The sequence below is a fragment of the Stegostoma tigrinum genome, chromosome 7 (genome assembly GCF_030684315.1).
Source record: "Stegostoma tigrinum isolate sSteTig4 chromosome 7, sSteTig4.hap1, whole genome shotgun sequence".
NCBI lineage: Eukaryota > Metazoa > Chordata > Chondrichthyes > Orectolobiformes > Stegostomatidae > Stegostoma > Stegostoma tigrinum.
In genome coordinates this window covers 4,952,829-5,182,941 of record NC_081360.1, presented here as the reverse complement: position 1 = coordinate 5,182,941, position 230,113 = coordinate 4,952,829, and the positions used below count along the sequence as shown (strand labels likewise).

The following is a 230,113-nucleotide window of genomic DNA, read 5'->3' as shown; positions in this document are numbered from 1 at the left end:
TATTAATGGTGACTGTTTGTGGCTAACAATGGGTTGAGTGTAATAGCAATCTCCCAGCCTGATTGTTAACCCCTCCCCTCACCCAACCTTTTGAAGGTGTGCTTGCCTTTATTGGTGGATGAATTGAGCACAGGAGTCAGGACATCGTGTTGCAGCTTTATAAGACTTAGATTAGGCCTTACTTAGAGTATTGCATTCATTTCTGATTGTTGCATTACAGGAAGGATGTGGAGGCTTTGGAGAGGCTGTAGAAGAGATTTGCAAGAATGCTACCTGGATTAGTGGGTATGAGCTATAGGGAGAGGCTAGAAAAATTTGGGTAGTTTTCTCTGGAGTAACAGAGGCAGAAGGGAGACTTGATAGAAGATTATAACATAATAAGATGCATAGATAGGCTTGGCAATCTGAATCTTTTTGTCAGAGTTGAAATGTCCAATACTAAGGTGATTTAAGGTGAGAAGAGGAAAGGTCAAAGGAGATGTAAGGGACAAGTTTTTTTTACACAGAAGGTGGTAGGCATCTGGATCATGCTGCCAGGGTGGTGGTGGAAGCAGATACAAAAAGGACTTTTAAGGGACTTTTAGATAAGTACATGAATATGCAAGGAATGGAGGGATATGGACCAAGAGCAGTCAGAAGGGATTAGCCTAATTTGGCGCCATGTTCAGCACAGCATTGTGGGCCGACGGGCCTGTTCCTGAGCTGTACTGTTCCTGTTCTGTGCTCCGTAAGAAGGTCTCTGGGGAGACATTAGTCTCACTAATATCAAATACACATTACTGCTAAAGTATTTGACTCAGAACTGGGAATAAACTCGCGAATGGTTAATTCCCACGAGGAATGGTCTTTTAAACGCAGATGGATGCACTTACCCCACAACGTCAGTTAATCTTTTAGGTACCGTTTGTTTTATACAACTGATCGTAGTCATCCCCATCCCCTCTGTACCCACCCACTATTCATATCTCTCCTTCCCTCTTACTTCTCCCCCATTGTCTCACATGCTGGAAAGCAACCCATTCATTTAGTTGCTGCCCTGACAGTCCCACTACTGTGAAGCACCTTGGCATTTTTTTATGACACCATAGGTTCTAGATATTGTTGTCATCTTTCGCAAATGCTTTCTATTGCATAAGAAATTACACTTCAGGAAATCTACATTGCTTCCCAAGCAAGTAGGTGCGATTGCAAAGACTGGGGAAGTGGTTTCTTGTCTAGTGAGCATATTGTCAAGTCAATAAATGTTAATCAAAAACCTCAAGGACAATCTTTTGACCTTTGTTCTGTTAAGTCCAATGTTGATAATAGATCAAAGATTAATCATATTACCTAAACAGTAATCTTTATTTCAAAATAGAAAACTTTTTTTTTCATTACAACACTCACTGTTGGTTCAAGTAAAATGTTAAAAATGAACTTTGCTCCTCATGTACAATCAATGCTCTAAATAGCTATTGTGACCACTTCCATGACAAAAAAGAAATAATATTCATGATACTAGCCAGCCATGACTCAACTCTTGAACATGAATGTAAAATGAATTTCAAACCATGGCTTTAAAGTATAGTGCAGAGCAGACTAGGTGAGCTGATTATTCTAATCCTGCTCCCATATCTTATGGTCCAAACAGAACCTACCACGTGAAGGACGATTGCTGAAGATTGCAGTTTGACTGTTTCTTCATGACCCAAAAGGTACAGCAAAGGAGAGGATTTAAAAAAGACTTGTGGGACAATTGTTTTACACAGAGCATAGTTTGTGTGTGTAATGAACTTCCTGAGGAAGTGGCGGATTTGGGTACAATTATAGCATTTAAAAGACTTTTGGATAAGTACATGAATAGGAGAGGTTTGAAGGATATGAGCCAGGAGCAGGCAGGTGGGGCTAGTTTAGTTTGGGATTATGTTAGACTTGGACTGGTGGACTTTCCATGCTATCTGACTCTGACTGTATGAAGTAATCACAAAATACTATCGTGCTGGATGGCAGAAATATAAACAAATAGCCATTATGTCCAGCTGCATTTGGAGGGAGAGTTGAAGTTAATGTTTCAACTTCTTCAGAACTGAAAGAAGGTCAGATTGTATCCATTAAAACCATTAGAGGTAGGGGCAGAAATAGGCCATTCAGTCCATTGAGTCTGGTCCTCTATTCAATTAGATCATGGCTGTTCTGATAATGTCACTTTCCTGTCTTATCTCTAGATCCCTTGAATCCCTCACTGACAGGAGGAACACAGAAAAAGAATCATCTGGGACAGGTTTGAAGGCAGGAGAGATTAAAAGATATTGCTGTCATGGATGGAAAGTCATTGGGACTGGTAATACTTGTAGTAAAGAAAAAAAGCATTGGTCTAAAGTGTGTTTGGCGCAAAAATGAATGGCTTAATCCAAAACATCAGAAATAAGATTAAGATCAGCAAATCGCAATTAAACAGAATTGAAATGGGCAACCGAATCAGTGACCTGAAGTTGTTGAACTCAATGTTGAGTCATCAGAGGCTGTAAAAATGCCTGAGGCAAAATGAAGAGCTGCATTGTTTTCATTGGGCCTGATTAGAGCTTGTAGCAGAATGCGGACAGAGATGCCAACATGAGAGCAAGATAGAGTATTAACATGGGCAGAGGCTGGGTGGTAGGGGTGATACTTGTGGACTGAGTGGCAAGAAGTCACCTGACATTAAAAGAAATTGAAAGAATTTACAAGAAAATTGCTGCTTCACAGTAAAAGGGTTTCTGTGGACCTGGTCAATGAGGAGGGTGAAGGAGGTGAAGGGATATGTATTACACCTCCTGTGACTGCGTAGAAAGGGGTTAAGCGTTGGGTTGATCAATGTAGAGTAGATCAGTTTCTTATGGAAGGAATGGGTCTTTGGAATAGTGACAAGGGAAGGGAGGAAGTGTTTAGTGGATACATTGATGTACTTTTCAGAGGAAGAGAAAGCTTCTTACTCTGGCTGTTCACTAAGACTGACCAGTGGAAATATGTAATGGCTAAAAACTGGGCACTGACTGACAATACTGCAGTGAAGTACTCGCATTGACTGATGGGCTAGTGGTAGGTCATACGGTGTAAGATTGATGACTTATTTTTTCCCCAAATATCTCAGATATTACATGGGTATGCAGCAGGGAATACCTAACTCCTCCCAACTCTGTTAAACCTCACATTCTCAATGAAACTTGAGTTCTCCTGTTGCACCAACACAAATGAAATTCAATGGAGATTACATCAAGCAAATAAATATATTTCAGTGTAAAGAATGAAGAGACTGTGTACCCCATGAAAACCAGACCTGAATTGAGTTGAGGGACTTGGAAGAAAATGCAGATCATTAGCAATGAAGTTAAGTCTAAATGAGATCACTGCCTGTAAGAGTGGTAGATTCAGAAACCTTCATAATATTTAAAAAAGTATTTAGATGTGCACTTACAATGCCAAGGGATACCAAGCTTTGGCCAAGTGCTGGAAAATGGGATTAGAATAGCTAGGTGGTTGGTTTTGACCTGAAAAGACTAGACGGGCCAAAGGGCTTTCTCTGTGTTGTAAATCTCTGCGAGTTTAAAAAGGCAAGCAAGGCATTGCATTTTTTCCTGATGAGATAGAATTGATAACGGAAAACTTACATTAAATTTTGGTTAGACCACACTCACAGTGAAATGACACCAAAACCAAGAAGCTGTGAAACAAAAACATTGGAACTAGCCGCAAGAGTAGCCCTTCATGCTGCTGTGCTATTCAAGGCGATCAACTCCACTTTCCTGCTTACACTCCATTACCCTTTAACCCAGTACTAATTAAAAATTTATCTCCTCTGTTAATTTTTCTTAAAGTCCAAGGGTCCACCACACTTTGGGATAGTGAATTTCACAGATTTATGACCTTTGAGAGAAGTAATTTCTCCTCAGTTGTTTTAAATTTGCACCCATTAGTCTAAAATTATGACCTGTCATTCTAGCTTGACCCACATGAGGAAACATCCTCTCCACATCTACTTTTTCAATCCCCATTAGTATCTTATATAACTCAGTTAGATCTCTTCGCATTCTTCTAAACCCCAAGGACTATCAACATAAACTGCTCAATCTCACTTCATAAGACAGACATTTCATCAAAACTTATACTGAGCCAAAAAACTGAATTAGTTAGTAAAGGGTGAATTAAGAGTAAGCTGGTTGAACTCTGCAAGATCATGAAAGGGTTTGATAGGTTCAACACAGGGAGGATGTTTCCAATACATCAGGAGCATTTTTTAAAATCAATTGTGGGTAAGGTAAGTAACAAGAATCAGAGGGAAAAAAATCAATATATTTTGGTGAGATTTGAGTTAATTAAGGAAAAGCAGCACAGATTAGTAAATGGCACATCGGGTATGATTCATTGAATTGAAATCTTTGATGAGCTGATAAAAAAGGATGATAAAGGGAATGTGGTGGATGATGTTTCTATGAATTTTAAGAAAGTGTTTGACAAAGTTCCAAAAACAATTCTGACAAAGTTCCACCAGAAATAGAGGGCATAATAAAAGACAGTCACAAACAAAATATTTTATCCAGAGTTGTCGGAATTTAGGATTTGAATGAGAAGTAATTGAGGTGAATAGGGTGATATATTGAAAAAGAAGTGAAATAAGCACAGGAGAGAAATAGGAAGCAAAGGATATTCAATACCAGGATACCAAATTGAATTGGAAGGAGGCTGTGTGGAGCATATATGCTAGTGTCAATCTATTAGGCTGAATGGCTTCTGCCCGAATTTTAAATATTTGTAATATTTGTTTTATCTGTAATTTGGATTCTCCGATGCCAACCCTTACAAAATTATTTGTTGTGGTGTTTGTCACCCTCAATGTCAGTGCCATGCTGTGTAGGATAGGCCGAACAGCTAAAAGTTAATGATGAGATTCAACAGCTATGTGAAAAAATAGATTGTAAAGGATGGGAAAATAGGATGGCAAAGTTTAGAATAATACTTGACAGGCTGCATGACCTTGAACATGTCCTGTGAGCATCCCTTTACAACCAAAAGATGACACTTGCACTTGCTTTCCCATCCTCTTTTTTCTGCCAACAGTTTTGTCTTTCTGTATCTGCTTTCTATGTGCCGCTGTTTGTCACACTGTATAAGAAAGAAAGCATTCCAAGCTTTCAGGAACGAACCTAAGCCTCTAGGCAGCCATTGATTGAGGGTCCCCCGACAGGCCGAAGAACATGAGACTTGCTGCTTTTTCTGAAAAGACATGAGACATGTTTTTTTTGGCCTCTTTTCCTTTCCATTTATTATTACCACTGTAATCATTTTTATTGCCATTATAATCATTATTCTTACTTAATAAACTTTCATATTTCAGCAAATTGCTGTGGCTAAGCCTTCTCTTAGTTATATTTATCTGAATCTGATAAGAACTGCTTGGATATACATTATGATCCAAGACACATGCCCATGAGAAGTTGGATAGAGACGGCCTTAAAATATTTCATAAATTACACAACTGCTAAGATAAGTAAATAGAAATACTGCAAAACACACTAGAGGGGTGTGGTCAGTTAGTATGTGGGTGTCACTGGTTGGACCAGCATTTGTTGTCCGTTCCTAATTGGCCTTGAACTGAATGGCTTGTTTTGCCATTGCAGAGGGCAATTATGGGTGTGGAGTCACTTTTAAGCTGGAATAGGTAAGGATGGCAGATACCTTTCTCGAAAGGGCATTAGTGAATCAGATGGGTTTTTTATCAATTAGATTAGATTCCCTACAGTGTGGGAACAGGCCCTTTGGCCCAACAAGTCCACACCACTCATTGAAGAATCCCACCCAGACCCATCCCCCACACACCCCTGAACACTACGGGCAATTTAGCATGGCCAATCCACCTAGCCTGCACATCTTTGGACTATGGGAGGAAACCGGAGCACCCGGAGGAAACTCACGCAGATACGGGGAGAATGTGCAAACTCCACACAGACAGCTGCCCGAGGCTGGAATTGAACCTAGGTCCCTGGTGCTGTGAGGCTGCAGTGTTAACCACTGAGCCACCGTGCCGCCGGGTTTTTACAATAATCACTGATAGTTGTTGTTAAGCGACTTACTAATATCCCAGATTTTATTTAATGATTTTAAATAGGTGTGTCACTATAGCAGTTCACTGATATTGCCACTTGAGCATAACTAGAGTCAATGGATTCAATATTACCAGACTAGGTTTTCCATGTGGGATGTCACAGGATTTCAGAATCTGGATTTTCCTTGCACATGTGGATTTTGTAATTCCACAGGTTATATAGATTTTAGGAGATCCAACCTGGAATCAACCAGTCTGACCAGCTTGGCTTTCAATTGAACAGGAAGCTCTGGTCAACAGATCACATCTACAGGCAAGGAGGCTGAGGGAGGGTCTGATCCAGGAGTGCAAATATTAAATTCCTGTTCCTGATGAGGAATCCTTGAGTGGACCAGGGATGTAGGAGGCTTCTAGTGAGGCTAAGGTTAATCCCAGTGAAGCAGGTAAACAAGGAAGTAGAGATTAGGCTAATAGATAACACAGTGTGGAGCGGGGAGAACTCAGCAGGCCAGGCAGCATCAGAGCAGCAGGAAAGTTGATGTTTCAGCTCAGAACCCTTCTTCTGAAGAAGTGTCCTGACCTGAAACATCAACTTTTCTGCTTCTCTGATGCTGCCTGGCCTGCTGTGTTCCTCCAGCTCCACATTGCGTTATCTCTGACTTCAGCAACAGCAGTTAATACTATCTCAGAAGTAAGGCTCATTTTTCCTTCTCCTTCTCACCTACAAGCATTGTATGAAGGCATTGCTTTTTCCTCAAATCTGCCCACTTCTCAAAATTGAACTCTTCACTGTCCTGAGGCATAGGAGACTTGTATTGTCCGGATAAAACCTTTAAGGCACATTGAGCCTCATCTTCACAACTTAATTATAATATTTAAATTGCTAATCGCCTCACACCTCCACCTCTTCTTTCCACTAGAGTTGAGTTGGTTACCTACTCCTTTTGTTCTATCTTCACGAAGCTCAGACGTGATGAGGTTTGAGTTGGGCAAGGGTTAGGCGTGAGATTTATTAGAAATGTACAGAACCTCCCAAACCCACAACCCACCAGAAAATGGGGAAGACACGCTGGCCTGCATATGAGACTGAAACTACATGGTTTCAATTCCCCTACTCCTTAGCATATTCCTGGCAAACACCCAAGCTGTTGAAAACAAAATGGACGAACTCAGGTACAGACTTACCTTCCAGAAGGAATGGAAAGACTGCTGTGCGCTTTGTTTTACAAACACATGGTTCACTCTTACTACACTTGACTTGAAAGCTGGGGATTTCTCCATATACTGCATTGACAGTACATTGTCCTTGGGTAGGAAAAATGTCTCAAGGGGTCTGCATCCTAATCAACACTTCCTGATGCCAGGCATGGCAACCCTGGTGAGCCACTGCTTCCTGGGCCTAGAGCATCTCACAAGAAAGTGCTTGTTCCTCGTACCTGCCACGTGAATTCATCTCCATCATCCTGACAGCAGTCTACATACCACCCCAGGCTGAAGTGAAGAATGTTCTGGATGAAATTTACACTGCTACAAATGCTCTGGCGATGAATTTCCCTGAGGCCTTATTCATATTAGTTGGTGACTTCAATGAGGCCAATCTCAACAGGGTGCTACCAAATACCACCATGTCACCTGTCCCACCGGAGGACCAAATATCCTTGACCACTGCTACACAACCATTAAAGATGCCTACTGCTCCATTCCCTGTCAGCACTTTGGAAAATCAGATGACAACACTGTGTTCCTCTTCCCGGCTTACAAGCAGAAATTGAAACAAGAGGACCCATCATAAAAAGAAGGAAGTGCTGATTTGAGGCAGTGGAAGAGCTCCTCCAGGACTGTTTGGAATCGGTTTCAGTCCCTCGACGTCTCTGTTTCTATTTCCAGAAATAGACTGGCCACCAATATCTATTCTAAACCCACCGGCTATATATCCTTGCACCCTGCTTCCTGTAAAGAATCCATTCCATTCTTCCAGTTCCTCCATCTCTGTTGCATTTGTTCCAATGTTGCCAAGGAGCCTCTGGGAGCATCTGAAATGTCCACTTTCTTCCTCATCTGAGGATCCCCCAGCACCATTGTTGACAGGGCCCCCAGCCAAGCCCCATCCACCTCCCGTCCTCATCCATTCTCTTCCTTCCCAATAGGGTCCCATTGTCCTTACATACTGTCCACCAGCGTTCCCATTCAGAGGATCATTAGCCGCTATTTCCACCACAGCCAGAGAAAGTCATCACCATACACGCAATTCCCTCCCCTCCCTTGTCAACCTTCCACAAACAGCGCTCCCTCCGGGACACCCTGGTCCGTCTTCTTTCACTCCCAACACCATCACACCCCCGCCACGGCCTCATGGCACCTTCTGTTGCAACCAGTTGTCCATTTCCTTCCTCCCTTCTCAGTATCCAAGCGCCCAAACACACCCTCCAGGTGAAGCAGGATTTGCCTGAACTTCACACAATCTAGTCTACAGCATTTGCAGCTCAGAGCGTGGTCCGAAGCAACTGGGTGACTGCTTCACAGAACACTTGCATTCTGTTCACAAAAACGATGTGGACAACTGGAAGTTCAGCTTCAACATACCACCATAATCCCTGGCTTATATCTCTGTCTCAAGCTTGCTGCAGTGCTCCAGTGAAACTCAGCACAAGCTGGAAGAAAATAGAATATAGAACATTTAGCGCAGTACAAGCCCTTCAGCCTTCGATGTTGCACTGACCTGTGAAACCAATCTGAAGCCCAACTAACCTAAACTATTCCATTATCATCCATATGTTTATTCAATGACCATTTAAGCGCCCTTAAAGTTGGCGAGTCTATGACTGTTGCAGGCAGGGCATTCCATGCCCTTGCTACTCATTTTCCGCCTGGACACACTGCAGCCTTCTGGGTTCAATATCAAGTTCAATAACTTTGGAGCTTCAGGTCTCCCTTATCCATATCCCAAACACCATACATCAGGCCTTGCTATAGAGTCAGAGAGTCACACAACGTGGAAACAAACCCCTCAGTCCAAACTGTCCATGTCCAACAGAGATCCAAACTAAACTAGTCCCACCTGCTTGTTCCTGGCCCATATCCTTCCAAACCTTTCCTATTCATGTATTTATCCAAATCTCTTTAAAACACTGTAATCGTACCCACATCCATCAGTTCTTTGAGAAGATAACCGAACAGGTAGATGAGAGTAAACCAGTTGATGTGGTGTATATGGATTTCAGCAAGGCGTTTGATAAGATTCTCCAGTAGGCTATTGTACAAAATGCGGACGAATGGGATTGTGGGAGATATAGCAGTTTGGATCAGAAATTGGCTTGCTGAAAGAAGACAGAGGGTGGTAGTTGATGGGAAATGTTCATTTTGAGACCAGTTACTAGTGGTGTACCGCAAGGCTCGGTGTTGGGTCCACTGCTGTTTGTCATTTTTATAAATGACCTGGATGAGGGCGTAGAAGGATGGGTTAGTAAATTTGCAGACAACACTAAGGTCGGTGGAGTTGTGGATAGTGACGAAGGATGCTGTAGGTTACAGAAAGACATAGATAAGCTGCAGAACTGGGCTGAGAGGTGGCGAATGGAGTTTAATGCGGACAAGTGTGAGGTGATGCACTTTGGAAGGAGTAACCGGAAGGCAAAGTACTTGGCTAATGGTAAGATTCTTTGTAGTGTAGATGAGTAGAGAGATCTCGGTGTCCATGTACACAGATCCTTGAAAGTTGCCACCCAGGTTGACAGGGCTGTTAAGAAGGCATAACAGTGTTTTAGAGGGATCGAGTTCCGGAACCTAGAGGTTATGCTGCAGTTGTACAAAACTCTGGTACGGCTGCACTTGGAGTATTGTGTACAGTTCTGGTCACCGCATTATAAGAAAGATGTGGAAGCTTTGTAAAGGGTGCAGAGGAGATTTACTAGGATGTTGCCTGGTATGGAGGGAAGGTCTTATGAGCAAAGGCTGAGGGACTTGAGGCTGTTTTCATTAGAGAGAAGAAGGTTGAGAGGTGACTTAATTGAGACATAAAATAATCAGAGGGTTAGATAGGGTGGATAGGGAGAGTGTTTTTTCTCGAATGGTGATGGCGAGCACGAGGGAGCATAGCTTTAAATTGAGGGGTGAAAGATATAGGACAGATGTCAGAGGTAGTTTCTTTACTCAGTGAGTAGTAAAGGAATGGAACGCTTTGCCTGCAACGGTAGTAGATTTGCCAACTTCAAGTACATTTAAGTCATGATTGGACAAGCATATGGACGTACATGGAATAGTGTAGGTTAGATGGGCTTCAGATCGGTAATGACGGGTCGGCACAACATCGAGGGCCAAAGGGCCTGTACTATGCTGTAATGTTCTATGTTCTATGTTCTATGTTCTATCATTTCCTTGGGAAGTTCATTGCACACACAAACCACCCTCTGTGTATAAAATTTGCCTCATGCCTTATCCTTTCACCTTAAAAATGTGCCTCCCAGTCTTGAAATCTCCCATCCTAGGGAACAGACAACTACGATTAACTCTATCTATACCTCATTATTTTATAGGCCTATCAAGTCACCTCTCAACCTCCTATATTCCAGTAAAAAAAAGTCCCAGCCTATCTGGCCTTTCTTTTTAGCTCAAATTTTGCATATCTGACAACATTCTGGTAAATGTCTTTTGAACTCTGTCTGGCTTGATAACTGGGCACCCAGAACTGGACACAATATTCCAGAAGAGGCCTCACCAGTATCCTGTACAACCTCAACATGACTTTCCGACTCCTTTACTCCAAGGATTTAACAATGAAGGCAAGTGAGCCAATCACCTCTTCATAAATTTCATAGAATTGCTACAGTGTGGAAACAGGCCCTTTGGCCCAACAAGTCCACACCAACCCTCAGACACGTATCTGGACCCATCCCCCTATAATGCACCGAATCTGCACATCCCTGAACACAATGGGAAAATTAGCACAGCCAATCCACCTAACATGCACATCTTTGGACTGTGGGAGGAAACTGGAGCACCCGAAGGAAATCCATGCAGACACAGGGAGAATGTGCAAACTCCATGCAGATAGTCGCCTGAGGGTGGAATTGAAGTTGGGTTCCTGGAGCTGTGAGGCAGCAGTACTAACGACTGAGCCACCATGTCACCCTTTTTAACCATCCTTTCTATAACGTGACACAAACTTTAAAGAATTATGTACCTGGACCCCTAGGTCCCTCTGTCCTACAACGCTACCCAAGGCCCTAGCATTAATTGTATAAGCCTTGTTTGATGTACCAAAATGCAATACTTTGCACTTATCCAGATTGAACTCCATCTGCCACTTTGAATCATTTGCTCAAGATTCTTCGGTAATCTTAGAAAACATTCTCCACTGTCTACAATGCCACCAATTATGGTGTCCTCTGCAAACTTACCAACTATGTCTTCTATATTCTCATCCAAATCACTTACACAAAAGACAACCAAAAAAGGACCCAGAATCGATCCCTGTGGGACCCCACTAGTCACAGGCTTTCAATCGAAAAGCAGCCCTTTATTTTACTCTCTGTCTCCCCCCATTAAGCCAATTATGTATCTAATTAGTCTGCTATTACACACCACCAATCGTTAGCTACTAACAGTCCCCATTAACAGCTATTCACCCTCCTAGCCAGATCATTATTGAATCCTTTGTCTGTCTAACTGCCCTTCTCTCTTTTTGGATTCCATTCTCACCTATTGTTTACTCCTTTCTTCCCCACCCTATCTTCTGCATTTGAACCAACATTTGACATTGCCCTGGCCGCGGCTCTGCTTGTCACTGGTTCTTTGGTCAAATGGGCATTTTTCCTCTTGGTGGGAATGTCAATAAAATTATTATACACACCTGGTGTTTTCACTGTGTCTTGCACCTACATACATAATGTGCTGGGGACAATAAACACTACTGCTAAAGCTAAAGCTAAAGCTGAAAAAAATAGCCAGGGAATTAGCATCTCTTCAGTTGAGCACTGACTCTGAACGGGCTGGCCACAGCCAGTGTACTTAAAAACATACAACATCTTCCTAGCTGCCATTAGTTCTGAGAAAAGGTCAATCGACCCAGAACATTGACTCTGATTTCTCTCCAAAGATACTACCAGACCTGCTGAGCTTTCCAAGCAACTTCTATATTCAAAACTTATTGCTGACTGGTTTAACGTACATGTGATCAATCTCTAATTGGCTCTCCAGAGTGATGGACACTGACTGATTTCCCATTATCTCCTGGTGGCTTCCTTACATTGACAATTAACCGTAGGTCTTTCGTCTTCATTATAATTTGTTACTGACTTTTTACTTAGATAGGAAATGGTTTTAATTTTCTTTTACTGCTTTGGTAAAGAAATGGGAAGGCATTTTGAGTCAGAATTCAAAGATTAATATCCTTGAGCATTTGCCTCAATCCTTGTTTAATTTGGCAAAGTTCCCATTAAATCAAACAATTCACGCTGACTGTTTGCTCATTGGTTATCTTTTGCTGTTTTTGAGCGTTTGGAAACAGTTTATTTTACCCTTCAGTTTAAAGGCAGAATTAATAGAGAAAATATTAATCTCAACGAATTGTTAAACAGAGTATATTAAAATCTAAATAAAATCAGTTAAAAACTTTTACAAAGTTAACTCGAGTACAAAATTCCATTTAGACAACTGTGAAAAACCAAGAGTGTCTTATTCAATGATAGAAGTTTGGACCTGAAATTAAATAGATCTTGCTCAGGCCTACAGCTGTGAGTCTGAGACATTAAGTCATTCTCTCCACTCCACTCACAATCCCATGGGGCATTTTTAATCCAAATATATTACATCCACTGCTTTCTTGTCATCTATCCTGCTGTTACTCCTCAAAGAATTCTAAGAAATTTGTCCGAATCGTTTCAATTTCATGAAACCAAGCTGATGCTAATTGGTCATATTATGTATTTCTAAATGTTCTGCTGTTACATCCATTATAATAGACTTTACAAACATTAAGGTAACTGGCCTTTAGTTACCTCTTCTTTGTCTCCTTCCCTTTTCAAATAAAGCTTTAACATCAGCAGTTGTCCAATCCTCTGAGACTTTTCCAGAATCTAAGGATTCCTGGAAGATCCTTACAAATTTCAGGCAGCACAGTGACTCAGTGGTTAGCACTGCTGCCTCACAGTGCCAGGGGCCTGGGTTTGATTCCACCCTCGGGTGACTGTCTGTGTGGAGTTTGCACATTCTTCCTGTGTCTGCATGGGTTTGGTCCGGTTTCCTCCTACAGTCCAAAGATGTGCAGGTTAGGGGGATTCGCCATGCTAAATTGCCCATAGTGTTCAGGGATGTGTAGATTAGGTGGGTTATGGTGGGATAGGTCTGGGTGGGATGCTCCAAGGGTTGGTGTGGACTTGGGCAAAAGGGCAAAAGTTTCCATACTGTAGGGTTTCTATGATTCTAAATGCATCCAGTATCAATGCAGCTACTTACTTTAATGTCCTAGGATGCATACCATTAAGTCCAGGATACGTATCAGTCTTTAAAAACGTTAGTTTCCCTAGCACTTTTTCTCTGATAATATTATTGTATTTATTTCCACTTCTTCTTTTGCCCCTTTACTATTTCACATTTTTGGAATGCTGGCCGTGAAGACTGATGTAAACTATTTAGTCAACTCCTCTGCCATTTCCTTGTTCCCCATTATTATTTCCCCTGCTTTATTCTCTGAGGGTTCTTTGTTAATTTTTGGTTTCTCACTTCCTTTTTATATATTTAAAGATGAGTTTGATGCCCATCTTGATACTACTTGCCTCAAAATTTATTTTCTCCTCTCTTTTTTGTTTATCTTTTCTTGGATTTTTTATAAAACACTTTTCTATCGTTTGGTTCACCACTAACACTGTCATGTTTTTCTTTCAGTTTGCTACTATCCTGGTTAATGATCTATCTCCTTCCTAGAATCCTTCTTCCACACTGGAATATATCATTGTTGCGAGCCATGCACTATTTCTTAAACATCTGTCATTGTTTCTCAATCTTCTTTGCTGTTAATCTCCTTTCCCAGTTAGTTCCGGTCAGCTCAGCTCTCATTTCTTTGTAACGATCCTTATTTCAATAACTTTCTGACCCAAGTTTCTACCGCTTTCATTCTTATTTAAGTTGACAGAGTTGTTTTCTTAATAAGTTCTTCCCTCTCAAACTAAAAGCTAAATTCTACCACGTTACGGTCACTGTTTCCTAGAAAGAGCTGAAGACAGCCATCATCTCTTGCTGTGAAAAAGCCATTGGCTATATGACCAGGAAACACCAAGACTGGTTTCGATGAGAATCATTGCACCATCCAGACTTCATTGGCACGAAGAGTTCATTGAGCATAGAACTGGATTGTCATAGTTGTGGCTGTACAGAACTTCATTAGGTCGCTTTTGGAGTATTGCATTTAATTTTGGTCTCCCTGCTGTAGGAACGATGTTGTTAAATTTGGAAGGGTTCAGAAAAGATTTGTAAAATATTGCTGGGTTTGAGCTATAGGGAGGGGTTGAATAGGCTGTGGCTATTTTCCCCAGAACATTGGAGACTAAGAGTGAACTTATAGAGGTCTATAAAATTTTGAAGAGCATGGATATAGTGAATAACTAAGGACATTTTCTCAGGGTACAGAGTCTAAAACTAGTGGGCATAGATTTAAGATGAAAGGGGGAAGATTTAAAAGGAATATAAGGGGCAATGTTTTCATGCAGAGGGTGGTACATGTGTGGAATGAACTTCTAGAGGAAATAGTGGACGCTGGTACAATTACAACATTTAAAAGGTGTCTGGATGGGTACAACTGGGAAGCGCTATGGTGGACCAGTAAAAGGTCAGCTATCCAGTAAAATTCATCAATATCCTCTATATCCACCAGACAAGATGTTGGTAGTGGTCCTCGTGGACTGCAGTATGACAAAATCCTTTTTGACAGGACAGAATCAAGCAGGGATGTGTCACCACCCCACCCTTTTCTCCATCTTCATTGCCACCATTCTTCATTTTGTCAAGAACAAGCTTTCCAGTAGAGTGGACATTGTCAACAGGATGGATGGAAAATTTTACAACCTCAACCGATTGAAATCCAAGAAGAAAGTGCCTTGTAGCAGAATTTCAGTATGTGGATGACAATGTCATTTCTGCTCTCTCAAAAGCAAATCTTCAAACCTTGCTTAACACCTTTGCAGAAACCTGCCAAAAACTTAATGTCAGCTTCAACCTTGAGAAACCTTGAATCCTTTGCCAACCAGTCCCAGGTTAAATTCTGGGCCACCTTTCCATTAAGATCAAAAGAAAATTCTATTAAACGTGAAACGTTTCCCCTACCGGGGAAGCCAACTCTCAAAGATTCATACAGTCATACAACATGGAAATAGATGCTTCAGCCCAAGTTGTCCACGTCAACATAAACTAAATTAATCTTTAAATGTTGCAAGTATACTTGCCCCTACCACCTTCTCTGGCAGCTCATTTCATTTGTGCACCATGCTCTGCGTGAAAAAATTACCCCTCAGGTTACTTTTAAATCTTTCCCATCTCACCTTAAACCATTGCTCTCTAGTTTTGGACTGCCATACCCTGGGAAAAAGACCTTGGCTCTTCACTTTATCTTTTCCACCCTCATGACTTTATAAGCCTCCATAAGGTCTATAACCTCTCAGCATCCTACTTTCCAGAGGGAAAAAAAATCTCTTTATTCATCTCTCCTTATAATTCAACCCTCCAGTCTTGATAACATCGTCGTAGATCTTTTTTGCACTTTTTCCAGTTTAATAACACCCTTCCTATAGCAGGACGATCAGAATTGTATGCAGAACTTCAAATGTGGCCTTGCCAACGTCTCTTGTACAGCTGTAACATGATGTCGCAACTTCTGTACTCAGTGCTCCATTCGATGGAAGGAAGCATGCCAAACACATCTTCACCACCCTGTCTACCTGTGCAGCCACTTTCAATAAACCATGTACCTACACCCCTGGGTCTCTGTTTGAAAACACTCCCCAGAGCCCTACCATTTACTCTGTAAGTCCTCCCCTGGTTTATCTTACAAAAAAGCTTGCATTTATCTAAATTAAACTCCACCTGCCATTCCTTGGCCAACTGGCCCCCAGTTGATCAAGTTCCATTTGTACTGTCATCTAAGGCTGACATTGCTGCAGAGATTTGATGTTGCATCCAATCTGTGAGCACCATCTTTGGAGACCTGAGGGTGAGACCCTTCAATGATGGTGACATCGTAAGACCATAAGATATAGGAGCAGAATTAGACTATTTGTCCCATCGAGTCCGCACCATCATTCAATCATGGCTGATACGTTTCTCAACCCCATTCTTCTGGCTTCCCTAATAACCCCTGAACGCCTTACCAATCAAGAACCTATTTATCTGTGTCTTAAATACACTCAGTGGCTTGGCCTTTACAGCCTTCTGCAGCAACATGTTCCACAGATTCACCAACTGAAGAAATTCTTCCTCATTTCAGTTCTAAAGGGTCATCCCTTCACTCTGAGGCTGTGCCCTTGGGTTCTAGTCTTTCCTACTAATAGAAACTCTAATTCATGTCTACTCTATCCAAGCCTCTCAAAGATCACCACCAGCCTTTTGTTTAAGACAATCATCCTTCCAAATTTTCTGTATGTCTCCAAAGCTTGGACAATGCTTCATCGCCACCTTGAGTAGGACCATCAATGCTTTTGAGATGGATTCCCAGCATCAGCTGGGAGGACAGTCATAATAGCATCAACATCCTTGAAGTGGCCAACAGCACCAGCATTGAGGCAATGATCATCTGAAACCATCACCGCGTGCTAAAGCTGCATGAGTTCCGATGCTTAAGCAAATTATCCTTGCCCAGCTCAAGGAAAGTACTCAAACAAGTGGAGATAAAGGAAACATTTCAAAGACTCTGTGAATGCTTCCTTCAAGAAATGAAACACAGATGTCAACATCTGGGAGACCCTTATTCAGAAGAAGTCAACTTGGAGGAAATGCCTATATGAAGGTACACAATTCTTTGAGAACACTATCTGTAAGAGGAAGTATGGAAAAAGAAAAGAGAAAGGAATGGCGACAATCTCAAGGCCAAGGACAACTTTCACCTCTGAGAAAAACCTGCCAAATGTATGATTGAAGGTATGGCTCTAAGATTGGTCTCATCAACCACGCAAGGACCCACAGAACCCATGAGCAGTGACATGGAATTTCCTTGGTGAATAATCCTGCTCGTTAGCGTGTGATTGCCAATGGCAGTCTGAGGGGATCCTTTACATGGGTATCATTTATTAAACTTGTTTGATTACACATCACCAGGTCCAAAACACCCTGATCCAGAACATATTGTTCTGGGAAACTGTCCCAAGTACACTAAATGAATTCTTTCTTGTGTTCTCCTCTGCTAATCGAATTATTCCAATCTACATGCAGATTAAAATCGCCCATGGTTCCTGTATACTGCCTTTGTTATAAGTCCTCATTATCTCTGGATTTACTCTTGTCTATACAGCTACTGTTAGGGAGCTATTGACTGTTCCTAGCAGTGTCTTTTCTCCCTTTCTATTTCTTACCTTCACCTAAATGGATACTATGTCTTCTGATCCACAGTCATTTCTTGCTATTGCACTTATTCCCTCCTGGATCAACAATACTATCCCACCACAATTTCCTTCCTGCCTGTCCTTTTGAAAAGTTAGATACTCCTGAATATTTAGTTCTTAGCTTCGATCTCCTTGTAAGTATGTTCCAGCATTCTCAACCACTGATCAAACCCATTAATCCTACATTTCCCCTTCCCCAAACCCTACCCTTTCTAGTTAGTTAAAAGCCCTCTCTACAGCTCAAGTTATTTGATTTGCCAAGACATTGGTCCCAGTAAGTACCGATGTGAAGCTGGTCCCATCAGAACAGCTCCTTTCTCTGCTAGTTCTAGCCCCATGAACAGAAACCTATTCCACCTACACCAAGGTGTGAGCCAAGCGTTTAACTCCGTACTTTTATTTATCCTATAATGAATTGCCTGTGGCTCTGACAGTTATCCTGAGATTATTACTTTGGAGGTTCTGTTTTTTAAATTTAGTTTCTAATTGTTCAAATTGTTTTAGCGGTATTTCTTCTAGGCTCACTAATGCCTTTGGTACAAATATGGATGATGACTACTGAATCTCTCCAAGTTCCTCTCTAGCCCCGAGGAGCTGTCTTTAACCTTGTTTCCGGGCTGGCACAGCCGTCAGGACTTTCACTTGCAGCTGCAGAGAAAAGTATCTATTCTCCCTGTCCCCTATCACAACTACAATTCCTATTTCCTTCCCCTACTTGAATGGCTCCAAATATCAAGGTACCATGGTCAGTTTGTTCACCCTCCTTTCTTGTCCACACAGCTTGCCAGAACCATATAATTGTTAGCCATTTCCAAGGCCTGACGCTCCTCTGTGGTAACCCCCGGGTCCTCACACTTGCCTCACTTGCAGTCACAACTTTCTTCCCTGATCACAGACTAATTTTGAATCATCTAATTTGAAGGATTTGACAGCCCTCTGGAGCAAAGTGTATAGTTAACTTTCCCCCGTCCTGATTTGGCGTGAGGTCTGCAACTCAGAATCTAGCTCCTCAACTTGGATCCAAAGTTTCTTAGTTGCGAGCACTTACTAAAGATGTGTTCAGTCTGGATCACATTGGTGTCCAGCAGCTCCTATATGCTGCTGCAGCAGCACATCACCTAATCTGCCATCACTACCCTGTTTAATTTAATATATAAATTATTCAAGATTCTGTGCTCTTTATGTTTATTAAAATTGAAAAACAATATCAATTTTATTGTTAAGCAGCTATAGCTTAAGAAAAATGAGAAGATAAACATTGGGGACCTGAAGACATGACATGTCTTTTAAAGACTGGAAACATTCACCAATTCTAATCATCAATAGGCTTTATTCCCTGCACCCCAGCCATACTGTGGTTTGAGATGCTTCTCCTCCACTGCTCTTGTTGAAAAAAAATAGACCTGGGGAATAAAAGCATTTTAGAATTCATTAAAGGAGGACAACAGGGTTGATTAAGAAAGGAAAAAATAAAGTACTAGAGTAAGATTGTAAGGATTATAAAAACTGTCTATAAAAGGTCCCATAGGTACGTGAAAAGAAAAAGATTGGTGAAGACAAACAATATCCCTTAGTCAGAAACAAGGGTATTTATACTGGGGAACAAAGAAATGGCTGATCAACTAAATACATAAACAAAGAAATGTGGATGCTGGAGATCTGAAACATAAACAGGAATTGCTGGAGAAACTCAGCATGTCCAGCAGTATCTATGAAGATAAAGCATTGTCTGGTGAAAAGTCACTGGACTCAAAACTGGACTCTCCTGAGCTTTTCCAGTAATTTCTGGCTTTGTTGCAACTGAATACACACTTTGAATCATAGAATCTCTACATTGTGGAAACAGACCGTTTGGCCTAACAAGTCCACGCCGACCCTCAGAGCATCCCACCCAGACCCATCCCCTATAACCCACTCAATCTACATATCCCTGAACACTCTGGGCAATTTAGCATGGCCAATTCACCTAGCCTGCACATCTTTGGACTGTGGTAGGAAACCGGAGCAAATTGAAGCAAACCCATGCAGACACGGGACGAATGTGCAAGCTCAACACAGGCAGTCACTTGAGGGTGGAATCAAACCCAGTTCACTAGCACTGTGAGACAGCAGGTCTAACCACTGAGACACCGTGACACCCAATGTTGTACGTTCACAAAGAAGAACATAAATAATATTCCAGAAATATAGGGGAATATGGACTTTAATGAGAGGGAGGAACTGAAGGAAATCAATATTAGTAGGGAAATGGTGCTGCGGAAATTAATGAGATTGAAAGCTGATAAATGCCCAGACCCTGGTTATCTACATTCCAGGCTATTTACAGAAATGATACTAAAAATTGTGAATGCATTGGCAGTCATCCTCAAATGATTCTATTGATTCTGGAACAGTTCCTACTGACTGGAGGCTGGATAATGTAACCTCTCTATCAAGAAGGGAGCCAGAGAGAAACTGGAAATTAAAGACCAGATAGCCTAATGTCAGTTGAGGGAAAATGTCCATTATAAAAGATTTAATTGCTGATCAGACACAGTCAGCATGAACATTCCAAAGGGAAATCAAGCTTGACAAACCTGCTGGAATTCTTCAAGGATGTAACTTGTAGGGGTAATGAGGGGGGATCTGCGTTTTTTTTTGGACTTCCAGAAGACTTTCAACAAAATTATATGAGATTAATGTGTAAAATTAAAGTGTGTGGGAATCTGGCTGGCAGACAGGAAACAGAGTAGGAATAAACAAACGTTTTTCTGAATGGCAGGCAATGACTAGTGGGTAAAACAGTGTTCAATGTTTGGAGTCCAGCTAGTCACAATGTATATGAATGATTTAGATGACAGAACATAGAACATAGAACATAGAACAGTACAGCACAGAACAGGCCCTTCAGCCCACAATGTTGTGCCGACCATTGATCCTCATGTATGCACCCTCAAATTTCTGCGACCATATGCATGTCCAGCAGTCTCTTAAATGTCCCCAGTGACCTTGCTTCCACAACTGCTGCTGGCAATGCATTCCACGCTCTCACAACTCTGTGTAAAGAACCTGCCTCTGACATCCCCTCTATACTTTCCTCCAACCAGCTTAAAACTATGACCCCTTGTGTTAGCCATTTCTGCCCTGGGAAATAGTCTCTGGCTATCAACTCTATCTATGCCTCTCATTATCTTGTATACCTCAATTAGGTCCCCTCTCCTCCTCCTTTTCTCCAATGAAAAAAGTCCGAGCTCAGTCAACCTCTCTTCATAAGATAAGCCCTCCAGTCCAGGCAGCATCCTGGTAAACCTCCTCTGAACCCTCTCCAAAGCATCCACATCTTTCCTATAATGGGGCGACCAGAACTGGACGCAGTATTCCAAGTGCGGTCTAAGCAAAGTTTTATAGAGCTGCAACAAGATCTCACGACTCTTAAACTCAATCCCCCTGTTAATGAAAGCCAAAACACCATATGCTTTCTTAACAACACTGTCCACTTGGGTGGCCATTTTTTGGGATCTATGTATCTGCACACCAAGATCCCACTGTTCCTCCACACTGCCAAGAATCCTATCCTTAATCCTGTACTCAGCTTTCAAATTCGACCTTCCAAAATGCATCACCTCGCATTTATCCAGGTTGAACTCCATCTGCCACCTCTCAGCCCATCTCTGCATCCTGTCAATGTCCTGCTGCAGCCTACAACAGCCCTCTATACTTTCAACGACACCTCCAACCTTTGTGTCGTCTGCAAACTTGCTGACCCATCCTTCAAGCCCCTCATCCAAATCATTAATAAAAATTACAAACAGTAGAGGCCCAAGGACAGAGCCCTGTGGAACAGCACTCACCACTGACTTCCAGGCAGAATATTTTCCTTCTACTACCACTCGCTGCCTTCTGTTGGCCAGTCAATTCTGTATCCAGACAGCTAAGATCCCCTGTATCCCATTCCTTCTGACCTTCTGAATGAGCCTACCATGGGGAACCTTATCAAATGCCTTACTGAAGTCCATATACACCACATCCACAGCTCGACCCTCATCAACTTTTCTAGTCACATCCTCAAAGAACTCGATAAGGTTTGTGAGGCATGACCTGCCCCTCACAAAGCCGTGTTGACTGCATTTAATCAAGCCATGCTCTTCCAGATGGTCATAAATCCTATCCCTCAGAATCCTTTCTAACACCTTGCAGATGACAGACGTGAGACTTACTGGTCTGTAATTGCCGGGGATTTCCCTATTTCCTTTCTTGAAGAGAGGAATTACATTTGCCTCTCTCCAGTCCTCAGGTACGACTCCAGTGGAGAGCAAGGATGCAAAGATCCTCGCAAGTGACGAAGCAATTGCATTTCTCGCTTCCCAAAGCAGCCGAGGACAAATCTGGTCCGGGCCTGGCGATTTGTCAATCTTAGTGTTTGACAAAATTTTCAGCACATCAGCTTCCTCTATCTCTATCCATTCCAGCATGCACACCTGCTCTTCAAAGGTTTCATTCACGACAAAGTTCATTTCTTTCGTAAAGACAGAAACAAAAAACTCATTTAGGGCTTCCCCTACCTCCTCAGACTCCACACACAAGTTCCCCATGCTATCCCTGATCGGCCCTACTCTTTCTTTGACCATTCTCTTATTCCCCACATAAGTGTAAAATGCCTTGGTGTTTTCCCTAATTCGTTCTGCCAAGCCTTTCTCGTGCCCCCTCCTGGCTCTCCTCAGACCATTTTTGAGGTCCTTCCTCGCCTGCATGTAATCCTCTCGAGCTGAGCTTGACCCTAGCTTCCTCCACCTTATGTAAGCTACCTTCTTCCTTTTGACGAGAAGCTCCACCGCTCTCGTCATCCAAGGTTCCTTTATCTTACCCCTGCTTGCCTGTCTCAGAGGGTCATATTTACTCATCACTCGCAACAACTGTTCCTTAAACAGTCTCCACATGTCTATAGTGTCCTTACCATGGAACAATTGCTCCCAGTCCATGCTTCCTAACTCATGTCTAATTGCGTCATAGTTTCCTCTTCCCCAATTAAATATCCTGCCATTTTGCCTCATATATAACTATATGAACTAAATATAAAAGTCCAATTTCAATTATAACACAGAGCTGGTGGGAGGGTGAGCTGTGAGGAGGGTGCAGAGATACTTCAGCCTGATTTGGACAAGTATAATGTGGATGAATGTGAAGTTATCAACTTTAGCACCAAAAACAGGAGGCAGATTATGATCTCAATAGTGATAAATTGAGAGCGCGGAATGTACTAGGAGACCAGGTGTCCTTGTATACCAGTCACTGAAGATAAGCATGTGGGTGCAGCAGGTGGTAAAGGTAGCAAATGGTACATTGGCCTTCATAGCAAGACGATTCAAGTACAGGAGAAGGGATGTCTAACTGCAATTATATCGGGCCTTAATGAGACCACATCTGGAATATTGTGTACAGTTTTGTTCTCCTTATCTGAGAAAGGATGTTCTTGCTGTACAGTGAGTGCAGCAAAAATTTACCAAATTGATTCCTGGGATTGCAGGAATGATGCATGAGGAGGGATTAAGTTGGTTAGGACTAAATTCATGGAGTTGAGAAGAATGAGGGGGATGTCATGGAAATGTAAAAAAAAAATCAAATGTGACTAGATACAGTAAACCCTGCTTTGAAAGCAGGAAAATCCAGAACAGGGGTCACAATCTAAGGAAATGGTAAACTATTTTTGGGACGGAAATGAGAAGAAAATTCTAAACTCAGAGTGTGCTAAGCCTCTGGAATTCACAACTACAGACTACAGTTAAGGTTAAAATAATGGGGATGGGCACCAAAATTGTAGTTTGACTATAGAAAAGGTTGAGAGTAGGGTGGTCCGAAATAAAGTTTCAGGGAAGCAAGATGGCACAGGCAAGCAAGAAGTTGATTTGAAGTGTGTCTATTTCAATGCCAGGAGTGTCCAGAATAAGGTGGGTGAACTTGCAGCATAGGTTAGTACCTGGGACTTGGATGTTGTGGCCATTTCGGAGACATGGATAGAGCAGGGACAGGAATGGTTGTTGCAGGTTCCGGGATTTAGATGTTTTAGTAAGAACAGAGAAAATGGTAAAAAGGGTCGGAGGTGTGGCATTGTTGGTCAAGGACAGTATTACAGTTGCAGAAAGGATGTTTGGGGACTCGTCAACTGAGGTAGTATGGGCTGAGATTAGAAACAGGAAAGGAGAGGTCACCCTGTTGGGAATTTTCTATAGGCCTCCGAATAGTTCCAGAGATGGAGAGGAAAGGATAGCAAAAATGATTCTCGATAGGAGTGAGAGAGACAGGGTAGTTGTCATGGGAGACTTCAACTTTCCAGATATTGACTGGGAACACTATAGTTCGAGTACTATAGATGGGACAGTTTTGGTCCAGAGTGTGCAGGAGGGCTTCCTGACACAATATGTAGACAGGCCAACAAGGGGCGAAGCCACATTAGATTTGGTACTGGGTAATGAGCCCAGCCAGGTGTTAGATTTGGAAGTAGGTGAGCACTTTGGTGATAGCGATCACAATTCTGTTATGTTTACTTTAGTGATGGAAAGGGATAGGTGTATACCACTGGGCAAGAGTTATAGCTAGGGGAAAGGCTAGGGGAATTACAATGAGATTAGGCAAGATTTAGGGAGCATAGAATGGGCAAGGAAACTGCAGGGGATGGGCACATTAGAAATGTCGAGCTCACTGAAGGAAAAGCTCCCGTGTGTCCTAGATAAATATGTACCTGTCAGGCAGGGAGGAAGCTGTAGAGTGCGGGAGCCGTGGTTTATGAAGGAGGTGGAATCTCTGGTCAAGAGGAAGAAGGTGGCTTATGTTAGGATGAGATGTGAAGGCTCAGTTAGGGCACTTGAGGGCTACGAGGTAGCCAGGAAAGACCTAAAGAGAGAGCTCAGAAGAGCCAGGAGGAGACATGAGAAGTTGTTGGCAGATAGGATCAGGGTAAACCCTAAAGGCTTTCTATAGGTATTTAAGGAATAAAAGAATGACGAAATAAGATTAGGCCCAATCAAGGATGGTAGTGGTAAGTTGTGTGTGGAGTCAGATGAGTTAGGGGAAGCGCTAAATGAATATTTTTCAACAGTCTTCACTCCAGAAAACGACAATGTTGTCGAGGAGAATACTGAGATACAGGCTACTAGACTAGGTGGGATTGAGTTTCACAAGGAAGAGATATTAGAAATCCTTCAGAGGGTGAAGATAGATAAGTCCCCTGGGCTGGATGGGATTTATCCTCAGGTCCTCTGGGAAGCCAGGGAGGAGGTTGCCGAGCCTTTGGCATTGATCTTTAACTCGTCATTGTCTACAGGAATAGTGTCAGATGACTGGAGGATAGCAAATGTGGTTCCCCTGTTCAAGAAGGGGAGTAGAGACAACCCTGGTAATTATAGACCAGCGAGCCTTACCTCAGTTGTTGGTAAAGTGTTGGAAAAGGTTATAAGGGATAGGATTTATAATCATCTGGAAAAGAATAAATTGATTAGGGATAGTCAGCACGGTTTGTGAAGGGAAGGTCATGCCTCACAAATCTTATTGAGTTCTTTGAGAAGGTGACCAAACAGGTAGATGAGAGTAAACCGGTTGATGTGGTGTATATGGATTTCAGCAAGGCGTTCGATAAGGTTCCCCACAGTAGGCTATTGTACAAAATGCGGAGGAATGGAATTGTGGGAGATATAGCAGTTTGGATCGGAAATTGGCTTGCTGAAAGAAGACAGAGGGTGCCAGTTGATGGGAAATGTTCATCCTGGAGACCAGTTACTAGTGGTGTACCGCAAGGGTCGGTGTTGGGGCCACTGCTGTTTGTCATTTTTATAAATGACCTGGATGAGGGCGTAGAAGGATGGGTTAGTAAATTTGCAGATGACACGAAGGTCGGTGGAGTTGTGGATAGTGACGAAGGATGCTGTAGGTTGCAGAGAGACATAGATAAGCTGCAGAGCTGGGCTGAGAGGTGGCAAATGGAGTTTAATGTAGACAAGTGTGAGGTGATGCACTTTGGTAGGAGTAGCCAGAAGGCAAAGTACAGGGCCAATGGTAAGATTCTTAGTAGTGTAGGTGTGCAGAGAGATCTCGGTGTCCATGTACACAGATCCTTGAAAGTTGCCACCCAGGTTGACAGGGCTGTTAAGAAGGCATACAGTGTTTTAGCTTTTATTAATAGAGGGATCGAGTTCCGGAACCAAGAGGTTATGGTGAAGCTGTACAAAACTCAGGTGCGGCTGCACTTGGAGTATTGTGTACAGTTCTGGTCACCGCATTATAAGAAGGATGTGGAAGCTTTGGAAAGGGTGCAGAGGAGATTTACTAGGATGTTGCCTGGTATGGACGGAAGGTCTTACGAGGAAAGGCTGAGGGACTTGAGGCTGTTTTCATTCGAGAGAAGAAGGTTGAGAGGTGACTTAATTGAAACACATAAAATAATCAGAGGGTTAGATAGGGTGGATAGGGAGAGTCTTTTTCCTAGGATGGTGACGGCAAGCATGAGGGGGCATAGCTTTAAATTGAGGGGTGAAAGATATAGGACAGATGTCAGATGTCTTTACTCAGACAGTAGTAAGGGAATGGAACGCTTTGCCTGCAACGGTAGTAGATTCGCCAACTTTAGGTACATTTAAGTAGTCATTGGACAAGCATCTGGACGTACATTGAATAGTGTAGGTTAGATGGCCTTGAGATTGGTATGTCAGGCCGGCACAGCATCGAGGGCCGAAGGGGCTGTACTGTGCTGTAATGTTCTATGTTCTAATTGTAAGTTTTCAAGAAGGAGTTAGGTATTAATTCTCGGGGTTAAAGGGACCAAAGGATATGGGGAGAAAGTGGTTAGCTAATCTGTCATGGTCATATTGGATGGCAGAGGAGGCTCCAAGGGCCTAATGGTCTATTGCTGCTCCTATTTTCATGTTTCTTGGCAGGCAAACAAGGGCTGCTTGCTCCTCTCTCCAGGTGGAACCACAGAAGTCGGGCAGGCAGTCAGGTCAAACTGATCCCCATCATGGCACATGCATTCATACGAGTGGCCATTCTGGCCAGGCCCAGGAGGGAAGGGAGCCCTCCATGTGAACCCTACTCCGTACACCCACCCCCACCTACTCCACAGGGGGCAGACCCATTGTGTGTCCAGTGGGCTCAGAGTGGGATTGAAGGGTGGGGAATGGGTGTGGAAAGCAGTTGAATTAGAAGGTTTGTCTACATTTCCAGTTACTGCTGGGTGAAGGTTTGGGAAATTAATTCTCAGGGTAGTAGACTTTTTGAGATCTTCATTTCTGCTGAAGAGTCACTGGACTCAAAATGTTGATTCTGCTTTCTTCCCACAGATGCTGCCATACCTGCTGAGTTTCTCCAGCAATTTGTGTTTCTTTCTGGATCTGAGACTGAAAATATCAATTAGATATAGAAGATAATAAAATGTGAGGCTGGATGAACACAGCAGGCCCAGCAGCATCTCAGGAGCACAAAAGCTGACGTTTCGGGCCTAGACCCTTCATCAGAGAGGAGGATGGGGTGAGGGTTCTGGAATAAATAGGGAGAGAAGTGGAGGCAGACCAAAGATGGAGAGAAAAGAAGATAGGTGGAGAGGAGAGTATAGGTGGTGAGGTAGGGAGGGGATAGGTCAGTCCAGGGAAGACCGACAGGTCAAGGAGGTGGGATGAGGTTAGTAGGTAGGAGATGGAGGTGCGGCTTGGGGTGGGAGGAAGGGATGGGTGAGAGGAAGGGATGGGTGAGAGGAAGTACAGGTTAGGGAGGCAGAGACAGGCTGGACTGGTTTTAGGATGCAGTGGGTGGAGGGGAAGAGCTGGGCTGGTTTTGGGATGCGGTGGGGGAAGGGGAGATTTTGAAGGTGGTGAAGTCCACATTGATACCATTGGGCTGCAGGGTTCCCAAGCGGAATATGAGTTGCTGTTCCTGCAACCTTTGGGTGGCATCATTGTGGCACTGCAGGAGGCCCATGATGGACATGTCATCTAGAGAATGGGAGGGGGAGTTGAAATTGTTCTCGACTGGGAGGTGCAGTTGTTTATTACGAACCATGTGGAGGTGTTCTGCAAAGCGGTACCCAAGCCTCCGCTTGGTTTCCCCAATGTAGAGGAAGCTGCACCGGGTACAATGGATACAGTATATCACATTGGCAGATGTGCAGGTGAAGCTCTGCTTGGTATGGAAAGTCATCTTGTGGCCTGGGATGGGGGTGAGGGAGGTGGTGTGGGGGCAAGTGTAGCATTTCCTGCGGTTGCAGGGGAAGGTGCCGGGTGTGGTGGGGTTGGAAGGCAGTGTGGAGCGAACAAGGGAGTCACGGAGAGAGTGGTCTCTCTGGAAAGCAGACAAGGGTAGGGATGGAAAAATGTCCTGCACATCTGCCAATGTGGTATACTGTATCCATTGTACCCGGTGTGGCTACCTCTACATTGGGGAAATCAAGCGGAGGCTTGGGGACCACTTTGCAGGACGCCTCCGCTCGGTTTGCAATAAACAACTGCACCTCCCAGTTGCGAACCATTTCTACTCCCCCTCCCATTCTTTAGATGACATGTCCATCATGGGCCTCCTGCAGTGCCACAATGATGCCACCCAAAGGTTGCAGGAACAGCAACTCATATTCTGCTTGGGAACCCTGCAGCCCAATGGTATCAATGTGGACTTTACCAGCTTCAAAATCTCCCCTTTCCCCACCGCATCCCAAAACCAGCCCAGTTCGTCCCCTCCCCCCACTGCACCACACAACCAGCCCAGCTCTTCCCCTCCACCCACTGCATCCCAAAACCAGTCCAGCCTGTCTCTGCCTCCCTAACCTGTTCTTCCTCTCACCCATCCCTTCCTCCCTCCCCAAGCCACACCTCCATCTCCTACCTACTAACCTCATCCCACCTCCTTGACCTGTCCGTCTTCCCTGGACTGACCTATCCCCTCCCTACCTCCCCACCTATACTCTCCTCCCCACCTATCTTCTTTTCTCTCCATCTTTGGTCCGCCTCCCCCTCTCTCCCTATTTATTCCAGAATCCTCACCCCATCCCCCTCTTTGATGAAGGGTCTAGGCCCGAAACGTCAGCTTTTGTGCTGAGATGCTGCTGGGCCGGCTGTGTTCATCCAGCCTCACATTTTATTATCTTGGATTCTCCAGCATCTGCAGTTTCCATTATCACTGATACAATTAGATATAGAACTTTAGCTTGCAGCCTTGGATTGTCAGGGAAAGGCAGCCTACGTAACAGTCATGCAGCACAGTATAAATCATTGAAGGAAACATATTCAGTTCTATTCTGTGTGTAAAAACACTTGTGACCCAAAGGGAGAACAAGACACCTTCTAAAATCTATTTATGGTCCCTTCTCAATGATCTTCCTGTTGTCTAGGGGTTTTGGTCATGACTGCAGAAGGTTATCTTCATTTAAGCTACATAATTTCAGGATTCAAAAAGATTTGCTGAAAGCTCTTCTTTCTTTCTAAATGATAGATAGATTTATTTATAATCGTATTTTTCAATTCTTCAAACGTTGGGTCTCCACACTATCAAAACACACAGGAACATCAGCATTAACATTGTCAGTCATCAATCTCAGAACACTTTTTTACACTTTCCTTGCAAACAAAAAAGGAAAATAAAGGGTTTATTTTAAATCTTATGAGCTCTGAATGATTTCAGAGGTAATGATGGTCACCATGGAAACAAGGGCTTCTTGTCATTGCGTGATAGCTCACAGAGACAGTTCAGCAAAACCAGTGTGTCCCGGAGAAACTTAGCAGGGACCATGTCAATGACGAGTTTACGCAGGATGATGGGGTTGTAGGTGATGTTGGTGTAGGCATTTGGGCGCTGCTTGAGAATCCCATAGGTATTAACCAGAAACTCACTGAAGCCTGTATGGATATCTGTGTTATAGTTAAGTTTCTCGAGTTTCGATAACAACGCTGTGTAACACTGTGTCATTTCCCTCCACTTCTGTTTGTCCACTGTGCCATCCATGGGATTAATGGAATTCTGTAAGAAATGCAAAAGTGAGACGTGGAAGAGAGGCTGAGATGCTATCACTTGCTTCTCACTCCTGGACAAAATCAAACACAGCGCCAGTGATTTTCCAGGAAAGTAGCCAGGAACACTATACATCTGCTACAGTGCTCATGTCAAAACATATAAAGTAACTTAGTTAAAATAGGTATCTAAAAAATGCACCTCATATTAAGAATCAACATTAAGTCCCCATTTTGCTAACAAGTTCTAATATTTTCAGGATAAAATGCATGAAAAGGGAATGGTGGAAGAGGTACCTGTTTGATTTTGGATGGGATGTTAGACACGGTGTATCCATACAGCCTGGTTAATCCTGGGAATACGTGTGCAAGAATCCTCCGGTCAAGTTGGAATGCAATCTCTCCAATCACACGGCTGTTTTTCTCCATGTTTGAGAAGGAGTCCATCTCTGGAAGATGAGGTGTTTCAAAAAAAGATCAGAGCTGGACACTTCTGTGAAGGAGATGTCAAGGACATGTGGGGGGCATGTAAGGAAATAAGAGATCAAGTAGTAATGGTCCTTTAGGGAGTAGAGATTACAACATGAAAGTATTCTATCTCAAACCAGCATCCTCACCTTAAATAAGGGCAATTACAGAGATACAAACAAAGAGTTGACTGAAGTAGCGTGGGAAAATAGAGGAAAGGGAAATTCAGTGGAACAGCAGTGGCAGATACTTGAGCAGATATTTTATAATGCCCACCAAAAATTTATTTTGGTGAAAACAAAGGATTCTATGAGAAGGATGAAGCACCCATGATTAACAAAGGAACTCAAGGAGAGTATATAACTAACTAGTAAATTATAGTAACCAGCAATAACTAGTAGTAGGCTAGAGGATTAGAAACTTCTTGAAGAAGAAATAGAAGGTCAGAAACAACATGGTTTGTGAAAGAGTAATCATGTGTGCTAAATTTTCTAAATTTCTTTGAGAATATAACAAGCAGAGTTTGCAAAGGGTCACCAGTAAACGTCGCTGATTTGAATTTCCAGAAGGAATTGATAAGATGCCATATAATAGATAATTGCACAAGATAGGAGCTCATGGTATTGGGGTGATGTATTCACATGAACTGAGGTTTGGTCAATAAACTGGAGACAGACAGTCAGGATTAGTGAATCTTTTTCAGACTGGAAAGATATAACAGCACCACAAGGATTAGTCCTCAGGCCTCAAATATTTACCATCTATAGTAATGACTTGGAGAAAGGAACAAAGTGTAACGTATTAATATTTGCTGAAAATACAAAAATTGTTGGGGAGGGCATGTTGTTACGAAGACACAAGGATGTAGATTGGTTGAGGACATGGGCAAATCTTGGTAGATGGGGCTTAATGTTGGAAAATGTGAGATCACGTATTTTTGTAGAAAGAATAAAGAAAAACTACTTTCAAATGGAGACAGGCTCAAAAGAATATGTAAGGATCCAGGTATTCTCATGCATGAAACATAAAAAGAAACACAACAAGTAATTAAGGCAGCAAATGGAATGTTGTCATTTATTGCTGGAGGGTTGGAGTTTAAACACAGGGAAGTCTTGTTACAACTATGCAGGGTACTGATGACGCTGCACCTAGGGTACTGTGTACAGTTTTGGTCCCTCTATTTAAGAAGACGTATATTAACACTGGAGGCAATTCAGAAGAGATTCACTGGGCTGATTACTAGAAGCATTCCATAGATTCACCACCCTCTAGGAGAAGAAATCCTTCCTTATCTCTGTTTTGCATAGGCAATCCATTGTTCTGAGCTTATGCCCTCTGATCCTAGATTCTGTCCCACAGGGGGAAACAACCTTTCCACATCTACCCTGTCAAGTCCTCTAAAAATCTTGTATCAATTTCCCAGTAAAAGACATTAAACTAACGGGCCTATAGTTACTTTTTTTTTGTCTATTTCCCTTTCTAAATAAAGGTGAAACACTGGCAGTTTTCCAAAACTCTGGCAGTCTTCCAGAATCTAAGGATTCCCAGAAGATTATTACCAGTGGATTCATTAACTCTGTAGCTAATTCCTGTGACACCTTAGGATGTATCCCATCAGGTCCAGTGGACTTATTGGTCTTTATCCTTATTAGTTTACCTCGTACTTTTTGTATTTAGTGATAGGTATTGTAGTTCCTTTCCCCCTTTGCCCTTTAATTATTTAGTCATTTTGGTGTGCTGCTGTATCTTCCTCTGTAAGCTAACTGGTAAAGTTATAAACCCAGGAAGCTGTGTGACTAGCTCAGAGATGTTACTGCTGGTTTCCTCACATGTTGGCTTTCTCACAAGTCATCAAATAGCTCAGTCACTGCTGCCGGCTTTTTCTCACAATGGTCAAATAGTTCAGAGACACCGCTGCTGATTTTCTCGCAAGTGGCCAAACAGGTCAGAGACACTGCTGCTAGTTTGCTCACAAGTGGTCAAATAGCTCAGAGACACTGCTGTTGGTTTTTGCACAATGGTTAAGTAGCTCAGAAACACTACTGCTGTTTTGTTTTCATAGTGGTCCAATAGTTCAAAGACATTGTTGCTTTTTTTCCTTGCAGTGGTTGAACAACTCAGAGACACTGCTATTGGCTTTCTCACATTTGGTCAAATAGCTCAGAGACACTGCTGCTGGTTTGCTCACAAGTAGTTAAGTAGCTCAGGGACATGGCTGCTGGTTTTCCTTGAAGTGGCCAGACTGTACATTGGAATTTTATAGGCTGCTCAGTTGAAAAAGAGCCCCTGAAGTGACATCATTAGGATCTTCATGACCTGAGGTAGAGGGCGAATTTAGGGGTTGTCTTCTGACAACCTGACTACCCTCCTTGACCACCCGACTCTCCTGCCCAACTACCAAACCACTCTCCCAAATCACTAACTACCCAACTAGGCCCTGAACTTATATCTAATCCTGAGCTGACCTGACTCCCTTCTCCATCTTCTCACTTTAGTCACTTTGTGCCTCCTGCAGACAAGTGAAAGTTCCTGGTGAAGAGAAGTCAAGCTGCAGAAGGAGCTGACAATGCAGTGATCATCCCAGTGAGTCCTGTGGACAGGGGCCATTGCACTGACTTTCCAGTCCTTCCTTGTGCCCATGATACCCAAAATATTTTTCGATCTGTCTGTGTTGTACGTGTGTCTTTTGTGGGGGATGCGGACTGGTTTGTACTAGAGTTTTAACTAGAAGTGGTGTATGTCATGGATTTAAGTAAGGTTTTTGATAAAGTTCCCCATGGTAGGCTCATGCAGAAAGTAAGGAAGCATGGGATAGGGGGAAGTATGACAGCGAGTTTTGAGAAGATTTGTAGCTCAGGTTGAGGTTCTGGATGTGAGTTTGCTCGCTGAGCTGGAAGGTTCGTTTTCAGATGTTTCATCACCATACTAGGTAACATCATCAGTGAGCCTCCGACGAAGTGCTGGTGTTATGTCCCGCTTTCTATTTATCTAGTTAGGTTTCCTTGGGTTGGTGATGTCATTTCCTGCGTTGATGATGTCATTTCCTGTTCTTTTCATCAGGGGATGGTAGATTGGCTCCAAATCAATGTGTTTGTTGATGGAGTTCCGGTTGGAATGCCATGCTTCCAGGAATTCTCGTGCGTGTCTCTGTTTGGCTTGTCCTAGAATGGATGTGTTGTCCCAATCAAAGTGGTGTCCTTCCTCATTTGTATGTAAGGATACGAGTGATAGTGAGTCATGTCTTTTTTTGGCTAGTTGATGTTCATATGAACATCAAACAGAGACACGCACGAGAATTCCTAGAAGCATGGCATTCCAACCGGAACTCCATCAACAAACACATTGGCTCCAAATGAGAAGTGGAATAATAGAGGTGTACAAAATGATCAAAGGTAAAGATAGAGTGGACAGCCAAAGACTTTTTCCTAGGGTGGAAGTAGCTATTATGAGGGGGCATAGTTTTAAAGTGAGTGGAGGTAGATACAGGGGATTCGTCAGAGGTAGGCTCTTTATTCAGAGAGTGATAGGGGTGTGGAATGTATTGCCAGGGAGGGTAGTGGAGTCGGCCTCATGAGTGGCATTTAAGCGGCTATTAGATAGGCATATGGATGACAGTATAAGGTAGGGATGGAGGTTAGGTAGACCTTAGGTTTAGGGAAAAGTTTGGCACAACATCGTGGGCTGAAGGGCCTGTACTGTGCTGTACTGTTCTATGTCAATGGTTTATCACTATTGATCTGTAGCTAGAATGTACTTATTTTTATAGAATGTCTACAGTGTGGAAACAGGCCTTTCACCCCAACTAATCACCACCAACCGCTAGAGCATTCCACCCAGACACCTCACCCATAACCTACCTAATCTACGCATCCCTGAACATTATAGGTAATTTAGCATGGCCAATCCACCTAGACTGCACATCTTTGGTCTGTGGAAGGAAACCAGAGCACCCTGAGGAAATCCATGTAGACATGGGGAGGATGTTCAAATTCCACACAGACAGTTGCCCAAAGGCGGTATTGAAACTGGAAATCTTGGGCCGTGAGGCAGCAATGCTAACGCCTGAGCCACTGTGCTGCCCCCAGGAAGGTGGCAACTCCTTCGAGCCGGATAATATTGTTTATTAGCAATAAATAATAATTATTTTTATGTCCAGAAACCCAGTTCATTTTTTTTTGTCAACCTCAGTCTTAAAAAACAGCTAAATGGAGGAATTTTGTATCCTGTTTTAAATTCTTTAAATTTTGTGACTGTTCCAGAGTAGCAGACCTTGAGTTCCAGTATGTTACCTGAGTGAGGAACAACAGAATTTGGAATTTGATTTGAAACAGTCAATGATGATTTGTGTGCGGTATTGGTAAATAACATAGGTGAAGTAAGACACCAGGGCCTGTACTGCATTTAAGAAATTGCACTGGAAATTTGGCAGGTTGACTGAGTTGGCAAGTAAACTGTAGGGTATCATTGCCTGGCAGAATTATGAAACAGAGATAATTGAAGTATGAAACTTGGGTTTAGAGGAAATATAAGAGGTACCTGGTACAACACTTTTTCCTCAGCTACCTTGTCCCAAGTGTAAAGTGATGAAATAAGTTAATGGTATAAGAAATCATAAGATTATACAAGGTGCTAAAAGGGAGGAGGAGGAAGAATGAATGGATTTAAGGGTCACGTACTGTTGTTTTGAGTATCATAGAATCATTAAGTACAGAAAAGGATCTTCAGGCCATTGAGTCTGTGCTGCCAATTGTACAAATTTGCATTAGTCCCATTTTCCACAAAGTTTACGATAGAACACATTTTTGAAATGGTGTTTCATCTTACAAAGCTGGAGGCATATGCTGACTGTAATTATTTTATTTTTCTGTATATTTTGATTGTGAACTGAATGGGAAAAGGACTGTTGTAAAAAACCAAGGATTGTTGAAGGATTGCTGCACTATTTAAACCCTGAAACTCATTGTAAATATTGTTTAAACAGCTGCTTGTTCAAGTAGTGGGGAAAGTTTCATTGCAAATGAACTGACAATCCAGTGGTCATCCCAGCGAATCTTATGTACAGGGGGCGGGGAGGCAATGGCTTAGTGGCATCTTTGCTGGACTGTTAACCCAGAGACCCAGGTAATGTCCTGTGGGTTTGAATCCCGCATGGCAGATGGTGGAACTTGAATTCAACTAAAATTTGGAATTAAGAGTCTAATGATGACCATGAATCCATTGCTGATTGTCTGGAAAAACCCATCTGGTTCACTAATGTCCTTTAGGGAAGAAAACTACCATCCTTACTTGGACTGGCCTACATGTGACTCCAGACCCACAGCAATGTGGTTGACTCGTAACTGCCCTCTGGCAATTAAGGCATGGGCAATAAATGCTGGCCTAGCCAGCAACACCCTCGTCCCATGAATGACTAAAGAACTGACGCCAGGGCTGTGTACAAAATAAGAGTGATTGTCTGTGATAGGGTAACCTGTTAATGATATAGGCCTTTGGCCTGCCTGCCTATAACTATGTAATTTACTCCCAGGTAGCTGAACAGCTTGCAGGTGTGAATGTTTGGTTCAAAAGCCAATGGACCTCGAGACTTATACACTGTAAAACTTTCCAAAGCACTGCATAGAAACATTTCTTAATTAAGGCTTGCCATCAGGGACAAATGAGAGGATTTGAGAACAGGTGACCAAATGTTTGGTCAAAGGAGTAGGTTTTGAGGAGCACCTTCAAGACAGAGGTTCCAAGAGGGAGTTCCAGCACTTAGAGAGCACTTAAGATATGCTTAAATAGGTGATGCAGGACAGGACAAAGTTGTAGTAAGGCAGAGGTCATGATGAATTATAGGGCCAGAATAACTTGTAAAGATCAGGAGTGAAACAAAGCATAGGGGACCTTGGTGGAAAATTGAGAATTGAATGTGAGGTGTTGTTGGAGCAGCAACCGATGCCAGTCAGTAAGAGTGGGGTGATTGGTGAACAAGATTTGGTATGGTTAGGAAAACAACAAGACACTGTTCACAGAGCCATTGGAAAGAGAGTACTCCCAGTTGCTTCAGATCATTGTCTCTCTCCTTGGTGCTGTGCTGTGCCCACAAGTGCCCTGAGGAGGACCTGTTTCTTCAGAGATTTGCACAAATGCCCACCATTACTCACCATTCACGTAAAATACTCGTGTTTTGTTCCCCTCCTCAAGAAACAGTTTTTTCGATTCATCCGATGTAGCTGTTTCTGAAAACCACATTTTCTTGGTGCTGGGTCGAGTCTCGGCGTCGACCAACTGTTTGCTCACATCCTCTTCCTGGGAGATGCCTGAAGCATCAGGGGTGCTCGTCTCAAACAACTCAGAGGTTCGGCAATAGCTGGAGGACTTTGTCGGCTGTGTTGCACCGACTGCAGCATTGAAACTCACAGAGTGCACATCATCTGATAAAGAAAGCGTGAGCAGGTTCTCCAGGGTGGGGCTCGGCTGCCGGTTGTGATGATCCTGCATTTCACAGGTGCCTGTTTGCTCTGGGGAGCTGCACAAAGTGGAACCTAAAACACAATTGCAAACAAATATTGTGAACTGACAAGAGGGAATCACTGAATTGTTACAGCACAGGAGAATCATCACACCTGCTCCAGCTTATCAAATGACAATATTTACCTCGTATCAAACTTCTGCTCTTACTCCACACCCTTGCCTTATTTCTATCCAAATAATCATGCAATGCTCCTCTTGAATGCCTTGATGGAACCGGCCTCCATCACATTTCCAGGCAGTGTATTCCATTACCTAAGCTACTCACTGTGTGAAAGAGATAATGGGAACTGCAGATGCTGGAGAATCTGAGATAGCAAAGTGTCGAGCTGGATGAACACAGCAGGCCAAGCAGCATCTTAGGAGCATAAAAGCTGACGTTTCGGACCTAGACCCCTTCATCAGAAAAAGGGAGATGGGGAGAGCACCCAATGGTATCAATGTGGATTTCACAAGCTTCAAAATCTCCCCTCCTCCCACTGCATCCCAAAACCAGCCCAGCTCGACCCTGCCTCCCTAACCTGTTCTTCCTCTCACCTATCCCCTCCTCCCACCTCAGCCGTGCCTCCATTTCCCACCTACTAACCTCATCCTGCCCCCTTGACCTGTCTGTCCGCCCTGGACTGACCTATCACCTCCCTACCTCCCCATCTACACTCACCTTTATTGGCTCCATCCCCACCTCTTTGACTGGTCTGTCTCCTCTCCACCTATCTTCTCCTCTATCCATCTTCGGTCTGCCTCCCCCCCCTCTCCCTATTTATTTCAGAACCCGCTCCCCATCCCCCTTTACTAATGAAGGGTCTAGGCCCGAAACATCAGCTTTTGTGCTCCTAAGATGCTGCTTGGCCTGCTGTGTTCATCCAGCTCCACACTTTGCTATCACTGTGTGAAAGAAACATTTTGTTAGTTCACCTTCGCTTTGCACATTACTATAAAGCTATGCCCCCTTACTCTCATTCCTTTTACAAGTAGGAGCCACTTCTTTCTATCTGGTTCACTCATGATTTTGAAAACCTTTATCAAATCTCCTCTCAGCCTCCTACTCCTCAAGGAGGACAGTCCCAATTTCTTCAATCTATCTTCATAACTGAATTTCCAATTCCTGGGACAATTCAGCTAAATAATTTCTCACTCTCCAATGCACTCACATCTTTCACATAATGTGGCACCCACAACTGTACACAATACTCCAGCTGAGGTCTAACAAGTCTTTAATACTAGTTCAATATCACTTCCTTCTGTCCTGCTTTCTTAATTGCTCTCTCCACCTGTCCTGCCAATTTCAATGATCTCTGCACATATACTCCCAGGTTCCTCTGCTCCTGCATCACCTTTAGAATTGTGCTCCCTAATTTATATTGTCTTTCAATGATTATATGAACAAAATGAACCACATTAATCACTTGCACGTCTTATCATGTTTAGACTGCATATTTATAAACCACTTGCAACAGCTACAGCTGCAGACACCTTGCTTTACTCTATAGCATTGCCCTTGATTATCTTGCCAGACCACTGCCATGAGGGAGTCCAGGCCACTACTTTCACTGTATCTCATCATTTTATTTGGAAGATATGCACTCCATCAAGTCAACCCAGTTTGTAGATAGACTGCATGAATCTAACTCTGCTCACATTGTGATTAACATTGTATGGATTCAGAATATCACAATCCAGTACAATTCAGACCCTGTATGATTTTGTTTCACTGACACCATGTGGCTAAGGGTATATGTAGTCCAGCAGGTTACTCTTAAAAAAATCCACCTTTTCCTAAATTAATAGGGTTATTAATTGGTCACTTATTCTCTCAACCTTATCCTTTAATCCTGTAAACATCCAGTGAAGCTATATTCCTAAACCAATAAATCCTCCCTGGAATACTGTGCCCTCAAACTTAGAAACCAAGAGCAGAAGTGGGTAATCCAGCCCTCCAAGCCTGCTCCACCATTCAATACGATCACTATCTGATTCTCTACCTCAATGTTATATTTCCATTTTCTTCTCACACCCCTTGATGCCTTTAACATTTAAAAACTAGGCCTTCATGGCTGTCGTGGTATAGAATTCCACAGCTTCACTTTGAAATATTTCCTCATCTCAGCGCTACCCCATATCCTGAGACTGTGTCCCCTGGTTCTAGACTTGCCAACCAAAGGGAACTTCTTCCTTGCATCTAGTTGTCTATCCCTGTTAGAATGTTATATGTTCAATCACATCCCATCTCCCTTTTGAATACTAGTAAATAGAGGCCAAGGAGAATCAATCTCTCTTCATGGAACAGTTCTGTCATCCCAGTTTCAGTTCAGTGACGCTCCTTGTGTGCCCTCTCTGTCAAGTATATCCTCTCTTCGGTAGGGAAATCAAAACTGTATGCAACACTGCAGGTGTGGTCGCAATAAGGCTCTGTATAACTGCCATAAACATCCCAATTCCTTAACCTCAAATCATTTTGCAAAAAGAGGCAAATGTAGAATTTACTTTGCTAATTACTTGGTGCACCTATCTCTCTACTTTCATTAACTGGTGAACATGGACACCCTTTGTACATTTACATCTCCCAATATAATTTACATAATAATACTCTTCTTTTTTTCACATCAAAGTATATAATTTCACATTTAGCCACATTTCACTGCAACTGTCATGTACTTATCCACTCACTTGACTTGTCCGAATCACTATGCAGTCTCCTTGGATCTCTTTACAATTTACAATTGTGCTCAGTTTTCTGTTGTCAGTAAAGTTGGAAAGTTTGGTTTCCTTATCCATGCCACTTAATACATTGTGAATAGCTGGGCTCCAAGTACTAGTCCTTGCACGACCCTACTAGTCATTGCCTGCCACTCAGAAAAAGACCCATTTATCCAACTCTGTTTCCAGTCTGTCAGCCAATTTTCAATCCATACCAAAATACTACTTATCTCATATGGTTTAACTTTGTCCACTGATGTCTTGTGAGGGACTTAATAAAAGCTATGAAATTCCAAATACATTAAATCCATCGGTTGTCCCTTATCTACTGGTTGTCCCTTATCTACTGGTTACATACTCAAAAATCATGTGAAGCATGATTTTCTTTTTCATAAGCTCACGACAGCCTAGTCCAAACCTGTTAATGTTTTCCAAGTATGTTCCGTTATCTCATCTTTTCTAATAGACTCTAGCATTTTCCCGAATACTGACGTTAGATTAACTAGTCTATAATTGTAGTTGGTTGGCTCACCGAACTGGTTTGTTGTTCTGCAGATGTTTCATTATCCTACTTAGTAACATCATCAGTGCAGCCTCTGGTGAAACACCATTGGGTTTTCCCACCTGATTTTAAACTCTGGTGTCTGTTCAGCTGGATTGCCTCACTTCTGGCTTTCCTTCGCAATGGAGTATATATGGGGTCTAGCTCTATCTGTTTATTGATGGCTTTCTTAGTGGAGAACCATGCCTGTGGGAGTTCCTGTGCTCGTATAGTATATATGGGGTCTAGCTCTATCTGTTTATTGATGGCTTTCTTAGTGGAGAACCATGCCTGTGGGAGTTCCTGTGCTCGTATATGCTTCACCTGTCCCAGGATCCTGGTGTTGTCCTAATCAAATAAGGTTTTCCTTATCTATGTGGATGGAGATGACTGAGTATTAGTCATGTCTTTTTGTTGCCAGTTATGTTCATGAACTCATGGTTTATGCCCTTTCTGTTTGTCCAAAGTAATGTTTGTTGCAGTCTTTGCAGGGAATCTTTTTTATGACATTGGTCCTGTCCATAGTGGGTAGTGGGTCTTTGGTTTGGGAGAGCATTTGGCGTAGGGTTGATATGGGTCTGTGTGCTACTCTGATTCCCAGTGGCCGGAGGAGTCTTGTGGTCAGTTTATATGTGTTCTTGGCGTAAGGTAGTGTGATGAGTGTGTTGGGGCACGTAGTATCTTCCTGGTGTCACTCGTATAATAGGCATCTTCTGACCCAGTTTCTCGGGTATCCATTTTTCCAGTCTATAATTCTCTATTTATTCCCTCTGACATGTTTTAAACAGTGGGGTTACATTTGCCAACCTCCAATCAGTAGAAACTGTTCAGAGTCTATAAAATTTTGGAAGATGACAACCAAAACATTTAACATTTACAAGACCATTTCTAGCCCTGGTGACTCGGCAACCTTCAATATCAGTAATTTCCTGAGCACTATTTTCTTACTGATACTGATTTCTTTCAATTCTGCACTTTTATTAGATCCTTGGTTTCCCCAACATTTCTGGGTGGTGATTTGTGTCCTATTTTGTGAAGACAGAACCAAAGTACAAAACAGTAATTGAACATATGACTTACGAATAGGAGCAGGCCACTTCATTCAATAGAATCATGGATGATAGCCTGATCATAGCCTTAACTTCCCTGAAACTGAATGAAGAGCTCAGCCTCTGGACAACTGACTGCTAACTTCTGCTTTGTATTCCAGCCTTGGCCTTAATATTCCTGGGATTGAACTCTGAATTAGGTTAATTCACTATCCTAATCTGTCATTACCCCTTGGTAACATATTGCTTCTGTCTAGACACCTTACTGTGCCTCCTAATTTATTGTCTTCTGCAAATTGACTTCACTAATCCTTCAGCCAAGTCATGAATCAAATATCGTGAGAAGCTGAAGGCAGTGAACGATCTTGGAGTACACATACATAAAGTACAGGCTTAATTTTCCAAAACTTCCTGTAATTCTATCTAGCCAATTCAACTGATCAAACAAAAATGCATCTGAAGAGTTCTTGACTAGCAATTGAAAGAAGTTAGTCTAATTTTAACAAAGGATGGCTAAGACATCATTTGGAATATTTAGTGCTGAGTTGAATACTCTTCTTTCAATACAACATCAATTCATTGGCTGAAGGTGAGCTAAGAACAACATTTCCACATTCAAACAGTCCACATTTTCACAAAATAATTAACTGCAAGTAGAGGCAAATGACAATGACTACATATGTGATTGGATAGGGGTTAGCACTGCTACCTCACAGCGATGTCAGCTTTCAGTGACTGTGTGGAGTTTGCATGTTTTCCCTGTGTCTGTGTGGGTGCTACAGTTTCTTCCCAAAATCCAAAGGTGGGCATGTTAGGTGCATTGGTGATGCTAAGTTGTCCTGTAGTGTCCAAGGATGTGAAGATTAGCTGGATTGGCCAAAGTAAATGTGGGATGGGGTCTGGATGGGATAATCTTCAGCTGGTGGGTGCATGCGCAATAGGGCAAATGGCCTCTTTCTGTACTGTAGAGATTTTATCCAGATGAGTGGAGGGGCAAATGGCAGACAACATTTAAGATTCTCAAGGGCCATCAATATGGTGGACTCTGAGAAGTTGTTACCCTCTGGCTGAGAACACAAAGTATCTCCTTAGGATGAGGGGATGATCATTTAGTGATGAGGAAAAAAAAATCTTCATGCAGAAGGTAGCGAAACGTTGGAATTCTCTACTCCAAAGGGTTACGGATCCATCACCATTGAATATTTTAAAGCAGAAATAGATGGCTTGTTGATTTCTCACAGAATTGAGTGATATAGGGATCAGGTAGGAAAGTGGAGCCATGAACATATTGAAAAAGGAGAAATTAGGCAGATTATGTCATCAACAAGAATTCAGAAAACACCTTAGCTTGTTAAATCATCATGGAGATAGATATACAGATTTTCAGAAGTATCGTAAGTATAGAACATAGAACATAGAACAGTACAGCACAGAACAGGCCCTTCAGCCCACAATGTTGTGCCGACCATTGATCCTCATGTATGCACCCTCAAATTTCTGTGACCATATACATGTCCAGCAGTCTCTTAAATGACCCCAATGACCTTGCTTCCACAATTGCTGCTGGCAACGCATTCCATGCTCCCACAACTCTCTGCCCAAAGAACCCGCCTCTGACATCCCCTCGATACTTTCCACCAACCAGCTTAAAACTATGACCCCTCGTGCTAGCCATTTCTGCCCTGGGAAATAGTCTCTGGCTATCAACTCTATCCACGCCTCTCACTATCCCGTATACCTCAACCAGGTCCCCTCTCCTCCTCCCTTTCTCCAATGAAAAGAGACCGAGCTCAGTCAACCTCTCTTCATAAGATAAGCCCTCCAGTCCAGGCAGCACCCCGGCAAACCCCCCCCGAACCCCCCCCAAAGCATCTACATCCTTCCTACAATAGGGCGCCCAGAACTGGACGCAGCACTCCATAGATGAGAACTGCTCTATGAAGGTGTTACATGAGCATTTATCATGTTTGAAATGGAATGCCTGCATTTAAATCAGTTGGACAGAGAAATAATTAAATGCAATAATTAAATACAAGTTATTATAGTTTAGAGGGGATGTGTGAAATAAATTCAAGATTGTCAGCTGTTATCTGTCTGATTGTGATTTCAAGCTGAAGTAGAAAAGAAAGCAAAATTCCAGGTTCCTGGGAAGAGGGAGGAATTGTCAATCAGAATTTCTAGCTGTGACATCAGATGTATGAGAAATGAAAGTTATTGACTCCAAAAGGATAGTAATAATAGATATACAGTACACAACATAAATACATAACGTTGAAACACAGTGTAGCCATACAACGGAAATCAATTAATTAAACTAATTAAAAGATTTGAATGACAGCAAGTTCAAGACTTCCAATGTTCAATTAATACTAAGAAGTAAGGAAGGAACTGTTGTCATTTATGAAGCTGAGGGGTACTGTTACACAAGTTTTCCTGATGTTATGTCAGATTCTATGAGTACTATGTTCAATTTTCACTGTCCTTCCAGCAAATGTGTTATACATTGATTGACAAGGGCACAGATGAGGGAACAATTAGAGTGAGGCCCAATATAGTTGGATGTTAGATTGGTCAAAGCGATGTATCAGTGACTTGGGTTTTGATTGGCCAATTCGGTTTGGATTGGTTTGGATTTATGAGGACACTCACGTGCATATGGTACTGCATGATACCAGGGGCAGGAGATGCTTCAATGGCTCCTTAGTGCCTCTATCCACTGCAGCCAGCAGGCTCCTGGCTGCTGCTAGTGAGCAATGAATGCCACCAAATTATTGGAATAACTGGGAGTTGATGTGGGTTTGTTAGAGAGAGGTGGTGAAGCACTATGGAGCGTGCCAATGTTTCTTCGACTTTGTAAGCTTGGTCAATACCAGGAGTGAGTGTGCAACAAAATTGTTATAAACTGTAGGCACAATTCTACAAAGTCCTGCTCTATTTGGTATAAAGACCATGTGCCCATATCCATATAAATGGGTGGTGAAGAGTTTAAAGTGAGATTCTAAGTGAAGTAGAAGGAACTTAGCTAGGTGATTTTAGAACTAAGGGACACAACCTCCAAGCCTTTTACAACTGAGATGAAGAAAAATTTCTTCATTCAGAGGGTGGTGAATTTTTGGAATTTTCTACTCCACAGTCTGTAGAGACTCAGTCATTGAGTAAGCTTGAGAGAGATATAGATAGGTTTCTAGTATTATATCAAAGGATAAGGGAATAGTAAGGGAATATGGCCTTGAGGTAGATGATCAGCCATCATCTAGAATAGAGGTGCAGGCTTAAGTTGCTCTCATGTTTTTCTGAAGGCCATACAAGTTTTCCTACTGACAATATATAGTTATCAGTAATTAACTGGATAGGCACAATGGTGTTTGTATAGTACTGGAGACAATTGATTTTGGGGAACCCTAACCAAACAAGTGTAGGTCAGGGTATGGTGTTATGGGACAAAATGTATGTATAAGCATCTTGAACTTGTACAAACATCTTTTGTGTGATAGAATCTAATTTACTAAAAACAATTAATTTAATATAATCTTTGAATCAGGATAATTTCACAGGGTAATTCTAGGCTAGCAGAAGGCTGTCACCTTATTGAAATGCAAAATGTATCAAACGATTGGGGAAAGATTATTTGGGATAATCAAAATAAAAACAAAAATTAATGTGGAAAGAACTATAATTATTTTGGAGTCAAGGTGTTGATAATTCAGCAGTTATCATTGTGTTAAGTTTTGATATTTCAAGCCACGCAAAACGATCTCAGCTACTGACATGGAATGAACGGACCAACGGAATGGTGGGTATGTGGTATATTGCAATCTACAATCTCTGCTTGTATCTATAAGAGCTCAGGAGAAGACCACCATCTCAGAGCTGATGCGTACATATCAACTCAAATGATATGGTACATCCAGGAATATGTTCTTTCAGTCATTCTTTAGTAATCTGAGCTGAGATTGGTTAGAGATTTACCACCTCCATTGATATACTGTGAGGAACTGCATGAACACAGTACTCGCTTGTAATTTGTTAAGTATTAACAAAACCATTGAGGTTGATTTATCTCTGCAGTCAGAACTTTTCTGGATTAACGCAGAAGTCCTTGGCTGATTGAATGTAAGGAAAGTAAATTCACAAAGCCATTGGCAAAGAAAAACAAAATTAAACCAGAATAAATTTATTGCTATGTACCTCTTCATATTAAAATAGTCACTATTTTGTCATTGTGTCTATCATTCAGGGGATAAATGTAGTCCAGATTTGATATATTTGATGCCTGTTTAATAACACTTCCGTGAAGCAGCTTGGGAGCAACATTAATGGCACCACATTAATACTAAATTGTTATTGGCCCACAAAGAGAGAGTGAATATCGAGTTACCTCGTGTTGCTGTAGCTGTGTTGGAATGACTAAAATTTGAATAACAGTTTGATTTCTGTCCGAGCAATGGTGCACAGTTGGAGGAGAGCATGTTACGTAGCTCCTCATTTTCTTTGAGCAAGGTAATCTGCCGTTTTAATGCTTTGTTCTCTGCTGTCAGCTTCAAATTATCTCGCCGAATCTTGTCTGAATCATCGCACATGATTGCCACTCTGAACTATGCTCAAACATGAGCAGCTCAGGCACCAAGCTGAGATTCATAGCAGAATGACTCAGGATCCTGGGCAGATACATTATGACCTGTTCCCATGCTTTGATGTCACAAAGGGGACTGTGACCCAGGAGAGTGGTGCCTGCTAACACACCTTTCAATTACAGTAACTGTGCTGGCAAAATGCTTACCAATTATCAAAGCCATCTTTGTGAAGATCTTCCAGACAAAATGCAAGATACTTTGATATCGTCTGTACTTTGTGAACCAACTCTCATGTCATGGCACTACTAGATTTGGAGTGACTGAAATTAGGTAGGGAGGTAGGGAGCTCAGGAGCGACAAAAAAAGACTTCTCCTTTCCTGGCTAAATCTGATGTTGGAGGAACTTGTCTGTCTCTAATTATCCATGCCACTGTTGGTCCTCATCAGGGGATAGATCCATTAGTAATTTTTTTCAGGGATTCCTGAGGAGGGAATGCATGCAGCTTAAAGGGTCCAACAGCATGTCTAAAGTTCTCAACTTGTACACTCTGGTTTTGTTATGCACAGGGAGTTCACCTTTCACCTCCTCCTCTGACAATTAATGCTGCTGTTATGAACTTTGGACTTTATCAGATGGTTATCTTTTAAACTGTATTCTTTGAGGTAAGACAGGATAATTTGGAGAGGGTAATGTGACTTCCTGCAGAATCTGCCTTAGGCATTACTGTGTGACCTGGTTGCCGTGTGTACAGTGGTTCACATGAAAATGTTTTGGAAGTTTGGTGAAGGCCTTAACACCCAGACACAGTAGCAGTCATTCACAGGGATTTAGGGACGAAGGAGCCCCAGCAGAAATAAAGAACTATTTTAGGATTAATTAGCAAGTAGAATGCTGGTGCAGAACATAAAACATAACAGAACAGCACTTGAACAAACCCTTTGGCCCATGATGTTGATGCCAAGTGAAAGTCATCCCTTCTGCCTGCCCATGGTTCATGTCCCTCATTCCTTGCTTACTCATGTGCTTACCTAAAAGTGTCTTAGTGTATCTACCTCCACCACCACCCCTGGCAGTGCGTTCCAGACACCTGCCACTCTGTGTAGTAAACTTGTCCCGCGCATCCCCTTTGAACTTTCCTCCTCTCATCTTAAATGCATGCCCTCCAGTATTCATTCAACTCTGGGGAAAAAGATTTTGACTGTCAACCCTGTCAATGCCTTTCATAATTTATAAACTTCTATCAGGTTTCCCTTCAACCTCGCCACTCCAGAGAGAACAACCCTAGTTTGTCCAGCCTCTCCTGAAAGCTCATACCCTCTAATCCAGACAGCAGTTTAGTAAACCTCTTCTGCATGTTCTCCATAGCCTTCACATCCTTGCTGAAGGATGGTGACCAGAACTGAATGCAATACTTTAAGTGCGGCCTAACCTAACTTTTATAAAGCTACAACATTACTTCTTAACTCTTGTACTCAATGCCTGTTCTATAAAGACAAGCATGCCATATGCCTTCTTTGCCACCCTATCTACTTTTGTGGACACACTCAGTGAGCTATGGACTAGGGCTCCAAGATCCCTCTGTTCATCAATGCTGTTAAAGTGTATAGTTAATGGCATGACTGTTAACTATACAAAGTAAACACTTTCCTTTAACATTTGATCTCCCAAGGTGCAACACCTCACAGTTGCCTGGATTAAGCTCCATCTGCCATTTCTCTGCCATTGATCTATATCCCGTTGTATCTTTTGACAATATTCTACACTAACCACAACTCCACTGATCTTTGTGTCATCTGCAAACTTACTAACCCATCATTTTACATTTTGATCTGAATCATTTAAATCACAAGAGTAGAGGTCCCAGTACAGACAGTCCTCCACCCAGAAAAATGCCCTTCCACCATTATCCTCTGACTCCTGAGGCAAGCCAATTCTGAATCCAAATTGCCATGTCACTGTGGATCCCGCACTTTTCCATCTTCTCAATGAGCCTACCATGAGGGAACTTACCAAAATCCAAGTCAGCAACATCCACTGTTCTAACCTGATCACCTCCTCAAAAAAAATCAAGTTAGTAAGACATGATCCACCCTACACAAAGCCCTGCTGATTTTCCCTAATTAGGCCAAGCTTTTCAAAATCCTATCCCTAAGATTTCACTCCAACAGCTTCCCAACCACTGAGGAGAGACTCAATGGTCTATAATTTGCTTCATCATCCCTATTTCCCTTCTTGAACAGAGGAAAAACATTAGCTACTCACCAGTTCTCAGGGACAATCCAATGTTTGAAGGAAGAGCTTTCTGTACATTTAAAACCCAGGAGCTTTTGGAGGCTGGCTTGCTACTTAAAGCCCATTCATTTACACTCAAGAGATTGGGTGTTGGGACTCGGTTTCAAAAAGGACTCGGGAAGGTTCACATTGTAAGGCAGGGAGCGAAGATCCTGTTAACATCATGAAGAGCTTGATACATTAAATACTGACTATATTTTTGCTAAGAGTGTAGTTTAACTTCTAAATGGGTTGTGGTGTCTTAGGTTGTGATAAGTAGGTATTGGGGAATGTCTATTCTGTAGCTTAGTGTACGATTTATCAACTAAGTAACGTTTAGTTGCTGTCAACTTTAGTCTAAAGGACTTTTAGAGGACATGAATGGCCATTCAGCCTATTGTGTCCATGCCAGTCATTAAAGTCTGCTTACACTAATTCCATTTTCCAGCTTTTGGCCCGTAATTTGAAGATATTGCGTTGCAAGTGATTAGCTAAGTACTACTTAAATGTTACTAGAGCTTCCATCTCTGTCACTCTTTCTGGCAGAGAGTTCCAGACTCCTACCACTCCAGTGAAAAAAAATTCTCAACTCTCCTCAATCTTCTACAACTCACCTGAACTCCTGATTATTGACCCCAATCCCCCACAAGTGGGGGAAAAAAAACTTCCTATCTGTTCTATTATACCCCTGAATCTAAGCACCCCTAACAGGTCCCCATCTCAACCCTCACTGTTCTGAGGAAAACAACCCCAGCTTATCTGTTCTTTCCTCATAGCTCAGACTCTCGGGCAGTATCCTGGTGAACCTCCTCTTCATCCTTTCAAGTGCTATCACATCCTTCCTATAATGATATAGTATGCCAACTGTATTCTCACTAACATCTGTACAATTCCTGCAAAACATCCCTGTTCTTGTATTCTGCACCTCAGCAAATAAAGGAAAGTATCCCAAATGCTTTCTTAGCTAAGTTATCCATCTGTCCTGATACCTTAAGGAATATGTAGATGCATATATCAAGGTCCCTCTGATCTTCAGTACTTTCCAGTGTCCGCCATTCATAATCTGAATCCCTTGTTAGCCACCCTCAAGTTCACAATCTCACTCAAATTCATTATCTCAGGTTTCTTCATTGAATTCCAATTGCCATCAGGCAGACAGATGGACACTTTCCATAAGGCCATAAGACATCGGAGTGGAAGTAAGGCCATTCGGCCCATCAAGTCCACTCCGCCATTTAAATCATGGCTGATGGGCATTTCAACTCCACTTCCCTGGACTCTCCCCGTAACCCTTGATTCCTTCTGAGATCAAGAATTTGTCAATCTCTGCCTTGTAGGCATCCAACGTCCCGGCCTCCACTGCACTCCGTGGCAATGAATTCCACAAGCCCACTCTCTGGCTGAAGAAATGTCGTCTCATTTCAGTTTTAAATTTACCCCCTCTAATTTTAAGGCTGTGCCCACGGGTCCTAGTCTCCCCGCCTAACGGAAACAACTTCCTAGCGTCCACCCCTTCTAAACCATACATTATCTTGTAAGTTTCTATTAGATCTCTCCTCAACCTTCTAAAGTCTAATGAGTACAATCCCACGATCCTTAGCCGTTCATCATACGTTAAACCCATGATTCCAGGGATCATCCATGTGAATCTCTGCTGGACACGCTCCAGGGCTAGTATGTCCTTCCTGAGGTGTGGGGCCCAAAATTGGACACAGTATTCTAAATGGGGCCTAACTAGAGCTTTATAAAGCTTCAGAAGCACATTGCTGCTTTTATATTCCAACCCTCTTGAGATAAACGACAACATTACATTCGCTTTCTTAATTACGGAATCTACTTGCAAGTTAACCTTTAGAGAATCCTGGACCAACATTCCCAGATCCCTTTGTACTTCTGCTTTGCGAATTTTCTCACCGTTTAGAAAATAGCCCATGCCTGTATTCTTTTCTCCAAAGTGCAAAACCTACATTTACTCACATTGAATTTCATCAGCCATTTCCTGGACCACTCTCCTAAACTGTCTAAATCTTTCTGCAGCTTCCCCACCTCTTCAGTACTACCTGCCTGTCCGCCTATCTTTGTATCATCGGCAAACTTTGCCAGAATGCCCCCAGTCCCTTCATCCAGATCATCCTAGAGTTCTGAGGGAGGTGGCTGAGGAAATAGCGGAGGCTTTGGTCGTGATCTTTCAAAAGTCACTGGAGTCAGGGAAAGTCCCAGATGATTGGAAAATTGCTGTTGTAATCCCCTTGTTTAAGAAAGGATCAAGGCAAAAGATGGAAAATTATAGGCTGATTAGCCTAACCTCAGTAGTTGGTAAAATTCTAGAATCCATTGTCAAGGATGAAATTTCTAAATTCCTGGAAGTGCAGCTGCGGCCCCAACACTGAACTCTGCGGGACACCACTCGTCACTGGTTGCCATTCCAAAAAAGAGCCTTTTATCTCAACTCTCTGCCTTCTGTCAGACAGCCAATCCTCAATCCAAGCCAGTAGCTCACCTCGAACACCATGGGCACTCACCTTGCTCAGCAGCCTCCCGTGATGCACCGTATCAAAGGCCTTTTGGAAGTCTAGATGGATAACATCTACTGGGTTTCCCTGGTCTCACATACTTGTTACCTCTTCAAAGAATTCTAACAGGTTTGTCAGGCACAACCTCCCCTTACTAAATCCATGCTGACTTGTTCTAATCTGACTCTGCACTTCCAGGAATTTAGAAATCTCATCTTTGACAATCTCATCCTTCTCTGTATCTTATTCACAGCCTGAAGATGTTCAGCTGCTTGAGAAACAATCACACAACTGTTGGCAGGCAGAAGATCTTTGCCATTAGTAACTGATCATGAATGCACAAACAAATCTGTAACTTGTTGATAGTTCATCTGCAAACACTGTTGCAACCCACAGCCATGCAAAGGTATTCTCAGTGAGATCAAATTACTTACATGTTATCCCTGGTTTCAAAACAATTTTTAAAACATTTCAATCCACAATATAAAACAAAACAGAAAAATAAAAAAAACATTCTTTACATATGCACAGCAATTTAAAAAAGACATCAGTTTGCTATGTTATTTACTCCAAAATGTAGACTAGTAAAAATTAGAAATGAATTGACCCCACTGACAAACCAGTTTCTCCTCCCGTACTCATAAGTTTCCACCTTCTCTCTGCCAGTTGAATCTACAATTTTCAAAAGAAGTGTGATTAACAATCAAGTGTTACTCATGTAAAACAGATGAAATAAATATTTTCTCCCAGACTATGAGTCTTTGAACTATCTTTCTGAAAAGGTGGGTGGAAGCAGAAACCTGGAGTATTTCTAAAGCACAGTTAAAATGATTCTTCTTCAATGGGCAGAGGCGTGGCATGAAGGAATATCAGGGATAGGCAGGAATACAGATTTGAGGTCCCAGTCAGATCAACTGTGATCTTATTCAACGATAGATCAGGTTAAATGGCCTATTCCTGTTCCATACATGTAACATAAAGTACAGGAGGTGTTGTTGAAAAGTGTATTTGGCTCAAAAATAAGGTGGAGATGGTGGCATAGTGGTAATGAGGTTAAATGACAGAGGCCTAGGCTAATTCTCTGGGACCACAAGTTCAAAACCCACCACAGCAGTTGAGGAATAATTAAATCTGGAATATGAAGCTAGTCTCAGTGTTGGTGACCATGAATCTGTTATTGATATGGTAAAGCGACATCTGGGACACTAATATTCATTAGAATGTAGGAATTAGAATTTCTATAGTGTAGATGTTGGCCATTTGACCCATTGAGTCCACACTGACCCATCTGTCTACCGTATCCCTATAACCCTGCATTTCCCATGGCTAATCCATCTAACTAGCACATCTTTGGACTGTGGGAGGAAACTGAAGCACCCAGAAGAAATCGATGCAGAATGAGGAAAATATGCAAACTCCACACCGACAGTTGCTTGAGGGTGGACTTGAACCCAGCTCCCTGACGCTGTGAGGCAGAAGTGCTGATGATTGAGCCAACGTGCCACCCAATATCTCTCGCTCTCACCAATTATCTTAGATTTATTCTGGTCACTGACCCTCCTGGCAGTGGAAACACTTTTCCTGATTGACCATCATAACCTTTCATTGTGTCAAACACTTGACTCAATTTACAATTAGATTTTAGTCCAAGTAGAACAGTCACAGCATCCCCAATATCTCAACATTTTCCTCATCTTAGTATCATTGTAATCCCTCCCTCTTCTCAAAACCTTGTCAGCATATAGAGTGGTGCACAGAACTGAGCACAGTATTCCCATCTGGTGTCTTACCAGCGACATAGGGAGGTATCGTGGTAACATCATAGTTTGTGTACTTTGCAATTCTGTTCAGCATAAATAAGCTATAAATCTCAATCTCTCCTGTCACTTTAATCATTACCAGTCATTTCACAAGACAAAATATTCACCCAGAATTGCTTCTCACACATAGGCACCATAAATACCTCACTTGGTCTTGGTGTGTGGCCAATGTCCTGACTTCCTAATGCTGCAGAAGCAAAACGACTCCCCATGTGGCCGCACATGTTAAGTGGTCATATCCAAGGTATCCTTGCATTGGTCATGGGAGTCAGGTCAGGGTATGGGAACAGACCAGTACATCCCAGTCATGTTTGTCCATTTCAGCACTTTCTACAGAAATGCTGTGTCTTAAACATCACAACTGACATGTGGGGAGTGGATAGGGAATTCAGAAAGAGTAAAGAAAAATTTGGGGAGAATGAGCAGCAGTTCCAGAACCAAGAGGTTATGGTGAAGCTGTACAAAACTCTGGTGCGGCTGCACTTGGAGTATTGTGTACAGTACTGGTCACCGCATAAGAAGGATGTGGAAGCTTTGGAAAGGGTGCAGAGGAGATTTACTAGGATGTTGCCTTGTATGGACGGAAGGTCTTACGAGGAAAGGCTGAGGGACTTGAGGCTGTTTTCATTAGAGAGAAGAAGGTTGAGAGGTGACTTAATTGAAACATATAAAATAATCAGAGGGTTAGATAGGGTGGGTAGGGAGAGCCTTTTTCCTAGGATGGTGACGGCAAGCACGAGGGGGCAGAGCTTTAAATTGAGGGGTGAAAGATATAGGACAGATGTCAGAGGTAGTTTCTTTACTCAGAGAGTAGTAAGGGAATGGAACACTTTGCCTGCAACGGTAGTAGATTCGCCAACTTTAGGTACATTTAACTCGTCATTGGATAAGCATATGGATGTACATGGAATAGTGTAGGTTAGATGGGCTTGAGGTTGGTATGACAGGTCGGCACAACGAGGGCCGAAGGGCCTGTACTGTGCTGTAATGTTCTATGTTCAAACTACTCACACGTTGTTTCACACCCGAAATGGCCACTTCCAATAGCCTAAGCATTTATACCTGCGTTTGAAACTTGTCTTGGGTGTTCGATTCCACTCTTGGCTGATGGCACAGTCAGGATTTACAAATGTGTTGAAGCAGGACTTACTGGAGATAAGATGTAAGGTGTGGTTGGAAGAGGTATTTCTAACTACGGAAGGAAATCTGTCCTTTCCTCATCTGGCCTACATGTGACTCCAGACCTGGTTCACTCTTAACTGCCCACTGATATGGTCGTGGGATTTAGGGGTAATGAATAAATATTGCCTTTGCCAGTTATGCTTACATACTTGAAAGCATAAACAAACATATACAGTAGTTGTTAACCCCACTCCAATTCTACCAAGGATAGGAGTTTAATTTAACCGCACTACTCAGCAACATAGGTGCAAGAAGTGGGCTATTCTGTCCCTTCAAACTGCATCATATTCCTATGCTATCTTCAGATTCCTTACTGTCATTATTAACTCAAAATCAATTGCTTGTCTTGAACTTGGTCATTGACGAAGGACACTGGGGTAGATAATTTCATAGATTCACCATTCTGAGTGAAGAAGTTCCTAAATGGGTGCCCCCATATTCAGAGACAGTGTCCTCTTCATTTAGACTCACCAGCCAGGAGAAAACTTCTAACACCCTAACAGGGTCTGGAAGAATTCTGCAAGAATCAATGGGGTCATCCCTCATTCTTCTAAACTCCAGACAGCACATACCTACATCTTAAATACTGTGCATAGGTTTGATTACCTTATTTAAGGGTGTAAATACATTGGGGTGGTTCAAAGGATGGTTTACTAGACTGATTTCTGGAAAAGTATGTGCTGTCGTTTGAGCAGGCTTGGACAGCTTGTTGTTTCAACTGGAATTTAGAATAGTGGAAGATGATTTGATTCAAATTTATTAGATTCTGAATGGTCTTGACAAGGTGGACATGTAAAAAATGTTTCTTTTTATGGTTTAGTCCAATTCTACAGAAACCCTACAGGAGCAGGCCATATGGTCCATTGGGTCCACACCAATCCTCTGAAGAGCATCTCACCCCAGACCCCCTGTAATCCTTCATTTTCCATGCACAATCCACCTCACCTGCACATCTCTGGACTGTGGGAAGGAACCGTAGGACCTGAAGGAGGGCAATGCGGACACAGGGAGAGCGTGCAAACTCCTCACAGACAGTCGACCGAGGATGGTATCAAACCCAGGCCCCTGGTGCTACTTTAAAATTAATGATTTCCCTTTTAGGTTAGAGTTGAGGAGAGTGTTTTTCTTGTTAAGGAGTGTTGCTACCCTTTCTTGCTCAAAACCATTCTCAATTATTTGACCTATTATTTTCACAATGATCTATTTCACAGCTTTAACTGTCAGTGGTAAAGTCTCTTCGAGATTCTCATCCTCAAGGCCGTTGAAGTGGAGTCATTGGTGGAAGTGCAGGCATTAAATATTTTTGAGGTGGTGGCAGATAGGTTCTTGTTAAGCAGTAGAATCAAGGGTTTTTGTGAGTAGAGAGGAACGTGGAATTCAGAACACAAACTGATTAGTAATGATTTTATTGAATGCTAAGCAGGCTTGAGGGGTTGAATGGCTTATTCCAGCAACAATTTCATATGTCTGTATGTATTTGGAAAATTACCTTGTTATTTCTGTTTTCTCAATTCCAGTTTTCCCATAGAATCAGAGTAGATGTAACAGGGAGTGTTTTAAGCTAATCACTAAGTTATTTGAAAGGGTACCAGATTGAAAATACATCGAGTTACAAAGCAAAATAATACAGGAGCCTTGCAGGACTCCTATTTAGGTACTGACCTCCACAGAGGAGTCAGGAAGGGTCAGAGTATTATGAACATAATAATAAGCAGCAAATTGTGTCAAAGAGGAAAATGTGGTAAAAAGGCAAATTAGCGATTCTTAGAAGTACATAGTTTTTGGAATGAAATAAATGAATTAACAGCACAAATACAGGTTAATAAGTACAACCTTATAGCCATTGCAGAGACATGGAGGTCAAAGCAGGAAACTAAATATTTTCGGGGATAAGTGGCTTTTCAAAAGGTCAGCTGGAAGGAAAGGTGGCGGGGTAGTATTTGTTGGTATACTGGATTAAGTATAGTAGCATAAAACGATCTTGGAAAGATATAGAATGCATAAGGGTAGAGATACGAAAAAAAAGGAAAGACGACAGCGGTCTATAGGGCCCCTAACAGTAGCTATATATTGAGTCAGAGAATCAATCAGGAGGTAACGAAAGCAGTAAATTAACCATCGATGATTTTAACCTTCATGTAGATTGGATAGTTAGGTTGACAGAGCAATGTGGACTTGTTGGGCCGAAGAGCCTGTTTCTACACTGTAGGGAATCTAATCTAATCAATAATTCAGGACAATTTGCTACAATAGTATGTTGTGGATCCAACCAAGGATCAGGCTACTTTGGACTTCGTAATATGTACTAAGGCAGGTTGAATTAGTGATCTGAGTAAAAGATCCCCTCAGGAAACAATGACTAAATTATGGTAGAGTTTGGAATTTAGTTTGAGTAAGGAACTTGGATTTGAAACAACTGTGCTGTTTAAATAAGGGTAGTTACACAGGAATAAGGATAGAACTGGCCAAAGTGGACTGGGAAAGGATTTTTAACAACAAAGAAGGTTGATGTACAATGGCAGATATTTAAGAAAATAGGTCATGGCTCGTAGAGAAGATATATCCCAGCGAGTACGAATGTTTCTAGGAAGGGGATTCACATGGCTAACCAGGGAAGTCAAGGATTGCATCAAATTGAAGGGGGAAAATAAAATATACAATGTGCAACACACATACAAAGATTAGAAGATTGAGAATGATAATACTCAATTATACGGCAATATTGTTACAGGCATACAATATGGGTTTATGTGCTTAATGATGCTATTGTGCATTACGTATATATAACTGACAATGCAGAACACTGACTCCATTACACAGAGAATGACTGTAGGAAAAGTTGGCATCTTTCTACTGGAATATCGCATCTCGTGATGTTGCATAATCATCTTAAAAGGTACACTGCCTGTCTGATCAGGAATTAGGCAATAATAAAACAGCTAAAATCAGTGGTGATTGAGTTGTGGCTTCTTACTTTACTTCATAGTCACCAAAGAGTCAAATAAGAGGTGGAATGCACAATAATTTTGCAGACCTTAGCTAATGGGCGAAATGGATTTGACATGAAAGTTTTGAGTGATACAAGAGTGATGGCATGGAAACTAGCACTAATGTATATACTGGGAGACCTGGAAGGGCAAACACCAAAAGGAATTTTGTTTCACCAACCTTTATACAGTGCAGAAGAGCCCCTTCAGCTCATTGAGTCTATACCGCCAAAAAAAAAACACACTATCCCACTTCCTTGCCCTATGCCTATTGCCTTGAATGTGCTCGTCCCAAGCACTTCTTTTAAAAGGTTGTGAGGTTTCCCACCTCAACTACTCTCCCAGGCAAAGTATTCCAGACCCCCCCACCCATCACTCAGAGAAAGATTTTCCTTAAATTCCGTCTAAACCTCCTCTCACTTTAAGAGGTATGCTCCCTTGCTCTTGACATCTTAATTAAGGGGAACAGCTGCTTTCCATTCTCATCCTCATAATCTTATACACCTTTATCAGGTGCCTTGTCCCCAACCTTCTCTGCTCTAATGAAAACAACCTGACTTCATCCAGTCACTCTTCATAACTGAAATGCTCCATCCCAGACAACTTCCTGGTGAAACTCCTCTGCATCCCCTCGATTACAATTAAATCCTTCCTATTGTGTGGTGACCAGAACTGCACAGTGCTCTAGCTGTCACCTAATTAAAGTCCTGTACAGCTCCAACAAAGCCTCCCTGCTCTTATAATCTTTGTTTTCCTGCCTTTATCAGTTGAGGCACGTTTCAGGCCTCTGATGAAGGGTCTAGGCCTGAAATGTCAGCTTTTGCGCCCTGAGATGCTGTTTGGCCTGCTGTGTACATCCAGCTCCACACTTTGTTATCTTGGATTCTCCAGCATCTGCAGTTCCCATTATCACTGATAAAGGCAGGAATCCTGTTTTCTTTCCTAACTGTCCCATTAACCTCTCAGAAGCCTTTGATGCTGGTATTGAGAAATTATCAATTTCTAACATAAACGGTGGCACAAGTCTGATTTATGATTTACAACTCAAGTCAACAACGTTAGTTAACTTATTCAGAAATCAAGTGTGTACAAATTATCCAGAATCATGAGAGCTTGGCTGCAGTGTATTTTGTACATTCAAGATAGTGTTTCAGTTAACATGAGCTTACTTATGTTGTCTAGCGTGAGTAAGAAGTACCCAACAAGACGACAATATAATTACAATATGGCTGACCTGTGGTTTCTCATTATTCATTCACTGCAAGGGAAGGATTTGGACATGTCTTATGTTTAACTGAAAATAAAAAAATGCTCAAAATCACACTGGGTCAGGTTGCAAAAAATGGAGAGAGAGCAGGCTACCATTTTGAATTTAAATAACTTTTCATCAGAGCTGATGGGAAGTGTGGATGGGGCAACATTTATGCAGTAGTGGGTGGAGAGGGATGGAGCCCTTGTGGTGAAACAATATTGATAGCACAGATGAAGTGATCGGAATGAGAGAATAGCAGGACAATGGTGTGTCAAACTGCAAATTGGAAAGAACAGACATTCCCACTGGCGTGGCTGGCAGGGAGAGAGGACAGGGTGACATAGAACGCAACAAATCAAGCTAAAAGGGAAGAAATGGGAGTGGGTTCACAATCTGAAGGTGCTGAACTCAATATTAAGTCCAGAATGTTGTAAAGTGCCTAGTCTAAAGATGAGATGTTGTTCCTCCAGCTAGATTTCAAAAAAGCCAGATTGCAAAAGCACAAGCTGTTAGTGCTGAAGACATCGCACAATACCAAGTCAGACAATTTGCAGAATATCACAACTCAATGTCCATTTTAAAATTATATCATTTAGGGACAGTGGCCTCAGGCCATACTCATTAAATCAATTAAATCAAGTCTAGTACACAAGAAGGCCATTTTATTGATTAGACGATGCGTGAATACTGAGGAATGGCACCACCTTTTCCCTGGAAGACTACAGAGGGTGTGGTTGGCAACTGGCCAGTTACATCTGGGCTAGAAGGTGGCTTCACCAATTCCCTCTTCTCAAGATGGATCAGAATCAGAAAAAGTCCATGATAACATGGCACATTTATCGTCATAGTCGAAGAGTTTAGTTGAATCAAAGAAAGATTTAATTATTCTGTAAATTTCCCAGCTTTATGAAAATTAACGATTTAATTCTGTGCATAATATCCTGCAATTCAATATGAGCATGGCTGACCAAACACCTCAATGTCTTTTACACACTCCATCTCCAAAATCCTATACGCTGCCGGGAATCAGAAATCAATCTCTACCTTAAACATACTCAAAGCCTCAGCCTCCACAGTCATCTGGTGTACAGAATCTTAGTGATCACAAGAAACATTCAGTTAAGATCACAAAGGAGTCCAGCTGGTATCAACCTGGTGAAGCCACCAAACAGGAATACTTGCACACCAAACAGCAAAAGCAAGTGATAGACAGAGCTAAGCAATCCCACAACCAAATGGATCAGATCTAAGCTCTGCAGTCCTGACACACCCTGTCATGAATGCTGGTGGGCAATTAAACAACTCATTGGAGGAAGCGGCTCCACAAATATCCCCAAGCTCAATGATGGAAGAGCCCAGCGCAAGAGGGCAAAGATAAGGCTGACACTTTTGCAGCAATCTTCAGCTAGGAGTGCCAAATGGACGATCCATCTCGGCCTTCTCCAGTGTTCCCAGTATTACAGATACCAGTCTTCAGCCAATTCGATTCACTCCATGTGATGTCAAGAAACGATGCAGGCACTGGATAATAAATGCTACAGGACTTGACAACATTCCGGCAATATTGCTGAAGACTTGTGCTCCAGAACTTCCCCTCCCATAGCCAAGCTGTTCCAGTACAGTACAACATTGGTATCTAACTAGCAATAAGGAGAATTGCCCAAGTATATACTGTACTCAAAAAAACAGGACAAATCTAACACAGGCAATTACCAGTTCATCTGTCTGCACTTCAACATCAGTAAAGTGATGGAAGGTGTCATCAACTGTGCTATCAAGTAGCACCTGCTCAGAGACACCCAGTTTGGGTTCTGTCAGGGCTCCTGACCACATTACAGCCTTGGTTAAAACATGTACAAAAGAGCTGAATTCCAGAGGTGACATTAGAGTGACAGCCCTTGACATCAAGGTTGCCTTCGACCGAGTGTGGGAGCAAGGAGCTCTAACAAAACTGGAAACAATGGGTCTCAGGAGCAAACTGTCTAGTGGTTGGAGTCATACCTGACACATAGGACGATGGTTGTGGTTGCTGGAGGTCAATCATCTCAATTCCAGGGCATCTCTCCAGGAGTTCCTCAAGGTAGTATCCTTGGCCCAACCACCTTCAGCTGCTTCATCAATGACCTCCCCTCCAACGTAAGGTCAGAAGTGGGGATGTTCGCTGATGATTGCACAATGTTCAGCACCATTCGTGACTCCTCAGATACTGATGCAGTCCATGTTCAAATGCAACAAGATCTGGACAACATCCAGGCTTGGGCTGATAAATGGCAAGTGATGTTCGTGCCACACTATGATCATCACCAACAAGAGACAATCTAACCACCATTCCTTGACATTCAACGGTGTTTCCATCGCTGAATCCCCCATTATCAACATCCTTCATGGGTGTTATCATTGACCAGGAACTCAACTGGTCTCACATTAACACAGTAGCTACAAGAGGAGGCCAGAAGCTAGGAATACTGTGGCAAGTGACTCACCTCATGACTCCTCAAAGCTTGTCCACCATCTGCAAGGCACAAGCCAGAAGTGTGATGAAATATTCGCCATTTGCCTGGATGAGGGCAGTCCCAACAACACTCAAGAAGCTTGACACCATTCAGGATAAAGCAGCTCGCTTGATTGGCACTACTTCTGCAAACATTCATTCCCTTCACCACTGGTGCTCAGTAGCAGCAGTGTGTACGATCTACAAGATGCACTGCAGAGATTCCCCAAAGATCCTCAGACAGCACTTTCCAAACCCACGACCACTTCTATCTAGAAGGACAAAGGCTTCAGACATATGGGAACACCACCACCTTCAAGTTCTCCTCCAAGTCACTCACCATCCTGGCTTGGAAATATATCGCCATCCCTTCACTGTCATTGGGTCAAAATCCTGGAATTCCCTCCCTAATAGCTTTGTGGGTCAACTCACAGCAGGAGGACTGCAACGGTTCTTGAAGGTAGCTCACCACCACCTTCTCAAGGGAAACTAGGGAAGGCAGGAAATACTGACAAGCTAGCGACACCCACATCTCACAAATGAATAAAACAAAAGCTGATATACCCTTCCAACATTTAGTCACATTATTTACCAAGGTGCCTGCTTCTTTCAAGTCACCCGATAATACTTTGAATCAAAACCTTGCTGGCGTGTAATTCAGCCATATGTGAATCTTTGATAGGAGCACTAAAACTAGACAATGGCCCCTCCTGCGCAGTAACATTCCGTGAAGCTTTGTTTGCTGTCCTTACACATATCGCATAAAAGCAGCTATAAAGAGAAAAGTCAGGTCCATGCAAACATTGATCAGGCTTTTTATGGAGGTTTGAGGATGTCATAACCTGCTGTCCAAAGTGCAGCATTGCCTTCCTACTTCGCAGCTGGAAAATCCTGAGCTCAGGAGGCTAACGAAGGCAGGCATGAACATTTTAATAACCAGATTCAAACCTCAAGTGGAGATCACTTTGGGAACAGCCTTTTCTCGATGTCAGCAAAATGTCAACAAACGGGACCATAGCCAAAACCAGTGAAATAAACCGTCCCTGAGAAGACTGGCCATGAGAAGCTGTGGTCCAGTGGTTGCAACTCGTTTGGCAATGGCATAAAACGTAAAGCCGATTCAATTCAAATACTCTCAAAGGGGAATTTTTGAGGAAGTGTCATCGCACATTCCATGAAAATGTCTGGATGACATTCACGGAATGTTACTGCGCAGGAGGGGCCATTGTCTAGTTTTAGTGCTCCTATCAAAGATTCACATATGGCTGAATTACACGCCAGCAAGGTTTTGATTCAAAGTATTATCGGGTGACTTGCAAGGATAGGATCAAGTGTGGAATTTGAGGCAAGAAGGTCAACACAAAAAAGACTTGTATGGCTGAGACGTGTTCAAATGCCAGCTTGTTCATGATGTGACAGCACCTGACAGTGATGTGGTCATTACTCCTGGAGATTTTGAGGTGTTGTTCATCCCTTGGAGGTGTGTGTAAATAAACCTCTCAAGGACAATCTCTGAAAAATTTGAAATGATTGAATTTTAGAAGATGAACAAGCATTCACTCAGGTGGAAATATGCCAGCATCCTCACTTGCAACATTGTATTAATGGGCTGTAGGTTGTGTAACGATCTTGATTGGAACATTGTCTAAAAGTCATTTGGAAAATGTTGAATAGTGAATATGTTTGACAATTAGCTGTGGACTTACAGTGCTGAAGTTCCTGGTGATGAGGAAGATTCTTACAATGGTATCACCAGGCAAGTGGGACAAATTGTTCGAAGCCTGCCTTATTCCCATATCTCTGCATTTACCATGGCTAATTCACCTAGCCTGCACAACCGTGGACACTATTGGACAATTTATCATGGTCACGCCACCTAACTGGAAGATCCAGAGCATCTAGCGGAAACCCAAATAGACATAGGGAGAATGTGCAAACTCCATTCAGGCAGTCACCCAGCGCTGGAATTGAGCCGAGGTCCCCAGCACTGTGAGGCATCAGTGCTAACAACTGTGCCATTATGCCGACTCTACTGTGTTTGTGATGTACTGGCTAAACTCTTGTATGAGATCTGGGTATGGCTGTCAAGATTGGCATTTATTGCCTATTCCTAACTTCCCCTGAGCTGACTAGTTCTGAATTAGTCGAGAACCAACAATGAGTCTGTGGGATTGGAGTCACCAATATGCCAGATCAAGTAGGGATAGCAGATTTCAAGGTCGGAGGGGAAGGTGGTCAGGGTGGGATGCTCTTTGGAGGGTTGGTGTGGACTCGAAGGGCTGAATGTTCTGCTTCCACACTGTAGGGATTCTCTGATTCTTTCCCACTTTTCCAATATATCTACGTCCCTTATTAATTGCCTTTTCTACCCAAACTCCAACCATACATTCTTTCCATAATTTTGTAAACTTCTATCAGTTTCTGCCCCATCACCCTTTGAAGTTCAAGTGAAAACAAACAAAGTTTGTCCAATCTCCTCATAGTTAATATCCTCCAAACCAGGTGACATTCTGGTAAACTGTTTCTAACACCATCTCCAAAGCCTCCAAATCCTTCACCTAGTGTGGTGACCAGAAATGCACACAATATTCCAAAAGTGGCCTAACTAAAGTTCTATATGGTTGCAACATGACTTGCCAATTTTTATATATTTTTTAGATTAGATTCCCTACAGTGTGGGAACAGGCCCTTCGGCCCAACAGGTCCACACCACCCCTTGAAGCATCCCACCCAGACCCATCCCCCTATAATCCACGCACCCCTGAACACTACGGACAATTTAGCATGGCCGATCCACCTAGACTGCACATTTTTGGCCTGTGGGAGGAAACCGGAGCACCCGGAGGAAACCCACACAGACACAGGGAGAATGTGCAAACTCCACACAGATAGTCACCCGAGGCTGGAATCGAACCTGGGTCCCTGGTGCTGTGAGGCTGCAGTGCTAACCACTGAGCCACCGTGCCGCTATTCTATGCCCCAACCGATGAAGGGAGACATGCAATATGCTGTCTTGACCATCCTACCTTCTTGTGTTGTCACTTTCAGGGAACTGTGGTCTGTATACCAAGATCTCTTCGGATGTTGATGCTAGTAAGGTTCTGCCATCTACTGAATACTTTCCTCCTGCATTAGATCTTCCAAAATACATCACCTTGCATTTCATGAATTATTTCAGAGTTAGGAAGCACCTTCTTGCAAAAGAGAGTGAAGCAGAAGCTCAGACAGGGACAAGAGGCGACTGCTGTGGTTCATCAATGTAAACAGTAGCTGAGGGTGAACGCAGAGGTATAGCAAAGTTCATGCCATTGTACATCTTCAGTAAGTACGAAAGTTTCTCAGGTTGAAATGCCTGAAATAGATGCACTGCCAGAGGGCTGCAATTTTAAACCCATCTGTACATAATAATGAAGTGTCACTTGAGGAAACTGGTAGACAGCAAGTATTACACAACACCCAGTCAGCCATTAACAGTCTCCATTAGTAGTTATTCACCCTCCTAGCTAAATCTTTAACCACTCCTTTGTCTGTCCAACTGTTGTTCTCTCTCTGTGGGCTCTATCCCTACCTATCGTTTACTTCTGGACCACCCCCACCCTACTTCTGCATATAAACCAATATTTTCCTAGCTACCATCAGTTCTGAGGAAGGTCACTTGATCCAAAACATTAATTCTGATTTCTCTCCACAGATATTGGCCAGAACTGTTGAGCTTTTCCGGCAATTGCTGTTGTTGTCTCTGATTTACAGCATCCACAGTTCTTTTGGTTTTTATTAAGTACAGATTTCTCTACATGAATGAGTCCATTCATGCCTGAATGGACAAGCTTAAGCAAGCACATTACTGCACTGATTAAGATTTCCTTTAAAAGAGAAAACATAATCTTAGTTCCATTTAAAAGAGCTTAGAAGTCAAGGAAGTAAATTACAAGACAGATAGCAAAGCATTATGCCATTTCAAATGTGGACACAGAGTGTGCTCAGATCCCCACTTCCACAGTTGTATTCTTGCACATTCATGATTGACTATAGATTTCAGTATAAAGTAGCATATATTGACCATTTACATGGAGAGTTCCCTTTTCCAGCCCACGTGTCACAACAGGAATAGCGCTTGAGTGTTGTAGAGAGTCAAGGATGTGGATGATTTGCTGTAGAATTAGGTGGGCATTAATTGAACTTTCCTCCTGTCAAAACAAGTAAGTTTACATGAATAATATATATCATCACAAGAGACTATTGCATATGATTCTGTAGAAACAAGGAGATAAAGTGGAAAGGCAGACAGAACTGATCAGTCAGGGATCTCTTCTTGGGGTCAGTGGCTACGTCTTGTTGCTAAAACTTGTTATAGTTTTACACAGCTGGATTTGTCACGTACACACACAATGATCCAGAACCCAACTGAGGAATATGTATGCAGCAGACCGTTTCCCACATTGTTAAAAGTTAAACTGTCACCTATCTTACTGTTTCTAGTGTTCTACTAGTAAAGGTGGGCTGTTGGAAGTTTATGAACACATTTACCACCTTCTACTGTCACAGTTTGAGCTTGATAGCTTGGGCGCTATTCGGGTAAAGGCTGATGAATCGTCCCAGTGTCCATATGGGGAAGATATTTCTGTAGGAGGTATAACTAATTGCACAGGTTTTGTTGAATACACCAGCAATGTTCTCCTGTAGGAAAATCAAAACAGGACAGTAAAATGTCAAGGTCCAGGACAGGGAAAGAAATTAAAACATGAAAATAATGTCATTGACATCTATTCAACAGCAATTAATTAATGGCGTACATAATCAGGTTCCAGAGAATCTTGCAACAATAACAACTTATAAGGAGAAATCTTAATTAATAGAGACCTGGAGAAACAGAACAGCTGAAGTTTCAAAAGTAGCAAATGGCTTGAGCGTACTTTTTACAGACAATTTTCTGGAATAACATGTTCTTAAAGTAACCAGAGGACAGGTCATTTTAGCTTTATTTATAAGCAATGAGTTTGAATTCATTTTTATTTTAACAGCATGGGAGCAGCTCAATGACAGTGAGCAATATACTGTAGAACTCAATGTTAGATTGGAGGGAGAGGAGGGCGAGTCATGAAACACGGTTTTAAATTTTAATTTTAAAAAGGCTGACTTTGAGGCAACAATTGATTGCAACAGATTGAACAGAACTATTGAATGATAAAAGTCTGGGTGAACAATGGGAGTTTGGAAAGAATGGTTCTTAATATTCTAGTAGATAAAATGGAACAGACAGTCAAGCAACTTGAAACTCATGCAACTAATAGAGAAACAATTTGTTGTAGTCATTGTTGGTAAGGCTCAATGGCATGCACATTAATAGCTCACATTAATGAGGCCTCTTTCTACACTACTGTCTCCAGTTCTGGTCGCTCATTATAGAGATGATATTATCAAGCTGGAGAGGGTTCAGAAGAGATTTACCAGGATGATGCTGGGTATGGAAGGTCTGACTTACAAAGAAAGACTGAATGAGCTAGGACTTTTTTCACTGGAGCGTAGGAGGTTGACGGGCAACCTGATAGAAGTTTATAAAATAATGAGAGGTATAGATAGAGTTAACGGCAGTTGTCTTTTCCCTAGGATGGGGGATTTCAAAACTAGGGGACATATTTTTAAGGTGAAAGGAGAGAGACCTAAAAAAGACATGAAGCAATTTTGTTTTTACACAGGGGGTGGTTCACATGTGGAATGAAATTCCTGAGCAAGTGGTGGACGCGGGCACAATTACAACATTTTAAAGACATTTGGGTAGATATGTGAATAGGAAACATTTAGAGGCATATGGGCCAGGAGCAGGCAAGTGGGACTAGTTTAGTTTGGGATAATGTTCAGTATGGATTGGTTGGATCGAAGGGCCCGTTTCCATGGTGTGTAACTCTATGACTATATGACACATCAAACCATTGTCTATCAAAATTTTTCTTTTTTACATGTTTAAATATAGGTCAGTATTCTGTAAGTGACACAGCAGGAGATCGCCTGAATGTAAGGCAAAACGTTAAGTAAACTGCTCCAGAAAAGTAGTCACTCGCCTGAGGCCAATCCCCATTTGGCAGCTGCTTTGTCATCAGGAGTTCAATCCCTCGCTCGATTGCCCGGGTGCCAGGGTATCTTACAGAACGCAGAATCAAAAAGGAGGGGAAATACAGAGAAGGGAGTGTAAAACAAAGGCAAAGCAAAATTGTCACTCAGCTCAGCTAAAAAGATGCATCTTGCACTCAACAGATTAACAGAAAAGCTGCTTTTCAAAGACATCAATACTTCAATTCTTACATCAAGAGTTTTGGCAATGTGCTATAAAAAGCACAGCTGTGAAGAGATGCATGGCGCATGTAGTAATTATTTTAAGTTATTGAAGGCAAAGAGAACAATGACGCAAGTAAGAATAACGATCGCATTATCCGTTAAGCTATTAACTTTTAATATGTGGTCAGCTGAAGTCAACAAGAATGCTTTGAAATTTGGTTTCAAGTAGTGATAAATCACCCTCTACTCAGACTGAAGAGCATGAGGCAAACGGAAAATAATCCCATTCATCAGCATCCCTACCATACAGCAAATACTTCCAAATCTTTTGCTATCACAAGCTGTTAACTACACAGAGAGCTCAAGGTGACTAAATTAATTACTGGCTGAAGATTAGAACAATTCTAAATGCATTAACTTCTGACTGAGAAATCAAATTCACAGCTGTGCCATTACTTGAACTAGTAATGATATTATGGGATTTCACTTCCTCAAAAATCAATGCGATAATGTTAAAGGACAGGTGGGGGAGGAATTGCCGCATGGAGGCTCAGTGGCGAGCACAGGTGCCACACAGCGTCAGGGACCTTCGTTTGATTTTACCCTTGGTGGGTTTCCAGAAGTTGTTTGGGTTTTCTCCCACAGTCCAAAGATGTACAAGTTAGGTGGATTGGCCACGATAAATTATTCAGTGTTCAGGATGTAGGGTTACAGACATAAAGTAGAGGGATGAGTCTGGGTGAGATGCTCTTTGGAGGGTTGGTGTCAACTCATTAGGCCGAATAGCCCGTTTCCACAGTGTAGCGATTCTATGGGCAAAATGCATTCACAACATTTCCATTTAACAGTATGTTTTTAGACTGACTTGGATTGAAGAATCACTGGACGTGGTGCTGAGGAATGGGGTGGCACAAAGCCACCATGGCCGAACATTTGGATCAGAGTGATTGCCATATCATAACATTTAAATTGTTAATGATACCATAAAGTTTAGATTATTAACGATCATTGTATTTAAAGCTTCAGATCAACAATAAATTTAACAATAATCAGGGAAATAGTCATCACCCAGCACGTGGACAGATCTGAGTCAATTGAGGAGGTTCAGACAGTATTTATCATAGATTTATTGAATTTACTGATGAAGTAACAGAGAAAGTTGGAGGAAATTTGATTGAACAATCAATCGTACTTGGAGAGGTAACAAATAGTGAGGACAATACCAATAGTCTGGAAGATGACATTAATAGACATGGAAAATTGGCAGATGGAATTTAACACAAAAAGCAAAAGGGGAACCAATTGTAGATGAAACAGCATATGTCTGAAGATGGGTCACTGGACTTGAAACATTAACTCTGCTTTCTCTCCACAGATGCTGCCAGATCTGCTGGGGTTCTCCAGTAATTTTTGTTTCTGTTTCAGGTTTAAAGAGAGGTTTAAAGGAGGGGCCTAGAATGTATATGAATAGAACTTTTATAGATGGTTGGACATACCGGGAGTAACAAATGTAACAATTGGCTGACAAACATTCGGGATCTTGGGCTTCATTGATTGAGGTATTGAGCATAAAAGCAAGGAGATTATGCTGAATCTTTAGAAAGCTCAGTGAAGCCCTCGTTAGATCACTGGTGTTGTTTCAGCCACCACATTTCAGGAAGGATGAGAAAGTCTTTGAGAGGGTGCAGGGGACACTGATCAGATTGGATGACAGATTAGCTACAAGGTTAAGCTGAAGGAAGAGCTGTTAGTCTCCTTGGAGAAAAGGAGGCTGCAGGGAGATTTGTTAGAAATCTTCAGGATTTTGTTGGGGGGGGGGGTATGGTGAAGAGAGGTTAGAGACAAGAAAAATCTTATGCAGTGAGCATTAAAGACTCGGAGTTGTATACTATAAGGGGATAGAATGGAGACAATAAATGATTCCACAACAAAGTTAGATGAACACCTGGGGGATAAAACCTTTCAGGCCATGGGGATACAGTGGAAAATTTGGACTGAATGAGTTGGTCTGCGGAGAGCCAGCGTGGACTTGATGGGCCGAATGACCTCTTCCTGTACTGTGATGATTCTATTACTGGTTCATTCCCAGAATTAATTGGACATTTTTGAGTACACTTCTGATGAAATGAGGCAAAGGTTTTTTTTAGAAATAAATGCAAGCAAAAGCTCCATCCTTACCTGGCAGCCATTAATCCCAATACAGCCCAACATGTATTGTGAACTTGGGACTTTGCACTTTGCACATATTTCCTTTGTTCACATGATTCAAAGTCTTCGCCCCAGCCTCCATCTTCCATCTGTTTGGACAGCAGAAACTCGCAGGCACGGGTCACTGCTCTGCATGCAGTGCTAGATACGAAACAAAACCAATTTGGGCATTTAGGAGGGAAATCAGGGAATTATACAGAATGGGATTTAGGATAATATTAGCTAACATGTTAAAATGCCAGATGAAACTAACCATGGAATGCAGCTAATCAATGCAGATATTTTTAATTAACAATAACTGGAAAAAGGAGAAACAATGGGATGTCCTGTTTGTCACAAAATGTCTTGATCATGAAATTAGCCACTATTTCACTGAACAGAGGGACAGGCTAAGTGGTTTACTCCTGTTTCTATGTTCAGGGAATGGTACAGTTGTACAGGCCACAGCCTAGTAATCTCGAAGCCCAAGTTAATGCTCTGGGGACATATCTCGTCATGGCAGCTGGTTAAGTCCAATTAATATTTGTGAACTTGAAATTTAGTCACAGTGATGGTGACCATGAAAACTCACATTGACTATCATCAAGATCTTTAGGAAAGGAAATCTACCATTCTCACCTGGTCAGGCCTACATGTGACTCCAGACCCACAACAACATGAATGACTCTTAACCAAAATGAATTTTTTTGTGTTGTGTAACAAGTTACATAGGACATACACAGCAGAGAAACAAACAGCATATATGGCTCAGCTAGTCCATTCCAGGATTAAGTAAGTTAGAAACAAATGTTTAAAAGTGCTGGAACTTTGAGAGCAAACGATGAAACTGTGCTGATGCTCAGCCACTGTCAACAAAATAAAATGGGGCCAATGCAACCCAAGAAATATGAAGAATTTGTCATGCACTCCCTTGCGTTCTGAGTCTGGTCAAGAAGATTCTTAACTGTAATCAATACAGTTGCACTGCAGCTTACGTGGCACGTACTTGTAAAATTCATCATTGGAGATGACAGTTTCAATGCATTTGTGAAAGGGTGACCATAAGGTTGAACTTCATAAGAATAAAAAAACAGGTCATATATTATCCTATTTCATGAACCCCAATCTTGAACGTTTTTTGAAAATCCAAATATGCTACACATACTGGCTCTCCTTTATCTACTCTGCTAAATTCAATCTCAAAAATGCCAACAGATTTGTCAAACACCATTTCTTTTTTGTTAATCCATTTTATTTCTATCCAAACAGATGATTTTCAATGTGTTTATTGTCACATCCTTCATAATAAATGCCCAGCAGTTTCCTTGCTACTGACATCAGGCTAGCTGTCCCCATAATCCCTGCATTCTCATTCTCCTCTAGAAAGTAAAGACAACCTTGTATTTCAGCTGTTCTAGGATCTAGGGAATTCTAGAACACTCTTATTTCTTTATGAATAATCATTTCTGCAAGTTACTGATTCTCATTAGGCCCTTAACTTACCACCATTTACAGCATGAGAGATACATTCATTTCATGTTTCCCATCTCCTTGTTCCCTACCATAACTTCTCCAGTCTTAATATAAACAAGCACATGAATTAGGAACATTAGCAGGCCACTGGCCCTCTTGAACTTGATCTATCATTCAATAAGACAATGGCTGAACTATTTATTTTAATTCACGAGGTGTGGATATTGCTGGCTGGCCAGCAATTACTACCTGCCCTCACAGGGTAGTGGTGAGCTGCCTCCTTGAACTGTTGCAGTCCATGTACTGTAGGTTAACCCAAAAGTTTGTTTGAGAGAGAATTCCAGGATTTTGATCCAGCAACACTGAAGGAATGCCCATTAGTTTTCAAGTCAGGATAGTGAGTCATAAAGATGGAAAATAATGTAGTTGATTCTGGCCCTGAATTTACATAAAAAGAACTATTATGGTATGAGGCATGAACTGCCTATGATAAATTGGGGATTACTTAAAAAAGATTACAGTGACTAGGTAATGGCAAACAATTACAGAGTACCCAGTACGTTATATGAATACAGAGTATATTATACTTCAGAGGATTCTGTACATAGCAGCTCAGGCACAATATTCACTCACCCTTTCTGATGTGTGTGTCCCATGCAGGCAAAAGCCTCTAGGCCAAACCAGGTTCCATAGGTAAAGCAGACACCCCAGCTCCTGCGAAAAGGAAAGTGGAACTTATACTTAGAGTCAAAGAGCTGTACAGCATGGAAGCAGACCCTTCAGTCCACATGCTGAAGAGATATCCTAAATTAATCTAATCCCATTAGAGAGCATTTGGCCCATTTACTTCTAAACTCTTCCTATTCATTTTTCCATCCAGATGTCTGTTAAGTGTTGCAATTGTAGCAGCCTCCACCATCTCCTCACCCTATACACCAACCTATGCATGCAAAAGTTGCCCCTTTGGTCCCTTTTAAATCTTTCCCATCTCACCTTAAACCTATGCCCTCTAGTTTTGGATTAGCCTACCCTGAGGAAAAGACCTTGGCTATTCACCCTATCTATGCCCTTCATGATTTTATAAACTTTTACAAGGTCATGCCTCAGCCTCCAACGCTTTAGGGAAAACAGCCCCAGCCTATTCAGCCTCTCCCTTTCGCTCAAACCCTTCAACCCTGGCACCATCCCTGTAAATCTTTTCTGAACCCTTATTATTTGAATGTAAATTTCGCTAGCTGTCACACGTTAGAGCACTAACCTGGGACCCTGCATTGTTGGATGAAGCCATTGCCTCACCATGATCATATCTACTCCTAGAAGATGAATGATCTTTGGAATTTTCTACCCCAGAGCACAATGAAAATGGGACATTGAATAAACTCAAGGACGCATTCGTCAGAATTTTAATCTACAAGGAAGTTGGGGATTATGGAGGGGAGGGACAGGCAGCAAAGAGGAGCTGAGACCTCAGACAAGCCTTATTGAAGAGTGGCTGAAATGACATACTCCTGCTCTTTTCATACACTGAAAACATTCAGAGTGGTAAGGTCTAATCCATCTTGTTTTGTTGACTCTTGCCGTTCCCAAGGTAGTAGGAGAAACCATCACACAAAGACTCAGGCCTTACTTCATTGCCAAATTCATGCTGTTTACTTCGAAGATTTTTCAATATTTGCAACACACTCAACCCACTCACCCTTCCCACGACCCGTCTGGATTCTGCATTCTCTGACAGTACTCAAGGCCCTTTTCCAAAGTATCGCTGAAAAGATCACATTAAATGGTTAGAAAGTGGATGGCCATTTAGGTACAGCTTTTGCAAAGTACTGAACAATTCATATCCATGTTGGAGCTGATGCAAAGAAAGCTGCTCTGGCAATTTATTAGGGTCTAATATACTCACCGGATCTCCGTCACTCTGTGATATGGATATTTCTCATGGAAATGTTTCAATGCCTGCATGACTGCACATGTGCACTCAACATACGTGTAATCAATCATTATATCGCCTGCAGAAAAGAGACATAGCTAATAATGGTGTCTATTTGTTGCTTCTCATCACCTGAACAGTGACTTGATTGACATTACAGATATAAAAATGATCTCAGACAAGAAAAAAGATGTGACTTTATATATCACCTTTTGCAACCACAGCACGTCCCAGAGTATCTTTAGCAGTATATTACTGGCTGTAAAGAGCAGTCATTGCCATAATGTCAGAAATGAAGCAGCCAATCTGCATACAGTAAACTTCTGAACTTTGTGATGCTACTTTGAGGAATAAATACTGTCAGGGATGAAGAACCGCACCTCTGTCCTACTTCAGGATAGTGCCATCTGACATTTTGCAACCACCTGAGAGAGCAGCAGATCTGACATAATGTTTCTTGTGAAAGATGCCATCTCCGACAACTCGAGGCTCTGTCAAGACTGCACTGGGTTGTCAGTCTGGATGTTCGTACTGAAGTTGGACTTGAACCCACAGCTTTCCAACTCCGAGGTGTACCATGAAACGATCCATGGCTGCCCTGAACCCAGACGATTAAAAAAGGTAGGAATTTATTATTTTAAATTAGATGAAAGCAAATTTCAAATTGATATCAGGAAAGTTTTTAGTCAATATTGTGACAAACATTTGTGATAATGGAACACTATCAGAGGCAACAGTATTGAAGAGATTTCAAATGTAACGAGACCGGTAATGAGAACTTTATTAAATGCGGCACAGTGGCTCAGTGGTTAGCACTGCAGCCTCACAGCACCAGGGACCCGGTTCGATTCTAGCCTCGGCAACTGTCTGCGTGGAGTTTGCACATTCTCCCTGTGTCAGCGTGGTTTTCCTCCCACAGTCCAAAGATGTGCAGGCTAGGTGGATTGGCCGTGCTAAATTGCCCATAGTGTTCAGGGGTGTGTGGGTTATAGGAGGATGGGTCTGGGTGGGATGCTTCAAGGGGCGGTGTGGACTTGTGGGGCTGAAGGGTCTGTTTCTGCACTGTAGGAAATCTAATAAAAAAATAATTTATCATACATTTGATAGGCTGTATGTGGGGAGAAAACTGCTCCGGTTCTAGTTACATCCACACTCTTGGGTCTTGTTCCTCGATGTTGTTGACCGAATCAGTGCCACTTCCTGTATGAGCTCCAAAACAGAAAACTTCAACTTTTCTTCCAATTTACAAGCATCCATTGACTACATGAGCGGTCTTCGTCCCTTCCCTTCCTGTCCTCAACATCCTCATTTTCGTTGGCTTTACACCATGACCCCGGCAATGTCTACTGGCTCTCAGAGCAGAGAGATGAGAATGGTACTGAAGGAGTTGTTTGGTAAAGGAGGCCTCCATTTCATAGTCATTGGCATCAGTACTGAGACAGGAACTATACCATTACACAGGAACGTAGAATTAAAGAACAGAATAGGCCATTCAATCCTTGAGCCTGCTCTACTATTCAATAAGATTCTGGTTGTGGTCTTAACTCCACTTTCCTGTCTGGCACATCATAACCTTTGATGTTTCCTTGTCTGTCAAACTTCCAGCACGGCTTCCACTGTATTCTGGGGAAAAGAATTCCACACACTAACAACTTATAATAATTCTCATCTGTCTTAAATGATTGATCCCTGTCTGTACCCTATGTTCCTTTGTTCTAATCTCCCCCACAAGGGGAATACTCTTTCAGTACGACCAAGGCCCTTAGGATCTTGTACATTAGAATAAGATCACGTTGTCACGCTTTGGAACTCCAGTGGGTGTATGCCCAACCTTTCTTCATCACACTTTCATCCCAGGAATGAACCTTCTCTCAACTGAATCTAATGAGATAATATTCCTTTCCAAATAAGGAAGTCAAAAGTGCACACAGTATTCTGGATGTGATTTCACCAATATAGTGTACAGCATTCTGCTTGCCCTTAGAACCACTAGCTGCACTTGCAATTCATGTAACATGTAATCTTCTATCACCAAGTCCTGTAATCTTTCTCCATTTAAATAATATGTTGCTTTTATATTCTTACGACCAACTGGATTTCTGCATTTTCCCCACACTATACTCCATTTACAATTTGTTAGCCCAGTCACTTTACCTCCCCATATCTCTCAACAGACCTGTACCATGTCAAAGTCAACTTACCTTCCTATTGCTGGGATAGGGTCCACTTGAATTGGGACAGAGCCGAGTGAGGTATGGATATTGCGACAGGCAGCATTACAGAGAGGAATGGGTGTGAAGAGCATTTTTCTCATTGAAGATTGTGAACAGTGGCGTCTTGCAAGAATCAGTTCTGGGTCCTCAGTCGTTTGTAATATTTTTAAGTGATATGGATTAAAATGTAGGTAGCTTGATTAGTAAGTAGACTTGAGGATAGTGAGGAAGGTTATCAGAGGATACAATATAATATAGATCAGTTGGAAAATCAAATGCAAGAGGAAAGTATCCAGTAAATGGCATGACCCTTAGGAAAACTGATGTAAACAGAGGCATCAAGTCCATAGCTCCCTGAAAGTGGCAACACAGTTGTTAAGGAAGGTGTGTGGCAAGCTTGCCTTCTTTGGTCAGGACAGAATTTAAAGTTGAGAAGACATGTTGCAGCTTTATAAGACTTTAGTGGGGCCATATTTGGAGTATTGTGAGCAGTTCCGGTCACAATTGTATAGAAATGACGTGGAGGTCTTGGAGAGGTTGTAAAAGAGGTTTACCAGAATGTTGGAGGAACAAGGCAGGCCAGATAGCATCAGGGGAGCAGGAAAGTTGATGTTTCGGGTCGGGACCGCTCCTCAGATTTCTGCTCCTCTGGTGCTGCCTGAGTTCCCTCTGACTCCAGAGCCTGCAGTTCTTGCTATCTCTTTACCAGGATGTTGCCTCGATTGAGTGTATTAACTATAAGTAGAGGTCAGACAAACGTGGTTTGTTTTTGGTGTAGGAAGCTGACTGGCTGATCTGATAGAAGTAAATAAAATTGAGAGAGGCATGGATAGGTTAGACAGTCAGATTTTCCTTCCCAGGGTGGAAATGTCTAACACTAAGTGACATTGGTTTGAGCTGAGAAGAAATAAGTGTAAAGGAGACGTGCAAGGAAACTTTTTTTTTACATACATGATCCCTTGTTCCTGGAACACTCACAGGGGAGATGGCAGAAACATACGATAGCAATGTTAAACAGACATTTAGATAGGCATGTGAACAGAGAGAGAACAAAGGAATATGGACCAAGTGCAGGCAGATGGAATTAGTTTAGAATGGCATCAGGATAGCACATAAATGGGGGAAGGGTTAAGGGCCTGTTCTTGTGCTGTACTGTTCTATGTTCTATAAGGTAAGAGCCCTGTGACATGCGGACAACATCACTGGGATGAGGGGACGAAATTAGGACCTTCTGACAAGGCATTAGGAGAAGTCTGGGGCCATATAAAATCCAGTGGGAGTAAGATCGAGAGATTGAGCTCAGTTAGAACGGCAGCTTAACCCTAACAGGGACTCCACCATTTTTTAAAAAAAGACCAGACAAATGTCATGACAACATGAAGCAGGCCCCTAATTAGTAGGTAATGGGTAAACTTTAAAACCACATTAAGAAAAGGTGAGAGTTCCAGAAAAATTTAGATAAGCTTCTGCTCGGCTTAAACTTATGGAAGGAGTACTTTAACTGAAAGTATGGCAGGAGAGCCCAATCCCATGTATTTTACTGCCTACAGTATGTGGGAAGTTTTAGACCCTCCTAACAGTCTGGAAGACCAGATCTGCAGGAAGTGCCACCAGTTTGTCTACCTGGAGCAGCAGCTGAAGGTATGCAGTGCATCCGCAAGGCTGAGAGTTATATGGATAACACACTTTTAGACACGGTCACCATGCAGCTTAAGTGTAGTCAGAGAAGGAATAAGGGACCATTAGTCAGAAGAAAGCAGGAAAGTAGTCAGGAAAGCTTCAGAGTGCATCTCACGCAAGAACAAACTTTCAGCAGCAGATAATGGTGAGAGTGACAGCTCTTCTGGGGAATGGAGCCAAAGCCTGAAATGCACAAAGCGGAGGAGAATAAGTGGTCAGGTACCAAACGGGTGGCGGGATTGTCCTATGGAAAGACACTGGGCAAAGTGGGCCGGTAAATATTGGAAGCCATTATTAAAAATGTTATAACAGGGCACTTGGATAAGTTCAACGTAATCAGGCAGTATCAACCTGGCTTTATCAAAGGGAAATAATACTTAACTAATTTGTTGGATTTCTTTGAAGAATTAGGTTGTGCTTTGAATAAAGGCGAACTGGTGGATGTATTCTACTTTGCTTTACAAAAACGTTTGATATGGTGCCACATCAAAGGTTATTAAGGAAAATAAAAGCTCATAGTATAGGGGAGAACATGACATGGACAGATGATTGGCTGGGTAACAGGTGGCAGAGAATAAATGGGTCTTTTTCAGGCTGGAAGGATGTCTTAAATGATGTGCCACAGGAGTTGGTGCTGGGGTCTGAACTCTTACTATAAATGGTTATGATGAAGGTATCGAAGGGACGGTTGCTAAAATTGCTGATGGTTCAAAGGTAGATAGGAAAGTGACAAGTGGAAATGACATGAGGTTACAAAGGGATCAAATAGGTCAAGTGAGAAGGCAAAGATCTAGCAAATGGAGTAAGAAATGGGAAAAACGTGAAATTGTCCATTTTTCTGCAGAAAGAATAAAAAAGCATATTGTCTAAATGGTGAGAGGTTGCACAGCTCTGACATGTACAGAGATCTGGATGTCTCAGCAGATGAATGACAGAAGGTTTGGATGCAGGTATAACAAGCAATCAGGAAAACTAACAGGATGTTATTTTTTATTGAGGGTCACGGAAGCTGAGTCTATGAGTTTGTTGAAAGAAGAGATTGATAGATTTATGATTAACAGTGGTGTACAGGATATGGGAGTAGGTGGGTAAAAAGCAATGAAGTGTTCCATTAGCCATGATCTTTATGAATGGTAGGACAGGCTCCACAGGCTGTACCTGTCCTTATTTTCCTATGATACATTGAAAAAAAGAGAAAGAGAATTCGGAGACAGGCAAGCACAGGGAATCACTTCAACTAGCAAAGCTGTCAAAGTACAACAAATCCAACGTTGGCCGGAGAATTTGTATAACTCACACTTTTGTAATTAGGGGAGTTGGGGTGTGTGAGCAAGAAGTCCAAAGCACTGAGGGCAGCTGATGGGAAAGAAAACTTAGCTTCCTTTCAAATGTCAGCATTGAGCTGTCTAGCAGTTACTAACAGTGGGACAGAGGTTTGAGAAGGGGAGTGGTGAAAGTAGCATTAACACATACCTCCACAACCAAACTACTTCAAATGGGCTGTGAGGACCCTGGGTCCCACGATGCCATACTTAAAAATAAAGGAATATTGAACTACAGAGAAATCACAGATTAGAGTTACAAGCTCAATTTCTGACTTCTGACAGGAGTCAGCTGGAAGTGTCAAGGGGGTCCTCTTTCTCGGCCTCCTCTTGAGGTCCCCAATATTACTTATGGTATCTAGATTACTTGTTGAAATGAAATGTTACAGACCCTGGCAACATTCTAGAATAGTACTGAAGATGTGTGTTCCTGAATTTTCCATGCCCAAGTTGTTTCAGTACAGCTACAACACTGGCATCTACTGGTCAATGTGAAAACTTGTCCATTTGTGTCCTGAATACGAAAAGCCAACTACTACCCCAATAGTCTCCGCTCAATCATCAGTAAAAATGGAAATTGTTATCAACGGTGCTCCAAGCAGTATCTGCTCAACAATAACCTGCTCTCAAATGCCCACTTTGGGTTTGCTAGGGCCATTCAGCACCTGACCTCATGGCAGCTTTGGTTCAAACATGGACAAAAGAGCTGAATTCCAGAGGTGAAGTAAGAGCTGCAGCCTATGACATTGAGGCTGCATTTGACCAAGTGTAGCATCAAACAGTCATAGCAAAATTGGAGTCATTAGCAGTCGGGGTAAAAATTCTCCACTGGTTGGCACCATGCTTGACACAAAGGAAGGTGGTTGTAGCTGTTGGAGATGAGTCTTCTCATCTCTAGAATACCTCTGCAGGAATTCCTCAGCAAAGTGTCCTAGGCACAACTATCTTCAGCTGCTTCATTAATGACATTCCCTCCAATATAAGTGAGGCTATTTGCCAATGACTGCGCAATGTTCAGCACCATTCATTCCTTCTTAGATACTTGAGCAGTCCACGTACAAATGCAGCAAGACCTAGAAAATATCCAGGCTTGGGCTGAACACTGGCAATTTACACTTGTGCCATACACGTGTCAGGCAACTGTCATCTCCAATAATGGACAAGCAAACCACTTTGATGTTCTATGGAGTCACCATCACTGAATCTCCCCGCTATCAACATCCTGGGAGCTTACCATTGACGAGAAACACAACTGGACCTTCCATATAAATACTGTGGGTATAAGATCAGATCAGAGGCCAAGAATCCTGCAGTAAGTGGCTCACCTTCTGTCTCCCCAAAGCCTGTCCATCATCAACAAGGCACAAGTAAGGATTGTGATGAAACACTCCCAGCTTGCCTGGATTAGTGTAACTCCAGCAACACTCAAAAAGTGTGACATCATCCAGAACAAGAAACCTGCTAAACTGGCACCTGATCCATTATATTCAACATTCGCTGCCTTCATCATTGGCGCACAGTACTATCTGTGTGAACTACCCCCAAGATGCACTGCAAAAATTCACCAAAGATCCTCAGAGTTCAGAAGCTCTTCTAAACCCACAACCACCATCACCTTCAATTTCCCCTCCAAGTCAGTCATCATCCTGACTTGGAAATATATTGCCATTCCTTCATTGTCACTGAGTCAAGATCCTGGTATTTCCTGCCTAATGACATTGTTGGTCAACCCACAACAGGTGGACTGCAGCAGTTCAAAAAGGTAGCTCATCACTACCTTCTCAAGGGAAACTAGGGGCGGGTTGTAACTGCTGGCCAGCTATCGATGCCCACATCACTCAAATGAATTAAAAAAAAGAAATTCACTGAGTTTGCTTCGACAACACCTTTCAACATCAGCACTACCTAAAAAGGACAGGTCAGCAGATATATGGGAACATTACCACCAAAATGGGCCTCTCCAAGTCATTCCCCATTCTGTCTTGGAAACATTACATTACTTCTTCAAACTTGTTGGGTCAAAATCCTGGAATTCCCTAAGAGCATTGTGCATGTCCCTACACACCAAGGACTGCTGCAGTTCAAGAAGGCAGCTCACCACCACCTTCTCAAGGGCAATTAGGGATAGACAGTCAATGATGGCAGAGTTAGTAACGCCCATACGTCATTATAAATAATACAAAACTGAACAGGCATGTACTGTGGAGCCCAGAGGAGCAAGATCAGAACTCATACTTGTAAGGAGACAAGAGAAAAGGACGGAAGTCAAGGTAACAAAAACAACCAAATACACAGAGGAGGAACGTGGTAGCAGCTTATAAATTGAATCCTTTCATAACCATCCTGTGCAAAATGCTCATTGACTATCTCTAACTGTGTCTTGACTGATATAACTAAGAATATTCCAGCAAACAAGTTACTGGCCTAATCTATTGGCGTATCTTGGCTAACAGCTTACAGCAACACTAACTGAATGCAGAGCTCAATTGTTTAGAATTGGGTTAAACAGAATATCTTTCTTAAGAGTCTAAATTTAATGCAGATCCTTATTATGGAGAGATGGCACAGAACAACACCTGGTGTTTAAACTGGAGTCTTCAACGTATTTAATCCACAGAGAGGTCTGACACCTCACACACTCATTCAACTTCAAAGAAGTAGAAAGGGACAGAATCAAGAGGGGACTGTAATTATTCAAACTGAAGTTTTGATATGAAATTCTCATGTTCCATTTCATACATTCAGTGCTTTAGAGATCAGTATTGAAACTTACTACATGGACAACTGAGCCGCAGGAGAACCTATCAAGATTTGCATGTATTAAATAAAAATTCTTTCAAAAAATATAAATTTGAGACATGTACCAAAAACCTCTGAGGGGTTCAGAAGTTCGAGCAGTCGTCCCCCGCGCTTTGTCTCGTATGTGGCAAACCCACCGTCAGGGTTTCTCATACTGAGCAGCTGCAACAAGAAAAGGGAGATTGGATTAGCCACAAAACAAAATCTCAAAATACTGGAGAAACTCAGCAGGTCCAGCTGCATCAGGGGAGATAGAAGTAGAGTTAATATTTCTGGCTGATGATGATCTGATAAAATATCATTGATATGAAATGTTAATTGGGTTTCTCTCTCCCAGATGCTGCCTGTCATGCTGAGTTTCTTTTGCAACATTTGATCTCATTTGAAAGTAAATTTAAGCCTTGCTGAGTTACCATGGGAAGGGACAAGGTAAATGACATTGGGGTACATGGTGGAGGGGAACGGTGAGAGAAGGAGGGAGGTTAGCGAGTTATGAGAAGAATTGTATCTCAGGTTGAGGTTCTGGATGTGAGTTTGCTCGCTGAGCTGGAAGGTTAGGTTTCAGGCATTTCGTCACCATTCTAGGTAACATCATCAGGTGACCCTCCGACGAAGCGCTGGTGTTATGTCCCGCTTTCTATTTATCTGGTTAGGTTTCCTTGGGTTGGTGATGTCATTTCCTGTTCTTTTTCTCAGGGGATGGTAGATTGATTTGGAGCCAATGTGTTGGTGATGGAGTTCCGGTTGGAATGCCATGCTTCTAGGAATTCTCGTGCGTGTCTCTGTTTGGCTTGTCCTAGGATGGGTGTGTTGTCCCAATCAAAGTGGTGTCCTTCCTCATCTGTATGTAAGGGTACGAGTGAGAGTGGGTCATGTCGTTTTGTGGCTAGTTGATGTTCATGTATTCGGGTGGCTAGCTTTCTGCCAGTTTGTCCAATGTAGGTGTTTGTCACAGTTCTTGCAAGGTATTTTGTAGATAACGTTTGTTTTGTTTGTTGTCTGCATAGGGTCTTTTAAGTTCATTAGCTGCTGTTTTAGTGTGTTGGTGGGTTTGTGGGCTACCCTGATGCCAAGAGATCCGAGTAGTCTGGCAGTCATTTTGGAAATGTCTTTGATGTAGGGGAGAGTGGTTATGGTTTCTGACCCCGTTTTGTCTGTTGTGTGGGTTTATTGCTGAGGAATCGGCGGACTGTGTTCATAGGGTACCCATTCTTTTTGAATACACTGTATAGATGATTTTCCTCTGCTCTGCGTAGTTCCTCTGTGCTGCAGTGTGTGGTGGCTCGTTGGAATAATGTTCTAATGCAGCTTCGTTTGTGGGTGTTGGGATGGTTGCTCCTGTAGTTCAGTATTTTGTCCGTATGTGTTGTTTTCCTGTAGACGCTGGTTTGAAGTTCCCCATTGGCTGTTCGCTCTACTGTGACATCTAGGAATGGCAGTTCGTTGTTTTCCTCCTCTTTTGTGAATGTTATGCCAGTAAGGGTATTATTGATGGTCTTGAAGGTTTCCTCTAATTTGTTTTGTTTAGTGATGACAAAGGTGTCATCCACATAGCGGACCCAAAGTTTGGGTTGGATGATTGGCAGAGCTGTTTGTTCGAGTCTCTGCATTACTGCCTCTGCTAAGAACCCTGATATCGGAGATCCCATGGGTGTACCGTTGGTTTGCCTGTAGGTTTTGTTATTGAAAGTGAAGTGGGTGGTGAGACATAGGTCCACTAGCTTGATGATGTTGTCCTTGCTGATGAGGTTGGTGGTGTCTGGTGTATGTGTCTTCAGTTCTTCTAATAGTGTAGTCAGTGTTTCTTTGGCCAAGTTGATGTTGATGGATGTGTACAGGGCTGTTACGTCAAAGGAGACCATTATTTCATCTTCTTCTATCTTAGTGTCTTTGATGGTGTTCAGGAATTCTTGGGTGGAGCGAATGGAGTGGTGGGAGTCTTCTACTAGGTGTTTTAGTCTTTGGTGTAGTTCCTTGGCTAATCTGTAGGTTGGTGTTCCAGGTAGCGACACTATGGGTCTGAGGGGGGCTCCTGGTTTGTGAATTTTTGGTAGTTCGTAGAAGCGTGGTGTGTTGGATCCATCTGGTTTCATTTTTTGGAAGTCTCTCTTGTTTAATTCTCCAGATTTTTGAAGTTTTTTGAGTAAGGCTGTGATTCGGTTCTCTCGTTGTGGGGGTCGGGTCTATCGCCACCTGTTGGTAAGTGTCAATATCTGCAAGCAGTGCGTTCGCTTTCTCAATGTAGTCTGTTCGGTTTAGAATGACTGTCAAGTGTCCTTTGTCTGCAGGTAGAATAACGATGTTTTTATCTTCTTTGAATCCTTTTAGGGCTTTCCTTTCTTGTGTTGACTGCCAGACTACTCGGATCTCTTGGCATCAGGGTAGCCCACAAACCCACCAACACACTAAAACAGCAGCTCATGAACTTAAAAGACCCTATGCAGACAACAAACAAAACAAACGTTATCTACAAAATACCTTGCAAGAACTGTGACAAACACCTACATTGGACAAACTGGCAGAAAGCTAGCCACCCGAATACATGAACATCAACTAGCCACAAAACGACATGACCCACTCTCACTCGTACCCTTACATACAGATGAGGAAGGGCACCACTTTGATTGGGACAACACACCCATCCTAGGACAAGCCAAACAGAGACACGCACGAGAATTCCTAGAAGCATGGCATTCCAACCAGAACTCCATCAACGAACACATTGGCTCCAAATCAATCTACCATCCCCTGAGAAAAAGAACAGGAAATGACATCACCAATGCAGGAAGTGACATCACCAACCCAAGGAAACCTAACCAGATAAATAGAAAGCGGGACATAACACCAGCGCTTCGTCGGAGGCTCACTGATGATGTTACCTAGAATGGTGACGAAATGTCTGAAAACTAACCTTCCAGCTCAGCAAGCAAACTCACATCCAGAAGGAGGGAGGTTTCGTCATGATGGAGTTGGCAGAAATGAGCACGGTTGAGTTGGGGAAGTATAAAAGAAGGAGCATGGCAATTTAGGGAACTAAAAAGGGATTTGTACACGGAGGCAAAGATGTGGTTGTGTTGTTAAATGACCACATCTGACTATACCCACATGAGGCATTTGCTGCCCAGGCTATGGTGACACAGGAGGAAACTCAGTCATTGGAAGGGTTTTGAAACAACAAAGTGGTGGTATTGGGTAGATTGTCAGTTTTTAACTTGGTAAGATGCATCCAAAGATATTGAACGAAGTGGAGGTGGGCTTGCAGAGGCACTCAATTATTTTTCTATCTTCGGTGGATTAAGTGATGGTGTCAGAAGATTGGAGAATTACAGGTCAAGAGGGCGGGATGAAGTTAGTAGGTAGGAAATGGAAGTGCGGCTTGAGGTCGGGGGGGGGGATAGGTGAGAGGAAGAACTGGTTAGGGAGGCGGGGACAAGCTGGGCTGGTTTTGGGATGCAGTGGGGGGAGGGGGTGGATTTTGAAGCTGGTGAAATCCACATTGATACCACTGGGCTGCAGGGTTCCCAAGTGGAATATGAGTTGCTGTTCCTGCATCATTATGGTACTGCAAGAGGCCCAAGATGGGCATGTCGTCTAAGGAATGGGAGGGGGAGTTGAAATGGTTCGCAACTGGGAGGTGTAGTTGTTTATTGTGAACCGAGCATAGGTGTTCTGCAAAGCAGTCCCCAAGAATCCGCTTGGTTTCCCCAAAGTAGAGGTAGCCACACCGGGTACAGCAGATGTAGTATACCACATTGGCGGATGTGCAGGTGAACATCTGCTTGATGTGGAAAGTCATCTTGGGGCCTAGGATGAGGGTGAGGGAGGTGGTGTGGGGGCAAGTAAAGCACTTCCTGCGGTTGCAGGGGAAGTGTTGGGTGTGATAGGGTTAGAGGGGAGCGTGGAGCAGACAAGGGAGTTGCGAAGAGAGTGGTCCGTCCAGCAGGCAGACAAGGGTGGGGTTGGAAAAATGTCTTTAGTGTTGGGGACGGATTGTAGATGGCGGAAGTGTCAGAAGATAATGCGTTGTATCCGGAGTTTGGTAGGGTGGTATGTAAGGACTAGGGGGATTCTCTTTGGGGTGGTTATTGCAGGGCGTTCTCGACCGTTGCGGTCCTTGAAGAATGAGGGCATCTGGAATGTACGGGAGTGGAATGCCTCATCCTGGAAGCAGATGCGGCGGAGGCAAAATTCCATCCCCTATTACCAATTCCTTCGCCTCCGCCACATCTGCTTCCAGGATGAGGCATTCCACTCCAGTACATCCATGATGTCCTCGTTCTTCAAGGGCCGCAACCATCCCCCCCTGCAGTTGTTGAGAAAACCCTTGACCGTGTCTCCTGCATTTCCTGCAACTCATCCCTCACACCCCTGCAATAACCGCCAAAACAGAATACCCCTAGTTCTCACATACCACCCCACCAACCTCCAGATATAATGCCATCTACAATCCTCAACCTCTGTATCCCTCTCACCCACACCAACGTCTCCCCTGCGGAAATTGCAGCCCTCCACTCCAATCCCAACCTCACCATCAAACCCGCAGACAAGGGAGGCCCAGTTGTAGTATGGCGCAGGGTGGAGTTTCACCAGACAAGGGAGGCCCAGTTGTAGTATGGCGCACTGACCTTTACATTGCTGAGGCCAGACGCCAACTTTGTGACACCTCCTGCTACTGCCCCCTGGATCATGACCCCACCCCCGAGCACCAAACTATCTCCCAAACCATTCACAACCTCATCACCTCAGGTGACCTCCCACGCACAGCCTCCAACCTCACTGTTCCCCAACTCCGCACCACCTGCTTCTATCTCCTTCCCAAAATCCACTAACCTGCCTGCCCTGGTCGACATATTGTCTCCACCTGCTCCTACCCCACCAAAGTCATCTCCACCTATCTGGACTCCATTTTCTCCCCCTTGGTCTAGGAACTCCCTATCTACGTCCATGACACCACCCACGCCCTCCACTTCCTCCAGAACTTCCAATTCCCCCACCCACAACACCTCATTTTCACCATGGACATCCAGTCCCTATACACCTGCATTCACCGTGCAGATGGCCTAAAGGCCCTCCTCTTCTTCCTGTCCCGCAGACCTGACCAGTCCCCCTCCACCGACACCCTCATCCGCCTAGCCAAACTTGTCCTCGCCCTCAACTTCTCTTTCAATTCCTCCCACTTCCTACAGACAAAGGGGGTGGCCATGGGTACCTGCATTGGCCCGAGCTATGCCTGCCTCTTTGTAGGTTATGTGGAACCGTCCCTCTTTCGCACTTACACTGGCCCTAAACCACACCTCTTTCTCTTACATTGATGACTATATCGGCACCGCCTCATGCTCCCAAGAGGAGCTCAAACAATTCATCCAATTCACCAACACCTTCCACCCCAACCTTAAGGTGACCTGTGCCACCTTGACACCTCTCTTTCCTTCCTGATCCCCTCTGTCTCCATCGCTGACATCCACCTAGCAACCGACGTCCATTTCAAGCCCACCGACTCCCACAGCTGCCTGGAATACACCTCCTCCCACCCACCATTCTGCAAACGTTCCATCTCCTATTCCCAATTCCTTCGCCTCCACTGCATCTGCTCCCAGGATGAGGCATTCCACTCCCGTACATCCCAGATGTCCTGGTTCTTCATGGACCGCAACTTCACCCACCCCCCACCCCAGAATGTTCGAGAACACCCTCAACCGTGCCTCCCGCATTTCCCGCAAATCATCCCTCACAGCCCACCCCCGCAATAACCGCCAAAAGAGAATCCCCCTAGTCCTCACATACCAACCCACCAACCTCCAGATACAACGCATCATCCTCCGACAATTCCGCCATCTACAATCTGACCCCACCACTAAAGACATTTTTCCAACCCCACCCTTGTCTGCCTTCGGGAGAGACTACTCTCTCTGGGACCCCCTTGTCCGATCCACACTCCCCTCCAGCTCCACCACACCTGGCACTTTCCCTGCAACCGCAGGAAGTGCTACACTTGCCTCCACACCTCCTCGCTCACCCCCAACCTAGGCCCCAAGATGACTTTCCACATTAAGCAGACGTTCACCTGCACATCTGCCAATGAGGTATACTGCATCCGCTGTACCCGGTGTGGCTTTCTCTCATTGGGGAAACCAAGCGGAGGCTTGGGGACCTCTTTGCCGAACACCTATGCTCGGTTCGCAATAAACAACTGCACCTCCCAGTCGCGAACCATTTCAACTCCCCCTCCCATTCCTTAGACGACATGTCCATTTTGGGCCTCCTGCTGTGTCTTAATGATGCCACTCGTAGGCTGTAGGAACAGCAACTCATATTCCGCTTGGGAACTCTGCAGCCCAATGGTATCAATATGGATTTCACCAGCTTTAAAATCTCTCCACCCCCACTGCATCCCAAAACCAGCCCAGCTTGTCCCCACCTCCCTAACCCGTTCTTCCTCTCACCTATCCCCCCCCCCACCTCAAGACGCACCTCCATTTCCTACCTACTAACCTCATCCCGCCCTCCTGACCTGTCACCTCCCTATCTCCTCAGTCATTCTCTCCTCTCCCTGCCTCCCCCTCTCTTCCCCCTATTTATTTCAGAATCCTCTCCCCATCCCCCTTTTCTGATGAAGGGTCTAGGCCTGAAACGTCAGCTTTTGTGCTCCTAAGATGCTTCTTGGCCTGCTGTGTTCATCCAGCTCCACGCTTTGTTATCTCAGATTCTTTAGCATCTGTAGTTCCCATTATCTCTGAGAATATGAGGTGACGGACTTTAACACAAACATCATGGGGAAGCAGTACGCACTAATGGGCACAGATTCAAAGACAGCGCATGACTAGAGAAACCCGATGATATTCGTTCACAGAGCACTGAAGGTGGTAGGGCAAGTAAAGAGTGCAGTTAGTGAAGGATATAGTATTCTAGGCTTCATTAATACAGACGTGGACTAAAAGAGCAGAGAGGTTATGCTCAATTTATATGATATATAAATATGTTCATATTAGATCTTAGCTTGAATTCTGCGAACAGTTCTGGGTATCATACCATAGGGAGGATGAACATAGAACAGTACAGCACAGCACAGCACAGCACAGGCCCTTCGGCCCACGATGTTGGGCCAAACTTCTACCCGAAACCTAAGGTCAATCTGACCTCCACCCCTACCTTATACTATCGTCCATATGCTTATCTAATAGCCACTGAAATGCCCCAATGAGGCCAACTCCACTACCCTCTCTGGCAAGGCATTCCTCGCCCCTACCACTCTCTCAGTAAAGAACCGACCTCTGACATCTCCCCTATATCTACTTCCATTCACTTTAAAACTATGGCCCCTTGTAATAGCTACCTCCACCCTCGGAAAAAGTCTCTGGCTATCCAGTCTATCCATACCTCTGATCATTTTGTACACCTCTATCATGTCACCTCTCATCCCTCATTGTTCTGAACAGAAAATCCCTAGCTAGCTCTCTCAACTTTTCCTTGTAAGGCTTTCCCTCCATTCCAGGCAACATCCTAGTAAATCTCCTCTGCACCTTTTCCAATGCTTCCACATCTTTCCTGTAATGAGGCAACCAGAACTGAACACAATACGCCAGATGTGGCTGAACAAGGGTTTTGTGTAGCTGGAGCATAACTTCACAGCTCTTGAACTCAATCCCTCTATTAATGAAAGCTGACAGACCATACACCTTCTTAATAACTCTATCCACCTGGGTGGCAGCTTTCAGGGAACTGTGGACATGAGCCCCAAGACCGCTCTGCTCCTCCCCACTGCTAAGAATTTTCCTGTTAACCCTGGATTCTGCTTTCAAGTTCACCCTTCCAAAATGAATTTCACACTTTTCAGAGTTAAACTCCACCTGCCACTTCTCAGCCCAGCTCTGTATACTATCAATGCCCCTTTGTAAACTAGAACAGCCCTCCACACTATCCACAACTCGAACCACCTTTGTATCATCTGCGAATTTACTAATCCACCTTTCTACTCCTACATCCAAATCATTTACAAAAATCACAAATAGAAGAGGACCCAGGAGATCCTTGTGGTACACACTCATAACTGAGGACAATGTTGAACATTTTCCATCCTCTACCACCCTTTGTCTTCTAAGGATCAGCCAATTGTGAATCCAATCTGCCACATTTCCCCCAATCCCATGCCTCCTTACTTTCTGCATAAGCCTACCATGGGGAACCTCATCAAATGCCTTACTTAAATCCACGTATACTACAACCACTGCTCTACCTTCATCCATGTGTTTGGTCACCTCTTCAAAGAATTCAGTAAGGTTTGTGAGGCATGATCTACACCTCACAGATCCATGCTGACTATCACGAATCAAACTGTGCCTTTCCAAGTGATCATAAATCTTATTTCTCAGAGCCCTTTGCAATCATCTGCCCACCATGTGAATGTATTGGCGACTGAGCAGAAGAGGATTATGAGAACGGTTCCAGGGATGAGATACTTCAATTAAGAGGAAAGACCGGAGAAGTTGAAAACATTTTCCATAGAGAAGACAAAGCTGGGAAGAGACTTGATAGATCTTTTCAAAATTATGAAGAATCTGGAGAGAGTGGTTAGGAAGAAATTAGTGAAACAGATCAAGAACTAGAGGGCACACAGTTTTAAGTGTTTTGCAAAAGGAAAAAATACAAGGTGAGAAAAATATTTTTCACTCAGCCAGCAGATAGCGCCTGGAATGCACTATCTGTATGTCTGGAGAACAGCTTGATCGTGGCATTCAATAAGGCATCAGATGATTAGCCTAATTGCTAGTTTGGTGGTGTAGCATCACAGTGTCAACACTGCTGCTTTTGATGGTGCAGGATTGAGGTCCACATTCTGGGATCTTGATGGTGTTGAAAGTATTAAGCAGCTTTAGTTGGAAGTGCTATTTGTGAAAAAAAGCAGAACTGAAGAATGTCTGATGTACGGAGACAAGGTATGGATTTTAATCCCACAATCCTTGGCACAAAACATAAGAGCAGGCATTGGGGAGTAATTGGTAGGTGACTGGAGACAGCATAATCACCAAAGATATGGCTGCCCTTGGTTAGATAACAACCCTGCCTGATAGGTATCTTTTGGGAAATAAGAAAACTAAGACCAGGGACATCTGCTTAACATAATAACGTAAGTTGATCAGACTAAAATTGAAGCTCAGGTGACCTCAGGTGCAAATAACAGTTAAGAACTTATCAGTTTTTACAGATTTCAGTCTTAGTCTGTTTATGGCTGGTTCATCTCGACAATGCTTTAATTTTTCAAAGAAGTGATCAGATGTGTAGTTGAGGACAATCGTCTATTTGGACTTAGTAAGGCTCTTTCTTTTAAATAAGGTGCCTCATGGAAGACTGATAGCAAAGGTAACAGCCATGGGATCCAATGAAATTTGGCAACTGGATCCACAATTAGCAGGAAGCAGAGGGTGATGGCTGAAGGACGCTTTTCTGACTGGAAGTCTGTGTCCAGTGGGCTTCCACAGAAGTCAGTGTTGGGTTCCTTGCTGTTAGCCGTTTATATCAACGGCTAAGATTTGAACATAAGAGGGGTGATCAGTAAGTTCACTGGTGACTCAAAAATTGGTGGTGTGGTAAAGTGTGAAGCGGTTAGCCTTAGATTACAGGGAGATAGAGACTGGCTGATCAGATGGTCTGATCACTTACAAATGGAATTCAATCTGGATAAATATGAGGTTATGCACTTGGGCAGAACAAACAAGGGAATACATGATGAATGGTAGCATCAGTCCCTTAAGGTTTCAAGGCAGGTGGATAAAGTCGTTCAGAAAGTATTTGGGATACGTGCCTTTATTAGTCAAGTTTAACAGCAGGGAAGTGATGCTGGAACTGTATACAACATTGAACAAATAAAAAACAAAGAACTGCAGTGCTGGAAATCTGAAACAAAAACAGAAATTTCTGCAGAAACTCAGCAGGTCAATGACCCTGACCTTCCAGTTGCCTGCCAGTTCAACACATCACTGTATTCCACGGCCAACATCTCTATCTTGCGCTTGTTGCAGTGGTCCAGTGAAGTTCAGGATTCAATATCAAGTTCACTAATTTTAAGGCTTGAACACCTTCTTCCACATTCTTCACCCAACTTTGTAACACAGGCCCTATCATCACATGGGTTGCTACCACAACCAACCCACTGTCAGTTACTGATGGTCCCTAATAGCTGCTATTGATTCTTCCAGCCACTAGACCAGAAATGTTAACTCTGCTTTCTTTCCCCATTTGCCACACATGCTGCATTTCTCCTGCAATTCTTGTTTCTTTTTGAAAAAATATTCGTTACGTCACAGCTAAAGTATTGTATACACTTTTAGGATCCATTTCTGAGGAGAGATGTGATAGTATTGGAGGGGGTGCAGAGGTGGTTTACCAGGATATAGCCTGGGCTGGAGAATGTCAATTATTAAGAGAGATTGAGACAGATTGGGATTGTTTTCCTTAGAGTAGGGAAGATTGAGAGGGACATGATAGAGATGTTTAAAATTATGAGGTGCATAGATAGGATAGACAGGAAGAAATATTTCCCCTTAATGAAGGGATCAATGATCAGGGGCATAGATTTAAGGTGAGGGGCAGAAGATTTAGAGGAGATGTGACAAAAAAGAATTGCAGCCAGAGGGTAGTGGGTATCTGGAACTCACTGCCTATTAGACAGAGGCAGAAATCCTTGTAACATTTAGGAAATAATTAGATGCACACTTGCAATGCTAAGGCATACAAGGCTATGGGCCAACTACTGGAAAATGGGATTAAAATTGTTATACATAATGCCCCTGCACACCATTCTCAGCCCATTGTTCCAGCAAATGCTTCACTTAGTGGGCTGGGTAAGGCTGGACAGGTGGAGGGCGTGGAGTGGGAGGGTTGGATAATGTGGTTGAGTGTGGTTCAGTCGTTCTATTATTCACTGTGGGTACAGACATTCACAGCCTACCACATTGACGGCATCAAACAGTCGCTCCTCAGAAATGTGATCCTTGATAAAGGGACACTTCTCCTGCAGCAGCATTATGGATTTCAAGCCTTCTGCCGTGCAATCTGCAACAATCCAGCCGCAGTCCCGAGTGCTGAATGAGAAACCCCCCTGCAAGACACAGCACCAGTAAAGTTACAACAAGCACTCCCTCTCTCTTGATGGAGGTAAGCATTCTGATGGCTGAACTGGGACAGAAGAAACATACTAGAGTGAGCAAAGGAACATGAGCATTGTAGCCTACCACAAACCCTACATATCTTGAACTTGCTATTTCATACCTCACAACCAACTACTAGCCCAGGTCACAAATTTACCTCCAGTACTGTTTGCCCTGCCATTTTGCTAACAATCTCCTGTGAATTGCTTTCTCAAGGTCTATGTGGGCAACATTTACAGTCATTTTCTGATCCACATGGATAACCTCCAGATTTATCCATAAATAAATCCCAGCCTCCACCAAACTATGCTTGATCAGAAAATTCCTGTCCAGTGCATTGCTATTTTGTCCCTGAGCAAGTTTGGCAAAGACCCTGCCATTTCAGACAATGGGTCAGTTTAGCACAGTGGAATGACTTCAAGCAGCTTCATGTTTCCTTATTCTTCATTGTAACGTTCTTGTCTTCTGTTCTTGTGTTCCTTGTACACTCAGGTCTTTCTGAGAATCGGCATTTACAAGTTTCTTACCTTTTGAAACATATTCTGTGCTTCTATTCTAATGACCAAAGCAAATATCCTCATGCCTTTCTACTGGTTGCCCAATCACTTTGCTTGTCTTGAGCTTTTTGTAGTCTGGTGTTTTCCTTACACCTTATATTCCCCCCACAACGTCAGTGGACTTATGGTGTATTACTGTTTGTCTTTTCATTAGCTTAGTGATTTGACACTGTTCACAGCCTGTCAGTTTGAAAATGCCACATTTCTCCCTGCTACTTGATTGTACCAATCCCCAATTTGGGCTAATATATCACCCCAGTTCATGGAGCCCTTGCCAAATGCGTTTTGGAAATCTAAGGATATTATATCTACTGGTTCCTCTTTATCTCTATGACCAATCACATCCTTAAAAATCTCTTAATAAATCTGGCAAATGGAATTCTCATTCATAAAGCCATGCTCACTGGTTCTGATCACACTATGCTTTTCCAGTCTGTCACAGACTCCACGTGACTTATGTCAGAGTAGCTACCCCAGTATTTTGTACCCCTTCTTTTTTGAATAATGGCATTACACTTGTTCACTTCCAATCTTGTTGGATCATTCTGGAATCTAGGGAATTTTGGAAGAACTGTTCTTATACTTGGCTACTCTCTTCCTTTTTACGTACTTGTTGAAGCTCTTACAATCTGTGATATTTCTTGCCAGATTACTCTTATTCTACTTTTCTCTCCTTTTTTGGGCCTGTGCGGGTTTCTAAAACACTTCCAATCCTCAAATTTACTACTATTCTTAACAAAATTATCAGTTTTTTCTTTTAATTAAATACCATTCTCAATTACATTGATGGACCTTGCTGAGTTTTTGTTTTTCGAAAGCATTGTATTCTTGGTGGAACATTCTGAATGATTTATTTTAATGTTTCCACTATTCATTTACCACAGGTTAGCCAAAGGCGGTTCTCCCCTCATTCCTCTGTAATTAGTGAAGTTTTAGATTGCTGCTTGTGACTTCAGTATGTTACTTTCAAATTTAGTACAAAAGTCAGTGGAACTATGATCATTCTTTCGATCTGTTACTATGGTATTACTAGTTAATCCTGTCTCCGTGGCATTATACTAGATCTAAAATTACTTGATCCTTACTTGTTTTACAACTCAGTGCTCCAAAGCACTCTGTCACAAAAGTATCCTTTGAACTCATCTTCCAGACCACATTGCCAATTTGGTTTGTCCAGACTATATTAGAAGTTGCCAAAATTATTACAGTGCATCTATTATAAACTCCGATCATTTCTTGTTTAGTGAACTATCCAATAGCTTAACTACTGTTAGACAGCCCAAAATCTTACCTTTACCATGGTTTTCAGATCATTCTATTCATCATCTCTACCCAAATGGAATCTACTTGCCGATTTTGAGACTAATTCCCTTTTCATTAATGATTTTATGGCATTCTTTATTAGCAAGTTTTGAGAAGATTTGTAGCTCAGGTTGAGGTTCTGGATCTGAGTTTGCTCGCTGAGCTGGAAGGTTAGTTTTCAGACGTTTCGTCACCATTCTAGGTAACATCATCAGTGAGCCTCCGACGAAGCGCTGGTGTTATGTCCTGCTTTCTATTTATCTGGTTAGGTTTCCTTGCGTTGGTGACGTCATTTCCTGCGTTGGTGATGTCATTTCCTGTTCTTTTTCTCAGGGGATGGTAGATTTATTTGGAGCCAATGTGTTTGTTGATGGAGTTCCGGTTGGAATGCCATGCTTCTAGGAATTCTCGTGCATGTCTCTGTTTGGCTTGTCCTAGGATGGATGTGTTGTCCCAATCAAAGTGGTGTCCTTCCTCATCTGTGTGTAAGGATACGAGTGATAGTGGGTCATGTCGTTTTGTGGCTAGTCACAAAACGAAATGACCCACTATCACTCGTACCCTTACGTACAGATGAGGAAGGACGCCACTTGGAATGGGACAACACATCCATCCTAGAACAAGCCAAACAGAGACATGCACGAGAATTCCTAGAAGCATGGCATTCCAACAGGAACTCCATCAACAAACACATTGGCTCCAAATAAATCTACCATCCCCTGAGAAAAAGAACAGGAAATGACATCACCAACGCAGGAAATGACGTCACCAACGCAAGGAAACCTAACCAGATAAATAGAAAGCAGGACATAACACCAGCGCTTCGTCGGAGGCTCACTGATGATGTTACCTAGAATGGTGACGAAACGTCTGAAAACTAACCTTCCAGCTCAGCGAGCAAACTCACATCCAGCATTCTTTATTATCAGGGTTATTCCTCCTTTTCCATTGTGTCTCTTTCTGAAAAATTTGAATCTTTATTTTCCAACTGGGCTAACTTGTTACATGAATTTGTAATGGTGATTAGATCGAAACCATTTTTCTCTATTTCATCAAAATTATTGCAAATATTTGACACATTCAGATAAATTGGCTTCAATTTTATTTTTATGCTACATAACAGACTTGTGAAGGAAGGACAGTAGCAAATAGGCACAACATTGATAGACGTGATAGGAAAGAGAATAACTAAAGAAAGTTTGTAGTAGACTTCCCAGAGGGTCAGTATTGGGGCAATTTTGAAATTTCCATAATATGCTAAACTTGGAAGAATTCTAAACTGTGAAGAGGACAATGTGGAACTCCAAAAAGACATTGACAAGTGGTGGAGTGGGATGATAGGCAGAATATGAGGTTCAATGCAGAAACATGTGAGGTGATGCACTTTGGTTGGAAGAACATTGTAAAATAAGGGGTACGATTCTAAAGGAGTGCAGGAGCAGAGGGTGTTTATGTGCATAGGTAATTGAAGGCGGTAGTGCAGGTGGAGAGAGCAGTTAAGAAAGCATAGTGTAGTCTCAAATTAATTAATAGGGACATACAAAAGAGCAAGCAGGTAATGTTGAGCTTGTACAAGACACTTTTTGGACCTGAACTGGAATGTCACGCACAGTTAAGGGCACCACATTACAGGAAAGATGTGAATACATTACAGTGAGTGCAGAAGCAAATTTACAATATGGGTTTCAAGAATTAGTATTTTTAATTATGAGGACAGATTGAAGAAATTGAGACTGTTCTCCCTGGAACGGAGGTGGCTAAAAGGAGATTTGATAAAGGTTTTCAAAATCATGAGTGGGCTGGGTACAGTAGATAATGAGAAGCTATTCCTGCTCATAAAAGAAAAAATAATGAGAGGATATAGATTTCAAGCAATACATAAACAAAGCTAGAATGATGTGAGAAAATATTTCCTTCTAGAGTGACAATTCTGTGAATCTTACACTACCATTTCCTGCATAAGCTTTACTCTGATGTACTATTAATGATAAATTCTCTGTTCCTTCTTCCCACTCAGCTTGGTTTTAGTCACTTCTACATACTTTTCTCCAGGCTCAGTTTTTATATTTGGATTTCTCTTCATCTCTCATAGGTGGAAAGCCACAAACTGTAGTCCACAAATTTAGAATTGTACTCCTTATTTTAAACTGTCTTTTAACGTCTGTCCAATGAAAGGTGCTCACCTTGCGTGTCTCTGCGTTGTGCACCCTAGGTCTAGACTCCCATTCAAAGCAAAATATCATTTCTGCCCAGCCTTCTCAGAAACTTTGTTCAATAATATTACCTCACATTCTTTGAATCTCCATGGAGTTTGGGCCCAACTTGCTTAACGTGACCTCTCATCAGAGCAAACCACCAAGTGAAACTTATTGAACTGCCTCCAATGCACATCTGTCCCTTCTTAAGTAAGGAGCCCAAAATTTTGTACAGCAGTCTTACTCATGCCTGTACAGCTACAGCAGAACTTCGCTATTCTTGTACTCTCAATTTTTACCAATACTGAATATTTTCAAAACCCTTTCTAATCCCACTCCTGTGCAATCACCTGTGCATGTACCCAGAGACATGATTATTGGATATTCTTCTGCTAAACATTTTACTACTTATCCCGAATTTGCTTTGATTTATTGTAGTCACATGTCCTAAGCAGTGAAAGGCTTTGTTTTGTGAGTTGCACAGGTAGATCATAGCGGCTTAGATACAGCAAAGTAGATAACCAGTCTCAGCCTTTTGTCCATGATTAATCATGAATTACTGTAGGGTTGCTATCCTCAATTCATTTCGACATTTTTTTCTTTATTCTCCATGTGCCCATTTGTTACCAAGTCGGTAGATAATTGCTTTGTAGTACAGTACTTAAACATTGCTAAAAGGAGACACAAGGTCGACGCTTTTATCTTGCTCTCATCAGAATGTGCATGCAAAAGAGATTGGAAGTCTCCATGGATCCTTTCCCAAATAAAAGGTACAATACATGTATGAGCTCCTTTTGTCTACATAAAACATTAAACACATTGTACTAAATTAGAACACCATAACCAAACATAGACAACATTTGCTAAATAATTCTGACCATACTAGGAATTGGACCAGACAACCAATTTGAGATTTTTAGTTGGGCCTATGGGTGTTGCGTTTATGCATGCCAGACTGCGTCTTATTTAGGCAAACAGAATTTGTACAAACACTGCATCTCTTTTACTGGGAAAGAAAATGCCAATCTCTTGCATTTAGAAATTCACAACACCTTGACCAGGCTACATGAACAGTGGGTATTAGGGAAAGACAAATGGAATATTGACATTTATTTCAAAAGGAACAGTGAAATCTTGCTACAATTATACAAAGAACTACACAGATGACAGTTAGAATACTGTGAACAGTTTTTGGTCACTTATTTAAGATACATTAGCATTGGAGGTAATCTGAGAAGGTTCACTACATTGATCTTGGGTTTGCAAAGATTTTTTAATGAAGAGAGGTTGAGTGGATGGCTTGTATTCATCACAGTTTAGATGAATAAGAGGAGACCTTATTGAAACATGTAAGATTCTCGTGGGATAATGAAATAAAGAACTACAGATGCTGGAGATCTGAAATGAAAACAGAAATTTTTGGAGGAACTCTGCAAGTCTGGCACCGTCTATGAGGAAGAAGTAAAGTTAATGTTTCAAGTCCAGTGACTCAAGTCAGAAGAGTCCCAAGACTCAAAACATTAATTTAAACTTTTTAGGGAGCATGATAGGATAGATATAGAGAAATTAATCATACAGAGGTCTACAACATAGGAAAAGGTACTTTGGCCAATTTTGTCCATGCTGGTCAATTACATCCACCAAGCTATTCTAACCCCATTTTCAAGCTTACCCATGGTCTTGTTTGCCTTGGTTGTTTTCTCTTGTGGGAGAGATTAGGACCAGACAGGAGTTATCCAGAATAAGGAGGCACCCATTTAATATTGAAATGAGAAGGAATTTTATTAGATTAGAGTTTAAATTTTATTGCTACATGTACTCAAGTACAGAAGTACAAGAGTACAGTGAAAAGCGTATAATGTTGCTTCACATAGTGCCATCTTAGGTACCTCGGTACAAAAACACTTAGGTACGAAAGTAGTAAGATAAATGAAAGTTAAAATGTTAAGCACTATTTTACTGAATAATAAAGCAGTAAGAAAGAAAAATAAAGAAATAAGGCAGTAGTTAACATCAAAGTCTTCTGTAGTTTAAACTAGGTAAATAAACAAACAAGTTAGGAGCGCAGGCAAAGTAACTCGATCAATCAACTTTGTGAAGATTCGTCCCCTCCCACCCACTGCACCACACAACCAACCAGTCCAACCTGTCTCTGCCTCCCTAACCTGTTCTTCCTCTCACCCATCCCTTCCTCCCACCCCAAGCCGCACCCCCAGCTACCTACTAACCTCATCCCACCTCCTTGACCTGTCCGTCTTCCCTGGACTGATCTATCCCCTCCCTACCTCCCCACCTACACTCTCTCCACCTATCTTCTTTACTCTCCATCTTCGGTCCGCCTCCCCCTCTCTCCCTATTTATTCCAGTTCCCTCTCCCCATCCCCCTCTCTGATGAAGGGTCTAGGCCCGAAACGTCAGCTTTTGTGCTCCTGAGATGCTGCTTGGCCTGCTGTGTTCATCCAGCCTCACATTTTATTATCTTGGAATTCTCCAGCATCTGCAGTTCCCATTATCTCTGATACTATTTTAACCTCACTGCGAAGCCTCTTCCAGGGATGCCTAACCTGAAAAAGTTACCCTCCTCCCTCCGGAGCAACCTCAGGGAATCTCTCTCCCATTGCAACTCTCTTGTAATCTCTTCGGCCTTGAAACTGCTCGACCATGTCCTGAAGCAAACCAGGTACCACAGCCACATCACCTTCCTCAGCACCTGCCTACGGAACCAGATCATCCCCAAGGGACTACAGTCCACATTTCAGCCTTCCCAATTTGGTCCCAACTGTGACCACCTCTACACCCAGAATATTCAGGCCCTTCAGAAGCGTTTCTCCCTGCGAGTCCTGAAACAGACACTTGCAGCCATGCGCCGGCACCTCCACACACTGCAATCCAGCCTGCCCCAGCTCAGAGCCTCCCTCTCCCAGACCTGCAAAGGACCCCTGCTGTTTTTCATCCTCCGCAGGATCCACAGACTGAACACCCAGTTCCACTCAGCTTTACTGGACACCAAAAATCGTAAGTACAACCAACTCACGGGCCCCTGCCACCCACAAGAGGATTCCTGCGCCTCCCAAATCCCGAGTCTGTACCTGCCCCTCCCCCCACCATGCACCCGCCGCCATTGACCATGAGGACACGGCTGGAGACCCCACCGATGATGTCACATCCGCCTCCGCTGGCCACAGAACTTCCGGAACCGCTGCTGCAGTCACCACCTCCACGTCCAGGTACAACACCCCACACACCACCCTCGACGCCGGCGGCACCCCGCCCACGGGCGACGCCGGCGGCACCCCGCCCACGGGCGACGCCGGCGGCACCCCGCCCACGGGCGACGCCGGCGGCACCCCGCCCACGGGCGACGCCGGCGGCACCCCGCCCACGGGCGACGCCGGCGGCACCCCGCCCACGGGCGACGCCGGCGGCACCCCGCCCACGGGCGACGCCGGCGGCACCCCGCCCACGGGCGACGCCGGCGGCACCCCGCCCACGGGCGACGCCGGCGGCACCCCGCCCACGGGCGACGCCGGCGGCACCCCGCCCACGGGCGACGCCGGCGGCACCCCGCCCACGGGCGACGCCGGCGGCACCCCGCCCACGGGCGACGCCGGCGGCACCCCGCCCACGGGCGACGCCGGCGGCACCCCGCCCACGGGCGACGCCGGCGGCACCCCGCCCACGGGCGACGCCGGCGGCACCCCGCCCACGGGCGACGCCGGCGGCACCCCGCCCACGGGCGACGCCGGCGGCACCCCGCCCACGGGCGACGCCGGCGGCACCCCGCCCACGGGCGACGCCGGCGGCACCCCGCCCACGGGCGACGCCGGCGGCACCCCGCCCACGGGCGACGCCGGCGGCACCCCGCCCACGGGCGACGCCGGCGGCACCCCGCCCACGGGCGACGCCGGCGGCACCCCGCCCACGGGCGACGCCGGCGGCACCCCGCCCACGGGCGACGCCGGCGGCACCCCGCCCACGGGCGACGCCGGCGGCACCCCGCCCACGGGCGACGCCGGCGGCACCCCGCCCACGGGCGACGCCGGCGGCACCCCGCCCACGGGCGACGCCGGCGGCACCCCGCCCACGGGCGACGCCGGCGGCACCCCGCCCACGGGCGACGCCGGCGGCACCCCGCCCACGGGCGACGCCGGCGGCACCCCGCCCACGGGCGACGCCGGCGGCACCCCGCCCACGGGCGACGCCGGCGGCACCCCGCCCACGGGCGACGCCGGCGGCACCCCGCCCACGGGCGACGCCGGCGGCACCCCGCCCACGGGCGACGCCGGCGGCACCCCGCCCACGGGCGACGCCGGCGGCACCCCGCCCACGGGCGACGCCGGCGGCACCCCGCCCACGGGCGACGCCGGCGGCACCCCGCCCACGGGCGACGACCTCATCGCTCCGCCCACAACCTCCACAGCCAGCAACCCCAGAGCAGACAGCCACACTGAGCCCTGCCGCATCTTCAACATCCCCCCAGACCTCCCACTGACTGAGGACGAACGGTCAGTCCTTAGCAAGGGGCTCACCTTTGTCCCCCTACAACCACAAATCAACGAATACCAGTCACGGTTGGACATAGAGCAGTTTTTCCGCCGTCTTCGCCTCCATGCCTACTTCTTCAACCGGGAACCCAACCCTCCCTCCACTGACCCCTTCACCCGCTTCCAACACAAGTCCTCCTCCTGGACACCACCCCCAGGCCTCCTACCCTCCCTCGACCTCTTCATCTCCAACTGCCGTCCAGACATTAACCGCCTCAACCTCTCCACCCCTCTCACCCGCAGAACGGGCAGCCCTCCGCTCCAACCCCAACCTCACCAAACCCGCAGACAAGGGTGGCGCAGTGGTAGTATGGCGCACTGACCTCTACATCGCCGAGGCCAGACGCCAACTCTCCGACACCACCTCCTACCGCCTCCTCGATCATGACCACACACCCGAGCACCAAACCATCATCTCCAACACCATTCACAACCTCATCACCACATGGGACCTCCCACCCACAGCCTCCAACCTCATTGTTCCCCAACCCCGCACGGCCCATTTCTATCTCCTTCCCAAAATCCACAAACCTGCCTGCCCTGGTCGACCCATCGTCTCAGCCTGCTCCTGCCCCACCGAACTCATCTCCACCTATCTGGACTCCATTTTCTCCCCTTTGGTCCAGGAACTCCCCACCTACGTCCGTGACACCACTCATGCCCTCCACCTCCTCCAGGACTTCCAATTCCCTGGCCCCCAACACCTCATATTCATCATGGACGTCCAGTCCCTGTACACCTGCATTCCGCATGGAGATGGCCTCAAGGCCCTCCGCTTCTTCCTATCCCGCAGGCCCGACCAGTCCCCCTCCACCGACACTCTCATCCGCCTAGCTGAACTCGTCCTCACACTCAACAACTTCTCTTTTGACTCCTCCCACTTCCTACAGACTAAGGGGGTGGCCATGGGCACCCGCATGGGCCCCAGCTATGCCTGCCTCTTTGTAGGTTACGTGGAACAGTCCCTCTTCCGCACCTACACAGGCCCCAAACCCCACCTCTTCCTCCGGTACATTGATAACTGTATCGGCGCCGCCTCTTGCTCCCCAGAGGAGCTCAAACAGTTCATCCACTTCACCAACACCTTCCACCCCAACCTTCAGTTCACCTGGGCAATCTCCAGCACATCCCTCACCTTCCTGGACCTCTTAGTCTCCATCTCAGGCAACCAGCTTGTAACTGATGTCCATTTCAAGCCCACCGACTCCCACAGCTACCTAGAATACACCTCCTCCCACCCACCCTCCTGCAAAAATTCCATCCCCTATTCCCAATTCCTCCGCCTCCGCCGCATCTGCTCCCACGATAAGACATTCCACTCCCACACATCCCAGATGTCCAAGTTCTTTAAGGACCGCAACTTTCCCCCCACAGTGATCGAGAACGCCCTTGACCGCGTCTCCCGTATTTCCCGCAACACATCCCTCACACCCCGCCCCCGCCACAACCGCCCCAAGAGGATCCCCCTCGTTCTCACACACCACCCTACCAACCTCCGGATCCGACCCCACCACCCAAGACATTTTTCCATCCCCTCCCCTGTCAGCTTTCCGGAGAGACCACTCTCTCCGTGGCTCCCTTGTTTGCTCCACACTGCCCTCCAACCCCACCACACCCGGCACCTTCCCCTGCAACCGCAGGAAATGCTACACCTGTCCCCACGCCTCCTCCCTCACCCCCATCCCAGGCCCCAAGATGACATTCCACATTAAGCAGAGGTTCACCTGCACACCTGCCAATGTGGTATACTGCATCCACTATACCCGGTGCGGCTTCCTCTACATTGGGGAAACCAAGCGGAGGCTTGGGGACCGCTTTGCAGAACACCTCCGCTCAGTTCGCAACAAACAACTGCACCTCCCAGTCGCTAACCATTTCCACTCTCCCTCCCATTCTCTAGCTGACATGTCCATCATGGGCCTCCTGCACTGCCACAATGATGCCACCCGAAGGTTGCAGGAACAGCAACTCATATTCCGCCTGGGAACCCTGCAGCCTAATGGTATCAATGTGGACTTCACCAGTTTCAAAATCTCCCCTTCCCCTACTGCATCCCTAAACCAGCCCAGTTCGTCCCCTCCCCCCACTGCACCACACAACCAGCCCAGCTCTTCCCCCCCACCCACTGCATCCCAAAACCAGTCCAACCTGTCTCTGCCTCCCTAACCTGTTCTTCCTCTCACCCATCCCTTCCTCCCACCCCAAGCCGCACCCCCAGCTACCTACTAACCTCATCCCACCTCCTTGACCTGTCAGTCTTCCCTGGACTGACCTATCCCCTCCCTACCTCCCCACCTACACTCTCTCCACCTATCTTCTTTACTCTCCATCTTCGGTCCGCCTCCCCCTCTCCCTATTTATTCCAGTTCCCTCTCCCCATCCCTCTCTCTGATGAAGGGTCTAGGCCCGAAACGTCAGCTTTTGTGCTCCTGAGATGCTGCTTGGCCTGCTGTGTTCATCCAGCGTCACATTTTATTATCTTTGTGAAGATTTAGAGAGTTTTATTCTCTCAGAGGATAAGGAATCTGTAAAATGCTTCACCAGGCTGTCAAAACTGTGCCATTAAGTATATTAAAGGCTGAGAGAGATTTTTTAATCAGTGAATGAGTCAAGAGTCAGAGAGGAAAAAACACAGGTAAGTGGAGTCAGAGATTATCAGAGATATAAGGCACTGCAGATGCTGGAGAAACTGAGGTAACAAGGTGTAGAGCTGGATGAACACAGCAGGCCAAGCAGCATCAGAGGAGCAGGAAGACTGGCATTCTTAGAAGAGGTTTCACAGTGGGGTTAAAATTGTTTCAGAGATATTAATCCCATTGTGAAGCCTCTAAGGATGCCAGCCTTCCTGCTCGGCCTGCTGTGTTCATCCAGCTCTACACCTTGTTATCTTCGGACATTATCAGATTAGCTATGATCTCACTGAGTAGCAACGCAGACTCACTGGGCTGAATTTCCTTTATTTCCCCCTATGTCTTACGGTCTGAGAACCAAGATTGATAGCTTACAGTCCCTACTGCATTGTCATGCCAATGATTTCCCAAACAATCAGCACTCTCTTTGTATGCTGTACAAATTGATGCTCCTTTTGCAAGACTGGTTTCTTGCCATCTAGTCCTGATGAGTGCAAGACACAGAGCTTTGACTGTATTCCTTTTAGCAATGTTACATCTTTGATGACTTATCATTTCCTAGCGATCAAAGACAGCATAAGCTATGGCCACATTTCTAGCACAGTCTTCAAATTCAGCGGTTGCTACTCTCGGTGGGCCTTCAGAAATCACTTCTCCACCACCGACCTCCATCACTTCAAGCACTGAGACAACTTTTTACACAAGATGTGCCATGAAAATACAAACAATTGTTCACTTCTAGAGCTCTGATCTCAAAAAGGAGACAGAAGATGCAGTTTCAAATCACAGGCAATTGATCAGAATCATTAACCACAGGGGCTGCAGGAGGAAAAAGTCAAAATGCAACATGTTTTGGATCAGCAGGAACACAAAAGGAACACGGCAGTGAAAGTCTGAGCTTGTGAATCGACACACAAAAACAAATTACCTTACTCATTTGACGGTAATACTTATCATAATCTGGAGGATTGTCTGGAACCTGTAAATAAAAAAAACAGGAAATTTAAAAGGTGGGGAATGTTTCTGATTGGCCTGGTTTCTCTTCTCTTTCTCTCTGATATCTTTAAAGAGATGTTGTGTAGCATGCAGATTTAATCATAAGTTCCAATTAATTGATTCATGGTAGCTCAAAGTATGGGACTGCTTCCCCTGCTACATATAAATCATGGGGTATTGTACACTCTGATCCAGAGCTTTGCAACTCAGCAGAAATTGCAAGTAGTGCCAATCTATGATCTCTCCATCACTGTTCTGATTGTCTGGTGATTGCTACCTTCTGACAATATCTTGTGCTAGGTAATACAGTCAATGAGTGAGGTCCTGTCGTTGGCTGATTGTGTTTCAGCAGCTTCAAGTTGGAAATAAATCTAAATTTGTGAGAGAACCCAATGAGCATAAAAATATACAACTTGAAGCTAGACCTGTATATATTGCATTTAACATGATGAACAAGGGTGGGGATATAAAGGATTAGCAATCAGAGGTGCTTGGGTGGAGAGAGAGTGAAGGAGGGAGCATGAGATCCTAATATTCTGGAGAATGGGGAACAGCAGTAGGATGCAGAGAGGAAGCAGTCTTTGGAGTCATTGAGATTGACAGCACAGAAAAAAAGGCCCTTATGTCCATAGCATCCATGTCAGGCAAAAACAACTACCAACTACTCTTAATCTCATTTTCCAGTACTTGGCCCAATGCCATGGCATCCCATCTGTGCTGATGGAGAGTCAAAGGACTCAGTCCTGAATAAACAGTGAAAGACTGTTTTCGTGAGTAGGCAAATGAGGAGATGGAGCCTCAGGATTCCCAAGAATCATGAGAAACCCCAAAGTATGCAGAGCTTGCAGAAGTCCAAGCATAGTTGCGTTATGAAGCTGGGAAGAGCACTCTTGCAAAGTCCCGATCTATAGAATGTGAATTTAAAATAAACTTCCAAGTGTTCCTTCAGTCATGCCATAAAAATATAAACCGCTGTTCACTTCTAGAGATCTTTGGGGATCGCTGTCAAGTTGGAAGGCACTAGCCTGATCTAGTGTGGAAACCCCTTCACTTTGCTTATCCACATATTTGCAAATAACACTGTAGGCCAGTGTAAATTAATTCAACAGTGATTTCAGGCTGCTGTCAAGGGTACGCCAAAGCAGTCACATTCCCACCTCTGATGCAGATTTGGTACAAAGCTCACACTCACAAATGAGTATATATTGAGTCCATATTACTTAAATGGGCAGAACACATCCTGTATTCTAGTATGTTCAAAAATTTCTATTGAACAAGGTCCACATCAAGTCCTAGAAGGTTCACATAAACTGAAAAAGAAAAAAAAATCAAGATTTATGTAGCACCATCCAGGACCATCAGATATTTCATATGCTTGACAGCCTACTAATAATGCTGGGAGAGGTGGTCACTGTTGTAATGTAGGAAATGGAGCAGCCTGTTTGTGGACAGAAAATTCTTACGAAGAACAAGATGGCACCAACCAACTGCATTTTACCATGTTAAGTGAGGGATAACCTGAACACCCAGGATACCTGACCTTCTCTTTTTGAACTACTGTTACGGCACTTGTTTACCTATACTGGAGGGCAGATGGGACTTTGGTTCAATGTCTCATCCGCAAAATGAAACCTCCAACAATGCAGCACTCCCTTCGTGTTGCACTGGAACCTCAGCCTATATTGTCACACTTGGGTCCTGGAGTGAGACTTGAGTTCAGATCCTTCAGACTCAGAGGGAGGAGAGGTATCAACTCAGTGCTAGCCATGGTTGCTCGCTTCAGTCTTCAAGTGGAAAGGGGAGCTTGAAATTGTATGGAGCATGTTCCAACCACCTATGCAGGGGTGCCTGAGCCCCCACCTATCTCTGTCATTGGACAAAGACGTTGCTCTACCAGGACCGTGTGGCAGACAATGAGCAATGGCCATTCCACATTAAAAGATCCTACATACTTGCATCTTCCACCTCCTCAAAATGATGTTTGACACATGGAGAACCCCAGCAGTGACCCTAATGACACATCACTATCATCGCCTAGGAACTCCGGTGTTATAACATTAACATTGCTGCCATGAGCGAAACATGGCAGGCAGGCAGGCAGATCAGCTCAGAGAACAAGAAGGCAGATATACCTTTTTCTGCAAGAGAGTAAATTAGTAACAGCACTGACTCCATGGAGTTGGTTTTGTCACAAAAACTGAATAGGTCGACCATCTCAATAAGCCCCCCCTAGGATAAATTAACACTTTGTGATTCATTGGCTCACCCATTCCTAGAAACAGTACATCACAGTCAACTTTGTTTACACACCAACCCTAGAAGTAATGGATGAGGCCAAACAGGAGCTCTATTCCAGTCTTGATTAGTCACTGCCCCAAATCCCAGAAGGGAAGGGGGGGGATAGGAAGAGAGTGTTAGTCATCAGGGACTCAATTGTTAGAGGGACTGATAGAAGGTTTGTTGGGATAGAAAGAGACTCACGGTTGGCGTGTGGCCTCCCACGTGCCAGGGTCCGTGATGTCTTGGATCGTGTCTTTGGGGTGACCAGCCCCAAGTTGTGGTCTGCACAGGCATCAATGACATAGGTAGAAAGAGGGACAGGGATGTCAGGCAGGATTTCAGGGAGCCAGGGTGGAAGCTGAGAGCTAGAACAAACAGAGTTGTTATCTCTGGTTTGTTACCCATGCCACATGATGGTGAAGCAAAGAACAGGGAGAGATTTCAGCTGAACATGTGGCTGCAGAGATGGTGCAGAAGGGAGGGCTTCAGGTACATGGACAATTGGGGCTCATTCTAGGGAAGGGGGGGACCTCTACAAGCAGGATGGTCTCCACTTGAACCAGAGGGGCACTAATATCCTGGGTGGGGAATTTGCTAGCGCTATTCGGATGGATTTAAACTAGCTCAGAAGGAGGATGGGAAACTGAGGTGTAGTGCTAGTACAGAGGAGGATGAGAGTAGAGAGGACATGGACAGGATCTCACTGTCACAGGAGTGTGCTGGCAGACAGCAAGCTGGATTGAAGCATGTCTACTTCAACGCTAGGAGTATCTAGAATAAGGGAGGTGAACTTGCAGCATGGATAGTTACCTGGGACTTCGATGTTGTGGCCATTTCGGAGACATGGATGGAGCAGGGTCAGGAACGGATGTTGCAGGTTCCAGGGTTTAGATCTTTCATGAAGATCAGGGAAGGTGGGAAAAGAGGAGGAGGTGTGGCTTTGTTATTCAAGGATAGTATAACAGTGGCTGAAAGAACTTTTGACAAGGACTCGTCTACTGAGGTGTTATGGGCTGAGGTCAGAAACAGGATAGGAGAGGTAACACTGCTGGGAGTTTTTTTTTTTATAGGCCTCTGCAAAGTTCCAGGGATGTAGAAGAGAGGATTGGCAAAACTATTCTGGGCAGGAGTGAAAGGAACAGGGTGGTCATTATGGGCAACTTTAACTTCCCTAACATTGACTGGAAATGCTATAACTCTAGTACATTGGATGGATCAGTTTTTGTCCAATGTGTGCAGGAGGGTTTCCTGACGCAGTATGTTGAAGGGCTGACAAGAGAGGAGGCCACACTGGATCTAGTACTTGGCAATGAACCGGCCAGGTGTTTGACTTAGTGGCAGGTGAGCACTTGAGAGAGTGACCATAATTCGGTTATGTTTACTTTAGCGATGGAAAGGGATAGGAACATGCCACAGGGCAAAAGTTATCGGTGGGGGAAGGGCAATTATAATGCAATTAGGCAAGACTTAGGAGGCATAGAATGGGTCAGCAAAATGCAGGGGATGGGGATGATCAAAATGTGAAGCTGATTTAACGAACAAATATCGCATGTCCTTGATGGGTATGTCCCTGTCAGGCAGGGAGGAAGCGATAAGGGAACCGTGGTTTACTAAAGAAATTGTATCTTTTGTTCAGCGGAAGGGGGAGGCTTATGTGATAATGAGACGAGATGGTTCAGATGAGGTGATGGAGAGTCACAGATTAGTTAGGAAGGATTTAAAGAGAGAGTTAAGAAGAGCAAGGAGGGGACATGAGCAGACATTAGCAGGTAGAATAAAGGAGAACCCTAAAGCTTTCTATAGATTAGATTAGATTCCCTACAGTGTGGAAACAGGCCCTTTGGCCCAACCAGTCCACACCGCCCCTTGAAGCATCCCACCCAGACCCATCTCCCTATAACGCACACACCCTGAACTCTACGGGCAATTTAGCACGGCCAATGCACCTAACCTGCACATCTTTGGACTGTGGGAGGAAACCGGAGCACCCGGAGGAAACCCACACAGACACGGGGAGAATGTGCAAACTCCACACGGACAGTCCCCCGAGCTGGGAATCGAACCCGGGTCCCTGGTGCTGTGAGGCTGCAGTGCTAACCACTGAGCCACCGTGCCACCGATATGTGAGGAGTAAGAGGATGACTAGGGTAGGAATAGGGCCAGTCAAAGAGAGAAGTGGGAAGTTGTGTGTGGACCCTGTGTAGATCGGAGAGGTGCTAAATGATTATTTCTCATCTGTTTTCACCGAAGAACAGGAGAATATTGTAGATAAGATGACTGAATCACGGGCTACTAGAATTGAAAGGATTAAGGATAGTAAGGAGGAGGTGTTATCAATTGTAGAAGATGTGAAGGTAGATAAATCCCCTGGCCTGGATGGGGTTTTTCTGAGGATTCTCTGGGAAGCTAGGGAGGTGGTGGCACAGCCTTTGGCCTTGATCTTTCAGTCCAAAATGTCTACAGGTTTAGTACCAGAGGACTGGAGGATTGCAAATGTTGTGCCCTTATTCAAGAAGGGCAATAGGGATGACCCAGATAATTATAGGCCTGTGAGCCTTATGTCTGTTGTAGGAAAAATTTTGGAAAGGATTATAAGAGATAGGATTTATAATCATCTAGCAAGCAACAATTTGATTGGAGATAGTCAGTATGGATTCGTCAAGGGCAGGTCATGTCTCACAAACCTCAGTTTTTTGAGAAGGTGACCAAGCATGTGGATGAGGGTAGGGCAGTTGACGTGGTGTACGTGGACTTCGGTAAAGCCTTTGATAAGGTTCCACATGGTAGGCTATTGGAGAAAAAACAGAGGCACAGGATTGAGGAAGACTTAGCAGTTTGGATTAGAAACTGGCTTTCTGTAAGAAGACAATGAGTGGTGGTTGAGGGAAAATATTCAGCCTGGAGTCAGGTCACTAGTGGTGCGCCTCAAGGTTTTGTTCTGGGGCCACTGCTGTTTCTGTTTGTCATTTTTATAAATGGCTTGGACGCAGGCACAGGTGGATGGGTTAGTAAGTTTGCAGATGACTAGTGTCCCTGCTGACTACATCTGCGGGAAGTGCACCCAACTCCAGCTCCTTGAAAACCGCGTTAGGGAACTGGAGCTGGAGCTGGATGAACTTCGGATCATTCAGAAGGCAGAGGGGGTTATTGAGAAGAGTTACAGGGAGGTAGTCACTCCTCAAGTACAGGAAAAAGGCAGATGGGTTACGGTCAGGGGACGGAAAGGGAACCGGCAGGCAGTGCAGGGATCCCCTGTGGCCATTCCCCTCAACAATAAGTATACCGTTTTGGAGACGGTTGGTGGGGGGGGGGGGTAACTTACCAGGGGAAAGCAGTCGGGCACAGGTCTGTGGCACAGAGTCTGTCCCTGCTGCTCAGAAGGGAAGGGGGAAGAGGAACAGAGCATTAGTCATTGGGGACTCCATAGTTAGGGGGACAGATAGGAGGTTCTGTGGGGACGAGAGAGACTCACGGTTGGTGTGTTGCCTCCCAGGTGCCAGGGTGCGTGATGTCTCTGATCGTGTTTTTGGGATCCTTAAGGGGGACGGGGAGCAGCCCCAAGTCATGCTCCACATTGGCACCAACATAGGTAGGAAGAGAGATGGGGATTTAAGGCAGAAATTCAGGGAGCTAGGATGGAAGCTGAGAGCTAGGACGAACAGAGTTGTTGTCTCTGGTTTGTTGCCCGTGCCACGTGCTAGTGAGGCGAGGAATAGGGAGAAAGAGGAGTTGAACACGTGGCTACAGGGATGGTGCAGGAGGGGGGGTTTTGGATTCTTGGATAATTGGGGCTCTTTCTGAGGTAGGTGGGACCTCTACAAGCAAGATGGTCTTCACCTGAACCAGAAGGGTACCGATATCCTGGGGGGGAAATTTGCTAAGGCTATTCGGGTGGGTTTAAACTAATTCAGCAGGGGGATGGGCACTAAAATTGTGGTTCAACTATGGAAAGGTCGAGAGTAGGGTCGTCCGAAAGAGAGTTTCAGGGAAGCAAGATGGCACCGGCAAGCAAGAAGTTGGTTTGAAGTGTGTCTACTTCAATGCCAGGAGTGTCCGAAATAAGGTGGGTGAACTTGCAGCATGGGTCAGTACCTGGGAGTTGAATGTTGTGGCCATTTCGGAGACATGGATAGAGCAGGGACAGGAATGGTTGTTGTAGGTTCTGGGATTTAGATGTTTCAGTAAGAAATATGTCCCTCTGAGACAGGCAAGAAGGGGCAAGATAAAGGAACCTTGGATGACGAGAGCGGTGGAGCTTCTCATCAAAAGGAAGAAGGTAGCTTACATAAGGTGGAGGAAGCTAGGGTCAAGCTCAGCTCGAGAGGATTACAGGCAGGCGAGGAAGGAGCTCAAAAATGGTCTGAGGAGAGCCAGGAGGGGGCACGAGAAAGGCTTGGCAGAACGGATTAGGGAGAACACAAAGGCATTTTACACTTATGTGAGGAAGAGTAGGGCTGATCAGGAATAGCATAGGGAACTGGTGTGTGGAGTCTGAGGAGGTAGGGGAAGCCCTAAATGAGTTTTTTGCTTCTGTCTTTACGAAAGAAATGAACTTTGTAGTGAATGAAACCATTGAAGAGCAGGTGTGCATGCTGGAATGGATAGAGATAGAGAAAGCTATGTGCTGAAAATTTTGTCAAACATTAAGATTGACAAGTCGCCAGGCCTGGACCAGATTTGTCCTCAGCTGCTTGGGGAAACGAGAAGTGCAATTGCTTCGCCACTTGCGATGATCTTTGCATCCTCGCTCTCCACTGGAGTCGTACCTGAGGACTGGAGAGAGGCAAATGTAATTCCTCTCTTCAAGAAAGGAAATAGGGAAATCCCCGGCAATTACAGACCAGTAAGTCTCACGTCTGTCGTCTGCAAGGTGTTAGAAAGGATTCTGAGGGATAGGATTTATGACCATCTGGAAGAGCAGGACTTGATTAAATGCAGTCAACACGGCTTTGTGAGGGGCAGGTAATGCCTCACAAACCTTATCGAGTTCTTTGAGGATGTGACTAGAAAAGTTGATGAGGGTCGAGCTGTGGATGTGGTGTATATGGACTTCAGTAAGGCATGTGATAAGGTTCCCCATGGTAGGCTCATTCAGAAGGTCAGGAGGAATGGGATACAGGGGAACTTAGCTGTCTGGATACAGAATTGGCTGGCCAACAGAAGACAGCGAGTGGTAGTAGAAGGAAAATATTCTGCCTGGAAGTCAGTGGTGAGTGGGGTTCCACAGGGCTCTGTCCTTGGGCCTCTACTGTTTGTAATTTTTATTAATGACTTGGATGAGGGGATTGAAGGATGGGTCAGCAAGTTTGCAGACAACACGAAGGTTGGAGGTGTCGTTGACAGTACAGAGGGCTGTTGTAGGCTGCAGCGGGACATTGACAGGATGCAGAGATGGGCTGAGAGGTGGCAGATGGAGTTCAACCTGGATAAATGCGAGGTGATGCATTTTGGAAGGTCAAATTTGAAAGCCGAGTACAGGATTAAGGATAGGATTCTTGGCAGTGTGGAGGAACAGTGGGATCTTGGTGTGCAGATACATAGATCCCAAAAAATGGCCACCCAAGTGGACAGGGTTGTTAAGAAAGCATATGGTGTTTTGGCTTTCATTAACAGGGGGATTGAGTTTAAGAGTTGTGAGATCTTGTTGCAGCTCTATAAAACTTTGGTTAGACCGCACTTGGAATACTGCGTCCAGTTCTGGCCGCCCTATTATAGGAAAGATGTAGATGCTTTGAAGAATGTTCAGAGGAGGTTTACCAGGATGCTGCCTGGACTGGAGGGCTTATCTTATGAAGAGAGGTTGACTGAGCTCGGGCTTTTTTTCATTGGAGAAAAGGAGGAGGAGAGGGGACCTAATTGAGGTATACAAGATAATGAGAGGCATAGATAGAGTTGAGAGCCAGAGACTATTTCCCAGGGCAGAAATGGCTAACACGAGGGGTCATAGTTTTAAGCAGGTTAGAGGAAAGTATAGAGGGGATGTCAGAGGCGGGTTCTTTACACAGAGAGTTGTGAGGGCATGGAATGCGTTGCCAGCAGCAGTTGTGAAGCAAGGTCATTGGGGACATTTAAGAGGCTGCTGGACATGCATATGGTCACAGAAATTTGAGGGTGCATACATGAGGATCAATGGTCGGCACAACATCGTGGGCTGAAGGGCCTGTGCTGTACTGTTCTATGTTCTATGTTAACAGAGAAGAAGTTAAAAGGGGCGGAGGTGTGGCATTGTTGGTCAAGGACAGTACTACAGTTGCAGAAAGGATGTTTGGGGACTCGTCAACTGAGGTAGTATGGGCTGAGGTTAGAAACAGGAAAGGAGAGGTCACCCTGTTGGGAGTTTTCTATAGGCCTCCGAATAGTTCCAGAGATGTAGAGGAAAGGATAGCAAAGATGATTCTCGATAGGAGTGAGACAGTCAGGGTAGTTGTCATGGGGGACTTCAACTTTCCAAATATGGACTGGGAACACCATAGTTCGAGTACGATAGATGGGTCAGTTTTTGTACAGTGTGTGCAGGAGGGCTTCCTGACACAGAATGTAGATAGGCCAATAAGGGGCGAAGCCACATTAGATTTGGTACTGGGTAATGAGCCTGGCCAGGTGTTAGATTTGGAAGTAGGTGAGCACTTTGGTGATAGCGATCGCAATTCTGTTTTGTTTACTTTAGTGATGGAAAGGGATAGTTGTATACCACTGAGCAAGAGTTATAGCTGGGGAAAAGGCAATTACGATGAGATTAGGCAAGATTTAGGGAGCATAGGATGGGGAAGGAAACTGCAGGGGATGGGCACATTAGAAATGTGGAGCTTATTCAAGGAACAGCTCCTGTGTGTCCTAGATAAGTATGTACCTGTCAGGCAGGGAAGAAGCTGCAGAGGGCGGGAGCCGTGGTTTACGAAGGAGGTGGAATCTCTGGTCAAGAGGAAGAAGAAGGCTTATGTTAGGATGAGAAGTGAAGGCTCAGTTAGGGCACTTGAGGGCTATGAGGTAGCCAGGAAAGACCTAAAGAGAGAGCTCAGAAGAGCCAGGAGGAGACATGAGAAGTTGTTCGTGGATAGGATCAGGGTAAACCCTAAAGGCTTTCTATAGGTATTTAAGGAATAAAAGAATGACGAAAGTAAGATTAGGCCCAATCAAGGATAGTATTGGTAAGTTGTGTGTGGAGTCAGATGAGATAGGGGATGCGCTAAATGAATATTTTTCAACAGTATTCACTCTAGAAAATGACAATGTTGTCGAGGAGAATACTGAGATACAGGCTACTAGACTAGGTGGGATTGAGGTTCACAAGGAAGAGGTATTAGAAATCCTTCAGAGGGTGAAGATAGATAAGTCCCCTGGGCCGGATGGGATTTATCCTCGGGTCCTCTGGGAAGCCAGGGAGGAGATTGCCGAGCCTTTGGCATTGATCTTTAACTTGTCATTGTCTACAGGAATAGTGCCAGATGACTGGAGGATAGCAAATGTGGTTCCCCTGTTCAAGAAGGGGAGTAGCTATGACTCTCTTAAGGCTAAGCATTCTTAGTAGGTCTTAAGCTGTCTTAGTTGCCCACTATGACGATTTGACGTATTTTTGGCGCATAGTGCGTGTCGTGCCTCCTCGTTGGCCCCACCGGTAAGCCCAACAGTCCTGGCTGCTGGGTGACCAAACGACCAGAGAAAGTACGAGACGGCCATGGTCGATACAGACCAACACTCAAAAAACCAGTATGAGTCTCCAGTTCCACTGGAGCAGTCCGGTTGGGAAGCGTCCCGGATAAACAACCTCCCCGCAGCATCGTCCACAACCGCGAGCTGCGATAAATCATTCGGTTGTACATGTGTAACATCCGCAACAAGGTCCATCTCGGTCCAGATCGAGACAGCGACATTGAGACATTACCTCCTACCATACATGGAGCTGAGATCGGTCTGACAGGAGCCGGCTCACCCTGTATTGGCTGACATAGATAACGTTGCAGAAAGCACCGTAAGGGCAGCCCACCCTGCGGGTGAGATAAGCATTACCACCCAAACCTTCTACAACAAAAGTTAGAGACATAAACCTGGGCAGAGACAAAAACAATAACTGAGACTGGCGAGGAAACAGCTGATGGAACTGCCTTCATGGAAGAAGTTGTTATCGAGCCAGTATACGACATTAAGACTCACTCTGTCACTGATACTTGACAGCTCTCCAGTGACAAGTGAGCAAAAACCGCAAACGGTGAGATGAGGTCCTCCACCGAGACATAATCCTTACAAATTTGCCAGTAACATCAGTAGGGCCCCGCTGATAATGACGCCAACAACAAGCCTCATATAACACCAGTATCACCTGGCCTGTGGTACTAGGGAGTAGACAAACATTGACGAGCGATGTAAAGACTCGGAAAAGGCACTTCCCGGAGTGTTCTAAAATAGACCAGTGAGCCTTACCTCAGTTGTTGGTGAAGTGTTGGAAAAGGTTATAAGGGATAGGGTTTATAATCATCTCGAAAAGAATAAATTGATTAGGGATAGTCAGCACGGTTTTGTGAAGGGAAGGTCGTGCCTCACAAACCTTATTGAGTTCTTTGAGAAGGTGACCAAACAGGTAGATGAGAGTAAACCAGTTGATGTGGTGTATATGGATTTCAGCAAGGCGTTCAATAAGGTTCCCCACAATAGGCTATTGTACAAAATGTGGAGGAATGGAATTGTGGGAGATATAGCAGTTTGGATCAGAAATTGGCTTGCTGAAAGAAGACAGAGGGTGGTAGTTGATGGGAAATGTTCATTCTGGAGACCAGTTACTAGTGGTGTACTGCAAGGGTCGGTGTTGAGTCCACTGCTGTTTGTCATTTTTATAAATGACCTGGATGAGGGCGTACAAGGATGGGTTCGTAAATTTGCAGACGACACTAAGGTCGGAGGAGTTGTGGATAGTGACGAAGGATGCTATAGGTTGCAGAGAGACATAGATAAGCTGCAGAGCTGGGCTGAGAGGTGGCAAATGGAGTTTAATGCAGACAAGTGTGAGGTGATGCACTTTGGTAGGAGTAACCAGAAGGCAATGTACAGGGCTAATGGTAAGATTCTTAGTAGTGTAGATGAGCAGAGAGATCTCAGTGTCCATGTACACAGAACCTTGAAAGTTGCCACCCAGGTTGACAGGGCTGTTAAGAAGGCATACAGCGTTTTAGCTTTTATTAATAGAGGGATCGAGTTCCGGAACCAAGAGGTTATGGTGAAGCTGTACAAAACTCTGGTGGGGCCGCACTTGGAGAATTGTGTACAGTACTGGTCACCGCATTATAAGGAGGATGTGGAAGCTTTGTAAAGGGTGCAGAGGAGATTTACTAGGATGTTGCCTGGTATGGAGGGAAGGTCTTATGAGCAAAGGCTGAGGGACTTGAGGCTGTTTTCATTAGAGAGAAGGTGGTTGAGAGGTGACTTAATTGAAACATATAAAATAATCAGAGGGTTAGATAGGGTGGATAGGGAAAGCCTTTTTCCTAGGATGGTGACGGCGAGCGTGAGGGGGCAGAGCTTTAAATTGAGGGGTGAAAGATGTAGGACAGATGTCAGAGGTAGTTTCTTTACTCAGAGAGTAGTAAGGGAATGGAACGCTTTGCCTGCAACGGTAGTAGATTTGCCAACTTTAGGTACATTTAAGTCGTCATTGGATAAGCATATGGACGTACATGGAATAGTGTAGGTTAGATGGGCTTGAGGTTGGTATGACAGGTCGGCACAACATGGAGGGCCGAAGGGCCTGTGCTGTGCTGTAATGTTCAATGTTCTATGACACTAAAGTCGGTGGAGCGGTGGACAGTGTGGAAGAATGTTGCAGGTTGCAGGGAGACTTGAATAAACTGCAGAATTGGGCTGAAAGGTGGCAAATGGAGTTTAATATGGATAAATGTGATGTGATTCACTTTGGGAGGAATAATAGGAAGGCAGAATACCGGGTCAATTGAAAGATTCTTGGTAGTCTGGATGTGCAGAGGGATCTTGGTGTCCATGTACAAAGATCCCTTAAAGTTGCCACCCAGGTTGATAGTGCTGTTAAGAAGGCTTACATGTGTTAGGTTTTATTGGTAGAGGGATTGAGTTCCGGAGCCGTGATGTCATGCTGCAACTGTACAAAACGCTAGTGCAGCCTCATTTGGAATACTGCGTGCAGTTCTGGTCGCCCATTACAGGAAGGATGTAGAAGCATTGGAAAAGGTGCAGAGGAGATTTACCAGGATGTTGCCTGGTCTGGAGTGCAGGCTGTTTGAAGAAAGGACGCTAGGAAGTTGTTTCCGTTAGGCGGGGAGACTAGGACCCGTGGGCACAGACTTAAAATTAGAGGGGATAAATTTAAAACTGAAATCAGACGACATTTCTTCAGCCAGAGAGTGGTGGGCTTGTGGAATACATTGCCGCAGAGTGCAGTGGAGGCCGGGACGTTGGATGCCTTCAAGGCAGAGATCGACAAATTCTTGATCTCAAAAGGAATCAAGGGCTATGGGGAGAGTGCAGGGACGTGGTGTTGAAATGCCCATCAGCCATGATTTAAATGGCGGAGTGGACTTGATGGGCCGAATGGCCTTACTTCCACTCCTATGTCTTATGGTCTTATGGCTGAGGGACTTGGGTCTGTTCTCATTGGAGAGAAGGTGACTAAGAGGGGATTTAATAGAGACATACAAGATGATCAGAGGATTAGACAGGGTGGACAGTGAGAGTCTTTTTCCGAGGATGATGACTTCAGCTTGTACAAGGGGGCATAGCTACAAATTGAGGGGTGATAGATTTGAGATAGATGTCAGAGGCAGGTTCTTTACTCAGAGAGTGGTAAGGGCGTGGAACGCCCTGCCTGCCAATGTAGTTAACTCAGCCACATTAGGGGCATTTAAACTATCCTTGGATAAGCATATAGATAATGATGGGATAGTGTAGGGGGAGGGGCTTAGATTAGTTCACAGGTCAGCGCAACATCGAGGGCCGAAGGGCCCATTCTGCGCTGTATTGTTCTGTGTTCTATGTTCTATGGAGAAAGGGTAATTCTTCCTTGGTGATTTCAGTGCCAGACAAGTGTGATTGGTCAGAAAAGCATGGGAAAGGTGAAACCAAAGGTCGTGGTACTGATAAAATGTCTGGACCATGGTCTAGTCATGATTAACATCCCATTTCATTAGAGATCCAAGACCTCATGGCAACCCTTGTAGTTACTGATAGCTTGACCACGTCATTGGCTGAGCAGGGGACCACAAGGAAGTTCACATCAATCACACAGGAGTGGATGACTGCTGGATAGACCATTGCCTATATCTGGTCTGCTTTGTCCATCAGCTTTACCCCAAGACAGCAGAATCTCAAAACTAAATTTTAATGGATTCAAGAGCTCTGAAGAGAAAGAAAACTAATCGATCAGTGCCTCTCAGCCAACCTGGCAACTCTCCATAATCAGGAACCACACAATGTCCACAGCACCTGGTTTACCCCTACATCCATCATTAACGGCACTGATGAGGAACTCTAGCTTACTCAGAGATACGGCTCATTTCTGGTACACCTGACTCTGCCTTACAAGCTGAGGGTTTCTCAGTTCACTGAAAGGACTTGGTATTCTCTGGCAAAGCAAGGGGTGATGGGGTCCACTTCCTGATCAACACTTCCTGTTGCTCAGTTGTGGCAACCCTGGCGAGTTACTATTCCCTGGGTCCAAAATATTTTACAGTAAAGTCCCGTCCCTACGACCTGCCACACAACCTGCTATCCTGACAGCGGTCTACATCCCAAACCATATGGAACTGACAAGTGCATTGATGAACTGTACAATGCTTAAAACAATCTTGAGATGGAATACCCTGCGTCATTGTTTATCGTAGCCAGTGACTTCAACCAGGTCAACGTCAAGAATGCGCTACCAAAATACCATCGACATGTCTCCTGTCCCATCAGAGATCTAAACGTTCTTGACCATTAATAAACAAAGATGCCTACCATTCCATACACAATCCGCATTTTGGAAAAATCAGATCATAGCCCCGTGCTTGTCCACCCAGTTTACGAGCAGAAATTGAAGCAAGACAACTCAGTATAGAAAGCAATGCAGTGCTGGTCTGAGGCAACAGAAGATCTTCGACGGAACTGCTCAGAGTCAGTGGGTTGGTCCATATTCAAGAAGTTAGCATTCAACCTAAACAAATATGCCACTATCGTTACAGACTTCATTAATGAAGTGTGTAGAAGACTGTATGCTGAAGAAATTAATCCGAATGCTCCCTATCTAGAAACCATGGATGCATCGGGAGATCCGCTCCCTACTGAAGCCCAGGTCAGAGGCGTGCAAGTCAGGTGACCATGACCGATGACCAATGCAGGAAATCCAGATATGACCTTTGCACGGCCAGAGATTCTAAAAGGCAATATCAAACTAAGCCTGACACCTGGACTAACCGCATGGACACACGCTCACCTCCTCCACAATAATTCTCAACACTGGTGCCCTGCAAGGCTGTGTACTCAGCACGCTACTGTACTCCTGATGCACCCATAACTGTGTGACAAAATCATGCCTAACTCCACTTATAGGTTTGCCAACAATGCCACCAAACTGGTGAAGATGCATCCACAAAGGTTGCGACTGCTTTGAACATCTCCATCAGGTCCGGGTGGAGGACCAACATAAACAGCAAAGAGTCTGGAAACTGAAGCATCATACTCACCTGTGTCATCAAACACCATGTGGGTCCACCCACATTCAGTGTTGGAGTATTCTGTCGCCTCAGGGCCCCACACTCCCCACCTCAATCGTGCAAAAATGGGCTGAAATATTTTCCTGGGAAGAGTGGGTTGTATGCTCCAACTGCAGAACCATTTACCTACACAATTATTGTGAAAAATGATTATGTATCTGTGCCATTCTGGTAGTCTCTTTACAGGAATAGCACAATGATAGCACTGGACGCAGGACAGAGGAGGTTCACCAGAATGTTGCCTGTGGTGGAGAAACTGTGTTATAAGGAGAGATTAGATAGGCTTGGATTGTTTTCTGTACAGCAAAGCAGACTGAGGGGGAGCATGATTCAGGTGTATAAGATTATGAGGGCAAGGACAGGATGAATAGAAAGCAGCTGCTCCCCATGGCCGAGGGGCCAATCACAAGACAGCACAATATTAGGGTAAGGGGTAGGAGATTCGGGAAAAATTTTCCCTCAGCAGGTGGTAAGAATCTGGAACACATTGCCTGGGAAAGTGGTGGACATAGAAAACCTTACAATCTTTAAAAAAATATTTCAATGAGCACTTCAAATATCATTACATTCAAGGATATGGGAGAACTGCAGGAAAATGGGATTAGGACTCTTTCAGTTGTAGTCATGTTGGTGCATCTCAAGGGGCCAAAGGGCCTTTTCCACACTGTATGAATCCGTGAATCTCTTTATATTGAGATAGGGGCTGTTTGGCAGTTTGTTTCTAGTTTGACTCTTGCATTGAGTATTGTTTGAGAACAATATCTGAATTTCACTCAGCTATATTTGAAACAAACATATAAAAAACACCAGTCACAACATATCCTGAGATTTCACTTGTGCCCGGACATCTAAGAACCTCAGCTTTGAACAGTCTAAATGACTGAACATACAGACTCCTCTTGCATGGAGGATTTCACAGATCAACATGATTTTCTAAATGAAGACAGTTTCTCCTTATCTGAGTCACAAATAGGCAAACCCTTATTCTGAGACTGGCCACCTTACCTTTAACCTTCCAAAGACAGAGTATCACAGTGTGTTTAAATAACTTCAACAAAGAAAAACTTGGAATTATACAGCACAGTTTGCAACCACCAGGTGTCCCAAATGTCTTTCAGTTGTAATATAGAAAACACAGCAACTAGTTTGCACACAGCAATCTTCCATTAGCAGCAGCATGATCATGAGCAAAAAGGCTGTGTGGATACCTACTCTGGGCATGGAATCAAGCATGATACCATTACAGCAAGACTCCCATGTAGAAACACAGAGTCAAGAGCTGATGTAGGCCATTCAACCCTTGAGCCTGCCCTGCCATTCATTAGGATCATGGCTGATCATCGAGCTCAATACCCCAATTCTGCCCTCCCCACCGTCCCTTGATTCCTTTAGCTACAAGAGTTATAGCTCCCTCCTTCTTGAAAATGTTGTTAGAGCATAACATTCTTCTGATTAAAGTAACATGCAGTTTGCTCTCCAAACTTCTTGTTGTACCCAGGCAATAAATTTTTGTAATAGGATCCCCACATACTTCTGAATACCGTCATTCACTTGTGTCTCACATTCTAAACAATGCTCTGTCTATTCATTTTTCATGTAAAGGGGACAGATCCACATACCCACACATTATACACCATTCGACACCTGCTTGCCCCACCCGCTCATAGGTTTCTTTCTTTCAAAGGCTCCTCAATGTCACTGACATAGGTTGAGGTACAAGCACAGTCTTATAGCCTTGATTGGTTACCATCTGCCAACCCAAAATGACTAGCTTGTCCTGTCTGTTAGGCAACCCTCATTCAATGCTCATATATGCCTCAATCCCATGAGCACGAATGCTAAACTATTTATCTTCTGAAAATCCCAATACAATACATCCAGTGGTTCTCCATTTTCACCTTCATTTTCAAACACCATGACTTATCATTCTCATCGTATTGTGATTTGCCAAGTAATTTGTCACCATCCCCAATACCAGTATCAGGTGAATTAGCCTTTTATTGGACCCTCAACTTCCCGCAATTATTTGGTATATTTGTTGTTTTATCTACTTTGACAACAGATTTCCTGCCATTTCCAGATTCTCTGTTATAATTCCTTCTGCCTTGGGTGTAAAGGACCCACAATAACAATCACTGCTCTCTTCCTTTATACAAAGCTTAAAATGTTCTCAAAATGTATTTTTGATACTTCCTACTACTTGACTCTCCATCAATTTTCTCCTACATTATCATTTTCTTGGTCACCTTTAGATAATGTTAAAATTCCTCTCAATCCTTAGAGCTGCTCCTTTTGGCAATAACATAAGCTGCTCCTCTAATCAAATGCTACCCTAACTTTCACAAGTTTGGCGGTGGCTGTATCACTTTGTCCAGTGTTATCTGACATTACCTGAGAAATTCGGAAATACTCGTGGGCACGTTGGAGACAGGCTGTGAATTCCGGAATATCCTGAGCCCCTGCCTGTATCAATGGAAAATATCACAAGTTAGCAGACCACCTAAAGAATAAAGGAAAATTCAAATGCCTAGTATCAACAGACTTTATCATCAATGCCCTGCCCCGGGGAACAGGATGAGTAACCCAGACTAAAAATGTCTCTCAATTTTTCTTTGTAGAATAGCTGCGATGTAGAAATTATATACATTCATATGAACAGGAGGCAGAAGTAGGTCATTTGGTCTCATGCCTGCTATGCCATTCAGTAAGATCTTGGCTGATCTCATTACTTCACATTCTCACCTATCCCATAACCTTTCACCCCTTTGCTCATCAAATTTCATTCCATCCCTGCCCGAAGAATATTCAAAGACTTTGTTTCCATTAACTTTTGAGAAAGTGGGTTCTAAATACTCACAACCCTGAGATAATTTTTATTTTTCTTCATCTCCTTTTTATTAAATCAGTGAGGATCACTCCCATTAAAAAAAATCAAAATATGATCTATTAAAAACAGATTTCAGCCTGGGATCAGACTGTTTCATATTACAATCTGAGATCACAAGATCTCAGCTAAACTCAGGTTACAGCTAAGATCACAATGCATTTTGAAAAGTTATTATTCTTTTCACTTTGTCATGGGATATTTTGAAATTATAAAGAGTATAAGCGTTGTGCTAACTTTGTGGATGTAGCAATTGCGCTCTTTGGGCAGGTGAGGAGTTAAGCAAACAAAATGTGGGTATCTGAGATCAGGACTACTTTTCACTTTGCCTCATTGGGCCTGATGTCCTGATCTCTGCTCAAGGGGAGTTCGAGTCACTTCATGTTCTTTCACACTGAATTTAAATATTGAAGATTTAAGGATGGAATTCATATGCTAACAGGGTCCCCTGAAAATCACAGAATGGTCACAGCACAGGAGGAGGCTACTTGGTCTGTCCTGTCTGCATGTGAACTTAGAGAAGCCATTTACCTTGCACCACTTTTGATTATCACATCAGATGGAGTAAAGGTAGCATTTCCTGCCTAGCCCAATTACCCTGAGTGGCTTGCTGAGCTATGTTAGAAGGCAGTTAATAGTCAACCACATTGCTGTGGGTCTGGAGTCACATGTAGGGCAGACAATGTAAGGACAGTAGATTTCATTTCCTAAAGGACATGAGTAGAATCTGGTGTGTTTCTAGGACAACCCTGTAGTTATTTCACTATTTGATCTACGAACATGCGTCCCTTAGAAAATAAGGCAGGTCAAATAACAATGGGAGCCAAAAAATGGCAGTGGAGTTGAATAAATACTTTGCATCACTCTTCACGGTAAAAGATACTAATAGCATTCTACAAATATTAAATAATCAAGGGGCTAAAAGGGGAGAGGAAATAAAAACAGTAACTATCACAAGAGAAAAAATGCCAGGGAAACAAATGACACCAAAAACCAATAACTCTCCTGGACTTGATGGAATGCATTTTAGATTATTAAAAGAAGTAGCTACAGAGGCAGTAGACGCAGTGGTAGTGATCTTTTTGGAATTCTTAGATTCTGAAAAAATCCCAAAGGATTGGAAAATTGCCAATGTAATGCCTTTACTTAAAAGGGAAGGAGATAACTTTGGCCAGTTGTTAATGCCTGTTATTGGGAAAACGTTCGAATCTATTATAAAGGATGTAATAGCAGAGTATTAGAAATCTGTAATATGATCATGCAGAGTGTGGAAGAAAAATTTTACATCACAAAGGTAGATGTGAATTTAGGCCAGGACAGAAATTACATTGCAAAGATAGATGAGAATTTAGCCCAAGGCAGAAAGGGCAGACATGGGACAAACTGATGGCATAGAAAACAAATTTTTAATTAGTTTAGTATGTGGGGTTTTAATGAGCCTAGCAGAAGTAAGGAGGTAGTTACTCAGACTGCATTATCACTATGTGATATATATGTGATGCGTTATTATAGCTAGAGCTAGAGGAGGATCTCCTGATATATTGTCACTATACCAAGGTTTTAGGCTGAATTAGAGATGTCCCTTGTATCCCTGTGGAGCCTAGTCACTGATAAACTAGAGCTTCAATCAAACTGGATAGCACTCTGTATGCTAGTGGCATGCATTGAGGTCTGTGCCAGGAGGTCTGTGTGTACCTCCCAGCAGGGTTTTTTTATATTTTCCTTGCATTGAGGTCACAATTAATTACAATTTATATTAATGGTTTGGATGAGGGAAGGGACCATAAAGTAGAAGAAGTAGACCATTTAGCCCTTCAAGTCTGCTCCATCATTTAACCTTATCATGACTAATTTGATAATCCTCAACTCCACTTTCCTGCCTTTTCCCCATAACCCTCAATTCCAAAACCGAGTAAAAATTTATATCAACCTTGAATATAATTAATGACCCAACCTTAACTACTTGGAATATTGTGTCCAGTTCTGGTCGCCCTACTATAGGAAAGATGTGGAGGCTTTGGAGAGGGTGCAAAGGAGGTTTACCAGGATGCTGCCTGGACTGGAGGGCTTGTCTTACAAGTAGAGGTTGACTGAGCTCGGACTTTTCTCTCTGGAGAGAAGGAGGAGGAGAGGTGACTTGATTGAGGTGTACAAGGTAACGAGAGGCATGGATAGAGTCGATAGCCAGAGACTTTTCCCCAGGGCAGGATTGACTGCCACGAGGGGTCATATTTTTAAGGTGTTAGGAGGAAGGTATAGAGGAAACGTCAGAGGGAGGTTTTTCACCCAGAGAGTTGTGAGCGCATGGATTAGTTTACCAGTGGTAGTTGTGGAAGCGGAGTCATTAGTGACATTTAAGCGACTGCTGGACATGCACATGGACAGCAGTGAATTGAGGGGAATGTAGGTTAAGTTATTTTATTTTTGGATTAGGAATATTCCACGGCACATCGTGGGCCGAAGGGCCTGTACTGTGCTGTACTTTTCTATGTTCTATGTTAACAGCCTTCTGCAGTTAAAAAATTCCATAGATAAACTGCCCCTCTGAGGAGAAACGCTTCCTCATCTCTGTCTTAAATGTGCACCCTCATACTCAGATTGTGCCCTCTGGTCCGAGACTCTCCCATAGGAAGAAACAACGTTTCTAAATCTACCCTGTCAAGCCTCCTAAAAATATTGCACATTTCAATCAGGTTGTCTCTAATTCTTTTAAATTCCAACAAACACAGAACTATTCTACTCAACCTCTCCTCATAAGACAGCTCCTCCATACCCAGTAGTAGCCTGTGAACCCGTTTTGGACTGTTTCCAATGCCAGTATATCTTCCCTTAGATAGAGGGACTGAAACGTGTTCACAGAAATCCAGCTGCGGTCTGACTAGTGCCTTGTATGACTTTAGTGAGACTGTTCTACTTTTATGCTCTATTGAAATAAAGGTTACTATTCCATTTTCCTTCTTTATTACCGACTGAACTTCAACACTAGCTGTTTGTGACTCATGGATGAGGAGTCCCAAATCGCCCTGTTCTGTCTCTTTCTGTAATCTTTTTACAGTTAAATAATATTCAACTCTTCGATTGTTTCTGCCAAAGTTCATAGCCTCATATTTTCCCTCATTATATTCCATTTGCCAAGCTTTTTGCCTAATCACGTAACCTGCTAATATCCCTTTACAGGCTGTTCCTTATCCCAACTTTTTGTCTTCTATCTGATAGCCAATCCATGTTAATATACTATCGACAACACCATGGGCTTTGTCTTATTAAGTAGTGAAATGTACGGTACCTTTTCAAGTACCTTCTGAAAATTCAAATATACTACATTCACTGCTTTCCCTTTATCTATCCTGGCTATTATCTCCCCAGAGATTCAAATAAATTTGTCAGGAATGATTTCCCTTTCATAAAGCTATGTTGACTCTGATTATGTAATGGCAGAGTATTAGAACTCTACAATATGAAACCCCTCATAAACGACTAACATTTTCCCAATAAAAGATGTTGAGCTAAATAGCCTATAATTACTTGTTTTTTTGTCTCCTCCCCTATTTAAATAAAAGTCTTACTTTGGTAAATGTCTAATCCCATGTGCCATATCCAGAAGCTAAGAATTCTTGGGAGATTACTATCAATGCATACATTATCTCTGTGGCTACTCACTTTAGTATCCTAGAATACATACCACCAGATTAAAAAGTTATCAGTCTTTAGCACCATTAGTTTCCCTAGCACTTTTTCTCTGGGGGGAGTTATCACATTTATTTCTTCTCTTCCTTTTGCCCAATAAGTATTTAGCATTTTTAGAACACTATTTGTGCCTTGCATCAGGTGCAAAGTATTCATTCAACCATTCTGTCACTTACTGTAACTCCATTACTACTTCCCCAGTTTTCTAAGGAGCCTTTTTTAAATGTTGATCCCTCTCTTTATTTAAACATATATTAAGAAGCTCTCACTGTCAAGTCTTGATATTTCTTGTAAATTTACCCTCAAAGTTACCTTCACTCTACTTTATTTTGGTCATCTTTTGTTGGTTTTTAAAACTTTCTTAGTCCTTTGTCTTACCACTAATTTTTACCTCATTGCATGCTTTTCTTTAAATCTAATGCTATCTTGAACTTCCTTGATTAAAGTTTGAATTATTCCTTTACTCACTAAACAATGACATTGTTGCAAGCCATGAATTATTTTCAATGTCGTCCATTGTTTCTCAATTATCTTTGCTGCTAAACTCCTTTCCCAATTCACTCTAGCCAGCTCTGCTTTCATTCCTTTGTAATTACCCTTATCTAAATAGCACAGTTGTTTCTGTCTCAAGTTTCTCCTACTCCAAACGAATGTTAAATTCTACCACGTTAAGGTTATTGTTTCCGAGGAGACCTTCTGCTCTAACACCACATATTAAACATATTAAATGTCACTAGATCTAAAATAGCCTGAACTCTCATTGGATCCACAACATATTGTTCTAGAAAACTGTTCCAAATACATCTTACGAATTCTTCCTCAAGCCTGCTGTGTCAATCTGACTAATCCAATCTGGATGAGGATTAAAATCACTCATGACTAATGTACTGCCTGTTACAGCTCATTATCCTGATTCATTCTCTGTCCCATCATCTAGCTACTTTTAGAGGCCTATAGACTGCTCCTAATAGTGCTTTCTTTGCCTTTTTATTTCTTCCAACAACATTTACATCTTTGAGTTCAAGGTCATTTTTTTTGCTACTGAATTTATTTAATACCACACCAGCAATATCACAGCACCACTTTTTCCTCCTGTCTGTTCTTTCAAAAAGTTCTCAGCTTTGATGTCCTTATAACTGTGTCACTGTAATGGTTATCAGATCATGCCTGTAATCCAGTATTTACACTGTTAATTCCTTTGTTTTTCTCTGACTAAAATGCACATTCAAGTAAACAGCTATTAATTTTGCTTTTTTAAGTCATTATTTGCCCTTTTGACTTGATTACTGCTAATTTTTTCTATATTTACACACGCTGACCCTACTTGTCCTACTTCAGTGTATTGTTATCCAAATAGCTGGTATGCAATGCTGTCATATCCTCTTTGCGTGATAAACCTTTATTTCCCCCATCCCAAACTCTCCCCGCCAAACTTTTAATTAGCTAACCCTCTCCACAGCTCTATTATTTTATTCCCTAGGACACTGGCACAGCACAGCTTAAGTGAATCCCATCCACCAAAACAGAACTGGTGTCAACACTCCATGAAATGAAATCCATTCCACCCACACTAGTCTTTGAGTTACACATTTATCGCTTTGATTTTAGTTATCCAATGCCAGTTTGCAAGCGGCTCAGGTAGTGATCCAGAGATTATGCCCTCAAGTTCTGCTTTTTAATTTAGTTTCTAAATGTTCAAAGTCTTTGAGCAGAATGTCCTTTCTTTTCTTACCATTGTTTTTGGTACAAATGTGGATGACAACGACTGGCTCTCTCCACTAACTTCCAACTTCCACTTCAGCCCTGAGGAAATGTCCTTAAACCAGGCAGGCAGGTTCCTCAATTTTAATCCCTAGGTTGTTGTCATACCTGAGCATACAGACTCCAACACTTTCTGTTTTGATTTCAGATGAATTGCATCTGGAGTACTTTGCTTTTATTAAACTGCAAGTTACTAGGTTTACTCCTAAGGTTGTGTGGAGTTGCATAATCTCAGCTGGGTTAATTTGCAGGACTCTGGTGTCTTCAGCGTAAGTTTTGGACAAAGGGAATTAGGAATTATAAGACAAAAATATCCAATAACTTAGTCATTCCTCGTGATAACTAGATCATTCATACATCAGCCTCAGTAAATGGTCCAGTTCAGTTTAGGAATAACATATTTGATATGAAAGAAATATTACTTATTCACCCAGACGTAGCCAGTTTGCTGACGTGTACGATTCTTGGTTACTCACCTCAAGGTAGGCCTGGACGGCAAAAGCTGTATCCCACAGCTGGGATCCGTTGGTGCCCTGAGACAGAGACACAAGTTATTTAAAACATTCCTGCAAATGTCCACTACAGAGTATTTAGCGGTTCTTAGTGACTGCAAAGTACAGAGAGTTCAAAGCCTCTTTGCTGATCCCAGGACAAGGAGTTCAATGCCTCTCAGCTAATGTCCATTAGAGTTCAGTAGTTCTCTCCAAAGACCCCATACTATGGCCAGTGTCTCTCAGTGAATACCATAGTCAAATTACTGACTCCACTCCGGCATAAAGATTAATCTCGTCTTATTATAAAACCTCAGCGCTAATTAATAGCTGTCAAAACCAAGGCAGTCAAAGTGTTACAGTCTCATCCCATTGAGTGTCTAACCCGTGCTGGAGGTCCTGCTTTCCTGGTGTATCTGCTTTCTGCCCACACAAATCTAACCATCACCCCCCCCACAACGTCTGATGAGCACAGAGTAAGGTAGATGACCTACGATTTACAGTGGGTCAATTAAAATAGGGAAGCAAATGACCACTCTAGAGAAGCAATAAATTATTTGACAAGAGAAACAATAAAAAAGGTCAGGAGATTCTACAGTACTAAATGACAAGAAAAGCAATGGTACTGACACTACCGGAGTTTAACTTTCCTCTGCATAAATAGCTTTATAAAAACTATAAAAAACTACCTAAAACCATTCAGATCCTATATAAGAAGTAAAATCTGTCACCTCAGCAGGCAATGTAAAGAGAAGAGTTATGTTAGTCATTCAATATGTCATAAATCATATGACAGCTAAACAGTACTGGGGAGTTGCCAGATCTCCTTGAAGCAATAGATCACTGCACTGAAATTAGGACCCCTTCCCCCTCCAGGGTTCTATAATGGAATCTAGAAAAACTTTACCTGCATCTTCAGTCCATCAAGGCCAAGCCTGTGAAATTAATGTTAAGATGATAAGATTGTAATGATCTGGAGGTTGTTTGGATGCTGATAAACAGTGATCAGTAAGGTGCTGATGTCATCAGCAATATCTGCATTGCTCAAAAATTCAATATGCTGCATCAATTCACAACAAATTACTTGTTATTGCCTGACCAATTGTGGTAGGTTAATACCTTTGTTAAGGTTAAGGGAGACAGAAGGTGAATATAAATTAACTTCAAGCACATAAAATTAGGGAGATACCATGACACTGGGGCTGGGATGAGAGGCAAAGAATGACCAGTCAATAAACTGCATGGTAAAATAAGGCTGAGTCAGCATGGTTTTGTTAAGGGGAGGTCATGCCTGACAAATCTTATACTATACTAAGAAGGCAATGAGTGAATTTGACAAAGGAGAGTCATCAGTGGATATGATCTGCTTGGAGTTTCAGAAGGCATTTGACAAAGTGCCACACAGGAGGCTGCTAAACCAGTTAAGAGACCACGGTGTTTAGGGCAAGGTACTGGCATAGAGGATTGGCTGACTGGCAGAAGGCAGAGAGTGGGGATAAAGTGGTGTTTTTCAAGATGGCAGCCAGTAGCTAGTGAGGTTGCGCAGGGGGCATACTGGGACGACTAATATTCACAGTATACATTAATGACATAGATAAAGGAACTTGGGAATCTGCTAATTTTGCAGATGACACAACGATAGGTGGAGGGGCAGGTAGTGCTAAGGAAGCGGGAAGTCTGCAGAAGGACTTGGGCAGGCTGGGTGAGTGGTGAAAGAAGTGGTCCATGGAATTCAATGTGAAAAAGTGTGATGCTGTGCATTTTGGTACTAAGAATACCGGTGTAGATTATTTTCTAAAATGGAAACGCTTTGAAAGTCTGAAGTGCAAAAGGATTATGGAGTCTTAGTTCAGGGTTGTCTTACAGTTAACATGCAGGTTCAGTTGGCAGTTAGGATGAGAAGACTTCAAGGCAGTCTAGCATGCAAATGCAGAGGTGTATTGCTGAGGTGATACAAAGCTCTTGTTATACTGTATTTGAAGTATTGTTGAGTAGTTTTGGGCCCACATCTGAGGAAGGATCCACATGAAGTTCACAAAATTGATCCCGGGATGAAGGGTTTGTCATACTGAGATACAGGCTGCTAGACTAGGTGGGATTGAGGTTCACAAGGAAGCGGTATTAGAAATCCTTCAGATGGTGAAGATAGATAAGTCCCCTGGGCCAGATGGGATTTATTCTCGGATCCTCTGGGAAGCCAGGGAGGAGATTGCCGAGCCTTTGGCATTGATCTTTAACTCGTCATTGTCTACAGGAATAGTGCCAGATGACTGGAGGATAGCAAATGTGGTTCCCCTGTTCAAGAAGGGGAGTAGAGACAACCCTGGTAATTATAGACCAGTGAGCCTTACCTCAGTTGTTGGTGAAGTGTTGGAAAAGGTTATAAGGGATAGGATTTATAATCATCCAGAAAAGAATAAATTGATTAGGGATAGTCAGCACGGTTTTGTGAAGGGAAGGTTGTGCCTCACAAACCTTACTGAGTTCTTTGAGAAGGTGACCAAACAGGTAGATGAGAGTAAACCAGTTGATGTGGTGTATATGGATTTCAGCAAGGCGTTTGATAAGGTTCCCCACAATAGGCTATTGTACAAAATGCAGAGGAATGGAACTGTGGGAGATATAGCAGTTTGGATCGGAAATTGGCTTGCTGAAAGAAGGCAGAGGGTGTTAGGTGATGGGAAATGTTCATCCTGGAGACTAGTTACTAGTGGTGTACGCAAGGGTCGGTGTTGAGTCCACTGCTGTTTGTCATTTTTATAAATGACCTGGATGAGGGCGTAGACGGATGGGTTAGTAAATTTGCAGATGACACCAAGGTCGGTGGAGTTGTGGATAGTGACGAAGGATGCTGTAGGTTGCAGAGAGACATAAATAAGCTGCAGAGCTGGGCTGAGAGGTGGCAAATGGAGTTTAATGCAGACAAGTGTGAGGTGATACACTTTGGTAGGAGTAATCAGAAGGCAAAGTACAGGGCTAATGGTAAGATTCTTAGTAGTGTAGATGAGCAGAGAGATCTCAGTGTCCCTGTACACAGATCCTTGAAAGTTGCCACCCAGGTTGACAGGGCTGTTAAGAAGGCATACAGTGTTTTAGCTTTTATTAATAGAGGGATTGAGTTCCGGAACCAAGAGGTCATGGTGAAGCTGTACAAAACTCTGGTGCGGCAGCACTTGGAGTACTGTCCACAGTTCTGGTCACCGCATTATAAGAAGGATGTGGAAGCTTTGTAAAGGGTGCAGAGGAGATTTACTAGGATGTTGCCTGGTATGGAGGGAAGGTCTTATGAGCAAAGGCTGAGGGACTTGAGGCTGTTTTCATTCGAGAGAAGAGGGTTGAGAGGTGACTTAATTGAAACATATAAAATAATCAGAGGGTTAGATAGGGTGGATAGGGAGAACCTTTTTCCTAGGATGGTGACGGCGAGCGTGAGGGGGCATAGCTTTAAATTGAGGGGTGTAAGATATAGAACATATGTCAGAGATAGTTTCTTTACTCAGAGAGTAGTAAGGGAATAGAACGCTTTGCGTGCAACGGTAGTAGATTTGCCAACTTGAGGTACATTTAAGTCATCATTGGATAAGCATATGGACGTACATGGAATAGTGTAGGTTAGATAGGCTTGAGGTCGGTATGACAGGTTGGCACAACATCGAGGGCCAAAGGGCCTGTACTGTGCTGTTATGTTCTATAAGAGGAGCGGTTAAGAACTCTGGGTCTGTACCCATTGGAGTTTAGATGGATGAGGCAGGATCTGACTAAAATTTACAGAATACTGACAGGTCTAGATATAGCGGATGTGGAGAAGACATTTCCACAATTAGGAGAGACTAGAACCCGAGGGCACAGCCTCAGTGTGAAGGAACGACTCTTTAGAACTGAGGTAAGGACGAATTTCTTCAGCCAAAGAGTGGCGAATCTTTGAAATTCATTGCTGCAGAAGACTGTTGAGACCACGTAATTGAGTGTATTTAAGACAGAGATAGGCAGGTTCTTGATTGGTAAGGAGATCAAGGGTTAGGAGGAGAAGGCAGGAGACTGGGGTTGAGAAACAAAGCAGTCATGATCAAATGGTGGACCAGACTCAATGGGCTGAATGACCTAATTCTGCTACTATGTTTTAAAGTCTCTCCACAAAAAAAAGGTGCATATCTGGATTTCTATCATATCAATCAGCCTGGAATCCATCAGCATTGCCAATTGCCAATCTAACAGTAACATTCAGTCATAGAATCCCTATAACGTAGAAGGCCATTCAGTCTATGGAGTCAAAAATGAACCCTCCAAAGAACATCCTTCCCCATATCCTATCCCTGTAACCCTGCATTTCCCATGGCTAATCCACTTATCCTCCACATCCCTGGACACTATGGGCAATTTAGCACAGCCAAACCACTTAATCTGCGTATCTTTGGACTGGGAGGAAACCGGAGAACCAGAGAAAAACCACGCAGACATGGGTATGGACAAAATGTGCAAACTCCACACAGGCAGTGGCCCAAGTCTGGATTTGAACCCAGGTGTCTGGCACTGTGTGGCATCAGTGTTAACCACTGAACCACTGTACCACTCCAGTCAAAGTAATTATGCAGTAAAAAAAGCAAAAATGCAGTCAATCTGGACCTGACAGCACCTGTATGAATGGAACAGAATTTGTGGTCTGAATCAAATACATTTGCTGCATGCTACCCTACATGGCCATGAAAGATACCCTGCATCAGTTACCCACAGTGATGAAACCTCCCCTGAGCAAGGCAGAAGACAGGAGTGTCTGGCAGTGCTGGGGTGTCAATTAGGTTCAATAATAAGCCAAGTGACATCATTATCCTGACTGAATTGGAGCTGTATGGCTTTCTCACGCTGCCTAAAGTCCCCTCAACAAACCTCATCAGGTTTACCATCGGCATATAATATCACTGAGCATCATCCATGGCATCATTGAGTAGTTCCTTTGATAGTGGTTAAATCAAGTAATGGGGTGTTACTATGCTACCATGTGCTATGCTTCTGGTAATCATTATACCAAAAACAAAAGACACATTCTCAAGCTGAGCTTCAGGATGCAACACGTCTATCCATCCGCACACACACCTGAACATTTCTATTTCCCTATAACCAATCTTAATTATAGCTGACTCATTTCTTAAAAGAAAAGTGGATGGGGGTCTAATTAATAACAAAATAGCACTTTTGAGGGGAATAATTTTTGGGAAAGGGATCAAAATGAATGACACTTCTTATCTGAGCAAGGTGTATTACTGAAGAAGGTAAACGCTAGGCCATCAAATCAGAGCCATCCATAATGAGAATATCACAGTTTCTTCAAATTACCATAACTCCATTCGTCTTACTCAATGACGAATGGAGTTATGGTAATTTGAAATGTGGAAATTTCTCAATACTTTCCTTCATTGATTGAAAATGGAGCAGACACTGACAAAATGGAAACATGCAGATCAACTTGAGTCTAGGCAGAACTAACAACAGAAGAGAACAGTGTGTGATGTGCCCCCATTCTCAAGACATACTCAGTTGGTCTTTACCATCTCACCTGAAAAGTTTCAAGTCAGATGACTTACCAGAGATAGTCTGGGATACGAGAAACATGTTCCTGGAAAGCAGGGGCCTCGTGACCCTCCACGTGCCAGCGAACCAACATGTTGATGGTTTTGGAAATCTAAAAGACAAACAGAACCATTCATAATAATGAGAAGTTTTAAAGATCTCCACTTTAGTTCTGCAGTCACATTGCCACATCAATACTGGCAACATCATGTAGACTTTGCTGACAGCAAGAGCACTGCACACTCCCAATGCAGTGGCCCCAGTGGACTACAGCTTTGGAGACAAACTTTGCATTCAGTTATCAAAAGTGCCATACATCAGTGGGAAGAAAGGATATGAAAATCCAGATTTTGCAGTAGCATTGATAATGACACTGTTATCATTCCTCTGACACTACCAACAATTTCTTGAGCCCGTAAATATGCAGAAATCACTGGCAGTGATTCGATGCTTATCCAGAAATACATAGTTGCAGTCCTTTTGTTCTGTAATTAGATATCGCTGCACTGACAATAACTTGGCTGGTTTCATTATTAAACTCCTTGAAAAAATGACAGATGCTTGCATGAGGCATAACTGGGCTTATGACCAGTGCAGCAAGGTCATAATTACGAACTTAGTGCCTTGACAATTCATTTTACATTAGAGAAATATCAAAGCTCATCAATTTAAAAATACTTTTGGTCTCTGTAAAATATAATAAATGTTAACTGCTCTTTACTTCCTGGATTGCAGTCAATGAGAATACTTCAATACAATTGATACAAACCTTGCTTGATGGCTGACCTATTGCTAAGAGAACCCCTTGACTCGGCACAGATTCAACTAACTCTGGCAAAGGCACAATCCACACTACAGAACACTGCATTTCTGTAAGTAGTCTTCCATCTCAGCCACAATAATGACATTAACAGTGGCTGTATTAATATCCAAACTGATGCTCATTTACCCACTTCATGCCAAAAAAACTGGAAAATTCTAACTTTATCTTACAGTTAAAGACTATAAGAAATAGGAGCCGAGGTAGGGTCTATATTGAGTCTATTCTGCCATTCGATGAGATCACAGCTGATTTGATTATCTTCAACTATGCTTTCCTGCATTTTTCCCATAACTCTTGATTCTATTACTGATTAAAAATCTGTCCATCCAATTGAATATACTTAATAACGAAGCCTCAATAGCCGTTGGCAGCAAAGAATTCCACAGATTCATTACTCTTCGAGAGAAGGAATCTTTCTTCATCTCTCTCTTAAACTGGTAACCCCTTATTCTTGAGATTGTGCCCTATGATCCCAGCCTCTCAAACAAGGGAAACAACCTTCCTGCATTGCCCTGTCAAGTCCTCTAAGAATCTTCTATATTTCAATAAGGTCACTTCTCATTCTTCCAAATCCCTAGGAGTACCGTCCCAAATCACTCAACCTCTCCTCATAAGACAATCCCTTCATACCTAGTGATCCTTCTCTGAGCTACCTTTTGTATCTCATCATCCAGTTTTTGGTATGGAGAACAATACATTAGGATGGTAGGCCATTAAATCCATCAAATCTTTGAAACAGCTAATAAATGAGGCCTGATCTTTCCACTTAGCATGACAAATCAATTTCTGTTTACTTCCTCTGTCAAAACCCTTCACGATTATGAACACATCCTCTTAACTTTCCTCAATATAAAGAATACAATTCCAGTTTCATTGGTTTCTAAAAATCACTTACTTTCATCCAGCTTCTAGTCTAGTAAGTTTCCTTGTCACCCTTTCTAATGCTTTGGCATCCTTCCCAAGTGTGGAGATTAGAAACAGACAAAGGCTTAACGAGCTTTTGATTGGTTTGGCAATACTTCTTTGTTGTTGTACATTACATCTCTGTTGATAGAATATTGATACTGGGTGCTTTTACAACACCCTTCTCAAGTCATCCTGCCACCTCCAAAGAACTGTCCTTGCACTTTCTTTAAAATTGCAGATGTCAGGGATGCACAGAAACATTATGGTGCAGAAGGATGTCATTTGGTCCATCATGCTTGCATGGTAATACATGCAGATTTTATAAGTTTATATCGCCCGCCCTCCTCCTTCCCACCAAATGAACCACTTTGCACTGCCCTGTATTGAATTTAATCTGCTTTGAGTCTGTCCATTTCATCACTGTCTCCTCCTGAGTTTGGATTTTCGTCAATTACAATCAATTCAGGAGCCCTTTATACATGACAGATGGGACATGATCTGGGGATTTCTGTTCTCAGAAATTTCTGTCAGTTTGGTGTGGGAGTGCAACCAACCTGCCCACAAGCAACACTGTCATCTTGTCCAGTCCCACTCCTTCCACCAGCACAGCAGTCAGCTCCCACATGGAGTAGGGTTGCTCATGACAAAGGAGACTCAGATGAAGTCGTGAACCATAATGGAATGAACACCCAGTCACATAAACCCCAATCCCACCCCATAAAAAGAACAGCTACCCACTCCTGGAATTATCTGAATGACAGACTTCGGGATACAAAAATAAACTCATCTGCTCTTTCAATTGTGATGGTTAAGATACTGTACCGAAAGCTGTGTGAGCTTCTAACTGAAGAACGTGCCCCCTGAAATGACCTTGATAAGCCACTGAGTTCAAGTGGATAATAAACGCTGTCACTGTCACTGACTTCCACATCCTTCTAAAAAAAAATAAACAGATGGAGGAGGCCATTCAGCTCTTCAAATATGCTCTGCCATTCAACGGGATCAAGGCTGATATCTTCTACCTTGTGATTTTCCTCTTCATCTATTCCCATATCCCTTGATATTTTTAGTACGAAATCTATCAATTACAGTATTGATCATACTAGAATGATTTAGCCTCCATAGCCACATGTGGCATTGAATTTAAAGATTCACCATCGACACAACCTTTGTCCATATGAAAAAATGCTTGTTCATCTCAGGCCCGAATGTCTGAGTCCCTTTTCTGAGACCATGTCTCCTCACCATCAACTACAATTGCCGTACCTGTGCAAGCACTCAGCAATGCAGCTTAAAAGAAACATTGCTCACAAGCCATGGAAACGCTGCTCTTGCGGATAACCTGTTGAGTTCTGTTCAAGTTACTGTATGTCTCAAAGAAGTCACCTCTCATTCTTCAAAACATCAGAGAATAAAGTTCCAGACTCTTTAATCTTTCCTCATGAAATAATCCCTCCATACCAGAAATTGGCTTGTAAATCTTGGCTGAATTCCTTCAATGGCAAGTACATCTGTCATTAGATAAACAGCCCAAAACTGTACTCAATATTCCAGGTGTAGTCTCACCAAGGCTGTATAATTTTAGTAAGATAGCTCTACTCCTACACCCAATTCTTTTGTAGTAAAACTCAATATACCACTTCCTTATCAGCTTTCTATACCTGCATGTTAATGTTCGGTAACTCATGAACAAGGATCCCTTGAGAGTTCAAGACTTCCCAGCTCCTCACCATTTAATAAATATTGTGTATTTTTTATATCCAACCAAAGTGGATGACCTCTCAATTTTCCATACTGAATAACATTTGACAAGTAGCTCCCGAATTCTCTTGGAAGTGTTCTTGTGCCCTCCTCAGAACTCTCACATCCACCTACTTGTCAAAACTTGGAAATATTAAATTTAATTATCATATTTACTTCATTAATATAAATTAAGATCAGTCAGAGTTCAAGCACTGATGTTGAAGTACTAGTTACAGTCAGCCAAACTGAACACAATCCATTTATTCCTGCTCTGTTTCCTGGCAGAAATTAGTTTTCAATCAACGTCACTCTCTGACAAGTTGAGGGAATGGGAAAATACATGGCAGATAGACTATAATGTAGATAAATGTAACGTACATTTGGTAGCAAAAACAAGAAGGCAGATTATCTGAGAAGTAATAGATTGGGAAAGGAGGAGGTGCATTAGGCTTGGGTGTGCTTGTACCTCAGTTGCTAAAAATAAGCATGCAAGTACAGCGGGCGATGAGGAAAGCAAATGGTACATTGGCCTTCATAGCAAGTGGATTTGAATATAGGAACAGGGATGTCTTGCTAAATTTATATTGATACAGGGCCTTGGCGAATATGGTGTGCAGTTCTATTCTTCTTACTGGAGGAAGACTGTTCTTGCTGCGGAAGGTGTACAATAAAGGTTTGCCAGACTAATTTGTGGAATGGCAGGTGAAAGAACTCCACAGAGGTCAGTATCCCATTACCAAGTCCCCCTTTATTTGCTCTCAGTGAATAGAACCGCTGACAGTCCAGTTTATATCTATTAGCCAGGACTCCCTGATTGCACCAGATTAACAGCTCTAATCAGGGAATTCTTATTTCACCGAGATGACCATATTACAATTACTTCAGCACAAGTGACATACGAAGATAGACTGGATCAGTTTGGACTATGTTCACTGGAGTTTGGAAGAGTGAAGGGAACTCTTACTGAAGCCTATAAAATGGTGGGAGGGTGAACTGTGTTGAGGATGTAGAAATCCTTTAGCGTGATCTGGACAGGTTGGGTGAGTGGACAAATCAAAGGCAGGTGCAACATAATTTGGATAAATGAGAGGTTATTTGCTTAAGAAGCAAAATAAGAAGGCAGGTTACTACCGGAATGGCTATAAGTTGGGAAAGGGAAGTGTGCAGCGGGACCAGGGTGTCATTACGCACCAGTCACTGAAGGTAAGCATGCAGGTGCAGCAGGTGACAAAGTTGGCAAATGGTACGTTGACCTTCATTGCGAGAGGTTGAAAGTACAGGAGCAGGGGTGTGTTGTTGCAGTCGTATAGGGCCTTGTTGAGACCACACCTGGAATATTGTGTGCAATTTAGTCTCGTCTGAGGAAGTGCAGCGAGGGTTTACCAGGCTGATTCCAGGGATGGTGGGTCTGACATATCAGGAGAGATTGACTTGGTTGGAATTATTTTCACTACAGTTCATACAAATGAGGGGGAATCTCAAAGAGACATAAAATTCTAACAGGGCTGGACAGGGTAGTTGCAGGGAAGATGTTCCCGATGGTGGGTGTGTCCAGAATCAGGGGTCACAGTATGAAGGTTTGGGGTAGACAATTTAGGATGGAGATGCGGAGGCATTTCTTCACTCAAAGAGTGGTAAGCCTGCGGATTTCATTACCATAGGAAGTAGAAATATTGTATATATTCAAGAGGAGACTAGGTACAGCAATTGGGCAAATGAGATAAGGGTAATGGGGAGAAAGCAGGATTAGGCTATTGAGTTGGACGATCAGCCACAATAGTGAAGAATGGCCAAGGAGGCTCAAAGGCTGAATGGTCTCCTCCTGTTCCTATCTTCTATATTCTACAGGACTAGATCAAGCAAAAACAGGAAAGAAGTTCTTGATAACAGAGGAGCCCAGAGCTAGGAGTAACAATTTCAAGATACATGACTCCCAAATAACCGCTCCAACCAACTTGTGAAATTTGTTTGACAGCATGAGGCAAGAATTTTCAAAAGTTGATTGGGGGCGATTATTCACAGGTAAGGGGACAGTTGGAAAGTGGGAGGCCTTTAAAAATGAGATAACAAGAGTCCAAAGACAGCATGCTCCTGCTAGAGTAAAGGCCAAGGCTGGTAGATTTAGGGAATGCTGGATGACTAGAGAAATTGAATCTCCAGTCGAGAAAAAGGAGGTGGTGTGTGTCAGGGACAGATAGCCAGGATTCAGTGAATCCCTAGAACAGTATAAGGGCAGTAGGAGAATATTCAGAGGGAAATCAGGACAGCAAAAAGGGGATGTGAGACAGCTTTGGCAAATAGGGTTAAGGAGAATCCATAGAGATTCCATAAATACCTTATGGATAAAATAATAACTAGGGAGAGAATAGGGCCCCCTTAAAGCTCAACAAGGTCACCTATGTGGAAATAGAGGAGTTGAGTGAGATTCTAAACAATTACTTTGCTTCAGTATTTACTGAGAGGAGGGTATGGAAACTAGAGAACTTGGAGAAATAAATAGCAATATCTTGAAAAGTGTTCATATTATAGACGAGATGGTACTGGTTGTCTTAAAACCTATAAAGATGAATCAATCCCCAGGACCTGACCAGGTGTACGCCAGAACTTTGTAGAAAGTTAGGGAAGTGATTGCTGGGCCCATTACTGAGATACTTGTATCATCAATAGCCACAGGTTAGGTACCAGAAGTCTGGAGGTTGGCTAATGTGGTGCCATTATTTAAGAAATGTGGTGAGTAAAGGCCAGGGAGCTATAGACTGGAAAACCTGACGTCAGTAGTGGCTAAGTTGTTGGAGGGGATTGTGAGGAACATGTTTCATATGTATTCACAAAGGGAAGAATTAATTAGGGATTTGTGGATGGTGCGTGGGACATCTTGTCTCACTAACTTGATTGAGTTTTTAAAAGAAGTAACAAAGAGGAACAACGAAGGCAGAGCTGTGGATGTTGTCTATATGGGCAGTAAACGGTTCAATAAGGTTCTGCATGGGATCAGAGATAATGGGAACTGTAGATGCTGGAGAATCCAAGATAACAAAGTGTGGGGCTGGATGAACACAGCAGGGCAAGCAGCATCTTAGAAGCACAAAAGCTGACCTTTCGGGCCTAGACCCTTCATCAGAAAAGGCGGATGGGGAGAGGATTCTGAAATAAATAGGGAGAGACCGGGAGGCGGACCGAAGATGGAGAGAGGAGAAGATAGGTGGAGAGAAGAGTATGGGTAGGGAGGTAGGGAGGGGATAGGTCAGTCTGGGGAGGACGGACAGGTCAAAGGGGTGGGATGAGGTTAGTTGGTAGGAAATGGAAGTACGGCTTGAGGTGGGAGGAGGGGATAGGTGAGAGGAAGAACAGGTGAGGAAGGCAGAGATGAGCTGGGCTGGTTTTGGGATGCAGTGGGGGGAGGGGAGATTTTGAAGCTGGTGAAATCCACATTAATACCATTAGACTGCATGGTTCCCAAGCGGAATGAGTTGCTGTTTCTGCAACCTACGAGTGGCATCATTATGGCATTGCAGGAGGCCCAGGATGGATATGTCGTCTAACGAATGGGAGGGGTAGTTGAAATAGTTCGCGACTGGGAGATGCAGTTGTTTGTTGCGAACTGAGTGTAGGTGTTCTGCAAGCCTCAAGCTCCGCTTGGTTTCCCCAACGTAGGGGACGCCAAACCGGGTACAGCGGATGCAGTATACCACATTGGTAGGTGTGCAGGTGGACATCTGCTTGATGTGGGAGGTCATCTTGGGGCCTGGGATGGGGGAAAGGGAGGAAGTGTGGGGGTAGGTGTAGCACTTCCTGCAGTTGCAGGGGAATGTGCCGGGTGTGGTGGGGTTGGAGGGGGGTGTGGAGCGGACTAGGGAGTTGCGGAGGTAATGGTCTCTCCAGAAGGCAGACAAGGGTGGGGTCGGATTGTAGATGGCGGAAGTGTCGGAAGATGCTGTGTTGTATCTGGAGATTGGTGGGGTGCTATGTGAGGACTAGGGGGATTCTCTTTTGGCAGTTATTGCGGGGGCATGGTGGGAGGGATGAGGTGCGGGAAATGTGGGAGACATGGCTAAGGGCGTTCTTGACCACTGCAAGGGAGAAGTTGCGCTCCTTGAAGAACGAGGACATCTGGAATGTGCGGAAGTGGAATGCCTCATCCTGGGAGCAGATGCAGTGGAGGCGAAGGAATTGGGAATATGGGATGGAATTTTTGCAGGGAGGTGGGTGGGAGGAGGTGTTTTCCAGGTAACTGGGAGTCGGTGGGCTTGAAATGAACGTTGGTTTGTAGATGGTTGCCTGAGATGGAGACAGAAAGGTCCAGGAAAGTGAACGATGTGTTGGAAATGGTCCAGGTGAACTCAAGTTTGGGGTGCAAGGGGTTGGGGAAATGGATGAACTGTTCGAGCTCCTCTTGGGAGCACGAGGCGGTGCCGATACAGTCATCAATGAAACGGAGGAAGAGGTGGAGTTTTGGGCCAGTGTAGGTGCGAAAGAGGGATGGTTCCACATAACCTACAAAGAGGCAGGCATAGCTTGGGCCCATGCGGGTATCCATGGCCATCCCTTTTGTCCGTAGGAAGTGGGAGGAATTGAAAGAGAAGTTTTTGAGGGTGAGGAGGAGTTCAGTTAGGCAGATGAGGGTGTCGGTGGAGGGGGACTGGTCAGGTCTACGGGACAGGAAGTAGCGAAGGGCCTATAGGCCACCTGCATAGGGAATGCAGGTGTATAGGGACTGGATGTCCATGGTGAAAATGAGGTGTTGGGGGCTGGGGAATTAGAAGACCACTCTCTCCGCGACTCCATTGTCCGCTCCACACTCCCCTCCAACCCCACCACACCCGGCACTTTCCCCTGCAACCGCAGGAAGTGCTGCACCTACCCCCACACCTCCTCCCTCACCCCCATCCCAGGCCCCAAGATGACCTTCCACATCAAGCAGATGTTCACCTGCACATCCGCCAACGTGGTATACTGCATCCGCTATACCCGGCGTGGCTTCAAGTGGAGGCTTGGGGACCGCTTTGCAGGAGGAGATCTAACAGTTCATCCATTTCACCAACACCTTCTACCCCAACCTTATGTTCACCTGGGTCATCTCCAACACATCTCTCGACCTTTCTTTCTCCATCTCAGGCAACTACCTACAAACCGATCAGACGAGATGGTTCAGATGAGGCGATGGAGAGTTACAGATTAGCTAGGAAGGATTTAAAGAGAGAGTTAAGAAGAGCAAGGAGGGGACAGGAACAGACATTAGCAGGTAGAATAAAAGAGAACTTTAAAGCTTTCTATAGGTATGTGAGGAATCAGAGCATGACTAGGGTAGGAATAGGGCCAGTCAAAGACAGAAGTGGGAGGTTCTGTGCGGACCCTGTGGAGATGAGGCATTCCACTCCCGCACACCCCAGATGTCCTCGTTCTTCAAGGACCGCAACTTACCCCCTGCAGTGGTCGAGACCATGTCTCCCGCATTTCCCACACCTCATCCTTCACACCCCGCCCCCGCAATATCCGCCAAAAGAGAATCCCCCTAGTCCTCACATACCACCCCACCAACCTCCGGATACAAAGCATCATCCTCCGACACTTCCACCATCTACAATCCAACCCCACCACTAGAGATAATAAAATGTGAGGCTGGATGAACACAGCAGGCCAAGCAGCATCTCAGGAGCACAAAAGCTGACGTTTCGAGCCTAGACCCTTCATCAGAGAGGGGGATGGGGGGAGGGAACTGGAATAAATAGGGAGAGAGGGGGAGGCAGACCGAAGATGGAGAGTAAAGAAGATAGGTGGAGAGGGTGTAGGTGGGGAGGTAGGGAGGGGATAGGTCAGTCCAGGGAAGACGGACAGGTCAAGGAGGTGGGATGAGGTTAGTAGGTAGCTGGGGGTGCGGCTTGGGGTGGGAGGAAGGGATGGGTGAGAGGAAGAACCGGTTAGGGAGGCAGAGACAGGTTGGACTGGTTTTGGGATGCAGTGGGTGGGGGGGAAGAGCTGGGCTGGTTGTGTGGTGCAGTGGGGGGAGGGGATGCACTGGGCTGGTTTAGGGATGCAGTAGGGGAAGGGGAGATTTTGAAACTGGTGAAGTCCACATTGATACCATATGGCTGCAGGGTTCCCAGGCGGAATATGAGTTGCTGTTCCTGCAACCTTCGGGTGGCATCATTGTGGCAGTGCAGGAGGCCCATGATGGACATGTCATCTAGAGAATGGGAGGGGGAGTGGAAATGGTTTGCGACTGGGAGGTGCAGTTGTTTGTTGCGAACTGAGCGGAGGTGTTCTGCAAAGCGGTCCCCAAGCCTCCGCTTGGTTTCCCCAATGTAGAGGAAGCCGCACCGGGTACAGTGGATGCAGTATACCACATTGGCAGATGTGCAGGTGAACCTCTGCTTAATGTGGAATGTCATCTTGGGGCCTGGGATGGGGGTGAGGGTGGAGGTGTGGGGACAAGTGTAGCATTTCCTGCGGTTGCAGGGGAAGGTGCCGGGTGTGGTGGGGTTGGAGGGCAGCGTGGAGCGAACAAGGGAGTCACGGAGAGAGTGGTCTCTCCGGAAAGCAGACAGGGGAGGGGATGGAAAAATGTCTTGGGTGGTGGGGTCGGATTGTAAATGGCGGAAGTGTCGGAGGATAATGCGTTGTATCCGGAGGTTGGTAGGGTGGTGTGTGAGAACGAGGGGGATCCTCTTGGGGCGGTTGTGGCGGGGGCGGGGTTAGGACATTTCTCCAACCCCACCATTGTCTGCCTTCCGGCGAGACCACTCTCTCCACGACGCCATTGTCCACTCCTCACTCCCCTCCAACCCCACCACACCCGGCACTTTCCCCTGCAACTACAGGAAGAGCTACACCTACCCCCACACCACCTCCCTCACCCCCATTCCAGGCCCCAAGATGACCTTCCACATCAAGCAGATGTTCACCTGCACATCCACCAATGTGGTATACTGCATCCGCTGTACCCGGTTTGGCCTCCTCTACCTTGGGAAAACCAAGCGGAGGCTTGGGGACTGCTTTGCAGAACACCTATGCTTGGTTCGCAATAAACAACTGCACCTCCGAGTTGCAAACCATTTCAACTCCCCCTCCCACTCGTTAGACGACATGTCCATCCTGGGCCTCCTGCAGGGCCATAATGTTGCCACCCGTAGGTTACAGGAACAGCAACTCATATTCCGTTTGGGAACCATGCAACCTAATGGTATCAATGTGGATTTCACTAGCTTCAAAATCTCCCCTCCCCCAACTGCATCCCAAAACCAGCCCAGCTCGTCCCTGCCTGCCTCACCTGTTCTTCCTCCCACCTATCCCCTCCTCCCACCTCAAGCCGCACTTCCATTTCCTACCTACTAACCTCATCCCACCCCCTTGACCTGTCCGCCCTCCCCGGACTGACCTATCCCCTCCCATACTCTCCTCTCCACCTATCCTCTCCTCTATCCATCTTCAGTCCGCCTCCCCCCTCTCCCTATTTATTTCAGAATCCTCTCTCCATCCCCCTTTTCTGATGAAGGGTCGAGGTTGGAAACGTCAGCGTTTATGCTCCTAAGATGCTGCTTGGCCTGCTGTGTTCATCCAGCCCCACACTTTGTTATCTTAGGCTCTGCATGGGAGGCTGGTTAGCAAGGTTGTATCACATGGAGTACAGGGATAACAGCCACTTGGATACAGAATTGGCTCGAAGGTAGGAGACAGAGGGTGGTAGTGGAGGTTGCTTTTTGGACTGGAGGCCTGTGACCAGTGATGTGTTGAAGGATTGGTGCTGGGTTCACTGCTTTTTGTCATTTATATAAATGATTTGGATGTAAATATAGGAGGTATAGTTAGGATGTTTACCAGTGACATCAAAATTGGTAGTGTAGTAGCCACCTGAGAGAACAACAGAGCCATGACAAGCTGAGAGCTGACAGATGAAGTTTAATTTAGATAAATGTGAGGTGCTGTATCTTGGTAAGACAAATCAGGGCAGGACTTATGTAGCTTATGATAAAGTGCTACGGAATTTTGCCGACCAAAGTGACCTTTGGGTACGGGTTGATAATTCCCGAAAGGTGGATTTTCAGGTAGACAGGGCAGTGAAGGCAGTGTTTGGTATGCTTGCCTTTTTTTGGTCAGCGCACTGAGTATAACAGTTGGGAGGTTATGTTGCAGCTGTACAGGACAGTGAGTAGTTAGGCCACTTTTAGAATACTGTGTTCAATTCTGGTCTCCCTGCCAGAGGAAAGATACTGTAAAACTTGAAGCGTTTTCGAAAAGATTTATAAGGATGTTGCCAGAATTGGAGGATTTGAGCTGCAGGGGTAGGCTGAATAGGCTGGGGCTATTTTTGCTGGAGTGTAGGAGGCAAAGGGGTGACCTTAAAGAGGTTTATAAAAACATGAGGGACATGGACAGGGTGAATAATCAAGGTTGGAGAGTCCAAAACTGAAGGGTTTAAGAGGGGAAAGATTTAAAAAGAACCTAAGGGGCAACTTGTTCACACAGAGGGTGGTGCATGTATGGAATGTGGTGGAGGCTGGTACAATTACAACATTCAAAAGCAATCTGGACGGGTATATGAACAGGAAAGGTTTAGAGTGATATGGGCCAAATGGGACTAGATTAATTTAGAATGTCTGGTCAGCATGGATCAGTTGGATTGAAAGTGTCTGTTTCTCGGGCTGTACAACTATAGGATTCTATGAGAAGCCATTAAAGACTGAGATGAGGAGAAACTTCTTCACCCAGACAGTAGTGAGCCTGTGATGTTTACAAGGAGTTAGATATAGTTCTTTGGGTTGAAGAGATCAAAAGGGAGAAAGTCGGAGTAGGATACTGAGTTGCATGGTTAGCCACAATAATATTGGCTGGTAGAGCAGATTTGAAGAGCTGAATGGCTTACTGCTACTCCTATTTTCTTGGTGTCAATTGCCCCAATTCTCAAGTGCACTAAATTTTATTTGCCAACGTCATATGGGACCTTATCAAAAGTTTTCTGAAAATCTAAATATATTGCAATGTAAGATGTGCGATTCATTTGCATTTTCATATTATTTGTTTTAGAACTTAAATTTTGAATTAATGCCATGTGATCTGGTCTGTCTACAAAGGGGTTTCATGATTAACTTACAAATATTTCTGAGGTCATGGTGACTTCTTTTAAAACATAGAATGAAATAGAGAGACTTCCTGGAGAGTAATGGGATTTGGTTTACCTTGGGTGAGTTTTAAGAGAATAAACTGTCGTGCATTAGGTTTTAGATGGAAGATTCTAGACTTTTGTTTTGATTTGGGGAACAGCCAAAGCTTGAAGTAAACTCTTTTGGATGGAGCAGTTTGCAGAAGGCTGAAGCTGGATGTGCAAAACAGTTCTTCCTGAAGGGTTAAATTAGAACGGTTAAGAAATAGGCTAGTCTCGTATAAAGTTTAGTCAGTATAGTTTGAAAGTTTCAGACAAGAAGTGGTTGGCTAAAGCCCTGGAGGCGTTATCTGCAGCTGAGAAAGCTCATTCGTATAAAGACACAAGGAAGAGCCATTAATACTGTAAATGAGTGCTTTTGAATTAACAATATTGTGTTTTCTTATAAAAATCAAAAGAAATGATGGGATAGTGTAGGGGCATGGGCTTAGATTAGTTCACAGGTTGGCGCAACATCGAGGGCCGATGTGCCTGTTCTGCGCTGAGAGATAATGGGAACTGCAAATGTGTATTGTTCTATATTCTGTTTTATGAAATGCAGATGCTGTAAAATCAGGAATAAAACAGAAATTCCTGGAGAGGCTCAGCGGGTCTGGCAGCATCTGTGAAAAGAAATCAGAGTTAACATTTTGGGTCTAGTGACCCTTCGTCAGAACCCTTAGTCCTTTTATTCACTCATGCGACATCAGTGTCTTTGGCCGGCCAGCATTTATTGCCCACTCCCGGTTGCCCTGGAGGATGTGTTGGTGAGCTGCCTTCTTGAACCACTGCAATCCATATTCTGTAGGCTGACCCACAATGCCTTTAGGGAGGAAATTTTCTCATGTGTCAAAATTTATAAAATATGCATTATATGGAAATACTTTGGTTTATTCCGAGTTTTCATTTCTTTTGTATAATAAACTTGTGTTTTATTGTTAGAGCTAAATCCGCAACATTACAGCCAAGAAAATTTATCCTGTGTTTGTTCTTGCTCTCCTCACTGTCTATGACATCTTTTTGTCCAAAATCAAAAGACAACCTTGATTATTCTAACATTTCCTTAATTTATGGCATTCTCAGCTAGTTCTGTCATACCTAGTTTCCCATTCCTTCCATGTTTGCCTCCCTCATAACTGCATTAACTCAGTTACTGATTTTAAACAGTGATAGATAAACATCCAGAATACATAGTTTGGACGAAGTTTCTATACTTATCCAAAGTAACTAGCAAAACAGTTAGAAACAAATCAAACATGAATGAATTCACTATCTTCACAAAAACTACCGGCCCCAGTACTACATCATAATCAAACCGTTTGAGACAGAGACATACCGGTCCGATGCTAATGCACTTTGTGAATCTGTCATCAGCTACGATGTGGTCATAGAGTTCTGTGAGGGCCTTCTTTCTCAGAGTGGTGCTGTGATGATCCTCATACATATTCAGGAAAGCTGTAAGTGAGGCAATGGTACATTTACATTTTATTGCAAATCCTAATGTTTTGGAACTTTCACTAAGAAACAGACCACTTGGCACATTTATATTTGGCAATGGCAGTAGGAGGGAGGGATGAAAAAGAACTTGGGAACATTCCCCTATTAAACCAGAGCATAGCAAAGCTTCTCCCACTTCAGCTACAGATTTAATCTTGTTCGCCTCTTTGAACCAAGACAATGCCATCATTGGTGGGGACATTCAGTGAGAGGCTAGGGGTCAAACTGTAAAAAGTATTGTGTCACTTGTCCTATTCGTTTGGGTTTGACAAAACAAAATGTGAGCTGAATGTAGTTACAAAAATCTGTTATATAACTGTTATGGTTTTAGGATGTCTGAAGCCAGGCAATGCAAAATACAACCATTCCAGTCACATCCCAATAAGACATGACTGTTTAGTCATTTAGAAGCAGAGGTTCGATGGGTTTCCATTCGTCAATGGGCAACATGATATATTTTGGCCTCAGAATAAATAGAAAGCAGTGTAAAGGCCCATTGTTGTTGCACCTTACCTCTCCCAAGTTAATACCACCTAATTGGATTAAATGTGGACCCAGGTCCACAGGAGAAACAGTTAGCACACAGCTCGAACAATGATGCAACATCAAATCCATCATCAGATATCAGGCAGTCTGATTAAAAAGAATTAACTCAAAGAATACCAGAATTCAAGACATCCTTGAAATCACAGAAGATATGCTCCTGTGATGGGAACAACAATAACCTTACAAATGTGTAGGTTGGGCTTGGATGAGAGGTAAATATATTTTGAATTATAAACCTAACCTAATTAGCCTGATATCAGGTTTCACAGAGCTGAATAGTAAGCAGGTTGGACTATTTAAAGATTCCAATGAGGCTAGCAGGTGGCAGACAGCCATTTCTTCAGAGGTCACTAAGCAACCTTCCTTCAGGCCATCACATACCTCACACCTTCCCAAAGCTTTCCATATCAGGATCTCACCTCCCTCTGCCCACAATAGACCTGTTCAAGATTCCAAACCACCCAACCCGTTACCTGGTCTAAGGGCTTGTAGAGAAAACAAATACTATTTTCTTCTTTTGTAAAACTATATCGCCTTCACTACTGTATCAGTGATAATGGGAACTGCAGATGCTGGAGAATCCAAGATAATGAAATGTGAGGCTGGATGAACACAGCAGGCCCAGCAGCATCTCAGGAGCTCCTGAGATGCTGCTGGGCCTGCTGTGTTCACCCAGCCTCACATTTCATAATCTCGTCTTCACTACTGTCCAGTTTGATTCATTTTTAAGGAAAATGGTCAATGCTGCCTTAACGTAGCAGCTACAAATTTTGCACAGTTACAATTAGTTAGAACTCTCTGCAACACAAAACCTGCTAGTCCATTAATACCTCATTTAACTCTTGGAGACTTGGCCTGTTTCCTATTGTGACTACAAGCTGCCTAGAGATGTCCCGATTCCAAAGAAAACAATGACACAGACAAATTTGCCGAAGATCCTTAGACCATACCTTCCAAGCAGGACCACTTCCATCTAGATGGACAAACAGGGCAGATACAGGAAACACTACCATCTGAAATTTCCCCTCTTAAAATCATAATCCTGACTTGGAAATATATCACCCATTCTTTCAGTGTCATTGGATCAAAATTGTGTAATTCTCTTCCGAGCAGCAATATGGGTCTACTTATAACATATGATTGCAGTGGTTCAAGAAGGAAGTTCATCACCACTTTCTCAAAGGCAACTAGGGATGGGCAATAAATGCTGGCCCAGCCAGTGATGTCCATGTCCCATGAGTGAATAAAACAAATTATAAATTCCAACTGTCTGATAGCAGGACGGTAATAGTATTCCAATTTGCCAATAGGATGACTATCAGCACCCCTCCCCCTCACAATGGCTACTGTAATTCGCTTCTATGATTGGTTCAGCATAAACCACCTTGTCACAAACCTATTCTCATTGAATTAAGTACACAGTTTTGACTTCTAAGCTTAGTTGCTGTTTTAAATCATGAGAAGCATAGCTCCAGGCCTCATGCTGCGAGAAGGTCAGCTCTCCAAGTCTCTGTATTTCTCAAAAGTCTCACAATGATGAAGAATCTCAGACTTTGTCTGCCAAACTGAACTAATTTTTAGAGAATAAATACAGCTGCACCTTCAACTGCTATCCATTTACATTCCAGCTTGCAGAAAAATGACAGAATCCCAGTTGGACAACACTGTTATCTTAGGATTCTAAGATTCAAACTAATAGCCAAAATTTTAAATGTTTGAGGAAGTCATAATTTGTAACTCCTTTTGTTCCCTTTCTCTCGAGCTTGCATGCTTGTTTGTGAATTAAGCAGTTAAGCATTCCCTCACATTTTAAAAAATTTTGTTAAATATACTCTACTTTTGATGTTGTCTTAAGAGATTTTGCTGCGGTTCATTTCTATGATTACAACAATAGTACACGGTTTGGGGAACGTCAATAAAAAGGGAAACAGTAAATCAAAGTCAAGGGCTCAGTGTCTCATGCTTAGGTTCACTCTATTCCTCCCTCCTTTGTCTGTGGCAGGTCCTGCAGCATTCAGAATTATCCCCTCCCTTTTGGAAGGGACGGCTGTCAATCAGGGTGACTACAATATGGAGCCTTTTGAAATAGCAACATACAGCAGTAATGGTCACATTACCTCAGGACAGATTTAAATGCATTAGTTTGCCAGACTAACGCCTAGCAATGGTGTGTTTCTTACAAGGCAAGGTTGGACAGGCTAGGCTTGTATCCACTGGAGTTTAGAACAATCAGAGGTGACTTCATTGAAACATACAAGATCGTTAGGGGACTTGGCAGGGTAGATGTTTAATAGGAAAATCTAGTACTAGGGACCAATGCCTAAAAATAAATGGTTACCCATCTTAAACTGAGATTATGCACAAACATTCCTCTCAAAAGGTTGACAGTCTTTGGAACTTGCTCTCATTCTGAAAAGCTAGTTCAAGCAGAGTCCTTGAATATTTCTACGGTAGAGGTGGTCAGATTCTTGTTAAACAATAGGTGAAAGGTTATTTGGGGGCAAATGGGAATGCTATACAAACAGAATAGCCATTACCTTATGGGATGGCTTGGCAGGTTTGAGAGCCTGAATGTCTATTCACACTCTTTGATCATATGTACAGAGAAACAGATCTGAGTTTGCCAATTAAAACATTTCCTCCCTATGCCTGCAACCCAACTGACACCATCAGAGCAAATATGTCTCAATGCTCTGACGTGAGTAATCACCATCACTTCCAAAGTGAACGTTTCTGTGCAGAATGTGGTCGCAGCAATGGGGGTAACAGGGTTCTATAAACATCTAAACACCTGCAGGAAAATGAAGACCTTAGCGTCATAGAGACATAGAACACGGAAGTAGGCCCTTCTGCCCAACTCGTCCATGTCAACCAGGTTTCCTATACTGAACTAATCTCTTTTGCCTGCATTTGGCCCATATACCTGGAAACCTTTCCTATCCGTGTACCTGTTCAAATGTCATAATCGCACTTGCCCCTACGACTTCCTTCGGCAGCTTGTCCCATAAACACACCACCCTCTTGTGTTAAAATGTTGTCCCTCAGGTTCTGAGGGAAAGATCTTGGCTATTCACCTTATCTATGCTCCTCATGATTTTATAAACGTCTATAAGTTACTCCCCAGCCTCCTACACACCAGGGAAAAAGTCCCAGCCTATCCAACCTCTCCTTAAAAAGCAAACCTTCCAGGCTTTTTGGTAACATTCTTGTAATTCTTTTTTGAACTCTTTCAGGTTTAACAACATCCTTCCTACAGCAGGGTGACCAGAATTGTATGCAGAACTCCAAAATGTGGCCTTACCAATTCCAACTCCTGTACTCAATGCCTGACCGATGGATGTAAACGTGCTAAACGTCTTCTTCACTGCTCTGTCTACATTTGACACCACTTTCAAGCAACTATGCACCTGCAACCCTTGGTCTCTCTGTTCAACAACACTTGCCCGGTTTGTCTTACCAAAATGCAACACTTTGCATTTATCTAAATTAAACTCCATCAGCCATTCCTCAGCCCACTGGCCCAGATGCCATTCTACTCTTAGATATCCTTCTTGGTTGTCCACTATATCATCAATTCTGGTGTCATCTGCAAACTTTACTTAGCCACGTATCATATATTCTCATCTAAACTGCTAATATAAATGACGAACAACAGTGGGCCCAGCACCAAGCCTTGTGGCACACCACTTGTCACAGGCCTTCAGTCTGAACAACAACCCTCTACCTGCACCCTCTGTCTCCTACCGTCAAGCCAAACTTGTATCCAGTTGGCGAACTCTCATTGGATCCATGTGATCCAACTTTACTAACCAGTATCCCATGCATAACCTTGTTGAATACTTTGTTAAAATCCGTGTGGACAATGTCTACCACTCTGCCTACAATCTATGTTCTTGGTCACCTCTTCAAAAAAAAACTCCATCAAATATGAGAAGCATGGTTTCACACGCATAAATCTATGCTGACTAGTCCCTAACAGCCCTTTTCAAATGCATGCAAATCCTGCCTCTCAGAATCTACCCCAACAACTTACCCACCACTGATGTTAGACCCACCGGACTGTAGTTCCCAGGCTTTTCCTTGCAAGCCTTTTTTCAACAATGGCACAGCATTCATCTTCTGGCACCTCACCCATGGCTGTTGATAATACAAATGTCTCTGCTAGGGACCCTACAATTTCTTCCCTGGCTTCCTGCGGTGTTTTGGGATACACTTAGAGTCATAGAGTTGTACAGCTCAGAAACAGACATTTGGTCCAACTTGTCCATACTAACCAGATATCCTAAATTAATCTAGTCCCACTTGCCAGCATTTGGCCCTCATCCCTCTAACTGAGATTTATGTACTTTAATGTGTTTCAAGATCTTTGGCACCTCCTCTTCTGTTTTGTGGATGCTTTTCAAGACATCACTATTGATTTCCCCAAGTTCTCTAGCATCCATGTCTTTTACCATGGTAAATACTGATCAAAAATTTTCGTTTAGGATCTCACCCATCTCATGTGGTTCCACACATGGACAGCCTGTTGATCTTTAAGGGACCCTACTCCCTCTGTAATTACTCTTTTGCCCTTATTTCACTTATAAAATCTCTTTAGGTGCTCCAATATCCTAACAGCCAAAACTAACGCATGTCCCCTTTTTTCCCCCCTCCTGATTTCTCTCTTATACTCATCAAGGGATTCACTTGATCCAAGCTAGCTATACCTAGAATCATAGAATCCCTACAGTGTGGAAGCTGGCTATTTGGCCCATCAAGTTGACACTGAACTCTGACTACTCATACTCAACCTATCCCCGTAACTATGCATTTCTCATGGCTAGTCTGCACATCCCTGAACACTATGGACAAATTTCGCACAGTCAATCCACCTAAGCTGCAATTCTTTGGACTGTGGGAGAAAACTAGAGCACCTGGAGGAAACCCACGCAGATACTGGGAGAATGTGCAAACTCCATACAGACAGTCACCCAAGGCTGGAAGTGAACCTAGGTCTTGAGCACTGTAAGGCAGCAGTGCTAACCACTGAGCAACCGTGTTGCCATACTTGACACGTGATTTCTTATTTTTCTTAACCAGAGCCTTAATATCTCTTGTCATCCAGCATTTCCCACTCATGTTCCTGTCAGTGTGAAGGACAAGGTTGACATGTTGGCCCTGAACTCATTATCACGCTTTCAAAAGACGCCCCCTTGCCAGATAGCTCTTTACCTGTGACCAGTCTCCCCCAATCAACTCTTGAAAGTTTCTATCTAATATCATCAAAATTGGCCTTGTCCCAATTTAGAAGTTTAACTGACGGACCATTCAATCTAATGGTCACTAGTTCAAAATGCTCCCCCATTAACATCTCAGTTAATTGCCCTGTCTTATTTTTCAAGAGGAGGTCAGGTTTTGCCCCTTCTCTAGTCAAGCCATCTACATATTGACTGTCAAAGTTTTCCCGGACACAATTAACAATTTCCTCCCTATCCAAGCCTTTAACACTATGGCAGTCTCAGATTACGTTTGGAAAATTAAAATTCCCTACTATTACAACCCTACATATCTGCAATCTCCCTACATATTTTCTCTTCAAATTTCCACTGACTACTGTGGGGCCTCTAGGCCAATTCTATCACAGCGATCACCCCTTCTCATTTCTCAGTTCCACCCATATAGCTTCACTGGATGATCCCTCAGGTATCACTGTACATCTGTAATATCTGTAGACTGTACATCTTCGTTGTAGTGCTTTAAGCTTTGTATTCACTTTGCCTGCTGTATCAGCTGAAGAAAGGAAAGCTGACACAATTGCCCTGTTCCAAACAGATTTGGCCGATCAGGCAAACAGAAATACAGGAACTTTCCATTTAGTCCCTTTGGCTGGCTGTGCTGATCAATTAGAGCCATGTATATCTTAAATCCATTTACCAACATTTTATTAATTTCCCTCTATCATGTAAAAAAATCATAATTTAATCTTGAAAGCCCTGTTCAGGGGAAGAATCCGCATGAGTCCACAGCTCCTGCATATAAAAGTGCTTCCTTATATCACCTCTGAATGACCCATTCTGGATAAAATCTGAGTTGTCAGCAGTGGAAACAGTTTCTCTGCCATGTCATCAAATCCCGAAAACAATCAACTTTAATCTTCTACAATCAAGGAATAAAAACCTTACCTGTACAACCTCTTCTCATAATTTAACCTAGTTAGCCTGGCTTTCGTCCTTGGGAATTTCAATGTTGGGCAGCATTGTAAACTCCTTCCCCTCAAAAATAAAACCCAGGCTATTTTGTCCTTTCAGAGATGTGGTACCAAGGGCTGAACACAGGGTTCCTGGTGGAATCTTTGAGAGTTTTCTGTAACTTTGACATAACATCCATCCTTGTTGGAGGCCTTCACTAATTTTCCTTTATTTTTATCATTCTTTTTAGAGGCATCATGAGTTGATAGTAGACTTAGTTGAACTTTGGCCAGCTGCAGATTCTACCTTTTATTAGAATTAGAATTTCTACAGTGTGGAAACAGGCCCTTCAGCCCAATACGTCCACACTGACACTCAGAGCATCCCCCCAAACCCACCGCCCTTATCTATACATCTCTGAACACTGCCATTCAGATTTAGATTCCTTACGGTGTGGAAATGCCCTTCGGCCCAACAAGTCCACACCGCCCCTCGATATATCCCACCCAGACCTATCCCCCTATAACCCACACACCCGTGAATACTATGGGCAGTTTAGCATGGCCAATTTAACTAGCCTGCACATTTCTTTTTTGGACTGTGGGAGGAAACCGGAGCACCCGAAGGAAACCCACGCAGACACGGGGACAATATGCAAACTCCACACAGGCAGTCACCCAAGGCTGGAATCGAACCCGGGTCCCTGGTGCTGTGAGGCTGCAGTGTTGACCACTGAGCCACCATGCCACCTATTTAGCATGGCTAATCCACCTAACCTGCACATCTTGGATAATGGGAGGAAACCGGAGCACCTGGAGGAAACCCAGGCACACATGGGGGAATGTGCAAACTCCATACAGATAGTTGCTTGAAGGTGGAATCGAATCTGGATTCCTGGATCTGTGAGGCAGCAGTGCTAACCACTGAGCCACTGTGCCGCCCTAAAAGAGGAAGAAACAAATGCAGGCTTTTGCTGTCGGTAATTTGCCTGGAAAATAAAGAAGTTTACTATCTAAGGAATACTGTGGATGATTTATCATGCTGTGTGTTGCCATGCCAGGGCTGGTAGCTGGAGAATGTTGAGTTGGTCAAGAGAGAACTGATGCTAACAAGCCAACTACAGAGAATATTGATTGGAAAAAAAAAGACCAGTTCTGTCTATTTTTGGTGAGTGTAGAGTGATTTTTGGGAACTTCAGGCTGCTGTTGTGTTTTACTCTCTCTTGTTTTCTATCCAGTTAGAAAACTGTTGTTCTGTGAAAAGTAAAGAATCTATTAAAAAATACATCTGAAAGTTTACTTAAACTGTTTGCTTTCACTTGCAACTTTGAAGTCGAACATGGTGGCTCAACGGTTAGCACTGTCTGTTCTCCTCTTGTTTGTATGTGTTTCCACTGAGTGCTCTGGTTTCTTCTCACAGTCCAAAGATGTACAGGTTAGGTGGATTGGCCATACTAAATTGCTCGTAGTGACCGAGGGTGTGCAAGTTAGGTGGATTAGCCTTAAAAAAATGCAGGGTTACAGGGAAAAGGGTAGGGGAGTGGGTCTGGGTGGGGTGTTCTTTGGAGGTGTGCTATGGACTTGTTGAGCCGATTGCCTTGTTTCCACAAGCTGTGGGGATTCTATGATTCTATGAATTAGATACACAGTTACATATATCTCATTATCAAGGTTTGCATGAGAGCATGATGTCTGAAACTGTTTATATGAACTGGCAAATTAGAATTCTTTTACTTCATTTTTAACTTATCCCTTAACTGTGTCTGTCAATCTGTCTGTGAGATTGAGAGTGCACGTTATGATCATAGAAGACTGGGTACAAATCATAGATATTAATTAGAGATAATGGGAACTGCAGATGCTGGAGATTCCAAGATAATAAAATGTGAGGCTGGATGAACACAGCAGGCCAAGCGAGACCATCCTCTCTGATGAAGGGTCTAGGCCCGAAACGTCAGCTTTTGTGCTCCTGAGATGCTGCTTGGCCTGCTGTGTTCATCCAGCCTCACATTTTATAGATATTAATTAGATTACTTTGTTGTTTAGCTGTGTCCTATTAAAGTTACATTCTTAATAATCCAGTGATAGTAAGGCAGATTTGGTTTGGCTTGCTATTCCTGGGTCAGGACACTTCGTAATGTTGTCCTCTTGAAAGAAAGGTCAAAAGCCCATCATATTTTTAGATAAAAACTTTATCTATGTGGGCTAGTTGGTGGTTGAGCTGGAGACTCTTCAATTGGGAGCAACCAATTTAACTGAATACTTCAACTCTTGGAGTCACCAGTTTCAGAGGCATAGGAAATGCATTTTTACTGATGGCCATTTCACTTCAAGAATTATCTTACATGTTGACATCCTCGAAAAAGGCAAACTGTTTTCAATCTCTGCTACATACCGTACGCAATGGTGAGAAGCTGGCTGTGTGGGGTGTACAGATCACATGCCGCCACATTGTTTCGCTGGGCAGGCCAGTCAATGGAGCTGTAGTCCTGAATGTACAGCTCCTGAAGCAAAATCAAAGTTAGAATATGGCAAGGCAAGGCAATCTTTACTGCTACATGAGAAGTGACAACACAGCAGCAATCACTGGACTCACGTTTAAAATAAAACAAAGGAATCATTATCAGCAAGATTTTCTCATTAATAGGGTACAGTTCCAGCTACAGAAAGTTTAGAAATTTTTGTCCATATCGCTTCTACTGCCCCAGATTTAAACAAGGTGCACACAAATCTTAAAGTACTTTGGCTGTACTTACAGCACAACCATAACATCATTGCAATAACAATAACGTAAAATACTAAGCAAATTCTGAGGTTGAAGACTCTCTCTTCCAAGGCTTCTCTCCCACTTCATCCCTGTCATTCTGACATTAGGTACCAATTCAAAATAGCAGCGAATTGGCAATTAGGATAATGGCAGCTCATTTTCTCAGGAGTGTTAGGGGAACACAAAGACATCCATGTGAGTGGAACACCTGATAGCCCAGTACAGAGCATATGCTTACTCTCTTTAGGATCACAACTACGTACCCAAGTTTGGAAAACTAAGTTCAGTTGACAGCAATGAAGACCAAGTAAATTTCAGATGTGAGCTAGTCTATAACAAGCTTACAAGCACAGAGCTTCCCACCTCCTACCACTTTGAAACAAACCTTCATATGAGGCTTGATTATCTGGAGGATCCCAGCAGGCCAACATTGGTCCGCTTTCCTAAAGCTTTTCACCTTGCATTCATCAGGAAGTAGGCAGTAAGAAGCCAGACTTGGAAAACGGCATCAGTTAGCACAGCATGAGAAGGTGACGCTCGCTGGTTGAGCCATTGTTTGCAATGGAGATGACACAGAAACTGTTAACTGTCAAACTTCATTTTCAGACAAGGCAGGGACCCCCTACCCTCTCATCCCTGTCCCACCCACCAACGCCTCTCACTCACAACCCTTCCCATTCACCGCAGACCCATCCTTTCTTGTTCACCATCATCCCATCCTCTCACCCTCTTCACAACCTGCCTTTGCACCACACCAACAAATTACACTTACTACTCCCCCTTCCACCCTCCAACACCCCCTCAACAATTGCCACCACCCTCCACCTCCCCATCCCAAACCCCATGCTACCCCCTCATCACTCTCTATACATCTTCAGCACCCTCTTTACCTCTACCAAACCCCTCCCCTCCACCTGCAAAGTATAACCTCCCAGAACAACAGAATGGAGATAACTAAATCTGGATTTAGAAGTCCTCAGAGTGTATATTGCAATGAAAGCATGACCAGACCAAGCCACATCAGATGCTTGAAGTTGAACAATACAAGTTCCCCTACTATGAAAATACAAACTCGGCTCAAAACACCAAGCATTCTAAGTAACTGATTCCTACCTGGCGCAGGCTGAGAATTAGGTCATCTTCCTGTGCAGTGAGCTGCACGGCATAGCAGTAACTCATAGGGAGGTAGACCTGCCGACAGTGACACCATAAGGTCGAAGGGTGAGCTGGTACCCATCGCGGGAAGAGCCTGATAGAATTACAACACAGACAAGCTCAGTAACAAGCAAATCCTTGCAAAGCTATGTGAAAGACCAACATCATCCAGCTTTTATTTCATATCTCAGCACGACATCTCACTTCGCTATCAAGACTGCAAACAAAAGCAAAGTCATGTCAGGCAGTAGCCCACTTTATAGGACAGGGTGAGGGCTAAGGATTCCTGAATGCAGAAAGCATTTATAACAAAATAGATGTTAATAATATTAGAAGAGAGAGAGGTGATCTTATGAAAACATAAGATTCTGAAGGGGATTGACAGGGTAGATATTGAGAGGATATTTCCCCTTATGAGAGGATTTGGAATTCGTGGCCGCAGTTTCAAAATACTTTAAGATGGAGAAGAGGAGAAATTTCCTCTCTTGGAAGGTCTATAGAATTCTTTTTAATCTACAAGGGAGTCAAAGGTGATGAGATGACAGGCAGGAAAGTGAAATTAAGATCTTAGGAACAGGAGTATCATTCAGCCCATCAAGCATGCATGGTCATTCAATATGATCCCGCCTGCTTGAGCACTTCATTGCTTTTACCCACCTCATCTGCTTAGGAATCAGAAAATGTGTCAATCTCTACATTAAACATATTCAAATACTCAGCCTCCGTGCCCCTCTGTGAGAAAGAATTTGAGGCCTGAAACCCTCAGAATTAAAAAAAATTCTTCTCATCTGAGTCAAAATACTATCCCACTTATTTTCAAATAATGACCCCTGATTTGAGACACCTCAATCAAATGAAAAATTTCAACAGTATCCACCCTGTCTATCACTTTAACTATTTTTTAAATCCAAAACAGATCACCCCTCACTCACAGAAACTTGGAAACACAAAAAATAGGAACAGGAGTAGGCCATTCAGCACTTCAAGCTTAGCCACTATTCAACATTATGGCTGAGCATCCATCTCAGCATTCTGTACTGTTTGAACCCGTTAGCTCCAAGAACTATATTTGACACCTTCTTGAAAACATTCAATGTTTTGGCCTTAACCACTTTCTGTGGCAGAGAATTCCACAGGTTCACTGCTCTCTGTGTTATTCGCATTATATTTCATCTGCTATGCATTTGCACACTCACTGAGATTGTCAAAAATCACACAGAAGTTTCTGCATCTTCTCCACTGTTCATTCTCCCATCCAGCTATGACATCTGCGAATGTGGAGATATTACATTTAGTTCCCGTACCTAAACCATTCACATATGTTGTGAACAGGTGGAGTCCTAGTACTGATCCTTGTAGTACCCCACTAGTCATTGGGTGCCAATCATAAAAAGACCTATTTATTCCTACTAAGATAACGAAGTGTAGAGCTGGATGAACACAGCAGGCCAAGCAGCATCTCAGGAGCACAAAAGCTGACGTTTCGGGCCTAGACCCTTCATCAGAGAGGGGGATGAGGAGAGGGAACTGGAATAAATAGGGAGAGAGGGGGAGGCGGACCGAGGATGGAGAGAAAACAAGATAGGTAGAGAGGAGAGTATAGGTGGGGAGGTAGGGAGGGGATAGGTCAGTCCAGGGAAGACGGACAGGTCAAGGAAGTGGGATGAGGTGGTAGGTAGGAAATGGAGGTGCGGCTTGAGATGGGAGGAAGGGATGGGTGACAGGAAGAACAGGCTAGGGAAGCAGAGACGGGCTGGGCTGGTTTTGGGATGCAGTGGGGAGAGGGGACAAACTGGGCTGGTTTTGTGATGCAGTGGGGGGAAGGGAAGACCTGAGCTGGTTTTGGGATGCATTGGGGGAAGGGGAGATTTTGAAGCTTGTGAAGTCCACATTGATACCATTGGGCTGCAGGGTTCCCAAGCGGAATAGGAGTTGCTGTTCCTGCAACCTACGGGTGGCATCATTGTTGCACTGCAGGAGGCCCATGATGGACATGTCGTCTAAGGAATGGGAGGGGGAGTTGAAATGGTTCGCGACTGGGCGGTGCAGTTGTTTGTTGCGAACTGAGCGGAGGTGTTCTGCAAAGCGGTCCCCAAGCCTCCGCTTGGTTTCCCCAAGGTAGAGGAAGCCACACCGGGTGCAATGGTTACAAAATACCACATTGGCAGATGTGCAGGTGAACATCTGCTTGATATGGAAGGTCATCTTGGGGCCTGGGATAGGGGTGAGTGAGGAGGTGTGGGGGCAAGTGTAGCATTTCCTGCGGTTGCAGGGGAAGGTGCCGGGTGTCGTGGGGTTGGAGGGGAGTGTGGAGCGGACAAGGGAGTCGCGGAGAGAGTGGTCTCTCCGGAAGGCAGACAAGGGTGGGGATGGAAAAATAGCTTGGATGGTGGGGTCAGATTGTAGATGGCGGAAGTGTCGGAGGATGATACATTGTATCTGGAGGTTGGTGGGGTGGTATGTGAGAACGAGGGGGATCCTCTGGGGGCAGTTGTGACGGGGGCGGGGTGTGAGGGATGTGTGGCGGGAAATGCGGGAGACGCGGTCAAGGGCGTTCTCGACCACTGCGGGGGGTTATAATCACTGATACCATTTATTCCTACTATTGGTTTACTGTCTGCTAACCAATTCTCCATTTATGCCATACAGACTGAGTTTTTCAAACCCCTCTTCAGAGGTCAGCCTAAGCATTTCTGGTGAAATTTTGTTGCACTCGCTTTATGACAACAATATCTTTCTTGAGATAAAGGAACCAAAACTGTACACTGTACTCCACAGGCAATCTCACCTTGCTCCTACACAACTGAAGGCAGGCTTCGCTACTCCTGTACCCAAATCTTCTTGTAATAAAGGCTAACATTCCATTAGCCCTTCCTAACAACTTGCCATATCTGCGTGATAGTTTTCCGTGACTTATTGAGAAGGATACACTTGTTGACCTCTTACAGTATAAGCACTCTACACATCTGTTCCTCCTACTAAAGTGGATAACCTCACATTCTTCCACATTATATTCCATCTGCTATGTTGTGTCCCATTCATTAAGTCCATCCAACTCTCTCTGAAAACATTTTATGTCAGCCTCACAACAAACATTCCCACTTACGTTTTATATCATCTGCAAATTTGGAAGTATTATTTGTAGTCACAAAAACATAGTACCTCTACAGTGCAGAAAGAGGCCATTCGGCTCACCAAGTCTCACCAACCCTCCAACCAGCATTTGTCCAGACCCTGTCTCCTACTCTATCTCTGTAACCCCGCATTTACCATGGCTAACACACTTAATCTGCACATCCCTAGAGGCTATGGGCAATTCAGAAAGGCCAATCCACCTAACCTATACATTTTTGGACTGGGGGAGAATCCAGAGCTTCTGACAGAAACTCACATAGACAGAGGGAGAACATGCAAACTCACACAGATTGTCACCCAAGTCTGGAATCGAACTTGGGTCGCTAGCACTGTGAGGCAGCAGTGTTAACCACTGAGCCACTGTGTCACCTACCTCCAAGTTATTGATTATGCATTATGAAAATTAGGGCCCAAGTACTGATCCTTGCAATTCCCACTAATTATAGCCTAAAAAAGCCCACAGTCAGATCAGCCATGAACTTATTGAATGGTTGTGAAAGTCTGAGGGGCTGAATGGCCTACATCTACACCTCTCTACTGATTCAAAACTACACACAGTGAAAACAGAACTAGGCACAGACACAACAACAAGGCTAGAAATCTGGTCAAAGGTGGATTTTGAGGCAGCTTTTTTAAGAAAACATTTTGGGTCTGAGTGTTCTTTTCTACCATTTTGCCCATAGTTAGAACAAATCTTTTCAAACCAAGATTTGCTTGAACATCGCTTTTTATAGAATTCCAGGATGTTGACACATCCTCTTCACATCTGGTCAGAATTAAACTGTGAATAATCACCCATTGCCACTTGACTCTTTGATTTGATCTCTTTTTCCAATAAATCAGTCTGAACTGGTTCTTCTATTGGATCACTGAATTGTTAAAACAAAATTGTTTAGGGGCGTGAGCATGAATGGCTGGTCCAGCATTTAACGCCCGCCCTCAACTGCCCTTGAGAAAGTGGTGCTAAGTCAACTAAATTGATAGTCCAATTCTACAACAATCAAATAAAAGCAATATATGGCGAATGCTGGAAAATCCTTCTCTCACATTCATCTGGTCCATCACTGACTCCTTCCTTCTCTTCCTTGACTGCACTTTTTGATTTCTGAGAATAGGCTGTCCACCAATATCAATCAGAAACCTGTGACTCCTTCACTACACTTCCTCTTATACTACTTTCCAAAAGGATTTCATTTCATCCTCCCATTCTTTCATTTTTGACACAGTTCTTAAAATGCCACCTGTCTCCAGGCTGCCTCTGATATACCTTGTGCCTCAAGTGAGGATTCCTCCCCACCGATAGCCCTCAACTGCACCTGATCCGTCTCTCATGTTTCCTCTCCTTCCCAGAATATCGATAGGGTTCCCTTGCTCTCATTTTTCACCTCACAAATCTCTGCAATCAAGGGATTATCTTCTGCAATTTCTGCCACCACCACTAAACACTCTCTCCTCCACTGTTAGCATTCTACAGGGACTGATCTGTCCATGATACCCTGGTCCATTCCATCACTTCTAACTCCTCTTCACACAAACAATGGCCTCTTTCCAAGTAATTGCAGAAGATGCAAGATTTCCTCCTTCCTTACTACTCAAGGCCCACACACACTTTCCAGGTGAAGCAATAATTTACCCACACTTCACTCAATCTGCTCTACTGTATTCACTGTTTGCAATGTCCTTCTGATTTCGTGGAGAAATCAAGCACAGACTGGGTAACCACTTTATGGAACACCTCCTCTCTATCTGTAAGAATGAGATCAATCTTACAGGTGTTTGCCGTTTAAAAAAATCATCTTGCTCCCACGCAAACATTTCTGTCTTGGAACTGCCGTAATGTTTCAACATAGTTCAGCACAATCCCAAGAAACACTATCTTATTTTCTGCTTGGGCACTTTACAGCATTTTGCACTCAATATGAAGTTCCACATTTTCAGAACATGACTTCTGTTCCCTATTTTCATTACACAATTTCCCCCCACTACCAACTCATAACTTCTTTGTACTTTTTTTTCCCCCCTCAGCAAATCTGAAGGAGGGTCTAGGCCCGAAACATCAGTCTTCCTGCTCCTTTGATGCTTCTTGGCCTGCTGTATTCATCCAGCTCCACACCTTGTTATCTCCTGGACCCATTTTCTCCTTTTCACACCTAACATTTACACCCATTTTACGTCGCTATCTTTCCTTTACCACCATTAACAACACCCTTTGACTTTTGTTTTGGGTGCCCTCACCATCTGTTCCACCTACTCCTCCTTCATTATCAGCACTAAAAAAAAAACATTTTCCAGCTTGTTTCAATTCTGAAAAAGCCATAGCAGTCCCAAAACATTAACTCTGTTCCTCTCTCCATTGATGCTGCCAGATTTGCTGAGTTATGCAGCAGTTTGTGCTTTTATCTCAGGAGTATCTATGATTATCAATTTTAATTTGAGAAAGTTCCTTATTTTCAAGTGCTCTTCTAACTTACTTACCCTGCTTCGTTACACTTAGCCTAATTGAACATCACATCTTCCCTTTTTAGAGATGTCATATAATTATGAAGGAACTAGAAACCCTTTCTTGCTTTCACCCAACTTTGTTTCATGCTAAGGCTGAGATTGCCTCATTTTGCTTTTTTTCTTCACTGCATTTTTCTGCTGTTCTCAAAGTGGCCATAGAAGCATGAACCATTATGCACATAAAAATCAAAAGTCCTGTGGATGCTGTAAATCAGAGACAAAAATAGAAATTTCTGGAAAAGCTCAGCAGGTCAGGCAGCATCTGTGGAGAGAAATGTTTCTGGTTGAATGATCCTTCCTCAGAAGCAAATGAGAGTTCTCAGAGCCGTTGAGCAGTTCAGTTGCTGATCAGGACTCACCACATCTCTGGAAACAAGGTGTTCATTCCTTCCCAGCTGTAGACATTAAGAATTGCCAACCAGAATTTACCCCAGGATGGGATTCCGACAGCACCACCTGAAATCCATTGTAGATGATTACTTGTCTTTGGTAAACATTTGTAGGTATGATTACAAAGCATTTCACACACCACAGATTTATGCAGGTCAGGCAGCATCAGAGGAGCAGGAAAGCTGATGTTTCAGGTCCCGAAACGTCAGCTTTCCTGCTCCTCTGATGTCGCCTGGCCTCAGACTCCAGCATCGACGGTTCCTCCTCTCAGATTTATGCAGGTTTCATTTTATGATCAGCAAGAATAAGGGGACAATAAATTAATGGAGAAAGCGAAAATGAAAGGGATTAAAGCATGAATAAAAATTTCAGCAGGAGGAATCTTGCTGCAGAGTCCACTGTTAACACAGAAGAAAAACTAAGCAGGTTAGGTGTTGGATAGGATGCAGATTTTGAAATTCAATTTTGCTCCAAAATAGGTTGGAGAAGTTTTGTTCAGAGTAACTTAGCTACAGAACACTGGTAAAAACACAGCTGCAAGCTGTTTTGGTTCTTGATGATATTCTGAAGGAAACTAGCTCACACATAACCTAGTCTGTGAGTAGACCTGAACCCAGGAAAGGTGAAAACAGCATCCACAACAAGGTTACCAGAGAGGCTCTGCACCACAATTTTAATGCTGGACTCGATAATTGCTAATAGAAAACTCAAGAACCCAAAAATAGAGTGGGTGTTGATCAAAACTAAGTCTCACTTTATACTTGTGGACCATCACTTGAGGACTGGCATGTACGTGAGTGAAAAGAAAAGATGCAGGACAATCCCAGGGAAATACTGGCTGTGTCTAGGCAAGTAGAAATGAACAGTACCATGGTAAAGAGAATTGCATTGGAGGATGGCATAGCTGATCATTTCAAATGCTTCAGAGCCAGAAAGGGGACAAGTAAAAACAAACCAAAGTTTTAATAAGAGAGCATGTAACTGGCCTACTTTGGCCACAATGGTCTCAGTGCTCTGATCAGCTGGGACTGACAAGATGTGAAAACAGGATTTTGAGAATGGCATAGAGCTGAAGAAAGACAGATATATAAGGACTGAAAGGAAAGACAGATAGAGCAGGAGTTGAAGAGCACTGATGGGTCAGTCATATCTGCAGAATCACAGGAGGCAGGAATTCTATTGAAGCAAAATAAGACATTCCCATTCATGAAACCGGGTTGGTTCAGAGTTTGGTGGGATGGGATGCAGCTGAAAGAAGGGCCTAGGGATTAGGTAATGGAGCCCATGGAAAGAATGAGCTGGGGGAAGGTGGAATTTTAAAGTGTTTGCTCCTGACAGCCGAATAGGAAGACAATGTCAATTCCATTCTCTCACTTAATACTGGTCAAAGAAAAAAGAACAAAGAAAAATACAGCACAGGAAGAGGCCCTTCGGTCCTCCAAGCCTGCACTGATCGAGATCTTCTGTCTAAACCTGTCATCTATTTTCTAAGGGTCTATATCCCTTTGATCCCTGCCCATCCATGTACCTTTCCAGATACATCTTAAAAGACACTAACGTGTCTGCGTCTACCACCTCCGCTGGCAACGCGTTGCAGGCACCCACCGCCCTCTGCGTAAGGCACTTGCCACACATATCTCCCTTAAAAACTTTCCTCCTCTCACTTTGAACTCATGACCCTGGTAACTGCGTCCCCCACTCTGGGGAAAAAGCTTCTTGCTATCCACCCTGTCTATACCCCTCATGATTTTGTAGACCTCAATCAGGTCCCCTCTCAATCTCCATCTTTCTAATGAAAATAAGCCTAATCTACTCAACCTTTCTTCATAGTTAGCACCCTCCATACCAGGCAACATCCTGGTGAACCTCCTCTGCACCCTCTCCAAAGCATCCACATCCTTTTGGTAATGTGGCGACCAGAACTGTATACAAATGTGGCCGAACCAAAGTCTTATACTTCGTGGTCCTCACGAAGTTTCAGCTAAAATTTAAACTGCTGCTAAATTTCAGGGGACACAGTTTGGAAAAGCTATTCCATGCTGAAGCCATCATCAGTTGCTCATGCACTAGCTGCAGGTGGGCTAGATAGCAGCCTCCTGGACAGACAGGATGTTCCACATCACAGTCACAGCTTCTCTGCCCAACTCTACGGCTGTTCACACAAAGCCTGAGAGAGTACAAATGTGCTAAGAGTGTATTTCAAGTGAAATTTTACTTGTAAATACTTCACGTTACATTGACTTCACATTATTTAAACATTCGCCATCATTAACTGGTGATAATTAATCTTGCAGTCAGAGGGTGAATTTTACTGGCACATTTCATGGATGGCATGCATCGATTGTTAGAGGGGAGTTAGGGGCATTTTTATTGTGGAAGTAATAGTGTTGTGTTTTTTGTTCATTTGTAATGGAAAATTCACTTACGTGTCCAGTCACTCTATGAGACATGAGCGACATTGCAGGTTGAGCTGATCTGCTTCCAGCTGGCGTTGCTTGAACTACATTCTCCGAGGATAACTGAGATCTTGTAGGAAAGGTGAGCGTAGGTGGGGAGGTAGGGAGGAGATAGGTCAGTCCAGGGAGGACGGACAGGTCAAGGGGACGGGATGAGGTTAGTTGGTCGAGATGGGGGTGGGGCTTGAGGTGGGAGGAAGGACAGGTTAGGGAAGCAGGGACAAGGTGGGCTGGTATTGGGATGTTATAGGAAAAGGGGCTTCAAAATCCTAACCCTTGACCTGTCCATCCTCCCTGGGCTGACCTATCTCCTCCCTACCTCCCCACCTACACTCACCTTCACTGGCTCCATCCCTGCCTCTTTGACTCGTCTGTCTCCTCTCCACCTATCTTCTCCTCTATCCATCTTCGACCTGCCTCCCCCCTCTCCCTGTTTATTTCAGAACCCCCTTCCCATCCCCCATTTCTGAAGAAGGGTATAGGCCCAAAATATCAGCTTTCCTGCTCCAGTGTTGCTCCACATCACAGTCACAGCACTGTCCCTCGTTACATCCAGGAGGACAGTCCCTTCCCATTCCCTCCTCCAAACTCCCAGCTCCATGCTCCAATACCTCTTCCACTACTCTCTAACCCTGATACACCACTTCACACCAACCTTCACCCTTCCTGGTCCCAAACTTCCATGGAGGCTGCACCTCTGCCTCCCCTCAGGCTCCCCCTTTTCTCATCCTTCCATCGGCTGGCCCTGCCCTGTAGCCTCCCTCCCTCGCACTCCTTCTCGCCCTCTGTCTGTCTATTTCCTGTGCGGAGCTACTCCATTCTAATCTCCTGGCATCTTTTGCTTCCTGTTGGTATCATTTCTTTGTCTGTTCTTAGCTCATCAGCATTTGACAAATCAGATGTATCATGGAATGTGCTACTTCGAGCTACATTCAATTTCTAGAAAACCTTGAGATGTTCAGTTTGACACACAACTTCTTTATTTCTGTTTGTCATTGTTGCTGGAGCCAACTTGTATCCACTGTTGCTTTTCTCAAATTCATGATTTAAGTCATTTTATTATACCAAGTTAATTAGGGAAGTGACTGTCAAGAGTTTGAAGAGATTTTATTTTTACTGAGCAATCTTCCTAACATTTGTAACCCATTCAGCAAAGGCAGCTACAAACCCTCAACAAAAAGAAAGTTCCTTGCACACTGTGATTAGTTATTTGAAGCCTGACCTTTATCATGAAGGTTATTTCTTGCCCGCACCAGGTCAGGGTCATCTGGTCCAACACCAAGGATTCGTAAGGCTGCGTAATTCAATGCTGTTCCAAACACTGTTGACTTGTCCTCCACATGCCTAGGATTAGGATCAAATGTGTCAACGTTTGGCTTCAGGACGTAGGAAAGTGCACAACAGTTGAGATGAAGGAAGTAACATCTATATCATTAACCTCTTAGTACCAACAGTGATACTGGCATTGGTAAAAGTGTGACAGGTTTTGAAGAATTTTGAAGGTTTTGGCAATCTATTTGCAAAGCAGAGTCAATATAAGTCAGAAACTTCAATGGAATTAGTACGACAAAGAATCAACAGCTCATCTTCCTTTAGGATTAACTCCAATCGTGCAATGTACAACAGAAAGGCTTCAGTCTGCATTCGTCAGTAACCCCGGCTGGAGTTGTTCAAGTCTGGAGTATATTTGGCAACATGGCATTTATTGCGCACGCCAAGCTGGCCTGACAACCCAGGACTGTGTTAGAACAGGGCATGAAACTTCATCAAGCTGAAACATTAACTCTGCCACTGTCCACAAATCTCTACCTGGCCTGCTAAGTATCTGTAGCATTCCCTGTTCTTTTATTTTAGATTCCCAGCATCTGCAGTTTTACACTTTTGGATTAGCAGAAGACCAGAGGTACATGTTGATCACAGTCCAGGTTGAGCAGCCAGTTCCCTTTCCTGATCGTCAAGAACGAATGAGTATTTAGGACAGACACAGTAGGAACTGCAGACACTGGAGAATCAGCGATAAAGTGGAGAGCTGGATGAACACAGCAGGCCAAGCAGCATCAGAGGAGCAGGAAAGCTGATGTTTCGCCTAGACGTTTCTTCGGAAATGGGGGAGGGGAAGGGGATTCTGAAATAAATAGGGAGAGGCGGGAGGCAGATACAAGATGGATAAAGGAGAAGGTAGATGGAGAGGAGACAGACAGGTCAAAGAGGCAGGGGTGGAGCCAGTAAAGGTGAGTGTAGGTGGGGAGTTAGGGAGGGGATAAGTCAGTTCAGGGAGGGTGGCCAGGTCAAGGGGACGAGACGAGGCTAATAGTTAGGAGATGGGGGCGGGACTTGAGGTGGGAGGAGGGGATAGGTGGGAGGAAGGACAGCTTAGGGAGGCAGGGACAAGCTGAGCTGGTTTTGGGATATGGTTGGTGAGGGCAGATTTTGAAGCTTGTGAAGACCACATTGATACCATTGGGCTACAGGGTTCCCAAGCAAAGTATGAGGTGCTATTCCTGCAACCTTCGGGTGGCATCGTTGTGGCACTGCAGGAGGCCCAGGATGGACATGTCATCTAAGGAATGGGAGGGGGAGTTGAAATGGCTCGCAACTGGGAGGTGCAGTTGTTTATTGCGAACCAAGTGTAGGTGTTCCGCAAAGCGGTCCCCAAGCCTCCGTGTGGTTTCCCTGATATAGAGGAGGCCACATCTGGAACAATGTATACAGTATACCACATTAGCAGATGTGCAGGTGAACAGCTGCCTGATGTGTAAGGTCTTCTCGGGAGCTGGGATGGGGTTGAGGTGTAGGGGCAGGTGGAGCACTTCCTGCAGTTGCAGGGAAAAGTGCAGGGTGTGGTGGGGCTGGAGGGGAGTGTGGTGCAGACAAGGGAGTCATGGAGAGAGCGTTCCCTCCGGAAAGCAGATAAAGGTAGGGGAAGGAAAAAATGTCTTTGATGGTGGGGTTGGATTGCAGATGATGGATGTGTCAAAGGATGACGCGTTGGATACTGAGGTTGGTGGAATTTTACGTGAGGACGAGGGGGATTCTGTCTTGGTAATTATTGCGGGGAAGGGGTGTGAGGGATAAGTTGCAGGAAATGTGGGAGACACGGTGGAGGGTGTTCTCAACCACTGAGGGAAGGGAAATCGCGGTCCTTGAAAAACAAGGACATTTGAGATACACGTGAGTGGAATGCCTCATCCTGGGAGTAGATGTGGCAGAGGTAAAGGATTTGGGAACAGGGGATGGCATTTTTGCAGGAAGGTGGGTGGGAAGTGTATTCGAATGTGGGAGTCAGTAGGCATGAAATGGATATTGGTTTCCAGGTGGAGACCGATATCCATTTCAAGCCTACTGACTCCCACAACTACCAAGAATACACTTCCTTCCATGCACCTTCCATTCCCCATCCTATCTGCTTTCTGGAGGGAACACTCTCTCCGTGATTCCCTCGTCCGTTTTGCACTCCCCTCCAGCCCCACCACACCCGGCACTTTTCCCTGCAACCTGCCCCTACACCTCACCCCCATCCCAGGCCCCGAGAAGACCTTCCACATCAAGCTGATGTTCACCCGCATATTTGCTAATGTGGTATACTGTCTCCGTTGTTCCAGATGTGGCCTCCTCTACATCGGGAAAACCAAGCGGAGGCTTGGGGACCACTTTGCGCAATACCTATGCTTGGTTCGCAACAAACAACTGCACCTCCCAGTCGTGAACCATTTCAACTACCGCCCCCCCCCCATTCCTTAGATGACATGTCCATCCTGGGCCTCCCTGCAGTACCACAACGATGCCACCTGAAGGTTACAGGTACAGCACCTCATACTTCACTTGGGAACCCAACAGTATCAATGTGGACTTCACAAGCTTCAAAGTCTGCCCTCCCCCAACCGTATCCCAAAAACACCCAGCTTGTCCCTGCCTCCCTAAGCTGTCCTTCCTCCCACCTATCCCCTCCACCCACCTCGAGCCCCACTCCCATCTCCTAACTAACAGCCTCATCCTGCCCCTTGATCTGTCTGTCCTCCCTGGGCTGACAAATCCCCTCCCTAACTCCCCACCTACACTCACCTTCAGTGGCTCCATACCTGCCTCTTTGACCTGTCTGTCTGTCTCGTCTCCATCTCCATCTGCCTTCTCTTTTATTCATCTTCTATCCGCCTCCCCCTCTCTTCCTATTTATTTCAGAATCCCCTTCCCCTCCTCCATTTCTGAAGAAGGGTCTAGGACCGAAACGTTAGCTTTCCTGCTCCTCTGATGCTGCTTGGCCTGCTGTGTTCATCCAGCTATACACCTTGTTATCTGAGTTTTTAGGACAAACGGCTTTTATGTTCATTTTCAATTAGAAGCCATCTCATGAAGAAGCAGAGTTGTCAAAGTAAATTCTCTCCGTGATTTCTCCGTGATTGTGCTGCTGAGATGTTCAATTCGCAACCTTGAGGCTGCTGTCAAAACAGTAGAGTCCATGATATCTCTTCCGATGCCTCCTTACATCTTATCTGGGCCTGCACATTTAAGCACCTTTAAAGTTGCTAACCCCACGAGTACCTCCTCACTCTTACTTTGTTTGAGCATGTCACAGTCCTCCATCCTGATATCTGTACCTGCATAATCCTTTTCCATTGTAAAGACCAATGCAAAATATTCATTAAGTCAGATCCTATGTCTTCATGATCCACAGTCTATCTCAATAGTCCCCAATAGTTTCTATTCTTTCCCTTATTATTCTCTCGTTCATTATAAATTTTGGATTTTTCTTTATTCGACCCACAAATGTTTTCTCATGCAGTCTTTCAATTTCCCTAAATTTTCTTTTTAAGTTTTCCCCTTGTACTCTTTACACTCCTTTAAGGGATTCTGCTGTACTGAGCCCTCTGCGTCTGCCATTGCTTCCCTTTTTTGGTCTTAACTCCACCCTTTCTGTCACTTGAAACAGATTTCTCCAATTTTCGTCCCACTTCTTGTCTTTACAGAAGATGTTTTCCCCTTCGAATACCTCCCACTACTAAGACACATTAGCTACACCAGGGGGCAAACTATATCCTATCTTAGTAAAGTTAGCCTTTCCCCAGTTTGGAACCCTTTTTTCTCAGCCTGTCCGAATCTTTTTCTGTAAGTATCCTAAAGCTAACTGAGTTACTATCACAATCTCCAAAATGTACCCTTCCTGATATGCCTGCCATCTGGCTGATCTCAGTTCTGTATATTAGGTCCAGAAACTTCCCCTCCGTTGTTGAGCTTTGTGCATACCAGCTGAAAAGGATTTCTGGGATGCAATTTAAGAATTTTGTTCTCTCTGTACTTTTGGCACAAGCTATTCCAGTTAATATTTGGTAGTTAAAATTCCCTATTATTACTGGCTTATTATTCCTACATTTGTCTGAAATTCAATTTCATATTTGATCAGCTCTCTCTCCCCCTGAACGTTTGGGGCCGAGGGTACATACTCAACAGCCTGGTTACTTTTTTAGTATCTGTATATTTCGACCCAAGTAGTCTCATTTAATGATGTTTACAAGATATCATCCCTCTCACTTCTATAAAATACTTTGATCAATATTATGACTTCTCCCAACTTCTAACCTCCTCTATTTTGACTGAATATCTTATAACCAGGATCGTTGAGCTGCCAATCCTGCCCATCTTTTGGCCAAGTCTCAGTCATAGCTACAATATTACACCCATGTGCCTATCTGTGCTTTCAATTCATCTGTTTTATTCCAGGGAAACAGCCTATGAAATTTAAGCAGGAACAGGCCGTTTAGCACTTCAAGCCTACTCCATCATGCATCAAGATCATGGCTGGTCTGTCCTAGGTCTCACTTATTCTTTTGTGCCAGGTCAGCACAGCCATCAATTCCTGAGATTTCAAAAATCTATTTACTGTCTCTTTAAATATTTTCAGTGATCCATCCTCTGCATCTCTCTGGGGTGGAGAATTCCAGAGACATTCATTAGCCCCAAATTAAAAATAATTCCTTCACAATTTTAAATGAGTCTCCCTTGATTTGGCCTCCTAGTTTGAGACTCCCCACAAGTGGAAACATCTTCTCAACATCTACCCTGTCAAGATCCCCCAGAATATTCTGAGAAAGGGTCACTCGAAGTGAAATGTTAACTCTGATTTCTCTCTACAGATGCTGCCAGGCCTGCTGAGTTTTTCCAACAATTTCTGTTTATGTGTCCCCTCAGAATCTTGTATGTTTCTTCTAAACTCCAACTAATAAAGGCCCAACCTGTTCAACCGTTCTCAATAAGTCAAATCCTTCATCCCCAGAAACAGCCTAGTGAATCTCTTTTGAACTGCCTTTGATGGTGACGTATCCTTTGTTAAATACAGGGAGCAAAACTGTAAACAGTACCGCAGGTGTAGCCTCACCAACACCCTGTACAGATCATTGGATGTATTTAAAGAAGGCGTAGACAGATTTTTGGAAAAAGAGAAGTTAATAGCTGTGAGGAGCTGGCATAAAACTGGAATTGAAGGTTGGGCAGATCAGCCATGCTGTTACAGAACAGTGAGGCAGCACAAGATGCTGAATGGCCTACTTCTACTCCTATTTATGTTCTTTTGAAATACTGTGAGCTCCTTTCTTGTGAAATAACGTTTTGTGGGCACCTATATCACTATTGCCAGTGCAATGATAACTTTCCTTATTAACAAAGCTGCCCCACCTTCCTTTCCTTTTTACCTATTCTTCTGAAGCATTGAATACCCTTGAATAATGAGTTCCCAGTCCTGGTCACTCTGTAACCAGATCTCTTTAATAGCTATCAAGTTATATTAATTCATTTCTGTTCATGCCATCAAGTCATCTATCTCACAATGCTCTCTGAATTCAGATAAAGAGCGTAAGGCTTTGACTTTTTACAATTACTGATCATTCTGTTTCTACATTCTCCTGCACTCTTCGGCATATGTATTGTCTACCCCTTCCTGATACACTTGCATTACTTTGTGTTTCTTCACTATCCTGTACCTCTGCTCTCTAGTATATTTTGATTTTTTAAATTTTCCCTTTGAATAAATCCTACCTCCATCACTGAACAGTTTAAAGCCCATCTACAATCATACTTATACAATTCACCAGGTAACTGGTCCCAGTGTGATTCACGTGAACCCTATCCCAACAAATCAGCTCTCGCTTTCCTCAGTACTGGTGCCTTGAATCAGAAATCATTCCTCTCTTACCAATCTCTGAGCTATTAGTTTTCTGCCCTACACCATTTACACTACACCTATCTTTACATTGCTCAGCTAGCAACCTGGAGAATATGAACTTTGTGGTGCTGCTTTTAATGTACCCTGAGCTGCTTGTAATCCCTCAGAGCAGTCTCTTTCCTAGTGCTGCATATGTTGTTGATACCAGTTGTTGTGGACAATGACAACTGGATTTTCCACTCCCGCTCCAAGTTCCTCTACAGGTCAGCAGAGATGAAACTAGGTAAACAATTCAGCATAGATAATGGGAACTGCAGATGCTGGAGAATCCGAGGCAACAAAGTGTGAAGCTGGATGAACACAGCAGGCCAAGCAGCATCTCAGGATCACAAAAGCTAATGTTTCAGGCCCAAGACCCTTCATCAGAAAAGGGGGAGGGGGAGAGGGCTCTGCAATAAATAGAGAGAGAGGGGGAGACAGATTGAAGATGGATAGAGGAGAAGATAGGTGGAGAGGAGACAGACAAGTTAAAGGGGTGGGGATAGAGCCTGTAGAGGTTAGTATAGTTGGGGAGTTAGGGAGGGGATAGGTCAGTCTGGGGAAGACGGACAGGTTAAGGGGGCGGGATGAGGTTAGTAGGTAGGAAACGAAGGTGCAGCTTGAAGTTGGAGGAAGGGATAAGTGAGAGTAAGAACAGGTAAGAGAGGCGGGGACGAGCTGGGCTGATTTTGGGATGCAGTGTGGGGAGGGGAGATTTTGAAGCTTGTGAAATCCACATTGATATCATTGGGCTGCAGGGTTTAGATTCCCTACAGATTAGATTTCCTACAGCGTGGAAACAGGCACTTCAGCCCAACAAGTCCACACTGCCCCTTGAAACATCCCACCCAGACCCATCCCCCTGTACCCCACACACCCCTGAACACTACGGGCAATTTAGCATGGCTGATCCACCTAGCCTACACATCTTTGGACTGTGGAAGGAAACTGGAGCACCCGGAGGAAACCCATGCAGACACGGGGAGAATGTGCAAACTCCACACAGACAGTCGCCCGAGGTTGGAATCGAACCTGGGTCCCTGCTGCTGTGAGGCTGCAGTGCTAACCACTGAACCACCGTGCCACCCAAGCAGAACATGAGTTTCTGTTCTGCAACCTTCGGGTGGCATCGTTGTGGCACTGTAGGAGGCCCAGGATGTGCATGTCATCTAAGGAATGTGAGGGGGAGTTGAAATGGTTCGCAGCTGGGAGGTGCAGTTGTTTATTGCCTGCAGCGCAATGGTATCAATGTGGATTTCACAAGCTTCAAAATCTCCACTCCCCCCACTATATCCCAAAACCAGCCCAGCTCGTCCCCGCCACCCTAACCTGTTCTTCCTCTCACCTATCCCCTCCTCCCACCTCAAGCCGCACCTCCATTTCCTCCCTAACCTCATCCCGCCCCCTTGACCTGTCCGTCCTCCCCAGACTGACCTATCCCCTCCGTACCTTCCCACCTACACTCACCTCTACAGGCTCCTTTAACTTGTCTGTCTGCTCCTCTCCAACTATCTTCTCCTCTATCCATCTTCGATCCGCCTCTCCCTCACTCCCTATTTATCTTAGAACCCTCTTAGAACCCACTCCCACTTTTCTGTTAAGTGTCTAGGCCCGAAATGTCAGCTTTTGTGCTCCTCTCATGCTGCTTGGCCTGCTGTGTTCATCCAGCTCCACACTTTGTTATCTCTTAAACAATTCAGCATTCTGGACTGTCTGTCTTTCCCTCACTGAACAGTATCTATTCACCTATGTATGCTAGAATCTATTATTACTCTATTTCTCTTTCCTCCCTTTACTTGAATGGCGCTGTGAACAACAATTGCTGTGGTCAGTTCACTCAACCTTCCTGCAGTCTGAGTTTCTGCCAGCTCCTACATACAATAGCTGCAACACTTCACCTGCCCAGCCGTCTCGATTAGTTAATTCATGTAAGTATTTTAAAAGTGAATGTCATAACTGCATTCTTCAACAGCAATAACCGCCTGATTCAACTATGCTCCTTGCATTAAAATATATCCCGTTTATCCTTGCTAAACTCACTTCTTCCTTACTTAGTTTGTATTTCCTCTGCCATCCAGAATAATCCACTAGAGTTTTAATTTCTAATTCAATCACAGGTTTCTCCCCTCCAAACTACTTGTCAGGATACCATCTCCTTGCTGGTTTCGGAAGTCACCACTGTACAAAGACCTTGGAGGTTCGGGCATTGGGAAAAACAATACAGAGGCAGCACTGCTGTCAACCTACTTTAAATCTGGCCCAACAGTAATAGAATCCCTCCTGCAAAGATCTTGGTACCATTGTTCAGATATAACCTCCCTGTACTTGTACATTTCCCACCTCCCTCAGAAATAATCCTAGTGCCTCGGGAATTGAAAGCTTCCCTCCTGCACTCTCTTTCCAGCCACACATTCATCTGCTCTACTTTTCTATCCTTATATTTACTACTATGTGGCTTTAGGAGTAATCTGGTGATTAGTCCCTTTGAAGGTACAATGATAATTCCTTCCTACAGGATCACTTGTCAGGGCATGGGGAGGGTAGCTTGCTGGAAATAATGACTTCTGGCCAGACACTATTATACATTGTTTGAAATCTAAGTAGTTCTTCAATGTTATAAAGGTTCTTTAGCACCCTTACAGGCAGTGAGCTCCAGATTCCCATCATCTTCAAGTTTAGACCAGAATTCAACCCAAGATACCAAAGGAGGAGTACAAAAGAAAGACCAGTTAACATCAGAACAAGCTCTATTTCTCCATTCCGTGTTTTGTTTTGTACAAGTTTTCTAATACTTACAGTCCCCATCCACCATCTAGAAGCTGCACTGAGCGCAGGTATCGAATCATCTCCTTCCTCTGAGCCTCAGACAATGATATCTTTGCTACATGACATGTAATCAGTAGCCCTAAAAGATATGAATCATTAACAAAGATATTCTTATTAAAATACATTTTTGTTTTCAGATTAGGGTAAATTATATTCAACCCTAAACTGAATACACCTTTTTGGGATTAAGATGGACAGCTCCACAATTATTTGAAGTCAGCATTTCCTAAAGTCAGAAGGACCAATAGAAAGCATGTGAGGGATTTCCCTAGACCAGGGAGACAGCCTCAAGAAAATAGATAATGTTACCCTTCCTTATTTTTCCCCATTGATTTACGGGTGTGATGTAGAGATACAAAAGAAAAAAGCAGTTGAAATAATGGCTCGAAACCCAAGCCCTAGCGCCCGCACTACACATCATATCCCAATTTCTCCATTCTCCAGTGTGTTGTTGGTTCTTCTTTACTGGTGGTGTGGGGCTTGCAGGGGCATTTGTTCTGGAAATTTTTCCCTTGAAATGGAGGAGATTAGAAACCAGCATAATGAGGGCGGCATGGTGGCTCAGCGGTTAGCACCGCAACCTCACAACGCCAGGGACCCGGGTTCGATTACAGCATCAGTAACTGTCTGTGTGGAGTTTGCACATTGTCCCCGTGTCTGCGTCTGTTTCCTCCGGGTGCTCTGGTTTCCTCTCACAGTCCAAAGATGTGCAGGCTAGGTGAATTGGCCATGCTAAATTGCCCGTAGTGTTCAGGGGTGTGTGGGATGTTCTAAGGGGCGGTGTGGGCTTGTTGGGCCAAAGGGCAAGAATCTAGAATGGCAAGTGTACCCATGGTCCATTTCTGGAACATTCCCAACTAACCTGGTAGAAGGAATAGGGGTCCACCATAGTCTCCAGCCCAATGTCCATCCTCAGCCTGTAGCTTTGTATAAAATGTCATTCCCTGCAGAACTGCCTCTTGTGGTGTCGCAGCTCTTGGTAAGTCGCTGGTAAATTTACCCTGAAACACAAGGCATTATATGCTTGGATTTTTTTTTAAACCGCATTACACCAAACCTCAAACCCACTGTTCCCCTGTTCTAAGTTTGTGTTCAGGGGTGAATACACAAACACTTCCATTCCTAAGATTAATGTAGACAGGGCAAGGGCGTTTGAATATAGAGATTTGAGCATTAACCTCCTCACTGATCGATCCTAATACCTACCCCAGAACTGCCAGCAAGTTAACTGGTTAATAGTTTCCTGCTCCCTCTCCACTTAAATGGAGTGATTATATTTGTTCACTTATTCTATTCACTTTACTTAATCTTTTCCTTTTGAATACCTGTAAAACCTCTCACTATCCATTTTAACATTTGTAGCTAACTTTCTGTCCTTCTATGCGCTTCTTTATTTTTGGTTCTATTTTTGTGCAGTTATCTGCTTTTCCTTAATATTGATGCAAACTTCAACTGACCCTTCTATTTTTTGAGAGAGTAAAATTTTACTTGTTCTGACTGGTCTGAAACATCTCTGTAAATGTCTCCCACTGCTTCTCTATTGATTTATGTCCTAGCCTAAAATCCCAGTTCACTTCAGCTAGCTCAGCTTCTATGTCCACACAGTTGCCTTATTCAAAATTAAAATACCAGTCTTATAACTTCTCTTCTCCCTTTCAAGTCACAATTCAATCATATTATGATCACTGCTCCATGCTGGTGCCTTTATGGAAGTCACTAATTAGTCATGTCACAATACATAGTACTGAATGGGATATAAACTACACTGAGTTTGGTTCTGATATGGTTGCTCTGAGAAACTCTCCTGTAAGTTTTCTATGAACTCCTAATCCAGTCTATCATTACCAATCTGATTTTTCCAGTGTATATGAAGATTAAAAATCACCCACGATCATTGGCATCCCTTTATCACAAGCATCCAACATTTCTTTCTGAATACTCCATCCTACATTTTGGCTACTGTCCGGGTGCCCAAAAACACTGCCACGAGTGATTTTGCTCCTCTACTGTTCCTTATCGCCACCCAAATTGAATGTGCACCCTGACCTGCTATTTGATTAGATGACGACATCTGGCTGTTCAAAAAAGTTGTTGAGGCAAGTGAAACAGTGTTTTTGAATGCTACTGTTTGCCTTTCGGGTTACTCACAGGCATACAGTGCCCTGGCAATTAATATTTACTTCCTGGAGATTGCAGAGCAACAGGGAGCTACCAACACTCATCTCAACACACAAAAAGAATAATGGTTTAAGCATTCACTGCAATTGAAAACATACAAAATTAAATTGACTACTAATGAGGGTGTTGACATCTTGGGGGAGTGCAGTCGAGATCACATCCAGGGAACCATCAGGCAAATGATGGTACAAGGTGGGCCACAGCAAGGCGTCGGTAAAGGGATTCCTTTGCTGATGATAAAATGGTTTTTCAACAACTTCTGGGCAGTGATTTTAGAAAGATATGAAACTTTGAAAAGTTTCAAGGTGGATTTTCTCTTAACATTGTCAGGGATCAGGGCCAGAGCTAAATGGAGAGACTACAGGATGTGCTTACAAAACTAAGAAAGTCAGGAGAGATAGTAAGAACTACCGATGTTGGAGTCAGAGATAACACAGCGTGCAGCTAGAGGAACACAGCACGTCAGGCAGCGTCAGAGGAGCAGAAAATCTCCAGCTGAACACTATGTTATCTAAGAAAGTCAGGATATTTGGTTTGGTTACTCAGAAAAATCAAGGACAATTTTGATATCTGGAAATAAAGAGAAACTAGCTTCAGTGGTAGAAGTGTCGGTCAGCAAAGGACACCGATTTAAACTGATCAGCAGAAGGATCAGAGGTGGCACAAGAGAACTTTATTAATCCATGGAGTTGCTGTGGTCTGAAAGCGTCAGGGATACAGGTTCAACTGTAGCATTGAAAAAAAAATTGGACATGTAGCTGAAGGAGATACATCTACGGAGGTACAAAAAAAAGGATTTAAAAGGATAGTACAGGCACACATGGTGGTCTCCTATTCTGTATCAGTCATGCCTACCATTTCAGAAGATGAAAGATACAGCAATGAGATTTTATTTCATCTGTGAATCTAGACTTTGCTCTTTCAGTGCTTCGTTTGTAAAAAAAAATGGACTGTACAAGTTAGCTGTCCATATTGGTTTGAAGACAGTCACATGGAAATTCTTAATAATATAGATACATACAGTGTCAAGCCCCACTGAATGTAGCTCCAGCATTGTCTGTTGCCTGTCTTCTGTTTCTCTGTAGTCGGTATACCTCCAAGTCTGTCTGCCCTCCACATTAGACAGCCTCCAGTGTGTCAAATCTGTAGCTGGTTCAGTTTTATATGGGCCACCTCTTCTCCGCAAACACCTGTGAACAGGAGAAATACACATCCTATAGAGCTAACATAAACCCAACATTCACCCTGCCATAGACTAGAAATCACTGGCTGTAATGTGCATTTTTACTTGACTTTGTCTAAATCATCAGTTCCAGCTAGACATTGTTGAAAAGAAACTCACGCACACATTTCTGAAGTGTGGGTGTGTGGACAAATGAAACCTTCTATTGCCTTGGAGGTGTCCCACTTCTCCGAAAGCAAGAAGTTTTGAAACTAATGTATTTTTCACAGCTTTCCAATGTTTGAGTCAGCTGACATATGGAGAGGCCGAAGGCTAAGGAATGTCCTAGATTCCATCATAGACTGTGCTAAACTGGCTTATTTCAGAATCAGTCTGCAAAAGCTCCCTTGAGAGCCTTGTAGGGTTAGGAAGTGGAATTTAGTAAGCCTGTATTCACACTTTTTAACAAGTGTGCAATCATCCTTGAGGTCAATGAAAACTCTGACAGACAGAGCTCATAGATTCACAGAATCCCTACAATGTGGAAACAGGCCCTCTGGCCCAACAAGCCCACACCGACTTTCGGAGAATCCCACCCAGGCCCATCCCCCTATAATCCACCCAACCTACAAATCCCTAAACAGTGTGGGCAAGTTAGCATGGCCAATCCACCTAGCCTGCACAGCTTTGGCCTGTGGGAGGAAACCAGGGCACCCGGTGGAAACGCTCGCAGACGCAGGAAGAATGTGTAAACTCCACACAGACAATTACCTGAGGGTGGAATCGAACCCAGGTCCCTGGCGCTGCGAGGCAGCAGTGCTAACCACTGAGCCAACATGCCGCAACAAACACAAAGGGACTGTCTTGGGAGTGTTCGATAGGGCCACTGTAGAGGTAGCTTAATTTACAAATCACAGGATGCTTCAGTCTGTATTTAATTCTGTGCTATCCTCTATTGCCTACATAATTTGATATACACACACATAAACAACCTATATAACCATTCATATACCATGCCTCCTCTAAATATATAACTCACATGTGTAAGAAAATCTTCTATATCACCCTATAAAACCTTCCTGTATAAAGAATCCCTCTATTTACAGTTCACATATATTGCCCTCTTTCGACTATAATCTCTAAATATAACTAGCCACATAAATATCTTCTCTGCTCAATACAAGCCTCTCTACATCTCTCTCGAGTAGCCCCTCTCTTTATGATATTCTCCATACGATATTCAGAATCTGCTATGTTCTGATAAATTCAATATATGTTATATACGACAGTCTTTATGATACATTCCAAACTACCTATTCCCTACAATGATACCTGTTACATGATTTATCCTCTCTACGATATGTTCTGTACGTTACTTTTCTTTCCATATTCAATATAATACATTGTCTCCATCAAAAACTCTCACCCTACTACACGCTCCATTCTTCTCGACCACACTCGATCAACTCAGCTGACCATGGACCCAGGGACAGGGGCCAATCGGAAGCAAGCGTTGCCCCCAAGCAACCAATGAGCGCTAGGTGGGCGGAGCCCTACGCCGCCAGCGACATGAAGGATCAGTCGCGCGGAGGCGGGGCGTTATGAACAGGTTCCCACCAGTCAGCGACAAGTAGGTACGGCAACGGGCAACCAATCAGCCGGAGGATCGGAGCTTCAGGGCTGGCCAATGGACTGTGATTTGGGTGGGGCTGGTAGACAGGACTGGACGGAATCGATGAGATAACAGGAACTCCAGATGCTGGAGAATCCGAGATGAAAAGGTGTAGAGCTGGATGAACACAGCAGGCCAAGCAGCATCTTAGGAGCAGGAATCGGTGCTGAAAACAACAAATGTTGGAGATCACAGCGAGTCAGGCATCATCCATGGAGAGAGAGCAAGCTAACGTTTCGAGTCCAGATAACTTTATCGTCAGATGTGAAACCTTGGTTGACAAACAATGTCTACTGCTTGCAGTGGTTCATCTTATGGTTCAGGAAGCTTTACAATTAGCGCTGAAGATATGCTGCACATAACTTTCCTCTGTGGGGTTGCCATATTCTAGAAAAAGTTGTGTTATATATACTTTACAACCAGAGATTCACACACCAGTGTAGGAAGGGTCATATTCACCTTGAACTCTTTGTAAAGTGTGGTATTGGTTAAATGATAATCGCTAAAGCAACAGCTGGTAAATAATTTTATAGGGGATTTGTAAAGAAATCACAGAATATACTAGTTTATTTACAGGAGAGTAAAGTAGGATTTTAAGGGAGACTGACCTAAGGCTATGTCCTCCTAATAGTCTTTGAAATAATGTAGAGCCTATTATAAACTGTAACTTTCTCATCTGTTTTCACTGAGGGACAGGAGAATAATTTAGAGGAGGTGACTGAGTTACGGGCTACTCGAATTGAAAGGGTTAAGGTTAGTAAGGAGGAAGTGTTATCAATTCGACAACGTGTGAAGGTAGATAAATCCCCTGGGCCTGATGGGATTTTTCCGAGGATTGTCTGGGAAGCTAGGGAGGAGGTGGTGGAGCCTTTGGCCTTGATCTTTGAGTCCTCATTGTCTACAGGTTTAGTACCAGAGGACTGGAGGATTGCAAATGTTGTGCCCTTATTCAAGTGGGGCACTAGGAATGACCCAGGCAATTATAGACCTGTGGCCTTACGTCTGTTGTAGGAAAAATTTTGGAAAGGATTATAAGAGATAGGATTTATAATCATTTAGTAAGCAAAAATGTGATTGGAGATAGTCAACATGGATTTGTCAAGGGCAGGTCGTGTCTCACAAACTTCGTTGAGTGTTTTGAGAAGGTGACCAAGCATGTGGATGAGGGTCAGGCAGTTGACGTGGTGTACATGGACTTCAGTAAAGCCTTTGATAAGTTTCCCCATGGTAGGCTATTGGAGAAAATACAGAGGCACAGGATTGAGGGAGATTTAGCCATTTGAATTAGAAACTGGCTTTCGGTAAGAAGGCAATGAGTGGTGGTTGATGGAAAATATTCAGCCTGGAGTCCGGTTACTAGTGATGTGTCTCAAGGATCTGTTTTGGGACCACTGCTGTTTGTCATTTGTATAAATGACTTGGACGCAGGCATAGGTGGATGGGTGCGTAAGTTTGCAGATGACACTAAAGTTAGTGGAGTGGTGGACATTGTGGAAGAATGTTGCAGGTTGCAAGGACACTTGGATAAACTGCAGAATTGGGCCGAAAGGTGGCAAATGGAGATTAATATGGATAAATGTGAGGTGATTCACTTTGGGAGGAATAATAGGAATGCAGTACACCGGCTCAACGGAAAGATTCTTGGTAGTGTGGATGTGCAGAGGGATCTTGGTGTCCATGTACATAGATTCTTGACAATTGCCACCCAGGTTGATAGTGCTGTTCAGAAGTCTGATGGTGTTTTAGGTTGCATTGGTAGAGGGATTGAGTTCCGGAGACGTGATGTCATGTTGCAACTCTACAAAACGCTAGTGGGGCCTCACTTTGAATATTGCGTGGTTGCTCCATTACAGGAAGGATGTGGAATTGTTGGAATAGGTGCAGAGGAGATTTATCAGAATGTTGCCTGGTCTGGAGCGAAGGTCTTATGAAGAAAGGCTGAGGAACTTGGGTCTGTTCTCATTGGAGAGAAGGAGGCTAAGAGGGGATTTAACAGAGACGTACAAGATGATCAGTGGATTAGATGGGGTGGACAGTGAGAGTCTTTTTCCGAGGATGATGACTTCAGTTTGTACAAGGGCGCACAGCTACACATTGAGGGGTGATGGATTTAAGACAGATGTCAGAGGCAGGTTCTTTACTCAGAGAGTGGTAAGGGGGTGGAATGCCCTGCCTGCCAATGTAGTTAACTCAGCCACATGAGGGGCATTTAAACAGCCCTTGGATAAGCATATGGATGATGATGGGATAGTGTAGGGGAATGGGCTTAGATTAGTTCACAGGTCGGCGCAACATTGAGGGCCGAAGGGCCTGTTCTGCACTGTGTTGTTCTATGTTCTATGTTCTATTCATCAGAGCTGCAGATGCTGGAGAGTGGGAGATCGAGGGGATCTACAAAGGGAAATCCAGGAACTGGAGAGGGAGATTGAGGGACTGAGAGACTGTGGAAGTGGTGATCTAGGGACTGAGACAGTGGAGATGGTGCGGTGACTGGGGAAGTGATGATCGAGGGGCTATGGAGGTGAGAGATTGTGGAGGTGGTGACCTGGGGATTGAGAGTGTGGAAGTGATGATCAGTGGCAGGATGACTGTGGAGGTGGTGATCCAGGGGCTGAGAGACTGTGGAGTGGTGATTGAGAAACTGGATGGAGTGTAAAGAGGGTGTTGGCAGGGGGGTCCAACGAGGGGATCGAGGGTTAGGGAGGGGTTAGAAACTGGAACTGAGATGGTTAGACATGGTGATTGAGAGGTAGTGGAGGGGTATAGAAAGGAGGATCTAGGGGTTGGATAGAGAGGGGATCAAAGGGCAAGAGCAATGTGCAGGGGGATTGAAAGGGGGGTAAGAGGATGATTGAAGTGGCAGGGTTAAAAGAGGGGGATCAGGGCTTTATAGACAATGATTGAAGTGGAGGGGTTTGGGAGGATCAATGGGTATGTGGGCATCAAGGGGAGGATTTAGTGAGGGTGATTTACGTTCAAGAGGAGGTGGTAGAGAAGGGGTTTGAGGGGGATGGAGAGAGAGCAATCAGGAGGGAGAAGGGATTAGAAAGACAAATGGGGGAGGATCGAGATGCAGGGAGAATCTAGGCATGAGAGAGTGGGGAGGTAGGAAATCAAGGAGTGTAGGAAGGGACTAAATGACCTCAAGTGGGGGATAAAGTGGGAACAGGGTATTGAATTGGATGATCAGCCATGATGATATTGAATGGCAGATCTGGCCTGAAGGACCTAATGCCTTTCTCCTGCTCCTATTTTCTTCGTTCTATGTTTGTTGAAAAAATAGCCCTTGCATTTGTTTCTTTTGCAGAGCTCCTCAAAACTGTGGCCTCTGCCTCTTGAGAGATAGTGGGAATTGCTGATGCTGAAGAATCTGAGACAACACAGTGTAGAACTGGATGAACTCAAAGTGGTAAGGGCGTGGAATGCCCTGCCTACCAATGTAGTTAACTCAGCCACGTTAGGGGCATTTAAACAGTCCTTCGATAAGCATATGGATGATGATGGGATAGTGTAGGGGGATGAGCTTAGATTAGTTCACAGGCCGGCACAACATCAAGGGCCCAAGGGCCTGTTCTGCACTGTATTCTATGTTCTATGAACATAGCAGGCCAAGCAGCATCAGAGAAGCAGCTCTACACTGTGTTGCCCCCTGGCTTTTGATCTACTTCTGAGCAGAAATAGTTTCTTCCCCTCTCCATGACTGTGAAAACTTCTATTAAATCTCCTTTTAAATTTCTATTCTGATCGATTACCATAATTCAAGTGTCTCATCCCTTCTATACTCTTGAATTTATTCATATCCTTCCTACAGTGTGGCGTCCAGAACAATATTGAGCGGGGACTAACCAGTGTCTTATATAAATTCATCATAATTTCTCTTTTCTTGTACTCAGTGCCCCTATTAATGATGCCTAAAATACTGTGTGCTTTATTAATCCGTCGAGCTGAACTGCCACCTTTATTAACCTAAGTTCATTTATATTCAGATCTCTCAGCTTCTACACAATCTTTAGATTTGTACCCTTTGTTTTATATATAGAAATAACTGTGGATTTGGAGGAACACAGCTGGCGAGGCAACATCAGAAGAGCAGGGAAGTTGATGTTTTGGGTTTGGACCCTCCTTCAGAAAGAAGGGTCCCGACCCAAAAATCTCAACTTTCCTGCTCTTTTGACGCTGCCTAGCCTGCAGTGTCCTCCAGCTCCACACTGTGCTATCTCTGACTCCAGCATCAGCGGTTCTTACTATCTCTGAGTGAGTTATAACCCTTTGTTTGATATTGTTTCTCCATGTTCTCAGTAATAAATTGCATTACTGCACACTTCTCTACATTGAATTTCAGCTGCCACCCATCCACCCACACCACCAACCTGTCAATGTTTTCTTAAAATTCTAAACTGCCCTCCTCACTTACAATTCAATCAAGTTTTGTGTTATTTGCAAACGTTGTTCCGTTCACAAGATCTAGACCATTCATATAAATCAGGTTCACTAGGTTGAGTAGGTTCTGCTTGTATTCAGTAGGAGTTTAGAAGAATAAGGAGACACTCATTGTTTCTATGTCTGGCAGCATTTATGAAGAGAGAAACATTTAAGTCCTGCACGTTCTGAAGAAGTTGTACGAGACTCAAAAAAATTAACCAAGATTCTTAGGGGACTTGACAGGATAATTGAGGAGAGATTGCTTTGCTTTGTGGGTAAGTCTAGAAACAAAGGGCATAATAAGTTCAGAATAAGGGGTCATCCATTCAAGATAAAGATGAAAAGGAATTTCGTCTCTTAGTGGGTGTTGCATCAATAGAACTTTTCATTGCAGAGGACTGTCAAAGTTGGGTTCAGCATTGAGTTAGATTTTTATTCAGTAAGGGAATCAAGGGTTGTAATTAAAGTGTAGTTGAGGATAAGCAAATCAGCCATGATTTCCTTGAATGGCATAACAGATTTGATGGGTCGAATGCCCAACATTCTACTCCTGCATATTAGGATCTAAAAGCAAGGTTCCCAAAACCAAGCCTGGCATTACGTCCCCACAAAACCTCTTGCAGCCCAAATAAAAATGCATTAACCATTACTCAATGTTACCCATCCCTCAGCCAATTTTGATTTGACATTGCTGCTGTCCCTATCATAGTATGACCTACAATTGTCCTCGCATGTCTGCTGTGTGGCGTTCTTTCAAACACCTTTTGGAAATCTATGTAAATCACAATAATAGCCTTCTCCTCATCAACCTGGAGGAGAGGGAAAGGGGATTCTGAAATAAGCGGGGGGGGGGGGGGAGGCGGATGGAAGATGGATAAAGGAGCAGATAGGTTGAGAGGAGACGGACAGGTCAAGGAGTGGGGGATGAAACCAGTAAAGATGAGTGTAGTTGGGGAGTTAGGGTGGGGGTTGGTCAGTCTAGGGAAGATAGACAGGTCAAGGAGGCGGAGATGAGGCTCGTAGGTAGGAGGTGGGTAGATGAGTATGGGCACAATAATTTACAAGGAACCCTCAAATGTACCGGGGGAGGGTGCGCAGAATGGACGGACATATAATCCAGCTCTTGGGATGCCTCCACTGGAAAGAATGCAGTCTTGATCAACTTCTATTTCATAGACTGTTAATGCTTTCGATCAATGTGGAACTATATCGGTTTCAGGTCAATGCCAGAGAGATATTTAACATTTCCATCCGGTCACTATTGCATCTCTCCATTGGCAACAGCCTGACACAACAGTGCTCACTCAACTGCCACAATATCCTTGAGTCTTCAGCATTGGCACAACTCATGTGAGACCTATAGCCTGATTGTGATGTATATTAACCTCCACCTTCCGTTCTGTAGAGAAATTACCTGCCTCTGATTGATTTTAGCATCACCTCTGGGGATGCATCCACAAACTGAAGTGTCGACCTGCCCTATGTCTATTTTCTTTCTGTGAATCTTAACAAATCACACAGCACTACCAGTGTGAATGATGCCAATCTCCCTCCAATTATGAAGGGCCCAGCATTTTTTCTTTTAATTTATTTGTGGGATGTGAAGGTCACTGGGTGCACTTAAGAAGGAGGAAGTGAGCTGGCTTCTTGGGAGTAAAGGAACAATGGTAAATTTCCAAGTCCGGATGGTGAGTGGCTTGAAAGGGAACCTGCAGGTGTTGGTGTTTCTAGGTATCTGCTGTCCTTGTCCCTCTAGTGAGTAGTAGTTGCAAGTTTAGAAGGTGCTGACTAAGGACTTTTGGTGAATTTCAGCAGCGCATCTTGTAGTTGGTACACTGCTGCTACTGAAAGTCAACAGGGGAGGGAGTGGATGCTTGTGGATAGGGTGCCAATTAAGCAGGTTGCTTTGTCCTGGATAGTGGTCAAGCTTCTTGAGTGTTGTTGGAGCTGCACCCATCCAGGCAGGTGGGGAGTATTCCATCAAGCTCTTGACTTGTGCCATGTAGATGGTGGACAGGCTTTGGGAGTCAGGAGGTGAGCTGGCCTCTGTTGTAGCCACTGTGTTTACGTGGTGAGTCCAACTGAGTTCCTAGTCAGTGGTAACCCCAGGATGTTATTAGTGGAGGATTCAGTGACAATAACATTGTGAAAGGGCAGTGGTTAGATTGTCTCTTATTGGAGATGGTCACTGCCTATCATTGGTGTGGCATCAATGTTACTTGCTACTTGTCAGCCCAAGCCCGGATATTGTCCAAATCTTACTGCATGTGAACGTGGACTGTTTCAGTATCTGAGGAGTCACAAGTGGTGCAGAAAGAATCAACAAACTTCTCCACTTCTGACTTTATAGTAGAAGGAAGGTAATTGATGAAGTGGCTGAAGATCGTTAGGCTTAGTGTTAACGGAGGCGGAATGGCTGATCTCCTCTGACAATTACCAAAACTCAAGCCCCAATCTGCTATGATGGGATTAGAGGTTCCCTTCTAGTAATTACCCCTGAAACACACAGAAAAGCTCACTTTTCCCCTTGTAATTTGTTGAATGGTTAAAAGAAAGAAAATCCTTGCTCTCCACTTTACAAATAATAAGAAACAACATATTTGTTTAACCCTAACAGTGAACAAATTAACAGAATTACTAACAAACTGGATAATTTCCCCATAGACCACTAACGACTTCTTAACTGGTCTAAATTCTACTGAAATCCTGTTTATTTAAAGGCAAGTCCCACTAGTATAAATCCAACTAATAAAGAAGCAATAAATTATAACTTAATCTCTTGAGTTCACACAGACTGTCTTGAATATTCTGCTGCCTCCACTCTTTTCACAAACATCTATCTTCCCTTACTTCTGCTGTCAGGGACGTTTTATCTGTATAATTTCTTTAATGAGGACTTTCAGCTAAAATAGTGGTACCTTTGATTACTTAGATTGGCTTTATCTGAGAGCTGAATGGTGCTAACTCTGGCAGGTGGCAGATGACTTTCTCTTTCAGATGGCAGTTGGCTTTCTTCGATTTTCCAGTTTCCCTCAACTTTTATACCCATAATGACAATCAAGTTCATATAATATGATTGACAACCAGAAACCAACACCACCAGTTTTTAAATTCAATTGCTTTGAATTGTGGAGTTTGGTTTCAAATTAACTGGCCAAATTCAAATTCGTTATCAGATAAAAACAAGACTGCTGTTTTGCCTGGCACCTGTAAGACTTTTTTGATACTCCTGTTTCACATTTTGAGGCTCTCTGTACTGGCAATTTCACCTGCTGCTCATACTCAAACTTTTTTTTAAAATTCGAAGTACAGACAAAGCACAAAGGAACCACACATTTGAGCTTCCTGTCATCCACTTCACAATTACTTCACCCAGCTTCATAATACTAGGACTACCCTGAGGAATTCCTGCAGCGATGTCCTGGAGCTCAGATGATTGACCTCCATCAATCACAGCAATCTTCTTATGATCCAGGTATGACTCCATCCAGCAGAAAGTTTGCCTTCGATACCCAACGATTCCAGTTTTGCTTGGGCTTCTTGATGCTGTCCTGGGTCGAATACAGTTTTGATGTCAAGGGCTGTCACTCAACTCACTTCTAGAATTCAGTTCTTTTATCCATATTTGAACCAAGGCTGTAATGAAGTCATCCATTTTTTAGTCCGCTAGTAACAGCATCCCAAAATGAAAATGAGCTATTTATGTAAACTTCCACAAGTGACTTCTTACCTTTCCCCTTTCCACCCAAATGGACTCTACAACTTGCTTTTCAGCATTCAAGACATTTCTCATTAATGCATGCTAATGGAATCCTTGATTAACAGAGTCAGCCCATCACCCTTTCCAAACTTTTAATCTTTAAAAACCTTACGTCCATTTCACTATTCAGGTCCCAGCCTTGAATGGTGACCTTCAACCATGTCTCAGTAATGGCTCTCAAGTCATACACATTTATTTCTACTTATGCTAACAATTCATCCATTTTGTTACAAATGTACACATTCAGATACAGTGGCTTTAATGTTGTCTTTTTACCATTTTTGCAATCTCCGGCCTCTATTCCCTTCTTGCAACACTCTGGTTATCACTACGCAAAGTACTACCCTGTTCCATTACCTATTGTTTCCCTTTGTTTTCTGGCATCTCCCCATTATTTAGTTTTAAGCCTTCTTTCCTGCCTTAGTTATATGAGTTGCAGCATACAGTACATCCCAACAGTACAGATCCAACTTTCCCCAGTACTACTGCTAATATCCCTTGAATTCATTCACTGTACTAATTTAAACCCAAGTAACCCAATAAAGCTTAGCATCTAAAAGGGAAATAAATACTGGAATCATGAGTTTCTTTCATTTTCTGTTCGTGTCTTTTAATTCATCATATGGCTTTAAACACAATGTTTTTGTTGGTAAAGTGTTGGAAAAGGTTATAAGGGATAGGATTTATAATCATCTAGAAAAGAATAAATTGATTACGGATAGTCAGCACGGTTTTGTGAAGGGAAGGTCGTGCCTCACAAACCTTACTGAGTTCTTTGAGAAGGTGACCAAACAGGTAGATGAGAGTAAACTGGTTGATGTGGTGTATATGGATTTCAGCAAGGCATTCGATAAGGTTCCTCACAGTAGGCTATTGTACAAAATGCGGAGGAATGGAATTGTGGGAGATATAACAGTTTGGATCAGAAATTGGCTTGCTGAAAGAAGACAGAGGGTGGTAGTTGATGGGAAATGTTCATCCTGGAGACTAGTTACTTAGTGGTGTACCGCAAGGGTTGGTGTTGGGTCCACTGCTGTTTGTAATTTTTATAAATGACCTGGATGAGGGTGTAAAAGGATGGGTTAGTAAATTTGCAGGCGACACTAAGGTCGGTGGAGTTGTGGATAGTGACGAAGGATGCTGTAGGTTGCAGAGAGACATAGATAAGCCGCTGAGCTGAGAGGTGGCAAATGGAGTTTAATGCAGACAAGTGTGAGGTGATGCACTTTGGTAGGAGTAACCGGAATGCAAAGTACTGGGCTAATGGTAAGATTCTTATTAGTGTAGGTGAGCAGAGAGATCTCGGTGTCCATGTACACAGATCCTTGAAAGTTGCCACCCAGGTTGACAGGGCTATTAAGAAGGCATACAGTGTTTTAGCTTTATTAATAGAGGGATCGAGTTCCGGAACGAAGAGGTTATGGTGAAGCTGTACAAAACTCTGGTGCAGCCGCACTTGGAGTATTGCGTATAGTTCTGGTCACCGCATTATAAGAAGGATGTGGAAGCTTTGAAAAGGGTGCAGAGGAGATTTTCTAGGATGTTGCCTGGTCTGGAGGGAAGGTCTTACGAGGAAAGGCTGAGGGACTTGAGGCTGTTTTCGTTAGAGAGAAGGTTGAGAGGTGACTTAATTGAAACATATAAAATAATCAGAGGGTTAGATAGGGTGGATAGGGAGAGCATTTTTCCTAGGATGGTGACGGCGAGCAATGAGGGGGCATAGCTTTAAATTGAGGGGTGAAAGATATAGGACAGATGTCAGAGGTAGTTTCTTTACTCAGAGTAGTAAGAGAATGGAACACTTTGCCTGCAACAGTAGTAGATTTGCCAACTTTTTGTACATTTAAGTCGTCATTGGATAAGCATATGGACGTACATGGAATATTGTAGGTTAGATGGGCTTGAGATCGGTATGACAGGTCGGCACAACATCGGAGGCCGAAGGGCCTGTACCGTGCTGTAATGTTCTATGTTTTTCTTTACATTCCAACACTTTAAACACCATCCCAAACAGCAGCTACTCACCAACAAATCAATTGACTTTCCTGCTATGCCCCTGGTTTGATTTAAATTTAACCTCAGGAGGTTTCTGGATGCACCATCTCTCTCCTGGACGACAGTTCACCAAGATCACTTTGATAATACTTACCTCCTCCAAGATGAGCAAGAAAACAGCATTAGACGATGGACATAAATTACTGGGTAAGAATTTTTTAATACCCCAACCAGTAACATTGTGGGAACACCAGCACCTTAAATACCACAGCTACTAATGGGCTAGAACACTAAGAAAGGAAACACCTTGCAATGAACTACATAGCTGCAAAGTAGTTTTGAATTATAGAATGGGAGGTTACAGAATTGAGTTGCAGAATCAAAATAACAACAAATGCTAGAAGCTTGAAAATAATGAGTCAAAATTACACAGGAATAAAAGTGTCAGAAGAATATCTGTAGGCTAACATCTTGTGTAGCGATCATGCATCAGAATATGTGACAAAGATAAGCACTGAGTTTCATCTTGAACATAATATGAGAATGCGTAAGAGTAAATGGGAGTCCTCAATTCCCAGTAGGTATATATAAACCACAATAACTTGCAATCTTTAACATAATAAAGCATCCCAAAGTTCTTCAAAGGTGCAAAGACACCAAGACTAACACCAAGATATATGGACATTTTATAATCTATAATCAAAATCTTGCTCAGACAAGCAGGATTCAGGACCACGGACTCCATTTCTTGCTTTTTTGAGCCAAGGTCATTTCTCACTACTGTACTAATAAAGTAAAAGAACCATCCTACTACCTTTTCCTAACTTCCAGACTGTTTGCGTCCTTGTGTACCCTTCAATATTCAGGTTCTAGCCTTAGTTACCCTGCAACCATTTTTCTGTAGTGTTAATATGTCATATTTGTTTATTTCTACTTTTGCAAATAATTCATCCATTTACTTACAATGTTGTGCATATTTAAAGAGGAGAAAGAGACAGATTGGTGAAAACGTTCAGGGATGGATTCAAGAAAGATGAAGACATGATCAATGATGGTGCGAAGCAAAATGATGAATGCACACAAAAGCAGAATTGGAGGAACACAAGGATCTTGGAATATACCACAGTTGGAAGACGTTAGAAGATCAAAAGCCAACATATGTCAGTGAGTATAGAAGTGTGAGAAGAATAGACTTCACACAGGTTAAGTTAAAGACAGCAAAGTTATAAATTTAAAGTGCATGGAGGGTGAAGTAGTTAAGTCAGACTTCAAGCCACAGATGAAGGTTTCAACAGGTGAGCTGAAGTGGGCAAGACGGACTGAAAAATATAGTCTTGGTGACAGAAGGGATATGGGATGAGAGTCTTGGTCCAGGGTCAAAAAGAATGCTGAGGATGAGAGACCTCTGATGAAGGGTCTAGGCCCAAAACGTCAGCTTTTGTGTTCGAGATGCTGCTTGGCCTGCTGTGTTCATCCAGCTCCACACTTTGTGTCATCTTGGATTCTCCAGCATCTTCAGTTCCCGTTATCACTCATGCTATATCTTTCACATGAATAAAGTTCAAAATATTAAACAGGGGATTCACACAGCAACAACATACGTTGTGCAATATCATGCTCAAAATCAAAATAACAAACAACAGTATACAACAGAATCATTTTTATTTTATTTTGTTTTTAATTCACAGAGTATTTTATGAATAGACTTTGCTTTAAATGCAGTACTACTTTGCACAGATTACAGACCAGGAAACAAATTTTTATATTATATAATTAAACACTCCATTGTCAGTGAAGACTAGAAAGCTGCAAGTTTTATGGTAGTCGTTTAATTGCTTTATAAAGCAAGCAAAAACACCAGCATCTAAATGCCACTGCACAAAAATCAAAGCTGAACAACTATGTTTATAGAATGATAAGTTCCATATGATTAATATGAAAAGAGGAGGATGAACAAGAGCATTAATTCACTAAAAACTAAGGAGAATTTCAGAAACTTGGCATATTTTCAATGTTAATATTAAGATAAAATGGAAACTTACTACAACCCCAGAAAATTCTTTAAAAGTACATGGAGAACTCAATGAACTAAAGAAGTGAGCAATTTATAATACTTTTTTTATACTGACCACACTTTGGAAAATAAATTCTCGTGTGCAGTATACCACTAGCTCCATCATAAAGCCCTGTGCTACTAGCCAGTCATTTAGAAAAGTGCTACCCTTGAGGAAAGAGGAAGGACAAGATGCTTCTAAAAACACATCTAAACACAAACAGGGTAAGGTCTTTCAAACAAACCAGTTAATTAACATTACTACTTTGGAAAAATGGTTTAATCTGGATCGCTGCCAGGACTGTTTAAATAGCAGGTACTCAGCATCACACGTTTACTGCAAAACAGAATTCATATGCTCGTGGCATATGTAGTGCACAAGTCTGGTTTCAGAATAAAAGTCATGTACTAGGCTTACACTGCAATAACATATTCCAAGACATTGTGCACCGTGAGTAGAGAAACCATTCTTTCACTGATATTGCTTTTACAAAAATGCAATATTTACATCATGCAAGAAAACCTTCAGTTATGGAATGGAGCACTTAAAGAGTAGAGCACTAGGTAAAGTGAAGTTACTCATCACAATCTCTCCACTAACTTTTTCTTCTGTGCTCTTGGTTCATAACAGAAACATGCATTAGTTGTTTTACCGGAGAAAGCAATGCATCAGATCTAATAATGGTCGAATCACACCTCAAATGCAGGGAATTTTGCCTTTGTAGGCTGCAGCAAGTCAGCAAGGAAGTAAATAGTTCCTGCCATCCCTGTAAATGAAATAGGAAAAAGAGACTGTTGAAGCTTAGTAACAGACAATTAAAAGACAAAATTACTCAAGCAAAATATCTAATACTGGAAATCTGAAGTAAAGACAGAAATGCTGGAATGGCAGCATCAAAACAACACACAGAAGGAACTGATTCATAGAACCCTTACAGTGTGAAAGCATTCGGCCCAACAAGTCCTCACTACCTATCCAAAAAGCATCCCACCCAGACCTATTCCCCAATATTTCCCGTGTCTAACCTACCTAACCTAAACATCCCTGGGCACGATGGGCAATTTAGCATGGCCAATCCACATAATCTGCACATCTTGGGACTGTGGGAGGAAACCTGCACAGGCAGCAGGAAAATGTGCAAACTCCACACAGACAAATGCCCAAGGTTGGAATTGAACCTGGGTCCGTGGCGCTGAAAGGCAGCAGTGCTAACCTCTGACCCACCGGGCCACCCTGCTAATTAAGTACCATCACCAGCAGGACTAGAAATAGTGAGACAAACCAATAAGGGTAAAGGGAGTTAAGTCCCTCTGGCTGTGATGGCTTGCATCCTGAAAGGAATAGCTACAGAAATAGTGAATGCATCAGTTATAATTTTCTAAAAATCCTTGGTTTCTGGAGAAATACTAGAGGATTGGAAAACTGTTAACGTGATGCTCCTATTCAAAAAGGGATGGAGCCAAAAAGCAGATAGCCATGCCGATTAATCTAACATGGATTGTTCGATAAATGTTGGAATAATTTATCAAGAAAGTAACAGCAACAAATTTGGAAAATCTATCTAACGAAGCCGAATCAACATGGCTTCATGAAAAGGAACTCAAATGTTTTTCAAGCAAAAGTCAACCAGAGTGGATAGACGGGAGCAAGTAGTTGTGTCATATTTGGGCTTCCAGTTAGCATTTGCAATCATAACTCAGAAAAGTTTAAGTCATTAGCCAGGACCCCATGATACTGGCAGTAATACATTCGTGTGGATAGAAAATTGGTTAATGGACAGGGAACAGTGAGTGGGGATAAGGGTTTCTTTTTCAGGTTGGTTCCATGATGATCAGTGCCGGGACCACAACTGTTTACAATATATATTAATGACTTGGATGAAAGAAGCGAATGTACTGGAGCCAAATTTTCAACTGACAAAAATAAGGTGGAAGGACAAATTGCGAGAGGGATACAAACAGTTTACAGATGGATAGTCACAGGTTACGTAAGTGGGCCAAAAGTTGGCAAATAGCATGAGGGAAAATGTGAATTTATGCATTTTGGAAGGGAGAACAAAAGAAATTTAAAATTTAAATGGAGAAAAATTGCAGGTAGCTGCAACACAACAGGACTGAGACAAACAGCCAGCACGCAGATGCAGCAGGTAAACAGGGAGGTAAATGGAATAAAAACAGAAGTTGCTGGAAAAGCTCAACAGATCTGGCAGCATCTGTGAAGAAAAAAATCAGAGTTAACATTTCAGGTTCTGAGGAAGGGTCATCGGACCCAAAACATTATTTCTGATTTTTTTTCCCTCACAGATGTTGCCAGATATGCTGAGCTTTTCCTGCAACTTCTGTTTGTGTTCCTGATTTACAGCGTCCATAGTTCTTTCCATTTTTATTAAGACAAATGGAATGTTTGCCCTTATTTCAAGGGGTTTGGTGTATACAAGAAGGGAAGTCTTACTGCAACTGTATAAGTTGCTGATGTGACCACATTTGGAGTACTGAGAGCAGTTTTGGTCCTTTTATTTAAGGAAATATATTATTTCTCTGGTGGTAGTTCTGTGAAGGTTCATTAGGATGATCTCTGGTATGGAGTGACTGATTCATGAACAAAGGCTAAACAGCTTGGAACTCATTGGAGTTTAGAAGAACGAGATGTGATATAATTAAACATAGTTAAGGGGTTTGATAGGAACGCCTTGACAGGGTAAATGCTGAGATAATGTTTCCACTTATGGGAAAATCTATGACCAGAGCGCACAGAAACAAACAGTCCATTTAAGACTGAGATAAAGAAGAATTCCTTGTGTGTATTTAAAGCTGAGATAGATAGATTCTTGATCAATAGGGGAACTAAGAGTCACAGATAAAGTGAAGAAATCCTGTTCACAACATACAATAACAATTTGGATGAAGGAATTGAAAGCAATATCGTCAAAACTGCAGGTGACACTAAGCTGTGTGGCAGTATGTGCTATGTGGAGGCTGCAGGGTGACTTCAACAGGCTGGTTAAGTGGACAAATACTTGGCAAATGGAATATAGTGTGGATAAATGGAATATAGTGTGGATAAATGTGACGTTGCCCATTTTGATGGCAAAACCAGGAAGGCAGATTATTATCTGGATAGAACATAGAACATTACAGCACAGTACAGGCCCTTCGGCCTCCGATGTTGTGCCGACCTGTCATACCAACCTGAAGCCCATCTAACCTACACTATTCCATGTACATCCATATGCTTGTCCAATGACGACTTAAATGTACTTAAAGTTGGCGAATCTACTACCGTTGCAGGCAAAGCGTTCCATTCCCTTACTACTCTCTGAGTAAAGAAACTACCTCTGACATCTGTCCTTATCTTTCACCCCTCAATTTAAAGTTATGCCCCCTCATGCTCGCCGTCACCATCCTAGGAAAAAGGCACTCCCTATCCACCCTATCTAACCCTCTGATTATTTTATATGTCTCAATTAAGTCACCTCTCAGCCTTCTTCTCTCCAACGAAAACAGCCTCAAGTCCCTTTCCTCATAAGACCTTCCCTGCATACCAGGCAACATCCTAGTAAATCTCCTCTGCACCCTTTCCAAAGCTTCCACATCCTTCTTATAATGCGGTGACCAGAACTGTACGCAATACTTCAAGTGCGGCTGCACCAGTTTTGTACAGCTGCAGCATAAATGGTGGCAGTTTGGAAGGTGAGGTGCAACGAGACATGGTGTCATGGTGGAACAGTCACTGAAGGCTGGCATGCAGGTGCAGCAAGCAGAGAGAAAACCTAATGGCATGCTGGCCTTCATAGCAAGAAGATTTGAATACAAGAGTAGTAATATTTTGCTGCAGTTATACAGTACCTTGGTGGGACCACATCTTGAGTATTGTGTGCAGTTTGGAACAAAAAACAATACAGCACAGGAACAAGTCTTTCGGCCTTCTGAGACATTTTGCCCTTCCATATTAAAACGGTCTTCACTTACAGGATCCACATTTCTTTATTCCCTTCCTATTCACATAGTGGTCCAGGTGGTTCTTGAATGCTACTATTGTGACTGCTTCCACCACGTTTTCTGGCATGACATTCCACCCTTTGTGTGAAAAACATGCCTCACACATCTCTTTTAGACTTCCCCTTGTACTGTGAACCTGTGTCCCTTGTGACCCCTCCTCTGTGGGAGCAAGCCTCATACTTTCCACTCTATTTGTGGCATTCACAATCTTATAAACTTCCATCAGATCACCCCGCAATCTCCTGTGTTCCAGTGAAAACAAGCCCAGTGTATCCCTGATGACAAAATGTGGGGCTGGATGAACAGAGCAGGCCAAGCAGCATCTTAAGAGCACAAAAGCTGATGTTTCAAGCCTAGACCCTTCATCAGAAAAAAATCCCTCCCTCTACCTCTAACCAATAAACAAAAAGGGGAAAAGAGATGCATTATTGAAAATTTGTTGGTAGCAGGATGAGAAGTTGGCCTGACAGGCTTCGATGAGCAGCGGCTTTTAACTTTCCTCTTTAATCTTAGAGAATTTGAGATTGTGTTTAAAGCAGTGGCATGCTCCTCCTGTAGGATGTGGGAGCTCAAGGAGACTCAAATGTCTAAAACTATGGGTATGCATTTAAGGTGAGTAGGGGAAAGTTCAAAGGAGACATGAGGGGCAAGTTTTTTTTTTACACAGGGTGTATTAGGAGTCTGGAATGTTCCAGTGCTGTACAGTTCTATGACTAAATAAAATGTGGAATTGAAAGCTAACAAAATGGTGAACATGTAATCATTCTTGATAGTTGTTGAAAAGAAAACTGACATTCCTTTGGGAAAGAAATTTGCCAACCTTACATGGTCTGATCTACATGTGGCGCCAAATCTACAGCAATGGAGTTGACTCTTAACCACCCTCTGAGATAGCCTTGATAGCTAATCGGTTTAGGGGTGAGGGGGACGATTAACAAAGCGCATATCCAATTAAATATTTTAAAAGTCTTCAGCTCAGAGGGAGATGTGTGCTTTTAAATACTTTGATAAACTTTGGAAATCTGTTGTAAACTTTGGAGTACTTTAATAAAACTGTTTAGTGTCAGCTCTGGGATAAACCTTGTTCAGGCTGCCTTGATTTTCAATAGGAGTTGCGAATCCTGTAATAATTTAAAAGACTTTAAACTATCAAGGAAAAGGTTAAGTGGTGCTCCTACAGAATAAATTCAGACTCTATCTGATGCACATAAATCATCTTTACCCCTCTCTCTCCTAGTCTGGAACTGCACTGTAAATTGCTTGTAGTCAGTCAGAAGACTGATTCTGCCCTTCAACATGTATTGAGAAATGAAAGTGACTATCCTTAGCGCATCACTATCATAAGCACTTTAAAAAGGTGACAATGGAAAAATACAAGAGTTTTGAAACAAAAATAAGCAATCTCTATTAGTTCAGGGTAAACAGTTTCCCAACTTCTTCATTGACAGCCTTGCAAATAATTTCATGGTTTTAACAGGTGCTACTGGTGAATGTATTCTATCTCAAATGTTCGTTTGAACTACTCCTAAGATCATACTGCCCAAACTGACAGCATCACAAGACCATACGATGCACAAGCAGATCATTCAGCCCATCGGTTTGCTCTGCAAATTCCATGAGATCATAGCTGATCTAACAATCCTCAACTCCACTTACCTGCTTTATCCCCAAACCCTGGGTTGCCTTACTGATTAAAAATCTGTCTATTACAGCATTAAATACACTTAATGACCTGCCTCAACATCCCTCTGTGGTAAAGAATTTCACAGATTCACTACTCTCCGAGAAGAAATTCCTCTTTATCTCTTGTCTTACATGTGCGACTCCCTACTGTGGGATTATGCCCTCTGGTTCAAAACTCTCACACAGGGAAACACCCTTTCCACACCTACTCTGTCAAGTCTCCTGAGGATAATGTATGTTTCATTAAAGTCACCTCTACATTCCAATGAGTATAGACTCATTCTACTCACTCTCACCTCATAAAACAATCCCTCCAGACCCAGTATCAGCCTAATAACTGTCTCCAAAGCCAGTACATCGCTCCTTAGATAAAGGGTCCACAACAGTTCACAATTTTCCAAGTGTGGTCTGACTAGTGCCTTGAATTAATGAAAACAAGCATAACTTCTGGGCAACGAGTGCAAATTACTGATCGCCACTTTATAAAGCAACCCAGCACGAACATCACTGAAGGTTGCTCCACAGCCCACTGAGATACACTACAGTTGCCTGTTTTAGGAATAAATGTGCATGGGGGTGCAAACTGTGATGCTGTTCTCAGCATTTAGCCTTATTGGGACTGCTGCTTATCTGAGCCATTAACTGCATCTCTCCACATAGATGGTACCAGATGTGCTGGGTATTTCCAGCATTCTTTGCACACACATATCCTTGTTTGTTCTGGATGTGAGTTTGCTCGCTGAGCTGGAAGGTTAGTTTTCAGACGTTTCGTCACCATTCTAGGTAACATCATCAGTGAGCCTCCGATGAAGGCTTCATTGGAGGCTCACTGATGATGTTGCCTAGAATGGTGACGAAAAGTCTGAAAACTAACCTTCCAGCTCAGCGAGCAAACTCACATCCAGAACCTCAACTTGAGCTACAAATCTTCTCAAAACTCGCTATCCTTGTTTGTATTCTTGGGCTTAGCCACTCAGACCGTCAGCTCTTTTGCAAACTAACAAAGGAAATCATTCACTCTTCAATTTATTTAGTTACAAGTGCATCAGGTTTTCTCTCTCTTATTTGAACGACTCACTGCGAACTCTCTGACAAATCTGAAGACAGTCTCTGACTTTGGTTAAAAATAATCCATTTCACAGAAGTGTCAGAATTTACTTGTGGTAGCTATTAAATCTGTTGGGAGTGTTGCAATTGCTACTTATGTTGACATATCAGTTACTATATCCTTCTTAAATAATAGAAATGAAACTTGGTCCTTCAAACTGCGTTTCTTAGCATGCATTTTTGAAGAAAAACACTGGGTGGCAGCGCCAAATAAATATTTGTACTGAAAATGTCTTTGTTGCATCAGGAATTTTGACAAACATTTCAGAGCAGCACTCAGCTGACATGAACATCCTTCAGCTGCTGCTTTACTCTTGCAGTTCAACCTCTGTTTCTAACACTAATCAAAGAAATTGCTGCTCAATTCCTCATGGAACTCCACAAATGAATTTGCTGCAACTTCCACTGAACGCTAACAGAACTTCAAACAGACTTGTACTGCTACGTCTTATGGTCAGAATCAGAATTTTGACATGACTCTTTCATCCTCTGAATATTTGCCCCAATGTAAAAGTCTGCACTCCAGACATACTGGTCAGGAAGTGTACAACATCAAAACTATCTTCAAGTTTCAGCTTCTTTAGAGCCCTAATTATTACTTATTTGTGCTAAATACTACTATACATAGTAAGCTGAGACATACTGGACTTTAATCTTACTGTTACGTTATTGAAAGACTCCCCTCTACATTTTTTCTGAAGAAGGGTCTAGACCCAAAATGTCCTACTCCTCTGATGCTGCTTGGCCTGCTGTGTTCATCCTGCTCTACACCGTGTAATATCTCTACATGTACTTCTCTTTTCACCCTAACTTAACTCTGCCCATACAGTGCTATTCATACCCAATGGGGAGCAGCTCTGTGACACCACCAAGAAGTTGCTTCAAGGTATGAAGTGTCTTGCGCAACAGTGACCACTGGCAATGTGCCGTTCATGTAAAAATCCACAAGACCTAACTAAATCCTTGCTGCATTTGGTCATGGTGTCATGTGGCCTGGCCCCATCTGCCAACCAAAACAGAGACAGAAATGTAGTGGGAAGAGGAAGCAGCATAAATTTAAAAAATGACACTGAGCCACTTAGAGATATTCAGGTCAATGATTAATAATGTGGTCAAGCTGTAGGATTATGGAGCATATTAAAGCAGGAAAGAGAGCTGGAACGACTTAGGGAGGCAGTTTCCCGAGCATAAGGCACAGACAGCTGAAGCATGACTGCTGGTGGCAGAATGATTAAAGTCAGGAAGCATCCAGGACCAGAACTGGAAGAACACGTAAAGCTGTTAATACTACGCTGGTCCTAATGCATGTCATTGTAGGTAGGGCAGAGGAGGTGGGAACGAGGGTTGCGCACTATGTTTACCTGATGTTTTAGTCACTTTAGTCGCATTCAACTTTCAACAGCAACAGTTTCCAGCTTATATACAACAGAATACCAAAACATTGTATATTATGCAATATTCTAATTTGGAGTCTTAATTATTACTCCTATAATGAGTAGAATGGTAAAGAAATGTTTAGGAAAAAACTGAAACACATTGTAGCCAGTTTAAGAGATAGTAGGAGCTGCCGAAGCTGGAGAATCTGATATAACAAGGTGTAGAGCTGGATGAATACAGCAGGCCAAGCAGCATCAGAGGAGCAGGAAAGCTGACATTTCGGGTCTAGACCCTTCTTCAGAAAGGGTCTAGACCCGAAACGTCAGCTTTCCTGCTCCTCTGGTGCTGCATGGCCTGCTGTGTTCATCTTGCTCTACACTTTATTGTAGCCAGTTTAATACTATTTTTTAAATAATAAGTGATTTTAAATGTCAATTACCTTCAAAGAGAGAAAAAGGACTGTCTGGTGTTCTACAGCCATGTTTTCCATAATCAAAACACCATTCTGCAAACTAAAAGTCAAAACTTATTAGCAACAATAAATCCAACTTTACAGCTCTATGAAAAGCTAGCTTTGAAAAGCCCATTGGTTTAAATGACAACTAACAAAGACACCACTCTTAATACTAACCCTTGGATTTAGTTACCATCCCATTTAATGTTAGGTCAAGTAGATTTTCTGAAACTGATCTCTTATCATTCAGACATCAGCTTTCTCCAACTGCCAATACTAGCTGGGAAAACTGCAGAAATTTGTCAATTTACATACAACATAGAACATTACAGCACAGTACAGGCCCTTTGGCCCTCGATGTTGTGCCAACCTGTCATACCGATCTCAAGCCCATCTAACCTACACTGTTCCATGTACATCCAAATGCTTATCCAATGACGACTTAAATGTACCTAAAGTTGGCGAATCTACTACTGTTGCAGGCAAAGCATTCCATTCCCTTACTACTCTCTGAGTAAAGAAACTACCTCTGACATCTGTCCTATATCTTTCACCCCTCAATTTAAAGCTATTAATAAATTTAATAAATTTTAAAAATGACACTGAGCCACTTAAAGAGATATTCAGGAGATGGGAACGAGTGTTGTGCACTATGTTTACCTGATGTTTTAGTCACTTTAATTGCATTCAACTTTCAACAGCAACGTTTTACACAAATTTACACAACGTTTGGCATTTGCAGAGCTACCATTTGAGGATACTGGATGTTGTGCTGCACTAATTCACTTGGATTACAGTCATTCATTCAGACTTCATATGTCCAAACCCATGACCACCTCTTCTTCAGTCACTGGGTCAAAATCCTGGAACTCCCCCCCCCCTGCTGGCACTGGGGTTGTCTCTACAACAAATGGATTGCAGTTCACCACCACAACATTCTCAAGGGCAATTCAAGATGGGGATAACAGATGGTGGCTTGGCCAAATATGCCCACATCTTGTGAATCAATATAAAACATAGTTTAGAATAAGTAAAAACAGAACCATTGATCTACTTTTAGAACAGGCCACACAGGACTTTCATTGGTTAACCTTTTTATGTCAGAGGATTTCTTCCCAATTGATGTGCTCTATGATTGCTGGAAACATCAGGTGCCCTGATCCCATTCTCTATCAGTAGCACCAGGAGGCTCATGGTGCTTGAGGTGTTTGCTTGCCCTTTCCACTAAGGGAAAAGACATGCTAGCCTCCACTGCAAACAGACCCATTGTTGCAGTCTTCCATTGTGACAGTTTACACACTGAAAATCAGACAACTGGAGAATACCGCTACCTGACAAGAAACAAACAGTAGGTCTTACAGATCAGTTTGGCAAAACAACAGTACAGGATTGAACTCATGCCCAAAAGGTTTCTCCACCAAATAAGGAGACAGTGTCAGATACCTTGCAAGCTCTGTACAAATACTTCTTGTCTCCAGTAAAATTATACATGGCCAGGAATCCATAAGCATTGCCAGCAGGACCATGGCACAGTCCATATCCTTTCTTTAACAGCCCTCTGTGCCAAATCACTTCTGCACAATCAGAAGCATCTTGCAGATATCGTTCTTCTTTGAAAATCTGTTTGCAAACATAAAGAGTTTATAAGAATAGCACATGGCATCGTACAATTACGCTGCAAGAAATGAGTCACTTATGTTCCTCGAATTCCCCAGACATGCCTTAAGACATTTGGGTGTTCTACCTTAGTGAAAAATGTTGGAATGGAGGTGTGTGGGTGAGGAGTAAAGGATGGAATGAATAAGCTCTGTCTGTGCCCTATTGCTCTATGACGTGAGCAAAGGTTTTTAATTATGTTACATTTGTCAGTATAGGGCATACTGACCACCAAAACCAGGTTTGCATCTTGTGCTGTCTCCAATGGCAGTCCTGACCCTAGATGCTGTCGTGCCTCACCTCCTTTTACTGCCAGATGCCAGCGTCAGTGAGTGTAAAGCATGGGTGCCACCAAAGACAAATTAATAGCTGACATTTGCAACACTCTTGCTGACTGCTGAGCTCAATTATTATATATTTCTGTTTATCTTCCCGAGGCCAAGTCTAGATGGTCCATGATCGAACTGCAAGCTAACAGTGCACTCGTGTTGTTGTGAGATTGGTAAATTCTCAATGCAACTATCACCACCATTCTTGCTATAGCATAGTGATTAACCAATGCTTGGTTTAGTTAAGGAACAAAGTGCTGTTCTCCACCTCCCTTTCCACTTTCTTTGACCCTCTTGCTTGCTGCCTTCCTCCCCTGATCTTCTCTTAACCATAGCCCTCCGTCTTTCGCTCAACCCTCCAGTTTGCTGCTTCCCTCCCCAATACTCTCACTCACCCTCTCCTGGGTCCACACCGGCAGTGACGGCTTGTGAGAAAGATAGCAGCAAACGCGAGGGTAACAGTAAACATCAGGAAAGTGGTCTGCAGGAAGGTTAGCAAACAGGATAATTGGGGAAATGCAGCCAGCAGGAGGAACCAGGGAAAGAAGCAGCACAAGAGTCAGCAGAAGTGGAAAAAATGGAAGTGGGAAATGATGTGCATTTGGAAGGGTCAGTACTACAAGTTAGTCATTAAGATCTGCTAAGAGGATTTTCACGCCAGTTAGTTTCAAGGTAGGTTTTAAATGTAAACATTATGGATCAGGAAAGTCGCCCACGTTTATTCAATGTTTCTTAGTGGAAAGTGGTATTTAAGCATGCTGGTTTTCAGGAGTACCTTAAGAATACCAAGCAAGAGACAACTACATTTCTAAGCTGATCCAATGGCTTATTTCAACAGTCCTTTACTCCTGCAACCTATTCATCAACATTGATTCGGTCTTCTTTTCAAAGTTGAATTGTATTAAGGCATTCCAGTCTTCAATCACTATGAAGAAAATTCCTCTTGCCCTTCATCGTAAATTTCTTGCATTTAATCTTAAACCCATGCCTCATTAATGACTAAATATCGTCAACACATTTTGATTCCATTACAACTCATCTTCCAATTTCCAGTTCCAATAAAAATGACACTAATTATACAAGACTTTCTGATTGGTTGTACTTCATTAGCTCAAAGAAAATCTTGGTGAGTCCAATCTGGCTTCTTTCTAATGTCCCAATGTGTCATAATCTACTCTCCTTTATCTTCAGAATCACAGAAGCATTTGGTGCAGGAGGCTGCCATTCGGTCCAGTGTATCTGCACCAGCTCTCCAAATGACTATGGTGATTTAGTACCAGTCTACTGCCTTTGACTATGTCCTCGCACATTGAATGATTCTGTGAATAGAAATAATGCTCTTTTGAAAGCATCAACTGAACCTATCTCCACCGCACTTCCAGGTAGTGCATTCAAAACCCAAGGATTGGTGAAAAGGCAGGGCACTGGTACTAAGTCATGATACTCATTTGAAGAGCTGGCTATGAGAAAAGTTTCTTTTTCCACCCTGTATTTGTTTCATTTGCAAATCACTTTATATCTGTTCCTTCTCATTCTTGATCTTTTTATGACTATGAACGGTTTCAATCTGTTTACTCTATTCAGTACCAAATGATTTTGGAAACTTTGATCAGAACTCCCCATAACCTTCTCCTCTCCAAAAGAAGAGTCCCAACTTCTTCAACAGATTCTCATAACTAGAACCACTCTTTGAAACCTCTTTTGCACAAACTCCAATATGTTCACGACTCCTACAGTGTGGAGCCCAGAAGCGTACATAATACTCCAGATGAGGTCTAGACAGAGACTTACACAAATTCAACATCATCTCCTCATTCTTGTACTCTATGCTCCTACTAATAAGGCCAACGTCTGTTTTACTTGCTACTCTCGCCATCTGTCCTACACCTTTAAAGATCTGCACACGTACACCCAGGTTCTATCCCTTATGCCATATTGTTTGTCCGCGTTCCTGGTTTCAAAATGCATCACCTTACACTTCTCTGGATTGAACTGCATCCGCTTTTCTGCCTATTCCTCAAATTCAATCTTCAAGGAGTTCTACACTGTCTTTCTCACAATTTAGAATTCTTCTATGATAATAATTATACACGCACACACACGCACGCACACGCACGCACGCACACACACACACACACACACTACCTTATAAGCTTGTATGAGCATGTAAATCACGCCAGGTGACCCATGACACCAGTGAACTAGGTTGTCTCTGGATTCACCAATACAGGGAGGATAATTTCCTGATGAAAACTTGAGCTGACAAACATAGTCCACACTGGGTTTCACCAGCTTATCAAGTGTATCTTGGTCAACACCGAGTTCTGGCTAAAAGACAACAAACAGAAAAAAAAATTCTGTTGTCAAAACAACACGCAAAATTAAAAATTGAATGTAAGCATGTACAATTCTATACACCACCAAAATGACTGGATGGCTTAACTTGACCCTGCTTAATAATTAAACAAACAGTTACCAGGATAATGAGTTACCAGGGTCATGAGTTCAAAGTGAGAGGAGAGAAGTTTAGGGGAGATATGTGTGGAAAGTTCTTTACGCAGAAGGTGGTGGGTGCCTGGAATGCATTGCTGGGGAGGTGGTAGACGCAGACACGATAGTGTCTTTTAAGAGGTATCTGGACAGGCACGTGGATGGCCAGGGAGCGAAGAGATACAGACCCTTAGAAAAGAGATGACAGGTTTAGACAGGGGATCTAGATCGGCGCAGGCTTGGAGGGCCGAAGGGTCTGTTCCTGTGCTGTAATTTTCTTTGTTCTTTGTTCAGGATAAATTTAGAAAAGGATAACCCTTTCCAACAATCTCAAAGTTTTTTGAGGAAGTAATTCTGCAAGAAAATGACAGAAATTGCCAAAGCACAGCAAATCTTGAATATCCAAGACACATAAGCTAATGTTTCACAAATAAAGCAAACAGACTTTGCTGCAAGTTATGAGTTAGTTGGGAAAGAGAAGAGAACCTATGTTCAGGTAGAGAGAGAACCAAGTTCAGTGTAGCAGCACAGTGGTATAATGTCAGGAGGGTGTTGCACTGGCTGTCCTCAAGATTCACTTTGGACTCCATGATGTCTCATGTCATCTGGTCCAACGCAGACAAGGAAACCCCCCCTGGTCGATCAGTGCTCATCTGTGTGGAACTCAGCTTGGAGGGAGCACAGCGGGTGGCAAAAACACAAATGTACTCTGGGTGGAGGATTTCACCTCAGCAGTGCACTGCTGGTCAGGTTCTCTCTGATGAAGGGTCTAGGCCCAAAACGTCAGCTTTTGTGCTCCTAAGATGCTGTTTGGCCTGTGTTCATCCAGCTTCACACTTTGTTATCTCCTATTGTCATAGCTGCTCCAAATGTATACGAGGCAGTGAACCACAAAGACGGAAAAACATCCTCACCAATCTGCCAGCTGTTGATACATCTGTCCATGATAGTACATATAAGATTAATCACTGCACAATCCTTGTGAGTCAAGTCTTACCTTCACACTGATAATACTTTCCATTGAGTTGTGTGGCCACTATCATCATGCTAAATCGGACAGACTTCAAACAGATAAAGCAACTCAAGACCATCTAGGCCATTGACAGCCGCAGACTCATACTCCAACATTACCTGCAACTTCATGACCTGGCACATTCCCCACTATACAATTATCGTCAAACCAAGTCAACCCTGATGCAATGTAAAGTGCAGGAGGGCATGCCAGGACCAGCCTCAGACACACCTAAACTTGAAATGTCAACCTGTCTAAACAGGGCTACCTGTGTGCCAAACAGCATAAGCAAGTGATAGTCAGGGCCAAGTGATCCCACAACCAATGGTTCAGTCCAAGCTCTGTAGTTCTGCCACATCCAGTTGTGAATGGCAGTGTACAATTAACAATTCATTGGAGGAGGCAGTCCCACAAACATTTCCATCCTCAAAAATGCAGGCCTCCAGCTTGTCATATGCCAGTTTTAGCTACTTCACATGGTATGAAGAAATGGTTGGAGGCATAGGATACGCAAGTCCATGGGTTCTAACAATATTCCAGCAACAGTACTAAAGATGAGTGCTCCAGAACTTCCTACATCAACATGAAAATGTGGCAAATTGCCTAGATGTGTCCGGTACACAATATGCAGGACAAATCCAACCTGCCTAATTACTGCCCATCAGTTTACTCTCGAACATTAGTAAAATGACGGAAGGCATCATCAACCGTACTGTGAAGTTAACAGTGATAACTTGCTCACTTTCATAACCCAATTGGGGTTCTATCAGGGCCAGTCAGTTCCTGACCTCATGATGGCTTAGTTTCAAACATGGACAAAAAAGTTGAATTCCATAGTTAAAAAGAGAGTGACTCCCCCATTAAGTCACATTTGACCAAGTGTGGCATGAATGAGCCCGTGCAAAACTGGGGTCAATGGAAATCAGAGGGGAAGTTCTCCATTGATTGGAGTCATACCTAGCACACAGGCGGATGGTTGTGTTTGTCGCAGGTCAGTTATTTCAACTGCAGGATATCTCTTCAGGAGTTCCTCAGGATAGTGTCCAATGCCCAAACATCTTCAGCTGCTTCATCAATGATCTCCTTCCTTCATAAAGTAAGAAATGAGGATGTTCGCTGATAATTGCACAATGTTCAGCATCATTTGCAATTCCTCAGATTCTGAAGCAGGCCATGTCTAAATACAAAACGTCCCGGACAATAACCAGGCTTGGATTAACAAACAGTAAGGAACTACTGTGCCACATATATGCCAGGAAATACCCATCTGAAACAAGAGAGAACCTAACCATTGCCTCTTGACATTTCATGACACAATCATTGCTGAATACCTACTATTAACATTCTGGGGTTACCAATAACCAGAAATTGAACTCAATTAGTCATATACAGGAACTACAGGAGCAGGCCAGAGGTTAGGAATCTTGCAAGTAATTCACCTTATGAGTCCTTAAAGCCTCTCCAACACCTACAAGGCACAAGTCTAGGGTGTGATGGAATACTCCCCACTTACCTGGATGGGTGCTTTTCCAAAGACATTCAAGAAGCTTGATACCTTCCAGCCAATTTGATTGTCATCACATCCACAAATGTCCACGGCCTCCACCACTGATGCTCAGGAGGTGATGTGTGCTATCTACAAGAAGCACTGCACCAATTCACCAAATATCCTTAAGACCTTCCAAAACAACGACCTCTATCAACCAGGTGGACAAGGGCAGCAGATACATGGGAACGCAAGTTCCCCTCCAAACCACTCACCACCCTGACTTGGAAATATATCACCATACCATAGCTGTTGCTGGCTCAAAATCCTGGAACTTACCACCACCGCCTCCCCCCCCGCGCCCCCCACTCCCCCCCCGCCCTTCCGCGCAACCCCCATGCCCCCCGCCCCCCCCCCAAAGTGTCTTATGATAGCATATGACTGTAATAGTAAAAGAAGGCAACTCATCACCACCTTTCTCAAGGATGGGCAATAAATGCTGGTCCAGCCAGCAAAGCCCAAATCCCAAAAATAAATTTTCAATTTTCAATAAATTTTCTTTTAGCTGTTACAGAGATAGTAGGAACTGCTGATGCTGGAGAATCTGAGATAACATGGTGTGAAGCTGGATGAACACAGCAGGTCAAGCAGCACCAGAGGAGCAGGAAAGTTTGACGTTTCGGGTTGAGACCCTTCTCCAGAAAATTTCGGCCTGCTGGAGGGGTGTGAAAGAGACCAGAGGCAGCTTCTTGGAGCACTGGGTAAGTATATAAGTGTATAAGCAACTATGCTTATTTAACTATTAAGTTTAACTTTAAGAAGAACAGTTAAAACAGCAGAGATAACATGGTGTGAAGCTGGATGAACACAGCAGGCCAAGCAGCATCAGAGGAGCAGTAAAATTTGATGTTGTTTATGCTATGGAAAAAAATCAGGGGAGATTCGTTTTGGTCCTGGGAGCAAATTCAGTTAGACACAAATTGGGATTTCTGATTGGTTCATTAAAATTTTAGATGATTGGTGATCCTGGGCTTAATTTCCAGCATTCTACTGCAGTGAGCTTTGCCAGGGTTTACTACTTGCAATTTGTTGTTGAACAGCAGCAGGCTAGAAAATTTACATTAGATAGTTTGTACTGTATTGTCAGATTTGGCTTCAATTGAGAATAAAAGTTCATTTCCTGAAACACAAAACCACATTCTCAGCAACATCAGAAGATTAAGATTTAATTACTTACTTGCATCAGGAAATAATAGATTCCAGCTAAGCCGTGAGCTGCTCCAACATAATACTCCTGGTACCACTCGTACATCAATGGGCTTTTGGAAATACGTTTTCTGCTACTTAGCTTTTCTCCAGAACTTATGACAGCACCACAAACCTGAAACACAGAGGAAAAAAAAAAAAATCACAGTTTACTGCAAAGAATACAATCAATGAAAAACATATCAGTCAGAGGCTATTATTTATCTTCTGTTGGTGATCTGGAGAAAGACACTGGCAACATTTAGTCAAGGAAACAGCTTCCTTTCGGTGGTGCATTAGATCTCTATCAAGTCCCCTCCTCACAGTCTGTTCCATACACTTTGTTTCGTTATGCTAGTTGATTTAGGTAATGGCCCAGTGGACGTTATACTCCCCAACATTTCAGTTTGGCACTTTTGTTAAAATACCTGCTACACATGCTTGACATCCACAAACTTTCTCTGTAATACCCAGTGCTCCAAGAAGCTGCCTCTGGTCTCTTTCGCACCCCTCCAGCAGCTTTGTACTATCTTTGAAAGAAAGTCTGCCTTATCCATCTAAATGGTGATGAAATCAGCTGTGATTGAATTGAAAGGCTGATCAAGGTTGAGGGACCAAATGGTCTACAGCTACTATTTCATAAGTTCATAACCTATGCAATTCCTTCTCTCAGGATACTCTTTATTTTAAGACTCTCTTTAGAACCGTACTTGTCCATAGCACAGAAAAAGGCCCTTGGTCCATCTCATCTGTACCAGTCAAAAAGCAACCAAACAAAACGTTCTAATTCCATTTTCCAGAGCTTGGCCCAGACGTTTCTATGCTTTAGCATTGCAACAGCGCATCTAAATACTTCTTCAATATTACGTTGGTGTCTGCCTCTACATTACAAGCAGTGAGTTCCAAATTCCCATAATCTTCTGGGTTAATAAGCTTTTCCTCGCATCTCCTCGAAACCTCCTGCCCTCCACCTTAATTCTATTTGCCCTTGCCATTGATTCCTCCTATCAAAGGGGAAAGTTCCTTCTTGAGTGCTGTGTATGATTATAGTTGCCACACTATGGGGAGGATGTGGCTGCATTAGACAGAAGAGATTCACGAGGATGTTGCCTGGCTGGAACAACTTAGCTATGAAGAGAGACTACACAGGCTTTCAGCAGAGAATGTTGAGGAGGATCTGATTGAGATGTACAAAGTTCTGAGCAACATAAGCAAGATAGATAAAAGAAAACGGGTCCCGTTACTGAAGATATCAATAACTGGGAAGTACATTTTTATGGTAAAGAATCAGCATTTTGGGGGCTCTAAGGAAAAATGTTTTCACCCAGAGGGTTTTGGATTTTGGAACTCTTTGTCTGAAAATTTAAGCTACATTTAAGTAGTATATAGATGAGTATTTGAATTGTCACAGCATGCAAGGCTATGGACCAATTGTTGGAAAATGCACTGGGGGTAGATGGATGTTTGATTGCTCATATGAACACAATGGGCCAAAAGGTCTCTTTTGGTGCTGTAGACATTTTCTCTAAGGCTCCATTATACCCAGAAGAGGGCAACAGAGTGGTGACGCTGATTGGCTGATGTGTGGAAGATCAGCATCAGTGCAGTCACAGTTTCCAGAAGGTGGGCTTAATCAAAACAAAAGAAGGCAAGTACCTGGAAGAGGGCAGCAGAGTGACTGATGTGGGGAAGGTCTGCATCAGTGCAGTCACTGTGTCCAGAAGGTGCTTGCGGAGGGGCTGTAATGGAGGAGATCAGAGGAAATGGGTGAGGTATTAAATGAGTACTTTGCATCAGGTAGGGTGTGGTTGCTGATCAAAGCAGGTCTGGTGGACTGAAGTGCATCTATTTCAATGTAAAAAGTGTAACTGGTAAGGCAGATGAATGTAGAGCTTGGATTAGTACTTGAAACTATGGTGTTGTCGCCATTACAGAGACTTGATTAAGGGAGGGACAGGATTGGCAGCTTAACATTCCAGGATATAGATGTTCAAGGCGGGATAGAGGGGGATGTAAAAGGGGTGGGGGAGTTGCACTACTTGTTGAGGAGAACATCACAGCTGTACTGCAGGAGGACACCTCGGATGGCTCATACAGTGAGGCAATATGGGTAGAGCTCAGGAACAGCCAGTGGGAGATAGAAGAACAGATATGTAGGCAGGTTTTGGCATATGTAAAAGTTATAGAGTTGTTGTCCTGGGTGCTTTTAACTTCCCATATATTGACTGGGACTCACTTATTGCTTGGGGTGTGGAATGGGGCAGAGTTTATAAGGAGCATCCAGGGAGGGCTTCTTGAAACAGTATGTAGATACTCCAACTAGGAAAGGGGCTGTACTGGACTTAATACTGGGGAACGACCCTAGCCAGGTGGTCAACATCTCAGTAGGTGAACAGCTTGGCAACAGTGATCACAACTCAGTAAGCTTTAAAGTACTGATAGATTAAAGATAGGTCTGTTTGTCAGGTGAAGGTGCTAAATTGGGGGAAGGCTAATTATAACAATATTAGGCAGGAACTAAAGAATGTTCTTGAAAAGTGGGACGTTAGCCACTCTCCAATCCGCAGGAACCGATCCTGAGTCTATAGAACATTGGAAAATAATTACCAATGCGTCCACGATTTGTACAGCCACCTCCTTAAGTACCCTGGGATGCAGACCATCAGGTCCCAGGGACTTATCAGCCTTCAGACCTAACAATCTATCCAACACCATTTCCTGCCAAATATAAATTCCCTTCAGTTCATTAATTACCCTAGGTCCTTCAGCCACTATAACATCTGGGAGATTGCTTGTGTCTTCCCTAGTGAAGACAGATCCAAAGTACCTATTTAACTCTTCTGCGATTTCCTTGTTCCTCATAATAAATTCACCTGTTTGTCTTCAAGGGCCCAATTTTAGTCTTAACCATTTTTTTCTTTTCACATACCTAAAAAAGCTTTTACTATCCTCCTTTATATTTTTGGCCAGCGTGCCTTCATATCTCATTTTTTATCCACGTATTGCCTTTTTAGTTATCCCCCTGTTGCTCTTTAAAACTTTCCCAGTCCTCCGGCTTCCCGCTCATCTTTGCTATGTTATACTTCTCTTTTCTCTTTATAGAGTCCTTAACTTCCCTCGTCAGCAATGGCCACCCCTGCCTCCCCTTAGGATCTTTCTTCCTCTTTGGAATGAATTGATCCTGCACCTTCTGCATGATATCCAGAAATACCTGCCATTGTTGTTCCACTGCCATCCCTGATAGTGTATTGAACCATTGAATTTTGGCCAGCTCCTCCCTCATAGCTCCATAGTTCCCTTTGTTCAACTGCAATACTTACACTTCCGATTCTCCCTTCTCCCTCTCAAATTGCAGATTAAAACTTATCATATTATGGTCACTACCTCCTAATGAGTCCTTTACTTTGAGGTCCCTGATCAAATCCGGTTCATTGCACAACACCAGATCCAGAATTGCCTTCTCCGTGATAGGCTCCAGTACCAGCTGTTCCAAGAATCCATCTCTGAGGCACTCCACAACCTCCCTTTCTTAGGGTCCAGTACCATCCTGATTTTCCCAGTCTACCTGCATGTTGAAATCCCCCAAAGTAATACCTTTGTGACAGGCCAATTTCAACTCCTGATTCAACTTACACCCTACATCCAGACTACTGTTTGGGGGCCTGTAGATAACTCCCATTATGGTCTTTCTACCCTTAGAATTCCTCAGCTCTATCCATACTGACTCTACATCTCTTGATTCTATGTCTCCCCTTGCAAGGGACTGAATATCATTCCTCACCAACAGGGCCACCCCACCCCCTCTGCCCATCAGTCCGTCCTTTCGATAGCATGTATATCCTTGAATATTTATTTCCCAGGCCCTGTCCACTTGAAGCCACGTCTCAGTTATCCCCACAACATCGTACCTGCCAATTTCCAACTGAGCCTCAAGCTCATCCACCTTATTTCTTATGCTTCGTGCATTCATATATAATATTTTTCATTTGTTACTCCCCTCACCCTTCTTATCAATCCCTATTTCACCTGACCATTCTGTATGAACCCTTCTTGAATTTTCTGCTCGGTTGATTCTGTTGTCTTTCCTAACCTCTCTTATTTTCACTTTCCCTTTAACTTCCTTCTTACATTTCCAGTATGTCCCCTCCCCCCCACTACTTAGTTTAAACACACCTGCGTTGCAGTGGCAAACCTGCCTGCCAGAATTCTGGTACCCCACCTATTAAGATGCAACCCATCCCTCTTGTACAATTTATCCTTACCGCAAAACATAACCCATTGATCCAAGAATTTGAATCTTTGTTTTCTGCAACAGTTCCCCAGCCACACATTCAAGTCCATTATCTCCCTGTTCGTATCCTCTCCAGCCTGAGGAACTCTTCTGAGTTCTATGAAGTCCCGCTGCAGAATGTCCCTCCTCCTCTTCCTGACATACAGTAAGTGGCAGAACGCTTAAGAGTACTAATAGGCAGAGGGATCTCGACATACAGATACACAGGTCAGGGAAAATAGCAACACAGGTGGAAAAGGTCATCAACAAGGCATTTAGTGCGCTTGCCTTCATCGGCCAGGGCACTGAGTTTAAAAATTGGCAGGTAATGTTGCAGCTTCATAGAATCTTAGTTAGGCTGCATTTGAAATAACGTGTTCAATTCTGGTCACCACACTACCAGAAGGATGTGATGGCTTTGGAGAGGGTATAGAAAGACTTACCAAGATGTTGCTTGGTATGGATGGCATTAGCTATGAGGAGAGGTTGGAGAAACTTGTCTTGTTCTCAACGGAACAACGCAGGTTAAGGGGCAACTTGATAGAGGTCTGCAAGATTATGAAGGGAGTCGACGGTCAGAAGCTTTATCCCAGGGTGCAAGAGACAGTTACTCGGGGCCATGGATTCAAAGTGTAAAGGGCAAGGTTTAAAGCTGATGTATGAGATATGTCTTTTTTTAACAGAGTGGTGAGTGCCTGGAACTTGCTGCCAGGGGAGGTAGTGGATGCAGATATGATAGTGATTTTTAAAGGGCATCTTGACAAATTTATGAATAGGATGGGAAGACAGAGATACAGTCCCCAGAAGGGTCGGGGTTTTTAGTTGTGATGGGCAGCATGTTGTTGCAGGCTTGGACGGCTGAAGGAACTGTTCCCTGAGCTGTAAGTTTCCTTGTATATACATTCTGCCTGCCAGACAATCCTGACTTTTCTTATATATCATCTGTGCATCACCATTATTGCATCTCTACTGTGTATCTCATTGCCGTGCCAAATTAGTTCAAACCCTAACAACAGCGATAGTGTTGAGGGAACGGGAAGATAAATTACCTGTGGAATGGGGGAACAAGAATAAAATGGAGCTAGAGGTGGTGTAAATGAAAATTGCCAACATCTGCCTTCCAAATTATTCATCTTCATCTTGGTATTTTGGTATTGCTGGCTAGGCTAGCATTGCTGATCCATAACAAGAACAGAAATTACTCGAAAAGCTTAGCATGTCTGGCAGCATCTGTGGAGAGAAATCAGAATTAATGTTTCAGTTCAGTGACCCTTCATTAGAATTGTTCTGCAGAAGGGTCACTGGGCCTGAAATGCTAAATCTTGATTTCTTTCTCAGCAATTTTTGTTTTTGTTTCTGATTTTCGGCATGCACAATTCTTTAGGTTTTTATTGATGATTCATAATTGGCTTGATGGTGAGCTGCCTTCCTGAACTGCTGCAGTCCGTGCACTACATACCCTAGTGCTGCGAGGGTATTCAGGATATTGGCCAATGGTAATTAATGAAAGAAAGTGAATGGAATTTCAATTTCAGGACGGTGTGCAGCTTGGAGGTGAATTGGTATAAGTGAGTGGTGGTATCCATTTTAATTCTTAATTATTGGCAACCTTCTTTATCACTCCTATTTTTAACTTATTTGATATTCTGACAACTTAATTATTCACCATAACTTTGGTAAAGTTTATACATTGGTAAACATGAATGTAAGTACTCATTTACCACCGTAGCCACAATATCCAGACAAGAAAACATTTCTCCCAACTAAACTGTGTTCTAATCACAAACTCTAATCCTTAACCACTGGCTGCAATTCTCCCCCTGATAGCTGTCTTGGGATGAAGTTGACTGTTAGGCCAGGGTAAGACAATCTGGTCTTCAAAAAGGAGATTGAGCATGTATGTATGTTTTTAATAAGAGAGTGCATTTCTACTGATGTAACAGCACCAAAAATCTATCAGACTTGAATTCATTCACTGCTGAATCCTTGAATGCTTTTGATAATCTCTAGACTCGATTAATCCCACACACCTGGCCAGATACCAGACTCCACCCCCTACGAACTAGAGGTCACCTAAACTTCTGCTGCCCACATTTTTAAACTTGTACCAAGTTCCAGTCATAAATCACTGTTTAGTGACTTGTACGTTAAGCATTATCTGGATTTTAAAAATTCTTCTTCACAGCCCTGCCTCTTTCAATCTCGCTAACATCTTCCAACGTCAAGAATTTCAAGAGTCTGCGCATGTCTAAGTACTTGTTGAAATCAATATCTGGCCAATTATAAAAAATTAAATCTTTAAACATCTAGGGCAACTGGATGACAAACTCTCGTGGTTTCTATCAACAAATCTTCAGGTATTTGATATACAAGTGAATTTTCAATATCTAAAGATTAAAGAGCTGCGAAATCTTCAGAAAAAGTATATCTAAGTAATATTGCACAAACAATAGTTAGTTTGTTTGGTAACTTCTATCGACATTATTGACCATCCATTACTTTGTAAACAATAAATGAGGACAGCTTTTCCTGAATGTTACCAGCACTACTTCGCATCAAAGGGAAGGTCACAAATTAAACAACATTTAGAACATGAGACTTCAGATAAAAGCTTGGTGCTTTTTCATTTATTAGTGGACAGCACGTTTTGAAATTAACTTGTACATTTCAACACAAAACAAAGTTTACAAGGATTCAATTTTTAGAAATCATGTGGGAAAGGTAGAGATTTTTTAAACTTTAATATCGCTAAATAATCATTTAAATAAAAAAGGAGAGCGAGACACTACCTGTTTCATGTACTGCAATGATATTTTTTCAGTGCCAAACTGATTGTTAACAAATAATAACGCATATAGATATCCAATCCGTCCATACAGCATTTCGTCTGGCAGTCTTGAATTCAGTTTTACTACAGATTGATGCAGTTGGAGAAGCCTGCAAGAAATACATTGGAAAACCTGAAATGCTTGCAAAAAAGATTTGAAAACATGAATATTTGGACTGTAAGTACAAAATCAAAAACATGACTCCTCCTTTTGCTCTTCTTGTAAGCATGATGAGCACATTCTTTAACTATATATTCTTTATTTCTTTTCAAGATTGTTGCTTTTTGGATCATTATATGATTTGACACAAGCAAATGCAAGTTTCTGAAAGCAGGCAAGTAAAGTCATGCCTCTTTCTTAAAATTTGAAAGTATTAGAATAAAACACCTTCCCCTTGGCTTACTAATGATTAAGAGTGTGATCCTTGCCCAATAATCCTTTGGGTGCAAAAGCTGGTAAGAAATGCGTTTGGTTTGTTTGTTGGAAAGAGTCAAACTCCAATGTTTGTTTCCTATGTTACAGTACAGAGCCGAAATGCTTTAGGAACTATTTATGTAAATAAAGGTATTTTATGAATAAAGTTTATTTTTGAAGTTTAAAAAAAACCATTGCTTCCCCAACTGAAATCCACAAACTCAGCAAAAAAATGGAGAACAACATTCACCTTGTGTAATAAACTTTATAAGTTCAGAGGAAATTGCTGCTGAACTCTATTTACTCTCTGTACGCTGACACAGACAAGGGAAATTATTTATTGGTGGGCCTTATATATTGATGAGTTGAGGGATTACCAAGGAACTACTTTAGACCGAGAAGGATCCATTACTTTTTACTCCGAGGGCTAACGGCAGAGTTGTTTCAAACTGCAAATGACCAAGAGTGCAATGACTGAGCTGGCAGTGTGTAGAAGACTGAAGTTAATGACATAGAATCGATATTTCTCAGAAACTAAAGCCAGTTTTGATCCTTTATTAAATTAGAAATTTTGAACCAATCACATGGCACCACTCCTATGAAAGATTAACCAAAGAATATACATCTACGCAACAGTTGTAACTGAACAGTCAACATGTGCAGGGATCAAAATAAGTATCTTTTTAAATGCCAGCCTTCAATTCATCAAAACCAATTCAGTGTGTACACTGTGTTAATATATAAACAGCTTCCAATGTAGATAGAAGAACAAACATAACAGTGATGACCAGAATGATCCTTACAATTGTTCACTATGATCGCCACCAAAAAAAAGTTATATTTTCATAATATTTCACAATAGTATAGTTCTCTTAAAAGGAAGTAATTTGCTGAGTATATAAATTTACAATTAAAGCCTGCTCAGTATTCTTTGCAAAGTATATTTTGCAGAGGCAAATGCTGCATGACATTCTATATATAACACTAAGAAATCTTTGTGATGACAGAAGTATTTCAAAACACCCCTCCAGCTTCAACCCCAGCCCATGGAAGTTCTCGGGAGCTGCCAGATCAAGACTACTGTGTGTGCCGAGGTGACTTTGGTTTTTGTTTGGAAATAAGTCTTACCTTGACTACTATCACAAGATTCAAAAAAGGACATATGCCTTAAGCACATTTTCCCTTACAAAGGAGAAACAACAACTTGTGTTTAAATTAAGCTCACTCCATACACTGTTGGGAGCTCATTCCATGGCAGTGTGTAGGAGGCACATCAAACAAACTGTGGTATTGAGTCACACAGGGAGATATCAGAACATATGGCCGATGCTTGGTCTAATATATAGGTTTTAAAAAACATCTACAATGAGGGAATAGAAATGGAGAGATTTAGGTTGGCAATTCCACCAATCAGACTCAAGGTAGCTGAAGACGTTGCTGTCCAACATTGGGGATTGAAGAAATTGAGAGGGATAAATTTTGGAGTCAATGGTTACAATTTTAAAAAGCATTTCCAGAACAGGAGCCAAGCTGAACATGGGAGTGTTGGTGCATGAGATTTGTTCTGGATTAGGATACAGATACAAAGTTTGGGATAAACTGAAGTTTACAGAAGGGAAAAGATGGGAAGCCTGGAGCCTAGGCAGATGAAGATCAATACTGAAGCAATAAGGTAAACAGGCAAGAGGCTAGAACTGGAGTAGCTTAGAGATCTTGGAGGGCTGCAGGAGATTACAGAGATAAGGAATGGCAAGGAGGAGAGAATTGAAAACAAGGATGTAAATTTTAAAATCTAAGTTCCTCTATATTAAGGATCAAAAGTGCAGGGGATAATTCAATAAGTCGTGTATTCACTTCCACTAATCATGTATATAAGTTTCCCTGGACCTGCAGATACTTACGTAGACTAAATGGGTGTTGTGACAAAGCCCAAATGTTTGGTCAACCAGTTATTAAATAAGGAGAGCTTTTAAAAAGAGGGAAATTGAGGTGTTTGTTGAAGGAACAGTCACTTGATGGGATGCCTATCATTGATGGAGTGATGAGGGGAGAGTGGCAAGAAGTCAAGTATAGGGCAAGAGTTCAAGAGTTTATGGTTGCAGGACAGGAGGATTTCACACAGACTGGGCAAATTAGGGCTAGAAAGAGATTTAAACCTGCAGATGACAATTTTAAATTGAAAACATTAGCATACTAAATTGAAAACATTAGCATACTGAAGTCAATACTGGTCAACAGTGACAGTGCAGGTTAACATAGAATAGGGCTGCAAGGTTAGACAGATAACCCAGCAACAAAATCCAAGTATAATTAGAGCAAATTGTTTTCACTTACTGATTGACATAAGTGTCTGATTCTTGAGTTTGCCGCAGTTTATGATGCACGACTGCAGCTACTGCCAGCGGGCCTGCGTCACCACACAGGAAAGTGACTACACGCCCAGTGAGACATTTCAGACTCTTATTGACGTACTGTAGGGCTTTCTGCAGGAAAGACTGATCTCCATAAATATTGTGTAGATGCAGATATAGTAAAGCAATCCCTGATGGAATACAAATGCATTGTTATAGATATGTGGCACTGTTGACTGAGCTCGTGAAAGATAAGAGTTTCAGAAACATTTTTAAAATAAAGGAACTATATGCTGTTTCAGATCACCCTTATTAAGCCATGTACAGACAACAGATCTTGTTTGGGTATGGCGAGACTCTCTTGACACCACCAAGATCACTGCTCCAAGAAAGACCTGTTTGATGCACCAAAAGACAAAAATTGTGATGCTGCTGCAATTTGGACATATTATCAAGTCAGTTGGACTGGAAATTCTTGGGTGTTTCCTTGCTCCATTCTGGTTGTTGTCAGACAATTCAAAGCATTGTACGTCGAATGAAGTAATCTCTAAAGTGTGGTCACTGGTGTTAAGACAGGAGACGCTGTGGCCCTTTGTGCAGAGCAGTCTCCCGCAAACCGCAATGTGGTGTGTGCTTGTGTGCGCCCCTCCAGCTGGTCCCAGCATTGCATTGTTGTAGCAGTCTTGCCTTTTTGCGAAAGTACTTGAACCTGGGATTCATGTGCTAATGATAACAGCTAAACCATAGCTGACACTTAAGGTTGTAATCATTTAAAACTGTTAACACCATACCATGAAGGAAAAATTATTTGTACTGCTACAATAAGAAAGCTGGAAGTTTGCAATCTGAAAGGTCATTCAATTTTTCTTATTTGTATTAACTGAGAATGTAAATGTGCAATGAGCAAAGAGCAATAATTTGAAGACTAGAACACAGAACCTCTACAAGACAGATGATCAAATTACTGTACCTCTACTTACCACTGAAAGCTATTCCTTAATTGTTGCTACTGCTTGTAGATCCTCCTGTGGTTAGGAGATCCACTGTCACACTTTGCCACATTCATCAGCCCTGAACAATTCTCACATCTTCTGCAGCCCATCTGCCTTGCACACACATACATCCACTGGAGTCTGACAGCAATGTCTGTTTAATACGCATCATCCTATGTGGTCAGCATTCATATCTCAAAGACTATTTCCGTTGGCACGTACTGGCAACTGGGACAGAGTTCATGGATTCAAGGTGGACTCCTCAATCCAGACTAACATTTGTACTGAGGAGGTGCTGCAAGTTTTTGCAAGGAAATATAATCTTAAAAATGTCTCAGGTGGATCTAAGAAAATACTACAATATTATTTTAAGAATACTGTGTCCTGGCCAATACTTATTTCTGAACTAGTACCAAGAGTCACATAACACAGAAGGAGGCTCGTCAAGTTGGTGCTAACCAATGTGCACTTGTCGCATTTTCCAGCACTTGCCTCATAGCCTTGAATGTTATGATACTTCAAGTGCTCATGCACATTATTTTTTAAATAGTTCAAAGATTTCTTGGCTCTATTGCCATACCAGGCTGTGCATTCCAGACTTCCACTACCCTCTGATGAAAAACTCTTTCCTCAAAACACCACCAAACCTCCTGCCCTTAAACTTGAAATTTCAACCCCTTGTATTTGACCAACATAGGGGAGCAGTTGTTTTCTTTTGTGAGATTTCTTTCTCAAAGTGGCTGCCATATCTCCCCATGATTACAAGTAACCACACTTCAAACTAAACTGAAAGGAAAAATTGCTTAAAATAACAATGTTTGTTGAATTCTATTTTCCATCTGTTTTTATAGATGTTTTATCTTTTATAGATGTTATGCTTTTACCATTAGATTTAGTCAAGGAATTGTGATGTTTTTACAACCATTACATTCTAGAACGTAGAACAGTACAGCATAGTACAGGCCCTTCGGCCCATTATGTTGTGCTGACCTATTATCCTACACTATTCTGTGAAATAATAGTGACAGAGCTGCTGAGTGAATAAAATATCAGTCAGTACAGTACCTCAGTGGTTAGCACTGCTGTCTTACAGCACCAGGAACTCAGGTTCAATTCCACCCTTGGGCGACTGTGAGGAGTTTGCACATTCTCCCCACGTCTGTGTGGGTTTCTGCCAGGTTCCCCGGTTTCCTCTCAAAGTCCAAGGATGTGCAAGTCAAGTCGATTAGCCATGCTAAGTCGCCCGTAGTGTTCAGGGATGTGCAGGGTAGGTAGGTTAGTCAAGAGAAATGCAGGGTTACAGGGATAGGGTAGGGGGATGGTTCTGGGTTGGATGTTCTTCAGAGGGTTGGTGTGGACCTGATGGGCTAGATGGCCTGTTTCTACACTGTAGGGCTTCTATTATCAGTCGGATTAACCCATTCAGTATCAAACAATTCCTAATCTAGAAAACAGGAAACTAAATTGGCACAGTAAATAATTTTAACCTGTATGCTCAAAGTCAATTCTTGAAAGCTATTACTCCGGTGCATTACCAGTTTAGTCAAAGGCTCTTGATTAACGTCATCACCAAGCAATTTCAAGGTTATCAGAAATGCAGGTTATGCCACAACCTTAAAGGTTATCTGAAACCAACTGCAAATATCAGTGACCAAAACAGTTATCAACTCTGGACTGGACTGCACTATCTTCCAACGTGTTCCCTCTAGTCTAGTCAAATCTCAGTCCCGTCACTCCTACTGCCCTTCCTGAGGTCACTGCTACCTACTGGTACTTTTCCATATGAACTCAAACTATAAAAACAACTCCCAAAATCAGCAATCCCCTGTAACACACCTATGCAAACAGCAATTTATGTCAAACTACATTTCTGGAAAATTTGCATTCTCAAGTTGAATTCTGCACAGCATTCTGGTGACGTTCATCAACATCTAACTTACCCTTCTGTTATTTAGAGCTAGCCTGTGTGTCTTTATTTCCCCATATTTTGCCTCTTTTTCTTGGGTCAAATGTTCTCCCACAATATACAAATACTAATTCTTCACAGGTCAAATTTGGTAGATCTCACAGTACCTGTAGTCATAGAACATAGAACATTACAGCACAGTACAGGCCCTTCGGCCCTCGATGTTGTGCCGGCCTATCATAACGATCTCAAGCCCATCTAACCTACACTATTCCATGTACATCCATATGCTTATCCAATGACGACTTAAAGGTACCTAAAGTTGGCGAATCTACTACCGTTGCAGGCAAAGCGTTCCATTCCTTTACTACTCTCTGAGTAAAGAAACTACCTCTGACATCTGTCCTATATCTTTCACCCCTCAATTTAAAGCTATGCCCCCTCATGCTCGCCGTTACCATCCTAGGAATAAGGCTCTCCCTATCCACCCTATCTAACCCTCTGATTATTTTATATTTCAATTAAGTCACCTCTCAACCTTCTTCTCTCTAATGAAAACAGCCTCAAGTCCCTCAGCCTTTCCTCGTAAGGCCTTTCCTCGTAAAACCTTCCGTACATACCAGGCAACATCCTAGTAAATCTCCTCTGCACCCTTTACAAAGCTTCCACATCCTTCTTATAATGCGGTGACCAGAACTGTACACAATACTCCAAGTGCGGCCGCACCAGAGTTTTGTCCAGCTACACCATAACCTCTTGGTTCCGGAACTCGATCCCTCTATTAATAAAAGCTAAAACACACTATGCCTTTTTAACAGCCCTGTCAACCTGGGTAGCAACTTTCAAGGATCTGTGTACATGGACACTGAGATCTCTCTGCTCATCTACACTACTAAGAATCTTACCATTAGCCCTGTACTTTGCCTTCTGATTACTCCTACCAAAATGCATCACCTCACACTTGTCTGCATTAAACTCCGTTTGCCACCTCTCAGCCCAGCTCTGCAGCTTATCTATGTCTCTCTGCCATCTACAGCGTCCTTCGTCACTATCCACAACTCCACCGACCTTAGTGTCGTCTGCAAATTTACTAACCCATCCTTCTACACCCTCATCCAGGTCATTTATAAAAATGACAAACAGCAGTGGACCCAACACCGGTCCTTGCGGTACACCACGAGTAACTGGTCTCCAGGATGAACATTTCCCATCAACTACCACCCTCTGTCTTCTTTCAGCAAGCCAATTTCCGATCCAAACTGCTATATCTCCCACAATTCCATTCCTCCACATTTTGTACAATACCCTATTGTGGGAACCTTATCGAACGCCTTGCTGAAATCCATATACACCACATCAACCGGTTTACTCTCATCTACCTGTTTGGTCACCTTCTCAACGAACTCAATAATGTTTGTGAGGTATGACCTTCCCTTCACAAAACCATGCTGACTATCCCTAATCAATTTATTCTTTTCTAGATGATTATAAATCCCATCCCTTATAACCTTTTCCAACACTTTACCAACAACTGAGGTAAGGCTCACTGGTCTATAATTACCAGGGTTGTCTCTACTCCCTTTCTTGAACAGGGGAACCACATTTGCTATCCTCCAGTCATCTGGCACTATTCCTGTAGACAATGACGAGTTAAAGATCAATGCCAAAGGCTCGGCAATCTCCTCCCTGGCTTCCCAGAGGATCCTAGGATAAATCCCATCCGGCCTAGGGGACTTATCAATCTTCACCCTCTTGTAGGATTTCTAATACCTCTTCCTTGTGAACCTCAATCCCACCTAGTCTAGTAGCCGGTATCTCAGTATTCTCCTCAACAACACTGTCATTTTCTAGAGTGAATACTGTTGAAAAATATTCATCAAGTGGAAGTGACGAGTCAACTCTGCATGTTAAATCCCTGCTGTAGTTCTCAAATTCTATACTGCTTTAACATACCTTCAGTCAGAACCATAACTGGACAGTACTTGGGGTTATTTTATACTGTTTGGTTGAAAATATCTTTCCCTTCGTGTATTTCTGGAGTTAAAACCCATAAGGCCAATACTATCAGGTTTATGAGGCAAGGGCAATTAGGTGTGTTTATCAGGTTACCCAAAAGTTGGGTTTTAGAAAGCTGTAGGAAGAAAACAATGGAGGTGCTAAGGGCTTTTGAAGAATTTGAAGTTCTGAGTAAAGAAGAGTGAGAGAAAGTGACATTACATCAAGATTTAATTTTAAGTGAGGGAGCAGAGTAGGAAGAACGTGTAAATCAGCTACAAAATATTTTTTGCATTGATTAGTGTGGCCCGAATTACTTTTCATTTTGTGAATCCGCTGGGTGCCTGAATACTTCATTTGCACCAATTTTTACCAAATAGAAAAATCAAACTCGTTACCTTAAAGTCATCTTTTCATTCAGAAAATGTCTAGTTGTTATCCTGATGACCTCAAACACACAATTTTCAGTCGCCAAATATACAAAGTGTAATCTCGATGGTTTCTGGATGCACACAATAATTGCTTCTCAGTTTTGCAGTACCTGCCCATCCAGTGTAGCTGGTGCAGTCCATTTCATCACCCTTTATCAACCCATTTTCCACATGCTGCAATAATTCACTGATCTTGCTCTGCAGTTGCTGAATGAAGTCACTGGTTAACTGTAAAGCATTAAAAAAATAAGATGCTTCTTTATTCTTAGCCAAGGTCAACAAAGATGTAAACAAGGCTATTCTGCGTCCTCAGTTCAGGTCGACCCATAGAACCGATTCACATCATTTTCATTTCCTGCTGTCTTTTGCACATTTGCATTAATCAGTGACTATTTTCAGCCAGTGTACAAAGACATAATGGCTATTAGCCTATATTAGACCCCTTGTAACTGAGTCCACCACTCTGGGAAAAAGCTTCTTACCATCCACCTTGTATATACCCCTCATGATTTTGTAGACCTCAATCAGGTTACCCCCTCAATCTCCATCTTTCTAATGAAAATAATCCTAATCTACTCAACCTTTCTTCATAGCTAATGCCCTCCATACCAGGCAACATCCTGGTGAACCTCCTCTGCACCCTCTCCAAAGCATCCACATCCTTTTGGTAAGGTGGCGACCAGAACTGTACGCAGTTCTCTAAATGTGGCTGAACCAAAGTCTTATACAACTGAAGAGCCAGAAACTGAGAGAACTGAGTTTCTCAATCGCCCCACACACACTCCCCCATCCCCTTAAACACTCACCTTCTCTCCTGGAATTTCAAAGTCCTGAATTGCAGCCAGATGTTTCTGACACCTCCAGCTCAGGCCAATTAGTAAAAGGTAAAGTTGCCATAGTCTTACCAGATCATAAGGCCTCTCCCTCTTTAGGAGAGACGCAACTGGTGGTGTTTTAACCTGAGGCTCACCACATCTCAGGCAAAGGGTAAGGTCAAGAAGAAAAATCCTTTTGGTGAGCTCAGCCAGTACATGTACTGAACCCACAGTAGTAGAGTTAATCTGCATTGCAGACTAGCTGTCCAGTTGACTAAGCTAAACCTACACCCAGACCATTTAGTAGCTCCTTCCTAAACACTTTCCACCCACCCACTGCCAGTTAGTTAATATCTGTTACTACAACACTGCAGTGTCAGTAAATACTCACATTGTTGTTAATCTGCAATGCACTAGTTTCACTGGGCTTTTGGTAAAGTCTTACACAGGATGTTAGTAAATACTTGGAACTGGGCTGGGGAGGGGGTAATTTAGGGCAGCATGGTGGCTCAGTGGTTAGCACAGCAGCCTCACAGCGCCAGGGACCCGGGTTCAATTCCAGCCTTGGATGGCTGTTTGTGCACAGTTTGCACATTCTCCCCGTGTTTGCGTGGGTTTTTCTCCGGGTGCTCCAGTTTCCTCCGACAGTCCAAAGATGTGCAGGCTAGGTGGATTGGCCATGCTAAATTGCCCATAGTGTTCAAGGGTGTGTGGGTTACAGGGGGATGGATCTGGGTGGGATGCTTCAAGGGGCGGTGTGGGCTTGTTGGGCCAAAGGGCCTGTTTCCACACTGTAGAGAATCTAATTTATACTGACATGAATTGAGGATTCAAAGCACAACGTAGGAGTAAATAGGCCATTCTCAGGTTGCCTAGCTGTGAACAGTGGGCTGCTACAATGCTCAATATGAGAATGTCGGGGTCAATTGTGATATTTCCATCTTTGCAGATGAGGTTAAACTTGATGGGAATGTGAGTTATGCAAAGAAGCTTTTCGGGATTTAGACAGGCTGAATGAGTGATTGACTAAATGTATGACAGATATAATGTGGGCAAATTTGAGCTTACACACTTTGGTGTGAGGAATAAAAGTGCAAAGTATTTCTTCAATAAATAGAGATTGGAAAGTGTCGATGTCCAAAGGGACTTGGGTGCCATTGAAAAGTGCAAGTGCAGCAAACTGTTGTGATGTAAACAGTATGTTGGCTTTTATCACAGGAGGATTTGAGCATAGGATCAAAATCATCTTGCTTCATTTTTACTGAACATTGATGAGAACACATCTAGAGAAGTGTGTACAACTCCAAACAAAAACAGAAGTTGCTGGAAAAGCTCAGCAGGTCTGGCAGCATCCATGAAGAAAAAAATCAGAGTTAACATTTTGGGTCCAGTGACCCTTCTTCAGAACTGTTAACTCAGAATTGAGATATTTTTCTTCATAGATGTTGCCAGACATGCTAAGCTTTTTTAGCAACTTCTGTTTTTGTTCCTTATTTTCAGCATCTGCAGTTCCTTTGGTTTTATAGTGTATAGTTCTGATCTGCTTGCTGAAGGAAGGATATACTTGCCATAGAGAGTGTAGTGAAGGCATGGGACCGTCCTACAAGAAGAGATTGAGGAGTATAGGCCCGTATTTCTTGGAGTTTAAGAGAATGAGACGGCTACTCACAGAAACTCTCAAAATTCTGGAAAAGATACAGCAGATAAAGAAGGACATTTTCCTTGCGATGGTGTCTGGAACCTGGGAATACAAATTCAGAATATGGTATAGGCCATTTAGAACTGAGATGAAGAGAAATTTCTTCATTTAGAGGGTGGTGAATTTTTGGAATTCATAACCCAGAGTCTGTGGAGTCTCAATCACTGAGTATGTTCGAGGCAGAAATTGATAGATTTCTAATAGTGTTGCTAAGGGCTAAGGGAATAACTTGGGAATTGAAGCAGATGATCAGCCATGATATCGAATGAAACAAAGTCGATGAGCTGTCTGCTCCTGCTCCTGCTCCTGTAATAATCAGTTCCCAAACACACAGCAGAACAATTCCTGTCCACCTCGCACTCCATCCAGACTTTATTCAAGTCCAGTGTGTGACCCATCTCAATCCTGCAGCCATTCTGTCTGAATCACTCCAATCCTTGGCTAGACGTGAATCTCGCACTTACCTCACACTTAGTCAGAGTGAATCCCTCATTCCAGCCTCACCAGAAGTCATTGTGTCCATCATGTTTCCCCTCCCCTTCCACCCTAGTGTATTTTCCTCACTATATCCGAGGTTCTCAATCGCCCCACACTCCCAACACCCGTGATCATCATATGTCTCTCACTCTACCCCACCCCCGGGGCCAGTCTCCCCCCCCCCAATCTCACTCACATTCCCGGCAGAGTCAAACAGCCTCTGTGTAGAAGCCAGCCCTTCATAATCGGGGTACGGGTTCCTGAACGCTCTGCTTTCCATGTCGATTACACCCGGCGGCCTGCTCGAGGAAACGCACAAGCTCCAAAACAGCGCTGCAAACAGCAGGCCCCAAAGCATGGACACCACGGTAACCCGGCGTGACCCCTGAACCGGCCCGACCCCGCCCCCCAGCCGACACAGTGGGACGAGTCAAAGGTGGAGGGCTCAGGAGAGGCTATTAAAGTTCCCAGAACAAATAATAGGACATAAAAGTATCGTCGGGATCCTAGCACATAAAGCGAATTATGAGGAGGAGGGGGGAGGGTCAGTCAACGCGGAAGAGAGGATTTATACTAATAATGCATGCAGCATAAGAAACTAGTAAATAGGCTGGTAGCGCGGCTTGAAATTGGCAGGTACGGTGTTGTGGGTATCACAGAGACCTGGCTCGGTCAGGCTGGGAGCTAACTATCCAAGGATACACAGGAAGATGGCGGGATGGGTTGTGGTGTTTGTAAGAAATGGAATTAAGTCAGTAGCAAGAAGTGATTTAAACTTGGAAGTTGTAGAATCGATGTGGGTTGAGTTGAGGAACTGAAAAGGAAAAAAGACCATGGGTTTTAAGTACAGGCCTAATCGCATGTTCGGGATGTGGGAAAAAAATAATCAGGAGATAGAAAAAGCAAGGAAGGGATGGTAAGGTGGGTTATGGGGGCATAGGTCGGGTTGGGATGCTTCAAGGGGCGGTGTGGACTTGTTGGGCGGAAGGGCCTGTTTCCACACTGTAGGCAATCTAATAAAAAAATAAATAAGACATATAGAACATGGAGTCAAGAGGAAGAAGGATGCTTACTTAAGGTTGAGGAAGCAACGATTGGACAGGACTCTAGAGATCTACAGGGTAGCCAGGAAGGAACTGAAGAGTGCACTTGGGAGAGTTAGAAGGGAGAATGAGAAAACCTTGGCGGGTAGGATCAAGGAAAACCCTCAGGCGTTCTATGCTTAATGTGTGGAACAGCAGGATGTCCAGAGTGAGGAGAGGGCCAATCAGGGATGGTGGAGGGAGCTTGTACCAGGAGTCAGAGAAGGTAGAGGAGGTCTTTAATGAATACTTTGCTTCAGTATTCGCCAGTGAAAGGGACCTTGACATTTGTGAGGACAGCATGAAACAGGCAGATATACTTGAACAGGTTGATGTTACGAAGGAGATGTGCTGGAATTTTGAAAAACATGTAGATAGATAGGTCCCGTGGGCCAGACAGGACATACCCAAGGTTACTAGGGGAAGCAAGGGAAGAGATTGCTGCCTCTTTGTCGATGATCTTTGCATCCTCACTGTCCACTTTAGTAGTACTAGAAGATTGGAGGGTGACAAATGTCATTCCCTTTTTTGAGAAAGGGAATAGGGATAATCCTGGAAATTATAGACCCGTCAGCCTTACTTCTGAGGTGAGCAAATTGGGGAGGATTCTGAGAGATAGTATTCATGACTATTTGGAAAAGCACAGTTTGATTAGAAATAGTCAGCATAGCTTTGTGAGGGGCAGGTCATGCCTCACAAGCCTTATTGAATTCTTTGAGGATGTGACAAAACACACTGAAGAAGACAGAGAGGTGGATGTGATGTCTATGGATTTTAGTAGTGCATTTGATAAGGTTCTACATGGTAGGTCCATTCAGAACGTAAAGAGGCAAGGAATTCAGGGAAATTTCTGTCTGGATACAAAACTGGTGTCCAATAGAACACAGAGGGTGGTAGTAAGATGGAAAGCATTCATCCTGGAGCTCAGCGACCAGTCGTGTTCTGCAGGGATCT

The 230,113-nt window shown here is 43.3% G+C and overlaps 3 protein-coding genes across 7 annotated transcripts; all 3 read right to left on the bottom strand.

Annotated features, from left to right (window-relative positions):
- Positions 1–29,132: 29,132 nt before the first annotated feature.
- Positions 29,133–63,585, bottom strand: LOC125454114 (speriolin-like protein). Its single transcript, XM_048534491.2, has 4 exons — positions 62,983–63,585; positions 36,212–36,592; positions 29,895–30,046; positions 29,133–29,607 (listed from the first exon to the last, which is right to left on the bottom strand). Exons 2-4 carry the CDS (start codon positions 36,546–36,548, stop codon positions 29,284–29,286), a joined length of 813 nt encoding a protein of 270 aa, XP_048390448.1. The 5' UTR covers positions 36,549–36,592; positions 62,983–63,585; the 3' UTR covers positions 29,133–29,283.
- A 125-nt stretch (positions 63,586–63,710) lies between these two features.
- Positions 63,711–180,655, bottom strand: lss (lanosterol synthase (2,3-oxidosqualene-lanosterol cyclase)). 4 transcript variants are annotated; one of them, XM_048534488.2, is made up of 23 exons: positions 180,492–180,605; positions 179,019–179,187; positions 176,682–176,820; positions 175,790–175,898; positions 167,024–167,145; positions 163,315–163,411; positions 157,277–157,412; positions 155,792–155,900; positions 146,524–146,642; positions 132,594–132,691; positions 127,922–127,949; positions 127,000–127,056; positions 120,583–120,654; positions 103,134–103,184; positions 90,779–90,928; positions 79,899–79,995; positions 71,793–71,898; positions 71,586–71,651; positions 70,523–70,603; positions 68,408–68,578; positions 66,016–66,094; positions 64,487–64,633; positions 63,711–64,143 (listed from the first exon to the last, which is right to left on the bottom strand). In XM_048534488.2, exons 1-22 carry the CDS (start codon positions 180,545–180,547, stop codon positions 64,496–64,498), a joined length of 2,250 nt encoding a protein of 749 aa, XP_048390445.1. In that variant the 5' UTR covers positions 180,548–180,605; the 3' UTR covers positions 63,711–64,143; positions 64,487–64,495. The 4 variants fall into 4 exon arrangements, with proteins under 4 accessions (XP_048390445.1, XP_048390446.1, XP_048390444.1 ...); XM_048534489.2 differs by having other exon boundaries at positions 63,711–64,633; positions 180,586–180,655; XM_048534487.2 differs by having other exon boundaries at positions 63,711–64,633.
- A 12,029-nt stretch (positions 180,656–192,684) lies between these two features.
- On the bottom strand, positions 192,685–228,596 carry lancl1 (LanC antibiotic synthetase component C-like 1 (bacterial)). Of its 2 annotated transcripts, none has more exons than XM_048535155.2 (9): positions 228,274–228,596; positions 225,197–225,314; positions 219,746–219,953; positions 216,959–217,106; positions 209,892–210,035; positions 205,812–205,994; positions 203,125–203,301; positions 201,667–201,739; positions 192,685–193,828 (listed from the first exon to the last, which is right to left on the bottom strand). In XM_048535155.2, exons 1-9 carry the CDS (start codon positions 228,433–228,435, stop codon positions 193,752–193,754), a joined length of 1,290 nt encoding a protein of 429 aa, XP_048391112.1. In that variant the 5' UTR covers positions 228,436–228,596; the 3' UTR covers positions 192,685–193,751. The 2 variants fall into 2 exon arrangements, with proteins under 2 accessions (XP_048391112.1, XP_048391113.1); XM_048535156.2 differs by lacking the exon at positions 228,274–228,596 and adding an exon at positions 228,065–228,182.
- Positions 228,597–230,113: the final 1,517 nt, after the last annotated feature.

Bases quoted from the DNA above. Each gene is read 5' to 3' on its own strand.
- LOC125454114 (XM_048534491.2), bottom strand. From the start codon at position 36,548: ATGCAGGATCATCACAACCGGCAGCCGAGCCCCACCCTGGAGAACCTG. The intron at 30,047-36,211 runs GTGAGTAATGGT...CTCATCTTCCAG, and splicing joins ACGAGTATTTTACGTGAATG to AGATGGACTCCTTCTCAAAC. The intron at 29,608-29,894 runs GTACCTCTTCCA...CATTTCTTACAG, and splicing joins TCCCATCCAAAATCAAACAG to AATTCCATTAATCCCATGGA.
- lss (XM_048534487.2), bottom strand. From the start codon at position 180,547: ATGGAAAGAAAAGTAACGTACAGAACATATCGTAGAGAGGATAAATCA. The intron at 127,057-127,921 runs GTAAAGTTTTTC...TCTCTGTCTCAG, and splicing joins TTGATGGACTGAAGATGCAG to GGCACCAACGGATCCCAGCT. The intron at 68,579-70,522 runs GTGAGTGAATAT...TTTCGTATCTAG, and splicing joins GGACACACACATCAGAAAGG to CACTGCATGCAGAGCAGTGA.
- lancl1 (XM_048535155.2), bottom strand. From the start codon at position 228,435: ATGCTTTGGGGCCTGCTGTTTGCAGCGCTGTTTTGGAGCTTGTGCGTT. The intron at 217,107-219,745 runs GTAAGTGAAAAC...TATTTCTTGCAG, and splicing joins TCAGACACTTATGTCAATCA to GCTTCTCCAACTGCATCAAT. The intron at 201,740-203,124 runs GTATCTGACACT...TTTGACTTTTAG, and splicing joins ATTTGTACAGAGCTTGCAAG to TTTGCAGAATGGTGTTTTGA.